Raw genomic sequence first — 237,645 nt, 5'->3', positions numbered from 1 at the left:
TAGGCCTATGTCGACGGAGCGGAAAGGTTAAATGAAACGGCAATCTCATCTCACCTCACCGTGAGCAGCATGTGCATGCAACAACATGTGGATCTCCCAACATGTGTGTGTCTATCAGCTGTGTGTGTCGGTGACAGTGTCAGTGAAGTTCCCGCCATACCAGTGAAGTCTCAGTCTCAATGAATGGTGCTTACCTTTAGAGAGAGGACAGTGAGTTAACTCGTAAGGGTTGCCTCTTCTCTTTAGTCTTAACTTAGTGTATTCGTTTGTTAAAATGTGTCTGTCAAACAAAGTTGTTTTTGAATGAATTGTGTTTTAAAACTGATGTGCTATAACTTAATAACACTAACAGCACACCGTATGTATTTATTTAAATAACACAACCTTCTTGTTGTGGACGGGGCTGGGTACGGTCAGGGTTTATTGTTCAGGGAGGCTTATTGTTCAAGAGGCTTTTATTTAAATAGGGGGAGTTTAATGGAGGCAGTAATTTAATATTTATTCGGGGGCCAGGGGAGGTGTTTATTTTTGTATACTGGCTGCATCTACGTCTAGTCGTATAGAATCTCCAGACTATATCTACGCCTATATTTAATACGCCTTTTTCACGAAGCAGAAGACATCTTCGATAGATTACAAACAATGCCGTCCAATGAATCATAACCAACAGAAATAACATAGCGTTTTCAGGGGATTTCAGGACACCATGTTAATTAAAAATTCGTAACTCTTGAACGGAGGATTGTATGAGAAAAAGAAATGTTCTTTAATCTTAAAAAATAAAAGATTCGCCTACATCACTGTGTGATTAAAAAAAATTAGAAACGAGTAACTTGTCCTCCGAAAATAGGCTGAAAACGCTATTTTATTTCTGTTGGTTACGCTTTGTTGCACAGCATTGTTTGTCATCGTTCAAAGTTGTCTTCCATTTCGTGAAAAAGGCGTATATAGGCCTAGTGCCCCTATGGATTTTGATGTATTCAAAGCGTGGTGTTTATTCGCATAAATTAGGTAGAGAGTTCCATAAATTCACAATTCGCGAGTCAAAGAAAGAAGAACGGAATGTTGTATTTTACTTCTTCTTGACAGGATTATGGATGACTTCTAGTGTTAACAGAATGAATTTCAGACATCATAGTAATGTAGACTACTGAGGCCAAGTCTGTGGAGTCTTGATTCTGCTGGAAGATCTCCGAAACAAGTTTAGTAGCTCGATTTTTTTACTTTTCTAAAGTATTAATGTCTATTCTAAAATGACGAGACTATACTGTACCCGGACAGCTTACTCCATCAGGTGGCGCGAAAATACAGTAGCGCTCTGTCTGGGTGAAAAGGATGTACACATTTCTGGTAAGCTGGCTAGCACATTTTTTTTTTAGTCAATTTAATCAATTCAGTTCAATTTTGTTTAATAAAATTTAAATTAGCCAAATGAATTTTAACCAAAATTAAAATTGATGAAAATTAAATGATAAAACATTTTAGGCAATTAAATCTAATTTATGTCAAAACTCAATTTATTATACCTTGTATAAGGTATTTAGAGATGGCCTTTTGATCACTTAAAATCCATCGAAAAAACTATATTTAGTTAGACACATGCAATCATTCCTTGAGGGTGCTATATGCAAGGCGTTATTTTGTATTGTAATCTGGTGACCGTGTGGGTGACAGTTGTCCTACTTAACATTTAATGGCACTTGTTATGTGTCCTCCGATCCTCCTTTCCTGCTGCTGATGATGATGTTCTAAATGACCTGTAACTTGACCCTCCACCGATCCTCTGTTGTAGGTTGCTGTTACAATAGCTAATAATGGAGTTTCAGTTACGACAGTTTTAAGCCTGGATATTTTTTGTTTAAATGAAACATACTGACGTACTGTATTAATTTACTTGTAATTTTAGGCCTACTAATACTATTACTAATAATGGAAGGTAGTCATTAACGGTCCGTCATCAATGAATGTTGTACACTACTGGTCGGCGATGGTGAATGTACAGTCAGCAGTAGGCCTAGTTAATAAGACTTTTCGCATCTAGCCTATGCTTTGAGCAGTTTTTAATTGCTATTTTCTTTAGAAAAATTTGAATTTCAAGTATGTTTAATGATGATATTATTGTATTGGCGAAACAATCGTATCATTTCTATTTATTCGAACTTTTCGTAGCCTGCTTAGCCATCGACGATGTACGTGTACACAGTTGAGTTTGGGGAATTCCCACACACAGTTGATCACAACATAGGCTACGAATGCTACGCGTAGGCTACAAATGCTGCGCGTAGCATACGCACTACGAATGCTACGCCACGCAACCGCCACGCAACCGCCACGCATAGACTACGTTACCTACGCGTGGCAAAAGTTGCAGTAGTTTTTATCTGTACTGTACACTTGGTTATGTTAATGACTGACTATTAATCGGGTTAAATCACCTTTTGCAGGGATGATTACTGGATGTTTAATTTCTTCCGGTAGATTAGTTTTCTATAAACGACCCACTACATGCAGCAATCCATCGTTGTCTACGACTGGGTCTAACTTCACCAGCATATTCAAATCATTCCATTCACTGTATATTGTACAGCTTTAATTATCAATATCAATTATCCCATACATTTTTTTTTACAAGTCTGCTACCTTTTTAAAACCATAGTTGGCACAGCCAGGAGACGTTGCCACTCTGAAAACGTGAACTAGCATTCGGTAATGATTGGGCTCATCATTGAAATTACCGTGTTGCCACCATAAGAACCTCAACAAATTTTGATGTTCCTGTGCCACTAAAACCTGATGCAACATTACTTCAATATCGCCAACGACTGTTATGCGATCTTGTCTGAACTACAGCATCACACCCATCAGATTGTCGGAAATAATTCAATAGACGCCAGCGTTTTGGACGCTACCGTCCATTTGGGCCTGTATTTTTTTCTCGGCCCAAATCCCGAGCAACCCAAGTACCTCCTCGTATGTCCAATTGGAACCACGATTTTCAGACATCTTATAAAAATTGGTACAAATAAATTTAACTATATAAATGATGAAGAAAACAAATTGTCGCGCGAAAAGGAGGAAGGTATGTACCGAGAATGTCGGATCGTCATAACAACAACCTCATAAAAAGGTCAAACGTTGTTCACGGTTCACTGCGTAAGCCGGCCCAAAACGTAAAAGCCGCTCCTGAACCTACCTGGAGAGGTGGCCAGATCTGCATCCGGCCCAGGGCCGGCCTAACTTTTTAGAGTATTTACACTTATCAATTGCCGACCCAGGGCCGGCCTAAATTGTAAGTGTAAATGGGGTCTAAAATGTTAGATAAAGCTAAGATGTCTTTTGTTCCAGTTCTATTTTATAGGCTTTCAAAATTGCACATCAAACTAATTCTATTTAAAAAAAACTCTCAAAGCAGTCAATATGGCATCTTCTTCTTATTTTGATATACTGTAATTCCTACTTGTTTAACATGTTTAATCAGTTTACAAACTAATTCTATGTAAAAAAACTCTCAAAGCAGTCAATATGGCATCTTCTTCTTATTTTGATATACTGTAATTCCTACTTGTTTAACATGTTTAATCAGTTATATTTTACACAAATGTGTTTGATATAATAGATAATAGATATAATTCCTGTTGAAAGCAGACAATATGGCATCAATCTTCTTCTTGTTTTGATCCTACTTGATAATGATATTAGTGATGGGGCGTCAATAAGACATAGGACACTTGATTCTTCAATCCAACACTTTATCTGGCCAATAGACCTGCTGTAGACCAGGAGGATGCATAAATGATATTAAGTAGTCACCAAATTTAGCTGATATTTCATCCACCATCTCAATCCACCACACACCATAATACAAACATGCCACAAAATGATTCTGAGAAATTTCATATTGTGGAACTTTTGGTGCAATTGTTCTAGATGTTGATGGGCAGCTTGTTACGTTTAGTTTCCTTGGTTCGTTTTTTTGTGCACTTGTTTTATACCAGAAGAGAACCATCTTCTTGTGGTACAAATCTGTGCAGTTGAAGGGTGTCTTTGATGGTTTTGGCTTTAAAAAATCGAGATTTCAGTCGAGCCACAGATTCTTTGATTTCCTCATATGTGACATGAAAAAAAATGATACCAGGAATGTTTTCAACACAGAAATTAAAAATATGTCTATTGATTTTAGTAGTTGATTCATAAATGACCCCTGGGCTTATCCTGTTATTCTGTTGTCTTTACAAACATCGCATGGATACCTGTATCGCCTCCCATTTCAATGGGCATACTGTAAGTATGCCTCCGCCAAGATATACCTAAAATAAAGAAACAATTATATTAATGATTTATTAGTACCTGTCATCTGTCCACTAAACAATGCACTCATGAGGGCCCCAAATGAAACATGAAAATAACACAAAACTATATAGACATAATGCTGAACTTACATTTCCATCTTGATATGTCACGACTGCCATTTAAGGCTGTGTCATACAGTAACTGCTTGTTCAGGTTGCTCATGATTAAGATCTCTGACTGAACACTAATGTCGATGTTGAACTTGGAACGAAAAATACAAAATCAGTCAGATAGTTAAATGTATAGAATGCCATGCAATTTTTAGCATACTGAAATGATGCACATGTTTAAATGAGGTCAATTATCAATTTTAATCTCACCTAAAGTAATGTCAAAAGTAAAACTACATTACGTACTGTACCAGAACTGAACATACATAGTAAATAAAACTAATAACCAGGTAAAAAAATATTATTTTATTTATCCTGTAAACAAACAGTATTACTTTGGTTCTGTGTAATTTATAAACATTTTTATAAAGTAGGTTGTTTAAACCCTCTTAGTGCCGAATTCCAGATAATGACTTCCTGTGTCAACCAGATTCTTTTTGGGAACAACATTTTTTCAATGTTTTTAAAGGTGGTCTCGTTTTTTCAAGTTTTGAGAAACTTCTAGTCATTTTAGAGGAAAACATTTCTAAAAACAAATGTTCCTTATAAAATTTCCTATCTTTTGGTAAATATTTCATATACTTTTGGCTGGACCTAATTTATGATTTATGAATTTAAAAATTATGAAAAATATGAAACATTTTGTTGTGTGTTGGAAGACACAAATTGTATAACTTTTTTCAAAATAATAATTATATTATTGTTATAAAATACATTATTGATCATATACAATAATAAGCAATAATTATTGAAAAATATGAAATTTCATATTTTTAATTTTTTTTTTTAATTTTTTGCAAATAACACTTTTTTTTTGTGTGTTTGTATATATTTTATTTTTTATTGATCATCATTGGTCTGGCTACCATTACATTGGAAGCACGTTTGTATGTGCCCCTTCAACGAAAGAAAACATATTACAGAAAACATTTCCAAAATACTATGAAACAATACGAGTTGTAAAAAAAATGAGTTGTCAAAATAAAGGAGTTGTACAACAAATGAAGAAAACATGTTACAGAAAACATTTGCAAAATATTATGAAACAATACGAGTTGTGAACATAATCAAACAATATAAATCAACACTATTTACAATCTAATCCACTTACCATCATCTCACTAACCTTTATTCTCCTGGTACTCCTTTGTACAATCTGCTTTGTAATCCTGAAGGCTGTGGTAACGGCCAAAGCATGGCACAGTACACATAGGCTTTTCACACACAGATGTGTTTGGTTTGGTGTCTTTTGCAACCAGGCCCTCGCTTTGAGCACACGACACAGTCAGGCTCAGACCTCCTGCCTGCCGGCGTCTTATTCGGGTTCACTGCAGGGTGGTGGCGTTCAGTTAGCCGCTGTGGTCGATCTGTTGACCTTCTTCCTGGTCTCGACGTTGATAGTTCGCTAGATCCAGACGAAGCTTGTCAGACCTGACAATCGCATCTGGACGGAAACTCCAAAAGATAAAAAAATACCTTCTTCCACCATTTGAGACTTCTGTGGATGTTGAGGTATGTCCATAGCAGCCGGTCAGCACGGTCCACTCCACCCATATACTGTGTATACAACTCGATGGCTTGATGATCTGTCAAAATTCTGCTCCATGTTTCTGCTTTACCTGTTTCTCAAAAGTCATAGAATTATGAACAGTAGAAATTATAGTTACCTTTCTCTTGTCCTTCCAAGTAGCAAACAACTTGTTTCCATCTCTTTTAAATACTGTATCTCCAACAGCCATATCTTTTACTTTTACCCTGATTGACTGTGGAATCCCAATTCTGTCGCACCGCATTGTTCCGCATGCGCCCGTAATAAGACTGGACATAAAAAATGAAACTTTGAATCCTCGATCATAGGTTGGGTCATCTCGAGGAGGAGCAGCATCATCATCAGCCAGATGGAGACACCTGAGGAGCAGCATGAAACGGTTTCTGGACATAATACTCCGGAGTCCAGGCTGGTCCAGAAACCAATTCGTAGACCAGTGACTCTCGTAGCTTCCTCGTCTGTCAAAACCAAGACCTAAAATAAGAGCAATGAACGCACGTACCTCATTTATGTCCGTCTCTCTCCAATTTTTCAAAGTTGAACTATCTAACCTACCTTTATCCGTCACTACATGATGCAGCAGCCCATTATCTAAGAAATGCAGGAAAATCTCTGTGATTGACGATTCTGCATCATGAACCTTCGGCCCCGATTGTTCAGTAGATTCTCCTAAAAAATACACAATAAATAAATATAAAAAAACAATCACTAATGTAATGTTTGAAATGCAAAACATTTTTATTCCTACTCATACATAATATAGATAACATAATACAAAAATAAAAATAGGAATACAGATAGAAAATATACAAAAATAATGAATAATCTAAATAATTGTTAGGCCTACATCTATTTTGTTTTTATAAAGCCAACCAAAAAATAAAACTTTTGAAACATAATGAAAATTACCAAGTTGAGATAAAAACACAAAATAGTCAACGTAATAAGTAAATATAATAATATAGAATACATATTTACCTAACTAGGCATAATTATAAGCGCGATCTTTCCATTCTAAATCCTCGAATCTTCTTCTGTACCTAGGCCCTTGTGCACCGTCGTCTTCGGGTTCATCGTCGCCGCTAATATCGTCTCTATCAGGCGCGTCAGAATCTGATTCTTGCTCTTCGAGATCGCGATAAAATAACTCCTCATCATAACTGTCTTCAAGCAAAAGAAGACCAAGGGTCTCCTCGGCATTATAGGCCATTGTGTAGCAGTAATTGAAAACAAAAATTATTGATTTTCAATATAAATTTACGGAAAATAACTGATAAAAAAATATATCGTGGTTGCAAATTTCTGAATCGAAATTTAATGAGCTTTTCAAAAAAAGCTATCCCAGAATCCTCAGACAAGCAGAAGTTAGTGATTGTCACCCTCAAACACAGAAGGTACGTTTGGTGTGTATCGCCGACTATGGGTTTTCAACGCATATCGCATATGGTTTCTAATGCCGCCCACGGCACTAAGAGGGTTTTAAAGCAGTACATAAAATTGTATTAACAAGTACCTGTATTTACTTGACGGCAATATGTTTTTTAACAACAGAGCCTTTTGCAGATTGACGTTTAATTCTTTGTAGGTGATAGTTCCTTCCTCGGTGCATCTCTTTGCTCTGTTAAGAGAGGCAACCTCCAAGTCAGAGCACTTCTTTTCTGCAGTTTGTGCTAACTTCAAATACTTTCTTCTCACACTGACCATGTCAGTGGTGATACAGCCTTGGGGCAGAGAAGACTTTGACGTATTTGCTTTAGTTTCATCCAAAACTGTTTTCAGGGCAGTTGCCTCAACAGACGCAATTTTGGCCTTTTTCTGATTCTATAAACGTAATTAAAATAAATTGTTTTTAACTAGTACAGTATTACATTGTATTCTATGGAAACAACAGCAAGACAATTAGAAAAAAATATCTGTATTGGAACAGTCAAAGTTTGATTAAATTAATTTAAACACTATTTTTTGTTATAATAAATAAAAAATATTAAATATAACACTATCAGTCTTTTTTTGTCAATTATAAAAAAAAGATTGACATTTCCGAACCATCATAAAAAAAAAAACACCATTTGCTTGATCAAGTAATCAAAAATAACAATATTGTTTGTTGGTTACAAGAAGTGTACCTAATGACGGCTAAATAACTAATTAGCTCCTTCTGCTAAAGTATTCTTTGATAAGAATAATTAGTGATAACTCTAAATACTAGATCTTAACTAATGTAGAAATAAATTTGATTGACTAATTAAGGGAAATGGTATGGATCAAAGAGTTGAAACCTACAATCAATAAACAATTCTATGATTTCAAGCAAAATTGTTTATATTAATTTAGTAGAAGGAGCTATTTATTCACTCATCTACATTTCCTGTCATCAACTTGAATGCTTAGTGTATGTAATGTTGTTATTTTTTATTTACTTGATATTGAAAATGGTTCCATGTTGATGTAGAAAAGTCGATCTCTCTTTTGTCTTTATTTTTTTAAAGGAACCCCGATCTTGTTGCAAAGAAATAAAAAATCAGACAGTGCGTTATGGCAATCCTTAGAGTCTTTACGGCTGATAAAGAAAAAATCATCTAGAATATGGGATACGTCCCTTCAATAAATTGTGTACACATTATTCATACCAAAAGCTGTACTAAAAATATTGCATGAGCGGCTGGCGCCAATGGTCAGACACCGAAAATAAACAAATCTGCCCTCCCAAGAAGAATCAAGCAGATGGTAATCATCCAGGTGAATAGGGATAATCCTGAAGGCGTCTTCTATTATCGGTCTTGTATTAGTGACCCAAGTCAATTTTCTAATCCTATAGTTTAACTACATTGTTGAATGTGTCGTAGGAGACATGTGAAGCATCATATGAATCCCTGAGTTAAGCGAAGCCCCACAGGGGTACGATAGGCCCTGATTTATGCTGTATTTGCCTAATTCAGCTTTAAGAACACCCAACGGAGAGGAAATAAAATTATCCAACGGTGGGGACTCAAAAGGGCCAGCCAATCTATTGAGTTGTAAACCATTAGAAATATTTTTTTTTATCTGGAAAGGGTGCTCGAGGGCACTTGAATGGTTGCGGGTGATGCCCGGTACCAGGGGCTTTAAACAGAGGAGACCGAAGGCAAAAGGGAAACATTAGGCCCTAATGCACATCTAAGGCCCGAGGCCGAACATTTTGCCCAAATGCAAATACATAGACCGCCCACACCAACATTTGTACGTAAATTGAAATTAAAAGTACTGGCCTTATAATTTTCTCTGCGTGTAGAATAGCCTGTCGGACGCTATGTGCATACCAATACATTCCTGACGATCGGCCATTTGAAGAATACTGTTAAGGTGTATGCCATCAGAGTGAATATGTTACCAGTCATTCCACAGACCTCTGTGACGCCAATATGTTACGCATGTATCATCGGCATATTTCACCTGAAATTGACGATTAATGTCCACAACAGTCTTTAGAATTATGGCTTACCCAGCTAGGGTCCCGCTTTAACAGCTGGCTACCAAAATGTGTTTACATTCCAGCCCACACCTTCTGCTGATCACCAAAATTGTTTGAAATTGCCTTTTGTCATTGTTTCAGCTCCTGGCGTTTCTTGCAAATCTTTGTTAATGTTTTGCCTGAACTTTTGGCTATATGCCAGATGTCAAATTCATGGCGTATATTTGGGTGTTCTTGCATCGTTTTTGCAATCGTTGCATGCTGGTTAGTCACAAGCGTATGGATTTTTTGATCATGAAAAGGCATTGAAAGATCAACTATTTAACAACTGTACATTTCATTTACATAGTAATTTGCAAACCAATTAATCAATTTATCCAACCATTTTTACAGACACAACAAAACAAACCTTTAACTCGTCAATGCATCTAATTAGCCCTTCATTTTGAAGACAATAGGAGTTCTTGACATTCTGTTCTCTCACAGCAACTGTTCTGAACACACGTTTGTAGTATCCATTAATGAATATAGGCCAAACTCTGCATTGTGGCCAGATGAGTCATGCCTGCCATCCCCTACTCTCACTATACATTTTCTATAACCTTTGGAAAAAAACCAAATATTTTATTCTTTAATAACATTAATAAAGTACATACACATCCTCCATCATATCTAAATGTAATATGGTATAGTACACGATTATACGTGCTTCAGTTGTGCCGCGGGCACGCATTTAATACGATGGATTTGGGCCCTTCTCATAATCATATTGAAAGAAAATATTGGTTTATTAAGTTTCTATCGTATTTTCTTAGTTTTAAGTTAAAATAAACAGTATGCATACTATTTATTAATGAAAATACACACACAACATATTGGTACTTCAATCTGAGTAACTGTATTTATTTAAATTCACTGTTTATTTACACATAGTTTACATTAGCCGAGAGCAGGTTTTGTATTAAGCGTTATTTTAATTCTCATAATCGGAGTTGTCCTCATCACCTTTTCCATCCTCTGTTGTTACTAGTCCATCTATGAAATGCTGGGTTGCTTCGCTCAAATATTTCTTAAGTTTCACAACATCGTTCTTCTTCGCTGGCTTAACAGGGAGTGGTAACACTGCCCAGTTGGCAGGGTAGGCGTGGCATTAGGCTTCAGTAACGCGAATCGGAGACGATTCAATCACATCATTGCTCTAGTAACCTCAAATTCATTTGGATGGGCCTTGTTGAAGCAAGCTCATTCATTTCTTATAATACAGTATTTACATTAACATTACATCCCCTTCTTATCTTAACATTCCTTTCAATGTGTAACCTCAGCAAGCTTAGCTCAATCATATTAATCATCTACAACATCACTGCTATCATCTGAAGATAGGTTCAGAGTTTGGATTGCTTTCTCTAGTTGTTTCGGTTCATCACCAACAAGATCATGGACAGTTGTCCTTTTAGGTACTTTTCTGCGTTGCTTGACTTGTAACCAGGTCTTTACAGAATCAGCAATGACATTATCACAGTCTGGTGTATAGAGAGCATATAAGTTTGATTTCCAATGCATCATATTAACTACAGTATGTGTATAATACAGTTAACGACACGTACCACACAAGTCTGTACGACAATTTTCAACGCAAAACGGCTATGCGGTCCAGGTGGGGACTTCCCACCTTCAGCGTGGTTGAGCCTCTCACAAATTAAAATTTGTTTTCCTACGCCAAGATATAGTTCTACATGTTTGTCACCATGAAAATCACGATAGAAACAATTTGGACCGAAGGTCTAGCTTCTGTCTTAGGTATGCAACAAAAGGGAGTCTCATACAACATGTACCGAATGCAAAATCAAGTTTATTCTTCTCTGATCAATTTCTTATAAAACACGAACAAACACAAAACAATACAAACACAAAAACCGATATGCAAATTTTGGCGCCGCAACAATACCTTGAAATATTCTACGGTCCTATACCTACCACTCTAGAGAGGGTGCTATAATAGACTATAGTTTTCAAATGTGACAATGTTATGTTTTATTTAAATCTATAAAAACAAATTCTAAGTGCTAAAAATGTTGTTTTTTCTCAAAATATTAGGTAGTTTATAATTCGAGTTGTTTATAGAAAAATATCTAATTTTTACATGTTTAAAAGAATTCTGAGAGGCTCAACCACAGAAATATCAGTACATCATATGATGTCATTTTAAGCGAATCGAGTTGGTGTATTCGCCGTTGACGGGTAGGTCATGTCACGGTTGAAGGATTTCTAACAATGCCTCTGATTGGTCAAGCGGAAACGCATGCTACACACAGTGCGAAAAGTTTCAAAGGAAGATTCCACAGGTCCCTTTCGTGTACAGATTACTATTACATGGTAAAATAATTGATTAAATATTTAATTTGAATCCTATTTTAATCTATCATCATCGTGTCGTCGCGAGAACATAATAAATACAACAAACACGTACGTATTGTTCTTGATTAATAAAAGTACTAGCCGGGAGCTAGCCTAGGCTAGGCTAGACCTACTAGCTAGGCCGTGTAGGCCTGGGTAGACAGAAAGTAGCCGGCGAAAATCGAATGCGCCGGTTGCCGGCTACTAACGAAACCCCTGTTGGCTATATGTGGGTTGGTTACTTTGTGCGTATGTGGCTGGATTACTTGCCAGTGACCTTTCCATGAAAAGGCCTCTGGTATCTTCACTGGCATCCACCCGTCTTTGTTCTATTCCTCTTTCGAGCACGGCCGTTAAGGCCTTCATTGCCTGCTGCTCCTCAGCTCGATCTTGCCGGTCTTCTTGTCGTGACCTCGCAAAAAGGGACAACATCCGCTTCCAGTTGGCGTCGGAGGTCTCCTTCATCTTCTTACTGAGAGCGTCTAAGGTTCTGTCCCTTTTTTAATTTCCCGACAATCGCCTTTTTTTGCCTAAGATAAAAAATGTTTAAATTATGCAAAATATATGCAAAACAATCTTTTTTTAACCTGGCATTACTTACCATAAATCATTCCACGTGAAGTTCCTGATGTGCTTTCATCATCTTTAGCCTCTGATTCTATGATTAACAATAAGTAAATATTAAGATTGTTCTGTTCAAACTAATGAGCAAACTATTCTATAAAATTATTGTAAATGAAACATTTATCACTGGAAAACCTACCATCAAGTATAGAAGGTGTTGTAGGTCGCTGTGGAATTCTTCTTCGTGGAGGAAGAAGTACATGACCATTTTTATCTGTAAGATATACAAAATACTGTACTGTAAATTGTTGTATTATCGGTTATGAAGGTTTTCATTGACAGAATAGAAAGCAGTTTAACAACAGGTATTAATTGAAGCACGAGATGTACTTGACGTCTTTTCATCTACATATGAACATGAAACAATGCTATGATTAATTATGGTAAATTAATAACAAATCATACAGTAAAATTCAGGAAGACTAGGAGGGTAGCCTAGTGCTTAGTGTCTAGAGTAGTAAAAAGTTATTATTAGTTGTAATAATATAGTGTTTATTATTAATAGTAGGACTAGTAGTAGCGTATGAGAAATATATACCCCGAAAAATTTATAAATAAAACATAGACCTACCTTCGTTGTTATTAACAGTAGTAGTGGTTGGTTTAGGAGTTACAGGGCTATAAACCGAACACTTGGGCTCGGCATTACCGATTAGTTGCCAGGCATGGGTTTATATTGGTCTATCATTGATGGCAGAAAAATTCCGAATCCCGTACAGATTTATTTACTCTGTCTTTCGCCGCTTTATACGACGACCGCAATCCCTTCAATTTCGTTTGGATATGAAATCCTTTACGAGAATGGCCCATCTCTCTTAATATCGCTGATGGGTATTTCCTCTGTCCAACGTGTGAATTTGTCAATACACGTTAACAAATAAGTATCCATTGGAGTGTGGTAATGGTCCTACTAAGTCAATATGAACATGCTGGAATCTTTCAGGTGTCTGCTCAAATGCAGATAATGGTGCAATTGTGTGTCGATGGAACTCGGGAAGCATTCTCTGTACATTGGCATAGAGGTCCTTATTGTCTTGAGCCTTTTCACTCTCCGTCCTGTTTTCAGTGACCTTAGAAAGAACAACTATGGTAGTATGGCTTCCACCAGTTGAATACCTTAAGACATAGATAAGACATAGATTTATAAGACAATTAAAGTATGTAAAAATTACTCATCAACATCCATCTTTTACTTGAGTTGATCGACTTGAAATTATAAAATTTATTCTCAAGTCTTGTATTAACTGATTCTTACAACATAGTTATGGAGCTATTTTTTTTAAATTTGGAAGCAAGATCATAATGCGATCATTGTCTGTTGTAGATAATTTGTACTGCCGTCCTCCATGCCCTTGCAAAACTGGAGTGCTAACTACAGTATACAGATGATATCCCGAATTTGGACGTAACACTCATTTGCTCATTGATTAGATGGCCAAGAAAGACTTCCTTTTGATCTGCTCATGAACTTAACATGAACATCATTGTTCTCCTCAGATCGTTCATCAATTGTTCGATATACCACTCTGCATCATATATACATGCTATGTATTTGCCTGGTTGGTACTCTTTTGATAAAGGTACCTGGTTATCAGTGTCTATAGCTAATAGAATATTTGAATACGAAATATTGTTATTACCTGTATTAAGAGTGGAAGTTATAAATGTTTCATTCCTCCCTAGGCACTTGGGGCAATGAACCATCAGTTATATCTTTGATGGTATCTATGTTGGCTTTCTTCTTCATAATCATATCGCAAAACTGTTTTAACTATAATAAAATTATATAATACTGTGTGTGCTTGGTGTGCTTCAGTAAAATATATATCGTTATGGTTAAATGATAGAAATAGACCTATTTCCAAATATAAATATATTCTAAGATAACAAACATACGTCGAGACTGTATTTGCTGACCTTATTTTTAAACGATTGTAATTAGAATGATATATCGAAAAACCAAAGACACGAACCTCCACATGGACAGACGCTAAGTTTATTTTCCAACTCCTTATAACATCTCTCGCAATAAAAATGATGTGTTGGTTCTTTAAAATTAGTGTTTTTTTAATAATTTGTTTGATAGATGTCTCTATGTTACAGGTTGAAGGGAGAATAGAAGAAATCAGCAAAAGTAAATCAGAATATGCAGCTTGTGTGAGAGAGTGCTTAATTACAAATAATAAAATCAACATTTGAATGATCAGATCCTTGAAATAATTTCGTAAAAAAGGGGGTGTTGTTTGAACTACTAGAAGTTGGTTTTGTCCAGAAGTCACTGCCCATATCATCAGATGTGCTACTATGACTTGAGTGTTCGGAGTGAAACTTTTTAATTTTAGACTTTGTTGGCGAATCAAAGTCATTGCTACTGGAAATACTTTCTGTATTTGACATGGCTAAAACAAAAAATGAGTTTTTATCAACATTTTGTAAAACATGCTTTATGTATGCCACCGTCTAATCTATGTTAATTTCATAAAGAAGGCATCTGGGAACACATTGTTTTATAGCCATCTGTGAAGTCATTGTATTTATATGTTGTATTCCTCCATGTTTGTATTGTAGTTCAAGATGGATGTCATCTTCACACAGTTCACATTCATTTGCATATTTGTTTCTTTAAACAACAACTACAACTAATAAGTGTTGATAATTGTTTATCTCTCTTTGTCTACACTTCCTATAACTTTGATTGGTCTATGTACAGAAAATTCTTGCATATAAATGAATGATGCTTTGTGCTAATTGGTTGCTGATAAAACAGGATGATTTGATTGGTTGTATTGACCTGAACATGTATTTGATATAGGAGGGATATTTAAGATGTAGTTTGGTTGGTGATTTTATGAGAGACTTACACTTCTGGTTAAGGTGTCGAGATACCTGAAGATTGAATAAAAGTTATACATTTGTTTGATATAAATTGGTGGCAGCGGTTAAAAATTAATGAAATTTTCATTGGAAGTCATTGGATGCCAAAGTAATTTCATAGACGTTGGTTATTTTTGGAGTGTAATTGCAAGATTTTGAAAGGGGTGAATGCAGATTTGGTAGTATTTGCTGTGTGTGACTTGCAACTTGGAAACGGTAAAACATCAAACTGATTGTGTTTGCGGAATGTGTATTGTGTCTTGGAAGGAAGCAATGAGAAGCATTGAATTTTTTGGAACGTGTATTGGGAGCTAACATCACAACACCATCGCATTTGTAAGCTAGTATATATAGGGACGTTACAAAAATTTGAAATTTGCATTGAAACCTATACCATCAGATAGAGGATAACAATACCTTTAATTTGATACCTTATTCACTCCATATCTTTAATTTTAAGGAAGTTATGATTTTTTTAATAAGCAAAAATTTGCATAATTGGTTCCCTATTGTTTTGTACTATCTTTAAAGCAGAATCTGTGATCAAGATGAGCAAATTAAAGAACAAAAACGCATACATTTTTTTTAGGATAACATAACTTTATCAAATTTTTACCAACACTAGATATAAGTATTTTAGATGAAATACTTGATTTGTTTAAATTAGCCATGATCATAATTAATTATGTGCATATATAATTAATCACGAATTAATAGACGCTTACTAACTTTACAATAACACTCAATGACGAAAAACATAGGGGATCAATGGTTCGGAACCATCATGGAATCATTTTCAAGATAAATAATTCCTCTATGATTGTACAATGGGTGACAGGAAATACTAATTAATTAGCATCAAAGTTGGTCTATTTTAGAGCCTATGTAATTAAGCTCCTCCGTAATTAATAAACAATTAGCTATTGTTGAATCCGTTTATTTATTAAGTAAAGGCTTCAGTTCTTTGATCCAAAGCATTTACTTAGATCAATAATCAAATTTGGATTTGCATATAAAATAATATCCTGAAATTATTAATTAAAAAAGTAATGAAATTCACTGACCAGTTTGGTTACGGTGTATTATAATACAATATATTTTTTTTAGCAAATTTCTAAATCTCCATACAGGCAATCCTCTGCAAGTTGAAACTTGGTTACGTTGTAGTCTGTAGCGTCATCATATTCTTCGGTTGATGACCAATATGCCAATCTATACATATTGTTTTTTAGTTTTTCAAGCTTGGCATTACTGTATATACAAAAAGTTGCTGGTCTTCATACCACACATGACAGGCTTTCCTGACAACTACCTTGCCATTCAAAATGTCTTGCACATTTCCACACTTTTCTTCCATGTAATCCAAATCTGGAAATTGCGTACATTGTCCAAGTCCACCTCAACTTCTTCTCCAATTTCTTCTGTTCTTTCTCTTTCTGTCTTCTGATGATTTCCTTTCTCAGTTCTTTCTGTTTCCTTTTCTGCCTATTTCTTTGCATACGGCCCCACTTCACTGCCTTGTGTATCACCTCCTCCTTTCTGGTCTCCTCAAGCTGATCAAGATAGTCTACCGTTTTATTCTTCTTTGCTCGCATCCTGCAAGACATGTAGCACAATGATGCATTCAGCGATTTTTGTTTCAATGAACTAAACATGCCCATAATCTCCTCTGCATCAATGTTGTGAGATCTTGCAGATGCTACCTCTTCCCTCAACTTTCACGTCCATCTCGTGCAATTAACTCAACTGTGCTTCTTTGTGGAACTTGATCAACATTGCTTAAACATCTCTTATACATTTGACTGATATGTACAGGTATACTCGCAGTTGGAGTGTTACTTACAATACCATAAAATACAAGTATTCTGGTTGTATTTGAGTAAGCCTTTACAGTAGGTCTACTTTTGTCTTAATCAATTTAGCAGCAGCCTCTAGATTTTCCACAGACTCTTGTGAGAGGAGTTTATCAAATTCAAGTTGTCTTGCATCCTCTTCTCTGTCTCTCAGTTTGCGTTGTACTTTCCTGTACTTGAAAAGTGATACAGATTTCGTTCTCTTCTTACGACCCATTTTTAGCAGTCTTTTATGTGTATTCTTTAACTAACGTGTCGGCAAGCTCTTGCTGTGCCTAAAAATAGCAAACAGGTCAAGTTGGAAGAAACGCGATCCCAGAAGTACGGTGAGTTTAACGTACCTAGTATATAAATATATATTGTTAATGCTGAATATTATGCCTGCCCTTATTTTACTAGTGAGCAGGGATTGGTGTGGAGGGAATAAATAGGAAAAATCTGAGAGCGCTGAGGTGCGGATGGATACTACAGTATTGTCAAGTGTTACGTCATGATCGCAACGCGCGTCATATAAGCGCGTATTCGACTGGGCCGCCAGCCTTCCTTGCTTATACTACACACATACACACCTACAATTTGTAGACGTCAGAATGAAAATAAAACTTACTCTAGTCTGTCGATCTTTCATGCTTAAGATATACTTCGATCCCTTAGTTGAATAAAACATACGACACAATTTTACGCGATCTACTTGCCGAACACACACGTACGCCCAATGAAAGTGTCATAAATCGCATTACAAAAATAATGCAAAATTACTCAAATTATGTGAATTCCGACGACCATAGAACCCGGTATTCAATAGGCCACATTTTCCAAACGACTTGGAGTTAAGCGATACAACTTTGCATGTGTTCATTATATAATAGAGGTACCTTAAAAAAAATGTTAGACAAATCCGTGACGTGACACATACCACCATTGGTTGATTTGTTAGGAATGGATCTAAAATATTGTCCACCAGTTTCATTTTTATTTTATCATTTTTTTTTAGATTATATACTTGTTTTTTATTTCTTAGTTTGTCTTGATTGTCCCTGTATGCTTGGGCTAGTGGCTTAAAGGGACATTGTGTCCTAATAGTATTTAATACCTATGGATCAGTTCTTATATGAGCTACAGTATTTGTTAATATGCCTTTATATTTGATAATAGCAACATCTCTACCATTTATCTTCTTTCAGTCTTTCTTCTTAGCATAATAGCGATGGATAGTAATGACTTTTGACTTATCTAAATGAAAATCTCTATAGCTATGAATTTTACCATTCTTTTTAACTTTTTTTATAATATTTACCATCATATTCCTTGTCTATTAACATTAAATTACCAGAATTATAAAAAAAATGTCCTTAAAGCCTGTTTTCCTGTCGACATTCTTCGACGCTATCATCATTGATCGTTAACAGCTCAACGACGATCGTTTTGTATACACAAACAAACAACACAAATAACGTCGACAGGAAAACAGGCTTAACAACGTTAATAACATGTAAACTTTAATGCAAGGCACCACAATCATTAATGAATACATTACTTCCATACTTTGTACAATTCTTTTTACAACACAATACACATTATCCTTTATGACTTTAGGTACACTATCTAATGGTGTATTAGCAAAATTTAATTTTTGTACAGATAATAAAACACCATTTACCAATTTATTTAAACCAATATTAACTAATGAAACATATTCAATGGGGTTTGCAGGGTTTAGCAATACCCTCCAACATTTGCTATTCTTGAGACTCTATCACATCCTGTAAAGGCATGCAAAAAGGGCAATGCTTGGAAAATTTGATTACCAACTGCTTTTCTCAGTGTTTTAGCACATAGTGCTTTTTTTAGTCCCTTTCTCTCGTTCTTGAGACTTGTAATAATCTTCAAGATGAAATAGTAGGAGCACAAGAAGGTCTGTATCTTCACCTAATTTAAAGCAACATGTGACAATTTAGCAATTGGTGGTGTAAACATTATCTATATAATAGTTTAATAGTTTGTCTAACGTTACAATTCTGCTTTGTTAATTCAGCTGACAAAAATTAAATAAGTAGTCATTTTTTATTATCCTCAGCTGAGAACTTCTTGTACTCGGTGACCTTAAGGGGCCGTCCAAAAACTAATTTTCCGCGAGTTCCGCGATTATATACCCTATTGCTTACTCAACCATGAAAGTGAACGTCTCTTGCGGTAATGAGGCAAAATCATTCAAGCTTGATTTTCTCGCGGAACTCATGAATATTAATTAATATCGCGAGACTCGCGGAAGCCTTGCAATATCGCGGAACTCGCGGAAGTATTGCCGATACTGGAGAATATAGTGTTAACTCGTTTGTAACGCTTTGCCGGCCAGGTATTACGGTAATTGATTTTTACGGAAGAACAAATTATATTTCAATATTGTTTACAATTAGGCCAAATAAAAAAACATACTTGTTAAGCGTCACCGCCCGCTCCTGATTATCCAGCCGCCTCTCTTTTTATTTTAATTTTTTTTACCCCATATACGTACAACGGAAAGTTCAGCGGCCCGGCCCAGCTCCAGAGCAGGGCTCGAAATTCACGCTAGCAAACTAGCATTTTGCTAGTAGATTCTTCATAATTGCTAGTTGAAAATTTCAAAACTAGCAAATATGTTTGCTAGGCTAGTGTAATTTTTGAAAAATACGTACTTTTTAGCTTAGCCACGCTAGCCGCCGATCGCTCTATGTCGACAACGGCAATTTGGTGAAAACAATTGTTTCATTTACACGCCGCCGATTTACGTCAAGAAAACGCGAATAGCACCGTGAATCATGTAATGTGGTAAACAGCAAGCTTTTTCCCCCAACACATTAAATCACGTGCATTTAGTACGTCGCTGAGATTACATCATCAGTCACGTGATTACAGAATACGCGATTATCAATTTAGGGATTTAACGAAATAAATATTTTGCCTACACAGTGGTCGAAGCGCGTTTTTTATAGGTTCGTAAATAGGAAACACCCCATACATAATGGACTCTACCAATTTTGTTTACGATGATCTCTAGATCGGCACACCACGAGGTCCTGTTGGGCGATGGGTTTTCTTATGCCTGGTTTACCTGTGGAATAATTACACACACTTTTCGCATCACAACTTTAAATACTGATTTACACAGCAATTGGCAAAGGATTCATCAAAGAAGAATGAATACGTTGAATAAAAATTCACTTAAGAAATGCCGTAAGCTGTTTTCAAACTATAAATCAGCCCACTATTTAGTATTATTGAGACCAACATCATGGTTCTCGCGATAGAATAGGGAATTTCCTGGATAGATGAGTCGAGCGAGAGACGGCGGACCATGGCCGATGAGTGAGGCGGGGGTAGCAGCTTGGACGGATTAGTTAGCCTAGGGCCTACAATTTCGCTCGGTGGCAATTACATTTAATGTTTTAATTACGTCTGGATATAAACAATACAAAACTCAATTTTGTCATCGGCAATAATATTTCATACATAGTCAATTTTGTTCTGTTTCGCATTTTAAAAGTTTGACGTTTCGTCCTAAAAAAACGTGGGCCAAAACGTCCATCGCGCAAAAAATATACCTCCATAAAAAGTAAAAAAACCGCTCGTAAGATCGTAAACAATTCATTCTAAATATAGTATCAGAACGTTCAGTCGGTCGCTCAAAGGACTGCCGACAGAAGACCGTAATTATACAGACCTAGTTTTTTTTGGTCACATGGCATGAAACACGATACTCGCTGTGTAATTACCGCAACCTCTCGCATGTTTTTTTTTTTTCAACTCGGTACGCGTACGAGGGGTGGCTAATTAAGATCGTGTACCTGGATTTTGTGTCACATGACATGAAACGTAATATAATACTCTTTTTAAGCTGCTCTAAATTTTCTTTACACATGTATTTAATAATTATTAAAAGGCCTATCTTAAATCTTAACATGGGATATATATTTATTTTGCATATTTTATTGTTGGTGTCCTAGCCTAGGTGTCGTTGTTTTTTATAATTCGCTAACAAAAAGGTAGGATTAAATCATTTATAGTGTAGGCCGCCAAAACAATAATAATTATTATTATGCTACTGTATGACGTGGGTACTACTAACTAGACTGGGCTAGCTGACATATCGGGTAGCTGGGCCTAGGAGGGATACTACTGTATACGAGATTATCGTCGTAAAAGGACCTAGTTGATTCATTAGTTCTGAATGTAATGTTTTTCCGTTTAGCCTAGTCGTAGTTCCTGGTACATTGTAAACATTTAATTAGGCTACCCGCGGAACTCGCGATATGTGGGCGGCAACATTTTGATTGTTTATATGAATATTCATCAATTGCGTTCCGCGAGCATTCCGAATGAATATTTTTGTATCGCACGTTCCGCGGAAATGAGGTTCAATGAACTATGAAGGTAAAATCGCGGAACTCGCGGAAAATTAGTTTTTGGACGGCCCCTAAATCGTTCCCCATTTTGCGTTACTGACCCTTTGAACATTGGAGTAAAATGATTTGTGTAGTCTCGGATCATGTTTCCTTCTACAGCCACAACATCAAACCGACTTCTAATCATCGCTTTCCATTCTATGTACATCTGTACTGTGTCTTTCTTACGCTTCATTTTTTCAATGACACCAAACTCGCGATCACATGGGAGAAATGAATGTCCACGTATCGGAAAGTTGATGGTGATGGTGTCAAACCTCTTGGTATATGCCAATGTGAAAAGGAACCTGACCATTGTATAATTGTGGTTTTGGCCCCTACACCCATCACAGAATAGAGTTAAGTGTTTAACAGGTCTGGGAAGAGTGTTCTCCATATAATGCTGTAGGCAGGATATCACCTCGTTGCTTCCTCTTCTGGTAGTGCATTCAGGCCAAGTGTACATTTACTCTCATTTTGTGGTGCATATCTCATACCGTAACACAGAGATGAGCAATCCCACGCCCGAAGTACATTTTTCGAAGTTTCTTGTCCCTCAAGCCTAAAAATGTATTTATTATTTACCTCAGTTGGTTGAGACCATTCAGCAAATCACTGAACAAAATCCTTTCATAGACACCTTACACTCAATGAGTAGAAATTCCATCCACTCTAACAATTCTTGGAATACTGTATGCCACTTTAACATCATTTGGTGTTGCAGTGTAGTAGTAATCTCTTCTTCACAAGAGCACATCTGAATCCATAGACATTGGTATCTTCCTAAAAAGGTAGAATATTTATATAATATTGAATTCCTTTGTGGGAGGTATAAGTGAAAATATTTGGTGAAATTAACAGTTTATGTAACAGACAACTTGACCTACCCAAATTTTGAAAAAATCTTGTGCTCGGGCAACATAATTTTTATGCCTTATAAAGATTTCACGCTAAAATCATGCAATAAACGCTATATAAAATGTTAAGGTAGCCTACAAATTTACATACCAAATCATAATAGACTTTTTGGTCTTTTATAGACAAATAATACAATGCAATGAATTATGATAAGTAAACAAGAGCAAACTTACAATTACAATCCAAAAATAGAAATTTCATTGTGGAGGCCACACATACTGCAAGTGTTTGTTGCCGCTTTATTTTCGATTAGACCAGACTTCAGTGATGCGAGCAATAGGTCATCCACTGATTTACTTCTTTCTCCTTTCTTCCATAATATTGACTTTTGTCTGTGGCGATATCAGACGGAATGGTCTCCTCCACTTCATTAACTGGTTTGTCGTCTATTGTATTCATTCGGACCCCACCAAAAAAATCGTCGGGATCCCGTCGGGATTATTGTTATAATATATATATATATCGAAATCCCGATTACGATCGGGATTATTGGGAAAATTCCCGATGGGATCCCGGCCGAAATCCCGTTCCTGATCGGGATTATTGGAAGGAAATCCCAATCAAAATTTTGATCGGGATCGGGATTATTGGTCGGGATTCCCGGTGGGATCCCGGTCGAAATCCCGTTAGGGATTATTGGGAAAATACCCGACGGGATCCCGGCCGAAATCCCGTTCCCGATCGGGATTGTTGGAATGAAATCCCAATCGAAATTTTGATAGGGAACTCGATCGGGATCGGGATTATTGGTCGGGATTCCCGGTGGTAAGCTTTCCCGGCGGGATCCCGGCATCCCAATCGAAATCTTGAGCAGGATCCCGATCGGGATCTGGATTATTTGTCGTGATTCCCGGTGGGATCCCGGCCGAAATCCCGATCGGGATTAGTAGGAGGCTTTCCCGTTGGGATTCCAACAGAAATCCCGAGAGGAATTCCTGGCGGGATCCGGTTATTCCCGATCGAAATCTCGATCGGGATCGACGGGATCCGGTCAAAATCCCGAAATTTTAAAAATAACTTGATATCACAATATAATTAATAATATTGTGATTCTCGGCTGAAATCGGGGTTATTAGTCGCTAAAATTCCGGCTGCCCGATCGAAATGGTGGTGGTGGATGGTGGGATTTCGATGGTTTCTGTCGGACGAATGTGTTTGTGTGTCCAACTGTAACCCGATTGATCCTGGTCGATTAACAGATCACTTGTTTAAAATTCTATCGGGTTGTCAGCGGCAGGATAACAGATTTTCTCTCGTACGGAAACGGTACAGCATAGAGGTAACAGAAACCTGACTTAAGAAAAAAAAACAAGTAAGTCAAATCAATTTAACTTCAACGATTTAATTATTAATTCATTTCATTGTTTTGCATGTTTCATTGTTTTATTAATTTCATTTAATTGATTTTGTATTTGTTGTTTCTTATTGCTCGGATCTTATCATTCAGTTTCTTAACAATTTCCTCCCATACATTTTGTTTTTTTGATTCCTCGATGTTAAAACAAGCGAAGATATGACCTGAAAATTAAAATAAAAATTGATTTAAAACAATGTTTTTAATTAGATACCATAAATTGTCGGAAAAATCCTACAAAAATCAGTTAATAATTGGTCAGCATACTCCAGGTCTGCTCGACTAATTTCTTCTTTTGCAAGGAGACTAATTGCTGAAACTAATAGGCAGTAGTGTACGTATGCTTCTTGGTTTAAAATACCACTCAGGACAGGCACCGAAAAATGAATGAGCCATTCACGGCATTCCGAAGCTTTAATTAACAAGGACTGTACTGAAAAACAAACAAATTAAAGTCTGGGTAAACCCAGGACAGGCAATGCATCGATATATTATTTTAATATTATATTTGTATGCATATTTGTTGACTATTACCATGCATTATCATGTAATTATTAAATTTTATGTAGAGCCTATAGGATGCATTGACTGTTTCGATCCTTATGTTATGTGTTAGGAGGTAACTGTTGGTTCGGATCTCCTGTATAATATTATGAAAGAACATGCAAATATATACAGGAATGCTTACGTTGCATTCTTCAGCTGGGTAACCAATAGCCTAATACCTCAACAAATAATTTTCGAAATAACAATTAATTCATCATTCAAACAATTAAAACACGTTAGTGTAAAAGGTCTGTTAATTATAAAATAAGTGTCTATCGTTTAAAATAAAACATACTTATCTGTACTAGGATTTAAAAGGTATAATAATTTTTAATTTAAAAACATATTTTGTCTGTAAACAGGTTAATAAACGTTTTACTAAAAATATCAGTTAATGGTGATCAGTGGGAGGGTTATGTTGTAGGCATGAATTTTAATGTTTGCCTTGGTTTTTATATATAATTGTATAGTATTTCCTTGTTGATTTGAGAAGTGTCAACTTGATCGCTGTTCACATGCGTAGAACATATAATATAGGTAAGGAATAGCGGTGTTCACGGTACCGTGCAAGAATGAAAATAATTGTTGTCAACTCTAACATGGATAAAGCCACTTTGGTGCTTTCTCTCTAATGTATGTATAAACAAGTATAAAAAGTATGTAAATTATTCACAACATTGAAGTTAAATATTAAACAAAACCTAAAAAGAAAACTAAATGCACATGCATTTATTTATCGGCTGAGAAACAGCAACATGATTTGTTAGTATAGTTACAGATAATACATGCATGAACTTTAACGATAAAATTAAAAAGGTAAATAAAGTGTAAAGCGTTTAACACAACTCTAAAAATAGTAGTCAAAATGACAACACACGAATAAATACTTTACCTTCAACTTGACTGTTTATTATTTATTATAAAAGGTCCTCTCCATAAAATAAATAACACACTGACTTACGCTACCAAATCGTCAATGATATGGACACTGATACTGACGAATCGATCGACAAAATTGTGTTATTAACAGGGAATTAAATCCCGCTTTTTCCGATACAAATCCCGGTTAATCACGAACGTATCCCGGTTAAAAAAAAGAAATTTGATACAATCGCAAAAAAATCCCGGTTAATCCCGAACGTATCCCGTTTTTAAGAAAAAAATACCAAACAACCCGATATATTCGCAAAAAATCCCGGTTAATCCTGAACGTATCCCGGTTTAAAAAAAATTCAGATGCATTCGCAAAAAAATCCCGGTTAATCCCGAACGTATCCCGTTTTTAAGAAGAAAATCCCACTCATCTCGATACATTTGTAAAAAAATCTCGGTTAATCCCGAACGTATCCCGTTTTTAAGAAAAAAATCCCAAACATCCCGATATATTCGCAAAAAATCCAGGTTAATCCCAGCGTATCCCGTTTTTCAGAAGAAAATCCCAATCATTCCGATACATTCGAAACAAATCCCGGTTGATCACGAACGTATCCCGATACATTCGCAAAAAATCCCGGTTAATCCCGAACGTATCCTGATTTCGGAAGAAAATCCCAATCATTCCGATACATTCGAAACAAATCCCGGTTAATCCTGAACAATCGGGAAAATATCCCGACGTATCCCGTTTTTAAGAAGAAAATCCCATTCATCCCGATACATTCGCAAAAAATCCCGGTTAATCCCGAACAATCGAGAAAAAAATCCCACCAGGATTGTGATTTCCCGCTGGGATTATACGATCCCATCGGGATCCCGGATTTATTTTTTGTGGGGGAACATTTGCCCTTCCCATTGTCTGATTTCTTTTGCGTTTGGAAGGAGTACAAAAAATATGATAATTATTAATTAATAGTATAATGTTATTTAAAATAATTAAGTCGAAAAGTTGGTAAACGATAACTGCCAGTGACTTCTACAGCATTCCAATGTGGTTGAAATGCGGACATCTTGGGCTGTAAAACTATCGGCGATATTCCAGTGGTTGTGTGTGGCGTCGCTCTATTAGTCTAGGATATTTTGGAAGGTTGCATTTTTTTTGCTATATTTGATAAAATTTGGATATGTTGTAGAATAGACACCACTGAATCCAAAAAGTATTTGCTCCTTTTTTTTGTTCATATGCAAGGGGGGTTGGCAGCCATTGCAAAATGGCCGCCATTTTGGACAAAATTTTTTAAAATATTGTAAGTTTATGGCATTAAAAGATGTTATGGAGATAGAAATTCAATTATAAGTATCAATAAATGTTCAAATAATATTTCACATCATTTGTGTAACAGAACAAGCCAAAAAGGCTGACATTTCAACCAAAATGGCCACCATTTTATCCAACATGGCCGTCTTTTTAAAATCTCAAATGGCCACATAATCAAATTGCTTTTTCTTCTTGATTAAATACATATAACAGTACCAACATAACATAATAATAATTGTGTTTAATTACTTTACTTATTCGTCGTCACTTTCGTCATCACTATGACTGATGTAGACAACAATGGTCATATGTTGTTGCAGTTTTTCTCGTCTGCTTCGCAGTTACACATCTCGGTACATTGTAGATTGTTTTTCTTGCACATGCATGTATCATGGGAACATGTACTTATTAAACATGAACACCGTATTAGCTCCACAACTGCTTCTGGAGCAGCCCGGTTGAAATGTCAGCCATTTTGGGTTGTTCTGTTACACAAATGATGTGAAATATTATTTGAACATTTATTGTTACTTATATGATTGAATTTCTATCTCGATAACATCTTTTAATGCCATGAACTTACAGTACTTTAAAACAAAATTGTCAAAAATGGTGACCATTTTGAAAGTGCTGCCAACCCCCCTTGCCTATGAAAAAAAATGGAGCAAATACTTTTTGGACAACATATCCAATTTTTACCAAATGTAATATTGTTTTTGATTTATTCTATTATCTGATTAAAAAAGACATATAGTATTGCAATTAGCTTAAGACGTAATAGGAACTTTATTAGAGAGCTTTCGCTATTTTGATCAGGAACGAGAACCAGCAGTAATTACCCGTTCTCGATAATACAGAGATCGATCATACGAGAATGAGCAAGTTTTCCTATACGTCGTCCTCATCTCTGCTGTCTGGCACATCCCGTTCCTGAAAAGAGAAAGAATGTAAAACTAGGTAAATAAAATTATTCCTTAATAACAGAAAAGAGAAAGAATGTAAAACTAGGTAAATAAAATTATTCCTTAATAGCAGTAAATCACTACATGTACACTCCATCTAAACGCTTTCACCCTTTTCACAATCTCCTGTCAGTGTAAGATTTATTGAACATAATATTCAAAACAAATACAAAATTACAAATTTAATCTACAAACTTTTTAGTATTGTCTTTTGACTACTACAGTAATAGAAAGTAGTAATTGCTTCATAATTACAGTACAGTATTATAAATGGGACATTACTTTTTGAAACACTGTACTATGTAAAACACAATGTAGTTAACCGTTTATATGTGCATTACATTTCCACTAAAAATTAATTCTTAGTAAGTAATTTTGTTTATTTATACAATACACAATATGAGTAAGCAGTCATATTTACTGAACATATTAAAAACAAATACAAAAATACAATTACAAATTACAAACTTGTTAACATTGTCTTTCGACTACTTAATAGAACGTAGTATTGCTTCATTATTTTTTTTATACACTGTACTATGTAAAACACAATGTAGTTAAAACAGTTATGTGCAATACATTTCCACTAAAAATTAATCCTTAGTAATAATAGTAAATCATTTTGTTTTACAGTAATAGTCTTTTACTTAACACAATGCAGTTAATTCTTTATAATTTAATATAAATTTACTACGATACTCTAGACAGTGCATGCCCCAACATGTACAAAAATGTGTATTATGTGAATGTGAATAATTTTTAGAGTTAGAGATTATTATTTTGAGTCAGCATAGTGGAAAACAAATTTTTATGGACATTTGTTTGTGATTTCAGTCAAGGTTCTATATATTAAAGGAGGTCTTGTTGAGTTATAATTTAAACGATCTTTTTCTTTTTTTTTTGCAGCTGAGACGTTTTTATTTTTATCGATCCACATGTTTATGTACATTTTGGAGTAATCAAAACTCTTTACAATGGGACCCATATGTCTTTGATTGTTCGGAAAATGTACATTTATTTTCTTTTAGTTGATTTCCTTTTAGATTTGCATAAAGCAAAGCTGCATTGCCCTCAACTTTTGTATTAGGTGTTTTTGGCTTTGGTTGGTTTGTTTTTGCCTTGATGAGACTTGTCATACGCTTGTGGCTAAAATGTTGCTTCTCAAGTGTTTGTTGCATGTTCACATTTACTAGCACATCTCTAAGTGAGAGAGTGTGCAAATTAGCATCTACACGTTCTTTTTTACTAATGCATTAAAAAATATAAGCATAGCTTAGAATGTTGTACCTTCCTTGATACGCTTCCCTTATTGTAGCGGGTAACCTTTTCCCTTTTTTAAGTAGCTGCTCAGACACTAGAACATTATACACCTTAGTTGATCGCCCTTTTGTCTGACCCGGTAAGTTTTTGCTCACTTTTCCACCAAGTCCTAAAATTTGCTTGGTAAGAGTTTCTTGTGTCCATCGTTTACTGCACTTAGTGGAAGGTATCGCTCTATAAATTTGATCATATATGGCGTCAAACATTTCCATGTATACCTGCTACAGAATACGTGGTAAAAGCACTCGGCATGTACATTGTAATTAGCTTTCGCCTCAACTGTACACCCAAACACATAGTCTTCTGGATGTAAAGATCCTTGGGGTTTTCCTGGAGGCAATTCCGGAGGAGGCTCATTCTTTAAGATTGTGTACATGTTATACAGACTTTCCCAAATCAAAGAAACAACTTTAGGAACTTGTCGGTGGTAGAAATTCCAACCATTTTCACTTGTAGGGTGTAATTGTTTAGACCCATCCAATACCTTTATCAACAAAATTTCATCACCAGAAAGAAAAAATGTACTAAATTTGCCGAAGTTACCATACTCTCGATATAATTATGATCAGTGCCTAAATTTGTCTCTAAATTATCTCTGGAATTGCTCTCGTAAAACAGACTAAATGCGTATATGTGATTATTATTTTTTTATCAATCTAAATATTTTTTAATATAAATATTACAGTTTATAAGCAGTATAGAGAACACAAGCATTCAAGATAAAAACACTGTTATATCTCATTCACCAAAGTGCATTTTTTCTAAAACTTTTTTCCATTTACAGTAATTGAATAATGTTTGATACCAAATGAAAGGTCTTGAAATGTGCTTACCAAATACATTATTTCTTTCTTGAACTAAATAAATGAAAATTATACAAATTGACAGTAAAACAAATGATTGCCTATCTTTTCTTTGTGTCTGTGTAAGTCTAAATCTATCGAAGTATTCCACTAAAAAAAATACCACTAGTACCATGAAGTCCTCTTCATATTTGACCAAGGAGATTGGAAGTTATGCATATTTACACAATATCTTCTTTGTATTTGAATAGTTCTTATTATTTTATAAAACTTGTGTGAAAAACTATATGACGTTGAATTAGTTAGCCACATATGCAATATGTGACGTCAACAGGGCCGCCACGTGAAGGCTTCAACATGGCCCCGGGACCCGGGGAGGGACAAAGGCATTCGACGATGCAACGAGAGAAAAAGACGATTTTTTATGTTCTGTCTGGTTGTTTTATTAGTACCTGACAATAGGGAAAAATGGTGAACTATAAATGCCTGAGCAGGACGAAGCCAGAGGATGCCACATGATTCAGAATAGTCGGCTATGTTTTTGCTATGCTCAAAAGGAAATTTGTGTTTATGCTATGCTTGAAGGGAAAATTTATGCTTACTATTGAATATAGTCCACCGATATGCAGTTAAACTGAGTTTTGGGACATCAACAATGAAAACCCAAAAGGGCTATCTAGTTACTATGCCCAAGGGGAAATTTATGTTTATGCTATTGAATTTTAATTTGTCCGCCGTTATGCAGTAAATGAAACTGAATTTGGGGACATCATCAAAACCCAAAAGGGCTAGCTATGTAGTTTACTACACCAGAAGGAAAATGATGTTGAATTAGTCATCGCCACAGTTCATGCAGAAATGAATCTGAGTTATGGTGGCTTCATCGGGGCCGCCACGGGAAGGCTTCAACCGGGCCCCGTAGGTAGCATTTTTGAATGATGCTCCTCTCAAATAAAAATTAAATATACATAATCCCACTTACTTGAAGTGTACTTACAGTTTAGCTGTGATATTCCTTTGTGCAATCTGCTTTGTAGTGAAGAAGGGTGTTGTAGCTCTTGAAGCAGGGAACATTACACATTGGTAATTCGCATTGCTCACACACGAATTTGGTTTGGTGACGCTTTACTCCTCTCTTTGAACAAACAACGAAGTCTGGTTCTGCTGTTTTTCCAGATGGCGTCTTGTTTTGATTGATCCCTGGAAAATGCTGTTCGGTCAGCCGCTGGGGTCGATCTGTTGGACGCCTTCCTGGCCTGGTAGGACGTCGAACGTAGCCTTCAAGCAAACCATCAATAAGGTCGAGTCGCAGCTTGTCGGACCTAATACGCTCATTAGGTCTAAACCATCTGTAAATGATAAGAGCGTTAGTGAAACTTACCTCCAACAAGTACATGAAGACTTTCTTCCACCACTTCACGCTTTTGTGTTTGTGCAGGTAGGTCCATCATTACAAATGTGGAGACATCGTAGCATCAGCATGAACCGGTTCCTCGACATAATCTTCCTAAAAACTCTCTGATCTAAAAACCAATGATGAGACCAATGCATATCATAGCTACTCACCTAAAAGAAAGAAAGAATTACAATAAATAGCAATAAAAGATTGAATAATAAAAGCCTCAAAATAAAGATATGTAAGTGCTTGGACGACCACCAAGCTCTCTGCCATACAAGCGCCAATGTATATCTGAAAGAACCCAATAATGGAGGAACGAAAGTAATTCGATTAATCGCTGTGGATTAACTTTCCACCCAGAAAAAGTTCTGCAAGGCAACAAAATAGATTTAAATTCAAGGTCATATTGAAGTTTCTCTCTCTTCTTTGACTTGGCATTTGTTGTGGAATTTTTTATCGAAGTGCTTCCATTAGCCGCGTACCAGAAAAATTTTTTTCTAAGTGAATTAGGTCATCTACTGAAAGAGAAGGCCCTTTGATTTCTTCCAGAAAATTTTTGCTACACTTAATATAGTTGGAAGGCTTTACATTACTTAGGATTTTGATAACATCATTTTTGTTAAATGAACCTTTTCTCTTAGAATTTGGCTTGATTAATTATTCAAAAGCCTCAGTTTTTTTTCTTCGCATGACTCATTAAAAAGGTCCTGTAATCGTTTCTTAAAACAGTCTTTTTCCTTTTTGAAATGATAAATCAAATTAAATTTATTCTTAACTTGTGTCTTGAGCTACCTGGACTGTTGGGAGCGTGCTTTAGTGTTTCGCCAATCTCTGCACATTGCTTCGTTTGTGGGTGAGCTCGCATACACGATTCTAAAGATAAACAATTTGAATGGGAGTTATTAGCCACGATGTACACATTTAAAAATTTAAAATCCTATATTGGCAGTAAACATTAATGCCATTATGACAAATTGTTTTTAGTAAATAAAATTAGGTCCTTGTAACTATAAAGTGACAGCACATTGTTGGTGGCCACCTTTCTCATAATGCGACGAACAGTATCACCTGCATGTGTCCCGTCAAGGTGCTTAAATAGTTTACTTTTCTTTATGGAGTATAAACAATAAATAATGATTATTAATAATGTTTCCTCGAATAAATACGGTTGATAATAGTGGAATTAAATAATTACCATGCCTCGCCGGAAAGACTGATCTGTCAGTTTGATGTCCATTTCATCTTTGGATTTTAATGGACTTTCAATCACGTCATCATCGGTTGTATTTTTTTATGCCACCAGTGATCTTAAAAGCGACAGGCTTTCCTTTTGTAAGTCGATCACGGTGTCCAATTTCACAGTCATTAAGAGATTTCTTCCTATAAATAATGAAAACAAACGTTTAATATTTGTTTTTTATTGTGTGTGTTTACCTACCATGACTTTCCGAGGACACAAACCTCGAAGGCACCTTTTTTTTCTTTCCGCAATGTCACCACTGGCGTCGTCCATGTTCGACGAGTACTCAGCGCGTTTGGCTGCAGTACGCGCCTTCTCAATTGAGTCTAAAAAAGCAATGTTAAACCTGTCTTTAACTTGAATTCTTTAACTTTCTATACTTCTAATGTTATTAAATATTAACAATGTTATTGTCTCCATTAATAACATGTTTGTGTAATCAAAATGTAGCCAATGACTAAGCCTATTAGGCTAATACTAAACTTACTTATTTTTGCACTGCACAACTACGTCTTGCAAAATTCGGTCCTTGTAACTATAAAGTGACAGCACATTGTTGGTGGCCACCTTTCTCATAATGCGACGAATAGTATCACCTGCATGTGTCCCGTCAAGGCGCTTAAATAGTTTACTTTTCTTTTTGGAGTATAAATAATAAATAATGATTATTAATAATGTTTCCTCGAATAAATACGGTTAATAATAGTGGAATTAAATAATTACCATGCCTCGCCGGAAAGACTGATCTGTCAGTTTGATGTCCATTTCATCTTTGGATTTTAATGGACTTTCAATCACGTCATCATTGGTTGTATTTTTTTATGCCACCAGTGATCTTAGAAGCGACAGGCTTTCCTTTTGTAAGTCGATCACGGTGTCCAATTTCACAGTCATTAAGAGATTTCTTCCTATAAATAATGAAAACAAACATTTAGTGTGTGTTTACCTACCATCACTTTCCGAGAACATAAACCTCGAAGGCACCTTTTTTTTTCTTTCCGCAATGTCACCACTGGCGTCGTCCATGTTCGACGAGTCCTCAGCGCGTTTGGCTGCAGTACGCGCCTTCTCAATTGAGTCTAAAAAAGCAATGTTAAACCTGTCTTTAACTTGAATTCTTTAACTTTCTATACTTCTAATGTTATTAAATATTAACAATGTTATTGTCTCCATTAATAACATGTTTGTGTTATCACTCAGTGGTTTCAGGACGCATAATTTAAACGAATGGCGCTTTCGTTCTTCTATTCTATTGCATATGGTACGCATTTGTCGCTGGTGGGAAATCATCTCCTCCTCTTCATCCACATGGATCACGTCAATGCACGAAAACGCCTTTTACCGCAGAATCTGAAGACGTGCAGCGTAACTGAGCAGCAGCAATCTGTTAGCTGTCTGTGAATTTGCTAAAGGGTGAAGTGCCTTTCACTTATCTCACGCCGTTTCTACTACTTTCAATTGGCCCAGTGACGTCGACTATCACGACGGAGTGTTCTTATCGTTTAAAAACAAAAAACTAAACAGAGACGCTGATGGACAGATTCTGTACAGTAGTGGCAACAAGGATTTTATGTTTTTTGGGTATCATCGACGGTCGATTGAACACTACATTTAACATGGGTTCTGGATCACTGACTACTACTACAGCTGCAACGAATACTTCTATACACTCGTCTGACCAACTACGTGCTGCGTCATCCACTTCCTCCTCCTCCTCCATTTATAACATTTCATCCAAAATCTTATGTCTATCTATGTTGTTTTTCATATTTCAATAATAAATAAAAATTATGTATAATATATCTGTCGTCATCATTTCTTGCAATTATAACATAGAAACACCAATATTTAAACTTTTCTTTTTTTTATTACTATACTACCAACATCGTGATCTGCCATAGGCAATAATGGCAACAGTTAAATATACATATCATTCAACAAATCTCTGATTGAGCCAGTCAAGTTTACATTATTTTCTGATATAAAATCTAGATGTTCCAATTCGATAATCGAGCTCAAACAAATTGTTTATCCGTTTTATGTGTTTCCTTGGCATGTAGCTTTTCAGCAGATCCTTCAATTCATACACTTGGTCTTCGTCAATATTTGAAGAATACCAACAAGCATACGTCTAGAAGAAAATAGATAAGATAATAATAAGATTCTGCTGACCATAAAAAAAAGAAAAAAGAGAGATTAAACTTACCTATACCGTGAGATGATAGGCATCGCTTCTTTCTGCAAATACTGTTCTACTGTAGACGCCATTTCAGTCTCGCCTATCTCACTCAATAGTTCTTCGAGTAAGTTTAAGTTCATTTTTGATACTTTCTTCATGCTTTCAAGACGAGAAACTAATTATGTTATGATAGGGGTTGTTTATTTAAAAGAGGGTGGTGTTTCTTCGAATAAATACGGTTAATAATAGTGGAATTAAATAATTACCATGCGTCGCCGGAAAGACTGATCTGTCAATTTGATGTCCATTTCATCTTTGGATTTTAATGGACTTTCAATCACGTCATCATCGGTTGTATTTTTTTATGCCACCAGTGATCTTAGAAGCGACAGGCTTTCCTTTTGTAAGTCGATCACGGTGTCCAATTTCACCGTCATTAAGAGATTTCTTCCTATAAATAATGAAAACAAACATTTAGTGTGTGTTTACCTACCATCACTTTCCGAGAACACAAACCTCGAAGGCACCTTTTTTTTTCTTTCCGCAATGTCACCACTGGCGTCGTCCATGTTCGACGAGTCCTCAGCGTGTTTGGCTGCAGTACGCGCCTTCTCAATTGAGTCTAAAAAAGCAATGTTAAACCTGTCTTTAACTTGAATTCTTTAACTTTCTATACTTCTAATGTTATTAAATATTTTAATGGACTTTCAATCACGTCATCATCGGCTGTATTTTTTATGCCACCAGCGATCTTAGAAGCGTCAGGCTTTCCTTTTGTAAGTCGATCACGGTGTCCAATTTCACCGTCATTAAGAGATTTCTTCCTAAAATATGAAAAAAAACATTTATTCATTTTCTATTGTGTGAAAAATATTTGCAATTCAGTTTATTTCGTGTCGGGTGATGATTCAGCTATCAAATATAATAAACGATATCATTTTTTAATTTAATTTATTAATTAAAAGTGCCAGTTCTAAATGTTTGGAGCTAAAATTATGTTTTTACATGTTAATTTCTCCATCAACGGATGGACGAGGGATCTTTGAATCTCCGCACTAATTGCAACGACGTCCCAGCCGTCGTTGACAAAATTGAGCCACAGAATATGATTTTACGCGACATAGACTCCAGGATAGACTACAATAACAGCCTACTGTACTTTACCAACAACAAAACAAAATAAATAACAAAAAGTTGTGATATTGAAATCAAAATTAAAACAATTATTATATTATATAATAGCTAAAAAAAGCTATAATTGTAATACGATGGCCCTTTTGCATTGTTCTTCTGTCCAACTTCTTTCTTATGTTGCATCTCCTTTTTCCATTCACTTATAAGGTTTTCTTTCGCATTCATCCATCTGCTTATACTGCTCAAAATATCCTTTGATGTACTTTGCTTGTTTTTCTTTATTTTGTTTAAAACATAATGCATTCCTCGATTCTTTATTACTCTTTTTTATTAATTTTTTTCTTGGATTGCTTCTTTTTCAGCTTTAGAAAAGTTGACATCTGTTTTTGACGTAGTTAATCCTATATTTTTGGCTGAAAATGCATCTGTCGAAGAAAACGGCAGAGCTCTTACAGTACTTCCATTTTAAACCTTGTGATGCGTTAGTTTTCGCCATCTTGGTTCCGTATGCATGAACCGCTTCACATCTCCATTAGCGCGTGGCCGAGGAGTGATTTGGTAATGTATGAAACCCATGTATTGTGCAAACTTTGCAAATTCACCGTTTGATTCTTCGTAGTTATGGTGGTCCATTATCGCTTTTCACTACTCGAGGAATGCCTTATTTGTCTTGAAAATATTGTATCCAGTTTAGGGATTACTGCTTTAGCAGAGGTAGAGTGTCAACTTCAACTTCAGGGAAACGCCTGTAGTCATCTATAACAACGAGGAGGTACTCTCCTGTTGGAAATGGTCCCTTGAAGTCGACTGACATGCAATTCCATAGACTTTCAAGTAGATTAGTCAGTTTCAATGGTTCGATTGGCAGTGTCAGTCTTTAATTTTGTATTCAACTGTCAATCCCTGGAAACCAGACCTTTTCTCTAAGTAGCTGCTTAGTTTTCACTATCCCCTGATGGGATACATGAGCTAGTTCGATAGCTTTGGTTCATAGTGATTTGGGTAGCACAATTCTTGTATCTTGTGAGGATGATATTATCCATGACGGTGAGTTTATTCTTAATAAAGCTTAAAGTCCTTTATTTCTGGGTCATCCCATTCTCCTGATGATATAGCGTGCTTCAGTTTTTAAATTTCGTTATCCGTCTTTGATTCATCTACAACATGTTGAAGTTCTTGGTACGGCATTACTACACACATAGTTTATGTACTGATCTGTCTCTAGTTCATGGATAAGTAAGTAAGAATTGTATTGGATCATTATACGAGAGAGTTTCCTTCCATGGTTATACCAATTAATACTAAATGTGTTTAGAACAAATTTGTACCGGGCTCTACAGTTCTACTTCCCAGTCATACAATGATCATAGGCCTATTTTACATACGGTACTGTAAAAATATGGAAGTTTAGAAAATGTTTTTTTATCATAAAAAGAGAGATAAAGAGATTTTATTATTTATTTTGTCAATGATTATGCGAAAGATATGATAAAATAAGAAATATTTTTAGTATGGTGTAAAAGAGAAGAAAATTGTATTTACAAAAAGGTATAAATGATGGAAAAATTAATTACACTAATATTTTGTCAATGATTATGCGAAAGTTATTCTTAAAACAAGACATTTTTTTAAAGTGAAACATAGTGCAAAACAAGTGTTTTACCAACTGGGTGTTGTTTGGCATGTTGTCAATTAATATTCAATAAAAAAATAATCAATTCGGCCTCAGTTACATTGCATTGAACCTTAAATCCAAGTAACATCGTAACGCTCTCCAGGATTGAAATTTGCGAACCTGGATATAGTTCGCAGTACAACTATAGTAATTATACAATATCCAACATTAAAAAAAGATGATGTCATAGCTATATCAATGCTCGGGTAAACGACGGGAGTAAATATGACTCGCCTAATGCATTCTGGAATCAGCTGGCCAGATGCAAACAAGAAAAAGGCGGAGTGAATATTTCTCCCTTTGAGTTCTGTCGAGTGTGGTACCAAGCATGATGGTTCTATCTCTTTGCTGAAAGAAAGTTAACTTACTTGATTCTTTTCAAAGTTTCCTCAATAACTGCTTCAGCCAACATACTTTTTAATGAAGTTTCCCTACAAGCTTGATAAGCACTGTCAAGAGAAATGATCTTGTCATAGAGACTTACCAATTCCAAAGAGCAGCTAAGAAGATCTTGCTGCGTGGCTTGCTTATACGCAAAGAATCTTTGCTACAGCTAGGGTAGGGTGTTGCCATCACCAAATACTCTTACTTAGCAAAACTGATAGTATTTTCTCAGCATCATCAGCGATCTCCTTACCTCTACCATTTATGTCTTTACGAGCGTATCCAGCCAAGTCTTCTTTAACATATGCTGCTGCCATTTTAGAGTTTGGAGTTCAAGTTGTGCACATACATTATGTATAACATTTTATTCTTTTTTTTTAAGTTTAAATATTTAACATTTATTGGAATGCATAAAAAAGTTTAGCCTATATCGAAGTTTGGTTTCAAATACTAAAAAATACTAAAGTTTTGATTCAAATTGCTCACAGAAATCCTAGCGCTATTTCAAATTAAATTGGGACACTTATATAGTGACTAATAATTAATTTAATTATATAATTGTTAGTGTTCGCTGTATTTAAAGAAAATAAACGATGTTAACCGATATTACAACCATTACATATTATGGAAATCGTATTGTTTAAATTTAAAAGATAGACTACTCATTTCTTTAACATACTCACCCTGTGTATTTCTTCCAATTGGCTGGCAACGTCTAACTGCAACAAGTAAGACTAATTTTGTTTTTGCCTTTTTTATTGCACACCGGGCAAATTAAAGTTTCCAAAACACAAAGGCAGTCAACATTTGGCAACTTGACTTTATTTTTCAACATCGAACAATTTTTTTAACAAGTTTGTGTTTTACTATTACTGCATGTTGTTTGGCATGTTATCAAATAATATTCAATAAAAAAAATCATGGCAGCGTCGGTTGCATTGCATTGAATCCTAAATCCAAGTAACGTTCTTCAGGATTGAAACTTGCGAACTATAATTCTCAGTACCCATTGAGTTCAATTCAATTATTTCCACAATCATCCATATTGGATAATTCCATTTTAAAAATTATACCCCATGCAAAGGCAAAAGAGAAAGTGTTTGGTATTTGAATTTCGCATGTTTGACCACTGGTATTTACCACTGGTTAGATAAGAAACTGGGATATTTTTTTTAGGACATCCAGTGAGTGTGGATACTGTTACTTTGAGAAATATATCTGGTAATTATGTCTTCCAATATGTTCATAAGTTGAAAATGAGTAATCCTTCACACACAAATATAATGGCAATTTTGCACCTTCTTACTCACAATTAATTATAAATAAGAGCGGAAAAAGCCAAAAGCGAAAACTTGTGAAGGGCTGCCTAAAATAAAAAAAAATTAAACCGATTGAAAATATTAATAGAAGGATTTAGTGGTGGTTATTGCCATCTTGCCTAGTGGAACTGGAAATGAGGTTCTGTTCCTTACAGTCTCTTTCCCGGCAGTGCTTTCTGGCAGGACGTATACGAATGATGGAGCGGTCTTCTTGATCATCTGTGCGAGCAAGGCTCTAGAGGTGACAAGTTTGGGTTTTGTTGCTGATATGCCAGATTCCAAGATTGCCGCTCTTGCTTCTTTAATGTTCTGTTGTGCCTGTTGAAAATAAGCAAAATATTTGAAAATGAGATTGTATTTATAGCAAAACAGCACCATCACAGAAACAGAAAGAAAGAAACTTACCACTGTATCAGTGTGGTACGGTTTATTTAACTGAAGCGGAGCAAACGATGAAAGGTGTTTTGTTATAGTTTTGTTATAAGGCACTCCATGTACCGATTACTGGCCATTGGGCCGGTCCGGTGTTTTGACCCAAGAAGCATCTGTAATATTTAAAAAGAATATTTTATTAACATTTGATTCAATTAACATCAACTCGCATCCACCGCATCAACCAACCAAGTGAACCAAAGTAGGAAACTGCCTTACCTTCTAGCAACACCTGGGATTCCAGTCGTTTTGCTCCTTTTGAACCTGCCCTTGGACAGGTAATCTTGATGTCGTGATTGGCGTTTGATGACTTTGTCATAAGGGTCGAGGTTGTTCCATAGCTTTGTGATCTGCTCGGCTTGAGTTTTACTTATGACACCACTGATGTCTTTGAACTGGAATAGACGGTCGGCCAGGGCTTAGAATCCTCAAGCTCCTGAAATTGTTTTGAATGTGCATTTAATTTTTTTTAATGTTTTCTGTACATTTACGACAGTCAAAGGGAAGAGGGAAAAAATAGAAATCCTCATAAGCTACGAGAATTCTATTTATAGTTTATAAACATCAACCAATATAACATAAGCTAAAAGGAACTATGTTAATAAATACCTGGGTAAAAAATCCCTACTGGGATCCTACTTGAATTAAAAAAAAACTATCAGGATTTCCGTCGGGATCCCGATGGGATTTGCGTAAAATCCGACCGGGATCAGGCGGGATCCCGGCAGGAATCCCTATCGGTTTCTTTCGGCATTCTCGCTGTGATAAAAAATCAGAAGTTGACATATTGCATTTTAAATGAATTATTTTTTTAATCATAATACGTCGCATATCTCGTCATCACTACTTGAGTGTATATTTTTAATTTTTTATTGGTCTTATTTTATCATTTAGTTTTTTGACAATTTTGGTCCACACTTGCTCTCTTTGTTCTAGTTGTACATCCTATCCTGGTAGCGTTTGATGTGAGCTGAAATAAAAATAATACGGCGATTAAATCCCAGAATGTTGTGTTGTGTTTTTATTTACAGTGTTTATTATTGGCCATGCATAAGACGCATTACAATGATACAGTAGCGCAAAGGGTACAGCTCAATCTTCACATTCGGAAAGGTAAAGAACTCAAAAAGAAATGGACAAGAAATGGACAGAGCCATGTGGGTCATTAGATAATGAGGAAACGGGACAATTGGCCAATGGGGCCCAATAATCTAGGAGGTTGTTCTGAATACTGGCATACTAAAAACTGTCAATTTTAGGGGTTTATCACATGATCGATGTATTAAATGAATAAAAATATTAAATAATAGAATTTACTAAGACTTTAATTTTTTGTTAAAAGTTGAGAAAGTCGACATTTTTTTATCCAATTTTCGAAATATCCTTGTACTATAGTACATGAATTTTGTTTTTTTTTAAACGGTATATTCGACAAAATGTATGTTGTATTAATTGTTAGTTTTTTTAATATGACGAGACGTTTTTTTGTTGTGTTTTTAGGGTGTGAACAATTGTCAATCACATTAATGATGTGACTCGCATGAGTCCGAGCGGTTTACTTATGTAGTCAGATAGGAGAAACGTCCGAGCGGTTTAATATATAAAGTTATCAGACAACTGGATAGCTGAATATGTTTCCTTAACTAGAGCTATTCCAAATAAAAAGAGTGGTTAAATATAATTAAACATAATATGCCAAATATGAACCAATATATGAATGTGAATCTGGAATACAATATAAACAATATAATTAAGATGACAACAAAAGATGTATATTCTAACTTTGTAAATAATGTTTTTATTCCCCCGAAAAGCATACTTAAATGGAACAACATATTTAATGAAGATATCAATTAAGTGGTGTGATGTCTGGAAAAGAAAAGTGAAAAACGAAAAAATTAAGAAATTTGCCCAATTGAATTACAAATTACTAAATAGAATTGTACCTACAAATCTAAAACTGTATAACTGGAAACTGAAAAACAATAACATATGTAACAATTGTGGAGTCATTGAAGATGAAAAACATATGTTTTATTATTGTAGACGTAATTAAATAATGTGGAAAAAAATTGACAACATATTTAAAAAACTAGATAACAGCAGTAGCTGGTTCAAAGAACTCCTGTTAGGAAGTAAATGTCAAGTAAAAAATCAATTGTATTCAATAGCTGTGTACGTCATATACATAATTAAAATTAAAACTGAACTTAAAAAACCTGTATGCCAGAATCCTTGAATTCAATTTAAATATATTTTAAAAGAAATGAATACACTAGGCATGTTATAACTTATAAGTGGCATCCATATTTGTATTTTAAAATGTACAGTATTATATCATGTACAAAATGAAGTGTAGATTTTTATGGTTTTTGTATGCATATAATCAAAACACTATATGTATAAAGGTTAAAAGATAAAAATCAGAAAATAATGAAAAAAGTAGAAATCGGAAATTTAATGTATGAAAATGAAATGTGAACGAAATATGTATGAAATATTGAATGAATAAAGGTGGTGGTTAACCACAAAAGAGAAAAAAAAAAAAAGTTATCAGACAAAGATGAACATACAAAAATGCAGTAAAGTTAAAGTAAAACTTAAAACATATCATCTTAACTATTTAAAAAACCCACCCTGACTTCTGATTGGCCAACAATATTCCAAGTAGTTTGATAAGTTAGCCTTTTTCAAAAATTGAGACAAAATTACCATTAACTTTGTCTGGGGCTTTTTTTCTAGGCCACATGGTATCATAGGATATGTGTAACTGTAAGAGGAGTAACTAAAGGTTACTGGATAATAACCTCTATGGTATGAGTTATTATCACAATATATTATTAGAATTGGTGGAAGGAATGATTTGATTGGTAGGACAAATGTGAAAGATGGAGCGCTTGTATGAACGTTTAGCACCGCTGGCTTGGTTGAAAGTTCAGAGACAAGTTTGGGTATTGTTGTTGAGATGCCAGATTCCAACACTTGCCACTCTTGCTTCTTTGATGTTCTGTTGTACCTGTTGGAAATAAATCAAACACAGTATTTAAAAACTTGAATGTATTTACTGTAGTGTAAAATAACATCAATAACAAGTTAAAACTCACCACTGGATGAGTGTCGTACGATTTATCTCCATCAACTGAAGCTTAGCAAACAACATCAGGTGTCCATTCGATAGCACTTTCCGACGAATGGATACGCTTCGCATAGTTTTGTATGCACTCCATATATCGATTGCAGTCCGGCCACTGAGCTTGCCCGGTGTTCTGACCTAAGAAGCATCTTTTAAGACACATCATGCAACAAAGTAAAAAACGCTGGAAACTGCCTTACCGTCGAGTGCTTTCAACACCAGGTATTACGGAAGTAGTTTTACTTTTCTTGAACCTGCCTTTCGTCAGGTAATCTTGATGCCGTGCTTTGCACCTAATGGTTTTGTCATAAGCATCCAGGTTGTTCCACAACTTTGCGACATGTTCAGCATGACTTTGACTTATCACTCCACTGTCTTCCTTAAACTGCATAAGGTAGTCTGCCAGGGCTTCAACTTTGGCGTGGGCCTGGAATGTTGTCCGGTCCAGTGGCATCCTCAAGTTTCTAATTGTGAAATATGAAAACAAAATATATAATTAGACTCGTGCATTGTATTTCAAAACAGAAACAAAATTTGTGAGGTAGAATCTAATACTACAAATTTAACTCACTGTGTCAAAAAGGGCTGCTGCTTTTCCTTCACCATCATCATCATTACCGTCACATGAAGGCAAGGGCTCCAGCTGGGGTGGTGAGGGTTCTTTAGCATTTCGAGGTTTAAAACAACGCTTAGTTGGTTTGTAGTCTGGTTGAGTCTTGTCATCATACCTTTCATCAACATCAAAAGTGTAAATTTCTTCATCAAAGTCTTCATCATAAATGGTATCTGTTTTGACCGGAAATTGAGTTTCGAGCACTTTGTTCGACTGGTTGTACAGGTACTCCACTCCGATGAGTTCTCCAGTGTACTTGTTTGGAATGATAAAACTTTTGTACACTTTTTTGCCAATCACTTGCTCTGCCAGTATGTTGAGAGCATGCTGATGCAGTCCACTATATGTACTGGAAATGGGTCCTCCAGACTGGGTACCAGCTAGTGCACGGTTTGCATTCCATCGAACAAGTCCATTTCATCAGGTAAGCTTGGAAATGTAAGTCGCACGCTCACCTGAGAAAAAAATAAAACAGCCATAAATAATGAAATGATACAAAAATCTGTAGATAGGTTTGAAGATTTGGTAGATACCAAATAAAAAGTAATACTCTACCTGGAATAAACCTGTTAAGGTGAAAGTGAAACTATTCCAAAGAAGTGGAGCTTCTTGCGCAACGATATACTGGCAAGGTAACTCCACCCTTAAGCATCTCGCTAGTTTTTGTGTAGAGCGGGGGATGCCTTCTGGATCCTGGATGCAGGCGATGTGTCGCTCTCCAGATATCCCAGGTCTGTTCAGAGTCTAAGAGTGGGAAGCTGAAAAAAGTTGTTATTCTATGTTGGTTTGTTGGTATATTTAATCGGATCTACGGCACGTGGTTAAAGCTGAGTTATAATGATGTTATTAAAAAAAAAATAGTAGTTCTACCTGTGTCTTGGAGTTGGTGGGGCTGCTTTTCTTTTAATTCTGCTTGCAGCATTTGAAAGAAAAACCTCCATCTGTTTTCCGGCTTCCATTTTTACTGTTGTATTGATGTACTCTTTTCCCCTCTTCACTTTTATGTTGTCATCCTTGTGGAAGTGTTTCACTGTAGCTGCAACAGCAAAATAAATAATATATTATATTTCATTTTATTAAAAAATCAATGTTATTGCACTACCCAATTTGAGAAATATGTGCCACCCCCCTTTCAAAAGCAAATCTAATTCGCCGAGATCTGGGCCACTCGCAGGACTAAGCATTTCTAGCTTTAATAGTGTACAGTACTGTACAAATCTTGAGTGAGATCTGGGTGCAGCACAGCATCTGCATTATATGTAATCTAACAATGTTCTGGTATTAGACCGGCAGCCCAGAGACATTTGGTTAAATGAACTAGGTACCAATATCTGACTATTTAAGTGTGTTGGGGGTCACCTGAAGTCAATAAAAATTGGAGTTTGCCATGTAGCCCCCTGCTGCGTATAGACCTGGGGGACCCCGAAAGGTGCTAAAAAATCAGTAACAATTAGATGAGAGAGATATTACCTAATTTCACCACCATGGGATGCCCATTGGCATCCTCATACCAATATCACAAACGACAGACATTTTGTCCGCTGCAATAGGCCCGCCAGACCCTAAGGGAGGGCCTAAAATAATGGGAAATGAACAAGTTGAGTTCATACAATACTAAATGGGTAACGACAGACTAATTGTCCGCTGCACCGCAAGTGCCAGACACCCTAAAGTTTGACTAGAGGACCCCCCCCCCCTTCTCCCCAACTAGTCTAGCTTAGATTTTGTAGCAGCAACCAATGTTATATGATTTAGCACATTGTAAGAAATACCAAATGACCTATTACAGACTCTCTGTACACTGCCTTGGCCCTGGCAGACCCCTCTAAAGTTGGACTAGAGACTCCCCTTACCCCAAGTATAGCCTGCCTTAGATAGATTATAAATTCCCTTTATTTACTACTTGGCCCATAGAGGTATTGTTCATATTTATCCGATTATACCATTTTTATGCTTTTTATTTAATTAAATATTTACTGTACATGTCAATGACTACAATTATCCAATACTCTCACTAATACAGCAAGGGCTACAATATAATATTTACTTTAACATGTACGTATAAATAGTAATATCCATTATTTCGAAGAAAAAAAACACTATTGTTATTTAAATGCTTTTAATATCTTTAACCGAGTTTGGTCAGTAATATGTTTAAAATTTAAACATTTAATGTTAATAGTAGATACCAATCACATTATAAAAAAATAATGAATATACTATTTTAAAAAGCATTGGGCTCATTACATTTATTGTTAAGGTTATTTATTTAATACTACCGGGTATATAATCTTCTAATAAGAATTGGGCTACAGATTTTACTAAACATCTACATCTACTTAAATTCTTTCAGCCTCCTTCACTATTCGTTTGATGATGTAAACAGATTATTTTTGTTTGGTGTTATCTGTCCATAATGCTTCTCAAATTAGTTTTAAACAGTTCCACATAAAGCTTCGCTTATTTGCTAGTGATAAAAAAGATCAGATTTGATCCCATCTTAGCTAGGTATTTCCAATGTTTTATTTACAATCTTCTTTCCTAGCTCCTTTCAACATATTTCAGAAATCCACAAAGCTTTGAGGCATTTACCAGTATTTTCAGCTGTTTTAATAGTAGCTTGCTACATTCTTTTCTTTCTTTGTCAACGTTCAATTTGTCCGAACTTGGAGGTTCAGTTTATCATTAAATGAATGGAGAGAATGGCAGGTTGATGGATGATATAAAGGTCTTGAATGAAGGGGCAGAGTTGTTGAAACACTTGAAAGTAATAATTACATTTTTTAAAATTTGAGATAATAGTAATTGGAGGCCAGTGAAGTTGTTGGAAAAGGTTTCAAACATCTAAGCTAAGAATATTATTGCTGAATGTCTGAACCATTTGTAGGCGTTGAATGTCAAGCCGATAGGATGGAATTAGCATAATCCAATAATCATAACCTCTTTCTTTGTGCAACAACACTGTTGTACTTTAATACAGTTACATGTGGTATATGATTTCTGCATAAATGAGCATTTACATTTTTCAGTCAGTGGTAACATGGCCCACCTCAAAGCATGTGTTTACTACATATTGCGTGTCTTCAATTAGATTCCCGTCTCCCCTTAATTTTATCCACTAATTATTCTCCTTTCACATGCAAACTATGCATGAATGTAAACAAAAAAAAGAATATTTGTTATGTACTGTATTGGATGAATATTATCATCCATCCAGATCACATAAATCTGATCAACTTAATATACTTGTGTATTGACACAGCAATGTTTCGTGACCTATACAGGTCATGTCATCCGGACAAATTATGTTGTTGCTGCGATTGGTCTAAGTATGACATGTAGATCCCTAGACATGTTTATTAATACTGTAGCTCTTCGATCTCGTCACAATGATGTATCAGGACTGTGTACCATTTCAACAAGCAGTCATTAATGTTGTAAAATATCTTCTGGTAATAAGGATCTCACACAAAAAAATATTACCAAATTACAGTAACTCGATCCAGATGCTGGATTTCTTAAAACACTATGTTTACAATGGAAGGTTTTGAAGATGCTATAAAATGGCCAACTTTCCCCATTATGATGAAACTGTTATGAACACTTTGAAAGAACTGCAACATACATTTGTGTACCGCCTACTCATTGGTTTTGTTTTGTAGGTCTAAGTGTGACCAGACCAGTTAGATCCTTTTTCAACCACATTAACAACATAAAGGACTGGACTGTTTAGTAACAACAACATACCATGGAACATTGCAAACACCACATAATTGATTATTTGACTTCATCACCCCTGTTCCACAAATTGGTATAATAATAATAAATCAGAAAAAAACGACAATGAGCATAACAACTTGGAACATGTGAATGTCAGTTGCACCTTTGCAAAAGCATTTTATAAATCCTCTGAAGCACCTCAGACACTGTTGATTTTGTCACTGACACTTCTGGAGACAGTGCCCACAATGCATAATAAACTTTCTGAAGAAACAAGGCAAAAGTTCACCCAAGGGACAAACAAAACAACACGACATTGTTTATACCATGCAATGCAGATATGGGTTGTGACTATTTTAGCTAAATGCAAGTACCAACATAGGCAAGTACATCTGGTTGAACTCTGCGTTACTGTATATTGACACATATTGACACAATATCAACCAGTCTAACAACAAGGATGTGGTCATCTTAGAAAGAGAATTAAGATATTTTCCGAGAGGTGTGAAATAGGCAGTTTACAGCAAATGCAAAGATCTCTTCTGAACAGAGGAGTAGGCCCACATCACAACGTATCTGGAACTTTAAACTCATCATTGTTCAGACCAATTGCTGCAACAACATCATTCGGCCTAATAATATAACCTGAATAGATTGTTAAATCTTGCTGTTTCAATGCACTTGTCCGGATGATAAGATTTATCATATACACTACATACTATGTGGAGAATTTCACATATCGGAAATTCCATTTTAACGGACGTGACATTTTTACACTTTCAAAGCAAATATATAAAATAATAAAAGACTTTTACAACAACTTGTAACAAAATAAGTCTTATGACCAGTAAAACTCTCTTTTACCAAAAATTTATTTTAAAATATTGCGTCGTTATGAAAATATGCTGTTTTACTGTGTCACGTACCTGTACGTGACAGTGTCTTTTTTTAGAATAACTGAAAATGTGACTTCATATGTATATTTAAGCTCAAGATGAACATTTAGTGTATCTACATGAAAACAAGTCTATTCTACACTAAATGGATGAAAAAAAGTTTTAAATTATTTTACCAATTTTAATTAATAGCTACTTAAATAATTGTAATTGATGTGACAGAGACACTTAATTAATACTGTTACAAGTGCTTACTAGTGTTATTTATTATGGATACCAATGCTTCAAGATGGTTCAAAAAAGACAATTGAGCATTACTATACTAGTTACTACTTTTAAGACTTTTTAGTGGGCTTGTCTAGATTATTAAAAGGTTCTTACAGGTTCAACACCGAAATTGGAAATTATAATCAAAACTCAAATGTTGGAGATTGTCCCATGTAGGCATTGGAAGTTTAGCCATTATCTGAGATTTTTTTTAAAGAAGTTTACAGTCAGTGGATTTTCGCCAATGACGTGGCCTACAAAATGGCGAGTACTTTTGGTAGATTTCAAGTACTCTACCACCACCCAATCATTAAATTTAGTTGGTGATGTAGGTTGTGATTGTAGAAAATTGTAGTATTACAGCACTGGGTGTACTTTTAGAAGTTAAAGCAGTTGTTTGACTGTGACTAGGTCATTTGACCAGTTAGCACTTAAATGTGCAATTGTCTAAAGTCTACTTTGCCGTTCTTTATTTGCCTCTCTTTTCCTGATTAGTTCTGCCTCTTTTAGAACAACTTCTAGTTGATGTTTTCTTTTGTCTTGCTTTTGAATCCACAAGCCTTGTTAACACTTGGCATCTCCCAAAATACCGAAAAGTGAGACGACACCACACATTTTAGATCATCTGCATACTGAATGAACTTGCATTCTTTTCCTGATTTCCAGGTTAACATTACATCCTGAATCAAACTGAAGAAATAAGAAAAAGGTTTTGATGATGAGAGGAAGATGCAGAGGTGAACTGAATGATGACTATCACTTTCAATTACTAACCTCCTTGCTGGATGGTAAAACATCTGGCTCGTATCGTGTAAGGGAATTGGAGACCCCACCACATATTATCTAGCTATGACACAAAAAATTGAAACTCCATATAATAAATTAATTTTTATGTCAAAAAATCCAGCAAAAATATCATTTTCACAATTCTTTATTTTATTAAAATTGACCATACTTGATTTGTTATGAATTATTTAATATATTATTAGTAGATTTTGGTATAGGAGTTGTGACCTTTTTCAGCAATTTTAAAGTTTCCTTAATATAAAAAATTGTGATTTGTTTTTCTCTCTATAGATTTCTGTGAATTTTACAGAGATTGTCATCATGAACATGAGTGATAATGTATCAAAAATTTGATGCCTTTAGACTGTTTAATTCCCGTCTGCCAAGAATATACTCTAACCTCTAATAATATCTAGTAATAATGTAGGCACCAAATGCTTTGCCCTTCCCAGATTGATTAATTGATCCAGCTTCTTCAATTGCCACCCATCTAGCCATACACCTGCATCAGCCTCTCTCTAGTCCTGTATAGATAGTCTGTGTGAAAACTTTCTACCATGTCAAACCATATATGACTTATTTTACTGTCCACCAATTCCCCAGCAAAATTACGCTCTAAATCTTTCTTCTTTCTATTTGATTGCGGCTTTGTTTTTTTGGAGAAATTCTCTTGAGAATCTCATTCTGGCCTTTTTAACTCTGGATATGCTGGTGTTATAGTCTTTTTTTTTAAAACTGGTTTCTAGTTTTCTTCTTTCTATTTGATTGCGGCATTGTTTTTTTAGAGAAATTCTCTTGAGAATCTCACTCTGGACTTTCTTGATGTCTTTTTCTTGGTGTTTCTTTGCTTCCTGGCAATGTTGATGGCGGTGTTTATTATTCCTTCCCAGTGATCATCATTCATTTGCTCCAGCACTTTGTTCTTCCTCGCTCTTATACTGCATGAAAGGTAGTCAATTGTGGCATTTGTTTTGGCAGTCTGTCGAGCAGAAAACATGCCAACAATCTGCTCAGCATCGATGTTGTGATTTCATGCTGATGGAGCTCTTCTGATAAGTCCAACTCGAAGTACATGTTGTACTGACGCACAAGTACCTCATGTGCACCTTTCAGGCATGTTGACATCATATTGCCAAACTTTTTTGTATCGCCTGGTTGTTGTCTCAAAGCAGAAATGAGTGGGTCGTCACATGACAGCTTACCACCAAAGAAGTCTGTAGTTGTTGTTAAAGTAGTTTTGGGGACATCAATGAAATTTTGTAGTTGCTCCATTACTCCAAATGCTTCGATGTGATGCAGTTCATTACCGCTAGGGACATAAAACAGCGACATCCAAGGGCCGGTCAATAACTTCCCTAAAATCCCCAACACCTGGATTTCAAATTTCGCAATTGGATTAGCGAGCCGTAAAAAAATAATCTTTATATGTAATCTTCTCACAGATGTAGAACAACACATGCAACCGGTTTCCGCGATATCGTGGCCATTAATTGCACAAACAATCCCGCATGTACTTATCCTTTTCATCAGGAAACTACTAATCTCTAACCAAAACTCTACAAGCCAATTGCCATATTTATCATTGTCGTATATCCGCAGCCATGGCATCGGCTTTTTTATTGATACTTTGAAAGAATCTCAATCCTGCCTTCTTAAAGCATACCTGTTCATGATTAAAATATCAACCATTTAAATAAATTAGTTTGCCATAGGACTGTTTGATTCGTGATTTTACTTAATTATGTAAGTAATTTCATACACAGTAAAAGTAGCTAACAAATTGCTTCAAAAAAATTCGTTAAAAAAAACCAACAAACAAATTGTCAAATTTCATCTCAGCATTGTTCTTTATTTTTTCTTTTGACTTTGACTACTTTCATAGTATTTTGTAGTTTTTCAACTACCTCTTTTCTGGAAGCCCCAGACACTGTCCGTATAATATCAAAAAATATTCGGAGTCTGTCTTGATCGAGTGGAGGGCGAGGCATGTCTCCACTCTTTACTGATTTCTTTCCAGTTATTGATTTTTGTTTTAATTCCTCAACTGTAAATAATTTTTTGGCCAGTATCCCTACACTCGTAAACAATGGGTCTACTGGCCGTACGCATGATTTAAGCTCATTTATTGAATAGCCATCATCATCCGCCTTTTCTAGTTTCTTTACCCTCTTCCAACTTGTACATCTCCTCTTCAAGGTTCTTTATTCTTCTATTACTGCTCATTCTGGAAAAGTAAAACCCAAACAAATGTGTTTGATTAATATTGTTTTTTTACCAAATCAATGATATGGGACAAAACAGTACATGCAGGTACTGTACATAGAAATGCATTAGAGACAAATGTGTTTTCCAGTAGATTTTTAGATGCAACTCTATAGAGTGCAGCCCAATAGAAAAAACGAGCGGGATCCCGCTGGGAATCCCGGTGGGATCCCACTGGGATTGTAGCGGGATCCCGTCCCGTTCGACCGGGATTTTTAGTCGGGATTCCCGGTCAAGCGGGACGGGATCCCGTTTTGATATCCCGATTTGACATCCCGATTATTCGGGATTCCCGATCGGGATCGGGATTTATAGTCGGGATTCCCGTTATTTCGGGAATCCCGAGAACGATATCCCGATAAAAATCCCGATTACCAGATCAAAAATCCCAAACGGGATCGTTTTCGGGATTCCCGAAATAACAGGAATCCTGCCTATAAATACCGATCCCGATCGGGATCCCGGACGGGATCGGGATTTATAGGCGGGATTCCCGTTATTTCGGGAATCCCGAAAACGATCCCGCTCGGAAATTGATTGATCTCTGGAAATGGATTTTTGATCTGGAAATCGGGATTTTTAATCGGGATATCGCTTTCGGGATTCCCGAAATAACGGTCAAATCCCGATCGGGATTTATTGATCTCTGGAAATGGATTTTTGATCTGGAAATCGGGATTTTTTATCGAGATATCGCTTTCGGGATTCCCGAAATAACGGTCAAATCCCGATCGGGATTTATAGTCGAGATTTCCAGAAATCCCAATTACGATCCCGCTTGGGATTATTGGACGGGATTTTATGTTTTTCTCTGAATGAAAATACGGTCGGGTACGATAACCCACTCATTTTAGCCGGATTTTTGATCGGTATAAAGACATCCACTATTGTTTTTATCGTAGATAAAATCCTGATCTTAAATCTCGTTCGATCAGTGTGTCCCGTAGGATGGTTTTATTGATGACCTTGAAATCGATACATTATCCGAAAATCTAAGAACTCTGAAAATTTATCGCGAAAAATGCTGGTTACATTTAATCAATCCTTCGGTACAAATCAAAAACGCAACTGTAAAAAAATAAGATAAGAAAGCGAAATTAAATCAACTTCATTTTTATTTTCAGTATTGTATTTTTTATATTCTTCATAAATGTAGAAGAGTGGATACGTCCACGATAGTAAATATGTTTGGTAAAGATAAACCATCCAATGATATTGTAATTTATAATTTTATATTATACTTATTATTGCGAATGGCCCTGATTTTATCGTTCATCCTTTTCACAACTGTGTCCCAAACCGTTGATCTCTGTTCCTCGTCCTTTTGAGGGTAGATACTAAAGATGTGACCTGGAAAAAAGTTAATAAATAAACCTGGTATTATTGTTATATTTATTGTTATTTCTTTATGCATGGTATTGTTTTGAACTTAACTTTTCTCTCTCTTTTTTTTTTTTTTTTTTTTCTACGCCTTTTAATAATAATATTTATGTTAATTACTATAATTATTGATCGATGATGATGATGATCAAAGTTATTACGTTAAATGATGTACTTTTTCATTTCAGCAGCATATGGGCAGAATATGCCTATAATAAAGAATAAAAAAAGAAATGGTTACAACAATAGTGTACTATAATAATGTTTAAGAAGTACTGTATATGGAAAAACAATGAGGAATTTAATTTACAGTCATCAAGTTTCTGCAATCCTCGTCCCATAACCATAATTTCCATTACAGCAAGTACATCTTCGGTTTTAGTGAAGTGTTAGTGAATTGCAGCCAACATTCATGACTTGCCTCCGCATCATCCACCGCCTTTTCCACTCAACTTTTTACCCTTTGCCACATTGCATGTCCCATTTTAATTAGAAGCTTGTCATTTAGACAGTATCTCGTATTGAACCACATCTGAAAAAATAAAATTTCACATAATAATAAACACAGCAGTGATGGTGAGTTCGTAAGTTTTATCGGATTCGTCTACCTGTGTGAAGAAAATGAAAAAGAGAAACGTTTTCTTTTGTCATCTTGTAGGTATATTAATTGTGCAAGAAGAAGGCGAGAGAAGCTGTAGTCATTTGCTCATATAGGTGGATAAAGATAGAACTTATCTTGCAACTTTCAATTGGCTACGGGGAACCAAAATTATCATGTTGATTTTGAATACATTATTTGATAATTAAGTTTTTACGTTTACAATTGTTAAATCTAAAGACTTCACTTGTTGTACGTCATTGTAGATCTCGACTTCGACGTTGCTGAATGTCACGGTATTGCCAATGTTTGCATCGGTTATCATTTCGCTGTGGCAGCCCCCACAGCTTACATTTTATTTGTTTGGACTGTCTGTCGTCGCCGTCTGCGAGAAAGATATCCCGCCTTTTCCAGCCACTTCTCTCTCTGATTGGAAAAACCTGTAAGAATGTGATGTGTAATACTTTCATTTTCTTATGCTCAATATATTTTATGCATATGACCTTATTAGTTTAAAAAAAGTTAATGGGAATCTATATAACTACAATTAATACTGCACCTCAGCTATTGTGGCCTTTAAGCTAATTCTCCTTTTCGCTGGCAAAACTAAAGTCTCTGACATGGTATGTTCTGGAGGGTGGTAAAATTCCGTCAGTTTGGACTGGGGTATGTCAAAGCAGACGTTTGAAAAATCTAGAAAAAAAGTGGTATAATGGTACATAGGGTCATACTGTGTTTTAAAGTTAAGTATATACGAATTATCACTTAAATGGATATAGCATGTTTGTTGATGTATGTTTGATCATTCTTATGCATTTTCCTTTACACATTTTTTGTTGTAGATTTTTTGGAACGGTGGTTTCATACACCTCAAAGTTTTTGTCCATAGTGAAACAAAAGAAATGGTCACTATGTAGCGTTGGTGTTGTAAGAATATTAACTGCTACGGAAGACATCTGTTGAAATAAAGAAGCGACTAATTAAATAACACTATTATTGTTGTCGTACACAAGATTTCTACATAACGTTAACCGGCTAGAATCTGTAGCCAACAGATATGTTTTATACGTAGGAATAATCCGTGTTAATGTAGACTTAGCAGTCCCAGCATTCGTCTCATAGAAGCAAATCCCTTGCATTCCGTCATTAAAATTGCGGTGACAGTAAGACATAATAAGCATCATACATACTAACTTGTGAGATTGTTCGAGTTTACCCTTGAAATTGTTGTATATAATTTCTTCATATTCCTGGTAATTCCTATATATAATTCGTTTAGGCAACTTCGTAGCTGGTTTTGTAACAATTGATGATTCTATAAATACTTTTATCGCTGGCTTTAGGGTGGCAAGATCCTTCATACTAACACTGAATTTCTTATTTCGTATTAAGACGATGAATGATTTCTCAGTAATTGGCATGTTAGTCTCTCTCATTTCATTTTGCAAATCACATAAAGTATCGTCGGCAGAAATTAGTTGCAGTGCTTTAATATGCTTTACCGATGTGCTTCCTGTGCCAAGAGAATATGTATAATCGTTGTTAGATTGATCTCCCCCACCCCAATAGCATTTCCATCCGGAATGTGTGGGTTAAAGGGTTGCGCCGCATTTGGTGGTATATCGGATTGAGGGGGATCTTCAATCGGACGGGCTTCATTATTCCAATTTTTGTGTATGTAGATACGGTATGCTTCTAAATCTTTGACAGGTTCAAGATAAGGTATTGAGCAATCAATACATTCATAACCCAATATAGCAAGTTTGCTTGCTGACGTTTGGAAGATCGTAGGTATCCGTGTATATGTTCAAATTCAGGTATGGGCTATGGATAATGCGGCCCCTCAACGTGTCCGAACGTAGCAATAATTCTCGTCGCTTGAGGATCATTTCCGGCTGCTCTAAACGATATTTGTTCAGTATTACCGCTGAGCCTAGCTATGTCATATCCCTCGATTGTACAAGACGTAAGCGAGAACGCCAAAGTAACAGCCATTTGTTGACGGCCAATCCCAGGTATAATTTACCTTTTATAATTACCATTTGAATTTGTACTGTCATAACAATATACTACAACATTGGTGGTGCCAGCAGAGGGCTATAGGAATAGGAGATCATATGGGATGGGTGAGGGGTCTGTCTGTCCCCACTCCACCTCCTCTTCCCAACAAACGAGAGGATTGGCCATGTTGTGGAGAACAATATGATATTTCCTAATAAATATAAAACAGTACCCTACTGAGTGCTGTTTCAAAGATTTTCATTTTTAAAAGTGACTATTCTACCCCTTACTGGTATAATATTGTCGGAACCTCCGGGTGCTCTCCCATTGATGGCCCAGAAAGTGGATGCTAGGCGCATGACCCCCCTCATTAGGAAAAATCCTTGCGCCATCAACTGGACACGCTTGAATAAAAGCCTCTACAAATAAACATTTTGATTAATCCCAATAATATAATAAACAATAAAAGTGACATTAATAGGAAAATGCTGCATAACAAAGTCATGTTTTTACATAATTTTATAATCAACAATACCACTTTTATCCAGTGCTTAATCTTACATTTATATAGGCACTATCAGAATAATTTATATAGAGGGCAAGAAATCATTTGACAACTTAATGACGTATAATGTTTGGTATCAATATTGTTCTTCACTCCATATCAGTCTTTTTTTTTCAAATGATGAAGAAACTTTAAAATAGTACAATAGTTTGTATACCTTTATACACTGCTTTTATCCATCCAATTGGTCCTGTATTGCTGTTTGGCCTGCTTGTAAGGTTGTGTTTACGAACTTTTAAAGTATCCGAATAACCGCTGCTGACAGCTAGCTCAAGGTCAATCCAAAATATTGTAACGGTTTACGAACCACACTGTAGCCGGATAATAGATAATAATAATTCCTTCACCTTCATAACAACAAACATAACACTTTACTTACAATAAATGGAATTTCAATATTAGGGAAGTTACAGCCAATTAACCTTCGAAATTTTGGAATGTCTTTTATTATTGTAATTGCATTGACTTTGTACAGAAACTGTGACCTGCGCATGTTAAAAAACTGATAAGGCTAGTATGTTTGTTGTCATATAGTATTAAACTTTATGTAAATTGTTTATATTTTAGCAGTTAAAAGTTACGTTATATCATATTTAGGGCCTGCTCAACCACATTACCCCCTCACCATTTCCCCTCCCCCTAACCGCGCTTCCCCCTCATCCCTCACCGCGCTTCCTCCTCATCCCTCTTCCCCGTGATCAGAACAAAACATAAGCTGAATACAAAAAAAAAACCCCCAAGCTCATTTAAAATTGTCAATAATAAGTATGTATTTACAATATGATACAGTATTTACATTTGTTGTAAACATTTTTCTCCATAATACTATCCATCCCCTTTTCCTTCTTCATTTCCAATAAGATTAGTGAGTAGTATATTTACATTATGATACAGATTAACATTGTTATCTAAAACCCCAACCCACCCCACAATACAACCTAAATACATGATTGACTTGGAGACCCACTTGATAGTTTGATTTAGTTCGCTTTTGGGAATCCTGTCTCTCTCTTTTGTTTGTTATTTTTTTGTTATAAGTATATGAGACGAAATAAATGAAATGAAATGAAATTTATTTGACATCTGTGAATAAAATAACAGTATATTGACCTAAATACTGTATCTTAATTTTTATATACAATTTACATCATGCTCTTTTTGGAGATTCTCTTTAATTACAGGTCTTTACGCAGAGCCTTTGCTGATTTTCCTGAAATCTTCTTTCCCTCAGCCCTTTTAAGATCTAAATACACCTTCAAAAAACAATTGGTCCTAATTTTAATCCAAAGCTTTAAGGTTACGTCTAGAAGATGTTTAGAGACATCACCAACCAACTTGTTGTCCGTTTTATGGAACACCAATATGTGTGTATTAAGGAATTGTTGGAAATGCTATTCGTAATGCAGTTGTCTAGGTCTTTGTTTTGCATTGCGTTCAGTCCATTCAAAGACAATTCCACAGAACGAAAAAAAGGGTAAACTTTGTCATTTATTTCAAATAACCCTCCTCGGCTTTGTTTTTTCAACCATCCGTTGGTATACTCAAGAAAAGTTTGTCCGCTTCCTATCATTTTCCAATTCTAAAGAATGGCACAATACAACCTCGCTGTTTCCCCTTTCACTTTACTATAACTATAATAGTATTGAAAAAAGGGGGAAAGGCCCCATCAAATACCATTTTTTCCTGTTGTTGTAATTTCCACTTTCTTTTTTTTTGTATTAGGTACCTGTCCTTCCCTTGATGACAGTGATATTCTTTTCTTCCAAGATATACAGAAGCTACATTTCCAGTTTCCACACCTTTTACTGTCCAAGTCAAATATTTCTTTGACTGCCAATCTATTAAAAAATAAAAACATATAATTCATAATAAAAAATCAATAGGATTAGTAGGGAATATATAGACCCAACAGGGACCCACAGTATTATAAAAAATGTGTGCATTTTTAAAAACATATTGAGGCCCTATATGATTCATTGAAAAAGCAGGGAAAAAAACATATACACTGCACATGCACGCCTTTTGCCTAAACACAGCTTGACATAAAAAGGCCTATTCTATATTAGGCATAGGCCTAGTACTATTTTATACATAATTAAATAGGCCAGCCTAGGCTAGACAGTATATTATTATTACTTAGGCCTACCTAGTCCATCGCTACTATAAAAGTTAATAATTTTTCTACCAACCTTCTTTGGCATAATTTTTATACTGGTGTAGTCTCTTTATCATAGGCTGATATGGCATGAGCTACCTCTAACTCGGATTTAACAGCAATTACATCGTGATATGGATGAAATTTACTGAGTTTTTGTGTCTGCCGAGCTAACAGACGATAGTATTGAATGTCAGAGTAGGCCTATGTAGTATCATTCCACAATTTACTGAGTTTTTGTGTCCGTTAAACGCCGAGCTAACGGACGATAGTATTGAATGACAGTATATAGAGTAGGCCTATGTAGTATCATTCCACAATTTACTGAGTTTGTGTGTCCGTTAAACTCCGAGCTAACAGACGATAGTATTGAATGACAGTATATAGAGTAGGCCTATGTAGTATCATTCCACAATTTACTGAGTTTTTGTGTCCGTTAAACGCCGAGCTAACAGACACTAGTATTGAATGACAGTATATAGAGTAGGCCTATGTAGTATCATTCCACAATTTACTGAGTTTTTGTGTCCGTTAAACGACGAGCTAACAGACAATAGTATTGAATGACAGTATATAGAGTAGGCCTATGTAGTATCATTCCACAATTTACTGAGTTTTTGTGTCCGTTAAACGCCGAGCTAACGAACGATAGTATTGAATGACAGTATATAGATTAGGCCTATGTATTATTAAACGCCGAGCTCTATAGTTCACTCTGTCGGTCTGTCTGTCGGTTCGGGCACGCGACTTATGGCTGTTGGCCTTGTTAAGAATACAAACAATTTATTTATTCTGTATTCAAAGAGATCAATCGAGCAAAGTCAAGTCGGTTTAAATAATCTAAGAGAAGACCAAAGTGGTATATTATAAACTATGTATTTTATGTTATGTTTACCATGGCGCTTTGAAAAATTGAATGCAGGGCGACACTGATGTGTTATTAAAATGTGCACTGAAAGATGCTAGAAGGAGTGGCTGATCATTCACAGTAAAACAAACAAAGCATGTAAAATGTGTGCATTTTATTTCAATTTTTTTTTTATTTCAGTTCCTCATCATCTTTTTTTAATTTAAATGTGTAATATCTACACTTGCTGTTTATTGTCTCGGTCAGTTCTTGTTAATTTAATTGAAAGCCAGCAGCTCCAAACTTCTTTACCTGCAGGATTATTGCTGATACTTTATCCGGACACAACTGCTTTTTGTTTTGAAAGCCACCGAGATTGCAGTTAGCCATTTCGTTGGTCATTAAACCTGAATAAATGCATTTTGTAGGATTGTAGATAATAAATAAATCATTTTGTTTTAAAAATCCAAAAGAAATTACTCACATTCACAGATTTCCAGGAAGTAGCAGTGGACCGGATCACTTGTGATCAAGCCATCAGCCAAGATGGCGAAAGCTAAAGAGTGTGAGTAATTTCTTTTGGATTTGTCAAACAAAATGATTTTTTTTTTTTTTTTTTTGATGGTCATTAAAGCTTTGAGGCGTGTTTTTCTTGTGTAGCAGGTTCTTGTAAGTGTTGATATCCATGGTGTATGATTTCCCATTAATTTCCTCCCCAATGACCAATTTCCCATCCACTTCCCCTACAAATTGAGTCTCTTTTTGCAGGAGTTTGGGTGCCTCCTGCTTGTTAATGAAAGATCTTGTCCAACACTTGGAGAAGTTCCTCCCTCGTGCCTCTTCCGGTTTTCGATATGTTCGGCATTGAACTCTTCCGTGAGTCTCCTGAATTTTTCCGCAAAATCGTGGCCACATGGATTTGGCCGTTTTTTCCCAGTACCTGTATGAAAAAAAAATAATAGTAACTAGATTTAATTGTTGTATAATTGTAATACAGTAACACGTTGTTTTCTCCTTCAATGATACATGCCACCGTACCACCGTACGTGAATGTCGTATCATAAAAAATTAATATCCACGACCGCCGTGTTAACAAAATAAACTAATGCCATGTTGTCATCGTCATCATTGAATGTACACTCGGCGGCGACACTCATGTGTTTGAGCATAGTGACTATGGTTTGAGGGAGTTGAGTTAAGTGCAACCAGCCAGTGGTAATGAACTGCATGGGCCGATGAAAGAAACAGCATGGTATGTATTTTTGTGGATTTTTACTTTTATGTTGAACCAAAGAAACGATAAGGAATATATTACCTTCGTGACGTTTCGCCGACAATCTGTCAGCTGCTTCAGACTAAAGCCTGGGTTGGAATGGTCTGGTTTTTTGTAAGTGACGCTGAACAGCGCCACCAGCCGTCTGGTTGGTATTGACGGTAGAGCGTCTCCGCTGGCCCCCTCCTGCTTCAACTTTTTCCAGCAAACTATCATATGTATGTGGGAGGTCATACCCACCAATGTCTCTGTTGATATTATGTGGTCTTTTTCTTATGCAGATAGATTCTTTTATCTTTCTTTTGTCTGTCTGTGCTTCTTTTTCAATAACTCTCGCATTCCAATTTGGAATATGGTCATTCCCTATAGCGTGGTCAGTTATGGCTGACTTATGTAAAACCTGGGACGAAGAATTTCTATTTGCACGTGTTCTAACTACTTGGTTGTGTGTTGATACGTCTTTTTTATGTTCCCCAATTCTTGTATTCAGTGCCCTTCCGGTCTCTCCTATATATACTTTCTCACAGTTTAGACAGTTCACTTCGTATATAACTCCGCACATGTCTTCCGTTTTTATTCTATCTTTTGGGTGGACCAGTCCATTCTTTAATTTATTACTTGGAATGAAGAAAGTGTTCACTTTGTGCTTAGAAAAAGTGCGTCGAATCTTTTCAGAAATTCCGTGTATGTATGGGATACCTATGTGAGCTTTCATCTTCTCCATTTCCTTTCTTTGGCGTTCTTCTGGTTTGTTTTTTGACTTTTGTTCTTTTCTCTTGTTTACGACTCTGTCTACTGACCATTTTGGATAGTTACAAATTTTCAATGCTTTTCTAATGTGTTCCAACTCATGTTTTTTATCTTTCTCTTCACTAACAATTGTGTCTGCTCTATTCACTAACGTGTTAACCACGCTAACACGTTAGTGAATAGAGCAGACACAATTGTTAGTGAAGAGAAAGATAAAAAACATGAGTTGGAACACATTAGAAAAGCATTGAAAATTTGTAACTATCCAAAATGGTCAATAGACAGAGTCGTAAACAAGAGAAAAGAACAAAAGTCAAAAAACAAACCAGAAGAACGCCAAAGAAAGGAAATGGAGAAGATGAAAGCTCACATAGGTATCCCATACATACACGGAATTTCTGAAAAGATTCGACGCACTTTTTCTAAGCACAAAGTGAACACTTTCTTCATTCCAAGTAATAAATTAAAGAATGGACTGGTCCACCCAAAAGATAGAATAAAAACGGAAGACATGTGCGGAGTTATATACGAAGTGAACTGTCTAAACTGTGAGAAAGTATATATAGGAGAGACCGGAAGGGCACTGAATACAAGAATTGGGGAACATAAAAAAGACGTATCAACACACAACCAAGTAGTTAGAACACGTGCAAATAGAAATTCTTCGTCCCAGGTTTTACATAAGTCAGCCATAACTGACCACGCTATAGGGAATGACCATATTCCAAATTGGAATGCGAGAGTTATTGAAAAAGAAGCACAGACAGACAAAAGAAAGATAAAAGAATCTATCTGCATAAGAAAAAGACCACATAATATCAACAGAGACATTGGTGGGTATGACCTCCCACATACATATGATAGTTTGCTGGAAAAAGTTGAAGCAGGAGGGGGCCAGCGGAGACGCTCTACCGTCAATACCAACCAGACGGCTGGTGGCGCTGTTCAGCGTCACTTACAAAAAACCAGACCATTCCAACCCAGGCTTTAGTCTGAAGCAGCTGACAGATTGTCGGCGAAACGTCACGAAGGTAATATATTCCTTATCGTTTCTTTGGTTCAACATAAAAGTAAAAATCCACAAAAATATTATTTGGAACCAGATGAATTTATTTAATGTAAGCATGGTATGTAATTTCTTATTGAAACGTCTAAATATTGCTTCAGATTATGAGTAGTAGACTGTAGGCCTGGATAGATAACCATATGCTTTATAATACTCTCTGAAGTATATAACTATACTGTACAGTATGAGTATACAACTAGGCCTAGCTAGAGCTAGAGGCCCTCAGGCTAGCGATATTTTTGTTACATGGAAACCAAGTCTATCTTGGAGACAGATGACCAACGTGGCGACCAGTCAAGCGTAAACAATCTTAAACAAATTTAAAAAACGTAAAATGTTTTAACTGTAAATTACTGCGGCTAGTTCCCTTTCGCACCTGCTACTTTTTAATTTTATGTGATTCTTCTTCATAAAAGTACTAATTCTTAGTTATAAAAAAAAAAAAAATAAATGAGTACATGCATACCTCTCTCAAATACTGAATCGTCTTAATCTGCATTTTCATTTTCTTCATTGCATGTTGAAAAATTCATGTTGTTCCAATTTAATACAGGTCTCTCCTCAACATTAGAATCTAATATAATGAAAATAATGATAATTTATTTTTGTTTGCACTTATAAAGCACTTTTGTTCATATATGGTATATAAATCATGAATAATACGGGTGGCGATATTTTTTCACGCTCAACGAAACTGCCAGCTAGCCAGAATACCGGTACAGTGACGCTTCAAAGGCCTGGGGAGAACACTGCCGAATATATTGTCGAATACATTTGATGCAATCTTATCCGTCGGAACGTCACTGTCAGCACTTTTTACACCATCGATATTCGAAACATATGATGCATTTGGTAGGCACTGTAAATAAAAATAATAAGAATGGTCATAATTGTGTTTGTCTTTCGTAGGGGGCAACCTTATTTTCTTCTCATCACCATTGTATAAAAGACAGGTACGACAACACATGTCCGTGTGACATAGAACACCAAGGTTTTTAGATACACCCTCTACTGTACACTAATGTTGGCAAGTTGAATGTCCGAAGAGAAACAATATACAATTTATAGGCAAGGGTAATCCCGGAAACAATAAGCCGAATAATGTAAATAAATCGTAATGCATTTTGTAATTTTTTTAAAATTCAGTCTTAAGAGTTAAGAAGTTATCTTTAGTTTTATATACTAGATGGTTCTCGAATACACATTAATTTCAGCGTGAAAAAACTGGAGATTTCAAATGTACGTACCGCAGGACTATAAATACATTGTCATTTTCAGAAACAAATAAATAGACACGATGATTAATGTAGTCAACTAAAATTAGCACACTGGGAATTAGGCCTACTTCCGATGGAGAAACTTGTCTTAAAATGAGTCCAAAAAACTAAAACTGTCCCTGTTATAGTTGATTGAAATAGTTTTAAGTTTTTTCAATTCAATTCAATTCAACGTAAACATTTATTTTCTTTCTTTCAATCAATAATAAAACAAATGAATAAGGTATTAAAAAAGTAAGTACGAGTTTCAAATAATACATTTCATGAATATAATTGACAGGGCCAAGAACATTAGTTCTAAACCGCATACCTGTATATTCCTTTGGCGCATTCCGTTATTGATCATTTACACAGTGTAAAAAATACGGTGGCTGATTTCCGCCAAAGAAAACAATTATTTTATAATAATACGGCGTTATAACGCCCTAATACAGCGTTACGGTGGCTGATTTCCGCCAAAGAAAACAATTATTGTATAATAATACGGCATTGTACCGTAATTAGGGCGTTATAACGCCATATTAGGGCGTTACAACACCCTAACAACGCTGTATTATTATACAATAATTGTGGTTTTTTTTGGCGGAAATCAGCCACCGTAAAAAAACGTTAAAAAATTAATTCAAAACATTTATAACTAGGATTTTATCCTAGGACAGCCAAAATCATCAATCATCATTATTATATTTTTTTTGTAATACCCTATATAATTATCTTATTATACCGTACGTAAACTTCAAAAATCATTTGGCTTGATGTTTTTACACAGCCTTTGGAAATTGAAAAGAAAAATATTGAAAAAAAAATTTAACCAATTTATATTATCTAAATTCGAGACTAACTATTATTTTATTATTGATGATATATTGGCTGTTTCGATCCTAAGAGTTAGGGAGGTGGCTATTGATCGGATCTCCTGCATAAAACGAAACATGCATTATCTATGCAGGAGTGCATATTTGCACTCTTCAGCTAGGAAACCAATAGCGTAATACCCTCAACATATTAAATAAACTCAACTTGGTTATCTCATTAAAACAACAATTGAACTTGGTCGTAAACATATCGTATATTGAACAAAAACAACTCAACATTTTTAATCAATAGTATTGGGGTAAAAAGTAAACCAATACCAACATGTGAAAATGTTATATTATAGTAGTAGTGATGTAACAAAACTCAACAATGAAATGAATAAATATGACTAACAAATCCGTTTTCGAAAGATTGTTATTTCTAAAATATTTATTAGAAAGTTATTCATTTTGAAAACTAGTAAATCTTAAAACTAAAAAAAAACGACGATCGGGATGAATCAACGGGATCCCGATCAATCGTCCGTCCCGATAAAATCCCACTGGGATTTTATTATCCCGAAGTTGTAATACAAATCCCGGTAATGGAACGGGATTTTAGCGGGATGATATTTCATCCTGATCGTCCCGATACGATCCCGTTATTTCGGGAAAAAAATCCTGTCCATCCCGATATTGTGTAAAAAATCCCGATTTCATCCCATCGGGATAAGCTAATCCCGGTGGGATGAGCCTATCCCATCGGGATTCCACCGCATCCCGATCGGGATCCCGATGTCATTTTCTAATGGGTAGAAATGAGGAAAGATTTGAATGTTTTATTAAGTAAAAATTTAGTAGCCGAATGTTTAATTTGAAAAGGAATTTTATTCCAATTCATGGGACCAGTATATCTGATTGAATGTTTAAAGGCAGTGAGTCTTGGTTTGGGTAAATGTAGGTCTTGGGCAATACGAGTATTATAATTATGAACTTCGTGATTAAATTTGAAAAGGTGAGATGAAGGAGAATCAGCTGTCAAAGAGTCATAAATAAATGACATTTGTTGAAAAAGATTGATATCAGCTAATTTAAAAAAAGTATGAACGGAAAATATAGGGGAAGTATGAGAAAGACGATTCGAATGGGTAACAAGCCTAATGGCCTTTTTTTGTAAAATAATAAGTCTATCTATAGATGTCTTGTAATTATTAGCCCAAACAATATTGCAATAATTTAAGTAGGGCAAAATAAGAGAGCAATATAATAAACGCAAAATTGTTAAAGGGATATAGTGAGAAAGCCTATAGATAATTCCTATATTTTTTGAAACCTTCGAAGCAACCGAATCAATATGACATTTCCATGTTAATTTAGAATCAAGAAAAACTCCAAGAAAATGGACGGTATCAGTGAGAGGAATATTAATATTATTTAACAAAATTAAGTTATTTCCAAGAATGAAGGATTTGTTAGGACTGTGAAAAATAATAGCACTGCATTTTTTAAAGTTTACTGAAAGTTTATTAGCTGAAAAATATTTTAAAACAGACTTAAGTTCGTTGTTAACAACATCAAATAGTGTATTAATGTCACTATGCGAATATAAAATAGTGGTGTCATCAGCATATAAGAAAGACGAGAGAATGGAAGAATTATAAAAATCATTAATATAAATTATGAATAATAGAGGGCCAAGCAATGACCCTTGTGGAACGCCACACGAGATGGATCGGAAATCCGATGTGTTATTATTGAATTTTGTGCATTGAGTGCGGTCAAGAAGATAGCTCTTGAATAAATCAAGTGCAATCCCTCTAACGCCATAGTGAGAAAGCTTAGATAACAAGATGTTGTGGTCAATGGTGTCAAAAGCTTTCGATAAGTCAATCAAAATTCCCATGGATAATTTATTTTCTTCAAAAGCATCTAAAATATAGTTAGTCAGCTCAATAAGTGCCATTGAGGTGGAGTAGCCTTTTCTAAATCCAAACTGATGCTGAAAAGGACATTATTCTTTTGAAGAAAGGAATAAGTTTGATCATATATAATGCGTTCAAATAATTTTGAAAAAATAGAGAGAATGGAAATTGGGCGGTAGTTGCTGATTTCAGAGGTGTTACCGGATTTAAAGACGGGAGTTACAATAGCGCGCTTTAATTTGTCTGGAAAAATACCGCGTGAAATCGAAGAATTAAAGATATGACAAAGGGGTTTGGAAATAAAATATGCAGATTGTTTAATAACAAAAGTATTGAATCCATCTAAGGCCCTGTTCAGACCCATGGCGTTAGACCGTTTTAGCGTACGACGCTAAAAGAATGTGTGTCTGAACAGTTGGGGATTAGCGTACAACGCGTTGTACAACGGTTGTAGCGTTGTAGTGGAAAACGGTTGATAGTACCGTTTTAGCGTACGACGCTACTGTAAGTCAACGTTGTATCCAATCAGAACGTTTCCTGTTATGACGCGAAACAAGGTTTGACCTAGGCTGACATCTTGTATCGTCAATGTGTGAGAGATGGATTTCAACAACAAAAAGGCCAGAATAATTTAAGGCCTAACTAGGCTACAAATACAACTGTTTAAAAAAAATAGGCTACAAACTACATGTATCAATTGATTACCATTATATTTTCTAACAAATGAAATAAATAAATGCACCTTGTATTTAAACATAGTGACTACGATCCCGTCCCCTTTTAGGCCTAGCTAAGAGCCATTCACGCATTACAATCAAGCTAAAAACTAGCGTGGTGGGACATCAAGTCACTCATTCATATATACAAGGCAGACTAGACTGGACAAGTTTAATGCTGAAAACCCCCTAACTCCTAAAAAATTCAGTAAACAAACAAGGGGAGCTGTGTCATTTTTATTAGCAAGTTAAGGGTTTTTTAACTGACTGGTTAACACAATCTCCATCTTCATCATTAGGAGGCCTGCTTTATTTTCGTAACACAAGAGCCTGGGGAAAATGTTTTTTTTACTACAAAATAAAACAATAGAAACAGAAATTTGGCTTTACTATATTTTTCTTAAATAAATGCTGAGGTATGTTTTATTTACGGCAAATTTTGTCATAATTGTAGGGCTGAGATCTAGGCCTATATACAGTGGAAATAATGATGAAAACACGTGGGTAAGAGCACATGAATATGCAACTAGAAACAACCTGAGTGACGCACTTCCGTTGTAACGATAATCGTACGCTATGGGTCTGAACACCTCATTTTTTTCTCTGCGGTTTGTAATGTGACCTTGCTAGTAACGTTGTACGCTAAAACGGTCTAACGCCATGGGTCTGAACATAGCCTAAACTGCTTGACTACTGTTTATTCTCAAAGGGCCCATAAATTTACCTACTTGTGTTAAACCATGGAGGGCTCATAAATTTACCTACAAACTGGGAGTCTGAGAGATTGGAATGTTCCATTCATCCCAAATCAATACATTTGTATAAACCTATATTAAATCTATCAAAATAGTATTTTTTTAAGAAAATCGGAAGTCTTCAACATTATGATACTGTACTCGAGCTGTTCAACCGGTTTTCAGCTATTAAAAACAAGCATCTTCGTATTATTGTGTGCAGGTATTTTTTAAGAGGACATCCATTAGACAGTGTATACAGTACTACGGTCGGTACAAATCTAAATTCGTTTTAATTGTCAATAACTAATTATCTAACTCAATTTAATTAGTAAACAGGGTTACATCTGGTGGTTTATATCAGTACCGAGATTCTAACCAACTTTATATACCATTGAGTAAACATTCCAGAAATAACTCGCGATTTACCGAATTTTGCCCTTACATAAGTCGTACGTCTATAAGGTCTCCTAGGATAAGGGACCAGATATATTACAGGATGGAGCTCCATGATTATACAGTAACTGTCTTGGGGGATTTCATTGTATTCACACACTCCCATAGTAACTTTTATAATTAACTATCTTTTCACTTTTCACCTCAAATTCATTGTCCGACAATACAATTATTGGTTGTGTATCATGTGTTGTTTCATCACTGGATGAATCACTAATATAGATATGAGAACAACTTGGCATCTATAGAAGTAAATAAAATCAATCAATTAAAACTTCTATTTAAGAAAATCAACTATAAAACGAATGAAATGAATTATTATTATCCCCACGTTACCTGAAAATGAGTATACATCCCTGTTTTGGAATTTCTTGTGAGTAAATCTTTTTTTAAATAGCCGATTATTAGGCCTACAGTGTGGGAATAGCTCAAATTACAGGTTTAAATCCCTATTATTTTATAATATACAAAACTAAAACTGGCAATAGTGGGGGAAATTTAAATTTAAAAAATGAACGGTCATGCAAAAAAAAATGCTATTCTAGGGTGTTTTAACCATATTTGTTCATTTCTGATGTTGTTATTTGAATGATGAAAAATAAAACATTTTTGGGTGGACCTCCCCTTTAAAACAGCAAAGATGTTCTGGGCCGTATGGCCTTCTCCTTCAGTAGCTTGGTGGTCCGAATATCAATGACGGAAAGGAGGATTGCTGTATGATAATAATGATAATAATAATAATGATAATGACAGACGGAGGTAACACAACAGTCAAAGAGGTCAGAATTTCAACTAAATTAAATAATAGGCCATTTTAATTTGGTCAGTACTGAATTTGGTTCTGTCTGTCTGTCTAACAGATCTGCATGTGGCGCTTATTGGAGAGCGGCGCTCACCGAAAAAAATAACGTTTGGTAATAGTCCTACTAGTTGAAACCAGGTTGTTGCAAGGTGAACTTATTCTAAACCCGGAAATTACTTTGACCGCGAAGAATTGAAATTGAGTTGAAAATCTACTGTTCATAAATTTTGTTAAAAAACTCTTTATAATATCTTCTTAAGATACAAATATGGAACAATAGCATCGAACTGAACACTAATGTTATCAAATCTACGTTTCGCGGTACATCTGAGATAGATAAGGTAGGTATACAAGGCGGAGATTTGTACCAAAGTTTTTGCATTGTGCTCGCCTATGTCAGAATTAACCATAATTTATATATAGATGACTTTTGTGGATAGCATAGAGTTACCACCAACCACTGGTCGTAGAGAGTTTTAATTTGTATAGAAATTATATATGTATATTTATATTTATGGAATGAAGGTTCGCGTCATAAAATCGACCGAAAGTGCCTGTTTTGACCTTTATAGTGATTTCGTGTCAAAGATCAAAAGTAACACTTCCTCATATTTTCGATTACAGTAAATATAATGCACATGCTGAACAATTCTATTCAAATTACAATTCTCTATGACGAATAGTTGCATAGATAGGAGAACCCTATCTTAAAACCTAATTTGTATTTTTGGGGGTATGCCGCAGCCCCTCATTTTTATCTTCTGTAAATTGGTCCACTCACCAAGTGCGAACATTTAAAAAGAACAAACGATCGTTTCAGGTTAATTTAAATTATGGTAATTATATTATAATCAGGTCAAAGATCAAAAGTGATACTTCCGGTCATTTTTCGAGAAAAATCCATTAGAGTAAATGATGTATTCTGAACAAATCCTCTCTATCTATAGTTACATAGATCTGGCAACATAAAATGTAGTCATGTTGTTGGCCGCCATCTTGGGGCAAACATACAGATAGCCTTGATTTGATTTGATTTGATTTGATTTTATTATTTGGGTTAACGATGACCAATCCACTGAGCAAACCTTACCCGCCGTTGAAAAAGGGGCCGTTTTGACCTGGTTTGCCATGTTTATGATATTTCGTGTGCTAATCGAGTCAAATGCAGTTTTAATGATGCACTCTTGGCGTTCCATATCTGTTCGTTTGTTCGTGTCGACACATTCAGTATCAAATGGCGATATTTCTGTATTTTTTCAATCAATTGCTTGGAAGTATTATAAGGTATGGTTTAAAGATCTTTGGCTATGTTCGGCTTCGAGATGTTATACCATACTTAGGCCTAGGCTAGGCTATAGGGGTCGTCGGTTTCGTGTTATGGGTTGTCCAATTCTAGGTCGTCCAATTCGAGGTCGCCCGGGTCGTTGAGTTTGTCTAATTCGAGGTCATCGCTTTCTACACACCCTGAATAATACGACCAAACTTACGAGTTAAGATGACTATAGCGAGGCCTAAACAACGCCTAGAGTGCTTATATACCAATAGTACATGTTGTATGGAAATAAGTAAGTAATTAGCATAATAAAACAACAAGGAATGTAGGCAATAAACAATCATATGGCAAGTGTGATGCCTAAGTTATAGATTTGTTTGTTCAAGGAAGGTTTACTCCACGAGATGTGGAGGGCTTCCTTGACCTTAAGTTTGAAAGCGGAATCTGCAGAATCCGAAACGGTGAAGCATTCCGCCTTAACGAGGACCTTACACCGTTCTGAATCCTGCAGATGTTGAAAAATGTGAGAATACTTCAAGCAGTGAAGAGTTTGGTTGCATTTCAGTGTTTTGTTGGATAGCAATCTCTACAACTTTTCCACTGGATTCCTCTTCTGTCTTTAAATAGTATAATTGCATTGACGTTAAAAAACTGATAAGGCTAGTATGTTTGTTATGTTTGTTTGTTTATGTAAATTGTTTATTTAGGGCCTGCTCAACCATGCTCCACCATATCTTTTTTCTGCTCCTTTCCTTTCTGTCGTTTGATTAACTCCATTCTAATATCTTTCTGTTTCTTTCGCTTTTTTCCTCTTTGCATTCTTCCATACTTATTCCTTACTCATCGCGTCTTTCAACATCTCTTCAATTTTCTCTTCTTTCATATTATCTAGTTAATCTACCGTGTTATTTTTTGAAGCACGCATCTTACAGCTTAAATAACATAAAGTCGCATTTGGGGACCTTTTTTGGGCAACACTAAACATACCCATGATTTCCTCAGAATCAATATTGTGTGAGTGTGACGAAGCAGTTTCTTCTTTCAAGGTTTCTGTAATCTTTAAGTTGAAATACTTTTCATACTGCCTCTCTAAAACAAGCACGACACTCTCTATGCAGCCTTTCATTAGGGAACTAAATTGTTCGTCAGAGTTTACTGCTCTAAGCTTCGTTAATACATTGTCAATGACTATCTCCTCGCAAAAAAAATCATTTTTAACTCCGCCTTTGCCATGTTGCTATCAAAATCTTTCATCAATGATGCACACAATCCACCAAAAGAAGTACCTGATCTTTATATTTTGTTTCACAATGTAGGAGCAGCATCATGACCTTTTTATGAACTATTGGTACCTTGGCAGAATATTTCGTGAAATGTTGTTCCTGTCTAGAAATGTTGTAAATCCTCTAGGATCACCTTTTCCATCTTTCTATCGCAGTTTTAATACTCATTTGAAGTATGATATTAGCCGTTGACGCTATTGTGTCTAAATGGTGTAGGTGGCAGTTCAGTTCATTTAGCGTTTTGCCCCATACGCTGTTGACAAGTCGAATAGCAGAATGGTTTGCAGCACATCTGTCGCTCATCAAATTTGTTATGTTTTTAATAGTATTTGTTCATATTAATGTTAACAATTTTCAAAATAACTGTTTTCCGCTTTTAATAGCTTAGCTTCATCTATTTTTGGTTGTAAATATTTTCTGATCTTACGAACTCTTGCTGTGTAATCTTCACTGATGGTAATTTGTTTCTTTCTTTCACTCCGGTCTTCATTTTTGTTCATGTTTCGACATTGTGTTCTACTTTCTTTTAAAACATTTTCTTTAGTTTTGTAATCTTTATATTTCACAATGATCGGTCTCGGTTTAAATCTTGCGTTGAGCCTATGTGCCCTCTCAATCTCAATATTCTCCCCACCAATACCGAGATCATTTGTAAAGTGTTCTTTTACTTTCTTCTCACGCTGATCCCAATTCTCATATTTGCTATCTTCCACTCCGTACACTATTAAGTTGTTACGTCTGCTTAGGCCTAGTATATGGATACTAGTGTACAGCAGAAAACATCGGGTGTTGTGTTGAGATAGTATGAATAGACCGGGCTAGGGAGCACCGAACACACACGTCTTCACTCGACCGTACTCAGTTCGATAATAACTGGTGAGTTAATGTGTTAATATACCTGCGAGATAAGGCATCAGCAACGACATTCTCCTTCCCCTTAATATGACGAATGTCTGTGGTGAATTGGAAAATAAAGTCCAAATGTCAAATTTCCCTTGATGAGTATCTACCTGGACCAGCCTGGAAGGCATTGACGAGTGGCTTGTGATCTGTAAATATCCGGAAACATCGACCTTCCAGGGCATACCGTAAGTGCTTGACAGACAAGTATATAGCTAATAGTTCTTTCCAAAATGTACTATAACTAGTCTCTGCTGGACGTAGTGAGCGGGTGAAGAAAGCCATAGGTTGCCATTGCTCATCAGTTTTGATTCGTTGCTGTAGAACGCCACCAACACCAATATCAGATGCATCAACTGCAAGCCTGAGCTGAGCATTTGGAATTGGATGAGTTAGTAGAGTAGTTTCCGCTAGGGCATCTTTTATAGCTGTAAAGGCATTCTTGGCAGAATCATCAAGGTCAAAGCTGCGAATTTTGTTTTGTTTTGTAGGGAGTAAAAAAACCAACTAACAATACTGAGATGCTCCGAAATCAGTGAACTGAGGCTTGACGATGACACGCTTAAATTTGGACTACCTCCGGTAGGTCTAGTTTTGGGCCTCATCCGCCAAAAAGCATACCTTGCTCTTCTGGGATTAAACCCGAAGTGCTAGAGGTGCGTTTCCTTTTCTTTGGAGTGAAGTCTTGAGGATTGTCATCAGATATCGAACTTATGTCCGACATTTCTTGTCTATATAGAAAAAAGGTGTAGTGACCTAAACTATGTTCTGTTAAAGAAGTGAAGCCTTATATTAATTTTTATGCACAATATTTATTTTATGAATAATTAATTAGTTCCTTTTTGACATTTGTTTGCTGCGCAAGACATTTTGTATATAATGGGTTTAGAAATAAAGCTCTCTCTCTGTCTCACCATACATTGGTCTTTATTTCTTCATTCCGGTGTTTTTCATTTAGAGCACTGTTGTTTTTTTTTACTTTGACTGATGGCGACACCAAAGAAGCTTGTAGCCCGTTTGGAGCCTGAAGAAATATATGGAGATGGACAAGTGGAACAAGTAGCAGCAGTCAGTAAGCTTCCTCCATTTTGTCATGGCGACCCTACCATTTGGTTTGCTCAGGTTGAGGCACAGTTCCTTACTGAGCCTACAATGTTTACCTATGTTGTGGCTTCATTACAGCCTCAGATAGCTCAAGAAATTCGTGATTTGCTACTTCTAGGCTTCTGGGTTATCTCCTATAGAAAAGCACAATAAAATTTGTAATGGTTTTTAAATTTCACTTTCTTAATCTTTCTGTTAATTTGGTTTTTTTTAATTGTCATCAAGTTTCTGCAATCCTCGTTCCACAACCGTAATTTCCCTTAAAGCAAGATGGTCTTGATATATTATGTTAACGTTTGTGATTAAATTCGTGATTTGCTGTTATTACCACCAGCAAGAAGGCCGTACACAATTCTCAAAGAGCAGTTGGTGAAACGGACATCCGTGTCTGAACAAAAACGGTTACAGCAGCTCCTGCTGGTGGAAGAACTGGGTGACCGCAAACCAAGTCAACTGTTGCGACGCATGTACCAAATTCTAGGCCAACGAGAATTGGAAGAGTCAATCTTGAAACAACTCTTTGTCCAACGGCTACCTACTAATGTGCATCTACCAGTACAGATATTAACTTGACCCAGTTGGCAGAGTTTGTATACTAGAGGTTTCACCAACACACCCAACCGTAGCTCATGGTGTTTAGAAAGTTGTTCCATCCGATATCCAGATGCGAATCGATATCAACAGGTTATCCTCGATGGTATCAGATTTATGTAAGATACATGACCAAAGGCCGTATAGAACCCACAACCGTTCTTGTAGCCGGCAACGAACATCGTCAGCGGATGGCTACCATCGTAGATTTGGTGAAGCAGCAACTAAATGTACACGTCCTTGCAACTACAAACCCAAAAATACCAAGCAGCGAAACGAATCAGCCATGGACTAGAGACGACGTATTCTTCTGGTAGGCATTTAAGTCTGTTTTTTGTTACTGACCGAACATCAGGTATTCGATTCTTGATAGATACTGGCGCTGAAGTAAGTGTTCTATCTGTTTCGTTTCGTCATGGTTGCAGTAAGACCTATTACTGTTCACAATTGCAGGCGATTAACAAGTCTCCTATAAGGACTTTTGGTGAACGTTTAATGACTTTGAACCTGAATTTAAGGAGAATTGTTCGATGGGTATTTGTGGTTGCAGATATACCAATGCCAATCATCGGAGCAGATTTCTTGCGATGGTTTGGATTGTTAGTGGACGTTAAAAATCACAAACTGCGCATGTGAAAAGTTGAAGTGCTGGTGATTCTAGATATCAGCTGCCTACTCATACTCATTGATGAGTCAAGAAAAATACCCAGGTTCTTTGCATTGGGTACTTGATGAATGTGACATTCTCCGATGTTGAGTTGGAGGTCCTCACATTTCTTCATTTGTTGGGGTGAATCAAACACAATGAATTCAGTCTATATATATTTGTTTTAAATATTTCCAATAAACTAAACCTATATTTTTGATTAGGATTTTAAAAACATATATGCCTATATTTCATATATATTTAAAAAAATACTTTGACCTTAATTATCAGGGAATGATCAAAATTTACATTATGGGGCCATAAAACACTCATATTAAAATTTTATTCTTTTTTTCTAAAATTTACAAAACCTTTGAAGCTTCAAGGCCTACAGTGTACTGCAATTTTATTAATTTTGAAAATATTATCTTTATATATTTTGTGGAATTACTAATAGGAAACAATTGCTCCAGATGAATTTGAAACAGAAACACTATCAATTTGACTTGATCCTAACAAGTATATACCTTTCGCTTGATTAACAAAAATATATAACATCTGATAATTATACCTTTTAACATGTCTTCGAGTTGTTTATCGAGGCTTAATGAATAGTACAAAACAGATTTTCCTCCACAAATATACCCAGTTGCCTCATCCAGGTCTCTTAGGCAGAAGTCCACAGTAATAGTTTTTCGCTGGATATTTGTATCCAATTTCGTGCTTCTGCAGTATATTGTTTATTTTTTACACCAAATTAACAACCTTACATTGGTTTAGCAGAATAGATGATAGCAATTGCATTAAATCAGAAAAAGCATTCTGTGTCAAATTATGTTTAATGACAAATAAAAGCACGCTAGTGTAATAGCTAAGGTAAGTGTGGCACGAACCAGGAAATAAATTTTCATTGATGTTGGTAGAGGAAACCGTCGTATTGCATCAACTTTATCAGCATGTGGTTGAATACCGTTGCAGTCCATTTACTATTGTAGCATATCAGTAGTAGATCCAGAAATTTGGAATTGGAGGTCATTTTGTGTTCATTCCATTTGAAATAAGTGAAACAGAAAAGTGTATAAAGCGCCCCCAATACATGCAGTTTTTTGTATTTTAGATTATACTTACCTTACATCTTCAGAAGATGACAGTTTTGAATCCAGATATTGATGAAATTATAGAGAACAATTTATGATCAATGACAATTTCTATATTTTAAGTATTAATATTATTAGTAATATATTTCATTAAAAAAAGTTATTATATCTGAATTTTCATACCTTGTATCTGAACCACCAGATAGTGTAGGTCTTAAATGAGCACCTTCTATAAGCGTCGATGCTACAGAAAGGCGAGTAGAAATTATGTCATGGCCGGTCTAGAGGCTGGGCTATGTTTTTCAGCATGACTAAACGTACAAACAATAAAGCACAATGTGAAGTAAAGAGGTATAAAATAAGGGAAAATTATATATGTGAAGGTTTTTTGGACATTTTACAATTTAAGTTTTACAGAAATTAATGTACCAAATCATCAAATAGAGCCGATGTAGTGGACACTAAATTATGGCCTAGAGAAGTTAGGCAGGGAGGGGTACTTAGTTTAATACCTGTCAAGCAAAAAATTTGCACTGCCAGAATTATTTGCCTAATTTTTTTATTCTTTTACTACCGACCATCTCTGAAATGTATCGAAATCAAGCAAAATTCTGCGAGTATTTGACGTTACGTGTAAGTTTGCGTATTTTCTTTTCCGATGATTTCAATGCAGAATGGCCTCGTTTACCCATCCTTTATCACAGGTTCGTCTCTGAGGGGCTCTCGCGATGAACAATCGACCGCAGATGATAATCAACTCATTTGGAAAGAAATATACAAGGCAAAAAGGTGTTGATGCATAATTCATTAGCAAGCACGTTACCTGTGACGTCATTGTTTTCTTCTGCTTCAAAAGTTTCATCTGCTGATCAATAATAAATGAAAAGTTAGGAAAGTTATCTATCTGTACTGATTGCATTGAAGAACTTAAGATCTACCATAACATTTGTTTCCATGTTTAGAACCAATAAATATATAGTCTTGATTTTATGGAACTCTGGAATTGTCTATTCTATTAGCAAAAGAAGTATTCTCTTTACATACTTTGTTTATAAACTATATTAAAGCTTACCTGTAAAATTATTCATTTCTACTTCTAGGCTTCTGGGTTATCTCCTATAGAAAAACACAATAAAATAATTATTCTTCTTACCTTACCTTATTTTGACAAAATTTGCTGATTTTTCAATTACCTACTGGCAGAACAGGTAAGTAAAAGTTTCTGCAATCCTCGTTCCACAACCGTAATTTCTCTTAAAGCAAGAGGGTCTTGATATATTATGTTAACATTTGTGTCTTAGCTGTGTCCCAAGTGTTTAAAGATGAATTCCCTTTGTGTTGCAGGAATGTCCATCAGTGTAAACTCGGTTGATACCCTGTGGCGGGTTTTCGTTTCTGTTATCAGGTGTCTTTTTTCTAGCTGCACTTTTTCAAATACTGTATGTACAGCATGCCAACCAGAAACATGCTCTTCTGAACTTTTTTAAAGATAATTTTCAAAAGTGGCTTACATTTAGAGGTAGTGCTTGCATAATATTTCCTGTTGATCAGTTCATTCTTTGATAATATCCAACAGCATTTGGAACTTCTTGCAAGGTAATAGGGCACCAGTTTTCTGGGTCTTGACCATTACCTTCCTTAGTCCACAAAGAAAACCTCATTTGGTTGGAAAAGACGATGATTTGCTTTAAAATAACTCATTGTCCACCTTTCAGCACACAAAGTTGGCTCATACAATTTTTGCGCATGACAGCCTCTTGCAGCAAAGATATGTCTACACATGTCTAAGCATCATTGACACCGCAAAACTACACGAACACATCTAATATTTTCATTTTGATGATGAACTTCCACTGCATCTCTACCTCTATGCTTTTAAATTCAGTTGTCTAACTATCTGATTGAATGCATCTGATAATTATGCCTTTGAACATGTCTTCGAGTTAATCGAGGCTTAATGAATAGTACAAAACAGATTTTCCTCCACAAATACACCCAGTTGCCTTATCCAGGTCTCTTAGTCAAAAGTCACAGTAATAGTTTTTCGCTGGATCTTTGTAGCCAGTTTCGTGCTTCAGGATATTGTTTATTTTATACACCGAATTAACAACCTTACATTGGTTTGGCAGAATAGACGATAGCAATTGCATTAAAAGTACTGGTAGTAGAGGACTTCAAATCATCTTCATTATTAATATCTTCACTAAGAATTTCCCGAAGCTTTTTCATTGATGTTGGTAGAGGAAACCGTCGTACTGCATCAACTTTATCAGCATGTGGTTGAATACCGTTACAGTCCATTTACTATTGTAGCATATACTGCATCAGTAGTAGATCCAGAAATTTGGAATTGGAGGTCATTTTGTGTTCATTCCATTTGAAATAAGTGAAACAGAAAAGTTTAAAGCGCCCCAATACATGCAGTTTTTGTATTTTAGTTTATACTTACCTTCCATCTTCAGAAGATGACAGTTTTGATGAACTGGAAGCACTTGGGAAAGCGGTTATGCAAACCTCCCGTGTGATCTAATTTTAAGTATTAATATTATTAGTAATATATTTCATTAAAAAAATGTATTATATCTGAATTTTCATACCTTGTATCTGAACCACCAGATAGTGTAGGTCTTAAATGAGCACCTTCTATAGGCGTCGATGTTACAGGAAGGCGAGTAGAAATTTTGTCATGGCCGGTCCAGAGGCTAGGCTATGTTAGAGAAGTTAGGCAGACGGCAGAATTATTTGCCTAATTTTTTTTATTCTTTTACTACCGACCATCTCTCTTTTCTTTTCTGATGATTTCAATGCAGAATGGCCTCGTTTACCCATCCTTTACCACAGGTTCGTCTGTGAGGGGCTCTCGCGATGAACAATCGACCACAGATGATTCTGTGGTAGGAGACTGCATACAAATGAAATCAGACGAGTTCTTTGCTTCATTTGATACATATAATTTATTATCTGTCACATTCATATATACGAGTGTTCAATATAAGTTCAACCGTATCTGGTTGAACAAAAAAACGTCTGTATTTCAGTTAAATGATTTTTTTTTGACTAATTTTTGGTGAAAGTTATATTATTATTATGATACTTCAAAATGACGCACTTTTTTTCTAAATCTATTTTTTTTTTTCATTTTTTTGGAATTAGTCAAAGGGACAATAAAATCTCAAGACTATAAGCTATCGTAGCAGATGGTCAATCTCCCATGTTTACTACCGTCATGCAGAATTTCTTGGATTCCTGATTGATATCAATATTTCGCCACAGGAATCGATGACAGCGTTAGTTAGTGGTACAGTACTATACAGTGATACATTTTGTGAATATCTGCCACAAAAGCTACTGCATTCTCCCGGAATTGAAACAATTAAATACTGCAATTCTACAGTCAATTACTGTACAAATACATTGACCAAAAACGCATCGGCTTGTTAAATTACTGTACAAAGCTGTTAAAATATGGTTTATAAAAAACAGGTTTAATCAAAAAAATCCTGTTTTTGTACTGAGATGCCAGTAAAAATATAGGATTTAAATGTGTAAAGCAGTTTGTACAAACTGTATTTTAACAGTATTATACTTTAGTAATACTGGGACAGCAGTAAAATACCATAAAAAAGGCCTGTTAAAGTAAAGTAGTGTTGAGTCACATGAAGAATTTTCTCAAAACTTTAATCAGCTTATGAACAAAAAGTTTTCAATGTTACCGTTAATAAATGAACATACTAAAACCAACAATCATCATTATCTAAAATGTAATACGGTACATTAATACCTGTACAGTATAACTTGTACATAATCATTAAAATCTAAAACCAACAATCATCATTATCTAAATGCAATTCACTGACTGTATGTAAATGTACAGTATAATTTTGTACATAATCATTAACATACTAAAACCAACCGTTTTCATCTAAAATGCAATTCACTGACTGTATGTGTACAGTATAATTTCGTACATAATCATTAACATACTAAAACCAACAATCATCATTATCTAAAATGTAATACGGTACATTAATACTGTCACGGACTAATAAATAAACATTTATCACACCGATCAGTATAACCAAGTCTTTATTCGTTTGAGTGTGTTTGTGTGGTAAAAAAGGGTGTGAATCGACACCTCTTTCAATATCTTGCATAAAACATCCTAATAAATATAAGCAATGTCTAGTTAGTTATGATCACCCATGTACATCAAGATAAAATGCAATGACATCAAATAATAGTGTAAGCACAAAGGGATCACCCAAAATAAAACCCTGTTAACGTAACCCTGAGATCGAATTTACAAGACCATCCCTGTTGTCATAGAAACAATAGAAACCTACATGGGTAGGCCTAGGCAACGTTATACAATTTAAAAATGCCTGATAACTGTAAACATTACAAATACTGTACCTGTACAGTATAACTTGTACACAATCATTTAAATCTAAAACCAACAATCATTATCATCTAAAATGCAATTCACTGACTGTCTGTACCTGTACAGTATAATAACCTTGTACATAATCATTAACATACTAAAACCAACAATCATCATTATCTAAAATGTAATACGGTACATTAATACCTGTACAGTATAACTTGTACATAATCATTTAAATCTAAAACCAACAATTATCATCATATAAAATTTTACCGATCATAATAAATATAATCCTTGTTTCTTAATAATTGTACAGTACTGTACTTAATTACCAAACAGATTAATATTAATATTGCTAAATAAATAATCTAAATAAGGACTAAGTTTTGCTTACGTCAAACGAAGCATTGAAATGGCTTATGTCTGTTAATGCAGTTCTTTTCCATTTCAGTTCACATAGTCTTTTAATATTATCAACCTTGCATACCAGTTGAGTTAGGAGACTTTCGTGTCCAGAACCAACCACAGTTCCATTTATTCTGTCGATAAAGGAATCTGGGTATTTGGCAACTATCTTTTCTGCAATAAAACTCAAAGTTACAACAAGTGTATGCAAATTAATATATTATTATAAAAGCTTTGTCGGTCAGTTCCCCATTACATTATAATTCTGCTTGTCAAACATCATATTGGTGCACATTAAAACAAAATTATGGTAGAAGTAAGTTTTACTTGCTCATTTACCTGTGCTATCACCCTTCTTCCATGATGTAGTGAGCTTTCGGATTTCAATTGGTGAGCATGTCCCCAATAAGTCATCATCTTGTACAATGTGTAAGTCATCAGGGGTTTCGGCACCAAGCTCCTTTAATCTTTTTAAAATTTAATGCAGTTTCCTCTCTTTTATATTAGGTAGAACCTTCTTCACGGTCGTCTCCAAATTTCCCAAAATCACAGTATAATCATCAGAATCATCACTTTCCATCATGTCAATCTATTTTGCAGAATAAAATACAATAGACATGCCTAATCTGTGGCACAGTTTGTTTATTTTGTGGGGATAGTAGTATAGGTAGCCGAATTTTACAAATCAATTAAGTAACTTGAAATTTCATAAACACCATATTCAGGCAGTATAGTTGATTTGCATAGTCTAACAACAAAATGTACAGACTTTTTGTTAGACAGATTCACCATCATTTAAAAACTGACTTCCAGTGACATCTGTAGACAAGTCAAACAAGAAATCAGTAGCAGATCCTTTACTGTTTTTTCCATTTGGGAAGAACAATGGCACAATTTTTTCAATGAGCTTGTTTTTACATAGCCTTTTTGGGACTCTAAGCTGCCGTATCCCACCACCTGAAGGAGCACGAACCTGCTTCAAAGAATCACCATTACAATGCAGAAGCCAACAGTTAAAGCACAGTCCTCTTTGGAAGCTACCAGTGACCGTTTCGTTGACCTGTGATGGCCTGTGTCTTTCTAACGTACTTTGGGCTGAAGGGCTTTTAGTAATTCTAGTTTTCTATGTTGTACTAAAGTTTCTCCAACCAGCTTGCGAGCAAACACCTTCAGAGATACCCTGTCCCCTTTTACAGATACATAGTCTTTCAGTTCTTCATCTGTGAGCTCTAAAATCACCTTTTCATCAATCAGCAGAATTATAATATAAAACAAAATAACACAATTTGATAGGAGATTAAGGTTTTGCAATAATGAATAGATCTAACTAGAAGAATATTGCAGTACAAAATAATTATGTAAAAACTTTATTTTAATTACACATTTTTGTAAAACATCTTACAAAATGAATTTGAGAATTTATGACAAGACTTGCAACAATAATTAAACAAGCGATTATCCCAAAAACTGGGAATTTTGTGATGATTCAGTTAATTTCTGTTTAGCTACGATGATTATGTTACACGGGTTGAAGATGAACGATTTTGGGGTGCAACATTAACAATTGAGACTTTTAAATGCTTTAAAACAAAATGGACTCAATTTACTTTATCTTCCTGAAATCGTATCAACACGTCAGTCAGCCCTCGATTTTGAAGGAATTCTTCAAGTTTCTCCATTTGCTGTTAATTTCGATCAAAATGAAAATATGAATGAATGTTTTTTTACAGAAAAACATGTTGACAATAATAACTTTGTTTTCCATTGTTGACATTAAAAAAGCGATCTTTTTTTTAAATTTATTAATGTATCAAAGGTTAGGCCTATATAACATAATTTTTGTTTTTCATTAAACTAAATGGAAATCAATAGGAAAATTGACATTTTCAAAAATCAGTTATTGAAAAAAATGATTGATTAAAATCATAAAAATCATATTAATATTGTATTATGGAATGTAAACGTCATTTGGGACCTTTTATATCAGACATGCTCTAGATCATATCAAACAAATTCAATCCTCTTTGACTCAGCCCCAAGTCAACACGACCCCTAAGTAAACATAGTCAAAATAGTCACAAGTCAACTCAGCCACTATAATCAGTCAACCTCGCACCTAATAAAATATGAATGCAAAAAGTTCAAATTTTTCAGAATCCTAGTCATCAGTAAACTAAACCAACCAAAATATCGTTTATAGGCCAATGTTTGAATGCATCAATAGTAGGGAAAAATCTGTGACTGTGAATGTCATTTGGTTGGACTTTTTGCATCCCATTGGGGCAGAGTTGACGGATTAGTTAGTCTTTTAACAGACAATTTAGTTGATTGCAAAATAGGGGTTTTACAGGGATGCATTTATAATATATGTTATGCGCAATTTGACTCTCAGGCTGTCCAGAGAGAGTATTGATTTAACGCCGTGTACAATAAATATAGTTTCCGCCGTCAGAATGAATGCAATTGATTTAAAAATGGGCAAGCTAGGGCCGGGTGTGTAGAAAGCGACGACCTCGAATTGGACGATCCCAACGACCCGGGCGACCTCGAATTGGACGACCTAGAATTGGACGACCCATAACACGAAACCGACGACCCCTATAGCCTAGCCTAGCCTAGGCGTTAGGCCTAAGTGTGGTATAACATCCCGAAGCCGAACATAGCCAAAGATCTTTAAACCATACCTTATATAATACTCGCAAGCAAGCAATTGATTGAAAAAATACAGAAATATCGCCATTTGATACTGAATGTGTCGAAACGAACAAACGAACAGATATGGAACGCCAAGAGTGCATCATTAAAACTGCATTCGACTCGATTAGCACACGAAATATCATAAACATGGCAAACCAGGTCAAAACGGCCCCTTTTTCATCGGCGGGTAAGGTTTGCTCAGTGGATTGGTCATTGGTATTTCGACAAACATATTAAAAAGAAATTCAAAAGAAATAAATATTATACATTACATGGTTAAACCATGGACGTATAATTACATCTCGTCTTCATATAACGAACACTATAGGCCTACCAAGCAGCGTGTTGCGAACATGTGCATGGGGAGGGCCATAAGAAAGCTTTACATTTCACATATGCATTGTATACGGTCAAACCTTACCCGCCGCTGAAAAGGGGGCCGTTTTGACCTGGGTTGCCATGTTTATGATATTTCGTGTGCTAATCGAGTCGAATGCAGTTTTAATGATGCACTCTTGGCGTTCCATATCTGTTCGTTTGTTCGTGTCGACACATTCAGTATCAAATGGCGATATTTCTGTATTTTTTCAATCAATTGCTTGCTTGCGAGTATTAAATAAGGTATGGTTTAAAGATCTTTGGCTATGTTCGGCTTCGGGATGTTATACCACGCTTAGGCCTAGGCTAGGCTATAGGGGTCGTCGGTTTCGTGTTATGGGTCGTCCAATTCTAGGTCGTTCAATTCGAGGTCGCCCGGGTCGTTGGGGTCGTCCAATTCGAGGTCGTCGCTTTCTACACACCCAGCTAGGGCCTAAAGTTGTATGCTACTACTAGGTCTAGGCTGTAGAGGTGTAGGCCTGGGCTAGCCTAATCTAGTAGTACTCTCTAGGCCTAGTAGAGGCCTACATACAATACATCCCGTTCAGTGTCACTGTCAATACATCATAATAATTCTCGTGTAGGAATTGGGAGAATTGCAAAATACCCCGAAACGAATATTAAATGAAGTATGGGGCTTTATAAAATGTATTTAACTTACCTTTTCCAATGTTTAGGCAACCTGCCGTCGTAGCATGTGCATAATCATGATTGCATTGCCTGACTTTTATTGCATGCAACATCGCCTCTGATCCAATGCACGTACATGTCACGTGACCCGTGACGGGACATGTACTAATTATTAAGTGGCGGCCGCCAGATAATTAAGTGGTATTTGTTGTTGATCGTACAATCATGTTGCGCACTCTATCATCATTGCTAACAACTGCTTCTTCAACTACTGTATTCCTGTCTTCCATTTACCTCGCTTAATTCCTTCTTCTTGTATTAATACTACGTCACCAACTTTCAAGTTCCTACATTCCGTTCTCCATTTCTTTTTCACAATCAATGACGTAAAATAACATTTGGTCCATTTCTCCTCTATCAGACACTGCATGTATCTCATCCTTCTCGCATGACCTCCCCTGTCATTCCATGGTCCCATAGGTGCCGCTTTATCAGATCTACCCAGCAACAAGTCGTTCGGACAAAGATACGTGCCATCTTCCGGACTAGTAGGATGTTGACCTATTGGTCTACTATTTAGCAGATCCGATATTTCAAATAACACGGTCTGTAGCTCCTCAAATGACAACACTTGTTAACCTACTGTATGAAATAGAGCTTTCTTTATGCCTTTAATTAGTAACCCCATTTTGCCAAGGAGCATCCGGCGTACTATATGTCCACTTAACATTATACTCCAGCGATGATATATAACTTAGAAAACGTATGGTCTATTGGAAGTAGAGGTACTAGTTTGTTATTGTAACTGAAACGGACATGGTTCTTGATTCTCTCTCCCACTACCACGATTCCATCTTCGTCTATCATCGGTCCTAAGCTACCATATTTGTTTGTAAATGCTACTGGCGTTTTAATCTTTAAGTTTCTTATACGGTCCTGATCCAATACCGTTCGGCCTAATATATGTCGTTCTCGTTCATATCTATTCAAGCGGACTTAAAGCTTTTTTGCTTTGCTATAAGCTTAACCATGGCGGTTGTTTTTAACAATTTGTCGAAGCTTCCAAATCTTTTAATGTTAATAGGGCTTTCTATCACTTCCTCTACACCCGATTCTGCTACTGTCCCTAGGTGGTATCTGTAAAACTATAGCAAGTCATACACGTTGCTGTCTGCATAAAATGCTGTACTTTTAACACACGGTACACTGTCTGTAGCACAGTGTCTGTTGACAATTTACAATGATGTACAACCATAGGCAGGTTTTCGTACTGCCATGCAAGAATGGATAGGTGTTTTCCGCCGCTTTTAGGCCTTCTAGTAAATTATTGTTATTGATTATACGAATTACGTAATTAGTTTAGTAGCTCATCTACCTTTTTAGCAGGGCATAATGAATATTGTCGCTAGGCTAGACCTACTAGTCTAGCGAGAAATCAACCAATTATTTGGTTGGTACGAGTTTAGGGTAGGAAGTTAAGTACGAGTTGACATGGGTACGAGTCAACCAGGGGTGAATCGACCAGGGTACACCCTCCTAGAGCATAGGAGGCCTGCAGGAATGGGAAATCTGGCCTAGCTATAGGCCTACATTGGGACACCCAAAAAAAGCCATCCTTATGAGCATAAAAAGGCCTCGTAGAGCCAGACGTGATAGCCTATACTACACAGTACTACCATTATAGTTCCATGATAGCTTACTACGGATCACTACTATCTAGCCTAGGCCTAGTAGGCTAGGGTAGGGTTCCAGTAATTTCGGTCGCGTTTTCAGCCTACTTATCAGGAGGGCATGTGAGAGGTGAGGTAGGTTAGGCCAGCTAGTCTAAACTAACCTGTAAGTAGTATTCTAGCATGGGACTGAGTTGGCATGGGGGTACGGACCCTTATCCGTATTCTAGGGTGCTGGTCAACCCGTACCCATGCCAACTCGTACCCAACTTGGCTAACTCGTACCCAAATAATTGGTCAACTCGTACCCACTTTGGCTAACCTGTACCCAAACCAACCCGTATGTAATATAAATATACTTTTAATAGCATTAAACATGGGTACGGGTCAGCCCATGAAGAGTACGAGCCAGCCCTTGATGGGTGCGAGTGAGCCAAAATTTTGGGTACGAGTAAACCAAAATTTGGGTACGAGTTGGCATAGGTACGGGTTGACCTGTATCCTTCTAGGCCTCGAGTAGGTCTACGCTAAAGCCTGGCTACAATAATTGTCTATTCTGTTTATAGCTTTATTGATAGCTGGGTTCAAATCCGGGTTGGGACGGCTTTTTCTCCTTCTAAAACAGATTTCCTTATAATAATAAAATAATATAGGCCTGTGAATTTAACTGTAATATTGTATTGTATACATAATATTAGTAATTCCCATTGCATTTATTATTATTATATATTTTACGGTTACCCCTTAATTATACTATAGTATAACTTCCTTCCATAATTCAACAATTTTTTTTTTCACAGCACAAATTATCATACTGAATCATCACACACCAAGTCTCATGAAATCTCTACTGTATTTCTCCAAGCTAATCCAGCTACATGGTATTGCCTTGAGGCTAAACTACACTGTATACTGGCACTACCTAGTACCATCATTTCTGGCCCGTCAACCTGGACCACATTATTACACAAGTACAGTCGTGTACTACTAATTCCAAATAGTGAATTACATCCTGTGGTTATTTGCTCTTATGCTTATTTCCTCCAACATACAGACTACGTAGGACTTCCAATTTGCTTTTATACCTGTTAATTTTAAAAAAAATTGTATTCATAACTGTTGAATTGCATCCCAATACATGGTACCTATTGGTATTATATCTATAAATATAAAGTACTCTCTTATAAATAGATGTATTTCTCCAAACTACTCCAACTACCTAATCTAATAAAGTACAATTAGCATACTACTGTACACTTTGTAGACAAGAAATAAGTTGTATCCACCTAGAAGACTTATGGTAGTACTGTACAGTCGATCATCCTCTCACTGGCTTGGTCAACATAATCTACGCCTTGATAATTACAGTAATTAAAGTACATTATTACAGAGATTTTTTTTTTTTTTTTGCAGAAATCAAAGTTATGTGTATAGAAAGCAGTACTCGTATTAAAAACTAAGCAGGTTGAACTCTTGAACGCAAACTGGCAGGATATTTTGAATATTTTTTGTTGTTGAAATGATGGAATTCTAACTTCATTTTCCACGAACTGGAGACGAAGACATATTACGACCCTTTTATTTAAATTTAAATTTATTTGGATAGACCTCCATGTAAATTCATTAAAGGCTATATGATTGTTTTATATTTTAATATGTGATAGTAGAAACTCATTGTGCATAATGAAGAATTTTCAACCTGGTAATTGAATAAATTTCATCGTGGTAAAATTTAAACTAATTATCACCTTTAACATAAAGTATCCTCCTGAAACATGTATTTGTACTGTACTAATATCCATTACTTAAAGATGTATTGTCCCTTGAAACACAAAAAAATGAAGGTCAAAATATTCTAAATTTAAATTGGCCATATCAGAGTAATATTAAAGTTATTCACTTTAAGTTGAAAATTCGAGCCAAAAGCAACAAGATTATGTAATTAACAGGTAAATTAGTTTGATTACATTTCGTCTGGAAAATCGTCACGAGATTTCAAACCATGAGTACGCATTATGCATATGCTAATTATGATTGTTTACAACTCGTCACAGTTGAGAAGGTGTTTTCACATAGTAGATGAGCGGAAATAGATGAAAAATAGGCGTTGAGTCAAACAAATTGCAACAGTTTGTTTTTTTGCTGAAACATGCTCAACTATATGTAGATATTATCATATCCAAAATCTACCCTGATCCGCCCATTATAAATTACCTAATTTGCATAAAATCAAAATGGCTGCCATTTTACAACTTTGATCCCAATTATCTCTTAAACCATAAAGAATTTGGTATAAGAATGTATTGAACACAAATATAAACATGACCCCAAAGATTCAGAATAATATATTTGATTTGTCTTTGGGGTCAAGGTCAAAGGTCATTCCAGTTTGACATCTAAATTATGCTAATTATCTCTTAATCCATTATGTATTTTGAATAAGAATGTATAAGTACAAATATAAACATGACCCTTAAGATTCAGAATAGCACATTTGATATTTCATCTTACCATGGGGTCACTGGGTCAAAGGTCACAATATAAAAAAATTCAAATTATCCTTTAAATCAATTTGCATAGTAGTCTTACTACTACTAAAAACATAGCATATACAGTACATACATTGCAGCAGATTGATGTCTGCACACTGCGCCCAAACATTTTGAACAAATTGTTTATTTATAAATATTATAACTACTAAATTTACATAGGATCAGTAGGTCATTTACTTTATACCATATAGTATAGCTTATTTTGACATTTAATTTTACATTTAGGCATACCTACTTTAGTAGGCCTACGAAGCTTATAACCTTACATTTCTGAAAACATTGGTCACAAAAATGTCTAAATAATTCTTGGGTCAGACTCGATCGTCAATAGAGTTACTTTTTAAGATGTTTTTGCCATACTCTGGACAATTCTCGCTGCACTGAGAATTCAGTAAAATTACATCAGAGTAGACCAATAAACTGAGCTTTCTGATAATTAGTAATTTATAAATTATCATCTATAATTTTTTGTTAAATCAAATTATCTACAGTTAAACTAAGCAACAACAGTTGCAAAGAACTAGTTTTGTTAAAGTATACTTTAGTAAGTATCACAATGACTTACTGTCTTACTGTATTCATTACATTCTCGATTGAAGCATCATTTTGCTAATAAAAGTATTAATAAATACTGTTACTTATTCCTAATATATACTGATACTTTAAAATTTTTGTGTTTAGATAAATTTTAACATACACTAATAAGGGTATTTAAATATGAATACAAACTACACTTGTTTTTAATGGCTGGATTTTTTTAAATTTTCATCCATCTCAAACTTAAAAATTTAGGGTGTTACGAAAGATTCTATTTTTTTTTTAACGTATCTATATTTTCTGTATTTGTGTCATTTGAGAGCAGAGGACTTATACTAAAGTAAACTATAGACACTTGTTTTAAGATCTTTAGTTCACATAGTCTCTGTATTCTTAATGCACAGAATATGTCATCTTTCACTACTGCACCCACTTTGGTTAGTACAACTTAACTTTTCCCAATGTTAGGGTCAGGTTTTACTGTTTAAAAAGTGGTTGGTTACTGTTTGAACCACATGACCTCAATTTTCACAGCTACAAATTTTGTAAGGGTAAAGGTGTTTCCACACTTTCCCATACTTTCAGTTTAAACACTTCACACAACCAGCCAGGATTGACAGTTTTTGTGTGACATATTTTAGCATAGTGTACTATAATCTAAAAAAAAAAACCAAATATAATAAATGTAATTCCCTACAATTAAAACACCTTTACTAATAGTCTGATCCCTGAAGTTAACTCAAATGAGCTTTTCAAAATAGATATGATTTGTTCATAGGTACATCATCCAAATTGAATTGAATTCACTTCATAATTAGAGTATTTTATATTGTAAGATAATGACATTTTATCTTGACCCAATACAAATCAAATGCAAATCATAAGAACATATTACTGTATATTTCTATTAATACATTCTTGTTCAAAGTGTGCATGATGTTTGAGAGATAATTAGCATATTTTATATGGCATAATTAGATGACATTTGACTTTAACCCCATACAACTCAATTGCATCTTTCTGAATATTTAGGGTCATATTTATATTAAATATATTCTTGTTAAAAATACCTGATGTTTTGAGAGATAATTAGCATATTCTATATGGCATAATTAGATGACATTTGACTTTGACCCCATATACAACTCAATTTCATCATTCTGAATATTTAGGGTCATATTTATATTAAATACATTCTTGTTAAAAATACCTGATGTTTTGAGAGTTATTTTAAAATTTTATATAGTGTAATTAGATGACCTTTTGAACCTTGAACCCTAATACAACTTAATTACTGTACATTATTCTAAACTGTTAGCGTCATGTTTAGGCCTATATTTGTACTTATAGTTATACATTCTTATTCAAAATACCTAATGGATTAAGAGATAATTAGCATATTTTAGAGGCCATACTGGAATGACCTTTGACCTTGACCCCAAAGACAAATCAAATACAATATTTTAAATCTTTAGGGTCACATTTATATTTGTACTTATACATTCTTATTCAAAATAACTAATGGATTAAGAGATAATTAGCATATTTTAGATGTCAAACTGGAATGACCTTTGACCTTGACCCCAAAGACAAATCAAATATATTATTCTGAATCTTTGGGGTCATGTTTATATTTGTGTTCAATACATTCTTACACCAAATTCTTTATGGTTTAAGAGATAATTGGGATCAAAGTTGTAAAATGGCAGCCATTTTGATTTTATGCAAATTAGGTAATTTATAATGGGCAGATCAGGGTAGATTTTGGATATGATAATATCTACATATAGTTGAGCATGTTTCAGCAAAAAAACAAACTGTTGCAATTTGTTTGACTCAACGCCTATTTTTCATCTATTTCCGCTCATCTACTATGTGAAAAGTCTATTTCCACCCATCTATAGATCGTGAGGAAGTTTTATGATTATGCATACAGACTAGCCGAACAAGCGCGTTTCATTATGGGATATGTTTTGATCGAAAACTTTGACTAGAAGTCAAAGTTATTTTTTTAACAAAAAAACGTCTGTATTTCAGTTAAATGATTTTTTTTTCGACAAATTTTTGGTGAAAGTTAATAACTATGATGATACTTCAAAATGACCCACCTTTTTTCGAAATCTGTTATTTTTTATTTTTTTGGAATTAGTCAAAGGGGTCAATACATCTTTAATACTAATTTGGGTGATTTAACAGCTTTTAAAATATAGTTAACTTGTGGCCCGAACGGGCTTCCGTACTTAAACAACGGTGTTAATTTACTCTTAATATGTTCACGTTATCTCAGAAAGGTATGCAGTCCTCTCATGTGTATTACTCCAAAACCACAACTTTGTAGAGGGCGCTAGTTCCTTTCTCTTACGAACCATTAATATATTTCATTAAAAAATGTTATTATATCTAAATTTTCATACCTTGTATCTGAACCACCAGATAGTGTAGGTCTTAAATGAGCACCTTCTATAGGCATTAATTAGCCCAGTAATTATTCAGAACGTGACCTTGGTATGTAGCACTATAGTCCAGTCAATCTAGCAAATATAAGGGGGTAACCCACCACTAATTGCAAAAGAATTTATTTCACTGCAGTGCATTTCAGCATGGCTCCCTAATCAACATACTAAAAGTCCCCAAAAATCCAAGTATGGGAAATTGGCTAATTTGCATAATATGCAAATTAGCTTTCGCCATTAGATAAAAATCAAAATATTGCCATAACTTTAGATTGGACTGTCCGATTGAAACAAATTAAGTGTTCAAAGGTATGTTGTCATGGTCAGTGAACAAGATAAACATACTTTTAAATTAATTATTTGATTTTAATTTGCATAATATGCAAATTAGTTATCGAAATTGGGTAAAACAGATCAGAATTATGCTAAAACTTTAGTTTGGATGGTCTGATTTAAACAATTAAATGTTCAGAAGTATTAATGACCGATTAACATGATAGCCATACTTTTATTTCAATTCAGTATAATGCTTATAATTTACATAATATGCAAATTAGCTCATAAATAGAAGTACCTTTATTCTGGGTATAAACATTAGACTGGAAACACCTAACAATAAGCGAGTAAGGTTTTGGCAGAAAATATAAATGAACTAGAAGTCATATATCAAAAAGTCAGCAAAAGTATTCATAATATATAAACAAGATAGTCATACCCTTTATTGTTAATTTGCATATTTTGTAAATTATATTCATAAACTGGATACACAAATACACAACAAACAAGTGGGGTTTTCGCTGAATAAATGAACCATATAAAAAAGTCATCACATCTATGTGTGAATATTGTACATCATGAATTTCAGGCTTTACCATCCAGATTGTTAATAGGAATCAGTTATATAGATCTTAACGTAAACAAAAAAAGAAGCTTAAAATAAACTCCCAAGAGAGCAACAGAGAATTTGCTGGTAAGTGAAAAAACCCTGGTCTGGCAGCTGTCTATAGCGGTTTAAGGCTAACTTGTAGTAGGAATTTACCATCAGAGCTGTAATGTAAATTTCAGAACAGGTAAACAGGTTCCACAGCAACACTCCTCTGGACTAGGCAGTATTGCAAAGCAACCAACGCTTGGAAGACCGAAAGAAGCAGAAAGGTATGAAGCATTTCTGTTGGTGGCAAAATACCTTGAGGAAAATGATGATGAACAAATTACAATAACAGACCTGATTTAAAAAATGAAAAGTCTTTTTTATTTCAGCCTATAGCTTTACACACAGTTGAATCAGTGAATGATGTATATCCAACCAGAGAACAGATGTCATCAACAGCGACAGCATTAGAGTTCATCCCAAAGTCCCTAATTACATTGTTACAAGAATTGTTTGTTGGAAAAAACACTGATTTTAAGGAAGCATCGATTGGACAAGCTATTATGCAAGCTACAAGGCCAAGAGTTCTTCTAGCCCCACTGCAATTTGGAAAAGTGCTACTCTAATACATGGAACTGAGATCCCTGAACCGGACTCAGAAAGATGCATTCAATTTGTTGCTGATAATGTATTGTAGATCACAATATACGAACTTTTGATGGCTTTGGAACATTTCATGGAATGGGAATCATTGCCACTTTACACCAGAAAAATTTCTACATAAACCTGTAACATCAAAACTTTCAAATCCCAGCACACATGACGCAGTCCATTAACATACTAAGAACTTCAATCAATGGAAGTGTATGATTCAACGTATCATGTTGATCTTCTGTGGGACGTGGTATTTGCTCTTCGCCCCAAAAGGCCTGGGTGGAAAATCATCGGTGCAATTCCCACTATTAAAACAAAAATACGACATTTACAATGTTAATTTTGCATAATATGCAAATTTTATTCAAATTTATTCCTAACGCGTGTTTACTCTTTCTATTGACCATGAAAATGTAATATATAATAATGCTTAGTTTGATTGAATTACAGCATTTTAAGCACATTTATAAAAGAAAATAGATTAATTCATCATGAAAAAAGGCTAATTTGCATAATATGTAAATTAGACGAATTTCCCATGTTGGGATTTTGGGGGATTTTTAGTATAGTGTTTAAGGGACCATACAAAAAAAAAATGCATTGTTGTAAAAAAAAATCTTTTGCAATTAGTGGTGGGTGAAGGTACTATTTTGACTGGACTACTACTGTTGAAAACGGTTCGCATGGGTGACTACTGCTGTCTGGTTTCATTTACCGCATGGTGCGAAAAATAGTGCACCGGCCCCGGTATCTAGTTCAACAGTCTCAATCTTTCTCGCGACCTTTCTTTCTAACATATCTTTAATTTGCGTATTGTATGCAGCAGCCTTCTCTGGAACGGGATCCTTTTTTAACCTATTCTCAAGAGATTTTAGAAAGTGCGGCGTTTCGATTATTTGGCAATTCAGCTGGGTCTTTAATCCAGGGATATTTTGCGATCCAATGAGAACCACAGAATTTAAGATTTTTCTCGATCAACGACAATTCCCTTTCTTCCTTCAGTGTGTATTCCTTTGCGCCAACTGAACATCTCCCACAACGACAGCTACCACATTGAGGGTTGCACTGAACACCCATTCCTTCCATTTTAAATCCAAGCTGCAAGTTGTAACGTGAGGTATTAATGCTGCAGTCTTTACAAGCTTTGTTCTCACTCCTTTTAGGGTTGGTTGTGGACCGCCCAATCATTTTTCAATTTTCAAAAGCAAGTAGGTGTTCCGCAGCTTCCATTCTTATTAGGTGATAACCTGCGTACTCGTATCCTATAAGCAATTCAACTTGGCCAATTGGTCGCTTGATCCCTTCAAATTGGACTGAATGTTAATCACAGATTCTTGTTTGTCGGCTAGAGGTACGATATATTGGAAACTGTCTATTTCCTCTGTTAGTCCTCCAACCTACGTAATGGAAATTTTCACAGGATGACCCTTAAGCTTGGCTGCCCTTGCCGATTTGTTTGTTACGAGAGATGCCGAGGAGTAGTCGAATCAATATATATTTACAATCGATATGAACATTTATTTGGGACTCTTGAACCGTTATTTTTGGGGTATTTATTCTTAATAGATTACCGTAAAATGGGGTAACTTTGGCAGGTTTTTACATTATAATGGCAATGTCTCCACCAAAACAACTGCATTTTTTTTCCTTCCTACCATATTATATACACGCGAGGGTTACTGTTGCCACTGATGTCGGAGAAAATTAAAAATCTACATACAATTCTTCCCTGGGGGGCCATACAGGTGCTGCCAAAGTTACCCGATGTTTGGGGCAACATTGGCACTCGAGATATTTTCAATGAAATTATATAAATGTTGAGAATAAAATAGACAAACATACGCTGAATTGTATTGGCAAGCAAATATCAACTTTAATAGCACCTACAGAAGTTAAAAGCAGTCTGAAATCATACAAAAAAATCATATTTATACAGTATTACAGGTATTGTATAGTAATACACAATCATATTCGCTACAATCCCATTAGTCACATTCATCGCAACTAAATTCAGGCTTATATTCACCACCATTGCATTGTCCACAAACCCACTTTAAACAATAGACACATTGTAACCATTCTGTTCCACTATATGTGTCATAGTCTATGTGACAGGTAGCACATTTATTTTCGTCATAAACTTCTGTAATGGTCTGTTCAGTACCGGGCTCATTACCAACACGGCTCGTTGATGGGCAGTCTTCTATTTGTATCTGGACACCTGGCCTGATTTTTTTTACCACGTTTTCGTTTTGGAGCCTTGTCCTGCCCACGGTTCTCCATCAGAAGCTCAATAAGGGATGCATCCAAATCTCGACCAATTTCGTCATGGTCCCGTTCTTCCGCACCAGGTAGGTTCTTTAAAACTTCCTGGGGATTGAAAGGGTACAGTCCTGCTTCACGAAATCCACCCTTCAGGTTTGAGGCCACATTTTCCTTTACTTTATTCCAAAGTCTATTCAGAAGGGTGGGAAATACTTCCTTTGGAATAGTACCCTGGCGACGAGAAGTCTTCCTCCAGTTGTCCAGGATATTCCTCCAAACCACTTTCATTGGTCGGAATACCGCAACATCAAGTGGTTGTGTCAGGTGAGTGGAATTAGGCGGCAAAGCAGTGAAATAAACATTATTCTCCTTGGCAGCAGTGACCACTTCCGGTGAGAAGTGCGATGCCAAATTGTCGCCAATTAATAGCTTTGGCCCTTCCATATCTGCTATATGGACGATGAAGACCTCAAAAAACCACCGATGAAAGGTGGCCATATCGAACCATCCACTTTTGGTGGCATCATACTTGGTACCGTCAGGACCATCCTTAGTCCAATTTTCATAATAGTTCAAAGCTTTATATACCACAAATGGGGGCAACAATTCCCCAGAAGCGCTCCCACACACCATGATTGAGGTTGCCACTTTCGAGTGCTCCTGAACTCTTTCAACTCTTCTCGTTCCACGTGGTACAATCACCTTCTTGGATCCGGGGTCATCTGTCACATTGGTTTCATCATAGTTGAATATGTGTGCTGGGTCAACTGTACTTAAAATGTCACTAAGGTTGTCAAAATACTCTTGCACATCAGTTCTACTAACTCTTGCACGGGCTCGCTTTATATTACCGGCAGCCCTTAAACTCATTTTGTTTCTTGTAGCAAAGGAACGAATAAATTCGTCTCCGGCAATATTGTTCTTGAATACCTTGACCTCTCTCCCTTGGTTGTTCAAATATGTCTGAATAATAATTTTCATATCGTGAGGGGTTAATGGGTATCCCCATTTTGCCACCTCTGAGAGCGTTTGCACAAGAATCTTCTCCTCTGCTTCACTCAGAACTGTAGGTCGTCCTACATCTTTCTTATGCTTGTGGTCCACCTTGTTCTGTAGAGTGGACCTAGTAATGCCGAAAGTTCGGCTGGCTGCAGCTTGGGACATTCCATTTTGGACTGCATCTACTGCTTGTTTTAAATCATCATCACTGAACGATTTATACTTCCTCTTTCCATTTCCTCTCTTGTAATTACGAACCATGGTGGAACTGCAATATAAATTGAAACCGTTTATTATCAAACACTTTTAAATTGTTGGTGGGGGGATACAGTAATTACATGAAAGCTAACTTGATAATTATCTGTATGCCTTCATATATGTACTGTGAGGTGATGGATGATGAAGTACATTTGAAAAAAAACCAAAACCATGTCTACTATTTAAATTTACATTGATATTACCTACCCCAACAAAACTTTTTTCATTTTACTTCCGGGTTTTAGGCCTTTAAATTAATGGTGGCTTACCGTATCTTTTTATTATTTTTATTTTTTTAGGCTTATTAATTTTGTAAATTATTTGTATACACTTTGGTGGGTATTCAGAACCATAAATTAGGCTAAATATTCTCTCCTATCTGGTCTAGCCTAGGCTAGCGAGAGTTGACTAGGCCTAGGAGTGTAAGGTCAGGCACAGAGAGGCCAGGTAGGCCTAGGCCTAGTTGGGAAATTCAGGTAGTTGATGCCTGAAACGCTGCTCATCGAGTAGCTTCTATATTAAACTGATTTTTGAATTCAGGCCATGGAATAGGAGCTTGCTCCATCCTGGCCACGGGTTGACCTGGTATTGCAGTACATCCAGGATTGGCCCAACCTATCATAATAATTATTGTTTTTAAAAAATAGAATCTGTCACAGTGTAACACTGTTATTGTCTGTATTTACGTAACAGGTTACGTGTTGTTACGTTATATTTTTTCATTAGAGAAATATTATTATTTGTCTGAATAAAGCGTTACTGTACTTTCAGTTGATCGTTTAATTGTTAAAATGCACAGAGAAACGAATTGGCTTAATTTCAAATTTATTTTATTGACGTAATTTATAGGCATGAGACGTACATTTTACTGTATCGTCTTTGTTTTATGATCTGGGTCGACAAACCTTACGCTACTTACTTTATTGTATGTATTCTCTGTATTGTTATGCAAATTGACAACGTAATGTGTTCTATAACGTTAACGGTGTGTTACGACCATCGAACGTAAGACGTCATCAGTTTTGTTTAAAAAAAACATGTTGGCAGTTATTACAAATTAATTATATTATTCTATAATCTCTGTAAAAAGTTTTACATTTTCAACGGTATGGCTTAACACATCGGTTGAATGTATACATTAGCTACATTGTATGTATCACACTGATTCGACAACAAGTCGTCGTTTGTTGGTACTAGTTGAGATTCGTTTAATTGTTATCGCTTCTCGGCCTTTTGGCTAAGATCATGTGTAGTATCTGTTCTTTTCAGCTTAATATCTGAAACGCTGCTCATCGAGTAGCTTCTATATTAAACTGATTTTTGAATTCAGGCCATGGAATAGGAGCTTGCTCCATCCTGGCCACGGGTTGACCTGGTATTGCAGTACATCCAGGATTGGCCCAACCTATCAAGATATTTAGTGTTTTTAAAAAATAGAATCTGTCACAGTGTAACACTGTTATTGTCTGTATTTACGTAACAGGTTACGTGTTGTTACGTTATATTTTTTCATTAGAGAAATATTATTATTTGTCTGAATAAAGCGTTACTGTACTTTCAGTTGATCGTTTAATTGTTAAAATGCACAGAGAAACGAAAGGGCTTAATTTCAAGTTTATTTTATTGACGTAATTTATAGGCATGAGACGTACATTTTACTGTATCGTCTTTGTTTTACGGTCCGGCTCGACAAACCTTACGCTACTTAATTTATTGTGTGTATTCTCTGTATTGTTATGTAAATTGACAACGTAACGTAATGTGTTCTATAACGTTAACGGTGTGTTACGACCATCGAACGTAAGACGTCATCAGTTTTGTTTAAAAAAAACATGTTGGCAGTTATTAAAAATTACTTATATTATTCTATAATCTCTGTAAAACTTTTACATTTTCAACGGTATGGCTTAACACATCGGTTGAATGTATACATTAGCTACATTGTATGTGTCACACTGATTCGACAACAAGTCGTCATTTGTTGGTACTAGTTGAGATTCGTTTAATTGTTATCGCTTCTCGGCCTTTTGGCTAAGATCATGTGTAGTATCTGTTCTTTTCAGCTTAATATCTGAAACGCTGCTCATCGAGTAGCTTCTATATTAAACTGATTTTTGAATTCAGGCCATGGAATAGGAGCTTGCTCCATCCTAGCCACGGGTTGACCTGGTATTGCAGTACATCCAGGATTGGCCCAACCTATCAAGATAATTATTATTTTAAAAAAATAGAATCTGTCACAGTGTAACACCGTTATTGTCTGTATTTACGTAACAGGTTACGTGTTGTTACGTTATATTTTTTCATTAGAGAAATATTTTTATTTGTCTGAATAAAGCGTTACTGTACTTTCAGTTGATCGTTTAATTATTAAAATGCACAGAGAAACGAATGGGCTTAATTTCAAGTTTATTTTATTGACGTAATTTATAGGCATGAGACGTACATTTCACTGTATCGTCTTTGTTTTACGATCTGGGTCGACAAACCTTACGCTACTTACTTTATTGTATGTATTCTCTGTATTGTTATGCAAATTGACAACGTAATGTGTTCTATAACGTTAACGGTGTGTTACGACCATCGAACGTAAGACGTCATCAGTTTTGTTTAAAAAAAACATGTTGGCAGTTATTACAAATTAATTATATTATTCTATAATCACTGTAAAAAGTTTTACATTTTCAACGGTATGGCTTAACACATCGGTCGAATGTATACATTAGCTACATTGTATGTATCACACTGATTCGACAACAAGTCGTCATTTGTTGGTACTAGTTGAGATTCGTTTAATTGTTATCGCTTCTCGGCCTTTTGGCTAAGATCATGTGTAGTATCTGTTCTTTTCAGCTTAATATCTGAAACGCTGCTCATCGAGTAGCTTCTATATTAAACTGATTTTTGAATTCAGGCCATGGAATAGGAGCTTGCTCCATCCTGGCCACGGGTTGACCTGGTATTGCAGTACATCCAGGATTGGCCCAACCTATCAAGATATTTAGTGTTTTTAAAAAATAGAATCTGTCACAGTGTAACACTGTTATTGTCTGTATTTACGTAACAGGTTACGTGTTGTTACGTTATATTTTTTCATTAGAGAAATATTATTATTTGTCTGAATAAAGCGTTACTGTACTTTCAGTTGATCGTTTAATTGTTAAAATGCACAGAGAAACGAAAGGGCTTAATTTCAAGTTTATTTTATTGACGTAATTTATAGGCATGAGACGTACATTTTACTGTATCGTCTTTGTTTTACGGTCCGGCTCGACAAACCTTACGCTACTTAATTTATTGTGTGTATTCTCTGTATTGTTATGTAAATTGACAACGTAACGTAATGTGTTCTATAACGTTAACGGTGTGTTCCGACCATCGAACGTAAGACGTCATCAGTTTTGTTTAAAAAAAACATGTTGGCAGTTATTAAAAATTACTTATATTATTCTATAATCTCTGTAAAACTTTTACATTTTCAACGGTATGGCTTAACACATCGGTTGAATGTATACATTAGCTACATTGTATGTGTCACACTGATTCGACAACAAGTCGTCATTTGTTGGTACTAGTTGAGATTCGTTTAATTGTTATCGCTTCTCGGCCTTTTGGCTAAGATCATGTGTAGTATCTGTTCTTTTCAGCTTAATATCTGAAACGCTGCTCATCGAGTAGCTTCTATATTAAACTGATTTTTGAATTCAGGCCATGGAATAGGAGCTTGCTCCATCCTAGCCACGGGTTGACCTGGTATTGCAGTACATCCAGGATTGGCCCAACCTATCAAGATAATTATTATTTAAAAAAAATAGAATCTGTCACAGTGTAACACCGTTATTGTCTGTATTTACGTAACAGGTTACGTGTTGTTACGTTATATTTTTTCATTAGAGAAATATTTTTATTTGTCTGAATAAAGCGTTACTGTACTTTCAGTTGATCGTTTAATTATTAAAATGCACAGAGAAACGAATGGGCTTAATTTCAAGTTTATTTTATTGACGTAATTTATAGGCATGAGACGTACATTTCACTGTATCGTCTTTGTTTTACGATCTGGGTCGACAAACCTTACGCTACTTACTTTATTGTATGTATTCTCTGTATTGTTATGCAAATTGACAACGTAATGTGTTCTATAACGTTAACGGTGTGTTACGACCATCGAACGTAAGACGTCATCAGTTTTGTTTAAAAAAAACATGTTGGCAGTTATTACAAATTAATTATATTATTCTATAATCACTGTAAAAAGTTTTACATTTTCAACGGTATGGCTTAACACATCGGTCGAATGTATACATTAGCTACATTGTATGTATCACACTGATTCGACAACAAGTCGTCATTTGTTGGTACTAGTTGAGATTCGTTTAATTGTTATCGCTTCTCGGCCTTTTGGCTAAGATCATGTGTAGTATCTGTTCTTTTCAGCTTAATATCTGAAACGCTGCTCATCGAGTAGCTTCTATATTAAACTGATTTTTGAATTCAGGCCATGGAATAGGAGCTTGCTCCATCCTGGCCACGGGTTGACCTGGTATTGCAGTACATCCAGGATTGGCCCAACCTATCAAGATAATTATTATTTAAAAATATTTAATCTGTCACACTGTAACACTGTTATTGTCTGTATTTACGTAACAGGTTACGTGTTGTTACGTATATTTTTTCATTAGAGAAATATTATTATTTGTCTAAATAAAGCGTTACTGTACTTTCAGTTGATCGTTTAATTATTAAAATGCACAGAGAAACGAATGGGCTTAATTTCAAGTTTATTTTATTGACGTAATTTATAGGCATGAGACGTACATTTTACTATTTCGTCTTTGTTTGACGGTCCGGCTCGACAAACCTTAGGCTACTTACTTTATTGTATGTATTCTCTGTATTGTTATGTAAATTGACAAGGTAATGTGTTCTATAACGTTAACGGTGTGTTACGACCATCGAACGTAAAACGTCATCAGTTTTGTTTAAAAAAAACATGTTGGCAGTTATTAAAAATTAATTATATTATTCTATAATCTCTGTAAAACTTTTACATTTTCAACGGTATGGCTTAACACATCGGTTGAATGTATACATTAGCTACATTGTATGTATCACACTGATTCGACAACAAGTCGTCATTTGTTGGTACTAGTTGAGATTCGTTTAATTGTTATCGCTTCTCGGCCTTTTGGCTAAGATCATGTGTAGTATCTGTTCTTTTCAGCTTAATATCTGAAACGCTGCTCATCGAGTAGCTTCTATATTAAACTGATTTTTGAATTCAGGCCATGGAATAGGAGCTTGCTCCATCCTGGCCACGGGTTGACCTGGTATTGCAGTACATCCAGGATTGGCCCAACCTATCAAGATAATTATTGTTTTTAAAAAATAGAATCTGTCACAGTGTAACACTGTTATTGTCTGTATTTACGTAACAGGTTACGTGTTGTTACGTTATATTTTTTCATTAGAGAAATATTATTATTTGTCTGAATAAAGCGTTACTGTACTTTCAGTTGATCGTTTAATTGTTAAAATGCACAGAGAAACGAATGGGCTTAATTTCAAGTTTATTTTATTGACGTAATTTATAGGCATGAGACGTACATTTTACTGTATCGTCTTTGTTTTACGGTCCGGCTCGACAAACCTTACGCTACTTACTTTATTGTGTGTATTCTCTGTATTGTTATGTAAATTGACAACGTAACGTAATGTGTTCTATAACGTTAACGGTGTGTTACGACCATCGAACGTAAGACGTCATCAGTTTTGTTTAAAAAAAACATGTTGGCAGTTATTAAAAATTAGTTATATTATTCTATAATCTCTGTAAAACTTTTACATTTTCAACGGTATGGCTTAACACATCGGTTGAATGTATACATTAGCTACATTGTATGTATCACACTGATTCGACAACAAGTCGTCATTTGTTGGTACTAGTTGAGATTCGTTTAATTGTTATCGCTTCTCGGCCTTTTGGCTAAGATCATGTGTAGTATCTGTTCTTTTCAGCTTAATATCTGAAACGCTGCTCATCGAGTGGCTTCTATATTAAACTGATTTTTGAATTCAGGCCATGGAATAGGAGCTTGCTCCATCCTGGCCACGGGTTGAACTGGTATTGCAGTACATCCAGGATTGGTCCAACCTATCAAGATAATTATTATTTTAAAAAAATAGAATCTGTCACACTGTAACACTGTTATTGTCTGTATTTACGTAACAGGTTACGTGTTGTTACGTATATTTTTTCATTAGAGAAATATTATTATTTGTCTAAATAAAGCGTTACTGTACTTTCAGTTGATCGTTTAATTATTAAAATGCACAGAGAAACGAATGGGCTTAATTTCAAGTTTATTTTATTGACGTAATTTATAGGCATGAGACGTACATTTTACTATTTCGTCTTTGTTTGACGGTCCGGCTCGACAAACCTTAGGCTACTTACTTTATTGTATGTATTCTCTGTATTGTTATGTAAATTGACAACGTAATGTGTTCTATAACGTTAACGGTGTGTTACGACCATCGAACGTAAAACGTCATCAGTTTTGTTTAAAAAAAACATGTTGGCAGTTATTAAAAATTAATTATATTATTCTATAATCTCTGTAAAACTTATACATTTTCAACGGTATGGCTTAACACATCGGTTGAATGTATACATTAGCTACATTGTATGTATCACACTGATTCGACAACAAGTCGTCATTTGTTGGTACTAGTTGAGATTCGTTTAATTGTTATCGCTTCTCGGCCTTTTGGCTAAGATCATGTGTAGTATCTGTTCTTTTCAGCTTAATATCTGAAACGCTGCTCATCGAGTAGCTTCTATATTAAACTGATTTTTGAATTCAGGCCATGGAATAGGAGCTTGCTCCATCCTGGCCACGGGTTGACCTGGTATTGCAGTACATCCAGGATTGGCCCAACCTATCAAGATAATTATTGTTTTTAAAAAATAGAATCTGTCACAGTGTAACACTGTTATTGTCTGTATTTACGTAACAGGTTACGTGTTGTTACGTTATATTTTTTCATTAGAGAAATATTATTATTTGTCTGAATAAAGCGTTACTGTACTTTCAGTTGATCGTTTAATTATTAAAATGCACAGAGAAACGAATGGGCTTAATTTCAAGTTTATTTTATTGACGTAATTTATAGGCATGAGACGTACATTTTACTGTATCGTCTTTGTTTTACGGTCCGGCTCGACAAACCTTACGCTACTTACTTTATTGTGTGTATTCTCTGTATTGTTATGTAAATTGACAACGTAACGTAATGTGTTCTATAACGTTAACGGTGTGTTACGACCATCGAACGTAAGACGTCATCAGTTTTGTTTAAAAAAAACATGTTGGCAGTTATTAAAAATTAGTTATATTATTCTATAATCTCTGTAAAACTTTTACATTTTCAACGGTATGGCTTAACACATCTGTTGAATGTATACATTAGCTACATTGTATGTATCACACTGATTCGACAAGTCGTCATTTGTTGGTACTAGTTGAGATTCGTTTAATTGTTATCGCTTCTCGGCCTTTTGGCTAAGATCATGTGTAGTATCTGTTCTTTTCAGCTTAATATCTGAAACGCTGCTCATCGAGTGGCTTCTATATTAAACTGATTTTTGAATTCAGGCCATGGAATAGGAGCTTGCTCCATCCTGGCCACGGGTTGACCTGGTATTGCAGTACATCCAGGATTGGTCCAACCTATCAAGATAATTATTATTTTAAAAAAATAGAATCTGTCACACTGTAACACTGTTATTGTCTGTATTTACGTAACAGGTTACGTGTTTTTACGTATATTTTTTCATTAGAGAAATATTATTATTTGTCTAAATAAAGCGTTACTGTACTTTCAGTTGATCGTTTAATTATTAAAATGCACAGAGAAACGAATGGGCTTAATTTCAAGTTTATTTTATTGACGTAATTTATAGGCATGAGACGTACATTTTACTATTTCGTCTTTGTTTGACGGTCCGGCTCGACAAACCTTAGGCTACTTACTTTATTGTATGTATTCTCTGTATTGTTATGTAAATTGACAACGTAATGTGTTCTATAACGTTAACGGTGTGTTACGACCATCGAACGTAAAACGTCATCAGTTTTGTTTAAAAAAAAACATGTTGGCAGTTATTAAAAATTAATTATATTATTCTATAATCTCTGTAAAACTTTTACATTTTCAACGGTATGGCTTAACACATCGGTTGAATGTATACATTAGCTACATTGTATGTATCACACTGATTCGACAACAAGTCGTCATTTGTTGGTACTAGTTGAGATTCGTTTAATTGTTATCGCTTCTCGGCCTTTTGGCTAAGATCATGTGTAGTATCTGTTCTTTTCAGCTTAATATCTGAAACGCTGCTCATCGAGTAGCTTCTATATTAAACTGATTTTTGAATTCAGGCCATGGAATAGGAGCTTGCTCCATCCTGGCCACGGGTTGACCTGGTATTGCAGTACATCCAGGATTGGCCCAACCTATCAAGATAATTATTGTTTTTAAAAAATAGAATCTGTCACAGTGTAACACTGTTATTGTCTGTATTTACGTAACAGGTTACGTGTTGTTACGTTATATTTTTTCATTAGAGAAATATTATTATTTGTCTGAATAAAGCGTTACTGTACTTTCAGTTGATCGTTTAATTATTAAAATGCACAGAGAAACGAATGGGCTTAATTTCAAGTTTATTTTATTGACGTAATTTATAGCCATGAGACGTACATTTTACTGTTTCGTCTTTGTTTGACGGTCCGGTTCGACAAACCTTACGCTACTTACTTCATTGTATGTATACTCTGTATTGTTATGTAAATTGACAACGTAACGTAATGTGTTCTGTAACGTTAACGGTGTGTTACGACCATTGAACGTTAGACGTCATCAGTTTTGTTTAAGAAAAACATGTTGGTAGTTATTACAAATTAATTATATTATTCTATAATCTCTGTAAAAACTTTTACATTTTCAACGGTATGGCTTAACACATCGGTCGAATGTATACATTAGCTACATTGTATGTATCACACTGATTCGACAACAAGTCGTCATTTGTTGGTACTAGTTGAGATTCGTTTAATTGTTATCGCTTCTCGGCCTTTTGGCTAAGATCATGTGTAGTATCTGTTCTTTTCAGCTTAATATCTGAAACGCTACTCATCGAGTACCTTCTATATTAAACTGATTTTTGAATTCAGGCCATGGAATAGGAGCTTGCTCCATCCTGGCCACGGGTTGACCTGGTATTGCAGTACATCCAGGATTGGCCCAACCTATCAAGATAATTATTGTTTTTAAAAAATAGAATCTGTCACAGTGTAACACTGTTATTGTCTGTATTTACGTAACAGGTTACGTGTTGTTACGTTATATTTTTTCATTAGAGAAATATTTTTATTTGTCTGAATAAAGCGTTACTGTACTTTCAGTTGATCGTTTAATTATTAAAATGCACAGAGAAACGAATGGGCTTAATTTCAAGTTTATTTTATTGACGTAATTTATAGGCATGAGACGTACATTTTACTATTTCGTCTTTGTTTGACGGTCCGGCTCGACAAACCTTACGCTACTTACTTTATTGTATGTATTCTCTGTATTGTTATGTAAATTGACAACGTAATGTGTTCTATAACGTTAACGGTGTGTTACGACCATCGAACGTAAGACGTCATCAGTTTTGTTTAAAAAAAACATGTTGGCAGTTATTACAAATTAATTATATTATTCTATAATCTCTGTAAAAAGTTTTACATTTTCAACGGTATGGCTTAACACATCGGTCGAATGTATACATTAGCTACATTGTATGTATCACACTGATTCGACAACAAGTCGTCATTTGTTGGTACTAGTTGAGATTCGTTTAATTGTTATCGCTTCTCGGCCTTTTGGCTAAGATCATGTGTAGTATCTGTTCTTTTCAGCTTAATATCTGAAACGCTGCTCATCGAGTGGCTTCTATATTAAACTGATTTTTGAATTCAGGCCATGGAATAGGAGCTTGCTCCATCCTGGCCACGGGTTGACCTGGTTTTGCAGTACATCCAGGATTGGCCCAACCTATCAAGATAATTATTATTTAAAAATATAGAATCTGTCACACTGTAACACTGTTATTGTCTGTATTTACGTAACAGGTTACGTGTTGTTACGTATATTTTTTCATTAGAGAAATATTATTATTTGTCTAAATAAAGCGTTACTGTACTTTCAGTTGATCGTTTAATTATTAAAATGCACAGAGAAACGAATGGGCTTAATTTCAAGTTTATTTTATTGACGTAATTTATAGGCATGAGACGTACATTTTACTATTTCGTCTTTGTTTGACGGTCCGGCTCGACAAACCTTACGCTACTTACTTTATTGTATGTATTCTCTGTATTGTTATGTAAATTGACAACGTAATGTGTTCTATAACGTTAACGGTGTGTTACGACCATCGAACGTAAGACGTCATCAGTTTTGTTTAAAAAAAACATGTTGGCAGTTATTACAAATTAATTATATTATTCTATAATCTCTGTAAAAAGTTTTACATTTTCAACGGTATGGCTTAACACATCGGTCGAATGTATACATTAGCTACATTGTATGTATCACACTGATTCGACAACAAGTCGTCATTTGTTGGTACTAGTTGAGATTCGTTTAATTGTTATCGCTTCTCGGCCTTTTGGCTAAGATCATGTGTAGTATCTGTTCGGAGAAAAGTTGGTGCAGCTCTGTTGTGTGTATGCTCCAAATGACCCGGCAATTAGAAAGGCGTACTTCGCTGCACTGCCGGAGTGGCTTTCCCCAGCCGTGCCTTGTGTTCTAGGTGGGGACTTTAATTGCATCATGGATGGAGGTACAGACAAAGTGGGGGGAAACCCGGGGCTCGGAATGTCCGGCTCTGTCGAATTACGAGATTTTTGTCAGGATTATGGCCTGGTCGACCAGTTCCGCGTGTTACATCCTAATACCGTTAGCACATCCTGGAGCTCAAGCGCAAAGGGGGTTGCCTGTAGACTTGATAGGTTTTATGCATCCCCTTCAATCTGTGTTAAGCGTTTTGAGTACTCTGTATGTGCGTGCTCTGATCATGAATGGACAGTAATGGAAGCGGAGGTGTCATCCTGCATAAGAAAAGGTAAAGGCGTATGGAAATGCAACATTTCTGTTCTGAATGATCCTGTGTTTACTGAAGACTTCTCTCATAGATATAAGTTGTGGCAGTCGTTAAAGCATGGGTTTCCGTCAATGCTTGAATGGTGGGACGATGTAAAGAGGAGGTCTAAAGAGGTTATTATCTCCCACTCGGTGAGGATCAGTACTTCAAAGAAGAATGAAAGGAGAAGATTAGAGAAAGAGTATGAGCATCTAAAATGCCAGCTCAACCGGTCTAAAGAGGCAGCAGTTTTGGATTCAATGGCAGCAATAAAGGTTAAGTTAAACAAGCTCGTCCAGGTAGAAAGAGAAGGGGCCCGAATTAGGGCAAGAGTCCGGTTTTTAGAGGAAGGGGAAAAGAGCTCCAAGTTCTTTTTTGGCCAAGAAAAACAGAGAGGACAGAAGAAACTGATCAGGTCAGTGCGTAACAGTAAAGGCGAGGTCGTCACTGATAGCGAGGAAATCGCTGAGGTTTTTGCTGACTATTATCAGGACCTTTTTGACGGAAGCAACAGCAAGTTAGACATACCCGGACAAGAAAGCTTCTTGAATGGTGTAAAAAGGCAAGTTCCAAGAACAAAGGTAAACGATTTGGAAGGAACTGTGGATGCGGCCGAGGTACTGAAAGCTATTTCTTCCATGGCCAAAGACAAATCACCTGGGTCAGATGGCCTGCCAGTGGAATTTTATTTGGAATTTTGGTCGCTTATTGGCGCCGACTTAATTGAGGTTTATACTTCAGTATTTCAGTCCGGTAGCTTGTCGAAATCGCAACGGGTTGGTCTTATAACCCTGTTACAGAAGCCTGGGGACAGCCAAGACCCAAAGAACCGGCGTCCTATCACCCTGCTAAATGTTGATTATAAAATTTTGGCAAAAGTGCTTTGTCTTCGTTTGGGTAGCGTGATGGGTGATTTGGTAGGCCCCTTCCAAACATGTAGCGTTCCCGGCAGACGACTTCAGTCTAATTTAGTTCTTCTAAGGGATATTGTGGAATTTTCATCAAGACGCAAGTTTCCCTTAGCAATCATATCTTTTGATCAAGAAAAAGCTTTTGACAGAGTTAACGTTGATTTTTTATTTCAAGTGTTGAGAAGGATGGGGTTTGGCATGAAGTTTCTTCAATGGCTGCGCGTTTTGTATTGCAACCTATTTAGTGGTGTGATGGTTAATGGTTTTGTCTCTCGTTCATTTCCGTTAACTCGGGGGGTGAGGCAAGGTTGCCCGCTGTCTCCTTTGTTGTATGTTTTATACATGGAAGCATTGGCGTGCAGGATTCAAAGTTCCGATTGCATTCAAGGAATAACGCTCCCCGGAAGCGGTGGGAAAGAATGCAAGTTCATCCAATACGCAGATGACCTCACATGTATTAATTCGTCTCGTTCCTCTGTTATCTCTTTACTAAAATTATTAAAGGCGTTTGAGGGGGTCTCTGGTTCCCGATTTAATCTTTCGAAAACATGTGGTCTGTTATGGGGTGTGTGGCGCGGGTTATCTCGACTTCCTGGGGTGGAGTCAGTCCCGTGGTCTGTGAATTCTTTAAAAGTTTGCGGGGTAGAGTTTGGGGCTCAAGATCCCGGTCTGGCTACGTGGGAGAAAGTTGTAGGGCGGTTTGAAACAACAGTTGAAAAATGGAAAAATAGGAAAATGTCTGTAATGGGTAGAATCCTGATTTTGAATTCTTTAGCGTTACCTATTGTGTTGTTTGTAGCTCCTGTTTACGTTGCTCCTATGGCTTTGGTCAAGCGTATATATAAGTGCATGTTCTCTTTCGTGTGGAAGGGTGGTAGAGAAATGGTTTCGCGGAAGACCTTATTTTTGCCGAAAAGTAAAGGTGGCTTGGGTCTGTTAGATCCGGTGGCGAAATGTGAAAGTATTCTAATTTCTTCCATGTCACAGGTGTGCAAAGGGGTTGAATGGACTTTCTTTGGTGCCTTATGGTTAGGTCGGGTTCTTCATCGACTTGGGATTTTGGAGTGGGATAACAACCGTCCCCATGATATGGAACCTCCGATGGTATATGTCCATCTGGGGAAATTGTGTCACGATTATTGGCTCCTGTGCAAGAAACAAGTTGCTTGGCATCAGGTTTCGAGTAAAGATGTTTTTAATGCTAGATTAGAGGGGATCAGTCATGTGGCTTCTTGTGTGCGTTCACGTCCGGCCCAGGATTGGGATTTGGCTTTTAAGGCTCTATGGGGTGGTAGAATCCTTAACTGTAGTAGAGAAGTAGGATGGAAAGCGGTACATAATTGTCTACCGGTTGGAGAAGTTTTGAAACTTCGCAGAATGTCGGTCAAGCGTTTTGACTGTCCTTGGTGTGGTGTTACGGAATCAATCCGCCACTGTCTGATGGACTGCTCGCATCTCGCTTTAGTTTGGCAGTGGGGGATGGAAGTGCTTAGTCGCTTCCATGGGTTGGATGTCTCAGTGTCTGAGAACCACTTGATATTTTTTTCATTTAATGCGTCCGAGCAGCTTCTTTATGAATTGGCTGTGTTTTTTATTTCGGAGATTAAGTTTGTTATTTGGAAGGCTAGATGTCAGGCCTTGTTCCACAATGAATTTGTTTCGGAAGAAGGTCTTATTCTCTTAGTCAAGAAAGCTCTAAAAAATCGTATTAATCTCGAGTTTACACGTCTCAAGTGTCAGTTACCAATTTTTCAAAATTTTTGGTGCACTCAAGGTGTTCTCGCATGCGTGGTGGGCGAAAATTTGGTTTTTAAGTTGTAAATTAATTCGATTTACTGCGGTGTCTGTTTTCTCGCATCTTGTTTTTGTTCAGTGTTTAGTTTTTAGAGGCAGGGAGGATCGTACCCTCACGTATTCCGGTCTGCCGTGGGCAGCCTGCCTGGGGTTGAACGCTTAGTGGTTATGTTCTGAGTTAGTTTATCCTTGTTTGTGTTCGCTCTAAATCAAAAAGGAGTATCTGTTCTTTTCAGCTTAATATCTGAAACGCTGCTCATCGAGTAGCTTCTATATTAAACTGATTTTTGAATTCAGGCCATGGAATAGGAGCTTGCTCCATCCTGGCCACGGGTTGACCTGATATTGCAGTACATCCAGGATTGGCCCAACCTATCAAGATAATTATTATTTTAAAAAAATAGAATCTGTCACACTGTAACACTGTTATTGTCTGTATTTACGTAACAGGTTACGTGTTGTTACGTATATTTTTTCATTAGAGAAATATTATTATTTGTCTAAATAAAGCGTTACTGTACTTTCAGTTGATCGTTTAATTATTAAAATGCACAGAGAAACGAATGGGCTTAATTTCAAGTTTATTTTATTGACGTAATTTATAGGCATGAGACGTACATTTTACTATTTCGTCTTTGTTTGACGGTCCGGCTCGACAAACCTTACGCTACTTACTTTATTGTATGTATTCTCTGTATTGTTATGTAAATTGACAACGTAATGTGTTCTATAACGTTAACGGTGTGTTACGACCATCGAACGTAAAACGTCATCAGTTTTGTTTAAAAAAAACATGTTGGCAGTTATTAAAAATTAATTATATTATTCTATAATCTCTGTAAAACTTTTACATTTTCAACGGTATGGCTTAACACATCGATTGAATGTATACATTAGCTACATTGTATGTATCACACTGATTCGACAACAAGTCGTCATTTGTTGGTACTAGTTGAGATTCGTTTAATTGTTATCGCTTCTCGGCCTTTTGGCTAAGATCATGTGTAGTATCTGTTCTTTTCAGCTTAATATCTGAAACGCTGCTCATCGAGTAGCTTCTATATTAAACTGATTTTTGAATTCAGGCCATGGAATAGGAGCTTGCTCCATCCTGGCCACGGGTTGACCTGGTATTGCAGTACATCCAGGATTGGCCCAACCTATCAAGATAATTATTGTTTTTAAAAAATAGAATCTGTCACAGTGTAACACTGTTATTGTCTGTGTTTACGTAACAGGTTACGTGTTGTTACGTTATATTTTTTCATTAGAGAAATATTATTATTTGTCTGAATAAAGCGTTACTGTACTTTCAGTTGATCGTTTAATTGTTAAAATGCACAGAGAAACGAATGGGCTTAATTTCAAGTTTATTTTATTGACGTAATTTATAGGCATGAGACGTACATTTTACTGTATCGTCTTTGTTTTACGGTCCGGCTCGACAAACCTTACGCTACTTACTTTATTGTGTGTATTCTCTGTATTGTTATGTAAATTGACAACGTAACGTAATGTGTTCTATAACGTTAACGGTGTGTTACGACCATCGAACGTAAGACGTCATCAGTTTTGTTTAAAAAAAACATGTTGGCAGTTATTAAAATTTAGTTATATTATTCTATAATCTCTGTAAAACTTTTACATTTTCAACGGTATGGCTTAACACATCGGTTGAATGTATACATTAGCTACATTGTATGTATCACACTGATTCGACAACAAGTCGTCATTTGTTGGTACTAGTTGAGATTCGTTTAATTGTTATCGCTTCTCGGCCTTTTGGCTAAGATCATGTGTAGTATCTGTTCTTTTCAGCTTAATATCTGAAACGCTACTCATCGAGTAGCTTCTATATTAAACTGATTTTTGAATTCAGGCCATGGAATAGGAGCTTGCTCCATCCTGGCCACGGGTTGACCTGGTATTGCAGTACATCCAGGATTGGCCCAACCTATCAAGATAATTATTGTTTTTAAAAAATAGAATCTGTCACAGTGTAACACTGTTATTGTCTGTATTTACGTAACAGGTTACGTGTTGTTACGTTATATTTTTTCATTAGAGAAATATTATTATTTGTCTGAATAAAGCGTTACTGTACTTTCAGTTGATCGTTTAATTGTTAAAAAGCACCGAGAAACGAATTGGCTTAATTTCAAGTTTATTTTATTGACGTAATTTATAGGCATGAGACGTAAATTTTACTGTATCGTCTTTGTTTTACGATCTGGGTCGACAAACCTTACGCTACTTATTTTATTGTATGTATTATCTGTATTGTTATGCAAATTAACAACGTAATGTGTTCTATAACGTTAACGGTGTGTTACGACCATCGAACGTAAGACGTCATCAGTTTTGTTTAAAAAAAACATGTTGGTAGTTATTACAAATTAATTATATTATTCTATAATCACTGTAAAATGTTTTACATTTTCAACGGTATGGCTTAACACATCGGTCGAATGTATACATTAGCTACATTGTATGTATCACACTGATTCGACAACAAGTCGTCATTTGTTGGTACTAGTTGAGATTCGTTTAATTGTTATCGCTTCTCGGCCTTTTGGCTAAGATCATGTGTAGTATCTGTTCTTGTGTGGTGGTAAGATAGAAGATTATACCTGTATCTTTTTGAAGTACTTGGCGCCTCAAAATGCGGAGATTTTCGTCTCTCAACCTGAGATACGAAGAGGATGTGGATGTGAAGTCTGTGTTTGCGGACATCAAGAAATCTGGTGTTCGGGTAGAAGAAGTGGAAGCTGTTCAGCGGTTAAGCAGTCGATCGTACGACGTGTCTTTCAAGACCCCTGCAATATGCCGTCGTGCGGCCGGTGAGTTGAGCAGTGTTAGTACGAACATGGTCGTCAATATTTACGACAACAGAGTGACTGTTACGGTGCTGTACGTCGAGCATGAGGTCCAGGATGAGGTTGTGAAATGTGTGCTTTCCCGATATGGTGAAGTGTTGGCTTCCCGTAGATTGACGTATCGTGAATTTCCTACCATTTATAATGGTAACAGGCAGTTTATGATGGCTCTTAAAACGAACATACCGTCGCAAATCAGAGTGGGTTCTAGAAACTGTTGGGTTTCTTATTGGGGACAGCCTAAAACGTGCCTCCGATGCGGCGTAGAAGGTCACTTTGTCCGGGACTGCTCGCAAAAGAAGTGTAATAAATGTCTGGAATTAGGGCATGTGGCACTGGACTGTCAGAATGAGATTAAATGTTCGATCTGTGGTGTGTCTGGTCATGTTTACAGGAACTGCCCCGTGTCGTTTAGTTCAAAGGCCAAAGGGGAAAATAGAGTAGAGGATGGAAGTGAGAATGAGAATACGGAAATAGGTGAGCAGGAATCTCAGATAGAAGGTTTGGAAGTGGATGCGGTTGAAGAGGAAGACAGCAACATTAGTGTGGACGTTTCTGGTGAGTTAGACGACAGTTACCTGTCTACACAAGATGACAGGGGCACACTGACTAGCTCTGTGTCAACTGTTGATGAAGGGGTATCACAAACTAGTAATGTGTCTACTATCGGAGATTTGGTGACACCAACATGTTCTGGCAGCTGGGCTGATTGCGATATGGGAGACCTTCCAGAAGATCAAAGGCTGGTAATTCAGGAAGAAGCTAGTTCTGAGGAAGAGGTGCCAATGGCATCCGCGGATAAAGAAACGATCAGACGAGAAAGGGCCCAAGTTAAACTTGACAGTTCAAAATTTGCCAAGGAAAGAGGGTTTATATTAAGCTGCCCCAAGGGTTGCACCAAGGGGTCCTTTACGGCTTGGGCGACATATGTAGACCACATGGCGAAAAAGCATGGCAAAAGTAACGTAATGGTTGACTGCCCGGTTAGAGCGTGTAGAAGGCGGATGTCGAGGCCTTCTGAGGTAATCCCGCACCTGGTCGAAATGCATACTGGGTATGTATTGAGGACGTCAGTGAACGACATGGTTCGTCTATCGTTGCCATAGTAATGAGTGTTTTTAGCTTAATTTTATTTTTAGCAATGATCTTATTCTGTTCTTTAAATGTAAATGGGTTAAGAGATCCTGCAAAGAGGACTTTTATTTTTAATTCGTGTAGGCAAAAGAAATATGATGTGATTTTTTTACAGGAAGTTCATTGTGGTATGGATAGCGACCAGTGGTCTCTTGAATGGGGTGCATGCGCCTTTTGGGGTGGAAGCTCCAATCGAAGTGGAGGAGTCGGGATATTACTTCGTTCAGGGCTATCCCTTTCGAAAGTTCGCAGGGATGTGGATGGTACTGTGATCTCAGGATTGGTAAAGTTCGGAGAAAAGTTGGTGCAGCTCTGTTGTGTGTATGCTCCAAATGACCCGGCAATTAGAAAGGCGTACTTCGCTGCACTGCCGGAGTGGCTTTCCCCAGCCGTGCCTTGTGTTCTAGGTGGGGACTTTAATTGCATCATGGATGGAGGTACAGACAAAGTGGGGGGAAACCCGGGGCTCGGAATGTCCGGCTCTGTCGAATTACGAGATTTTTGTCAGGATTATGGCCTGGTCGACCAGTTCCGCGTGTTACATCCTAATACCGTTAGCACATCCTGGAGCTCAAGCGCAAAGGGGGTTGCCTGTAGACTTGATAGGTTTTATGCATCCCCTTCAATCTGTGTTAAGCGTTTTGAGTACTCTGTATGTGCGTGCTCTGATCATGAATGGACAGTAATGGAAGCGGAGGTGTCATCCTGCATAAGAAAAGGTAAAGGCGTATGGAAATGCAACATTTCTGTTCTGAATGATCCTGTGTTTACTGAAGACTTCTCTCATAGATATAAGTTGTGGCAGTCGTTAAAGCATGGGTTTCCGTCAATGCTTGAATGGTGGGACGATGTAAAGAGGAGGTCTAAAGAGGTTATTATCTCCCACTCGGTGAGGATCAGTACTTCAAAGAAGAATGAAAGGAGAAGATTAGAGAAAGAGTATGAGCATCTAAAATGCCAGCTCAACCGGTCTAAAGAGGCAGCAGTTTTGGATTCAATGGCAGCAATAAAGGTTAAGTTAAACAAGCTCGTCCAGGTAGAAAGAGAAGGGGCCCGAATTAGGGCAAGAGTCCGGTTTTTAGAGGAAGGGGAAAAGAGCTCCAAGTTCTTTTTTGGCCAAGAAAAACAGAGAGGACAGAAGAAACTGATCAGGTCAGTGCGTAACAGTAAAGGCGAGGTCGTCACTGATAGCGAGGAAATCGCTGAGGTTTTTGCTGACTATTATCAGGACCTTTTTGACGGAAGCAACAGCAAGTTAGACATACCCGGACAAGAAAGCTTCTTGAATGGTGTAAAAAGGCAAGTTCCAAGAACAAAGGTAAACGATTTGGAAGGAACTGTGGATGCGGCCGAGGTACTGAAAGCTATTTCTTCCATGGCCAAAGACAAATCACCTGGGTCAGATGGCCTGCCAGTGGAATTTTATTTGGAATTTTGGTCGCTTATTGGCGCCGACTTAATTGAGGTTTATACTTCAGTATTTCAGTCCGGTAGCTTGTCGAAATCGCAACGGGTTGGTCTTATAACCCTGTTACAGAAGCCTGGGGACAGCCAAGACCCAAAGAACCGGCGTCCTATCACCCTGCTAAATGTTGATTATAAAATTTTGGCAAAAGTGCTTTGTCTTCGTTTGGGTAGCGTGATGGGTGATTTGGTAGGCCCCTTCCAAACATGTAGCGTTCCCGGCAGACGACTTCAGTCTAATTTAGTTCTTCTAAGGGATATTGTGGAATTTTCATCAAGACGCAAGTTTCCCTTAGCAATCATATCTTTTGATCAAGAAAAAGCTTTTGACAGAGTTAACGTTGATTTTTTATTTCAAGTGTTGAGAAGGATGGGGTTTGGCATGAAGTTTCTTCAATGGCTGCGCGTTTTGTATTGCAACCTATTTAGTGGTGTGATGGTTAATGGTTTTGTCTCTCGTTCATTTCCGTTAACTCGGGGGGTGAGGCAAGGTTGCCCGCTGTCTCCTTTGTTGTATGTTTTATACATGGAAGCATTGGCGTGCAGGATTCAAAGTTCCGATTGCATTCAAGGAATAACGCTCCCCGGAAGCGGTGGGAAAGAATGCAAGTTCATCCAATACGCAGATGACCTCACATGTATTAATTCGTCTCGTTCCTCTGTTATCTCTTTACTAAAATTATTAAAGGCGTTTGAGGGGGTCTCTGGTTCCCGATTTAATCTTTCGAAAACATGTGGTCTGTTATGGGGTGTGTGGCGCGGGTTATCTCGACTTCCTGGGGTGGAGTCAGTCCCGTGGTCTGTGAATTCTTTAAAAGTTTGCGGGGTAGAGTTTGGGGCTCAAGATCCCGGTCTGGCTACGTGGGAGAAAGTTGTAGGGCGGTTTGAAACAACAGTTGAAAAATGGAAAAATAGGAAAATGTCTGTAATGGGTAGAATCCTGATTTTGAATTCTTTAGCGTTACCTATTGTGTTGTTTGTAGCTCCTGTTTACGTTGCTCCTATGGCTTTGGTCAAGCGTATATATAAGTGCATGTTCTCTTTCGTGTGGAAGGGTGGTAGAGAAATGGTTTCGCGGAAGACCTTATTTTTGCCGAAAAGTAAAGGTGGCTTGGGTCTGTTAGATCCGGTGGCGAAATGTGAAAGTATTCTAATTTCTTCCATGTCACAGGTGTGCAAAGGGGTTGAATGGACTTTCTTTGGTGCCTTATGGTTAGGTCGGGTTCTTCATCGACTTGGGATTTTGGAGTGGGATAACAACCGTCCCCATGATATGGAACCTCCGATGGTATATGTCCATCTGGGGAAATTGTGTCACGATTATTGGCTCCTGTGCAAGAAACAAGTTGCTTGGCATCAGGTTTCGAGTAAAGATGTTTTTAATGCTAGATTAGAGGGGATCAGTCATGTGGCTTCTTGTGTGCGTTCACGTCCGGCCCAGGATTGGGATTTGGCTTTTAAGGCTCTATGGGGTGGTAGAATCCTTAACTGTAGTAGAGAAGTAGGATGGAAAGCGGTACATAATTGTCTACCGGTTGGAGAAGTTTTGAAACTTCGCAGAATGTCGGTCAAGCGTTTTGACTGTCCTTGGTGTGGTGTTACGGAATCAATCCGCCACTGTCTGATGGACTGCTCGCATCTCGCTTTAGTTTGGCAGTGGGGGATGGAAGTGCTTAGTCGCTTCCATGGGTTGGATGTCTCAGTGTCTGAGAACCACTTGATATTTTTTTCATTTAATGCGTCCGAGCAGCTTCTTTATGAATTGGCTGTGTTTTTTATTTCGGAGATTAAGTTTGTTATTTGGAAGGCTAGATGTCAGGCCTTGTTCCACAATGAATTTGTTTCGGAAGAAGGTCTTATTCTCTTAGTCAAGAAAGCTCTAAAAAATCGTATTAATCTCGAGTTTACACGTCTCAAGTGTCAGTTACCAATTTTTCAAAATTTTTGGTGCACTCAAGGTGTTCTCGCATGCGTGGTGGGCGAAAATTTGGTTTTTAAGTTGTAAATTAATTCGATTTACTGCGGTGTCTGTTTTCTCGCATCTTGTTTTTGTTCAGTGTTTAGTTTTTAGAGGCAGGGAGGATCGTACCCTCACGTATTCCGGTCTGCCGTGGGCAGCCTGCCTGGGGTTGAACGCTTAGTGGTTATGTTCTGAGTTAGTTTATCCTTGTTTGTGTTCGCTCTAAATCAAAAAGGAGTATCTGTTCTTTTCAGCTTAATATCTGAAACGCTGCTCATCGAGTGGCTTCTATATTAAACTGATTTTTGAATTCAGGCCATGGAATAGGAGCTTGCTCCATCCTGGCCACGGGTTGACCTGGTATTGCAGTACATCCAGGATTGGCCCAACCTATCAAGATAATTATTATTTAAAAATATAGAATCTGTCACACTGTAACACTGTTATTGTCTGTATTTACGTAACAGGTTACGTGTTGTTACGTATATTTTTTCATTAGAGAAATATTATTATTTGTCTAAATAAAGCGTTACTGTACTTTCAGTTGATCGTTTAATTATTAAAATGCACAGAGAAACGAATGGGCTTAATTTCAAGTTTATTTTATTGACGTAATTTATAGGCATGAGACGTACATTTTACTGTATCGTCTTTGTTTTACGATCTGGGTCGACAAACCTTACGCTACTTACTTTATTGTATGTATTCTCTGTATTGTTATGCAAATTAACAACGTAATGTGTTCTATAACGTTAACGGTGTGTTACGACCATCGAACGTAAGACGTCATCAGTTTTGTTTAAAAAAAACATGTTGGTAGTTATTACAAATTAATTATATTATTCTATAATCACTGTAAAATGTTTTACATTTTCAACGGTATGGCTTAACACATCGGTCGAATGTATACATTAGCTACATTGTATGTATCACACTGATTCGACAACAAGTCGTCATTTGTTGGTACTAGTTGAGATTCGTTTAATTGTTATCGCTTCTCGGCCTTTTGGCTAAGATCATGTGTAGTATCTGTTCTTTTCAGCTTAATATCTGAAACGCTGCTCATCGAGTGGCTTCTATATTAAACTGATTTTTGAATTCAGGCCATGGAATAGGAGCTTGCTCCATCCTGGCCACGGGTTGACCTGGTATTGCAGTACATCCAGGATTGGCCCAACCTATCAAGATAATTATTATTTTTAAAAAATAGAATCTGTCACACTGTAACACTGTTATTGTCTGTATTTACGTAACAGGTTACGTGTTGTTACGTATATTTTTTCATTAGAGAAATATTATTATTTGTCTAAATAAAGCGTTACTGTACTTTCAGTTGATCGTTTAATTATTAAAATGCACAGAGAAACGAATGGGCTTAATTTCAAGTTTATTTTATTGACGTAATTTATAGGCATGAGACGTACATTTTACTATTTCGTCTTTGTTTGACGGTCCGGCTCGACAAACCTTACGCTACTTACTTTATTGTATGTATTCTCTGTATTGTTATGTAAATTGACAACGTAATGTGTTCTATAACGTTAACGGTGTGTTACGACCATCGAACGTAAGACGTCATCAATTTTGTTTAAGAAAAACATGTTGGTAGTTATTACAAATTAATTATATTATTCTATAATCTCTGTAAAAACTTTTACATTTTCAACGGTATGGCTTAACACATCGGTCGAATGTATACATTAGCTACATTGTATGTATCACACTGATTCGACAACAAGTCGTCATTTGTTGGTACTAGTTGAGATTCGTTTAATTGTTATCGCTTCTCGGCCTTTTGGCTAAGATCATGTGTAGTATCTGTTCTTTTCAGCTTAATATCTGAAACGCTGCTCATCGAGTAGCTTCTATATGAAACTGATTTTTGAATTCAGGCCATGGAATAGGAGCTTGCTCCATCCTGGCCACGGGTTGACCTGGTATTGCAGTACATCCAGGATTGGCCCAACCTATCAAGATAATTATTATTTTAAAAAAATAGAATCTGTCACACTGTAACACTGTTATTGTCTGTATTTGCGTAACAGGTTACGTGTTGTTACGTATATTTTTTCATTAGAGAAATATTATTATTTGTCTAAATAAAGCGTTACTGTACTTTCAGTTGATCGTTTAATTATTAAAATGCACAGAGAAACGAATGGGCTTAATTTCAAGTTTATTTTATTGACGTAATTTATAGGCATGAGACGTACATTTTACTATTTCGTCTTTGTTTGACGGTCCGGCTCGACAAACCTTACGCTACTTACTTTATTGTATGTATTCTCTGTATTGTTATGTAAATTGACAACGTAATGTGTTCTATAACGTTAACGGTGTGTTACGACCATCGAACGTAAGACGTCATCAATTTTGTTTAAAAAAAAACATGTTGGCAGTTATTACAAATTAATTATATTATTCTATAATCTCTGTAAAAAGTTTTACATTTTCAACGGTATGGCTTAACACATCGATTGAATGTATACATTAGCTACATTGTATGTATCACACTGATTCGACAACAAGTCGTCATTTGTTGGTACTAGTTGAGATTCGTTTAATTGTTATCGCTTCTCGGCCTTTTGGCTAAGATCATGTGTAGTATCTGTTCTTTTCAGCTTAATATCTGAAACGCTTCTCATCGAGTAGCTTCTATATTAAACTGATTTTTGAATTCAGGCCATGGAATAGGAGCTTGCTCCATCCTGGCCACGGGTTGACCTGGTATTGCAGTACATCCAGGATTGGCCCAACCTATCAAGATAATTATTGTTTTTAAAAAATAGAATCTGTCACAGTGTAACACTGTTATTGTCTGTGTTTACGTAACAGGTTACGTGTTGTTACGTTATATTTTTTCATTAGAGAAATATTATTATTTGTCTGAATAAAGCGTTACTGTACTTTCAGTTGATCGTTTAATTGTTAAAATGCACAGAGAAACGAATGGGCTTAATTTCAAGTTTATTTTATTGACGTAATTTATAGGCATGAGACGTACATTTTACTGTATCGTCTTTGTTTTACGGTCCGGCTCGACAAACCTTACGCTACTTACTTTATTGTGTGTATTCTCTGTATTGTTATGTAAATTGACAACGTAACGTAATGTGTTCTATAACGTTAACGGTGTGTTACGACCATCGAACGTAAGACGTCATCAGTTTTGTTTAAAAAAAACATGTTGGCAGTTATTAAAATTTAGTTATATTATTCTATAATCTCTGTAAAACTTTTACATTTTCAACGGTATGGCTTAACACATCGGTTGAATGTATACATTAGCTACATTGTATGTATCACACTGATTCGACAACAAGTCGTCATTTGTTGGTACTAGTTGAGATTCGTTTAATTGTTATCGCTTCTCGGCCTTTTGGCTAAGATCATGTGTAGTATCTGTTCTTTTCAGCTTAATATCTGAAACGCTACTCATCGAGTAGCTTCTATATTAAACTGATTTTTGAATTCAGGCCATGGAATAGGAGCTTGCTCCATCCTGGCCACGGGTTGACCTGGTATTGCAGTACATCCAGGATTGGCCCAACCTATCAAGATAATTATTGTTTTTAAAAAATAGAATCTGTCACAGTGTAACACTGTTATTGTCTGTATTTACGTAACAGGTTACGTGTTGTTACGTTATATTTTTTCATTAGAGAAATATTATTATTTGTCTGAATAAAGCGTTACTGTACTTTCAGTTGATCGTTTAATTGTTAAAAAGCACCGAGAAACGAATTGGCTTAATTTCAAGTTTATTTTATTGACGTAATTTATAGGCATGAGACGTAAATTTTACTGTATCGTCTTTGTTTTACGATCTGGGTCGACAAACCTTACGCTACTTATTTTATTGTATGTATTATCTGTATTGTTATGCAAATTAACAACGTAATGTGTTCTATAACGTTAACGGTGTGTTACGACCATCGAACGTAAGACGTCATCAGTTTTGTTTAAAAAAAACATGTTGGTAGTTATTACAAATTAATTATATTATTCTATAATCACTGTAAAATGTTTTACATTTTCAACGGTATGGCTTAACACATCGGTCGAATGTATACATTAGCTACATTGTATGTATCACACTGATTCGACAACAAGTCGTCATTTGTTGGTACTAGTTGAGATTCGTTTAATTGTTATCGCTTCTCGGCCTTTTGGCTAAGATCATGTGTAGTATCTGTTCTTTTCAGCTTAATATCTGAAACGCTGCTCATCGAGTGGCTTCTATATTAAACTGATTTTTGAATTCAGGCCATGGAATAGGAGCTTGCTCCATCCTGGCCACGGGTTGACCTGGTATTGCAGTACATCCAGGATTGGCCCAACCTATCAAGATAATTATTATTTAAAAATATAGAATCTGTCACACTGTAACACTGTTATTGTCTGTATTTACGTAACAGGTTACGTGTTGTTACGTATATTTTTTCATTAGAGAAATATTATTATTTGTCTAAATAAAGCGTTACTGTACTTTCAGTTGATCGTTTAATTATTAAAATGCACAGAGAAACGAATGGGCTTAATTTCAAGTTTATTTTATTGACGTAATTTATAGGCATGAGACGTACATTTTACTGTATCGTCTTTGTTTTACGATCTGGGTCGACAAACCTTACGCTACTTACTTTATTGTATGTATTCTCTGTATTGTTATGCAAATTAACAACGTAATGTGTTCTATAACGTTAACGGTGTGTTACGACCATCGAACGTAAGACGTCATCAGTTTTGTTTAAAAAAAACATGTTGGTAGTTATTACAAATTAATTATATTATTCTATAATCACTGTAAAATGTTTTACATTTTCAACGGTATGGCTTAACACATCGGTCGAATGTATACATTAGCTACATTGTATGTATCACACTGATTCGACAACAAGTCGTCATTTGTTGGTACTAGTTGAGATTCGTTTAATTGTTATCGCTTCTCGGCCTTTTGGCTAAGATCATGTGTAGTATCTGTTCTTTTCAGCTTAATATCTGAAACGCTGCTCATCGAGTGGCTTCTATATTAAACTGATTTTTGAATTCAGGCCATGGAATAGGAGCTTGCTCCATCCTGGCCACGGGTTGACCTGGTATTGCAGTACATCCAGGATTGGCCCAACCTATCAAGATAATTATTATTTTTAAAAAATAGAATCTGTCACACTGTAACACTGTTATTGTCTGTATTTACGTAACAGGTTACGTGTTGTTACGTATATTTTTTCATTAGAGAAATATTATTATTTGTCTAAATAAAGCGTTACTGTACTTTCAGTTGATCGTTTAATTATTAAAATGCACAGAGAAACGAATGGGCTTAATTTCAAGTTTATTTTATTGACGTAATTTATAGGCATGAGACGTACATTTTACTATTTCGTCTTTGTTTGACGGTCCGGCTCGACAAACCTTACGCTACTTACTTTATTGTATGTATTCTCTGTATTGTTATGTAAATTGACAACGTAATGTGTTCTATAACGTTAACGGTGTGTTACGACCATCGAACGTAAGACGTCATCAATTTTGTTTAAGAAAAACATGTTGGTAGTTATTACAAATTAATTATATTATTCTATAATCTCTGTAAAAACTTTTACATTTTCAACGGTATGGCTTAACACATCGGTCGAATGTATACATTAGCTACATTGTATGTATCACACTGATTCGACAACAAGTCGTCATTTGTTGGTACTAGTTGAGATTCGTTTAATTGTTATCGCTTCTCGGCCTTTTGGCTAAGATCATGTGTAGTATCTGTTCTTTTCAGCTTAATATCTGAAACGCTGCTCATCGAGTAGCTTCTATATGAAACTGATTTTTGAATTCAGGCCATGGAATAGGAGCTTGCTCCATCCTGGCCACGGGTTGACCTGGTATTGCAGTACATCCAGGATTGGCCCAACCTATCAAGATAATTATTATTTTAAAAAAATAGAATCTGTCACACTGTAACACTGTTATTGTCTGTATTTGCGTAACAGGTTACGTGTTGTTACGTATATTTTTTCATTAGAGAAATATTATTATTTGTCTAAATAAAGCGTTACTGTACTTTCAGTTGATCGTTTAATTATTAAAATGCACAGAGAAACGAATGGGCTTAATTTCAAGTTTATTTTATTGACGTAATTTATAGGCATGAGACGTACATTTTACTATTTCGTCTTTGTTTGACGGTCCGGCTCGACAAACCTTACGCTACTTACTTTATTGTATGTATTCTCTGTATTGTTATGTAAATTGACAACGTAATGTGTTCTATAACGTTAACGGTGTGTTACGACCATCGAACGTAAGACGTCATCAATTTTGTTTAAAAAAAAACATGTTGGCAGTTATTACAAATTAATTATATTATTCTATAATCTCTGTAAAAAGTTTTACATTTTCAACGGTATGGCTTAACACATCGGTCGAATGTATACATTAGCTACATTGTATGTATCACACTGATTCGACAACAAGTCGTCATTTGTTGGTACTAGTTGAGATTCGTTTAATTGTTATCGCTTCTCGGCCTTTTGGCTAAGATCATGTGTAGTATCTGTTCTTTTCAGCTTAATATCTGAAACGCTTCTCATCGAGTAGCTTCTATATTAAACTGATTTTTGAATTCAGGCCATGGAATAGGAGCTTGCTCCATCCTGGCCACGGGTTGACCTGGTATTGCAGTACATCCAGGATTGGCCCAACCTATCAAGATAATTGTTATTTTAAAAAATAGAATCTGTAACACTGTTATTGTCTGTATTTACGTAATAGGTTACGTGTTGTTACGTTATATTTTTTTATTAGAGAAATATTATTATTTGTCTAAATAAAGCGTTACTGTACTTTCAGTTGATCGTTTAATTATTAAAATGCACAGAGAAACGAATGGGCTTAATTTCAAGTTTATTTTATTGACGTAATTTATAGCCATGAGACGTACATTTTACTGTTTCGTCTTTGTTTGACGGTCCGGTTCGACAAACCTTACGCTACTTACTTTATTGTATGTATTCTCTGTATTGTTATGTAAATTGACAACGTAATGTGTTCTATAACGTTAACGGTGTGTTACGACCATCGAACGTAAGACGTCATCAATTTTGTTTAAAAAAAAACATGTTGGCAGTTATTACAAATTAATTATATTATTCTATAATCTCTGTAAAAAGTTTTACATTTTCAACGGTATGGCTTAACACATCGGTCGAATGTATACATTAGCTATATTGTATGTATCACACTGATTCGACAACAAGTCGTCATTTGTTGGTACTAGTTGAGATTCGTTTAATTGTTATCGCTTCTCGGCCTTTTGGCTAAGATCATGTGTAGTATCTGTTCTTTTCAGCTTAATATCTGAAACGCTGCTCATCGAGTAGCTTCTATATTAAACTGATTTTTGAATTCAGGCCATGGAATAGGAGCTTGCTCCATCCTGGCCACGGGTTGACCTGGTATTGCAGTACATCCAGGATTGGCCCAACCTATCAAGATAATTGTTATTTTAAAAAATAGAATCTGTAACACTGTTATTGTCTGTATTTACGTAATAGGTTACGTGTTGTTACGTTATATTTTTTTATTAGAGAAATATTATTATTTGTCTAAATAAAGCGTTACTGTACTTTCAGTTGATCGTTTAATTATTAAAATGCACAGAGAAACGAATGGGCTTAATTTCAAGTTTATTTTATTGACGTAATTTATAGGCATGAGACGTACATTTTACTATTTCGTCTTTGTTTGACGGTCCGGCTCGACAAACCTTACGCTACTTACTTTATTGTATGTATTCTCTGTATTGTTATGTAAATTGACAACGTAATGTGTTCTATAACGTTAACGGTGTGTTACGACCATCGAACGTAAGACGTCATCAGTTTTGTTTAAAAAAAACATGTTGGCAGTTATTACAAATTAATTATATTATTCTATAATCTCTGTAAAAACTTTTACATTTTCAACGGTATGGCTTAACACATCGGTCGAATGTATACATTAGCTACATTGTATGTATCACACTGATTCGACAACAAGTCGTCATTTGTTGGTACTAGTTGAGATTCGTTTAATTGTTATCGCTTCTCGGCCTTTTGGCTAAGATCATGTGTAGTATCTGTTCTTTTCAGCTTAATATCTGAAACGCTGCTCATCGAGTAGCTTCTATATTAAACTGATTTTTGAATTCAGGCCATGGAATAGGAACTTGCTCCATCCTGGCCACGGGTTGACCTGGTATTGCAGTACATCCAGAGGATTGGCCCAACCTATCAAGATAATTATTATTTTAAAAAAATAGAATCTGTCACACTGTAACACTGTTATTGTCTGTATTTACGTAACAGGTTACGTGTTGTTACGTATATTTTTTCATTAGAGAAATATTATTATTTGTCTAAATAAAGCGTTACTGTACTTTCAGTTGATCGTTTAATTATTAAAATGCACAGAGAAACGAATGGGCTTAATTTCAAGTTTATTTTATTGACGTAATTTATAGGCATGAGACGTACATTTTACTATTTCGTCTTTGTTTGACGGTCCGGCTCGACAAACCTTACGCTACTTACTTTATTGTATGTATTCTCTGTATTGTTATGTAAATTGACAACGTAATGTGTTCTATAACGTTAACGGTGTGTTACGACCATCGAACGTAAGACGTCATCAATTTTGTTAAAGAAAAACATGTTGGTAGTTATTACAAATTAATTATATTATTCTATAATCTCTGTAAAAACTTTTACATTTTCAACGGTATGGCTTAACACATCGGTCGAATGTATACATTAGCTACATTGTATGTATCACACTGATTCGACAACAAGTCGTCATTTGTTGGTACTAGTTGAGATTCGTTTAATTGTTATCGCTTCTCGGCCTTTTGGCTAAGATCATGTGTAGTATCTGTTCTTTTCAGCTTAATATCTGAAACGAGGAGCAAAATCATTTATTTTCTGTTTCTCGAGACCCAAAGCATTTGGAAGTTATGGCAAGGATCAAAGTTGAGCTAGAGGGCCTGGATCAAAGTCAATTGGAGGGAGCTCGTGTCAGGGCGAGGGTGCGATTTCTTGAGGAGGGAGAGAAAAGTGCTCAGTTTTTTATAAAGATGGAGAAACGGAGAGGCACTGAAAAGATCATCGACTCCATTAGATCTCCAACTGGAGAGATTGTCAGGGACAGTCAGAAAATTGTCAGGGTTTTTGAGGACTTTTATAGGCAACTGTTTGAAACGGGTGAAGGGCCTTTGTCAGCGAATCAGGAGGTTTTTCTTGATTCAGTGGACAGGCGTGTTCCTGGCGACAAGTTGGCAGATTTGGAGAGAGATATTTCGTTGGAAGAGTTACGGAATGCCCTTGCTGGGATGGCGAAGGATAAGTCCCCCGGTTTGGATGGTCTGCCTGTAGAGTTTTATTTGTGCTTGTGGGATGTTCTCGCTCCGGATTTAGTTTGTGTGTACAAGTCGGCGTTTGAGAAGGGGCATTTGTCGTCATCTCAAAAAGGTGGTCTCATCAAGTTGTTGCCGAAAGGGGGGGATTGTCTGGATCCCAAGAATCGCAGGCCAATAACTCTGCTTAACGTGGATTACAAATTGTTAGCCAAAGTTTTGTGTCTAAGGACCTCGAAGGTCATGGATTGTTTGGTTGGTCCATATCAAACATGTGCCGTTCCTGGTAGAAAGGTGCAGTCAAACTTGATCTTGGTTAGAGATATTGTCGAGTACGCGTCTCGTTGTAATTTTCCGTTGGCGGTCATTTCTTTTGATCAAGAGAAGGCGTTTGATAAGGTTAATTTGAAGTTTTTGTTTAAAATATTACAAAGGTTTGGTTTCAAAGAAAACGTGATACGGTGGTTTCGTTGTTTGTACGCTGAATCTTTTAGTCACGTCATGGTTAATGGGTATATTTCTAACCCTTTTCCGTTGTCGCGGGGCGTGAGGCAAGGGTGCCCTCTTTCTCCCTTGCTTTATGTTTTGTACATGGAAGCCTTGAGTTCCCACATTCAGAAGTCCACTTTGATTCAGGGTGTTAAGTTACCGGGTAGCCGGGGGAAAGAATGCAAATTCATTCAATACGCTGATGATTTGACATGTGTGGTGACGTCTAATTTTTCAGTGTTTTCTTTGCTTCGCGTGTTAAAGGCGTTTGAAGTTGCGTCTGATTCGTGTTTTAATTTAAAAAAGACTCAAGGAATCTTGTGTGGGAGATGGCAAGGGTTAACGAGCCTTCGTGGCGTGGAGTCAATCCCGTGGTCTGAGGAATCGCTAAGAGTTTGTGGAGTCGAGATTGGGGGAAGCGATCCTGATCGGCGGTCATGGGAAAAGGTGTATAAGCGATTTGAGGCAGTGATCGATGTTTGGAGAGAGAGAAAATTGTCCCTGCTTGGGAGGATTACAATCTTAAATACATTTGCGTTGCCCGTTCTCTTTTATGTTGCGCCAGTCTATACTTTACCGGATGCTTTTGTGAAGCGTATTTATAGGAGTATGTTTTCTTTCATTTGGCAAGGAAGAGAGATGGTTTCTCGGAAGACTCTGTTCCTTCCCCGGAGCGACGGTGGTCTAGGCTTAGTTGACCCTGTCGGTAAGTGTAAAAGCATTTTTGTTTCTTTTATTAGTTTGGTGCAGGCAGAAGTCGGTTGGACTTTCTTCTGTGTTTATTGGCTGGGTCCTGTGCTCCATAGGATTGGGTTAGTTCCTTGGTTGAATAATCGACCCCACGATTTTGATCCCCCTCCGGTTTATGAGCGCCTTGGAAGTTTGTGTTCGGATATTTGGCATCTTACCGATCATAAAGTGGTATGGCAAGCCCTGACATGTGCGAGCGTCTACAAGGTATTTTTGAGAAGCTTGGCGCATATCCCTTCAGTGGTGGTAGCTAAAAGTCATCGAAACTGGTCAGCTTCATTCGGTGCTTTGGTCGGAAGCATCCTGCTCAGTGAGAGTAGTGTGGTTGGATGGAAGGTGGTGCATGGTTGTCTTCCAGTGGGTGAGGTTCTTCGAAACCGTAGAATGGTTGTGCGTTCGTTTAGTTGTCCGGAGTGCCACTGTTCGGAATCAATTGCGCATTGCTTGTTGGAATGTAGTCGTGTTTGGCTGGTTTGGCAATGGGCGCTTGATTATCTAAGCAAGTTTTCAGGTGTGGACATATCCTTTAATGCGGATAGCCTGTTGTATTTCTGGTTTGATGCTCCGGATAGCAGAGTGTACTGGCTTGCGGTTTACATTATTTCCGAAGTCAAGTTACAGATCTGGAAGACTAGATGCAGAGCACTATTCCATAACGAGATCTGCTCTGGGGAAGGTTTGGTAGTAAGAGTTAGAGATTCTATAAGAAGTCGTGTCAAACTTGAATTTAGGCGCTTTCAGTCAAATTTAGTGGCCTTTCGAAAAGTTTGGTGTGCACAGGGAGTGGTTGCTGTCGTTTCGGGCAATTCGCTAGTTTTAAAAGTGTAAGTTATGTCAGTTCAGTTGTCTAATATGTTTCTCGGTTTTGTTTTGTTAGGTTCTATAGGCAGGGAGGATCGTACCCTCACGTATTCCGGTCTGCCGTGGGCAGCCTGCCTAGGGTTGATCGCGTAGTGGTTATGTTCTGAATTAGTTTATCCTTGTTTGCGTTCGCTCTAAATCAAAAAGGAGTATCTGTTCTTTTCAGCTTAATATCTGAAACGCTGCTCATCGAGTAGCTTCTATATTAAACTGATTTTTGAATTCAGGCCATGGAATAGGAGCTTGCTCCATCCTGGCCACGGGTTGACCTGGTATTGCAGTACATCCAGGATTGGCCCAACCTATCAAGATAATTATTATTTTAAAAAAATAGAATCTGTCACACTGTAACACTGTTATTGTCTGTATTTGCGTAACAGTTTACGTGTTGTTACGTATATTTTTTCATTAGAGAAATATTATTATTTGTCTAAATAAAGCGTTACTGTACTTTCAGCTGATCGTTTAATTATTAAAATGCACAGAGAAACGAATGGGCTTAATTTCAAGTTTATTTTATTGACGTAATTTATAGGCATGAGACGTACATTTTACTATTTCGTCTTTGTTTGACGGTCCGGCTCGACAAACCTTACGCTACTTACTTTATTGTATGTATTCTCTGTATTGTTATGTAAATTGACAACGTAATGTGTTCTATAACGTTAACGGTGTGTTACGACCATCGAACGTAAGACGTCATCAATTTTGTTTAAAAAAAAACATGTTGGCAGTTATTACAAATTAATTATATTATTCTATAATCTCTTTAAAAAGTTTTACATTTTCAACGGTATGGCTTAACACATCGGTCGAATGTATACATTAGCTACATTGTATGTATCACACTGATTCGACAACAAGTCGTCATTTGTTGGTACTAGTTGAGATTCGTTTAATTGTTATCGCTTCTCGGCCTTTTGGCTAAGATCATGTGTAGTATCTGTTCTTTTCAGCTTAATATCTGAAACGCTTCTCATCGAGTAGCTTCTATATTAAACTGATTTTTGAATTCAGGCCATGGAATAGGAGCTTGCTCCATCCTGGCCACGGGTTGACCTGGTATTGCAGTACATCCAGGATTGGCCCAACCTATCAAGATAATTGTTATTTTAAAAAATAGAATCTGTAACACTGTTATTGTCTGTATTTACGTAATAGGTTACGTGTTGTTACGTTATATTTTTTTATTAGAGAAATATTATTATTTGTCTAAATAAAGCGTTACTGTACTTTCAGTTGATCGTTTAATTATTAAAATGCACAGAGAAACGAATGGGCTTAATTTCAAGTTTATTTTATTGACGTAATTTATAGCCATGAGACGTACATTTTACTGTTTCGTCTTTGTTTGACGGTCCGGTTCGACAAACCTTACGCTACTTACTTCATTGTATGTATACTCTGTATTGTTATGTAAATTGACAACGTAACGTAATGTGTTCTGTAACGTTAACGGTGTGTTACGACCATTGAACGTTAGACGTCATCAGTTTTGTTTAAGAAAAACATGTTGGAAGTTATTACAAATTAATTATATTATTCTATAATCTCTGTAAAAACTTTTACATTTTCAACGGTATGGCTTAACACATCGGTCGAATGTATACATTAGCTACATTGTATGTATCACACTGATTCGACAACAAGTCGTCATTTGTTGGTACTAGTTGAGATTCGTTTAATTGTTATCGCTTCTCGGCCTTTTGGCTAAGATCATGTGTAGTATCTGTTCTTTTCAGCTTAATATCTGAAACGCTGCTCATCGAGTAGCTTCTATATTAAACTGATTTTTGAATTCAGGCCATGGAATAGGAGCTTGCTCCATCCTGGCCACGGGTTGACCTGGTATTGCAGTACATCCAGAGGATTGGCCCAACCTATCAAGATAATTATTATTTTAAAAAAATAGAATCTGTCACACTGTAACACTGTTATTGTCTGTATTTACGTAACAGGTTACGTGTTGTTACGTATATTTTTTCATTAGAGAAATATTATTATTTGTCTAAATAAAGCGTTACTGTACTTTCAGTTGATCGTTTAATTATTAAAATGCACAGAGAAACGAATGGGCTTAATTTCAAGTTTATTTTATTGACGTAATTTATAGGCATGAGACGTACATTTTACTATTTCGTCTTTGTTTGACGGTCCGGCTCGACAAACCTTACGCTACTTACTTTATTGTATGTATTCTCTGTATTGTTATGTAAATTGACAACGTAATGTGTTCTATAACGTTAACGGTGTGTTACGACCATCGAACGTAAGACGTCATCAATTTTGTTAAAGAAAAACATGTTGGTAGTTATTACAAATTAATTATATTATTCTATAATCTCTGTAAAAACTTTTACATTTTCAACGGTATGGCTTAACACATCGGTCGAATGTATACATTAGCTACATTGTATGTATCACACTGATTCGACAACAAGTCGTCATTTGTTGGTACTAGTTGAGATTCGTTTAATTGTTATCGCTTCTCGGCCTTTTGGCTAAGATCATGTGTAGTATCTGTTCTTTTCAGCTTAATATCTGAAACGCTGCTCATCGAGTAGCTTCTATATTAAACTGATTTTTGAATTCAGGCCATGGAATAGGAGCTTGCTCCATCCTGGCCACGGGTTGACCTGGTATTGCAGTACATCCAGGATTGGCCCAACCTATCAAGATAATTATTGTTTTTAAAAAATAGAATCTGTCACAGTGTAACACTGTTATTGTCTGTATTTACGTAACAGGTTACGTGTTGTTTCGTTATATTTTTTCATTAGAGAAATATTATTATTTGTCTGAATAAAGCGTTACTGTACTTTCAGTTGATCGTTTAATTGTTAAAATGCACAGAGAAACGAATGGGCTTAATTTCAAGTTTATTTTATTGATGTAATTTATAGGCATGAGACGTACATTTTACTGTATCGTCTTTGTTTTACGGTCCGGCTCGACAAACCTTACGCTACTTACTTTATTGTGTGTATTCTCTGTATTGTTATGTAAATTGACAACGTAACGTAATGTGTTCTATAACGTTAACGGTGTGTTACGACCATTGAACGTTAGACGTCATCAATTTTGTTTAAGAAAAACATGTTGGTAGTTATTACAAATTAATTATATTATTCTATAATCTCTGTAAAAACTTTTACATTTTCAACGGTATGGCTTAACACATCGGTTGAATGTATACATTAGCTACATTGTATGTATCACACTGATTCGACAACAAGTCGTCATTTGTTGGTACTAGTTGAGATGCGTTTAATTGTTATCGCTTCTCGGCCTTTTGGCTAAGATCATGTGTAGTATCTGTTCTTTTCAGCTTAATATCTGAAACGCTACTCATCGAGTACCTTCTATATTAAACTGATTTTTTAATTCAGGCCATGGAATAGGAGCTTGCTCCATCCTGGCCACGGGTTGACCTGGTATTGCAGTACATCCAGGATTGGCCCAACCTATCAAGATAATTATTGTTTTTAAAAAATAGAATCTGTCACAGTGTATATTTTTATTTGTCTGAATAAAGCGTTACTGTACTTTCAGTTGATCGTTTAATTATTAAAATGCACAGAGAAACGAATGGGCTTAATTTCAAGTTTATTTTATTGACGTAATTTATAGGCATGAGACGTACATTTTACAATTTCGTCTTTGTTTGACGGTCCGGCTCGACAAACCTTACGCTACTTACTTTATTGTATGTATTCTCTGTATTGTTATGTAAATTGACAACGTAATGTGTTCTATAACGTTAACGGTGTGTTACGACCATCGAACGTAAGACGTCATCAGTTTTGTTTAAAAAGAACATGTTGGCAGTTATTACAAATTAATTATATTATTCTATAATCTCTGTAAAAAGTTTTACATTTTCAACGGTATGGCTTAACACATCGGTCGAATGTATACATTAGCTACATTGTATGTATCACACTGATTCGACAACAAGTCGTCATTTGTTGGTACTAGTTGAGATTCGTTTAATTGTTATCGCTTCTCGGCCTTTTGGCTAAGATCATGTGTAGTATCTGTTCTTTTCAGCTTAATATCTGAAACGCTGCTCATCGAGTAGCTTCTATATTAAACTGATTTTTGAATTCAGGCCATGGAATAGGAGCTTGCTCCATCCTGGCCACGGGTTGACCTGGTTTTGCAGTACATCCAGGATTGGCCCAACCTATCAAGATAATTATTGCTTTTTAAAAATGGGATCTATCACAGTGTAACACTGTTATTGTCTGTATTTACGTAACAGGTTACGTGTTGTTACGTTATATTTTTTCATTAGAGAAATATTATTATTTGTCTGAATAAAGCGTTACTGTACTTTCAGTTGATCGCTTAGTTGTTAAAATGCACAGAGAAACGAATGGGCTTAATTTCAAGTTTATTTTATTGACGTAATTTATAGCCATGAGACGTACATTTTACTGTATCGTCTTTGTTTTACGGTCCGGCTCGACAAACCTTACGCTACTTACTTTATTGTGTGTATTCTCTGTATTGTTATGTAAATTGACAACGTAACGTAATGTGTTCTATAACGTTAACGGCGTGTTACGACCATCGAACGTAAGACGTCATCAGTTTTGTTTAAAAAAACATGTTGGCAGTTATTACAAATTAATTATATTATTCTATAATCTCTGTAAAACTTTTACATTTTCAACGGTATGGCTTAACACATCGGTTGAATGTATACATTAGCTACATTGTATGTATCACACTGATTCGACAACAAGTCGTCATTTGTTGGTACTAGTTGAGATTCGTTTAATTGTTATCGCTTCTCGGCCTTTTGGCTAAGATCATGTGTAGTATCTGTTCTTTTCAGCTTAATATCTGAAACGCTGCTCATCGAGTAGCTTCTATATTAAACTGATTTTTGAATTCAGGCCATGGAATAGGAGCTTGCTCCATCCTAGCCACGGGTTGACCTGGTATTGCAGTACATCCAGGATTGGCCCAACCTATCATAATAATTATTGTTTTTAAAAAATAGAATCTGTCACAGTGTAACACTGTTATTGTCTGTATTTACGTAACAGGTTACGTGTTGTTACGTTATATTTTTTCATTAGAGAAATATTATTATTTGTCTGAATAAAGCGTTACTGTACTTTCAGTTGATCGTTTAATTGTTAAAATGCACAGAGAAACGAATTGGCTTAATTTCAAGTTTATTTTATTGACGTAATTTATAGGCATGAGACGTACATTTTACTGTATCGTCTTTGTTTTATGATCTGGGTCGACAAACCTTACGCTACTTACTTTATTGTATGTATTCTCTGTATTGTTATGCAAATTGACAACGTAATGTGTTCTATAACGTTAACGGTGTGTTACGACCATGGAACGTAAGATGTCATCAGTTTTGTTTAAAAAAAACATGTTGGCAGTTATTACAAATTAATTATATTATTCTATAATCTCTGTAAAAAGTTTTACATTTTCAACGGTATGGCTTAACACATCGGTTGAATGTATACATTAGCTACATTGTATGTATCACACTGATTCGACAACAAGCCGTCATTTGTTGGTACTAGTTGAGATTCGTTTAATTGTTATCGCTTCTCGGCCTTTTGGCTAAGATCATGTGTAGTATCTTTAAGCGGTTTTGCTGAGTTAAAGTGGACATTGTGTCTCCTGTTTCCGGCATTTTTTGACGTCAGCGTGGACAAACATTTCATATATTACGAAGTAAGAGTTTCTCGTTTTATTTCTGACTGAGAGTTCCTCCTTAAAATGCGGAGGCCCTCGTCGGTCAATCTCGACTACGGAGATAAGGCTGTTGTTGTGAAAAGAGTTTTCGATGATCTGAAGTTGGCTAAACTCAACTTGGAAGAGGTGGCTGCTGTGCAAAGATTGTCGAATGGTTCATTTGATGTGACATGGAAGACCGCTTCTACAGCTAGACGGGCGGCTGCCGCCCTAGCCGACTTACCAAACAGGCCAGTGTTAAAGTTTTACGACAATCGGGTCGTTGTGACAATCTTGTTTGTCGAATGTGAGGTGGATGATGGTGTGGTTAAACACATGTTATCCCGATATGGCGAAGTCACGGAATCGAGACGGCTGTTTTATAGTGATCAGCCTACGATTTTAAATGGAAATCGCCAGTATAGGATGGAGTTGACTCGTGACATCCCGTCACAGATTCGCATCGGATCAAGGTACTGTTGGGTGCGTTATTATGGACAGCCTAAAACGTGCCTGAGGTGTGGGATCGTTGGTCATCTGGTCCGAGACTGCTCGGAAAAGAAGTGTTCTAATTGTTTTCTTCTTGGTCATCTGTCCTTCGAATGCAAGAACAAGGTAGTCTGTTCGATTTGCACTGAAGCGGGTCATGTGGCTAGGAGGTGTCCTGTTTCTTTTAGCGCTAAAGCTCGTGGTGGCAGTCAGCCGATTATTGAAGAGGACGGACTAACTTCAAGTGGAGAAGAGGAGCTTGTTGTGGTGGACGAGGCAGGTAATGTGACGGATGTTGAGGAGGAGTTGGAGGTAGAGAGTAGGGAAGTGGTTGCATCAGGCTCGATACTAGTGAGTACGTCGGAGAAGGATTTAGGCCCCCTCCAAAGCTCTATTAGTGTTGGAGGTAGTGATGTGGAGACAAATGAAGAAGACACGTTGGGGGGAGAGCAGGAGGAGTTCTCCAGCTGGGGCGATAGTGTTCCCTTACTGCCTAAGGTTGGGAGTATTTTCGATACTGACAGTGAGGACAGTTTGGACAGTGATGATAGTGATTCCTCAGATGTTGTAAGTGCCAAAGACTCTTCGAATTTGGGAGTGGCAAAAGATGCATCTGTTGTGAACGCCAAGGCTCTGAAAAAGCTGAAAGAAGCCGGTTTTGGGAAGGAGATAGGAATGTCGTTATCCTGCGTGAAAGGTTGTTCGTTACCGGCTTTCTCCTCATGGCGTTCTTTTGCAGATCATATGGCAAAGAAGCATGGGAAAAGCGCAGTGGTGAACTGTCCGGTTAAATCTTGCAGAAAGTCGGCGACCAGGCCAGCGGATTTAGTCGGCCATTTGGCTTCGTTCCACGCGTCCTATGTTGCTCGCACGTCAGTGCGAGAGTTGTTGAGGCAAACCTTTTCGAAATGAGTTATAGGGGACCACTGGTGTACTTTTTGTTGTTTTTAATGGTTTTGTTTGCTTCATTGAATGTGAATGGCTTTCGAGATTCGTCTAGGAGAGCACAGGTTTTCAGCGCCTGCCGACAGGGAAAGTTTGATGTTGTTTTCCTTCAGGAAGTGCATTGTGCTTCTGATTCTGAAGGTGATTCATGGGCGAAAGATTGGGCTGGTGGGGCATACTGGTGCGGGAGCTCTAGAAGAAGTGGGGGTGTTGCGATCCTTCTTCGTTTGGGGTTATCCCTATCAAACATCAGGCGAGAGCCTACTGGTTCGGTAATATCTGGCGTGGTTCATGTGGATGGGGTAGATATTCAACTTTGTTGTATTTATGCTCCTAATGATCCCGCTCGTCGAAAGATTTTCTTTAAAGACCTGCCTAAGTTTGTTTCGCCTGCTGTGCCTTGTTTGCTCGGCGGCGATTTTAATTGTGTCCCAGACGTTGACTTGGATAAAGTTGGTGGTAATCAGGGGTTAGGAAGTGCAGGGGCTGTCGAGTTAATGGAGTTTTGCTCGGCGCTCGGTCTTGTGGATCAGTTTCGGAAGCTGTATCCTGGTGTTGTGGCAACGTCGTGGTCATCCGTGGCCAAGGGTATCGCTTGTAGGTTGGACCGGTTTTATGCTCCTGATTCGTTTTTGCTGAAGTCCATTTCCCATTCCGTTTGTGGTTTTTCGGACCATGATTGGGTGGTACTGGATGCGAACGTGTCTGAGGAAACCCGCCGTGGTAGTGGTGCTTGGAAGTGCAATGTGTCTGTGCTGTCCGATCCTTGTTTTGTGGAGGATTTCACTACGAAGTTCAGAGGGTGGCAGTCCCTCAAACCGGGCTACGATTCAATGCTGGACTGGTGGGATAGTGTTAAGACTCGGTCTAAGTCCTTAATTATTGAACATTCGTCGAGAATTAGCAGAGAGAGAAATCAAGAAAGACAGCGGTTGGGGACTGAGTATGAGGAGCAAAATCATTTATTTTCTGTTTCTCGAGACCCAAAGCATTTGGAAGTTATGGCAAGGATCAAAGTTGAGCTAGAGGGCCTGGATCAAAGTCAATTGGAGGGAGCTCGTGTCAGGGCGAGGGTGCGATTTCTTGAGGAGGGAGAGAAAAGTGCTCAGTTTTTTATAAAGATGGAGAAACGGAGAGGCACTGAAAAGATCATCGACTCCATTAGATCTCCAACTGGAGAGATTGTCAGGGACAGTCAGAAAATTGTCAGGGTTTTTGAGGACTTTTATAGGCAACTGTTTGAAACGGGTGAAGGGCCTTTGTCAGCGAATCAGGAGGTTTTTCTTGATTCAGTGGACAGGCGTGTTCCTGGCGACAAGTTGGCAGATTTGGAGAGAGATATTTCGTTGGAAGAGTTACGGAATGCCCTTGCTGGGATGGCGAAGGATAAGTCCCCCGGTTTGGATGGTCTGCCTGTAGAGTTTTATTTGTGCTTGTGGGATGTTCTCGCTCCGGATTTAGTTTGTGTGTACAAGTCGGCGTTTGAGAAGGGGCATTTGTCGTCATCTCAAAAAGGTGGTCTCATCAAGTTGTTGCCGAAAGGGGGGGATTGTCTGGATCCCAAGAATCGCAGGCCAATAACTCTGCTTAACGTGGATTACAAATTGTTAGCCAAAGTTTTGTGTCTAAGGACCTCGAAGGTCATGGATTGTTTGGTTGGTCCATATCAAACATGTGCCGTTCCTGGTAGAAAGGTGCAGTCAAACTTGATCTTGGTTAGAGATATTGTCGAGTACGCGTCTCGTTGTAATTTTCCGTTGGCGGTCATTTCTTTTGATCAAGAGAAGGCGTTTGATAAGGTTAATTTGAAGTTTTTGTTTAAAATATTACAAAGGTTTGGTTTCAAAGAAAACGTGATACGGTGGTTTCGTTGTTTGTACGCTGAATCTTTTAGTCACGTCATGGTTAATGGGTATATTTCTAACCCTTTTCCGTTGTCGCGGGGCGTGAGGCAAGGGTGCCCTCTTTCTCCCTTGCTTTATGTTTTGTACATGGAAGCCTTGAGTTCCCACATTCAGAAGTCCACTTTGATTCAGGGTGTTAAGTTACCGGGTAGCCGGGGGGAAGAATGCAAATTCATTCAATACGCTGATGATTTGACATGTGTGGTGACGTCTAATTTTTCAGTGTTTTCTTTGCTTCGCGTGTTAAAGGCGTTTGAAGTTGCGTCTGATTCGTGTTTTAATTTAAAAAAGACTCAAGGAATCTTGTGTGGGAGATGGCAAGGGTTAACGAGCCTTCGTGGCGTGGAGTCAATCCCGTGGTCTGAGGAATCGCTAAGAGTTTGTGGAGTCGAGATTGGGGGAAGCGATCCTGATCGGCGGTCATGGGAAAAGGTGTATAAGCGATTTGAGGCAGTGATCGATGTTTGGAGAGAGAGAAAATTGTCCCTGCTTGGGAGGATTACAATCTTAAATACATTTGCGTTGCCCGTTCTCTTTTATGTTGCGCCAGTCTATACTTTACCGGATGCTTTTGTGAAGCGTATTTATAGGAGTATGTTTTCTTTCATTTGGCAAGGAAGAGAGATGGTTTCTCGGAAGACTCTGTTCCTTCCCCGGAGCGACGGTGGTCTAGGCTTAGTTGACCCTGTCGGTAAGTGTAAAAGCATTTTTGTTTCTTTTATTAGTTTGGTGCAGGCAGAAGTCGGTTGGACTTTCTTCTGTGTTTATTGGCTGGGTCCTGTGCTCCATAGGATTGGGTTAGTTCCTTGGTTGAATAATCGACCCCACGATTTTGATCCCCCTCCGGTTTATGAGCGCCTTGGAAGTTTGTGTTCGGATATTTGGCATCTTACCGATCATAAAGTGGTATGGCAAGCCCTGACATGTGCGAGCGTCTACAAGGTATTTTTGAGAAGCTTGGCGCATATCCCTTCAGTGGTGGTAGCTAAAAGTCATCGAAACTGGTCAGCTTCATTCGGTGCTTTGGTCGGAAGCATCCTGCTCAGTGAGAGTAGTGTGGTTGGATGGAAGGTGGTGCATGGTTGTCTTCCAGTGGGTGAGGTTCTTCGAAACCGTAGAATGGTTGTGCGTTCGTTTAGTTGTCCGGAGTGCCACTGTTCGGAATCAATTGCGCATTGCTTGTTGGAATGTAGTCGTGTTTGGCTGGTTTGGCAATGGGCGCTTGATTATCTAAGCAAGTTTTCAGGTGTGGACATATCCTTTAATGCGGATAGCCTGTTGTATTTCTGGTTTGATGCTCCGGATAGCAGAGTGTACTGGCTTGCGGTTTACATTATTTCCGAAGTCAAGTTACAGATCTGGAAGACTAGATGCAGAGCACTATTCCATAACGAGATCTGCTCTGGGGAAGGTTTGGTAGTAAGAGTTAGAGATTCTATAAGAAGTCGTGTCAAACTTGAATTTAGGCGCTTTCAGTCAAATTTAGTGGCCTTTCGAAAAGTTTGGTGTGCACAGGGAGTGGTTGCTGTCGTTTCGGGCAATTCGCTAGTTTTAAAAGTGTAAGTTATGTCAGTTCAGTTGTCTAATATGTTTCTCGGTTTTGTTTTGTTAGGTTCTATAGGCAGGGAGGATCGTACCCTCACGTATTCCGGTCTGCCGTGGGCAGCCTGCCTAGGGTTGATCGCGTAGTGGTTATGTTCTGAATTAGTTTATCCTTGTTTGCGTTCGCTCTAAATCAAAAAGGAGTATCTGTTCTTTTCAGCTTAATATCTGAAACGCTGCTCATCGAGTAGCTTCTATATTAAACTGATTTTTGAATTCAGGCCATGGAATAGGAGCTTGCTCCATCCTGGCCACGGGTTGACCTGGTATTACAGTACATCCAGGATTGGCCCAACCTATCAAGATAATTATTGTTTTTAAAAAATAGAATCTGTCACAGTGTAACACTGTTATTGTCTGTATTTACGTAACAGGTTACGTGTTGTTACGTTATATTTTTTCTTTCGAGAAATATTATTATTTGTCTGAATAAAGCGTTACTGTACTTTCAGTTGATCGTTTAATTGTTAAAATGCACAGAGAAACGAATGGGCTTAATTTCAAGTTTATTTTATTGACGTAATTTATAGGCATGAGACGTACTGTACTGTATCGTCTTTGTTTTACGGTCCGGCTCGACAAACCTTACGCTACTTAATTTATTGTGTGTATTCTCTGTATTGTTATGTAAATTGACAACGTAACGTAATGTGTTCTATAACGTTAACGGTGTGTTACGACCATCGAACGTAAGACGTCATCAGTTTTGTTTAAAAAAAACATGTTGGCAGTTATTAAAAATTACTTATATTATTCTATAATCTCTGTAAAACTTTTACATTTTCAACGGTATGGCTTAACACATCGGTTGAATGTATACATTAGCTACATTGTATGTGTCACACTGATTCGACAACAAGTCGTCATTTGTTGGTACTAGTTGAGATTCGTTTAATTGTTATCGCTTCTCGGCCTTTTGGCTAAGATCATGTGTAGTATCTGTTCTTTTCAGCTTAATATCTGAAACGCTACTCATCGAGTAGCTTCTATATTAAACTGATTTTTGAATTCAGGCCATGGAATAGGAGCTTGCTCCATCCTGGCCACGGGTTGACCTGGTATTGCAGTACATCCAGGATTGGCCCAACCTATCAAGATAATTGTTATTTTAAAAAATAGAATCTGTAACACTGTTATTGTCTGTATTTACGTAATAGGTTACGTGTTGTTACGTTATATTTTTTTATTAGAGAAATATTATTATTATTTGTCTAAATAAAGCGTTACTGTACTTTCAGTTGATCGTTTAATTATTAAAATGCACAGAGAAACGAATGGGCTTAATTTCAAGTTTATTTTATTGACGTAATTTATAGCCATGAGACGTACATTTTACTGTTTCGTCTTTGTTTGACGGTCCGGTTCGACAAACCTTACGCTACTTACTTTATTGTATGTATTCTCTGTATTGTTATGTAAATTGACAACGTAATGTGTTCTATAACGTTAACGGTGTGTTACGACCATCGAACGTAAGACGTCATCAATTTTGTTTTAAAAAAAACATGTTGGCAGTTATTACAAATTAATTATATTATTCTATAATCTCTGTAAAAAGTTTTACATTTTCAACGGTATGGCTTAACACATCGGTCGAATGTATACATTAGCTATATTGTATGTATCACACTGATTCGACAACAAGTCGTCATTTGTTGGTACTAGTTGAGATTCGTTTAATTGTTATCGCTTCTCGGCCTTTTGGCTAAGATCATGTGTAGTATCTGTTCTTTTCAGCTTAATATCTGAAACGCTGCTCATCGAGTAGCTTCTATATTAAACTGATTTTTTAATTCAGGCCATGGAATAGGAGCTTGCTCCATCCTGACCACGGGTTGACCTGGTATTGCAGTACATCCAGGATTGGCCCAACCTATCAAGATAATTGTTATTTTAAAAAATAGAATCTGTAACACTGTTATTGTCTGTATTTACGTAATAGGTTACGTGTTGTTACGTTATATTTTTTTATTAGAGAAATATTATTATTTGTCTAAATAAAGCGTTACTGTACTTTCAGTTGATCGTTTAATTATTAAAATGCACAGAGAAACGAATGGGCTTAATTTCAAGTTTATTTTATTGACGTAATTTATAGCCATGAGACGTACATTTTACTATTTCGTCTTTGTTTGACGGTCCGGTTCGACAAACCTTACGCTACTTACTTCATTGTATGTATACTCTGTATTGTTATGTAAATTGACAACGTAACGTAATGTGTTCTGTAACGTTAACGGTGTGTTACGACCATTGAACGTTAGACGTCATCAGTTTTGTTTAAGAAAAACATGTTGGTAGTTATTACAAATTAATTATATTATTCTATAATCTCTGTAAAAACTTTTACATTTTCAACGGTATGGCTTAACACATCGGTCGAATGTATACATTAGCTACATTGTATGTATCACACTGATTCGACAACAAGTCGTCATTTGTTGGTACTAGTTGAGATTCGTTTAATTGTTATCGCTTCTCGGCCTTTTGGCTAAGATCATGTGTAGTATCTGTTCTTTTCAGCTTAATATCTGAAACGCTGCTCATCGAGTAGCTTCTATATTAAACTGATTTTTGAATTCAGGCCATGGAATAGGAGCTTGCTCCATCCTGGCCACGGGTTGACCTGGTATTGCAGTACATCCAGGATTGGCCCAACCTATCAAGATAATTATTATTTTTAAAAAATAGAATCTGTCACACTGTAACACTGTTATTGTCTGTATTACGTAACAGGTTACGTGTTGTTACGTATATTTTTTTATTAGAGAAATATTATTATTTGTCTAAATAAAGCGTTACTGTACTTTCAGTTGATCGTTTAATTATTAAAATGCACAGAGAAACGAATGGGCTTAATTTCAAGTTTATTTTATTGACGTAATTTATAGGCATGAGACGTACATTTTACTATTTCGTCTTTGTTTGACGGTCCGGCTCGACAAACCTTACGCTACTTACTTTGTTGTATGTATTCTCTGTATTGTTATGTAAATTGACAACGTAATGTGTTCTATAACGTTAACGGTGTGTTACGACCATCGAACGTAAGACGTCATCAATTTTGTTTTAAAAAAAACATGTTGGCAGTTATTACAAATTAATTATATTATTCTATAATCTCTGTAAAAAGTTTTACATTTTCAACGGTATGGCTTAACACATCGGTCGAATGTATACATTAGCTACATTGTATGTATCACACTGATTCGACAACAAGTCGTCATTTGTTGGTACTAGTTGAGATTCGTTTAATTGTTATCGCTTCTCGGCCTTTTGGCTAAGATCATGTGTAGTATCTTTAAGCGGTTTTGCTGAGTTAAAGTGGACATTGTGTCTCCTGTTTCCGGCATTTTTTGACGTCAGCGTGGACAAACATTTCATATATTACGAAGTAAGAGTTTCTCGTTTTATTTCTGACTGAGAGTTCCTCCTTAAAATGCGGAGGCCCTCGTCGGTCAATCTCGACTACGGAGATAAGGCTGTTGTTGTGAAAAGAGTTTTCGATGATCTGAAGTTGGCTAAACTCAACTTGGAAGAGGTGGCTGCTGTGCAAAGATTGTCGAATGGTTCATTTGATGTGACATGGAAGACCGCTTCTACAGCTAGACGGGCGGCTGCCGCCCTAGCCGACTTACCAAACAGGCCAGTGTTAAAGTTTTACGACAATCGGGTCGTTGTGACAATCTTGTTTGTCGAATGTGAGGTGGATGATGGTGTGGTTAAACACATGTTATCCCGATATGGCGAAGTCACGGAATCGAGACGGCTGTTTTATAGTGATCAGCCTACGATTTTAAATGGAAATCGCCAGTATAGGATGGAGTTGACTCGTGACATCCCGTCACAGATTCGCATCGGATCAAGGTACTGTTGGGTGCGTTATTATGGACAGCCTAAAACGTGCCTGAGGTGTGGGATCGTTGGTCATCTGGTCCGAGACTGCTCGGAAAAGAAGTGTTCTAATTGTTTTCTTCTTGGTCATCTGTCCTTCGAATGCAAGAACAAGGTAGTCTGTTCGATTTGCACTGAAGCGGGTCATGTGGCTAGGAGGTGTCCTGTTTCTTTTAGCGCTAAAGCTCGTGGTGGCAGTCAGCCGATTATTGAAGAGGACGGACTAACTTCAAGTGGAGAAGAGGAGCTTGTTGTGGTGGACGAGGCAGGTAATGTGACGGATGTTGAGGAGGAGTTGGAGGTAGAGAGTAGGGAAGTGGTTGCATCAGGCTCGATACTAGTGAGTACGTCGGAGAAGGATTTAGGCCCCCTCCAAAGCTCTATTAGTGTTGGAGGTAGTGATGTGGAGACAAATGAAGAAGACACGTTGGGGGGAGAGCAGGAGGAGTTCTCCAGCTGGGGCGATAGTGTTCCCTTACTGCCTAAGGTTGGGAGTATTTTCGATACTGACAGTGAGGACAGTTTGGACAGTGATGATAGTGATTCCTCAGATGTTGTAAGTGCCAAAGACTCTTCGAATTTGGGAGTGGCAAAAGATGCATCTGTTGTGAACGCCAAGGCTCTGAAAAAGCTGAAAGAAGCCGGTTTTGGGAAGGAGATAGGAATGTCGTTATCCTGCGTGAAAGGTTGTTCGTTACCGGCTTTCTCCTCATGGCGTTCTTTTGCAGATCATATGGCAAAGAAGCATGGGAAAAGCGCAGTGGTGAACTGTCCGGTTAAATCTTGCAGAAAGTCGGCGACCAGGCCAGCGGATTTAGTCGGCCATTTGGCTTCGTTCCACGCGTCCTATGTTGCTCGCACGTCAGTGCGAGAGTTGTTGAGGCAAACCTTTTCGAAATGAGTTATAGGGGACCACTGGTGTACTTTTTGTTGTTTTTAATGGTTTTGTTTGCTTCATTGAATGTGAATGGCTTTCGAGATTCGTCTAGGAGAGCACAGGTTTTCAGCGCCTGCCGACAGGGAAAGTTTGATGTTGTTTTCCTTCAGGAAGTGCATTGTGCTTCTGATTCTGAAGGTGATTCATGGGCGAAAGATTGGGCTGGTGGGGCATACTGGTGCGGGAGCTCTAGAAGAAGTGGGGGTGTTGCGATCCTTCTTCGTTTGGGGTTATCCCTATCAAACATCAGGCGAGAGCCTACTGGTTCGGTAATATCTGGCGTGGTTCATGTGGATGGGGTAGATATTCAACTTTGTTGTATTTATGCTCCTAATGATCCCGCTCGTCGAAAGATTTTCTTTAAAGACCTGCCTAAGTTTGTTTCGCCTGCTGTGCCTTGTTTGCTCGGCGGCGATTTTAATTGTGTCCCAGACGTTGACTTGGATAAAGTTGGTGGTAATCAGGGGTTAGGAAGTGCAGGGGCTGTCGAGTTAATGGAGTTTTGCTCGGCGCTCGGTCTTGTGGATCAGTTTCGGAAGCTGTATCCTGGTGTTGTGGCAACGTCGTGGTCATCCGTGGCCAAGGGTATCGCTTGTAGGTTGGACCGGTTTTATGCTCCTGATTCGTTTTTGCTGAAGTCCATTTCCCATTCCGTTTGTGGTTTTTCGGACCATGATTGGGTGGTACTGGATGCGAACGTGTCTGAGGAAACCCGCCGTGGTAGTGGTGCTTGGAAGTGCAATGTGTCTGTGCTGTCCGATCCTTGTTTTGTGGAGGATTTCACTACGAAGTTCAGAGGGTGGCAGTCCCTCAAACCGGGCTACGATTCAATGCTGGACTGGTGGGATAGTGTTAAGACTCGGTCTAAGTCCTTAATTATTGAACATTCGTCGAGAATTAGCAGAGAGAGAAATCAAGAAAGACAGCGGTTGGGGACTGAGTATGAGGAGCAAAATCATTTATTTTCTGTTTCTCGAGACCCAAAGCATTTGGAAGTTATGGCAAGGATCAAAGTTGAGCTAGAGGGCCTGGATCAAAGTCAATTGGAGGGAGCTCGTGTCAGGGCGAGGGTGCGATTTCTTGAGGAGGGAGAGAAAAGTGCTCAGTTTTTTATAAAGATGGAGAAACGGAGAGGCACTGAAAAGATCATCGACTCCATTAGATCTCCAACTGGAGAGATTGTCAGGGACAGTCAGAAAATTGTCAGGGTTTTTGAGGACTTTTATAGGCAACTGTTTGAAACGGGTGAAGGGCCTTTGTCAGCGAATCAGGAGGTTTTTCTTGATTCAGTGGACAGGCGTGTTCCTGGCGACAAGTTGGCAGATTTGGAGAGAGATATTTCGTTGGAAGAGTTACGGAATGCCCTTGCTGGGATGGCGAAGGATAAGTCCCCCGGTTTGGATGGTCTGCCTGTAGAGTTTTATTTGTGCTTGTGGGATGTTCTCGCTCCGGATTTAGTTTGTGTGTACAAGTCGGCGTTTGAGAAGGGGCATTTGTCGTCATCTCAAAAAGGTGGTCTCATCAAGTTGTTGCCGAAAGGGGGGGATTGTCTGGATCCCAAGAATCGCAGGCCAATAACTCTGCTTAACGTGGATTACAAATTGTTAGCCAAAGTTTTGTGTCTAAGGACCTCGAAGGTCATGGATTGTTTGGTTGGTCCATATCAAACATGTGCCGTTCCTGGTAGAAAGGTGCAGTCAAACTTGATCTTGGTTAGAGATATTGTCGAGTACGCGTCTCGTTGTAATTTTCCGTTGGCGGTCATTTCTTTTGATCAAGAGAAGGCGTTTGATAAGGTTAATTTGAAGTTTTTGTTTAAAATATTACAAAGGTTTGGTTTCAAAGAAAACGTGATACGGTGGTTTCGTTGTTTGTACGCTGAATCTTTTAGTCACGTCATGGTTAATGGGTATATTTCTAACCCTTTTCCGTTGTCGCGGGGCGTGAGGCAAGGGTGCCCTCTTTCTCCCTTGCTTTATGTTTTGTACATGGAAGCCTTGAGTTCCCACATTCAGAAGTCCACTTTGATTCAGGGTGTTAAGTTACCGGGTAGCCGGGGGGAAGAATGCAAATTCATTCAATACGCTGATGATTTGACATGTGTGGTGACGTCTAATTTTTCAGTGTTTTCTTTGCTTCGCGTGTTAAAGGCGTTTGAAGTTGCGTCTGATTCGTGTTTTAATTTAAAAAAGACTCAAGGAATCTTGTGTGGGAGATGGCAAGGGTTAACGAGCCTTCGTGGCGTGGAGTCAATCCCGTGGTCTGAGGAATCGCTAAGAGTTTGTGGAGTCGAGATTGGGGGAAGCGATCCTGATCGGCGGTCATGGGAAAAGGTGTATAAGCGATTTGAGGCAGTGATCGATGTTTGGAGAGAGAGAAAATTGTCCCTGCTTGGGAGGATTACAATCTTAAATACATTTGCGTTGCCCGTTCTCTTTTATGTTGCGCCAGTCTATACTTTACCGGATGCTTTTGTGAAGCGTATTTATAGGAGTATGTTTTCTTTCATTTGGCAAGGAAGAGAGATGGTTTCTCGGAAGACTCTGTTCCTTCCCCGGAGCGACGGTGGTCTAGGCTTAGTTGACCCTGTCGGTAAGTGTAAAAGCATTTTTGTTTCTTTTATTAGTTTGGTGCAGGCAGAAGTCGGTTGGACTTTCTTCTGTGTTTATTGGCTGGGTCCTGTGCTCCATAGGATTGGGTTAGTTCCTTGGTTGAATAATCGACCCCACGATTTTGATCCCCCTCCGGTTTATGAGCGCCTTGGAAGTTTGTGTTCGGATATTTGGCATCTTACCGATCATAAAGTGGTATGGCAAGCCCTGACATGTGCGAGCGTCTACAAGGTATTTTTGAGAAGCTTGGCGCATATCCCTTCAGTGGTGGTAGCTAAAAGTCATCGAAACTGGTCAGCTTCATTCGGTGCTTTGGTCGGAAGCATCCTGCTCAGTGAGAGTAGTGTGGTTGGATGGAAGGTGGTGCATGGTTGTCTTCCAGTGGGTGAGGTTCTTCGAAACCGTAGAATGGTTGTGCGTTCGTTTAGTTGTCCGGAGTGCCACTGTTCGGAATCAATTGCGCATTGCTTGTTGGAATGTAGTCGTGTTTGGCTGGTTTGGCAATGGGCGCTTGATTATCTAAGCAAGTTTTCAGGTGTGGACATATCCTTTAATGCGGATAGCCTGTTGTATTTCTGGTTTGATGCTCCGGATAGCAGAGTGTACTGGCTTGCGGTTTACATTATTTCCGAAGTCAAGTTACAGATCTGGAAGACTAGATGCAGAGCACTATTCCATAACGAGATCTGCTCTGGGGAAGGTTTGGTAGTAAGAGTTAGAGATTCTATAAGAAGTCGTGTCAAACTTGAATTTAGGCGCTTTCAGTCAAATTTAGTGGCCTTTCGAAAAGTTTGGTGTGCACAGGGAGTGGTTGCTGTCGTTTCGGGCAATTCGCTAGTTTTAAAAGTGTAAGTTATGTCAGTTCAGTTGTCTAATATGTTTCTCGGTTTTGTTTTGTTAGGTTCTATAGGCAGGGAGGATCGTACCCTCACGTATTCCGGTCTGCCGTGGGCAGCCTGCCTAGGGTTGATCGCGTAGTGGTTATGTTCTGAATTAGTTTATCCTTGTTTGCGTTCGCTCTAAATCAAAAAGGAGTATCTGTTCTTTTCAGCTTAATATCTGAAACGCTGCTCATCGAGTAGCTTCTATATTAAACTGATTTTTGAATTCAGGCCATGGAATAGGAGCTTGCTCCATCCTGGCCACGGGTTGACCTGGTATTGCAGTACATCCAGGATTGGCCCAACCTATCAAGATAATTGTTATTTTAAAAAATAGAATCTGTAACACTGTTATTGTCTGTATTTACGTAATAGGTTACGTGTTGTTACGTTATATTTTTTTATTAGAGAAATATTATTATTTGTCTAAATAAAGCGTTACTGTACTTTCAGTTGATCGTTTAATTATTAAAATGCACAGAGAAACGAATGGGCTTAATTTCAAGTTTATTTTATTGACGTAATTTATAGGCATGAGACGTACATTTTACTGTATCGTCTTTGTTTTACGGTCCGGCTCGACAAACCTTACGCTACTTACTTTATTGTGTGTATTCTCTGTATTGTTATGTAAATTGACAACGTAACGTAATGTGTTCTATAACGTTAACGGTGTGTTACGACCATCGAACGTAAGACGTCATCAGTTTTGTTTAAAAAAAACATGTTGGCAGTTATTACAAATTAATTATATTATTCTATAATCTCTGTAAAAACTTTTACATTTTCAACGGTATGGCTTAACACATCGGTCGAATGTATACATTAGCTACATTGTATGTATCACACTGATTCGACAACAAGTCGTCATTTGTTGGTACTAGTTGAGATTCGTTTAATTGTTATCGCTTCTCGGCCTTTTGGCTAAGAGAGACGTACATTTTACTATTTCGTCTTTGTTTGACGGTCCGGTTCGACAAACCTTACGCTACTTACTTCATTGTATGTATACTCTGTATTGTTATGTAAATTGACAACGTAACGTAATGTGTTCTGTAACGTTAACGGTGTGTTACGACCATTGAACGTTAGACGTCATCAGTTTTGTTTAAGAAAAACATGTTGGTAGTTATTACAAATTAATTATATTATTCTATAATCTCTGTAAAAACTTTTACATTTTCAACGGTATGGCTTAACACATCGGTCGAATGTATACATTAGCTACATTGTATGTATCACACTGATTCGACAACAAGTCGTCATTTGTTGGTACTAGTTGAGATTCGTTTAATTGTTATCGCTTCTCGGCCTTTTGGCTAAGATCATGTGTAGTATCTGTTCTTTTCAGCTTAATATCTGAAACGCTGCTCATCGAGTAGCTTCTATATTAAACTGATTTTTGAATTCAGGCCATGGAATAGGAGCTTGCTCCATCCTGGCCACGGGTTGACCTGGTATTGCAGTACATCCAGAGGATTGGCCCAACCTATCAAGATAATTATTATTTTAAAAAAATAGAATCTGTCACACTGTAACACTGTTATTGTCTGTATTTACGTAACAGGTTACGTGTTGTTACGTATATTTTTTCATTAGAGAAATATTATTATTTGTCTAAATAAAGCGTTACTGTACTTTCAGTTGATCGTTTAATTATTAAAATGCACAGAGAAACGAATGGGCTTAATTTCAAGTTTATTTTATTGACGTAATTTATAGGCATGAGACGTACATTTTACTATTTCGTCTTTGTTTGACGGTCCGGCTTGACAAACCTTACGCTACTTACTTTATTGTATGTATTCTCTGTATTGTTATGTAAATTGACAACGTAATGTGTTCTATAACGTTAACGGTGTGTTACGACCATCGAACGTAAGACGTCATCAATTTTGTTAAAGAAAAACATGTTGGTAGTTATTACAAATTAATTATATTATTCTATAATCTCTGTAAAAACTTTTACATTTTCAACGGTATGGCTTAACACATCGGTCGAATGTATACATTAGCTACATTGTATGTATCACACTGATTCGACAACAAGTCGTCATTTGTTGGTACTAGTTGAGATTCGTTTAATTGTTATCGCTTCTCGGCCTTTTGGCTAAGATCATGTGTAGTATCTGTTCTTTTCAGCTTAATATCTGAAACGCTGCTCATCGAGTAGCTTCTATATTAAACTGATTTTTGAATTCAGGCCATGGAATAGGAGCTTGCTCCATCCTGGCCACGGGTTGACCTGGTATTGCAGTACATCCAGGATTGGCCCAACCTATCAAGATAATTATTGTTTTTAAAAAATAGAATCTGTCACAGTGTAACACTGTTATTGTCTGTATTTACGTAACAGGTTACGTGTTGTTTCGTTATATTTTTTCATTAGAGAAATATTATTATTTGTCTGAATAAAGCGTTACTGTACTTTCAGTTGATCGTTTAATTGTTAAAATGCACAGAGAAACGAATGGGCTTAATTTCAAGTTTATTTTATTGACGTAATTTATAGGCATGAGACGTACATTTTACTGTATCGTCTTTGTTTTACGGTCCGGCTCGACAAACCTTACGCTACTTACTTTATTGTGTGTATTCTCTGTATTGTTATGTAAATTGACAACGTAACGTAATGTGTTCTATAACGTTAACGGTGTGTTACGACCATTGAACGTTAGACGTCATCAATTTTGTTTAAGAAAAACATGTTGGTAGTTATTACAAATTAATTATATTATTCTATAATCTCTGTAAAAACTTTTACATTTTCAACGGTATGGCTTAACACATCGGTTGAATGTATACATTAGCTACATTGTATGTATCACACTGATTCGACAACAAGTCGTCATTTGTTGGTACTAGTTGAGATGCGTTTAATTGTTATCGCTTCTCGGCCTTTTGGCTAAGATCATGTGTAGTATCTGTTCTTTTCAGCTTAATATCTGAAACGCTGCTCATCGAGTAGCTTCTATATTAAACTGATTTTTGAATTCAGGCCATGGAATAGGAGCTTGCTCCATCCTGGCCACGGGTTGACCTGGTATTGCAGTACATCCAGGATTGGCCCAACCTATCAAGATAATTATTGTTTTTAAAAAATAGAATCTGTCACAGTGTAACACTGTTATTGTCTGTATTTACGTAACAGGTTACGTGTTGTTACGTTATATTTTTTCATTAGAGAAATATTATTATTTGTCTGAATAAAGCGTTACTGTACTTTCAGTTGATCGTTTAATTGTTAAAATGCACAGAGAAACGAATGGGCTTAATTTCAAGTTTATTTTATTGACGTAATTTATAGGCATGAGACGTACATTTTACTGTATCGTCTTTGTTTTACGGTCCGGCTCGACAAACCTTACGCTACTTACTTTATTGTGTGTATTCTCTGTATTGTTATGTAAATTGACAACGTAACGTAATGTGTTCTATAACGTTAACGGTGTGTTACGACCATCGAACGTAAGACGTCATCAGTTTTGTTTAAAAAAAACATGTTGGCAGTTATTAAAAATTAGTTATATTATTCTATAATCTCTGTAAAACTTTTACATTTTCAACGGTATGGCTTAACACATCGGTTGAATGTATACATTAGCTACATTGTATGTATCACACTGATTCGACAACAAGTCGTCATTTGTTGGTACTAGTTGAGATGCGTTTAATTGTTATCGCTTCTCGGCCTTTTGGCTAAGATCATGTGTAGTATCTGTTCTTTTCAGCTTAATATCTGAAACGCTACTCATCGAGTACCTTCTATATTAAACTGATTTTTTAATTCAGGCCATGGAATAGGAGCTTGCTCCATCCTGGCCACGGGTTGACCTGGTATTGCAGTACATCCAGGATTGGCCCAACCTATCAAGATAATTATTGTTTTTAAAAAATAGAATCTGTCACAGTGTATATTTTTATTTGTCTGAATAAAGCGTTACTGTACTTTCAGTTGATCGTTTAATTATTAAAATGCACAGAGAAACGAATGGGCTTAATTTCAAGTTTATTTTATTGACGTAATTTATAGGCATGAGACGTACATTTTACAATTTCGTCTTTGTTTGACGGTCCGGCTCGACAAACCTTACGCTACTTACTTTATTGTATGTATTCTCTGTATTGTTATGTAAATTGACAACGTAATGTGTTCTATAACGTTAACGGTGTGTTACGACCATCGAACGTAAGACGTCATCAGTTTTGTTTAAAAAAAACATGTTGGCAGTTATTACAAATTAATTATATTATTCTATAATCTCTGTAAAAAGTTTTACATTTTCAACGGTATGGCTTAACACATCGGTCGAATGTATACATTAGCTACATTGTATGTATCACACTGATTCGACAACAAGTCGTCATTTGTTGGTACTAGTTGAGATTCGTTTAATTGTTATCGCTTCTCGGCCTTTTGGCTAAGATCATGTGTAGTATCTGTTCTTTTCAGCTTAATATCTGAAACGCTGCTCATCGAGTAGCTTCTATATTAAACTGATTTTTGAATTCAGGCCATGGAATAGGAGCTTGCTCCATCCTGGCCACGGGTTGACCTGGTTTTGCAGTACATCCAGGATTGGCCCAACCTATCAAGATAATTATTGCTTTTTAAAAATGGGATCTATCACAGTGTAACACTGTTATTGTCTGTATTTACGTAACAGGTTACGTGTTGTTACGTTATATTTTTTCATTAGAGAAATATTATTATTTGTCTGAATAAAGCGTTACTGTACTTTCAGTTGATCGCTTAGTTGTTAAAATGCACAGAGAAACGAATGGGCTTAATTTCAAGTTTATTTTATTGACGTAATTTATAGCCATGAGACGTACATTTTACTGTATCGTCTTTGTTTTACGGTCCGGCTCGACAAACCTTACGCTACTTACTTTATTGTGTGTATTCTCTGTATTGTTATGTAAATTGACAACGTAACGTAATGTGTTCTATAACGTTAACGGCGTGTTACGACCATCGAACGTAAGACGTCATCAGTTTTGTTTAAAAAAACATGTTGGCAGTTATTACAAATTAATTATATTATTCTATAATCTCTGTAAAACTTTTACATTTTCAACGGTATGGCTTAACACATCGGTTGAATGTATACATTAGCTACATTGTATGTATCACACTGATTCGACAACAAGTCGTCATTTGTTGGTACTAGTTGAGATTCGTTTAATTGTTATCGCTTCTCGGCCTTTTGGCTAAGATCATGTGTAGTATCTGTTCTTTTCAGCTTAATATCTGAAACGCTGCTCATCGAGTAGCTTCTATATTAAACTGATTTTTGAATTCAGGCCATGGAATAGGAGCTTGCTCCATCCTAGCCACGGGTTGACCTGGTATTGCAGTACATCCAGGATTGGCCCAACCTATCATAATAATTATTGTTTTTAAAAAATAGAATCTGTCACAGTGTAACACTGTTATTGTCTGTATTTACGTAACAGGTTACGTGTTGTTACGTTATATTTTTTCATTAGAGAAATATTATTATTTGTCTGAATAAAGCGTTACTGTACTTTCAGTTGATCGTTTAATTGTTAAAATGCACAGAGAAACGAATTGGCTTAATTTCAAGTTTATTTTATTGACGTAATTTATAGGCATGAGACGTACATTTTACTGTATCGTCTTTGTTTTATGATCTGGGTCGACAAACCTTACGCTACTTACTTTATTGTATGTATTCTCTGTATTGTTATGCAAATTGACAACGTAATGTGTTCTATAACGTTAACGGTGTGTTACGACCATGGAACGTAAGATGTCATCAGTTTTGTTTAAAAAAAACATGTTGGCAGTTATTACAAATTAATTATATTATTCTATAATCTCTGTAAAAAGTTTTACATTTTCAACGGTATGGCTTAACACATCGGTTGAATGTATACATTAGCTACATTGTATGTATCACACTGATTCGACAACAAGCCGTCATTTGTTGGTACTAGTTGAGATTCGTTTAATTGTTATCGCTTCTCGGCCTTTTGGCTAAGATCATGTGTAGTATCTGTTCTTTTCAGCTTAATATCTGAAACGCTGCTCATCGAGTAGCTTCTATATTAAACTGATTTTTGAATTCAGGCCATGGAATAGGAGCTTGCTCCATCCTGGCCACGGGTTGACCTGGTATTACAGTACATCCAGGATTGGCCCAACCTATCAAGATAATTATTGTTTTTAAAAAATAGAATCTGTCACAGTGTAACACTGTTATTGTCTGTATTTACGTAACAGGTTACGTGTTGTTACGTTATATTTTTTCTTTCGAGAAATATTATTATTTGTCTGAATAAAGCGTTACTGTACTTTCAGTTGATCGTTTAATTGTTAAAATGCACAGAGAAACGAATGGGCTTAATTTCAAGTTTATTTTATTGACGTAATTTATAGGCATGAGACGTACTGTACTGTATCGTCTTTGTTTTACGGTCCGGCTCGACAAACCTTACGCTACTTAATTTATTGTGTGTATTCTCTGTATTGTTATGTAAATTGACAACGTAACGTAATGTGTTCTATAACGTTAACGGTGTGTTACGACCATCGAACGTAAGACGTCATCAGTTTTGTTTAAAAAAAACATGTTGGCAGTTATTAAAAATTACTTATATTATTCTATAATCTCTGTAAAACTTTTACATTTTCAACGGTATGGCTTAACACATCGGTTGAATGTATACATTAGCTACATTGTATGTGTCACACTGATTCGACAACAAGTCGTCATTTGTTGGTACTAGTTGAGATTCGTTTAATTGTTATCGCTTCTCGGCCTTTTGGCTAAGATCATGTGTAGTATCTGTTCTTTTCAGCTTAATATCTGAAACGCTACTCATCGAGTAGCTTCTATATTAAACTGATTTTTGAATTCAGGCCATGGAATAGGAGCTTGCTCCATCCTGGCCACGGGTTGACCTGGTATTGCAGTACATCCAGGATTGGCCCAACCTATCAAGATAATTGTTATTTTAAAAAATAGAATCTGTAACACTGTTATTGTCTGTATTTACGTAATAGGTTACGTGTTGTTACGTTATATTTTTTTATTAGAGAAATATTATTATTTGTCTAAATAAAGCGTTACTGTACTTTCAGTTGATCGTTTAATTATTAAAATGCACAGAGAAACGAATGGGCTTAATTTCAAGTTTATTTTATTGACGTAATTTATAGCCATGAGACGTACATTTTACTGTTTCGTCTTTGTTTGACGGTCCGGTTCGACAAACCTTACGCTACTTACTTTATTGTATGTATTCTCTGTATTGTTATGTAAATTGACAACGTAATGTGTTCTATAACGTTAACGGTGTGTTACGACCATCGAACGTAAGACGTCATCAATTTTGTTTTAAAAAAAACATGTTGGCAGTTATTACAAATTAATTATATTATTCTATAATCTCTGTAAAAAGTTTTACATTTTCAACGGTATGGCTTAACACATCGGTCGAATGTATACATTAGCTATATTGTATGTATCACACTGATTCGACAACAAGTCGTCATTTGTTGGTACTAGTTGAGATTCGTTTAATTGTTATCGCTTCTCGGCCTTTTGGCTAAGATCATGTGTAGTATCTGTTCTTTTCAGCTTAATATCTGAAACGCTGCTCATCGAGTAGCTTCTATATTAAACTGATTTTTTAATTCAGGCCATGGAATAGGAGCTTGCTCCATCCTGACCACGGGTTGACCTGGTATTGCAGTACATCCAGGATTGGCCCAACCTATCAAGATAATTGTTATTTTAAAAAATAGAATCTGTAACACTGTTATTGTCTGTATTTACGTAATAGGTTACGTGTTGTTACGTTATATTTTTTTATTAGAGAAATATTATTATTTGTCTAAATAAAGCGTTACTGTACTTTCAGTTGATCGTTTAATTATTAAAATGCACAGAGAAACGAATGGGCTTAATTTCAAGTTTATTTTATTGACGTAATTTATAGCCATGAGACGTACATTTTACTATTTCGTCTTTGTTTGACGGTCCGGTTCGACAAACCTTACGCTACTTACTTCATTGTATGTATACTCTGTATTGTTATGTAAATTGACAACGTAACGTAATGTGTTCTGTAACGTTAACGGTGTGTTACGACCATTGAACGTTAGACGTCATCAGTTTTGTTTAAGAAAAACATGTTGGTAGTTATTACAAATTAATTATATTATTCTATAATCTCTGTAAAAACTTTTACATTTTCAACGGTATGGCTTAACACATCGGTCGAATGTATACATTAGCTACATTGTATGTATCACACTGATTCGACAACAAGTCGTCATTTGTTGGTACTAGTTGAGATTCGTTTAATTGTTATCGCTTCTCGGCCTTTTGGCTAAGATCATGTGTAGTATCTGTTCTTTTCAGCTTAATATCTGAAACGCTGCTCATCGAGTAGCTTCTATATTAAACTGATTTTTGAATTCAGGCCATGGAATAGGAGCTTGCTCCATCCTGGCCACGGGTTGACCTGGTATTGCAGTACATCCAGGATTGGCCCAACCTATCAAGATAATTATTATTTTTAAAAAATAGAATCTGTCACACTGTAACACTGTTATTGTCTGTATTACGTAACAGGTTACGTGTTGTTACGTATATTTTTTTATTAGAGAAATATTATTATTTGTCTAAATAAAGCGTTACTGTACTTTCAGTTGATCGTTTAATTATTAAAATGCACAGAGAAACGAATGGGCTTAATTTCAAGTTTATTTTATTGACGTAATTTATAGGCATGAGACGTACATTTTACTATTTCGTCTTTGTTTGACGGTCCGGCTCGACAAACCTTACGCTACTTACTTTGTTGTATGTATTCTCTGTATTGTTATGTAAATTGACAACGTAATGTGTTCTATAACGTTAACGGTGTGTTACGACCATCGAACGTAAGACGTCATCAATTTTGTTTTAAAAAAAACATGTTGGCAGTTATTACAAATTAATTATATTATTCTATAATCTCTGTAAAAAGTTTTACATTTTCAACGGTATGGCTTAACACATCGGTCGAATGTATACATTAGCTACATTGTATGTATCACACTGATTCGACAACAAGTCGTCATTTGTTGGTACTAGTTGAGATTCGTTTAATTGTTATCGCTTCTCGGCCTTTTGGCTAAGATCATGTGTAGTATCTGTTCTTTTCAGCTTAATATCTGAAACGCTGCTCATCGAGTAGCTTCTATATTAAACTGATTTTTGAATTCAGGCCATGGAATAGGAGCTTGCTCCATCCTGGCCACGGGTTGACCTGGTATTGCAGTACATCCAGGATTGGCCCAACCTATCAAGATAATTGTTATTTTAAAAAATAGAATCTGTAACACTGTTATTGTCTGTATTTACGTAATAGGTTACGTGTTGTTACGTTATATTTTTTTATTAGAGAAATATTATTATTTGTCTAAATAAAGCGTTACTGTACTTTCAGTTGATCGTTTAATTATTAAAATGCACAGAGAAACGAATGGGCTTAATTTCAAGTTTATTTTATTGACGTAATTTATAGGCATGAGACGTACATTTTACTGTATCGTCTTTGTTTTACGGTCCGGCTCGACAAACCTTACGCTACTTACTTTATTGTGTGTATTCTCTGTATTGTTATGTAAATTGACAACGTAACGTAATGTGTTCTATAACGTTAACGGTGTGTTACGACCATCGAACGTAAGACGTCATCAGTTTTGTTTAAAAAAAACATGTTGGCAGTTATTACAAATTAATTATATTATTCTATAATCTCTGTAAAAACTTTTACATTTTCAACGGTATGGCTTAACACATCGGTCGAATGTATACATTAGCTACATTGTATGTATCACACTGATTCGACAACAAGTCGTCATTTGTTGGTACTAGTTGAGATTCGTTTAATTGTTATCGCTTCTCGGCCTTTTGGCTAAGAGAGACGTACATTTTACTATTTCGTCTTTGTTTGACGGTCCGGTTCGACAAACCTTACGCTACTTACTTCATTGTATGTATACTCTGTATTGTTATGTAAATTGACAACGTAACGTAATGTGTTCTGTAACGTTAACGGTGTGTTACGACCATTGAACGTTAGACGTCATCAGTTTTGTTTAAGAAAAACATGTTGGTAGTTATTACAAATTAATTATATTATTCTATAATCTCTGTAAAAACTTTTACATTTTCAACGGTATGGCTTAACACATCGGTCGAATGTATACATTAGCTACATTGTATGTATCACACTGATTCGACAACAAGTCGTCATTTGTTGGTACTAGTTGAGATTCGTTTAATTGTTATCGCTTCTCGGCCTTTTGGCTAAGATCATGTGTAGTATCTGTTCTTTTCAGCTTAATATCTGAAACGCTGCTCATCGAGTAGCTTCTATATTAAACTGATTTTTGAATTCAGGCCATGGAATAGGAGCTTGCTCCATCCTGGCCACGGGTTGACCTGGTATTGCAGTACATCCAGAGGATTGGCCCAACCTATCAAGATAATTATTATTTTAAAAAAATAGAATCTGTCACACTGTAACACTGTTATTGTCTGTATTTACGTAACAGGTTACGTGTTGTTACGTATATTTTTTCATTAGAGAAATATTATTATTTGTCTAAATAAAGCGTTACTGTACTTTCAGTTGATCGTTTAATTATTAAAATGCACAGAGAAACGAATGGGCTTAATTTCAAGTTTATTTTATTGACGTAATTTATAGGCATGAGACGTACATTTTACTATTTCGTCTTTGTTTGACGGTCCGGCTCGACAAACCTTACACACTTAAAACTAAAGGTGCAATAAAGGGTGCAAACCTATAAAAGGGTGCTAATTTGCGCCTTTTTATCATAAAATGGTGCAGAGTTCATAAAAGGTTTATTTTTGCACCTTTTATATCGAAAAATGCAGACAATTAAAAAAAGGTGCAGAACTGCACCGCAAAGGCCCAAGTAGTAGGCCATGGTGACTGTGACAAAATAAGAACTATTAGATTAATGAACGCTTCTTGATATATTTAACTTAGGGCTTCTAAAAGCTTAAAAGGTGATGATAAGGACAATTTTTTTAGAATGACATTATTGTGGTAAGTTAAAACAAAAATAAGAAAGATTAATAATAATATAGGTTTGTGGGGACAGCTATCGGAATTCGAACAAATCTTTTTCTTACTGAACATTAGAAAGTCGTTCGCTTGTAACTGAAAATTAAAGTTTTATACCTTTAACATGATAAATTCAAAGGTTCAACTGGGCACCCTATAAGGTTTAACATCAGTTAAAAGGTGCATAATAGCACCTTTTTGTACAATTTTCGTGCCGTCCGTATGCGCACGCAAGATGTCTGTAAACAATTTTTAAAATATTGAATTTCAGAGGTTATTTACTCTGGTTTGCTTAAGTCTAGAATAAGTAAACTTTTCTTTCATATTTGACAATATTATTAGAATATTTAATATCATAATGTAGGCATCTGTTGTAAATTTATTTGAAACAGGAATTGAACAATAATGTTAAGCGCGTGCGGTTGTTAAACATGCAGTTTGAATTGAGAGAGAGGAGTTTGCGCCCAAAAAATCAGGCTATAAAACTAGGCCTAGCTCCCACACCTCTCCAGTGTAGGATACGATAGCTGTTAAAAGTAAGTAACGAAGCTTTATTATAGGCATGTGGTTTGGTGGTTTTTATTAGATTAATTATTATATAGGCCTATAAACCTCAGGGCCGTAGCCAGGATCTGTCAAGGGGGGGTTCGGACAATAAGTATTTGGGTCACTGCGCCGCGGGTGGGGTCTGAGGCGAATTTAGTGACACCCCTTGATGGCCGGAAATGGTACTCTCGTACATAACATTCATGATAAATGGCACCTCTAATTGGCCGGAAAAACACTCTCATGCAGCATGCTACGATTGAACAAAACGATCGTACTTTTTTCCTCCTCCTCACGATAACATTTGTTGCCGCCGTATGTTAGATGCGCGTGCTCTGTGTGCGGAACCACCACCGATTGTTTGATCATTCACTCGGTATTTTGTTTTGCGTTCAAGTTACAAGCCCCCCAAAAAAAGCACAATTTGGGTGAGAAGGCAAATTCAATGCTTATTATAGCCAGGGGCGGACCCAGTGGTGTTTCCCTTGTGGCCCGGGCAACAGCCTTAATTTCATACTAAATGTTGTTTCTGCCACTAAATTAAAATTGAGTTCCATTTCATCGTATACAATATCCATCCGGACCCGGAACTTGATAGGCTTAGTCATAAAGTAGTTACAGAGTTGCAGGGCATTTTATTATTGTTGAATGTTTTGATATTTTTATTGTTAAAACGACCTTCACAACCAAAATATTTCTTTTCATTTTAAATGGAACGCTACAAAAATAATCCTCTGCTTATCGGAGCATGAATACCTAATAACCAGACAAGAACGTATCTTTGTTACGTTTTACTATCAATCCATTTTCATGTCACGCAATCCATTTTTCAACAATATAGTAGTATAACAATAACATTTTGATTGAATAGTGAGGGATTAGTTACAGTTTGACTTTGAATAAACCATTGGCAATTTACTGAAAATCCAAAATTATTCAATTAAAGAAACGCTCAACACATGAGAAATAGATGTCGGTCGATAAACTTCTGACGACGACTAAAACAACGACAATCAGCTAAATGTTAGTGATTTTATTTCATCTCTGGCTTGTTACATTTTTCATGACACATTACCGGACTTCCCCCTCCTCTCGCAATGAACGACAGTACAGATCTTCCCTATCTAGGCTCGTGTATGTAGCATACTACGTTATTCACAAATTACCCACGCATAGCAGTGTTACTAGAGCCATCACAGATTACCTCTAATGGATCAATCATTCATACATGAATTCAAAAATTCATCGACAAACGAAATATAGCCTATATTCATTCCTTTTAAATATTAGGCATATTGCCAAGGCTAATAATCGATTTGTCCATAATTATTGCGTTTTGCCGGGGGTTTTCCATAATCTAAGGCCAATTTTTAGGCCAAATCATAATTGTGCGTATTCTGTATTTCCGATGCGTGTAGTACCATATTTATCTTCATTTCCGTACGTTCGTAAATATTAGGCCGAATTTCCGTAGTAATTTATAGACGTTCCGAAATTTGAACCGTGTTATACCGGTAGCAGAGCAAAGTTTGCTTCTTTCTGCAAATGTCCTATCATTCTTTTCTATGTTTTATTTGGAGTGTGGTTTAAAACAACACTTTTGTAAAGTTTATAGTGGATAAATAAAAATGAATTTTTGGAAATGGTGGTTTTAACATCTGACTTTATTTAGCATTTTTAAATGAATTAAAATTCCAAATTATACAATTTAACCTTTTGCTCAATATATTTATAGCAACAGCTTCATATTTTTTGTATAACTTTTTAAAATTATTAATTGATAATTAATTTACATTAATTGAGTACAGTTATTAGAATGTATTACCGTACCAAAAGTACCTTCATCGGAGAACTCCCGTGACGTTCGCATTGAACGAAAAAAAAATTATCATGAATTTTACGTGCGAGAGTACCATTTGCGGCCATCTAGGGGTGTCATTTAACAATTTTCTTGCTCAAATACTCAGTGTCTACAGCCCTGGAGTCTTTGGGCAACCCTCTTAAAATAGTCCTGCGACCGCCCCTGATAGCTCTATCTATATTTATTTACAGCAATTTGTTGAGGAAACTAAATATATCAATGTAAATAGGTGGTATTGATACAGTTGAGTAGGCCTACGTAATCGGCTGGTGGTCTAGAAAAAAATAATCGAATGCTATAGGTGTAAACTACAGTACATGATACCATAGATATTATAGTGTAATATATTAAATTTACTATAATCCACTATACTTCATAGCCACACATACATATTGTAGGTAACCGCAGCGTTCCATTTTTTGATGTACGTCGGAAGGCTATATAATGCATGCTGACTGCCAGTGATCGAAACAATAGGTACGCGGTTGTCTAGCGGTGTCCTTTGTACGATTCGTTCGTGCCCAAGCTCACGTCAATATCATGTTACATCCTGGGACCAAAAATTCGTATTATTTTTCGGCAACCAATTCATTTGTTTAACAATAAGGTATGAGTTATTCACGAACGAGTTAACGAATTTTTCAATTTACAAATAACCTTTTGTATTGTGGGGCACGTATTTGGAGGATTTTCAGAGATGAGGGTGGTGAGGTATTGGGGATGTCGGGGATGGGGGTTCGCAGTCGGTTAAGGGGGGGTTCGCTGTAAAGGGGGGGTTCGCCCGAACCATAAAAACCCCCCCTGACTACGGGCCTGAACCTAGATCTAGGCCTAAAACTTAAAAATGATAGCTAAATAAATAAGGCTAGCTAGGCCTAGAGGGTAGGCCAGGCCGGCTAGGCGCGGCCTCCTACCTAGCCTATCTAGGCGGCCTCTACTAGGCCTAGGTTAGGCCTAAAGTAGGCAGCCTAGAGGCCTACTTAGCCTACAGTAGCCTCTCGGGCGGGGGCTAGTCCTAGACCAGGCCTAGCCTACTTACCTGGGTCTAGCTAGTACAGTAGGTTAGGCATAGGCTAGCTAGGCCTAGCCGTAGGCTAGGTAGACCTTAAACTTAATTAAAAGCAGACCTAGGCCTAGCCGGCTAGGCCTATAATTAATAATAGGCCTAGGCTAGCTAGGCAGGCTAGGGGCCTAGTTATTAATATTAGTTATTACAGTAGCTGGGTATTAGTAGGCCAAGGCCTATATTAAATTCTTATTATAAACATTATTTTTAATTATAGTTACAGCCTACATGATGTCATGGAGGGATAAAATAAGTTTAAACATGAAAGAGCACCTCTGCTCTGATCAGCAGCAATGATGATGTTCAGAAAAGGAGAAAGAAATGTGACCACATGTACCGTAATACTCTAGTATATAGGGCCTACTATACTACGAGCTGAGGAAAGGGAGAGGAACATACTTTAAAGTATGTGAAGCATGTGGACAAGGTAATTTGACTTTAAAAATCAGAACAATGTCAATAATGTATTGTAATTTGTATGATGTTGTCATATTAATGATAATATTAATATAATTAATAGTTTCCGTTCCTATTTCATGCTTTTTAGGAAAGTACATAATCAGGTGAAAATGTTCGGAAAAGGTGAACCAGACATCAAGAAAACTGTTTCAGATATATGGGGATAAGAAGAGAATACTGCCAAAGATGTCATCATTAGATACTTTTAGCAATAGGCCTATAGTTGGTTTGAGAAGAGATGGCCACACTCTATTTAAGCAGAGACTGGTAATTGCCATCCATTAATTCAGCAGTTGAATTGAATAATGTAATGTTTTAAAGTTGAATAAAATTGTACCAAGCTTAATCAATATTTTTTTGTATTTTAGTGATTTTTATTTGTGCACCTTTTTAACAGAAATTTGAATCTTAGAAGAGCATTATTGAACCTTTTATTAGGGTGTAAAGTTGCACCTTTATTTAGAGGTTGAATTTTGCTCCTTTGGGGAGCTGCTATTGTTGCATTTCGTTTGCACCTTTTAGGGTAGAAAATTACACCTTATATGGTGCAAATGTGAACTCCAAAGGAGCATTATAGCACCCTTTATCAGGGTTCAAAATTGCACCTTCCGTCAAAGGTGCAGTTGTGCACCTTAAAGGGAGCTGCTATTGTTGCATCGGTTTGCACCTTTTTAGGTAGAGATTTGCACCTTTTTTTTTTAGTGTGTACGCTACTTACTTTATTGTATGTTTTCTCTGTATTGTTATGTAAATTGACAACGTAATGTGTTCTATAACGTTAACGGTGTGTTACGACCATCGAACGTAAGACGTCATCAATTTTGTTTAAGAAAAACATGTTGGTAGTTATTACAAATTAATTTTATTATTCTATAATCTCTGTAAAAACTTTTACATTTTCAACGGTATGGCTTAACACATCGGTCGAATGTATACATTAGCTACATTGTATGTATCACACTGATTCGACAACAAGTCGTCATTTGTTGGTACTAGTTGAGATTCGTTTAATTGTTATCGCTTCTCGGCCTTTTGGCTAAGATCATGTGTAGTATCTGTTCTTTTCAGCTTAATATCTGAAACGCTGCTCATCGAGTAGCTTCTATATTAAACTGATTTTTGAATTCAGGCCATGGAATAGGAGCTTGCTCCATCCTGGCCACGGGTTGACCTGGTATTGCAGTACATCCAGGATTGGCCCAACCTATCAAGATAATTGTTATTTTAAAAAATAGAATCTGTAACACTGTTATTGTCTGTATTTACGTAATAGGTTACGTGTTGTTACGTTATATTTTTTTATTAGAGAAATATTATTATTTGTCTAAATAAAGCGTTACTGTACTTTCAGTTGATCGTTTAATTATTAAAATGCACAGAGAAACGAATGGGCTTAATTTCAAGTTTATTTTATTGACGTAATTTATAGCCATGAGACGTACATTTTACTGTTTCGTCTTTGTTTGACGGTCCGGTTCGACAAACCTTACGCTACTTACTTCATTGTATGTATACTCTGTATTGTTATGTAAATTGACAACGTAACGTAATGTGTTCTGTAACGTTAACGGTGTGTTACGACCATTGAACGTTAGACGTCATCAGTTTTGTTTAAGAAAAACATGTTGGTAGTTATTACAAATTAATTATATTATTCTATAATCTCTGTAAAAACTTTTACATTTTCAACGGTATGGCTTAACACATCGGTCGAATGTATACATTAGCTACATTGTATGTATCACACTGATTCGACAACAAGTCGTCATTTGTTGGTACTAGTTGAGATTCGTTTAATTGTTATCGCTTCTCGGCCTTTTGGCTAAGATCATGTGTAGTATCTGTTCTTTTCAGCTTAATATCTGAAACGCTGCTCATCGAGTAGCTTCTATATTAAACTGATTTTTGAATTCAGGCCATGGAATAGGAGCTTGCTCCATCCTGGCCACGGGTTGACCTGGTATTGCAGTACATCCAGGATTGGCCCAACCTATCAAGATAATTATTGTTTTTAAAAAATAGAATCTGTCACAGTGTAACACTGTTATTGTCTGTATTTACGTAACAGGTTACGTGTTGTTTCGTTATATTTTTTCATTAGAGAAATATTATTATTTGTCTGAATAAAGCGTTACTGTACTTTCAGTTGATCGTTTAATTGTTAAAATGCACAGAGAAACGAATGGGCTTAATTTCAAGTTTATTTTATTGACGTAATTTATAGGCATGAGACGTACATTTTACTGTATCGTCTTTGTTTTACGGTCCGGCTCGACAAACCTTACGCTACTTACTTTATTGTGTGTATTCTCTGTATTGTTATGTAAATTGACAACGTAACGTAATGTGTTCTATAACGTTAACGGTGTGTTACGACCATCGAACGTAAGACGTCATCAGTTTTGTTTTAAAAAAACATGTTGGCAGTTATTACAAATTAATTATATTATTTCTATAATCTCTGTAAAAACTTTTACATTTTCAACGGTATGGCTTAACACATCGGTCGAATGTATACATTAGCTACATTGTATGTATCACACTGATTCGACAACAAGTCGTCATTTGTTGGTACTAGTTGAGATTCGTTTAATTGTTATCGCTTCTCGGCCTTTTGGCTAAGATCATGTGTAGTATCTGTTCTTTTCAGCTTAATATCTGAAACGCTGCTCATCGAGTAGCTTCTATATTAAACTGATTTTTTAATTCAGGCCATGGAATAGGAGCTTGCTCCATCCTGGCCACGGGTTGACCTGGTATTGCAGTACATCCAGGATTGGCCCAACCTATCAAGATAATTATTATTTTAAAAAAATAGAATCTGTCACACTGTAACACTGTTATTGTCTGTATTTACGTAACAGGTTACGTGTTGTTACGTATATTTTTTCATTAGAGAAATATTATTATTTGTCTAAATAAAGCGTTACTGTACTTTCAGTTGATCGTTTAATTATTAAAATGCACAGAGAAACGAATGGGCTTAATTTCAAGTTTATTTTATTGACGTAATTTATAGGCATGAGACGTACATTTTACTATTTCGTCTTTGTTTGACGGTCCGGCTTGACAAACCTTACGCTACTTACTTTATTGTATGTATTCTCTGTATTGTTATGTAAATTGACAACGTAATGTGTTCTATAACGTTAACGGTGTGTTACGACCATCGAACGTAAGACGTCATCAATTTTGTTAAAGAAAAACATGTTGGTAGTTATTACAAATTAATTATATTATTCTATAATCTCTGTAAAAACTTTTACATTTTCAACGGTATGGCTTAACACATCGGTCGAATGTATACATTAGCTACATTGTATGTATCACACAGATTCGACAACAAGTCGTCATTTGTTGGTACTAGTTGAGATTCGTTTAATTGTTATCGCTTCTCGGCCTTTTGGCTAAGATCATGTGTAGTATCTGTTCTTTTCAGCTTAATATCTGAAACGCTGCTCATCGAGTAGCTTCTATATTAAACTGATTTTTTAATTCAGGCCATGGAATAGGAGCTTGCTCCATCCTGGCCACGGGTTGACCTGGTATTGCAGTACATCCAGGATTGGCCCAACCTATCAAGATAATTGTTATTTTAAAAAATAGAATCTGTAACACTGTTATTGTCTGTATTTACGTAATAGGTTACGTGTTGTTACGTTATATTTTTTTATTAGAGAAATATTATTATTTGTCTAAATAAAGCGTTACTGTACTTTCAGTTGATCGTTTAATTATTAAAATGCACAGAGAAACGAATGGGCTTAATTTCAAGTTTATTTTATTGACGTAATTTATAGCCATGAGACGTACATTTTACTATTTCGTCTTTGTTTGACGGTCCGGTTCGACAAACCTTACGCTACTTACTTCATTGTATGTATACTCTGTATTGTTATGTAAATTGACAACGTAACGTAATGTGTTCTGTAACGTTAACGGTGTGTTACGACCATTGAACGTTAGACGTCATCAGTTTTGTTTAAGAAAAACATGTTGGTAGTTATTACAAATTAATTATATTATTCTATAATCTCTGTAAAAACTTTTACATTTTCAACGGTATGGCTTAACACATCGGTCGAATGTATACATTAGCTACATTGTATGTATCACACTGATTCGACAACAAGTCGTCATTTGTTGGTACTAGTTGAGATTCGTTTAATTGTTATCGCTTCTCGGCCTTTTGGCTAAGATCATGTGTAGTATCTGTTCTTTTCAGCTTAATATCTGAAACGCTGCTCATCGAGTAGCTTCTATATTAAACTGATTTTTTAATTCAGGCCATGGAATAGGAGCTTGCTCCATCCTGGCCACGGGTTGACCTGGTATTGCAGTACATCCAGGATTGGCCCAACCTATCAAGATAATTATTATTTTAAAAAAATAGAATCTGTCACACTGTAAAACTGTTATTGTCTGTATTACGTAACAGGTTACGTGTTGTTACGTATATTTTTTTATTAGAGAAATATTATTATTTGTCTAAATAAAGCGTTACTGTACTTTCAGTTGATCGTTTAATTATTAAAATGCACAGAGAAACGAATGGGCTTAATTTCAAGTTTATTTTATTGACGTAATTTATAGGCATGAGACGTACATTTTACTATTTCGTCTTTGTTTGACGGTCCGGCTCGACAAACCTTACGCTACTTACTTTGTTGTATGTATTCTCTGTATTGTTATGTAAATTGACAACGTAATGTGTTCTATAACGTTAACGGTGTGTTACGACCATCGAACGTAAGACGTCATCAATTTTGTTTAAAAAAAAACATGTTGGCAGTTATTACAAATTAATTATATTATTCTATAATCTCTGTAAAAAGTTTTACATTTTCAACGGTATGGCTTAACACATCGGTCGAATGTATACATTAGCTACATTGTATGTATCACACTGATTCGACAACAAGTCGTCATTTGTTGGTAGTAGTTGAGATTCGTTTAATTGTTATCGCTTCTCGGCCTTTTGGCTAAGATCATGTGTAGTATCTGTTCTTTTCAGCTTAATATCTGAAACGCTGCTCATCGAGTAGCTTCTATATTAAACTGATTTTTGAATTCAGGCCATGGAATAGGAGCTTGCTCCATCCTGGCCACGGGTTGACCTGGTATTGCAGTACATCCAGGATTGGCCCAACCTATCAAGATAATTGTTATTTTAAAAAATAGAATCTGTAACACTGTTATTGTCTGTATTTACGTAATAGGTTACGTGTTGTTACGTTATATTTTTTTATTAGAGAAATATTATTATTTGTCTAAATAAAGCGTTACTGTACTTTCAGTTGATCGTTTAATTATTAAAATGCACAGAGAAACGAATGGGCTTAATTTCAAGTTTATTTTATTGACGTAATTTATAGCCATGAGACGTACATTTTACTGTTTCGTCTTTGTTTGACGGTCCGGTTTGACAAACCTTACGCTACTTACTTCATTGTATGTATACTCTGTATTGTTATGTAAATTGACAACGTAACGTAATGTGTTCTGTAACGTTAACGGTGTGTTACGACCATTGAACGTTAGACGTCATCAGTTTTGTTTAAGAAAAACATGTTGGTAGTTATTACAAATTAATTATATTATTCTATAATCTCTGTAAAAACTTTTACATTTTCAACGGTATGGCTTAACACATCGGTCGAATGTATACATTAGCTACATTGTATGTATCACACTGATTCGACAACAAGTCGTCATTTGTTGGTACTAGTTGAGATTCGTTTAATTGTTATCGCTTCTCGGCCTTTTGGCTAAGATCATGTGTAGTATCTGTTCTTTTCAGCTTAATATCTGAAACGCTGCTCATCGAGTACAGGGGTGAGGGAATATCAATTTCTTTCACTTGTCCCAGGACAAGTACCTGCACGGAATTCACTTGTCCGAGAAAAAAATTTACTTGTCCCTCTTTATTGCGCAATAGGCATAAAATTGCGCAATAGGCGTAAAATTACACAAGTGTCAACAAATGTCACGCAAGTGTTTATTGTCTATTTAAAATTCAGCAGTTTATAGGCCTAGCCTAGACTTTTTTAGCCCGCTCAATATTTTGATAAAAATAACGGTCATTTTTAGGTTTTATTTTATTAACAAAACAGTGCGAGTACTGTAGGCCTAATTAATAAATAGTAGTTAAATAAAAAATAAAAGAATTGAATTACCAAAAAAACTGTGGTGTCTATTTAGTATAATAAATACAAACGTATCATAGCCTAGTCATACATGTGAACTGATCTTTAGTACTGCAGCTATGCCGGCTAGCTAGGTATTTTTTTTTTTTTAATAATTTCTATTTTGTCCAGGCATAATTAATTAACAAAATAATACCTAATTAATGTAGGGCTGGCTAGGCCCAATACTAATTAAAGCTTAGGCCTAGACCGTCACCATGGAGAGAGAGAAAAATACCTCCTCTTCAGGCCCCAGGAGGCCATCCATACTCTAGAAGTTAGGCCTCCTACTCTACAACTTCTGTACGGAGAGAGGATGTTTTTGTTATTATCCAATTCACTAAATAAAATAGCTTGTTGCATTTCACAGGTAAATTTATAAAAAACACTCTTTTCCCTATGAAACCACTTTATCAATTGTCCGTTCCATGCACGATGTACAGAGAAAAATGAAAATACTGGGCCTACCACCTCCTCGCGTGTGTACAGCCTCCATGTTGATGCATGGTATTTTTCATCAACAATACCTGGTAGAGTCCATTAATTACGGGGGTTCTTTTTAACTGGGCATTTTTTAATTACCCAGTTAACCTATTTCTCAACCACTGCATGGTCCAAAAATGTTTTAATTACCTCCCCAAATAGAAAATCGTGTAATCTATAATGATGTGACTCAGGTCATTGACCAATCAGTGATGTATTAAATGCACTGGGTTTAATGTGCTTTGAAGAAGCTTGCTATTTTTGTTAATGCACATGGCTAAGTGTTGGCACATGGTTTTCTGTGCTCTTAGTTTTAATTTCCTGAATTTCAAAAGTGCTTGTCCTGGGACAAGAGGATACGTCAAATGTGGTTGTCCGACCGTAAAAAACACTTGTCCCGGGCGTCGGGCAAGTGGGTTCGCTCAGCCCTGGAGTAGCTTCTATATTAAACTGATTTTTGAATTCAGGCCATGGAATAGGAGCTTGCTCCATCCTGGCCACGGGTTGACCTGGTATTGCAGTACATCCAGAGGATTGGCCCAACCTATCAAGATAATTATTATTTTAAAAAAATAGAATCTGTCACACTGTAACACTGTTATTGTCTGTATTTACGTAACAGGTTACGTGTTGTTACGTATATTTTTTCATTAGAGAAATATTATTATTTGTCTAAATAAAGCGTTACTGTACTTTCAGTTGATCGTTTAATTATTAAAATGCACAGAGAAACGAATGGGCTTAATTTCAAGTTTATTTTATTGACGTAATTTATAGGCATGAGACGTACATTTTACTATTTCGTCTTTGTTTGACGGTCCGGCTTGACAAACCTTACGCTACTTACTTTATTGTATGTATTCTCTGTATTGTTATGTAAATTGACAACGTAATGTGTTCTATAACGTTAACGGTGTGTTACGACCATCGAACGTAAGACGTCATCAATTTTGTTAAAGAAAAACATGTTGGTAGTTATTACAAATTAATTATATTATTCTATAATCTCTGTAAAAACTTTTACATTTTCAACGGTATGGCTTAACACATCGGTCGAATGTATACATTAGCTACATTGTATGTATCACACTGATTCGACAACAAGTCGTCATTTGTTGGTACTAGTTGAGATTCGTTTAATTGTTATCGCTTCTCGGCCTTTTGGCTAAGATCATGTGTAGTATCTGTTCTTTTCAGCTTAATATCTGAAACGCTGCTCATCGAGTAGCTTCTATATTAAACTGATTTTTGAATTCAGGCCATGGAATAGGAGCTTGCTCCATCCTGGCCACGGGTTGACCTGGTATTGCAGTACATCCAGGATTGGCCCAACCTATCAAGATAATTATTGTTTTTAAAAAATAGAATCTGTCACAGTGTAACACTGTTATTGTCTGTATTTACGTAACAGGTTACGTGTTGTTTCGTTATATTTTTTCATTAGAGAAATATTATTATTTGTCTGAATAAAGCGTTACTGTACTTTCAGTTGATCGTTTAATTGTTAAAATGCACAGAGAAACGAATGGGCTTAATTTCAAGTTTATTTTATTGACGTAATTTATAGGCATGAGACGTACATTTTACTGTATCGTCTTTGTTTTACGGTCCGGCTCGACAAACCTTACGCTACTTACTTTATTGTGTGTATTCTCTGTATTGTTATGTAAATTGACAACGTAACGTAATGTGTTCTATAACGTTAACGGTGTGTTACGACCATCGAACGTAAGACGTCATCAGTTTTGTTTAAAAAAAACATGTTGGCAGTTATTACAAATTAATTATATTATTCTATAATCTCTGTAAAAACTTTTACATTTTCAACGGTATGGCTTAACACATCGGTCGAATGTATACATTAGCTACATTGTATGTATCACACTGATTCGACAACAAGTCGTCATTTGTTGGTACTAGTTGAGATTCGTTTAATTGTTATCGCTTCTCGGCCTTTTGGCTAAGATCATGTGTAGTATCTGTTCTTTTCAGCTTAATATCTGAAACGCTGCTCATCGAGTAGCTTCTATATTAAACTGATTTTTGAATTCAGGCCATGGAATAGGAGCTTGCTCCATCCTGGCCACGGGTTGACCTGGTATTGCAGTACATCCAGGATTGGCCCAACCTATCAAGATAATTATTATTTAAAAAAAATAGAATCTGTCACACTGTAACACTGTTATTGTCTGTATTTACGTAACAGGTTACGTGTTGTTACGTATATTTTTTCATTAGAGAAATATTATTAATTGTCTAAATAAAGCGTTACTGTACTTTCAGTTGATCGTTTAATTATTAAAATGCACAGAGAAACGAATGGGCTTAATTTCAAGTTTATTTTATTGACGTAATTTATAGGCATGAGACGTACATTTTACTATTTCGTCTTTGTTTGACGGTCCGGCTCGACAAACCTTACGCTACTTACTTTATTGTATGTATTCTCTGTATTGTTATGTAAATTGACAACGTAATGTGTTCTATAACGTTAACGGTGTGTTACGACCATCGAACGTAAGACGTCATCAATTTTGTTTAAGAAAAACATGTTGGTAGTTATTACAAATTAATTATATTATTCTATAATCTCTGTAAAAACTTTTACATTTTCAACGGTATGGCTTAACACATCGGTCGAATGTATACATTAGCTACATTGTATGTATCACACTGATTCGACAACAAGTCGTCATTTGTTGGTACTAGTTGAGATTCGTTTAATTGTTATCGCTTCTCGGCCTTTTGGCTAAGATCATGTGTAGTATCTGTTCTTTTCAGCTTAATATCTGAAACTCTGCTCATCGAGTAGCTTCTATATTAAACTGATTTTTTAATTCAGGCCATGGAATAGGAGCTTGCTCCATCCTGGCCACGGGTTGACCTGGTATTGCAGTACATCCAGGATTGGCCCAACCTATCAAGATAATTGTTATTTTAAAAAATAGAATCTGTAACACTGTTATTGTCTGTATTTACGTAATAGGTTACGTGTTGTTACGTTATATTTTTTTATTAGAGAAATATTATTATTTGTCTAAATAAAGCGTTACTGTACTTTCAGTTGATCGTTTAATTATTAAAATGCACAGAGAAACGAATGGGCTTAATTTCAAGTTTATTTTATTGACGTAATTTATAGCCATGAGACGTACATTTTACTATTTCGTCTTTGTTTGACGGTCCGGTTCGACAAACCTTACGCTACTTACTTCATTGTATGTATACTCTGTATTGTTATGTAAATTGACAACGTAACGTAATGTGTTCTGTAACGTTAACGGTGTGTTACGACCATTGAACGTTAGACGTCATCAGTTTTGTTTAAGAAAAACATGTTGGTAGTTATTACAAATTAATTATATTATTCTATAATCTCTGTAAAAACTTTTACATTTTCAACGGTATGGCTTAACACATCGGTCGAATGTATACATTAGCTACATTGTATGTATCACACTGATTCGACAACAAGTCGTCATTTGTTGGTACTAGTTGAGATTCGTTTAATTGTTATCGCTTCTCGGCCTTTTGGCTAAGATCATGTGTAGTATCTGTTCTTTTCAGCTTAATATCTGAAACGCTGCTCATCGAGTAGCTTCTATATTAAACTGATTTTTTAATTCAGGCCATGGAATAGGAGCTTGCTCCATCCTGGCCACGGGTTGACCTGGTATTGCAGTACATCCAGGATTGGCCCAACCTATCAAGATAATTATTATTTTAAAAAAATAGAATCTGTCACACTGTAAAACTGTTATTGTCTGTATTACGTAACAGGTTACGTGTTGTTACGTATATTTTTTTATTAGAGAAATATTATTATTTGTCTAAATAAAGCGTTACTGTACTTTCAGTTGATCGTTTAATTATTAAAATGCACAGAGAAACGAATGGGCTTAATTTCAAGTTTATTTTATTGACGTAATTTATAGGCATGAGACGTACATTTTACTATTTCGTCTTTGTTTGACGGTCCGGCTCGACAAACCTTACGCTACTTACTTTGTTGTATGTATTCTCTGTATTGTTATGTAAATTGACAACGTAATGTGTTCTATAACGTTAACGGTGTGTTACGACCATCGAACGTAAGACGTCATCAATTTTGTTTAAAAAAAAACATGTTGGCAGTTATTACAAATTAATTATATTATTCTATAATCTCTGTAAAAAGTTTTACATTTTCAACGGTATGGCTTAACACATCGGTCGAATGTATACATTAGCTACATTGTATGTATCACACTGATTCGACAACAAGTCGTCATTTGTTGGTAGTAGTTGAGATTCGTTTAATTGTTATCGCTTCTCGGCCTTTTGGCTAAGATCATGTGTAGTATCTGTTCTTTTCAGCTTAATATCTGAAACGCTGCTCATCGAGTAGCTTCTATATTAAACTGATTTTTGAATTCAGGCCATGGAATAGGAGCTTGCTCCATCCTGGCCACGGGTTGACCTGGTATTGCAGTACATCCAGGATTGGCCCAACCTATCAAGATAATTGTTATTTTAAAAAATAGAATCTGTAACACTGTTATTGTCTGTATTTACGTAATAGGTTACGTGTTGTTACGTTATATTTTTTTATTAGAGAAATATTATTATTTGTCTAAATAAAGCGTTACTGTACTTTCAGTTGATCGTTTAATTATTAAAATGCACAGAGAAACGAATGGGCTTAATTTCAAGTTTATTTTATTGACGTAATTTATAGCCATGAGACGTACATTTTACTGTTTCGTCTTTGTTTGACGGTCCGGTTTGACAAACCTTACGCTACTTACTTCATTGTATGTATACTCTGTATTGTTATGTAAATTGACAACGTAACGTAATGTGTTCTGTAACGTTAACGGTGTGTTACGACCATTGAACGTTAGACGTCATCAGTTTTGTTTAAGAAAAACATGTTGGTAGTTATTACAAATTAATTATATTATTCTATAATCTCTGTAAAAACTTTTACATTTTCAACGGTATGGCTTAACACATCGGTCGAATGTATACATTAGCTACATTGTATGTATCACACTGATTCGACAACAAGTCGTCATTTGTTGGTACTAGTTGAGATTCGTTTAATTGTTATCGCTTCTCGGCCTTTTGGCTAAGATCATGTGTAGTATCTGTTCTTTTCAGCTTAATATCTGAAACGCTGCTCATCGAGTACAGGGTGAGGGAATATCAATTTCTTTCACTTGTCCCAGGACAAGTACCTGCACGGAATTCACTTGTCCGAGAAAAAAATTTACTTGTCCCTCTTTATTGCGCAATAGGCATAAAATTGCGCAATAGGCGTAAAATTACACAAGTGTCAACAAATGTCACGCAAGTGTTTATTGTCTATTTAAAATTCAGCAGTTTATAGGCCTAGCCTAGACTTTTTTAGCCCGCTCAATATTTTGATAAAAATAACGGTCATTTTTAGGTTTTATTTTATTAACAAAACAGTGCGAGTACTGTAGGCCTAATTAATAAATAGTAGTTAAATAAAAAATAAAAGAATTGAATTACCAAAAAAACTGTGGTGTCTATTTAGTATAATAAATACAAACGTATCATAGCCTAGTCATACATGTGAACTGATCTTTAGTACTGCAGCTATGCCGGCTAGCTAGGTATTTTTTTTTTTTTAATAATTTCTATTTTGTCCAGGCATAATTAATTAACAAAATAATACCTAATTAATGTAGGGCTGGCTAGGCCCAATACTAATTAAAGCTTAGGCCTAGACCGTCACCATGGAGAGAGAGAAAAATACCTCCTCTTCAGGCCCCAGGAGGCCATCCATACTCTAGAAGTTAGGCCTCCTACTCTACAACTTCTGTACGGAGAGAGGATGTTTTTGTTATTATCCAATTCACTAAATAAAATAGCTTGTTGCATTTCACAGGTAAATTTATAAAAAACACTCTTTTCCCTATGAAACCACTTTATCAATTGTCCGTTCCATGCACGATGTACAGAGAAAAATGAAAATACTGGGCCTACCACCTCCTCGCGTGTGTACAGCCTCCATGTTGATGCATGGTATTTTTCATCAACAATACCTGGTAGAGTCCATTAATTACGGGGGTTCTTTTTAACTGGGCATTTTTTAATTACCCAGTTAACCTATTTCTCAACCACTGCATGGTCCAAAAATGTTTTAATTACCTCCCCAAATAGAAAATCGTGTAATCTATAATGATGTGACTCAGGTCATTGACCAATCAGTGATGTATTAAATGCACTGGGTTTAATGTGCTTTGAAGAAGCTTGCTATTTTTGTTAATGCACATGGCTAAGTGTTGGCACATGGTTTTCTGTGCTCTTAGTTTTAATTTCCTGAATTTCAAAAGTGCTTGTCCTGGGACAAGAGGATACGTCAAATGTGGTTGTCCGACCGTAAAAAACACTTGTCCCGGGCGTCGGGCAAGTGGGTTCGCTCAGCCCTGGAGTAGCTTCTATATTAAACTGATTTTTGAATTCAGGCCATGGAATAGGAGCTTGCTCCATCCTGGCCACGGGTTGACCTGGTATTGCAGTACATCCAGAGGATTGGCCCAACCTATCAAGATAATTATTATTTTAAAAAAATAGAATCTGTCACACTGTAACACTGTTATTGTCTGTATTTACGTAACAGGTTACGTGTTGTTACGTATATTTTTTCATTAGAGAAATATTATTATTTGTCTAAATAAAGCGTTACTGTACTTTCAGTTGATCGTTTAATTATTAAAATGCACAGAGAAACGAATGGGCTTAATTTCAAGTTTATTTTATTGACGTAATTTATAGGCATGAGACGTACATTTTACTATTTCGTCTTTGTTTGACGGTCCGGCTTGACAAACCTTACGCTACTTACTTTATTGTATGTATTCTCTGTATTGTTATGTAAATTGACAACGTAATGTGTTCTATAACGTTAACGGTGTGTTACGACCATCGAACGTAAGACGTCATCAATTTTGTTAAAGAAAAACATGTTGGTAGTTATTACAAATTAATTATATTATTCTATAATCTCTGTAAAAACTTTTACATTTTCAACGGTATGGCTTAACACATCGGTCGAATGTATACATTAGCTACATTGTATGTATCACACTGATTCGACAACAAGTCGTCATTTGTTGGTACTAGTTGAGATTCGTTTAATTGTTATCGCTTCTCGGCCTTTTGGCTAAGATCATGTGTAGTATCTGTTCTTTTCAGCTTAATATCTGAAACGCTGCTCATCGAGTAGCTTCTATATTAAACTGATTTTTGAATTCAGGCCATGGAATAGGAGCTTGCTCCATCCTGGCCACGGGTTGACCTGGTATTGCAGTACATCCAGGATTGGCCCAACCTATCAAGATAATTATTGTTTTTAAAAAATAGAATCTGTCACAGTGTAACACTGTTATTGTCTGTATTTACGTAACAGGTTACGTGTTGTTTCGTTATATTTTTTCATTAGAGAAATATTATTATTTGTCTGAATAAAGCGTTACTGTACTTTCAGTTGATCGTTTAATTGTTAAAATGCACAGAGAAACGAATGGGCTTAATTTCAAGTTTATTTTATTGACGTAATTTATAGGCATGAGACGTACATTTTACTGTATCGTCTTTGTTTTACGGTCCGGCTCGACAAACCTTACGCTACTTACTTTATTGTGTGTATTCTCTGTATTGTTATGTAAATTGACAACGTAACGTAATGTGTTCTATAACGTTAACGGTGTGTTACGACCATCGAACGTAAGACGTCATCAGTTTTGTTTAAAAAAAACATGTTGGCAGTTATTACAAATTAATTATATTATTCTATAATCTCTGTAAAAACTTTTACATTTTCAACGGTATGGCTTAACACATCGGTCGAATGTATACATTAGCTACATTGTATGTATCACACTGATTCGACAACAAGTCGTCATTTGTTGGTACTAGTTGAGATTCGTTTAATTGTTATCGCTTCTCGGCCTTTTGGCTAAGATCATGTGTAGTATCTGTTCTTTTCAGCTTAATATCTGAAACGCTGCTCATCGAGTAGCTTCTATATTAAACTGATTTTTGAATTCAGGCCATGGAATAGGAGCTTGCTCCATCCTGGCCACGGGTTGACCTGGTATTGCAGTACATCCAGGATTGGCCCAACCTATCAAGATAATTATTATTTAAAAAAAATAGAATCTGTCACACTGTAACACTGTTATTGTCTGTATTTACGTAACAGGTTACGTGTTGTTACGTATATTTTTTCATTAGAGAAATATTATTAATTGTCTAAATAAAGCGTTACTGTACTTTCAGTTGATCGTTTAATTATTAAAATGCACAGAGAAACGAATGGGCTTAATTTCAAGTTTATTTTATTGACGTAATTTATAGGCATGAGACGTACATTTTACTATTTCGTCTTTGTTTGACGGTCCGGCTCGACAAACCTTACGCTACTTACTTTATTGTATGTATTCTCTGTATTGTTATGTAAATTGACAACGTAATGTGTTCTATAACGTTAACGGTGTGTTACGACCATCGAACGTAAGACGTCATCAATTTTGTTTAAGAAAAACATGTTGGTAGTTATTACAAATTAATTATATTATTCTATAATCTCTGTAAAAACTTTTACATTTTCAACGGTATGGCTTAACACATCGGTCGAATGTATACATTAGCTACATTGTATGTATCACACTGATTCGACAACAAGTCGTCATTTGTTGGTACTAGTTGAGATTCGTTTAATTGTTATCGCTTCTCGGCCTTTTGGCTAAGATCATGTGTAGTATCTGTTCTTTTCAGCTTAATATCTGAAACTCTGCTCATCGAGTAGCTTCTATATTAAACTGATTTTTTAATTCAGGCCATGGAATAGGAGCTTGCTCCATCCTGGCCACGGGTTGACCTGGTATTGCAGTACATCCAGAGGATTGGCCCAACCTATCAAGATAATTATTATTTTAAAAAAATAGAATCTGTCACACTGTAACACTGTTATTGTCTGTATTTACGTAACAGGTTACGTGTTGTTACGTATATTTTTTCATTAGAGAAATATTATTATTTGTCTAAATAAAGCGTTACTGTACTTTCAGTTGATCGTTTAATTATTAAAATGCAGAGAAACGAATGGGCTTAATTTCAAGTTTATTTTATTGACGTAATTTATAGGCATGAGACGTACATTTTACTATTTCGTCTTTGTTTGACGGTCCGGCTCGACAAACCTTACGCTACTTACTTTATTGTATGTATTCTCTGTATTGTTATGTAAATTGACAACGTAATGTGTTCTATAACGTTAACGGTGTGTTACGACCATCGAACGTAAGACGTCATCAGTTTTGTTTAAAAAAAACATGTTGGCAGTTATTACAAATTAATTATATTATTCTATAATCTCTGTAAAAACTTTTACATTTTCAACGGTATGGCTTAACACATCGGTTGAATGTATACATTAGCTACATTGTATGTATCACACTGATTCGACAACAAGTCGTCATTTGTTGGTACTAGTTGAGATTCGTTTAATTGTTATCGCTTCTCGGCCTTTTGGCTAAGATCATGTGTAGTATCTGTTCTTTTCAGCTTAATATCTGAAACGCTGCTCATCGAGTAGCTTCTATATTAAACTGATTTTTGAATTCAGGCCATGGAATAGGAGCTTGCTCCATCCTGGCCACGGGTTGACCTGGTATTGCAGTACATCCAGGATTGGCCCAACCTATCAAGATAATTGTTATTTTAAAAAATAGAATCTGTAACACTGTTATTGTCTGTATTTACGTAATAGGTTACGTGTTGTTACGTTATATTTTTTTATTAGAGAAATATTATTATTTGTCTAAATAAAGCGTTACTGTACTTTCAGTTGATCGTTTAATTATTAAAATGCACAGAGAAACGAATGGGCTTAATTTCAAGTTTATTTTATTGACGTAATTTATAGCCATGAGACGTACATTTTACTGTTTCGTCTTTGTTTGACGGTCCGGTTCGACAAACCTTACGCTACTTACTTCATTGTATGTATACTCTGTATTGTTATGTAAATTGACAACGTAACGTAATGTGTTCTGTAACGTTAACGGTGTGTTACGACCATTGAACGTTAGACGTCATCAGTTTTGTTTAAGAAAAACATGTTGGTAGTTATTACAAATTAATTATATTATTCTATAATCTCTGTAAAAACTTTTACATTTTCAACGGTATGGCTTAACACATCGGTTGAATGTATACATTAGCTACATTGTATGTATCACACTGATTCGACAACAAGTCGTCATTTGTTGGTACTAGTTGAGATTCGTTTAATTGTTATCGCTTCTCGGCCTTTTGGCTAAGATCATGTGTAGTATCTGTTCTTTTCAGCTTAATATCTGAAACGCTGCTCATCGAGTAGCTTCTATATTAAACTGATTTTTTAATTCAGGCCATGGAATAGGAGCTTGCTCCATCCTGGCCACGGGTTGACCTGGTATTGCAGTACATCCAGGATTGGCCCAACCTATCAAGATAATTATTATTTTAAAAAAATAGAATCTGTAACACTGTTATTGTCTGTATTTACGTAATAGGTTACGTGTTGTTACGTTATATTTTTTTATTAGAGAAATATTATTATTTGTCTAAATAAAGCGTTACTGTACTTTCAGTTGATCGTTTAATTATTAAAATGCACAGAGAAACGAATGGGCTTAATTTCAAGTTTATTTTATTGACGTAATTTATAGGCATGAGACGTACATTTTACTATTTCGTCTTTGTTTGACGGTCCGGCTCGACAAACCTTACGCTACTTACTTTATTGTATGTATTCTCTGTATTGTTATGTAAATTGACAACGTAATGTGTTCTATAACGTTAACGGTGTGTTACGACCATCGAACGTAAGACGTCATCAATTTTGTTTAAGAAAAACATGTTGGTAGTTATTACAAATTAATTATATTATTCTATAATCTCTGTAAAAACTTTTACATTTTCAACGGTATGGCTTAACACATCGGTCGAATGTATACATTAGCTACATTGTATGTATCACACTGATTCGACAACAAGTCGTCATTTGTTGGTACTAGTTGAGATTCGTTTAATTGTTATCGCTTCTCGGCCTTTTGGCTAAGATCATGTGTAGTATCTGTTCTTTTCAGCTTAATATCTGAAACGCTGCTCATCGAGTAGCTTCTATATTAAACTGATTTTTGAATTCAGGCCATGGAATAGGAGCTTGCTCCATCCTGGCCACGGGTTGACCTGGTATTGCAGTACATCCAGGATTGGCCCAACCTATCAAGATAATTATTGTTTTTAAAAAATAGAATCTGTCACAGTGTAACACTGTTATTGTCTGTATTTACGTAACAGGTTACGTGTTGTTTCGTTATATTTTTTCATTAGAGAAATATTATTATTTGTCTGAATAAAGCGTTACTGTACTTTCAGTTGATCGTTTAATTGTTAAAATGCACAGAGAAACGAATGGGCTTAATTTCAAGTATATTTTATTGACGTAATTTATAGGCATGAGACGTACATTTTACTGTATCGTCTTTGTTTTACGGTCCGGCTCGACAAACCTTACGCTACTTACTTTATTGTGTGTATTCTCTGTATTGTTATGTAAATTGACAACGTAACGTAATGTGTTCTATAACGTTAACGGTGTGTTACGACCATCGAACGTAAGACGTCATCAGTTTTGTTTAAAAAAAACATGTTGGCAGTTATTACAAATTAATTATATTATTCTATAATCTCTGTAAAAACTTTTACATTTTCAACGGTATGGCTTAACACATCGGTCGAATGTATACATTAGCTACATTGTATGTATCACACTGATTCGACAACAAGTCGTCATTTGTTGGTACTAGTTGAGATTCGTTTAATTGTTATCGCTTCTCGGCCTTTTGGCTAAGATCATGTGTAGTATCTGTTCTTTTCAGCTTAATATCTGAAACGCTGCTCATCGAGTAGCTTCTATATTAAACTGATTTTTGAATTCAGGCCATGGAATAGGAGCTTGCTCCATCCTGGCCACGGGTTGACCTGGTATTGCAGTACATCCAGGATTGGCCCAACCTATCAAGATAATTATTATTTAAAAAAAATAGAATCTGTCACACTGTAACACTGTTATTGTCTGTATTTACGTAACAGGTTACGTGTTGTTACGTATATTTTTTCATTAGAGAAATATTATTATTTGTCTAAATAAAGCGTTACTGTACTTTCAGTTGATCGTTTAATTATTAAAATGCACAGAGAAACGAATGGGCTTAATTTCAAGTTTATTTTATTGACGTAATTTATAGGCATGAGACGTAACATCGAGACGCTTAAATCTGTTACATCTAGCAACACGTAATGAATCGGTTGAAGCTGCATGGTCCACAGATGGAAGAGTACACTGTCTGCTAAAGAACAAGAAAAAGATCGTCATCAGATCAGATTCTGACCTCAACCATCTTTGAGTCTCCGCCCAAATCAGGAATGATCAACAAACAGCTAAGTACTCCTTACTTAACACAAACTCATAACTGAAAACAACATTCATAAAAGACGCTCTTCTTTTTCCGTCATATTATTCATCATTTTAATTTCATTTATCAATCATTATTTTGATTATCATAATTATTACTTCTATTTTCATCATTAACTTTTGTTTGACAATGTTTTTATTATTAAACTGGTGAGAGTGGCTGGATCACGAATGAGAGGCATGAAGAAGATGAAGCGGACAGAAGAGAAGAGGAAGTGGTCAGCCAGGGAAACAATGCCAAGCATCAAGATAGCTTATATACTTTTTGAATGGAAAATAATAACAATTTAACACTTTAAACATAAATACACATCTCCAACATTTTCAATTTTAATTATTTTTAATTTTTTGTTGTTGTTTTCATTCATCATATCATATTTTTTATCAATATCAGTTAACTTAATTTTAACCAAATGTTAAATTGCAATTTTGATTCTTTTTTTTTTTTTTCTCTTTTTTAAGTACGTTAAGTCGTAGTTTTTTGTTTTTGTAACACATATATTTTTTTTTTTTTTTGGTATGTACTATGCAGATGATATAGACTCTAGCACCTCGGAACATGACCGACTAACCAACCTAATTTTTTCACCCTTTTTAAATGATTCTGACAATTTTACTACTAATATTGATCCTGATACACATTTTTTCTCTAACGACCAAAACTTATCTCAATACTACTACCCCAACTCATTCCCGAATACTAAATCTGACTGCTTTTCTACAATTCATTTTAACTCTAGAAGTATCCTTAAAAACATTGATCAAATTAAACAACTCTTAGAATCAACAAAGCATCAATTTGATGTCATTGGTGTAAGTGAAACCTGGCTTAAATATGATAACCCTCTTGTACAGCTCCCTAATTACCATTTTACTGCAAATCACAGAGACCATAAAGTCGGTGGTGGCGTTGCCATGTATATTCGTGATAGCCTTCAGTATTCCACAAGAAATGACTTGACTCTACACCCCTCTACATGCGAATCAATTTTTATCGAAATTACCAGACCAAATTTTAAAAACATCGTTATTGGAACAGTTTATAGGCCCCCCTCTTTTGACCCAAACACATTTTCAGATGAATTAGATTCTGTTCTTTCCACATTATCCAAAGAAAACAAGATTGTGTATATCCTTGGCGATTTCAATATTGACATTCTCAAATATGAATTTGATAATGAAGCCCGCCATTTTATAAATTCACTGTTTAGTAACCATTACCTTCCATGTATTCACAAACCATCCCGTATATCTAAAACCACTGCTACTCTGCTTGACAACATTTTTACAAATCAGTTCGATCATCACAACAAACATCTTCCTGTTTTCAATATTTCTTTTATTAATAATATTCCAACTGGCTCAGATGGGGAAGAAATTCATGAGTTTAGAAAAATAAACTATACATCCCTGGAAAACTTTCGCATTGATGTGGCTTCACAACAATGGCTTGAAGTTATAAATACTGACGATCCCAACACTGCATATAACAATTTTGACAATAAATTAAAATCACTTTATAATAAACACTTTCCCCTCCAAAAATCAAAAAAAAAAATAAATAAAATAAAATCCTGGATGACTAATGGATTGCTAAATTCAGTTAAATATAAACAGAAACTTTATTCTAAATTCCTCCACTGTCCTTCTGTCGCCAATGAAAAAACATACAAAAAATTTCGCAATAAACTAAATACTTTGGTCAAACTGGCTAAAAAATTACATTACAAGGACACTTTCATTAAACATAAAAATAATATCAAGGCAACCTGGAAAACCATCAATTCACTACTCAAAAACCCCAATAATCGAAACTCTGATATCTCTATCAACTGTAACGGTGAACTGACTAAAGATCCCAATACAATATGTAATGCTTTTAACAAATACTTTGTAGAAATCGGTCCCTCCCTTGCTAACAAAATTCCCAATGTCAACAACTCATTTAAAGACTTTCTGCCAAATCCAACTCATAATTCTTTATTTCTTAATCCAGTTGATGAGACGGAAGTTATAAAAATTATCACATCCTTTGAAACAAACAAATCCCCTGGCATTGACGATTTTAAAACTAAACCCATTAAATATGTCGCCAATTTGATCTCCTTCCCTTTATCCCATATTTTTAATCTTGTTTTAACTAATGGTGTGTTCCCAGACAGGATGAAGATAGCGCGCGTTACTCCTATTTATAAGTCCGGAAACAAATCTGATCTCTCCAACTATCGTCCTATCTCAATTCTTTCAATTTTCTCGAAAGCCTTGGAGAGAGTGATTTATGAACGTACGTCCTCATTCATAAATAAATACAACATTCTCTACAAAAAACAATTTGGATTTAGAAAAAGCCACAATACTGCATCCGCTCTAATCGACCTAACTAATAAAATTGTTGATGGTTTCGAAGACCGTCACCTCACATTAGGAATTTTTATAGACCTCTCCAAGGCTTTCGATACAATTGATCACAATATACTCTTATTCAAATTATCTCACTATGGAATCCGTGGCCCTGCTTTAAATCTCTTCAAAAGTTACCTCTCTAATCGTGTCCAATGCACAAAATTCTCCAATTCAATCTCTAATTTCAATCATGTAACTTGTGGTGTTCCCCAAGGCTCCTTACTCGGTCCCCTTTTATTTATTCTGTACATTAACGATATCTATCTTTCTTCCCCATTACTTGATTTTTACCTATACGCTGACGACACAACTGTCACTTATTCTCACCCTGAAATCCAAACTCTGTTTAATACTACCAACTCCCACCTAGAGATGTTGTCCCAATACTTTGCTGCTAATAAACTTTCTATAAACCATAAAAAATGTAACTTCATCCTGTTTGGGACTCCCCAGAAGTTAAAAAATGTTGACCCATCACTATACAATATTACCATTGAAAATATAAACATCCCCTCTGTTCAATCAGCAAAATTCTTAGGTGTCCATCTTGACTCTGGCCTGACGTGGAAAACACACATTAGTGTAACTGAAAACAAAATTTCCAAAAGCCTTGGTATTATTTTTCGTTTGTCTTCATATTTACCCCCTAATATCCTACGCATCCTGTATTGCTCTATGATTCTTCCCTATTTGAGTTATTGTAATATTGTTTGGTGCAACACATACCCCACAAACCTTAATAAATTGCATACCCTCCAAAAGAAGGCTATCAGAATTATATCTGGCGCGCCTCCGCTTTCCCATTCCTCTCATTTATTTTCAAATCTTAATCTCATCAAACTTAATGATATCAACTTAATTCAACAAACCATTTTTGTCTACTCTGCCTTAAACAACATCCTTCCTAACCATCTTTGTTATATATTTACTTCCAATTCCTTCTATCATTCCCATCACACACGTACTAAAAATAAATTATCTATACCCTCCCATAGAACAAATTTTTTCCAACATAACATTCGATACTCTGGACCCACCCTATGGAACAACCTACCACCCTCCATTTTAAAATCTGCTTCCCCTAAGATACTTCTCTCAAAATTAAAAAAATACACCTTTTCTACTTATTAAATATTTATTAATCGGTCATGTCTCGATCTGCAGTACCAACAGATTTTTTTTTTTTTTCTGTTATTCATATTTTAGATTATGAAATTTATTATGATTTTCTTCAATGCATTTCTTTTCTTTTTTATTTGTGTTAAGGCTCGCCCAACACAAGATGTTACAAACATCTTTCTGGGCTTTTGCCTTCATTTTCTGATATACTTTTATAATTCTGTACAATCCTGTTTCTTGTTTTCCTACTGTATGTATTCAGATTTTGTAAATAAATGTCTATTGAATTGAATTGATGAATTACATTTTACTATTTCGTCTTTGTTTGACGGTCCGGCTCGACAAACCTTACGCTACTTACTTTATTGTATGTATTCTCTGTATTGTTATGTAAATTGACAACGTAATGTGTTCTATAACGTTAACGGTGTGTTACGACCATCGAACGTAAGACGTCATCAATTTTGTTTAAGAAAAACATGTTGGTAGTTATTACAAATTAATTATATTATTCTATAATCTCTGTAAAAACTTTTACATTTTCAACGGTATGGCTTAACACATCGGTCGAATGTATACATTAGCTACATTGTATGTATCACACTGATTCGACAACAAGTCGTCATTTGTTGGTACTAGTTGAGATTCGTTTAATTGTTATCGCTTCTCGGCCTTTTGGCTAAGATCATGTGTAGTATCTGTTCTTTTCAGCTTAATATCTGAAACGCTGCTCATCGAGTAGCTTCTATATTAAACTGATTTTTGAATTCAGGCCATGGAATAGGAGCTTGCTCCATCCTGGCCACGGGTTGACCTGGTATTGCAGTACATCCAGAGGATTGGCCCAACCTATCAAGATAATTATTATTAAAAAAAAATAGAATCTGTCACACTGTAACACTGTTATTGTCTGTATTTACGTAACAGGTTACGTGTTGTTACGTATATTTTTTCATTAGAGAAATATTATTATTTGTCTAAATAAAGCGTTACTGTACTTTCAGTTGATCGTTTAATTATTAAAATGCAGAGAAACGAATGGGCTTAATTTCAAGTTTATTTTATTGACGTAATTTATAGGCATGAGACGTACATTTTACTATTTCGTCTTTGTTTGACGGTCCGGCTCGACAAACCTTACGCTACTTACTTTATTGTATGTATTCTCTGTATTGTTATGTAAATTGACAACGTAATGTGTTCTATAACGTTAACGGTGTGTTACGACCATCGAACGTAAGACGTCATCAATTTTGTTTAAGAAAAACATGTTGGTAGTTATTACAAATTAATTTTATTATTCTATAATCTCTGTAAAAACTTTTACATTTTCAACGGTATGGCTTAACACATCGGTCGAATGTATACATTAGCTACATTGTATGTATCACACTGATTCGACAACAAGTCGTCATTTGTTGGTACTAGTTGAGATTCGTTTAATTGTTATCGCTTCTCGGCCTTTTGGCTAAGATCATGTGTAGTATCTGTTCTTTTCAGCTTAATATCTGAAACGCTGCTCATCGAGTAGCTTCTATATTAAACTGATTTTTGAATTCAGGCCATGGAATAGGAGCTTGCTCCATCCTGGCCACGGGTTGACCTGGTATTGCAGTACATCCAGGATTGGCCCAACCTATCAAGATAATTGTTATTTTAAAAAATAGAATCTGTAACACTGTTATTGTCTGTATTTACGTAATAGGTTACGTGTTGTTACGTTATATTTTTTTATTAGAGAAATATTATTATTTGTCTAAATAAAGCGTTACTGTACTTTCAGTTGATCGTTTAATTATTAAAATGCACAGAGAAACGAATGGGCTTAATTTCAAGTTTATTTTATTGACGTAATTTATAGCCATGAGACGTACATTTTACTGTTTCGTCTTTGTTTGACGGTCCGGTTCGACAAACCTTACGCTACTTACTTCATTGTATGTATACTCTGTATTGTTATGTAAATTGACAACGTAACGTAATGTGTTCTGTAACGTTAACGGTGTGTTACGACCATTGAACGTTAGACGTCATCAGTTTTGTTTAAGAAAAACATGTTGGTAGTTATTACAAATTAATTATATTATTCTATAATCTCTGTAAAAACTTTTACATTTTCAACGGTATGGCTTAACACATCGGTCGAATGTATACATTAGCTACATTGTATGTATCACACTGATTCGACAACAAGTCGTCATTTGTTGGTACTAGTTGAGATTCGTTTAATTGTTATCGCTTCTCGGCCTTTTGGCTAAGATCATGTGTAGTATCTGTTCTTTTCAGCTTAATATCTGAAACGCTGCTCATCGAGTAGCTTCTATATTAAACTGATTTTTGAATTCAGGCCATGGAATAGGAGCTTGCTCCATCCTGGCCACGGGTTGACCTGGTATTGCAGTACATCCAGGATTGGCCCAACCTATCAAGATAATTATTGTTTTTAAAAAATAGAATCTGTCACAGTGTAACACTGTTATTGTCTGTATTTACGTAACAGGTTACGTGTTGTTTCGTTATATTTTTTCATTAGAGAAATATTATTATTTGTCTGAATAAAGCGTTACTGTACTTTCAGTTGATCGTTTAATTGTTAAAATGCACAGAGAAACGAATGGGCTTAATTTCAAGTTTATTTTATTGACGTAATTTATAGGCATGAGACGTACATTTTACTGTATCGTCTTTGTTTTACGGTCCGGCTCGACAAACCTTACGCTACTTACTTTATTGTGTGTATTCTCTGTATTGTTATGTAAATTGACAACGTAACGTAATGTGTTCTATAACGTTAACGGTGTGTTACGACCATCGAACGTAAGACGTCATCAGTTTTGTTTTAAAAAAACATGTTGGCAGTTATTACAAATTAATTATATTATTCTATAATCTCTGTAAAAACTTTTACATTTTCAACGGTATGGCTTAACACATCGGTCGAATGTATACATTAGCTACATTGTATGTATCACACTGATTCGACAACAAGTCGTCATTTGTTGGTACTAGTTGAGATTCGTTTAATTGTTATCGCTTCTCGGCCTTTTGGCTAAGATCATGTGTAGTATCTGTTCTTTTCAGCTTAATATCTGAAACGCTGCTCATCGAGTAGCTTCTATATTAAACTGATTTTTTAATTCAGGCCATGGAATAGGAGCTTGCTCCATCCTGGCCACGGGTTGACCTGGTATTGCAGTACATCCAGGATTGGCCCAACCTATCAAGGTAATTATTATTTTTAAAAAATAGAATCTGTCACACTGTAACACTGTTATTGTCTGTATTTACGTAACAGGTTACGTGTTGTTACGTATATTTTTTCATTAGAGAAATATTATTATTTGTCTAAATAAAGCGTTACTGTACTTTCAGTTGATCGTTTAATTATTAAAATGCACAGAGAAACGAATGGGCTTAATTTCAAGTTTATTTTATTGACGTAATTTATAGGCATGAGACGTACATTTTACTATTTCGTCTTTGTTTGACGGTCCGGCTCGACAAACCTTACGCTACTTACTTTATTGTATGTATTCTCTGTATTGTTATGTAAATTGACAACGTAATGTGTTCTATAACGTTAACGGTGTGTTACGACCATCGAACGTAAGACGTCATCAATTTTGTTTAAGAAAAACATGTTGGTAGTTATTACAAATTAATTATATTATTCTATAATCTCTGTAAAAACTTTTACATTTTCAACGGTATGGCTTAACACATCGGTCGAATGTATACATTAGCTACATTGTATGTATCACACTGATTCGACAACAAGTCGTCATTTGTTGGTACTAGTTGAGATTCGTTTAATTGTTATCGCTTCTCGGCCTTTTGGCTAAGATCATGTGTAGTATCTGTTCTTTTCAGCTTAATATCTGAAACGCTGCTCATCGAGTAGCTTCTATATTAAACTGATTTTTGAATTCAGGCCATGGAATAGGAGCTTGCTCCATCCTGGCCACGGGTTGACCTGGTATTGCAGTACATCCAGGATTGGCCCAACCTATCAAGATAATTATTGTTTTTAAAAAATAGAATCTGTCACAGTGTAACACTGTTATTGTCTGTATTTACGTAACAGGTTACGTGTTGTTTCGTTATATTTTTTCATTAGAGAAATATTATTATTTGTCTGAATAAAGCGTTACTGTACTTTCAGTTGATCGTTTAATTGTTAAAATGCACAGAGAAACGAATGGGCTTAATTTCAAGTTTATTTTATTGACGTAATTTATAGGCATGAGACGTACATTTTACTGTATCGTCTTTGTTTTACGGTCCGGCTCGACAAACCTTACGCTACTTACTTTATTGTGTGTATTCTCTGTATTGTTATGTAAATTGACAACGTAACGTAATGTGTTCTATAACGTTAACGGTGTGTTACGACCATCGAACGTAAGACGTCATCAGTTTTGTTTAAAAAAAACATGTTGGCAGTTATTACAAATTAATTATATTATTCTATAATCTCTGTAAAAACTTTTACATTTTCAACGGTATGGCTTAACACATCGGTCGAATGTATACATTAGCTACATTGTATGTATCACACTGATTCGACAACAAGTCGTCATTTGTTGGTACTAGTTGAGATTCGTTTAATTGTTATCGCTTCTCGGCCTTTTGGCTAAGATCATGTGTAGTATCTGTTCTTTTCAGCTTAATATCTGAAACGCTGCTCATCGAGTAGCTTCTATATTAAACTGATTTTTGAATTCAGGCCATGGAATAGGAGCTTGCTCCATCCTGGCCACGGGTTGACCTGGTATTGCAGTACATCCAGGATTGGCCCAACCTATCAAGATAATTATTATTTAAAAAAAATAGAATCTGTCACACTGTAACACTGTTATTGTCTGTATTTACGTAACAGGTTACGTGTTGTTACGTATATTTTTTCATTAGAGAAATATTATTATTTGTCTAAATAAAGCGTTACTGTACTTTCAGTTGATCGTTTAATTATTAAAATGCACAGAGAAACGAATGGGCTTAATTTCAAGTTTATTTTATTGACGTAATTTATAGGCATGAGACGTACATTTTACTATTTCGTCTTTGTTTGACGGTCCGGCTCGACAAACCTTACGCTACTTACTTTATTGTATGTATTCTCTGTATTGTTATGTAAATTGACAACGTAATGTGTTCTATAACGTTAACGGTGTGTTACGACCATCGAACGTAAGACGTCATCAATTTTGTTTAAGAAAAACATGTTGGTAGTTATTACAAATTAATTATATTATTCTATAATCTCTGTAAAAACTTTTACATTTTCAACGGTATGGCTTAACACATCGGTCGAATGTATACATTAGCTACATTGTATGTATCACACTGATTCGACAACAAGTCGTCATTTGTTGGTACTAGTTGAGATTCGTTTAATTGTTATCGCTTCTCGGCCTTTTGGCTAAGATCATGTGTAGTATCTGTTCTTGTGTGGTGGTAAGATAGAAGATTATACCTGTATCTTTTTGAAGTACTTGGCGCCTCAAAATGCGGAGATTTTCGTCTCTCAACCTGAGATACGAAGAGGATGTGGATGTGAAGTCTGTGTTTGCGGACATCAAGAAATCTGGTGTTCGGGTAGAAGAAGTGGAAGCTGTTCAGCGGTTAAGCAGTCGATCGTACGACGTGTCTTTCAAGACCCCTGCAATATGCCGTCGTGCGGCCGGTGAGTTGAGCAGTGTTAGTACGAACATGGTCGTCAATATTTACGACAACAGAGTGACTGTTACGGTGCTGTACGTCGAGCATGAGGTCCAGGATGAGGTTGTGAAATGTGTGCTTTCCCGATATGGTGAAGTGTTGGCTTCCCGTAGATTGACGTATCGTGAATTTCCTACCATTTATAATGGTAACAGGCAGTTTATGATGGCTCTTAAAACGAACATACCGTCGCAAATCAGAGTGGGTTCTAGAAACTGTTGGGTTTCTTATTGGGGACAGCCTAAAACGTGCCTCCGATGCGGCGTAGAAGGTCACTTTGTCCGGGACTGCTCGCAAAAGAAGTGTAATAAATGTCTGGAATTAGGGCATGTGGCACTGGACTGTCAGAATGAGATTAAATGTTCGATCTGTGGTGTGTCTGGTCATGTTTACAGGAACTGCCCCGTGTCGTTTAGTTCAAAGGCCAAAGGGGAAAATAGAGTAGAGGATGGAAGTGAGAATGAGAATACGGAAATAGGTGAGCAGGAATCTCAGATAGAAGGTTTGGAAGTGGATGCGGTTGAAGAGGAAGACAGCAACATTAGTGTGGACGTTTCTGGTGAGTTAGACGACAGTTACCTGTCTACACAAGATGACAGGGGCACACTGACTAGCTCTGTGTCAACTGTTGATGAAGGGGTATCACAAACTAGTAATGTGTCTACTATCGGAGATTTGGTGACACCAACATGTTCTGGCAGCTGGGCTGATTGCGATATGGGAGACCTTCCAGAAGATCAAAGGCTGGTAATTCAGGAAGAAGCTAGTTCTGAGGAAGAGGTGCCAATGGCATCCGCGGATAAAGAAACGATCAGACGAGAAAGGGCCCAAGTTAAACTTGACAGTTCAAAATTTGCCAAGGAAAGAGGGTTTATATTAAGCTGCCCCAAGGGTTGCACCAAGGGGTCCTTTACGGCTTGGGCGACATATGTAGACCACATGGCGAAAAAGCATGGCAAAAGTAACGTAATGGTTGACTGCCCGGTTAGAGCGTGTAGAAGGCGGATGTCGAGGCCTTCTGAGGTAATCCCGCACCTGGTCGAAATGCATACTGGGTATGTATTGAGGACGTCAGTGAACGACATGGTTCGTCTATCGTTGCCATAGTAATGAGTGTTTTTAGCTTAATTTTATTTTTAGCAATGATCTTATTCTGTTCTTTAAATGTAAATGGGTTAAGAGATCCTGCAAAGAGGACTTTTATTTTTAATTCGTGTAGGCAAAAGAAATATGATGTGATTTTTTTACAGGAAGTTCATTGTGGTATGGATAGCGACCAGTGGTCTCTTGAATGGGGTGCATGCGCCTTTTGGGGTGGAAGCTCCAATCGAAGTGGAGGAGTCGGGATATTACTTCGTTCAGGGCTATCCCTTTCGAAAGTTCGCAGGGATGTGGATGGTACTGTGATCTCAGGATTGGTAAAGTTCGGAGAAAAGTTGGTGCAGCTCTGTTGTGTGTATGCTCCAAATGACCCGGCAATTAGAAAGGCGTACTTCGCTGCACTGCCGGAGTGGCTTTCCCCAGCCGTGCCTTGTGTTCTAGGTGGGGACTTTAATTGCATCATGGATGGAGGTACAGACAAAGTGGGGGGAAACCCGGGGCTCGGAATGTCCGGCTCTGTCGAATTACGAGATTTTTGTCAGGATTATGGCCTGGTCGACCAGTTCCGCGTGTTACATCCTAATACCGTTAGCACATCCTGGAGCTCAAGCGCAAAGGGGGTTGCCTGTAGACTTGATAGGTTTTATGCATCCCCTTCAATCTGTGTTAAGCGTTTTGAGTACTCTGTATGTGCGTGCTCTGATCATGAATGGACAGTAATGGAAGCGGAGGTGTCATCCTGCATAAGAAAAGGTAAAGGCGTATGGAAATGCAACATTTCTGTTCTGAATGATCCTGTGTTTACTGAAGACTTCTCTCATAGATATAAGTTGTGGCAGTCGTTAAAGCATGGGTTTCCGTCAATGCTTGAATGGTGGGACGATGTAAAGAGGAGGTCTAAAGAGGTTATTATCTCCCACTCGGTGAGGATCAGTACTTCAAAGAAGAATGAAAGGAGAAGATTAGAGAAAGAGTATGAGCATCTAAAATGCCAGCTCAACCGGTCTAAAGAGGCAGCAGTTTTGGATTCAATGGCAGCAATAAAGGTTAAGTTAAACAAGCTCGTCCAGGTAGAAAGAGAAGGGGCCCGAATTAGGGCAAGAGTCCGGTTTTTAGAGGAAGGGGAAAAGAGCTCCAAGTTCTTTTTTGGCCAAGAAAAACAGAGAGGACAGAAGAAACTGATCAGGTCAGTGCGTAACAGTAAAGGCGAGGTCGTCACTGATAGCGAGGAAATCGCTGAGGTTTTTGCTGACTATTATCAGGACCTTTTTGACGGAAGCAACAGCAAGTTAGACATACCCGGACAAGAAAGCTTCTTGAATGGTGTAAAAAGGCAAGTTCCAAGAACAAAGGTAAACGATTTGGAAGGAACTGTGGATGCGGCCGAGGTACTGAAAGCTATTTCTTCCATGGCCAAAGACAAATCACCTGGGTCAGATGGCCTGCCAGTGGAATTTTATTTGGAATTTTGGTCGCTTATTGGCGCCGACTTAATTGAGGTTTATACTTCAGTATTTCAGTCCGGTAGCTTGTCGAAATCGCAACGGGTTGGTCTTATAACCCTGTTACAGAAGCCTGGGGACAGCCAAGACCCAAAGAACCGGCGTCCTATCACCCTGCTAAATGTTGATTATAAAATTTTGGCAAAAGTGCTTTGTCTTCGTTTGGGTAGCGTGATGGGTGATTTGGTAGGCCCCTTCCAAACATGTAGCGTTCCCGGCAGACGACTTCAGTCTAATTTAGTTCTTCTAAGGGATATTGTGGAATTTTCATCAAGACGCAAGTTTCCCTTAGCAATCATATCTTTTGATCAAGAAAAAGCTTTTGACAGAGTTAACGTTGATTTTTTATTTCAAGTGTTGAGAAGGATGGGGTTTGGCATGAAGTTTCTTCAATGGCTGCGCGTTTTGTATTGCAACCTATTTAGTGGTGTGATGGTTAATGGTTTTGTCTCTCGTTCATTTCCGTTAACTCGGGGGGTGAGGCAAGGTTGCCCGCTGTCTCCTTTGTTGTATGTTTTATACATGGAAGCATTGGCGTGCAGGATTCAAAGTTCCGATTGCATTCAAGGAATAACGCTCCCCGGAAGCGGTGGGAAAGAATGCAAGTTCATCCAATACGCAGATGACCTCACATGTATTAATTCGTCTCGTTCCTCTGTTATCTCTTTACTAAAATTATTAAAGGCGTTTGAGGGGGTCTCTGGTTCCCGATTTAATCTTTCGAAAACATGTGGTCTGTTATGGGGTGTGTGGCGCGGGTTATCTCGACTTCCTGGGGTGGAGTCAGTCCCGTGGTCTGTGAATTCTTTAAAAGTTTGCGGGGTAGAGTTTGGGGCTCAAGATCCCGGTCTGGCTACGTGGGAGAAAGTTGTAGGGCGGTTTGAAACAACAGTTGAAAAATGGAAAAATAGGAAAATGTCTGTAATGGGTAGAATCCTGATTTTGAATTCTTTAGCGTTACCTATTGTGTTGTTTGTAGCTCCTGTTTACGTTGCTCCTATGGCTTTGGTCAAGCGTATATATAAGTGCATGTTCTCTTTCGTGTGGAAGGGTGGTAGAGAAATGGTTTCGCGGAAGACCTTATTTTTGCCGAAAAGTAAAGGTGGCTTGGGTCTGTTAGATCCGGTGGCGAAATGTGAAAGTATTCTAATTTCTTCCATGTCACAGGTGTGCAAAGGGGTTGAATGGACTTTCTTTGGTGCCTTATGGTTAGGTCGGGTTCTTCATCGACTTGGGATTTTGGAGTGGGATAACAACCGTCCCCATGATATGGAACCTCCGATGGTATATGTCCATCTGGGGAAATTGTGTCACGATTATTGGCTCCTGTGCAAGAAACAAGTTGCTTGGCATCAGGTTTCGAGTAAAGATGTTTTTAATGCTAGATTAGAGGGGATCAGTCATGTGGCTTCTTGTGTGCGTTCACGTCCGGCCCAGGATTGGGATTTGGCTTTTAAGGCTCTATGGGGTGGTAGAATCCTTAACTGTAGTAGAGAAGTAGGATGGAAAGCGGTACATAATTGTCTACCGGTTGGAGAAGTTTTGAAACTTCGCAGAATGTCGGTCAAGCGTTTTGACTGTCCTTGGTGTGGTGTTACGGAATCAATCCGCCACTGTCTGATGGACTGCTCGCATCTCGCTTTAGTTTGGCAGTGGGGGATGGAAGTGCTTAGTCGCTTCCATGGGTTGGATGTCTCAGTGTCTGAGAACCACTTGATATTTTTTTCATTTAATGCGTCCGAGCAGCTTCTTTATGAATTGGCTGTGTTTTTTATTTCGGAGATTAAGTTTGTTATTTGGAAGGCTAGATGTCAGGCCTTGTTCCACAATGAATTTGTTTCGGAAGAAGGTCTTATTCTCTTAGTCAAGAAAGCTCTAAAAAATCGTATTAATCTCGAGTTTACACGTCTCAAGTGTCAGTTACCAATTTTTCAAAATTTTTGGTGCACTCAAGGTGTTCTCGCATGCGTGGTGGGCGAAAATTTGGTTTTTAAGTTGTAAATTAATTCGATTTACTGCGGTGTCTGTTTTCTCGCATCTTGTTTTTGTTCAGTGTTTAGTTTTTAGAGGCAGGGAGGATCGTACCCTCACGTATTCCGGTCTGCCGTGGGCAGCCTGCCTGGGGTTGAACGCTTAGTGGTTATGTTCTGAGTTAGTTTATCCTTGTTTGTGTTCGCTCTAAATCAAAAAGGAGTATCTGTTCTTTTCAGCTTAATATCTGAAACGCTGCTCATCGAGTAGCTTCTATATTAAACTGATTTTTGAATTCAGGCCATGGAATAGGAGCTTGCTCCATCCTGGCCACGGGTTGACCTGGTATTGCAGTACATCCAGAGGATTGGCCCAACCTATCAAGATAATTATTATTTAAAAAAAATAGAATCTGTCACACTGTAACACTGTTATTGTCTGTATTTACGTAACAGGTTACGTGTTGTTACGTATATTTTTTCATTAGAGAAATATTATTATTTGTCTAAATAAAGCGTTACTGTACTTTCAGTTGATCGTTTAATTATTAAAATGCAGAGAAACGAATGGGCTTAATTTCAAGTTTATTTTATTGACGTAATTTATAGGCATGAGACGTACATTTTACTATTTCGTCTTTGTTTGACGGTCCGGCTCGACAAACCTTACGCTACTTACTTTATTGTATGTATTCTCTGTATTGTTATGTAAATTGACAACGTAATGTGTTCTATAACGTTAACGGTGTGTTACGACCATCGAACGTAAGACGTCATCAATTTTGTTTAAGAAAAACATGTTGGTAGTTATTACAAATTAATTTTATTATTCTATAATCTCTGTAAAAACTTTTACATTTTCAACGGTATGGCTTAACACATCGGTCGAATGTATACATTAGCTACATTGTATGTATCACACTGATTCGACAACAAGTCGTCATTTGTTGGTACTAGTTGAGATTCGTTTAATTGTTATCGCTTCTCGGCCTTTTGGCTAAGATCATGTGTAGTATCTGTTCTTTTCAGCTTAATATCTGAAACGCTGCTCATCGAGTAGCTTCTATATTAAACTGATTTTTGAATTCAGGCCATGGAATAGGAGCTTGCTCCATCCTGGCCACGGGTTGACCTGGTATTGCAGTACATCCAGGATTGGCCCAACCTATCAAGATAATTGTTATTTTAAAAAATAGAATCTGTAACACTGTTATTGTCTGTATTTACGTAATAGGTTACGTGTTGTTACGTTATATTTTTTTATTAGAGAAATATTATTATTTGTCTAAATAAAGCGTTACTGTACTTTCAGTTGATCGTTTAATTATTAAAATGCACAGAGAAACGAATGGGCTTAATTTCAAGTTTATTTTATTGACGTAATTTATAGCCATGAGACGTACATTTTACTGTTTCGTCTTTGTTTGACGGTCCGGTTCGACAAACCTTACGCTACTTACTTCATTGTATGTATACTCTGTATTGTTATGTAAATTGACAACGTAACGTAATGTGTTCTGTAACGTTAACGGTGTGTTACGACCATTGAACGTTAGACGTCATCAGTTTTGTTTAAGAAAAACATGTTGGTAGTTATTACAAATTAATTATATTATTCTATAATCTCTGTAAAAACTTTTACATTTTCAACGGTATGGCTTAACACATCGGTCGAATGTATACATTAGCTACATTGTATGTATCACACTGATTCGACAACAAGTCGTCATTTGTTGGTACTAGTTGAGATTCGTTTAATTGTTATCGCTTCTCGGCCTTTTGGCTAAGATCATGTGTAGTATCTGTTCTTTTCAGCTTAATATCTGAAACGCTGCTCATCGAGTAGCTTCTATATTAAACTGATTTTTGAATTCAGGCCATGGAATAGGAGCTTGCTCCATCCTGGCCACGGGTTGACCTGGTATTGCAGTACATCCAGGATTGGCCCAACCTATCAAGATAATTATTGTTTTTAAAAAATAGAATCTGTCACAGTGTAACACTGTTATTGTCTGTATTTACGTAACAGGTTACGTGTTGTTTCGTTATATTTTTTCATTAGAGAAATATTATTATTTGTCTGAATAAAGCGTTACTGTACTTTCAGTTGATCGTTTAATTGTTAAAATGCACAGAGAAACGAATGGGCTTAATTTCAAGTTTATTTTATTGACGTAATTTATAGGCATGAGACGTACATTTTACTGTATCGTCTTTGTTTTACGGTCCGGCTCGACAAACCTTACGCTACTTACTTTATTGTGTGTATTCTCTGTATTGTTATGTAAATTGACAACGTAACGTAATGTGTTCTATAACGTTAACGGTGTGTTACGACCATCGAACGTAAGACGTCATCAGTTTTGTTTTAAAAAAACATGTTGGCAGTTATTACAAATTAATTATATTATTCTATAATCTCTGTAAAAACTTTTACATTTTCAACGGTATGGCTTAACACATGTATTATGTTAATTTGGATGCACCACTTCTGTGTGTGCCACCGATGCAAAGGTGTCATTTCCTAATAAATTATTATTATTATTACATCGGTCGAATGTATACATTAGCTACATTGTATGTATCACACTGATTCGACAACAAGTCGTCATTTGTTGGTACTAGTTGAGATTCGTTTAATTGTTATCGCTTCTCGGCCTTTTGGCTAAGATCATGTGTAGTATCTGTTCTTTTCAGCTTAATATCTGAAACGCTGCTCATCGAGTAGCTTCTATATTAAACTGATTTTTGAATTCAGGCCATGGAATAGGAGCTTGCTCCATCCTGGCCACGGGTTGACCTGGTATTGCAGTACATCCAGGATTGGCCCAACCTATCAAGGTAATTATTATTTTAAAAAAATAGAATCTGTCACACTGTAACACTGTTATTGTCTGTATTTACGTAACAGGTTACGTGTTGTTACGTATATTTTTTCATTAGAGAAATATTATTATTTGTCTAAATAAAGCGTTACTGTACTTTCAGTTGATCGTTTAATTATTAAAATGCACAGAGTGTCACACAGCCGCAATTACGGCTCTTTCGGACATGTAATTGCTGGTAACCAACGATGAACAACGGTAAATAGCCACAACTGTACACATATAAATGTAAAAAGTAAAATTTAATAATAATCTTTGACAACCAATTCTTTCTTTTATAATTCAAACCCCCAAAAAAAACCCACAAAAAAAACCCAACCAATTCTCAAACAATGATACCGTATACCTATTCCCCACAAACTTTATGCAATTCCCCAAATTTCCCAATCCTTCCAAACAAAATATCAACAATCTTCTTATTTTTAAATAAATCCCCGAAACCCCCCTTTCAAATACAATAATATCACAAGATGAATAATTAGACAATAATAAATGTCCACAATATCGTTCCTTCTTGCCTTCTCTCCTACGCTGACACAAAAACAAATTAGAAAGATAAAAGTTACAACGATTCTGCAAATAAACAACTCCCACGCCTCTGCTCCCGTTCTGCTTGTCTTATCAATTATAATTCTTCCTATTTTCTGACATATAAATAAATCAAATATAAAGTTAAAATGTTTCTTGATGTCGTTCTGCACTGCAATCCGCTCCCCGACCAATTATTTCTTTCTCCTTTTCCACGTAAAATAATATCAGTATCAATCCAGTTACTCTTCAATATTTCCAAACAATTCTTTACATGCAACAACTTCTGCTGTTTCCAACAGTTATTTCTTCCGTCAATTTACATTCACAATTTCAATTAATCCTCAGTAATCTCAACAATTAACAGTTCTACATTTAAGTACAGCCTTATAGTATTACTTCCAACTCACAATTTATTAACTTCATGTATATCACTTTATTTCCTTTCTGCTTCAGCTCTATATCACCATAATTATCTCCAACTCACAATTTATTAACTTCATGTATATCTCATTATTTCCTTTCTGCTTCAGCTCTATATCACCATAATTCAATTACTTCTTCTCCTGCACGTCTTAGTTTCTCATATCAATATTCACCTATCCCTTTCTGGCTTAACATAACATAGCCCTCCTTCTCTGTCTCCTCTCAATTTCCATTCACCTCAAAATTCCCTCAATTATCCACATATCACCACCTTATCCTTCTCCACCAATCAGCAACTCACACACTAACTTAACCCTTATACCTCTCCTCCAATCAGCAAACACCACACAATCCTTCTCTGCAACACAAAAACTCTGCTCCACTGGCTTCACACAATAGCTTCCTAAAACAAAAGAAAGGTTCAAATAGTGAAAACAAAAGGAAAAGTAAGAATGACTTGCAAAATATATACACAACTTTATGTCACTTGTGACATTTACTCCCCTCTAAAAGAATAATGTATCAACATTTTCTCCATACCGTGACGGGTCCTATTTACACTCGACTTAAATAATCAGCTCCTACATTTTCACTGCCTTTAATCGCCTCTATTCGGAACTTGTACGGTTGTAGAGCCAGGGCCCATCTCATAATTCGCCCATTGGACAATTTCGCTCTGTGCATAAACACAAGCGGCTGGTGATCAGTTTCCAACGTGAAGTTTCGTCCATATAAATAAGACTCAAATTTTCGTACACTCCATACAATGGCTAAGCATTCTTTTTCCATCACTGAATATGCTTTTTCTCGAGGAAGCAGTTTCTTGCTAGCGTACGCCACGGGAAACTTCACGTCACCATACTGCTGCATTAGAACCGCTCCCACTCCATATTCGGACGCATCTGTTCTCAAAATAAAATCTTTGTTTAAATTAGGAAGGCATAAAATTGGAGTACTGTTTAATTTTTCCTTAAGTTTAACAAACGCACTTTCCTGGGCCTTCTCCCAACATATTCGGTTAGGTTCCCGATTCTTCGTTTTGTCGGTTAATGGACAAGCAATCACAGAGTAATTAGGAATGAACTTTCTATAGTAGTTGGTCATCCCAAGGAATGACCGGAGTTGTTTCTTTGTTTCTGGTTGTTTGGCTGACAAGATGCTTTGTATCTTCTCCACTCGAGGTTGAACATTTCCTTTCCCTACCACATGGCCAAGAAACTCGACTTGTTTGTTACTCACAGTTGTAGTTTGTTTCTCTGCAAGATCCTTGAATTTTGCAAGGCTGATATCTTGTTGCTGGGCGGTTTTCATAATTCCCGCTGTGATGATTTGCTTGTGTATTTCTGTAGTTTTAAGTGTTCTGAATGGTTTATCCATAGTGTTAGCTTGAGACCGGGTAACAACAGAACATCCTTGAAGATTTCGCTCTGTCCATGTGGGATCTGGATTTCCTGGTGCTCGTACTCCTGCAATATTACCTAATATCAAGTCATAAATAGGGTTATTCATACATAGTGCATACGTCTTTCCTGAAAAAAAATGGAGTATTAACATGTATTAATGCAACCGGTAAGTTGCGGACCGTGCCATCAATCAGCACACAGGTTTTCTCCTTACCAGTAAGTTGTTCGGCTGATACAAGATCTTTCTTCACAACCACCCCACTACAGCCACTGTCACGAAGAACAGAGACGCAGCGTGACCCAACACAACCTGTATAAACGGGCATTTTACTAATTGAATTATTTAGAGCCGCTGTCATAATTGGAAGACAGTGCCCACATTGAAGAGTGACCTTATCACCATCATTATTGATACAACATTGATTTAAAGACTCTGACATTTTCGTAACCATACTGGCACCCACATCGGGAATTTCTTCTTTGGCTTTACATTCGTGTTGTTTTGTACATTTCTGGCAATCAGACTCTGTTTGTGGTGAAGTAGACAACCCAGCGCAACTGTTGGCGTCCTGTCTACAATTTCTGGCAATATGTCCTGTTTTTAAGCATCGGTAACATTTTGGAGGAGAGTTTGGCTTATGCATAGTTGAGGCTCTGCAATTTCTAGCTAGGTGACCTACACGATGACATATAAAACAAGTTGGACTACGGAAACTAGAAGGGCTTTGTGATGAGGATGTACTGGGAACATTATTAGAGGAGAGTTGAGGAGAATTTGGCTCTTTTTGTTTAAACTCTATTGGTTTACCAAATAATCCCCCACGAGCTTCCAAATATTGCTCCGCAATTTCAGCCATCGCTTGTATCGTTTTCGGTTGACGTTCCCTTAGGAACAGAGCTAGGTCCTTCCCACACCCATCGGTAAACTGCTCTCGCAGCAATAAATCTTTTAACCCCTGAAAGGTTTTTTCCCCCTCTGCTAGGTCAATCCACCTATCAAGATAATTGCTTATCCTCGCAGCAAATTGCGGGCCGCTTTCTCCGTATTCGGGCTTAGCTGTTCGTAACTTATGTCGAAATCCATCGGCGGTTAACTGAAACCGTTTTAGAAGAGCCAACTTCAACAGTTTGTAATCGTTAGCTTCAGCTGACGACAACCTGGAATAAACCTCGAGAGCCTTCCCAGTTAGTAGGGCACTTAAGTTAACCGGCCACTCAATTTCTTTCCACTCCTGACTAGTCGCATACCGTTCAAACCTTTTCAGATAGGCATCTAGGTCATCTGTTCGATCATGGAAAGGGGGTAATTTAGGTTTACTGGCCTTAACCCGTGACTCAGGATTGGGTAATACTCTACCACCCGGCCGTGCCCGATTCTTTTCTTGTTCTAATTGGATTTCTAACCTTCGCATTTCTATAAGATAGGCCTGTTCGTTTTCTCTCTCTCTTTCTTCACTCGCTCTTTTTCTCTCTGCTTCGTCCCTCTCTAGTACCTCTCTTCTCTCTCTCTCTTCCTTCTCTAGTGCCTCTCTTCTCTCTCTCTCTTCCTTCTCTAGTGCTCTCTCTTCCCTGTCTCTGTTTCGCTCCATTTCTTCTCTCTCCCTGTTTCTCTCTTCTCTCTCTAGTGCTCTCTCTTCTCTCTCTCTGGCAGCTTCCTCTCTCTTTTCCACAAACTCTCTTAATTCCACTCCATCTAACCCCAACGCTTTTCCTGCGTCAACAATTTTAGTGAGATCCATTTCTTAAGAAAAAAAAAAAAAAATATATATATATATAAGTATCCAATATAAGTATACAGTATGCCAATAATATGGCAAATAGACAATCCAAGAATCACGTACAATTGTTTCATCTACCAATGTTCACGCTAGGTTACAAAGTTTCCCGGACGAGCCCCCATAAATGTCACACAGCCGCAATTACGGCTCTTTCGGACATGTAATTGCTGGTAACCAACGATGAACAACGGTAAATAGCCACAACTGTACACATATAAATGTAAAAAGTAAAATTTAATAATAATCTTTGACAACCAATTCTTTCTTTTATAATTCAAACCCCCAAAAAAAACCCACAAAAAAAACCCAACCAATTCTCAAACAATGATACCGTATACCTATTCCCCACAAACTTTATGCAATTCCCCAAATTTCCCAATCCTTCCAAACAAAATATCAACAATCTTCTTATTTTTAAATAAATCCCCGAAACCCCCCTTTCAAATACAATAATATCACAAGATGAATAATTAGACAATAATAAATGTCCACAATATCGTTCCTTCTTGCCTTCTCTCCTACGCTGACACAAAAACAAATTAGAAAGATAAAAGTTACAACGATTCTGCAAATAAACAACTCCCACGCCTCTGCTCCCGTTCTGCTTGTCTTATCAATTATAATTCTTCCTATTTTCTGACATATAAATAAATCAAATATAAAGTTAAAATGTTTCTTGATGTCGTTCTGCACTGCAATCCGCTCCCCGACCAATTATTTCTTTCTCCTTTTCCACGTAAAATAATATCAGTATCAATCCAGTTACTCTTCAATATTTCCAAACAATTCTTTACATGCAACAACTTCTGCTGTTTCCAACAGTTATTTCTTCCGTCAATTTACATTCACAATTTCAATTAATCCTCAGTAATCTCAACAATTAACAGTTCTACATTTAAGTACAGCCTTATAGTATTACTTCCAACTCACAATTTGTTAACTTCATGTATATCACTTTATTTCCTTTCTGCTTCAGCTCTATATCACCATAATTATCTCCAACTCACAATTTATTAACTTCATGTATATCTCATTATTTCCTTTCTGCTTCAGCTCTATATCACCATAATTCAATTACTTCTTCTCCTGCACGTCTTAGTTTCTCATATCAATATTCACCTATCCCTTTCTGGCTTAACATAACATAGCCCTCCTTCTCTGTCTCCTCTCAATTTCCATTCACCTCAAAATTCCCTCAATTATCCACATATCACCACCTTATCCTTCTCCACCAATCAGCAACTCACACACTAACTTAACCCTTATACCTCTCCTCCAATCAGCAAACACCACACAATCCTTCTCTGCAACACAAAAACTCTGCTCCACTGGCTTCACACAATAGCTTCCTAAAACAAAAGAAAGGTTCAAATAGTGAAAACAAAAGGAAAAGTAAGAATGACTTGCAAAATATATACACAACTTTATGTCACTTGTGACACAGAGAAACGAATGGGCTTAATTTCAAGTTTATTTTATTGACGTAATTTATAGGCATGAGACGTACATTTTACTATTTCGTCTTTGTTTGACGGTCCGGCTCGACAAACCTTACGCTACTTACTTTATTGTATGTATTCTCTGTATTGTTATGTAAATTGACAACGTAATGTGTTCTATAACGTTAACGGTGTGTTACGACCATCGAACGTAAGACGTCATCAATTTTGTTTAAGAAAAACATGTTGGTAGTTATTACAAATTAATTATATTATTCTATAATCTCTGTAAAAACTTTTACATTTTCAACGGTATGGCTTAACACATCGGTCGAATGTATACATTAGCTACATTGTATGTATCACACTGATTCGACAACAAGTCGTCATTTGTTGGTACTAGTTGAGATTCGTTTAATTGTTATCGCTTCTCGGCCTTTTGGCTAAGATCATGTGTAGTATCTGTTCTTTTCAGCTTAATATCTGAAACGCTGCTCATCGAGTAGCTTCTATATTAAACTGATTTTTGAATTCAGGCCATGGAATAGGAGCTTGCTCCATCCTGGCCACGGGTTGACCTGGTATTGCAGTACATCCAGGATTGGCCCAACCTATCAAGATAATTGTTATTTTAAAAAATAGAATCTGTAACACTGTTATTGTCTGTATTTACGTAATAGGTTACGTGTTGTTACGTTATATTTTTTTATTAGAGAAATATTATTATTTGTCTAATTAAAGCGTTACTGTACTTTCAGTTGATCGTTTAATTATTAAAATGCACAGAGAAACGAATGGGCTTAATTTCAAGTTTATTTTATTGACGTAATTTATAGCCATGAGACGTACATTTTACTGTTTCGTCTTTGTTTGACGGTCCGGTTCGACAAACCTTACGCTACTTACTTCATTGTATGTATACTCTGTATTGTTATGTAAATTGACAACGTAACGTAATGTGTTCTGTAACGTTAACGGTGTGTTACGACCATTGAACGTTAGACGTCATCAGTTTTGTTTAAGAAAAACATGTTGGTAGTTATTACAAATTAATTATATTATTCTATAATCTCTGTAAAAACTTTTACATTTTCAACGGTATGGCTTAACACATCGGTCGAATGTATACATTAGCTACATTGTATGTATCACACTGATTCGACAACAAGTCGTCATTTGTTGGTACTAGTTGAGATTCGTTTAATTGTTATCGCTTCTCGGCCTTTTGGCTAAGATCATGTGTAGTATCTGTTCTTTTCAGCTTAATATCTGAAACGCTGCTCATCGAGTAGCTTCTATATTAAACTGATTTTTGAATTCAGGCCATGGAATAGGAGCTTGCTCCATCCTGGCCACGGGTTGACCTGGTATTGCAGTACACCCAGGATTGGCCCAACCTATCAAGATAATTATTGTTTAAAAAAAATAGAATCTGTCACAGTGTAACACTGTTATTGTCTGTATTTACGTAACAGGTTACGTGTTGTTACGTTATATTTTTCCATTAGAGAAATATTATTATTTGTCTGAATAAAGCGTTACTGTACTTTCAGTTGATCGTTTCATTGTTAAAATGCACAGAGAAACGAATGGGCTTAATTTCAAGTTTATTTTATTGACGTAATTTATAGGCATGAGACGTACATTTTACTGTATCGTCTTTGTTTGACGGTCCGGCTCGACAAACCTTACGCTACTTACTTTATTGTATGTATTCTCTGTATTGTTATGTAAATTGACAACGTAATGTGTTCTATAACGTTAACGGTGTGTTACGACCATCGAACGTAAGACGTCATCAATTTTGTTTAAGAAAAACATGTTGGTAGTTATTACAAATTAATTATATTATTCTATAATCTCTGTAAAAACTTTTACATTTTCAACGGTATGGCTTAACACATCGGTCGAATGTATACATTAGCTACATTGTATGTATCACACTGATTCGACAACAAGTCGTCATTTGTTGGTACTAGTTGAGATTCGTTTAATTGTTATCGCTTCTCGGCCTTTTGGCTAAGATCATGTGTAGTATCTGTGTTCGGATATTTGGCATCTTACCGATCATAAAGTGGTATGGCAAGCCCTGACATGTGCGAGCGTCTACAAGGTATTTTTGAGAAGCTTGGCGCATATCCCTTCAGTGGTGGTAGCTAAAAGTCATCGAAACTGGTCAGCTTCATTCGGTGCTTTGGTCGGAAGCATCCTGCTCAGTGAGAGTAGTGTGGTTGGATGGAAGGTGGTGCATGGTTGTCTTCCAGTGGGTGAGGTTCTTCGAAACCGTAGAATGGTTGTGCGTTCGTTTAGTTGTCCGGAGTGCCACTGTTCGGAATCAATTGCGCATTGCTTGTTGGAATGTAGTCGTGTTTGGCTGGTTTGGCAATGGGCGCTTGATTATCTAAGCAAGTTTTCAGGTGTGGACATATCCTTTAATGCGGATAGCCTGTTGTATTTCTGGTTTGATGCTCCGGATAGCAGAGTGTACTGGCTTGCGGTTTACATTATTTCCGAAGTCAAGTTACAGATCTGGAAGACTAGATGCAGAGCACTATTCCATAACGAGATCTGCTCTGGGGAAGGTTTGGTAGTAAGAGTTAGAGATTCTATAAGAAGTCGTGTCAAACTTGAATTTAGGCGCTTTCAGTCAAATTTAGTGGCCTTTCGAAAAGTTTGGTGTGCACAGGGAGTGGTTGCTGTCGTTTCGGGCAATTCGCTAGTTTTAAAAGTGTAAGTTATGTCAGTTCAGTTGTCTAATATGTTTCTCGGTTTTGTTTTGTTAGGTTCTATAGGCAGGGAGGATCGTACCCTCACGTATTCCGGTCTGCCGTGGGCAGCCTGCCTAGGGTTGATCGCGTAGTGGTTATGTTCTGAATTAGTTTATCCTTGTTTGCGTTCGCTCTAAATCAAAAAGGAGTATCTGTTCTTTTCAGCTTAATATCTGAAACGCTGCTCATCGAGTAGCTTCTATATTAAACTGATTTTTGAATTCAGGCCATGGAATAGGAGCTTGCTCCATCCTGGCCACGGGTTGACCTGGTATTGCAGTACATCCAGGATTGGCCCAACCTATCAAGATAATTATTGTTTTAAAAAAATAGAATCTGTCACACTGTAACACTGTTATTGTCTGTATTTACGTAACAGGTTACGTGTTGTTTCGTTATATTTTTTCATTAGAGAAATATTATTATTTGTCTGAATAAAGCGTTACTGTACTTTCAGTTGATCGTTTAATTGTTAAAATGCACAGAGAAACGAATGGGCTTAATTTCAAGTTTATTTTATTGACGTAATTTATAGGCATGAGACGTACATTTTACTGTATCGTCTTTGTTTTACGGTCCGGCTCGACAAACCTTACGCTACTTACTTTATTGTGTGTATTCTCTGTATTGTTATGTAAATTGACAACGTAACGTAATGTGTTCTATAACGTTAACGGTGTGTTACGACCATCGAACGTAAGACGTCATCGGTTTTGTTTTAAAAAAACATGTTGGCAGTTATTACAAATTAATTATATTATTCTATAATCTCTGTAAAAACTTTTACATTTTCAACGGTATGGCTTAACACATCGGTCGAATGTATACATTAGCTACATTGTATGTATCACACTGATTCGACAACAAGTCGTCATTTGTTGGTACTAGTTGAGATTCGTTTAATTGTTATCGCTTCTCGGCCTTTTGGCTAAGATCATGTGTAGTATCTGTTCTTTTCAGCTTAATATCTGAAACGCTGCTCATCGAGTAGCTTCTATATTAAACTGATTTTTGAATTCAGGCCATGGAATAGGAGCTTGCTCCATCCTGGCCACGGGTTGACCTGGTATTGCAGTACATCCAGGATTGGCCCAACCTATCAAGGTAATTATTATTTTAAAAAAATAGAATCTGTCACACTGTAACACTGTTATTGTCTGTATTTACGTAACAGGTTACGTGTTGTTACGTATATTTTTTCATTAGAGAAATATTATTATTTGTCTAAATAAAGCGTTACTGTACTTTCAGTTGATCGTTTAATTATTAAAATGCACAGAGAAACGAATGGGCTTAATTTCAAGTTTATTTTATTGACGTAATTTATAGGCATGAGACGTACATTTTACTATTTCGTCTTTGTTTGACGGTCCGGCTCGACAAACCTTACGCTACTTACTTTATTGTATGTATTCTCTGTATTGTTATGTAAATTGACAACGTAATGTGTTCTATAACGTTAACGGTGTGTTACGACCATCGAACGTAAGACGTCATCAATTTTGTTTAAGAAAAACATGTTGGTAGTTATTACAAATTAATTATATTATTCTATAATCTCTGTAAAAACTTTTACATTTTCAACGGTATGGCTTAACACATCGGTCGAATGTATACATTAGCTACATTGTATGTATCACACTGATTCGACAACAAGTCGTCATTTGTTGGTACTAGTTGAGATTCGTTTAATTGTTATCGCTTCTCGGCCTTTTGGCTAAGATCATGTGTAGTATCTGTTCTTTTCAGCTTAATATCTGAAACGCTGCTCATCGAGTAGCTTCTATATTAAACTGATTTTTGAATTCAGGCCATGGAATAGGAGCTTGCTCCATCCTGGCCACGGGTTGACCTGGTATTGCAGTACATCCAGGATTGGCCCAACCTATCAAGATAATTGTTATTTTAAAAAATAGAATCTGTAACACTGTTATTGTCTGTATTTACGTAATAGGTTACGTGTTGTTACGTTATATTTTTTTATTAGAGAAATATTATTATTTGTCTAATTAAAGCGTTACTGTACTTTCAGTTGATCGTTTAATTATTAAAATGCACAGAGAAACGAATGGGCTTAATTTCAAGTTTATTTTATTGACGTAATTTATAGCCATGAGACGTACATTTTACTGTTTCGTCTTTGTTTGACGGTCCGGTTCGACAAACCTTACGCTACTTACTTCATTGTATGTATACTCTGTATTGTTATGTAAATTGACAACGTAACGTAATGTGTTCTGTAACGTTAACGGTGTGTTACGACCATTGAACGTTAGACGTCATCAGTTTTGTTTAAGAAAAACATGTTGGTAGTTATTACAAATTAATTATATTATTCTATAATCTCTGTAAAAACTTTTACATTTTCAACGGTATGGCTTAACACATCGGTCGAATGTATACATTAGCTACATTGTATGTATCACACTGATTCGACAACAAGTCGTCATTTGTTGGTACTAGTTGAGATTCGTTTAATTGTTATCGCTTCTCGGCCTTTTGGCTAAGATCATGTGTAGTATCTGTTCTTTTCAGCTTAATATCTGAAACGCTGCTCATCGAGTAGCTTCTATATTAAACTGATTTTTGAATTCAGGCCATGGAATAGGAGCTTGCTCCATCCTGGCCACGGGTTGACCTGGTATTGCAGTACACCCAGGATTGGCCCAACCTATCAAGATAATTATTGTTTAAAAAAAATAGAATCTGTCACAGTGTAACACTGTTATTGTCTGTATTTACGTAACAGGTTACGTGTTGTTACGTTATATTTTTCCATTAGAGAAATATTATTATTTGTCTGAATAAAGCGTTACTGTACTTTCAGTTGATCGTTTCATTGTTAAAATGCACAGAGAAACGAATGGGCTTAATTTCAAGTTTATTTTATTGACGTAATTTATAGGCATGAGACGTACATTTTACTGTATCGTCTTTGTTTTACGGTCCGGCTCGACAAACCTTACGCTACTTACTTTATTGTGTGTATTCTCTGTATTGTTATGTAAATTGACAACGTAACGTAATGTGTTCTATAACGTTAACGGTGTGTTACGACCATCGAACGTAAGACGTCATCAGTTTTGTTTAAAAAAAACATGTTGGCAGTTATTACAAATTAATTATATTATTCTATAATCTCTGTAAAAACTTTTACATTTTCAACGGTATGGCTTAACACATCGGTCGAATGTATACATTAGCTACATTGTATGTATCACACTGATTCGACAACAAGTCGTCATTTGTTGGTACTAGTTGAGATTCGTTTAATTGTTATCGCTTCTCGGCCTTTTGGCTAAGATCATGTGTAGTATCTGTTCTTTTCAGCTTAATATCTGAAACGCTGCTCATCGAGTAGCTTCTATATTAAACTGATTTTTGAATTCAGGCCATGGAATAGGAGCTTGCTCCATCCTGGCCACGGGTTGACCTGGTATTGCAGTACATCCAGGATTGGCCCAACCTATCAAGGTAATTATTATTTTAAAAAAATAGAATCTGTCACACTGTAACACTGTTATTGTCTGTATTTACGTAACAGGTTACGTGTTGTTACGTATATTTTTTCATTAGAGAAATATTATTATTTGTCTAAATAAAGCGTTACTGTACTTTCAGTTGATCGTTTAATTATTAAAATGCACAGAGAAACGAATGGGCTTAATTTCAAGTTTATTTTATTGACGTAATTTATAGGCATGAGACGTACATTTTACTATTTCGTCTTTGTTTGACGGTCCGGCTCGACAAACCTTACGCTACTTACTTTATTGTATGTATTCTCTGTATTGTTATGTAAATTGACAACGTAATGTGTTCTATAACGTTAACGGTGTGTTACGACCATCGAACGTAAGACGTCATCAATTTTGTTTAAGAAAAACATGTTGGTAGTTATTACAAATTAATTATATTATTCTATAATCTCTGTAAAAACTTTTACATTTTCAACGGTATGGCTTAACACATCGGTCGAATGTATACATTAGCTACATTGTATGTATCACACTGATTCGACAACAAGTCGTCATTTGTTGGTACTAGTTGAGATTCGTTTAATTGTTATCGCTTCTCGGCCTTTTGGCTAAGATCATGTGTAGTATCTGTTCTTTTCAGCTTAATATCTGAAACGCTGCTCACCGAGTAGCTTCTATATTAAACTGATTGTTGAATTCAGGCCATGGAATAGGAGCTTGCTCGATCCTGACCACGGGTTGACCTGGTATTGCAGTACATCCAGGATTGGCCCAACCTATCAAGATAATTATTGTTTTTAAAAAATGGAATCTGTCACACTGTAACACTGTTATTATCTGTATTTACGTAACAGGGTACGTGTTGTTACGTTATATTTTTTCAATAGATAAATATTATTATTTGTCTGAATAAAGCGTTCCTGTACTTCAGTTGATCGGTTAATTATTAAAATGCACAGAGAAACGAATGGGCTTAATTTCAAGTTTATTTTATTGACGTAATTTATAGCCATGAGACGTACATTTTACTGTATCGTCTTTCTTTTACGGTCCGGCTCGACAAACCTTGCGCTACTTACTTTATTGTATGTATTCTCTGTATTGTTATGTAAATTGTATTGTATGTATCACACTGATTCGACAACAAGTCGTCATTTGTTGGTACTAGTTGAGATTCGTTTAATTGTTATCGCTTCTCGGCCTTTTGGCTAAGATCATGTGTAGTATCTGTTCTTTTCAGCTTAATATCTGAAACGCTGCTCATCGAGTAGCTTCTATATTAAACTGATTTTTTAATTCAGGCCATGGAATAGGAGCTTGTTCCATCCTGGCCACGGGTTGACCTGGTATTGCAGTACATCCAGGATTGGCCCAACCTATCAAGATAATTATTATTTTAAAAAAATAGAATCTGTCACAGTGTAACACTGTTATTGTCTGTATTTACGTAACAGGTTACGTGTTGGTACGTTTTATTTTTTCATTAGAGAAATATTATTTGTCTGAATAAAGCGTTCCTGTGCTTTCAGTTGATCGGTTAATTATTAAAATGCACAGAGAAACGAATGGGCTTAATTTCAAGTTTTTTTTATTGATGTAATTTATAGCCATTAGACGTACATTTTACTGTATCGTCTTTGTTTTACGGTCCGGCTCGACAAACCTTACGCTACTTACTTTATTGTATGTATTCTCTGTATTGTTATGTAAATTGCAACGTAACGTAATGTGTTCTATAACGTTAACTGTCAGTTAAGACCATCGAACGTAAGACGTCATCAGTTTTGTTTAAAAAACATGTTGGCAGTTATTACAAATTAATTATTATTATTCTATAATCTCTGTAAAAACTTTTACATTTTCTACGGTATGGCTTAACACATCGGTCGAATGTATACATTAGCTACATTGTATGTATCACACTGATTCGACAACAAGTCGTCATTTGTTGGTACTAGTTGAGATTCGTTTAATTGTTATCGCTTCTCGGCCTTTTGGCTAAGATCATGTGTAGTATCTGTTCTTTTCAGCTTAATATCTGAAACGCTGCTCATCGAGTAGCTTCTATATTAAACTGATTTTTGAATTCAGGCCATGGAATAGGAGCTTGCTCCATCCTGGCCACGGGTTGACCTGGTATTGCAGTACATCCAGGATTGGCCCAACCTATCAAGATAATTATTGTTTTTAAAAAATAGAATCTGTCACAGTGTAACACTGTTATTGTCTGTATTTACGTAACAGTTTACGTGTTGTTACGTTATATTTTTTCATTAGAGAAATATTATTATTTGTCTGAATAAAGCGTTACTGTACTTTCAGTTGATCGTTTAATTATTAAAATGCACAGAGAAACGAATGGGCTTAATTTCAAGTTTATTTTATTGACGTAATTTATAGGCATGAGACGTACATTTTACTGTATCGTCTTTGTTTTACGATCTGGGTCGACAAACCTTACGCTACTTACTTTATTGTATGTATTCTCTGTATTGTTATGCAAATTGACAACGTAATGTGTTCTATAACGTTAACGGTGTGTTACGACCATCGAACGTAAGACGTCATCAGTTTTGTTTAAAAAAAACATGTTGGCAGTTATTACAAATTAATTATATTATTCTATAATCTCTGTAAAAAGTTTTACATTTTCAACGGTATGGCTTAACACATCGGTCGAATGTATACATTAGCTACATTGTATGTATCACACTGATTCGACAACAAGTCGTCATTTGTTGGTACTAGTTGAGATTCGTTTAATTGTTATCGCTTCTCGGCCTTTTGGCTAAGATCATGTGTAGTATCTGTTCTTTTCAGCTTAATATCTGAAACGCTGCTCATCGAGTAGCTTCTATATTAAACTGATTTTTGAATTCAGGCCATGGAATAGGAGCTTGCTCCATCCTGGCCACGGGTTGACCTGGTATTGCAGTACATCCAGGATTGGCCCAACCTATCAAGATAATTATTGTTTTTAAAAAATAGAATCTGTCACAGTGTAACACTGTTATTGTCTGTATTTACGTAACAGGTTACGTGTTGTTTCGTTATATTTTTTCATTAGAGAAATATTATTATTTGTCTGAAAAAAGCGTTACTGTACTTTCAGTTGATCGTTTAATTGTTAAAATGCACAGAGAAACGAATGGGCTTAATTTCAAGTTTATTTTATTGACGTAATTTATAGGCATGAGACGTACATTTTACTGTATCGTCTTTGTTTTACGGTCCGGCTCGACAAACCTTACGCTACTTACTTTATTGTGTGTATTCTCTGTATTGTTATGTAAATTGACAACGTAACGTAATGTGTTCTATAACGTTAACGGTGTGTTACTACCATCGAACGTAAGACGTCATCAGTTTGTTTAAAAAAAACATGTTGGCAGTTATTACAAATTAATTATATTATTCTATAATCTCTGTAAAAACTTTTACATTTTCAACGGTATGGCTTAACACATCGGTCGAATGTATACATTAGCTACATTGTATGTATCACACTGATTCGACAACAAGTCGTCATTTGTTGGTACTAGTTGAGATTCGTTTAATTGTTATCGCTTCTCGGCCTTTTGGCTAAGATCATGTGTAGTATCTGTTCTTTTCAGCTTAATATCTGAAACGCTGCTCATCGAGTAGCTTCTATATTAAACTGATTTTTGAATTCAGGCCATGGAATAGGAGCTTGCTCCATCCTGGCCACGGGTTGACCTGGTATTGCAGTACATCCAGGATTGGCCCAACCTATCAAGATAATTATTATTTAAAGAAAATAGAATGTCACACTGTAACACTGTTATTGTCTGTATTTACGTAACAGGTTACGTGTTGTTACGTATATTTTTTCATTAGAGAAATATTATTATTTGTCTAAATAAAGCGTTACTGTACTTTCAGTTGATCGTTTAATTATTAAAATGCACAGAGAAACGAATGGGCTTAATTTCAAGTTTATTTTATTGACGTAATTTATAGGCATGAGACGTACATTTTACTATTTCGTCTTTGTTTGACGGTCCGGCTCGACAAACCTTACGCTACTTACTTTATTGTATGTATTCTCTGTATTGTTATGTAAATTGACAACGTAATGTGTTCTATAACGTTAACGGTGTGTTACGACCATCGAACGTAAGACGTCATCAATTTTGTTTAAGAAAAACATATTGGTAGTTATTACAAATTAATTATATTATTCTATAATCTCTGTAAAAACTTTTACATTTTCAACGGTATGGCTTAACACATCGGTCGAATGTATACATTAGCTACATTGTATGTATCACACTGATTCGACAACAAGTCGTCATTTGTTGGTACTAGTTGAGATTCGTTTAATTGTTATCGCTTCTCGGCCTTTTGGCTAAGATCATGTGTAGTATCTGTTCTTTTCAGCTTAATATCTGAAACGCTGCTCATCGAGTAGCTTCTATATTAAACTGATTTTTGAATTCAGGCCATGGAATAGGAGCTTGCTCCATCCTGGCCACGGGTTGACCTGGTATTGCAGTACATCCAGGATTGGCCCAACCTATCAAGATAATTGTTATTTTAAAAAATAGAATCTGTAACACTGTTATTGTCTGTATTTACGTAATAGGTTACGTGTTGTTACGTTATATTTTTTTATTAGAGAAATATTATTATTTGTCTAATTAAAGCGTTACTGTACTTTCAGTTGATCGTTTAATTATTAAAATGCACAGAGAAACGAATTGGCTTAATTTCAAGTTTATTTTATTGACGTAATTTATAGGCATGAGACGTACATTTTACTGTATCGTCTTTGTTTTACGATCTGGGTCGACAAACCTTACGCTACTTACTTTATTGTATGTATTCTCTGTATTGTTATGCAAATTGACAACGTAATGTGTTCTATAACGTTAACGGTGTGTTACGACCATCGAACGTAAGACGTCATCAGTTTTGTTTAAAAAAACATGTTAGCTACATTGTATGTATCACACTGATTCGACAACAAGTCGTCATTTGTTGGTACTAGTTGAGATTCGTTTAATTGTTATCGCTTCTCGGCCTTTTGGCTAAGATCATGTGTAGTATCTGTTCTTTTCAGCTTAATATATGAAACGCTGCTCATCGAGTAGCTTCTATATTAAACTGATTTTTGAATTCAGGCCATGGAATAGGAGCTTGCTCCATCCTGGCCACGGGTTGACCTGGTATTGCAGTACATCCAGGATTGGCCCAACCTATCAAGATAATTATTGTTTTAATAAAATAGAATCTGTCACAGTGTAACACTGTTATTGTCTGTATTTACGTAACAGGTTACGTGTTGTTACGTTATATTTTTTCATTAGAGAAATATTATTATTTGTCTGAATAAAGCGTTACTGTACTTTCAGTTGATCGTTTAATTGTTAAAATGCACAGAGAAACGAATGGGCTTAATTTCAAGTTTATTTTATTGACGTAATTTATAGGCATGAGACGTACATTTTACTGTATCGTCTTTGTTTTACGGTCCGGCTCGACAAACCTTACGCTACTTACTTTATTGTGTGTATTCTCTGTATTGTTATGTAAATTGACAACGTAACGTAATGTGTTCTATAACGTTAACGGTGTGTTACGACCATCGAACGTAAGACGTCATCAGTTTTGTTTAAAAAAAACATGTTGGCAGTTATTACAAATTAATTATATTATTCTATAATCTCTGTAAAAACTTTTACATTTTCAACGGTATGGCTTAACACATCGGTCGAATGTATACATTAGCTACATTGTATGTATCACACTGATTCGACAACAAGTCGTCATTTGTTGGTACTAGTTGAGATTCGTTTAATTGTTATCGCCTTTTGGCTAAGATCATGTGTAGTATCTTGAATTGGTTTTGCTGAGTTAAAGTGGACATTGTATCTCCTGTTTCAGGCATTTTTGGACGTCAGCGTGGACATCCATTTCTTATATTATGAAGTAAGAGTTTTCGTTTTATTTCTAACTGAGAGTTCCTCCTTAAAATGCGGAGGCCCTCGTCGGTCAATCTCGACTACGGAGATAAGGCTGTTGTTGTGAAAAGAGTTTTCGATGATCTGAAGTTGGCTAAACTCAACTTGGAAGAGGTGGCCGCTGTGCAAAGATTGTCGAATTGTTCATTTGATGTGACATGGAAGACCGCTTCTACAGCTAGACGGGCTGCTGCCGCCTAGCCGACTTACCAAACAGGCCAGTGTTAAAGTTTTACGACAATCGGGTCGTTGTGACAATCTTGTTTGTCGAATGTGAGGTGGATGATGGTGTGGTGGTCAAACACATGTTATCCCGATATGGCGAAGTCACTGAATCGAGACGGCTTTTTTATAGTGATCAGCCTACGATTTTAAATGGAAATCGCCAGTATAAGATGGAATTGACTCGTGACATCCCGTCATAGATTCGCATCGGATCAAGGTACTGTTGGGTGCGATATTATGGACAGCCTAAAACGTGCCTGAGGTGTGGGATCGTTGGTCATCAAGCGGGTTATGTGGCTAGGAGGTGTCCTGTTTCTTTCAGCGCTAAAGCTCGTGGTGGCAGTCAGCCTATTATTGAAGAGGACGGACTAACTTCAAGTGGAGAAGAGGAGCTTGTTGTGGTGGAAGATGCAGGTAATGTGACGGATGTTGAGGAGGAGTTGGAGGTAGAGAGTAGGGGAGTGGTTGCATCAGGCTCGATACTAATGAGTACGTCAGAGAAGGATTTAGGCTCTATTAGTGTTGGAGGTAGTGATGTGGAGAAAAATGAAGAACACATGTTGGGGGGAGAGCAGGAGGAGTTCTCCAGCTGGGGCGATAGTTTTCCTTTACTGCCTAAGTTTGGGAGTATTTTCGATACTGACAGTGAGGACAGTTTGGACAGTGATGATAGTGATTCCTCAGATGTTGTAAGTGCCAAAGACTCTTCGAATTTGGTAGTGGCAAAAGATGCATCTGTTGTGAACGCCAAGGCTCTGAAAAAGCTGAAAGAAGCCGGTTTTGGGAAGGAGATAGGAATGTCGTTATCCTGCGTGAAAGGTTGTTCGTTACCGGCTTTCTCCTCATGGCGTTCTGTTGCAGATCATATGGCAAAGAAGCATGGGAAGAGCGCAGTGGTGAACTGTCCGGTTAAATCTTGCAGAAAGTCAGCGACCAGGCCAGCGGATTTAGTCTGCCATTTGGCTTCGTTCCACGCGTCCTTTGTTGAGGCAAATCTTTTCGAAATGAGTTATAGGGGACCACTGGTGTACTTTTTGTTGTTTTTAATGGTTTTGTTTGCTTCATTGAATGTGAATGGCTTTCGAGATTCGTCTAGGAGAGCACAGGTTTTCAGCGCCTGCCGACAGGGAAAGTTTTATGTTCTTTTCCTTCAGGAAGTGCATTGTGCTTCTGACTCTGAAGGTGATTCATGGGCGAAAGATTGGGCTGGTGGGGCATACTGGTGCGGGAGCTCTAGAAGAAGTGGTGGTGTTGCGATTCTTCTTCGTTTGGGGTTATCCCTATCAAACATCAGGCGAGAGCCTACTGGCTCGGTAATATCTGGCGTGGTTCATGTGGATGGGGTAGATATTCAACTTTGTTGTATTTATGCTCCTAATGATCCCGCTCGTCGAAAGATTTTCTTTAAAGACCTGCCTAAGTTTGTTTCGCCTGCTGTACCTTGTTTGCTCGGCGGCGATTTTAATTGTGTCCCAGATGTTGACTTGGATAAAGTTGGTGGTAATCAGGCGTTAGGAAGTGCAGGGGCTGTGATCGAGTTAATGGAGTTTTGCTCGGCGCTCGGTCTCGATCAGTTTCGGAAGCTGTATCCTGATGTTGTGGCAACGTCGTGGTCATCCGTGGCCAAGGGTATCGCTTGTAGGTTGGACTGGTTTATGCTCCTGATGCTCCATTTCCCATTCCGTTTGTGTTTTTTCTGACCATGACTGGGTGGTACTGGATGCGATCGTGTCTGAGGAAACCCGCCGTGGTAGTGGTGCTTGGAAGTGCAATGTGTCTGTGCTGTCCGATCCTTGTTTTGTGGAGGATTTCACTACGAAGTTCAGAGGGTGGCAGTCGCTCAAACCGGGCTACGGGACTGGTGGGATAGTGTTAAGACTCGGTCTAAGTCGTTAATTATTGAACATTCGTCGAGAATTAGCAGAGAGAGAAATCAAGAAAGACAGCGATTAGGGACTGATTATGAGGAGCAAAATAATGTATTTTCTGTTTCTCGAGACCCAAAGCATTTGGATGTTATGGCAAAGATCAAAGCTGAGCTAGAGGGCCTGGATCAAAGTCAATTGGAGGGAGCTCGTGTCAGGGCGAGGGTGCGATTTCTTGAGGAAGGAGAGAAAAGTTCTCAGTTTTTTATAAAGATGGAGAAACGGAGAGGCACTGAAAAGATCATCGACTCTATTAGATCTCCAACTGGAGAGATTGCCAGGGACAGTCAGAAAATTGTCAGGGTTTTTGAGGACTTTTATAAGCAACTGTTTGAAACGGGTGAAGGGCCTTTGTCAGAGAATCAGGAGGTTTTTCTTGATTCAGTGGACAGGCGTGTTCCTGGCGACAAATTGGCAGATTTGGAGAGAGATATTTCGTTGGAAGAGTTACGGAATGCCCTTGCTGGGATGGCGAAGGATAAGTCTCCCGGTTTGGATGGTCTGCCTGTAGAGTTTTATTTGTGCTTGTGGGATGTTCTCGCTCCGGCTTTAGTTTGTGTGTACAAGTCGGCGTTTGAGAAGGGGCATTTGTCGTCATCTCAAAAAGGTGGTCTCATCAAGTTGTTGCCGAAAGGGGGGATTGTCTGGATCCCAAGAATCGCAGACCAATAACTCTGCTTAACGTGGAAATTGTTAGCCAAAGTTTTGTGTCTAAGGACCTCGAAGGTCATGGATTGTTTGGTTGGTCCATATCAAACATGTGCCGTTCCTGGTAGAAAGGTGCAGTCAAACTTGATCTTGGTTAGAGATATTGTCGAGTACGCGTCTCGTTTTAATTTTCCGTTGGCGGTTATTTCTTTTGATCAAGAGAAGGCGTTTGATAAGGTTAATTTGAAGTTTTTGTTTAAAATATTACAAAGGTTTGGTTTCAAAGAAAACGTGATGCGGTGGTGGTTTCGTTGTTTGTACGCTGAATCTTTTAGTCACGTCATGGTTAATGGGTATATTTCTAACCCTTTCCGTTGTCGCGGGGCGTGAGGCAAGGGTGCCCTCTTTCTCCCTTGCTTTATGTTTTGTACATGGAAGCCTTGAGCTCCCACATTCAGAAGTCCACTTTGATTCAGGGTGTTAAGTTCAATACGCTGATGATCTGACATGCGTGGTGTCGTCTAATTTTTCAGTATTTTCTTTGCTTCGCGTGTTAAAGGCGTTTGAAGTTGCGTCTGATTTGTGTTTTAATTTAAAAAAGACTCAAGGAATCTTGTGTGGGAGATGGCAAGGGTTAACGAGCCTTCGTGGCGTGGAGTCAATCCCGTGGTCAGAGGAATCGCTAAGAGTTTGTGGAGTCGAGATAGGGGGAAGCGATCCTGATCGGCGTTCATGGGAGAAGGTGTATAAGCGATTTGAAGCAGTGATCGAAGTTTGGAGAGAGAGAAAATTGTCCCTGCTTGGGAGGATTACAATCCTGAATACATTTGCATTGCCCGTTCTCTTTTATGTCGCGCCAGTTTATACTTTACCGGATGCTTTTGTTAAGCGTATCTATAGGAGTATGTTTTCATTCATTTGGCAAGGAAGAGAGATGGTTTCTCGGAAGACTCTGTTCCTTCCCCGGAGCGACGGTGGTCTAGGCTTAGTTGACCCTGTCTGTAAGTGTAAAAGCATTTTTGTTTCTTTTATTAGTTTGGTGTTGGCAGAAGTCGGTTGGACTTTCTTTTGTGTTTATTGGCTGGGTCCTGTGCTCCATAGGATTGGGTTAGTTCCTTGGTTGAATAATCGACCCCACGATTTTGACCCCCCCCCCTCCGGTTTATGAGCGCCTTGGAAGTTTGTGTTCGGATATTTGGCATCTTACCGATCATAAAGTGGTATGGCAAGCCCTGACATGTGCGAGCGTCTACAAGGTATTTTGGAGAAGTTTGGCGCATATCCCTTCAGTGGTGGTGGCTAAAAGTCATCGAAACTGGTCAGCTTCATTCGGTGCTTTGGTTGGAAGCATCCTGCTAAGTGAGAGTAGTGTGGTTGGATGGAAGGTGGTGCATGGTTGTCTTCCAGTGGGTGAGGTTCTTCGAAACCGTAGAATGGTTGTGCGTTCGTTTAGTTGTCACTGTTCGGAATCAATTGCGCATTGCTTGTTAGAATGTAGTCGTGTTTGGCTGGTTTGGCAATGGGCGCTTGATTATCTAAGCAAGTTTTCAGGTGTTGACATATCCTTTAATGCGGATAGCCTGTTGTATTTCGCCAAATTTAATAGTATGGTTGATAAAACTGATAAACATAAACATTTGATTGATTCTTTAAATTTGAAGTTCTCTGTGGTTGGTCTTTCTGAGACATAACTGAACGATTCGAAAGCAATTCCATTTCTTAATGGTTACAATTTTTTTTCGAGCCATAGAACTAATGCTATTGGTGTTGGGTTTTTTATTAGAGATGAACTAGAAACTAAGATTCGTTATGATTTATCTCTCCCAAATGATTTATGTGATTCACTCTTTATTGAAATCAAATTAAAACAAAACAATAAAAAAAATAAAATAATAGGTATTATTTACAAGCCACCAAATTCAAATGTTGACATTTTTTCACAAGAAATAGATAAACTACTTCATAAATTAAACAATTTAAATATGGATTGCAACCTCATGGGAGACTTTAACATTGATCTCTTAAAATCACAACATCATAACCTTATTAATAAATATTTTTCTACAATTTTATCAAACTCTTTTTTTTCAACTATATCCAAACCTACACGAATAACCAATCATAGTTCAACATTGTTAGATCACTTTTATACAAATCAAATTAACTCAAAAATAGACTCTGGAGTGTTAATTACTGATATATCTGACCACCTTCCTATTTATCATATTATCCATAACGATTTACATTCTTATCAAAAAACCATTCAATATTCTTAATTTATAAATGACATAGATTTTCTATGTAATGATTTACAAAATGAAGATTGGTCAAGTATCTATAATTGTGATCCTAAACTATCATTTAATCTGTTCATTGACAAATTTATCTTAATCCATAACAAACATCTTTCTATCAAAAAATCCTCAAAAAGTAAATCCTTTAAACAGCCATGGATTAAAAAAAATGATCCATTAGTCCTACAAACAGAAGATAAACGTATAGATAATATAAATGATATTTGTGAACAATTCAATTCATACTTTTCCAATATTGGTTCTACCGTTGCAACCTCTCTAAGTAAATGTAATGTTCACCCTCATACATATTTAACCTCACCAACACCAAACTCACTCTTTTTAACACCTGCTACTGAACTTGAAGTGTCTGATATAATAAAAGGACTTGACTCTAAAAAAGGATCTGGTTATGATAATCTAACTAACTCTGTTCTTAAACAAGTATATCCTTTTATTTTAAGTCATTTAACATATGCTATAAATACTTCATTCTCTACAGGTATTGTACCTACACAATTAAAAATCGCAAAAGTTATCCCAGTCTTTAAAAAGGGAAACCCTGAATCTATCACTAATTATAGACCTATTTCCATTCTTCCTGTAATTTAAAAAATTATTGAAAAAATGATGCATTCTAGACTGTATAATTACCTTAATAAATATAATCTGTTAACTCATAGCCAATATGGATTTAGGTCAAATTATTCAACTTGTCATGCTATTCTAGAATTAGTAAGTTCTATAAATGAAGCATTCGAAAACAATAAACCTTTGTTAAGTACATTTCTCTACCTATCTAAAGCGTTTGATGTAGTAAACCATTCAATATTACTAGATAAGCTTTCATATTATGGTATTAGAGGTATTGCACTTGAATGGTTCAAGAATTATCTTAATGACCGCAAACAATTTGTACAAATCAATAATTGTAAGTCATCTGCAAGTCAGGTTACATGTGGAGTGCCACAGGGTTCTGTTTTGGGCCCCTTGTTATTTTTAATTTATGTAAATGACTTATCTCAAGTAACTGACAATTTACGTGTGATCTCATTTGCAGATGACACAACAGTTTTTTTTCAACATGATAATATAGATACCTTATTTAATGTATTTAATAATGAATTACAAAAAATTAGCACCTGGTTTATTGCAAACAAATTGCTGATTAACTTAACAAAAACAAATTGTATTGTCTTTCATTCTCATAAAAAAAGAATAAAATTCAATAACAATCATAATATTTTACTAAATGGTGTTAAAATCACTCGAAAAAGTGAAGTATTATTCCTGGGTGTTTTGATAAATGAACATATAAACTGGACAGGTCATCAAGATTATATAGCAAATAAGATTTCCAAAAGTATTGGTGTAATAAATAAGCTTAAACATTTTTTTTCTTATAATATTTTAATACAACTTTATAACACACTTGTACTCCCCCATTTACAATACTGTAACCTTATTTGGGCAGCTGATTACCCATCTCATCTTGATAAACTATTAAAGTTGCAAAAACGTGTAATTAGAATTATGCATTCAGCTCCATTTGATTCTCATTCTGAACCATTGTTTAAGAAATCAAATATTCTAAAAATTACTGATATCTATAACATTCAAATCTCTATTTTTATGTTTAAATTTATAAAGGGCTCACTACCTAGACCTATTCTTGAATTGTTTTCTAAATCTACTGTTATAGACAAATATAATTTTAGAAATCCACGTAAGATACTTGTACCACTTGTTAGATTAACCAAATCTAAATATTGTATAACCTTCTCAGGACCAACTCTGTGGAATGATTTAGATGATAAATTTACTGACTGTAAAACTTTAATAATTTTTAAGAAATGTATAAAGTATTTTTATTTGTCTAATTACCATGAGTAAAAATATAAATGTCATTTACATATATTTATTTTCATAATTACTTATATAATTTGAAGTTTAAATAAGGCGTACACCTTTTTCCTTATTAAACTATTTCTAATATTTGTTTTGTTAGGGGTCTGATTGAGACAAGTTTAAAAAATACTTCTAAACCAGATCCCAGCCAAAAAATAAGTAGAAATATTATGTTAAAATGTTTAATATTTATGTTAAATAATATGTTTTTTGGTTGAATAAATATTACGAAACAAATTGTTTGATGCTCCGGATAGCACAGTGTACTGGCTTGCGGTTTACATTATTTCCGAAGTAAAGTTACAGATCTGGAAGACTAGATGCAGAGCACTATTCCATAACGAGATCTGCTCTGGGGAAGGCTTGGTAGTAAGAGTTAGAGATTCTATAAGAAGTCGTGTCAAACTTGAATTTAGGCGCTTTCAGTCAATTTAGTGGCTTTTCGAAAAGTTTGGTGTGCGCAGGGAGTTGTTGCTGTCGTTTCGGGCAATTCGCTAGTTTTAAGTTTTGTTGTGTTAGGTTCTAGTGGCAGGGGAGTTCGTATCTCTACGTATTCCGGTCTGCCGTGGGCAGCCTGCCTGGGGTTGAACGCTTACTGGTTTTGTTCTGAATTAGTGTATCCTTGTTTGCGTTCGCTCTTAATCAAAAAGGAGTATCTGTTCTTTTCAGCTTAATATCTGAAACGCTGCTCATCGAGTAGCTTCTATATTAAACTGATTTTTGAATTCAGGCCATGGAATAGGAGTCGTCATTTGTTAGTTGAGATTCGATTAATTGTTATCGCTTCTCGGCTTTTTGGCTAAGATCATCTGTAGTATCTGTTCTTTTGTTGTGGTAAGATAGAAGATTATACCTGTAGCTATTTGAAGTACTGGGCGTCTCAAAATGCGAAAATTTTCGTCTCTCAACCTGAGATACGAAGAGGATGTGGATGTGAAAAAATATGGTGTTCGGGTAGAGGAAGTGGATGTTGTTCAGCGGGTAAGCAGTCGATCGTTGAGTTGTGTTAGTACGAAAATGGTGGTCAATATTTACGACAACAGAGTGTTACTGTGCTGTACGTCGAACATGAGGTCCAGGATGAGGTTGTGAAATGTGTGTTTTCCCGATATGGCGAAGTTTTGGTTTCTCCGTAGATTGACGTATCGTGAATTTTCTACCATTTGCAATGGTAACAGGCAGTTTATGTTGGGTGTCTTATTGGGGGCAGCTGAAAACGTGCCTCCAATGCGTCAGAACGAGATTAAATGTTCGATCTGTGGTGTGTCTGGTCATGTTTACAGGAACTGCCCTGTGTCGTTTAGTTTAAAGGGGAAAATAGAGTAGAAGATGGAAGTGAGAATGGGAATACGGAAATAGGTGAGCAGGAATCTCAGATAGAAGGTTTTGAGGTGGATGCAGTTGAAGAGGAAAAAAGCAACATATGTGTAGATGTTTCTGGTGAGTTAGACGACAGTTACCTGTCTACACAAGATGACAGGGAATACTGACTAGCACTGGGTCAAATATTGATGAAGGGGTATCAGAAGCTAGTAATGTGTCTACTATTGGAAATGTTCTGGCTGCTGGGCAGATTGCGATATGGGGGACCTTCATGAAGATCAAACGCTGGTAATTCAGGAAGAAGCTAGTTCTGAGGAAGCGGTGCCAATGGCATCCGCTGATAAGGAGACGGTCAGACGAGAAAGAGCCCAAGTTGACAGTTCAAAATTTGCCAAGGAAAGACTGCCCGGTTAGAGCGTGTAGAAGGCGGATGTCGAGGCCTTCCGAAGTAATCCCGCACCTCGTCGAAGTGCATACTGGGTATGTATTGAGAACGTCAGTGAACGACATGGTTCGCCTATCGTTGCCATCGAAATGAGAGTTTTTAGCTCAATTTTCTTTTTAGCAATGGTCTTATTCTGTTCTTTAAATGTAAATGGGTTAAGAGATCCTGCAAAGAGGACTTTTATATTTAATTCGTGTAGGCAAAGGAAATATGATGTTATTTTTTTACAAGAAGTTCATTGTGGTATGGATAGCGACCAGTGGTCTCTTGAGTGGGGTGCAAGCGCCTTTTGGGGTGGAAACTCCAATAGAAGTGGGGGCGTCGAGATATTACATCGTTCAGGGCTATCCCTTTCGAAAGTTCGCAGGGCCAGGGATGTGGATGGTACTGTGATCTCAGGATTGGTGAAGTTCGGAGAGAAGTTGGTGTAGCTGTGTTGTGTGTATGCTCCAAATAACCCGGCAATTAGAAAGACGTACTTCGCCGCGCTGACGGAGTGGATTTCCCCAGCTGTGCCTTGTGTTCTAGGTTGGGACTTTAATTGCATTATGGATGGAGATACAGACAAAGTGGGGGGAAAACCGGGGCTCGGAATGTTCGGCTCTGTCGAATTCCGTGATTTTTGTATGATTATTGCATGGCCGACCAGTTCCGCTTGTTACATCCTAATACCGTTAGCACATCCTGATGCTCAAGCGCAAAGGATGTTGCCTGTAGACTTGATAGGTTTTAAGCATCCCCTTCAATCTATGTTAAGCGTTTTGAGTATGTATGTGCGTGCTCTGATCATGAATGGACAGTAATGGAAGCAGAGGTATCATAAGAAAAGGCGTATGGAAATGCAACATTTCTGTTCTGAATGAACCCGTTTTTACTGAAGACTTCACTCATAGATATAAATTGTGGCAGACTTTAAAGCATGGGTCTCAAGTCAGTGCGTAACAGCAAAAGCGAGATCGTCACTGATAGTGAGGAAATCGCTTAGGTTTTTGCTGGCTATCATTGTAACAGCCTCTACTGTTGGGCGTAGGTTTTCACTTGAACGATCAAATAAACAATCTTTAGACAACTTGTAACGCATCAAACACAAACAAAAGATAATAACATGTTTGTTATTACAACAAGCATTTACGTTTAAATAACTCTTACGGAGCTCCAAACTACATAGCAATAACAAACACTTCCGTGTAAATAGCTCTTGAATAGAGCCGTGCTCAATCAAGCGGAACGAGCACTGTCCGCATCCTTCATCCCATGACAACCGCGGGAGAATGATTACGAACGTTACAACATTATACAACGAGCATGAACATGCTTTCAATCTTGGCCATAGATAGGCCTACACTCCACACACCATTTAGACGGCGTTCGGAGTAAAAATTAACTATAATATAACTTCAATCAACTACTGCATTAATCATAATTTCTTATTATTATCACAATATTATTCATTAGATGATTAAAACTTACGTTTGTGTCTCTTTTAGATAGACCTACGCATAGAACACATTATCTTTGTAAGCGGACATATTAGACAACTTTCAATTATAGAGGGCGCTAAACTAACAGATGAGCCCTAACAATCATCAGGATCTTTTTGACGGAAGCGACAGAAAGTTAGACATACCCGGACAAGAAAGCTTCTTCTTGAATGGTGTAAAAAGGCAAGTTCCAAAAACAAGGGTGAACGATTTGGAAGGAACTGTAGATGTGGCCGAGGTACAGAAAGGCATTTGTCCAAAGACAAGTCACCTGGGTCAGGAATTTTGGAATTTTGGTCGCTTATCGGCGCCGACTTAATTAAGGTTTATACTTCAGCATTTCAGTCCTGTAGTTTGTCGAAATCGCAAGGGGGTGGTCTTATAACCGACGTCCTATCATCCTGCTAAATGTTGACTATAAGATTCTGGCAAAAGTGCTTTGTCTTCGTTTGGTTAGAGTGATGGGTGATTTGGTAGGCCCCTTCCAAACATGTAGCGTGCCCGGCAGAAGACTTCAGTCTACTTAGGGATATTGTGGAATTCTCATCAAGACGCAAGTTTCCCTTAGCAATCAATCTTTTGATCAAGAAAAAGCTTTTGACAGCGTTAACGTTGATTTATTATTTAGAGTGTTGAGAAGGATGGGGTTTGGTAAGAAGTTTCTTCAATGGCTGCGCGCTTTGTATTCCAACCTATTTAGCGGTGTGATAGTTAATGGTTTCGTTTCTGGTTCCTTTCCGTTACCTCTTGGGGTGAGGCAAGGTTTCCCGCTTTCTCCTTTGTTGGCGTGCAGGATTCAAAGTTCAGATAGCATTAAAGAAGTTTCATATTATTAACTTTTGGCTAAGATCATGTGTAGTATCAGTTAGGCAGGTTTTGCTGCTGTATTCTGATTTATGTTTCTTGTGAACTTGAAAGTATTCTCTGGTACACGCTTTGATCAATATGAGGAGAACTACTACCTTAAAAGTGCAGTATGGTGAGCGTACCGAACCTAAGAAGGTCTTTGATGATCTGAAGGCATCTGAAGGCATTGGGCTTCTCTCTGTGCACGAGCTGGTGGCGCTGCAGCAACTTGGCGGAGGTAAGTATGATGTTACCTTTAAGTCTCCTGCCAATTGTCGAGGAGCAGCAAATGCTTGGGAGGATGTGTACTCAGGTCCTGAAGTTACGTTGTATGACAACAGGACCACGGTTACCCTGATTAATGTGGAGGTTCCTGGCAGAGTGGTAGCTGCCGTGCTCAGCAGATATGGTGAGATCGTCGGATCATACAGGTTATCAAATAGGGAGTACCTATCTATATTGAATGGAAATCGACAACTGACGATGGAACTAAAAGGAGACATTCCGTCACAAGTAAGGATTGGATCCAGGAACTCCTGGGTATCGTATTGGGGTCAACCACAAACGTGTCTGAGGTGTGGAGAAGAAGGGCACCTGGTGAGAGATTGTGCACAGGTTAAGTGCAATAAGTGCTTTCAGATTGGACATGTGGCTGTTGACTTTAAAAATGAAATAGTGTGTTCAATCTGTGGCGTTGCCGGTCATGTGTTTCGAAATTGCCCGAGATCTTTTAGCGCTAAGTCTAAGGCAGGGATCAAATTGAGGACGATGTTTCAGAGGAACTGACTCCGCCGGGTATTGAAGATAGTGAGACGTCATAGGACGAGGTTACTGGAGAGGAGGTAGAGGGTTCAGAAATGGTAGCAGAAGAGGTCTTTGATTTGGTGAAGATCGAGGTGGCTGTGGAAGACCAAATAGACAGTGATGATTACGCCCTGCATATTGTGGAAGACGTTCCTACTACTAAGTGCCCAAGCATCTAATGGTCTTACATGGACTGACTCTGTAATGGGTGACCTTTCAGAAACTGAGAGTTGGGCCAAGGAATCGAACGCTGGTAGTAAGAGGCAAGCAAACCAAGCGTACAAGAGCAACACAGAAATTACAGGCTTCGAAATTAAACCGGAATACTCCAAGTGTAAGGATGGTCCCCTCGACACATGGCGGTCTTTGCATCATTAGGAAAATGGATCACCCCAGCGGTAACAGGTGTAATCGGCGGAGATTTCAACTGTATTGACAACCCCCTGATAGACAAGGTTGGTGGAAACTCGGCCAGTGGTACTTCTTCTATGGCAAAAGGGGTCGCATGCCGACTGGACAGGTTCTATGTTCCGGAGGTATGTGCTGTTACAGGATTTCACGTACCAAGTTTGTCACTGCTCAGATCACGAGTGGGCTATTATGAAAATAACCATCAATGGAATGTCTCAACGTGGCCAGTGAGTCTGGAAGTGCAACACCTCCGTATTAGAGCTGTTTGTGGATGACTTCACAATACAATATAATATGTGGCGAACCTTGATCCCTGGATATGAGTCCATACTTCATTGGTGGTATGACATAAAGGTCCGAATAAAGGTTTGGTAATCCGGCACTCCGTTAGAATTGCCAAAACTGAAAGAGGAGAACGTGAGCGATTGGAGGCCGCCTACAAGAGATTCACGTGTAAGGACTTACCACAGGGCAATCATGTGAAGATGGATTCTATAAAAGAACAACTGGAGAAATTGGAACGAAAAAGGATGGAAGGAGCTCGCATTGGAGCAAGGGTGCGTTTTCTGGAAGAAGGTGAGAAGAGCACAACATTTTTCTTTGGCAGAGAAAGACAACGGGGTGTTCGAAAGACGATCAAGTCGATCCATTCTTCACGCGGTGATATACTGACTGAGGGCCACCGGATCCTGGGAGTTTATGAGGACTTCTACCGGGAATTGTTGACTTGGAGCAACAGGAAGTATTTCTCGGGGCGATCCCTGATCAGTGCCAATTAGACATGGAGAAAGATATAGAAGTTGAGGAGGTCAAAGAAGCACTGGGAAAGATGCCCAGAGACAAGGCACCGTGGTTAGATGGTCTCCCCGTCGAATTCTATACAGCTTTCTGGGAAGTTATAGCGATGGAGTTGGTCCCGGTCTACAGGCAAGTGTTCATTTCAGGGAGCTTGTCCTTTTCTCAGATAAGTGGACTGATAAAGTTGCTGCCGAAAAGCGGTGATAGTCGGGAGCCGAAGAACTGGCGGCCCATTACGTTGCTCAACGTGGACTATAAGATTCTCACCAAAGTATTTTCATCAAGGATCGGAAAGGTTATGGACCACATTGTTGACCCGCATCAGACCTGCAGTGTACCAGGGATAAAAGCTCATTCGAACATTATGTTATTAAGAGATTTCATTGAGTATGCAAACCGTTCAAATTTTCCGTTAGCAGTAATTGCGTTTGATCAGAAAAAAGCATTCGATGAAGTAAACATTAAGTTTCTGTTTCGCATTTTAGAAAGGTTTGGTTTCGGAAAGAACATTCTACGTTGGCTAAGTTCATTTTATACAGAAACGGTTAGTTACGTTATGGTGAACGGTTTTCTATCGAATATCTTCCCTTTGACGCGCGGCGTGAGGCAAGGTTGCACACTCTTACCTTTGTTGTACGTGCTGTATAGGGAAGCAATAACCTCGCGAATTCGGGCAGATGAGTCTATTCGTGGTGTTATCCTCCCAGGAAGTAAAGGAAAAATGTGTAAATTTGTACAATATGCAGATGATTTAACGTGCATGTATTCTAGCCGAGTTTCAATTGTTTCCTTGTTGGAAGTGTTAAAGTCGTCTGAACTGGCTTCAAAATCTCGCATCAATCTGCAGAAGACCCAAGGTTTGCTGTGCGGGAACTGGCAGAGTATGGATAGTCTGCCCGGGGTCAGCTCAATTCCATGGTCAGCAGACTCCATAAAGGTGTGTGGCGTAGAGGTTGGAGGAGAGAATCCTGTTATTCAGGCATGGAGTAGTGTTATCGCAAAGTTTAGGAGAGGAGGTTGACGTTACTTGGGAAAGTACTAGTTATTAACTCATTGGCATTACCCGTTATTTTGTATTAGCGCCGGTTTATGAATTGCCACTACAATATAGCAAAAGACTCTATAAAGCAAAGTTTGCGTTCCTGTGGGGAGCAAAAAGAGAAATGGTTTTTCGCAAAAACAGTGTTCCTTCCTCAGTGTCATGGTGGCCTGGGCCTGATAGTTGTACGTGCTGTATATGGAAGTATTTGAGTCTCCGCAGTTTATTAGTCTCGGCAGTACAACACTTGCCAAAGGAACCCGAAGATCATGTGTAGTATCTGTTCTTTTGGACGTCAGCGTTGACATCTATTTTATCTATTACGAAGTAAGAGTTTTATTTTTGACTGAGAGTTCCTCCTTAAAATGTGGATGCCCTCGTCGGTCAATCTCGACTACGGAGATAAGGCTGGTGTGGGTGAAGAGTTTTCGAAGATCTGAAATTTGCTAAACTCAACTTGGAAGAGGTGGCTGCTGTACAATGATTGTAGAATGGTTCATTTGATGTGACATGCATGGAAGAACGCTTCTACAGCTAGACGGGCTGCTGCCGCCCTTGTCAACTTACCAAACAGGCCAGTGTTGATGTTTTATGACAATCGGGTCGTTGTGACAATCTTGTCGACAAATGACAAATTGTCGAATGTGAGGTGGATGATGATGTGGTCAAGCACATGTTATCCCGATATGGCGAAGTCACTGAATCGAGACGGCTTTTTTATAGCGATCAGCCTACGATTTTAAATGGAAATCGCCAGTACAAGATGGAATTGACTCGTGACATCCCATCACAGATTCGCATCGGGTCAAGGTACTGTTGGGTGCGGTAATATGGACAGCCTAAAACGTGCCTGAGGTGTGGGGTCGTTGGTCATCTTGTCCGAGACTGCTCAGAAAAGAAGTGTTCGAAATGTTTTTTTCTGGGTCATTTGTCCTTCGAATGCAAGAACAAAGTATTCTGTTTCTTTCAGCGCTAAAGCTCGTGGTGGCAGTCAGCCTATTATTGAAGAGGACGGACTAACTTCAAGTGGAAAGGATGGGCTTGTGGTGGTGGAAGATGAAGATATTGTGACGGATGCAGAGGAAGAGTTGGAGGTAGAGAGTAGGAAAGTGGTTGCATCATGCTCGATGTTAGCGAGTACGTCAGAGAAGGATTTAGGCCCCCTCTAAATATCTAATAATGTTGGAGGTAGTATGTGGAGAAAAATGAATAAGACATGTTGGAGGGAGAGCAGGAGGAGTTCTCCAGCTGGGGCCCTGCCGACAGGGAAAGTTTGATGTTGTATTCCTTCAGGAAGTTCATTGTGCTTGCGATTCAGAAGGTGGTGGTTTTTTTATTTATGCTCCCAATGATTCCGCTCGTCGAAAGATTTTCTTTAAGGATCTGCCTAAGTTTGTTTCGCCTGCTCTGCCTTGTTTGCTCGGCGGCGATTTTAATTTTGTCCAGATGTTAACTTGGATAAAGTTGGTGGTAATCAGGGGTTAGGAAGTACAGGGGCTGTCGAGTTAATGGAGTTTTGCTCGGCGCTCGGTCTTGTGGATCAGTTTCAGAAGCTGTATCTTGATGTTGTGGCAACGTCGTGGTCATCCGTGGCCAAGGGTATCGCTTGTAGGTTGGACTGGTTTATGCTCCTGATGCTCCATTTCCCATTCCGTTTGTGTTTTTTCTGACCATGACTGGGTGGTACTGGATGCGATCGTGTCTGAGGAAACCCGCCGTGGTAGTGGTGCTTGGAAGTGCAATGTGTCTGTGCTGTCCGATCCTTGTTTTGTGGAGGATTTCACTACGAAGTTCAGAGGGTGGCAGTCGCTCAAACCGGGCTACGATTCAATACTGGACAGGGATAGAAATCAAGAAAGACAGCGGTTAGGGACTGAGTATGGGGAGCAGAATCATTTATTCTCTGTTTCTCGAGACCCAAAGCATTTGGATTTAATGGCAAAGTATATGTGCGGTTCAGAATTTTACGTACCAAGTTTGCCACTGGTGAGATCATGAGTGGGCTATTATATGAAGATAACCACCAAGGGAATTTCTCAACGTGGCCAGGTAGTCTGGAAGTGCAACACCTCCGTATTAGAAGACTGTTTGTGGAGGACTTCATAATACAATATAACATGTGGCGAATCTTAATCCCTGGATACGAGTCCATTCTTCAATGGTTGAATGATATTAAGGTCCGAATAAAAGGTTTGATAATCTGTCACTCGGCGAGAAATGTTGAAACTGAAAGACGAGAGAACGGGAGCGGCTGGAGGCCGACTACAATAGACTTAAGTGTAAGGTATGGTGAAGTTTTGGCTCCCGTAGATTTAACTATCGTGAATTTCCTACCATTTATAATGGTAAAAGGCAGTTTATGATGGCACTTAAAACAAATATACCAACGCAAATCAGATTTAATTCCAGAAACTGTTGGTGTCTTATTGGGGGCAGCCGAAAACATGTATTCGATGCGGCGTAGAAGGTCACTTTGTCCGAGACTGTACACAAAAGAAATGTAACAAATGTCTTGAATTAGGGCATGTGGCGCGGGACTGTCAGGAGGACGAGATTAAATGTTCGATCTGTGGTCATGTTTACAGGAACTGCCCCGTGTCGTTTAGTTCAAAGGCCAAAGGGGAAAATAGAGCATTTAGGAGCAGGAATCTCAGATAGGAGGTTTGGATGTGGACGCTGTTGAGGAAGAAAGAAATGTTCACGTGGATGGTTCTGGTGAGTTAGAGGACGGTTATGTGTCTACGCAAGATGACGAGGTAACACAAGCTAGTACTCGGTCAAATCGAGATGAAGGGGTATCACAAAGTACTGTGTCCACTCATGGAGATGGGGTGACCCAAACTAGTACTGGCAGTTGGGCAGATTATGCGATGGGAGACCTTCCTGAGGAACAAAAGCTGGTAATTCAAGAAGATGCTGAGGAAGAGGTGTCAATGTCCTCCTCTGATAAGGGCCCAACTTAAGCCTGACGGTTCAAAATTCGTCAAAGAGAGAAGCTTTATATTAAGCTGCTCCCAAAGGTTGCACTAAGGGGTCCTTTACGGCTTGGGCTACATGTGGACCATATAGCGAAGAAGCATGGCAAGAGCAACGTAATGGTTGAATTCCCGGTTAGAGCGTGTATGTCGAGGCCTTCCGAAGTAATCCCGCACTTGCCGGGTATGTATTGAGAACGTCAAGGAATGACATGGTTCGCCTATCGTTGCCATATAAATTAGAGTTGTTTTTAGCTTAATTCTATTTTTAGCAATGGTCTTATTCTGTTCTTTAAATGTAAATGGTTTAAGAGATCCTACAAGCTTAGGAAACTCTTTGATGTTATTGTTTTACAAGAAGTTCATTGTGGTATGGATAGCGACCAGTGGTCACGTGAGTGGGGTGCAAGCGCCTTTTGGGGTGTAAGCTCGGGATATTACTTAGTTTAGGTGTATCCCTTTCGAAAGGGGGACATGGATGGCACTGCAACCTCAAGATTGGTGAAGTTTGGAGAGAGAAGTTGGTGCAGCTCTGTTGTGTGTATGCTCCTAATGCACTGGCGGAGTAGATTTCCCCAGCCGTGCCTTGTGTTCCGCAAGTTCTATCCAAATACGGTTAGTACATCCTGGAGATCGAGTGCAAAGGGTGTTTCCTGTAGACTTGACAGGTTTTATACATCTCCTTCGACCTATGTTATGCTTTTTGAGTATTCTATATTTGGGTGCTCTTATCATGATTGGACAGTAATGGAAGCAGATGTATCAACCTGTATTACGAAGGGAATGGCGTATGGAAATGCAACATTTCTGTTCTGAATGATTCAATTTTTATCGAAGACTTCACTCATAAATATAAGTTGTGGCAGACTTTAAAGCATGTGTTTCTGTCAATTCTTGGATGTTGGGACGATGTAAAGAGGAGGGCTAAAGAAGTTATTATCTCCCACTCGGTGAGGATCAGTAAGTCAAAGAAGAAAGAAAGGAGTACATTGGAGAAGTAGTATGAGCAACTCAAATTCCAGTACAATCAGTCTAAAAATGCAGCATTAATTGATTCAATGGCAGCAACAAAGGTTAGGTTTATAGAGGAAGGGGAAAGAGCTCCAAGTTCGTTTTTGGCTCTGAATAACGGAGAGGACAGAAGAAACTGATCGAGTCGGTGCAAGCAAGCAACAGCTAGGGCGAGATTGTTACTGATAGCGAGAAAATCGTTGGGGTGTTTGCGGACTATTATCAGCATCTTTTTAACGGAAGCGATAGAAACATAGACATACCGGGACAGGACAGTTTCATAAATGGTGTAAAAAGACGGGTCTCGAGAGCGAAGGTGAACGATTTTTAATGAACCGTAGATGTGGACGGGGTACAGAAAGCACTTTCTTCCATGTCCAAAGACAATTCACCGGGGTCGGATGGCCTACCAGTGGAATATTATTTGGAATTATGATTTATTTTAGGTTTATACTTCAGTTTTCAGTCTGGTAGTTTGTCGAAGTCGCAACAAAGTGGTCTTATAACACTATTACAGAAGCCTGCTAAATGTCGACTATAAGATTCTGGTAAAAGTGTTTTGTCTTCGTTTGAGTAGAGTGATGAATGATTTGGTAGGCCCCTTCCAAACATGTAGCGTGCCCGGCAAAAGACTACAGTCCAAATTTAGTTCTACTATGGGATATTGTAGAATACTCATAGAGGCGCAAGTTTCCCTTGGCGATCATATCTTTTGACCAAGAAAAGCCTTTGTCAGTGTTAACTTAGATTTATTATTTCGAGTGTTGAGAAAGATGGTGTTTGGCGAGAAAAGTTTCAATTCCAACTTATTTAGCTGTGTGATGGTTAACGGTTTTGTGTCTCGTTCCTTTCCTTTAACTCGTAGGGTGAGGCAAGGTTGCCCGCTTTCTCCTTTCTTGTATGTTTTACACATGGAGGCATTGGTGTGCAGGATTCAAGGTTCAGATAGCATTAGAGGGGTGATGCTCCCCAAAACCAGCGGGAATGTTTATCCAATATGCCGATGACTTCAAATGTATTAATTCATCTCGGTCCTCTGTTATTTCTTTGCTAAAATTATTAAAGTCGTTTGAGGTTTCCGGTTCCCGATTTTTAAATCTTTCAAAAAACCGTGGTCTGTTATGGGGTGTGTGGCGCGGGTTATCTCGACTTCCTAGCGTGGAGTCAGTCCCATGGTCTGAGAATTCGAGGTGGAGTTTGGGCATTCAAATAGAGAGCCGATTTGAGTCAACAGTGGAAAATGGAAAACAGGAAAATTTCTTTAATGGGTAGAGTCCTGATTTTGAATTCTTTAGCTGTACCTATCTTGTTGTATGTAGCTCCTGTTTACGTAGATCCGGTAGAGAATTGGTTTCACGGAAGACCCTATATTTGCCGATTGGATCCAGTGGCTAAAGGTGAAAGTATTTTCATTTCCTCCATGTCACAGGTTTCTTTGGTGCCTTGTGGTTAGGTCGGGTTCTACATGGACTTGGTGTTTTGGTGTGGGATAATAACAGTCTCCATGACATGGAACCTCCGAAAGTATAAGACCATCAAAATTATTGGCTTCTTCGCAAGAAACAAGTTGCTTACATAAGCAAGGTCAAGCGTATACATAAGTGCATGTTCTCCTTCTTGTGGAAAGGTGGTAGTGAAATGTTTTCACGGTATGTCGAAAAATAAAGGGGGCTTGGGTCTGTTGGATCCAATGGAGAGGTATAATGGAAAGCGTTGCATGCATATCTTTATTTTGTTGTTTGGAGAAGTTTTGAAACTTCGCAATTTGACCGTCCGCAAATGTCTTATGAATTGCTCGCGTCTTGCTTTAGTTTGCCAGTGGGTGTGGAAGTTCTTAGCCGCTTTCAAGGTTTGGATGTTTCTCTGTCTGAGGACCACATGATATTTTTTAGTCGGTCGGTAAACACTAACTTAACATGTATTGTTTCTTTCAGGGCGTCTTTTCGAATTGGCAGTGTTTTTCATTTCAGAGATTAAGTTTGTTATTTGGAAGGCTAGGAAAATTACGGTAATTAAAACACTAGCGTTATCAAAACTTATTTATAATGCAAGTGTTACAGACTTGCCAAAATCTATTATTCCTGAAATAAACAAGATTTTATACAACTTTTTATGGAGTGGTAATACAGAAAAAATTAAAAGAAATACTCTGATACAAAACATTGAAAATGGTGGGGTTAAAATGATTGACCTTAACTCTATGATTGAATCTTTAAAGTTAGGCTGGGTAAAACGTTTACTAAGCCCAGACCCAGGAAAGTGGAAATGTATTCCATTTTACAATTTATATCCAATTGATTATACATTAAGTATGACAGAAGCAAACTTTGAGAAGCATAATACACTCAAATATATAAATACATTCTATATAAATATGCTTAAAGCCTGCATACGGTTTAATAACATTTATGCAAAAAAACCTCAATGTATATGTGAAATAAAAACTCAGAGGCTATAGGAGAATATATATGTCATGCATAACAAAAAATCAATATTCTGTAAATCTTGGGTGAATTCAGGTATAAAAACAGTAGGAGATATTATGGTTAAGTCTAGATTTAAGCATATTAATGAAATAACTCCACTGTTGAAACGAAGGGAAAATGCATTTCTAATATATATATGGCACCAATTGACGCTATTCCGAGAAGCTGGAAAGTTATAGTGTTGAAAAACCCTATTGTTTTATACACAAATAGGCTGATACAATAGAGAACAATGTTAATGTTACTTCAAATTATACAATGTCAAACAATTCTATTCCACCTTTACTGATGAAGCATATAAAGC

General features: G+C 36.7%; 3 protein-coding genes, 2 long non-coding RNA genes, 92 other non-coding genes and 15 pseudogenes across 97 annotated transcripts; 110 read left to right on the top strand and 2 right to left on the bottom strand.

Moving 5' to 3' along the window:
- Positions 1-4,215: 4,215 nt before the first annotated feature.
- On the bottom strand, positions 4,216-7,219 carry LOC144835518 (uncharacterized; annotated as a pseudogene).
- Positions 7,220-61,083: 53,864 nt separating this feature from the next.
- On the top strand, positions 61,084-61,725 carry LOC144835517 (uncharacterized). The gene has a single exon (XM_078690599.1). The coding sequence runs from the start codon at positions 61,084-61,086 to the stop codon at positions 61,723-61,725; it is 642 nt and encodes a 213-aa protein (XP_078546725.1).
- A 22,914-nt stretch (positions 61,726-84,639) lies between these two features.
- Positions 84,640-87,221, top strand: LOC144858802 (uncharacterized). The gene is made up of 3 exons (XR_013616665.1): positions 84,640-85,180; positions 86,360-86,466; positions 86,973-87,221. It is a non-coding gene; the product is annotated as an uncharacterized LOC144858802 (long non-coding RNA).
- Positions 87,222-96,639: 9,418 nt separating this feature from the next.
- On the top strand, positions 96,640-96,767 carry LOC144836415 (U2 spliceosomal RNA; annotated as a pseudogene).
- A 598-nt stretch (positions 96,768-97,365) lies between these two features.
- On the top strand, positions 97,366-97,557 carry LOC144836357 (U2 spliceosomal RNA). The gene has a single exon (XR_013611208.1). It is a non-coding gene; the product is annotated as a U2 spliceosomal RNA (small nuclear RNA).
- A 602-nt stretch (positions 97,558-98,159) lies between these two features.
- On the top strand, positions 98,160-98,351 carry LOC144836384 (U2 spliceosomal RNA). Its single transcript, XR_013611232.1, has one exon. It is a non-coding gene; the product is annotated as a U2 spliceosomal RNA (small nuclear RNA).
- A 598-nt stretch (positions 98,352-98,949) lies between these two features.
- On the top strand, positions 98,950-99,141 carry LOC144836355 (U2 spliceosomal RNA). Its single transcript, XR_013611207.1, has one exon. It is a non-coding gene; the product is annotated as a U2 spliceosomal RNA (small nuclear RNA).
- Positions 99,142-99,743: 602 nt separating this feature from the next.
- On the top strand, positions 99,744-99,935 carry LOC144836383 (U2 spliceosomal RNA). Its single transcript, XR_013611231.1, has one exon. It is a non-coding gene; the product is annotated as a U2 spliceosomal RNA (small nuclear RNA).
- A 598-nt stretch (positions 99,936-100,533) lies between these two features.
- Positions 100,534-100,725, top strand: LOC144836353 (U2 spliceosomal RNA). The gene has a single exon (XR_013611206.1). It is a non-coding gene; the product is annotated as a U2 spliceosomal RNA (small nuclear RNA).
- A 595-nt stretch (positions 100,726-101,320) lies between these two features.
- On the top strand, positions 101,321-101,512 carry LOC144836352 (U2 spliceosomal RNA). Its single transcript, XR_013611205.1, has one exon. It is a non-coding gene; the product is annotated as a U2 spliceosomal RNA (small nuclear RNA).
- A 602-nt stretch (positions 101,513-102,114) lies between these two features.
- Positions 102,115-102,306, top strand: LOC144836396 (U2 spliceosomal RNA). Its single transcript, XR_013611242.1, has one exon. It is a non-coding gene; the product is annotated as a U2 spliceosomal RNA (small nuclear RNA).
- Positions 102,307-102,902: 596 nt separating this feature from the next.
- On the top strand, positions 102,903-103,094 carry LOC144836351 (U2 spliceosomal RNA). The gene has a single exon (XR_013611204.1). It is a non-coding gene; the product is annotated as a U2 spliceosomal RNA (small nuclear RNA).
- A 599-nt stretch (positions 103,095-103,693) lies between these two features.
- On the top strand, positions 103,694-103,885 carry LOC144836387 (U2 spliceosomal RNA). Its single transcript, XR_013611234.1, has one exon. It is a non-coding gene; the product is annotated as a U2 spliceosomal RNA (small nuclear RNA).
- A 597-nt stretch (positions 103,886-104,482) lies between these two features.
- On the top strand, positions 104,483-104,674 carry LOC144836350 (U2 spliceosomal RNA). Its single transcript, XR_013611203.1, has one exon. It is a non-coding gene; the product is annotated as a U2 spliceosomal RNA (small nuclear RNA).
- Positions 104,675-105,277: 603 nt separating this feature from the next.
- LOC144836385 (U2 spliceosomal RNA) lies at positions 105,278-105,469 on the top strand. Its single transcript, XR_013611233.1, has one exon. It is a non-coding gene; the product is annotated as a U2 spliceosomal RNA (small nuclear RNA).
- Positions 105,470-106,067: 598 nt separating this feature from the next.
- LOC144836380 (U2 spliceosomal RNA) lies at positions 106,068-106,259 on the top strand. The gene has a single exon (XR_013611228.1). It is a non-coding gene; the product is annotated as a U2 spliceosomal RNA (small nuclear RNA).
- A 596-nt stretch (positions 106,260-106,855) lies between these two features.
- On the top strand, positions 106,856-106,999 carry LOC144836421 (U2 spliceosomal RNA; annotated as a pseudogene).
- A 3,236-nt stretch (positions 107,000-110,235) lies between these two features.
- Positions 110,236-110,426, top strand: LOC144836409 (U2 spliceosomal RNA). The gene has a single exon (XR_013611255.1). It is a non-coding gene; the product is annotated as a U2 spliceosomal RNA (small nuclear RNA).
- Positions 110,427-111,022: 596 nt separating this feature from the next.
- On the top strand, positions 111,023-111,214 carry LOC144836349 (U2 spliceosomal RNA). Its single transcript, XR_013611202.1, has one exon. It is a non-coding gene; the product is annotated as a U2 spliceosomal RNA (small nuclear RNA).
- Positions 111,215-111,816: 602 nt separating this feature from the next.
- Positions 111,817-112,008, top strand: LOC144836542 (U2 spliceosomal RNA). The gene has a single exon (XR_013611365.1). It is a non-coding gene; the product is annotated as a U2 spliceosomal RNA (small nuclear RNA).
- Positions 112,009-112,606: 598 nt separating this feature from the next.
- LOC144836420 (U2 spliceosomal RNA) lies at positions 112,607-112,776 on the top strand (annotated as a pseudogene).
- Positions 112,713-114,137, top strand: LOC144835515 (uncharacterized). The gene has a single exon (XM_078690598.1). It carries the CDS (start codon positions 112,713-112,715, stop codon positions 114,030-114,032), a length of 1,320 nt encoding a protein of 439 aa, XP_078546724.1. The 3' UTR covers positions 114,033-114,137.
- A 3,550-nt stretch (positions 114,138-117,687) lies between these two features.
- On the top strand, positions 117,688-117,878 carry LOC144836408 (U2 spliceosomal RNA). Its single transcript, XR_013611254.1, has one exon. It is a non-coding gene; the product is annotated as a U2 spliceosomal RNA (small nuclear RNA).
- A 596-nt stretch (positions 117,879-118,474) lies between these two features.
- LOC144836374 (U2 spliceosomal RNA) lies at positions 118,475-118,666 on the top strand. Its single transcript, XR_013611223.1, has one exon. It is a non-coding gene; the product is annotated as a U2 spliceosomal RNA (small nuclear RNA).
- Positions 118,667-119,263: 597 nt separating this feature from the next.
- On the top strand, positions 119,264-119,455 carry LOC144836378 (U2 spliceosomal RNA). The gene has a single exon (XR_013611227.1). It is a non-coding gene; the product is annotated as a U2 spliceosomal RNA (small nuclear RNA).
- A 598-nt stretch (positions 119,456-120,053) lies between these two features.
- On the top strand, positions 120,054-120,245 carry LOC144836371 (U2 spliceosomal RNA). The gene has a single exon (XR_013611220.1). It is a non-coding gene; the product is annotated as a U2 spliceosomal RNA (small nuclear RNA).
- A 602-nt stretch (positions 120,246-120,847) lies between these two features.
- LOC144836540 (U2 spliceosomal RNA) lies at positions 120,848-121,039 on the top strand. The gene has a single exon (XR_013611364.1). It is a non-coding gene; the product is annotated as a U2 spliceosomal RNA (small nuclear RNA).
- Positions 121,040-121,637: 598 nt separating this feature from the next.
- Positions 121,638-121,829, top strand: LOC144836373 (U2 spliceosomal RNA). The gene has a single exon (XR_013611222.1). It is a non-coding gene; the product is annotated as a U2 spliceosomal RNA (small nuclear RNA).
- A 596-nt stretch (positions 121,830-122,425) lies between these two features.
- On the top strand, positions 122,426-122,617 carry LOC144836372 (U2 spliceosomal RNA). Its single transcript, XR_013611221.1, has one exon. It is a non-coding gene; the product is annotated as a U2 spliceosomal RNA (small nuclear RNA).
- Positions 122,618-123,214: 597 nt separating this feature from the next.
- LOC144836377 (U2 spliceosomal RNA) lies at positions 123,215-123,406 on the top strand. Its single transcript, XR_013611226.1, has one exon. It is a non-coding gene; the product is annotated as a U2 spliceosomal RNA (small nuclear RNA).
- A 598-nt stretch (positions 123,407-124,004) lies between these two features.
- LOC144836369 (U2 spliceosomal RNA) lies at positions 124,005-124,196 on the top strand. The gene has a single exon (XR_013611219.1). It is a non-coding gene; the product is annotated as a U2 spliceosomal RNA (small nuclear RNA).
- A 590-nt stretch (positions 124,197-124,786) lies between these two features.
- On the top strand, positions 124,787-124,978 carry LOC144836348 (U2 spliceosomal RNA). The gene has a single exon (XR_013611201.1). It is a non-coding gene; the product is annotated as a U2 spliceosomal RNA (small nuclear RNA).
- A 589-nt stretch (positions 124,979-125,567) lies between these two features.
- LOC144836403 (U2 spliceosomal RNA) lies at positions 125,568-125,761 on the top strand. The gene has a single exon (XR_013611249.1). It is a non-coding gene; the product is annotated as a U2 spliceosomal RNA (small nuclear RNA).
- A 597-nt stretch (positions 125,762-126,358) lies between these two features.
- On the top strand, positions 126,359-126,466 carry LOC144836414 (U2 spliceosomal RNA; annotated as a pseudogene).
- A 2,627-nt stretch (positions 126,467-129,093) lies between these two features.
- On the top strand, positions 129,094-129,284 carry LOC144836406 (U2 spliceosomal RNA). The gene has a single exon (XR_013611252.1). It is a non-coding gene; the product is annotated as a U2 spliceosomal RNA (small nuclear RNA).
- Positions 129,285-129,882: 598 nt separating this feature from the next.
- Positions 129,883-130,074, top strand: LOC144836368 (U2 spliceosomal RNA). The gene has a single exon (XR_013611218.1). It is a non-coding gene; the product is annotated as a U2 spliceosomal RNA (small nuclear RNA).
- A 594-nt stretch (positions 130,075-130,668) lies between these two features.
- LOC144836400 (U2 spliceosomal RNA) lies at positions 130,669-130,862 on the top strand. Its single transcript, XR_013611246.1, has one exon. It is a non-coding gene; the product is annotated as a U2 spliceosomal RNA (small nuclear RNA).
- Positions 130,863-131,459: 597 nt separating this feature from the next.
- LOC144836347 (U2 spliceosomal RNA) lies at positions 131,460-131,651 on the top strand. Its single transcript, XR_013611200.1, has one exon. It is a non-coding gene; the product is annotated as a U2 spliceosomal RNA (small nuclear RNA).
- A 603-nt stretch (positions 131,652-132,254) lies between these two features.
- On the top strand, positions 132,255-132,446 carry LOC144836394 (U2 spliceosomal RNA). Its single transcript, XR_013611240.1, has one exon. It is a non-coding gene; the product is annotated as a U2 spliceosomal RNA (small nuclear RNA).
- A 530-nt stretch (positions 132,447-132,976) lies between these two features.
- Positions 132,977-133,168, top strand: LOC144836359 (U2 spliceosomal RNA). The gene has a single exon (XR_013611210.1). It is a non-coding gene; the product is annotated as a U2 spliceosomal RNA (small nuclear RNA).
- Positions 133,169-133,769: 601 nt separating this feature from the next.
- Positions 133,770-133,961, top strand: LOC144836382 (U2 spliceosomal RNA). The gene has a single exon (XR_013611230.1). It is a non-coding gene; the product is annotated as a U2 spliceosomal RNA (small nuclear RNA).
- A 598-nt stretch (positions 133,962-134,559) lies between these two features.
- On the top strand, positions 134,560-134,680 carry LOC144836425 (U2 spliceosomal RNA; annotated as a pseudogene).
- A 5,062-nt stretch (positions 134,681-139,742) lies between these two features.
- LOC144836407 (U2 spliceosomal RNA) lies at positions 139,743-139,933 on the top strand. The gene has a single exon (XR_013611253.1). It is a non-coding gene; the product is annotated as a U2 spliceosomal RNA (small nuclear RNA).
- Positions 139,934-140,533: 600 nt separating this feature from the next.
- Positions 140,534-140,725, top strand: LOC144836539 (U2 spliceosomal RNA). Its single transcript, XR_013611363.1, has one exon. It is a non-coding gene; the product is annotated as a U2 spliceosomal RNA (small nuclear RNA).
- Positions 140,726-141,318: 593 nt separating this feature from the next.
- LOC144836390 (U2 spliceosomal RNA) lies at positions 141,319-141,510 on the top strand. The gene has a single exon (XR_013611237.1). It is a non-coding gene; the product is annotated as a U2 spliceosomal RNA (small nuclear RNA).
- Positions 141,511-142,104: 594 nt separating this feature from the next.
- Positions 142,105-142,296, top strand: LOC144836346 (U2 spliceosomal RNA). The gene has a single exon (XR_013611199.1). It is a non-coding gene; the product is annotated as a U2 spliceosomal RNA (small nuclear RNA).
- Positions 142,297-142,893: 597 nt separating this feature from the next.
- LOC144836424 (U2 spliceosomal RNA) lies at positions 142,894-143,014 on the top strand (annotated as a pseudogene).
- A 5,062-nt stretch (positions 143,015-148,076) lies between these two features.
- LOC144836405 (U2 spliceosomal RNA) lies at positions 148,077-148,267 on the top strand. The gene has a single exon (XR_013611251.1). It is a non-coding gene; the product is annotated as a U2 spliceosomal RNA (small nuclear RNA).
- A 989-nt stretch (positions 148,268-149,256) lies between these two features.
- LOC144836399 (U2 spliceosomal RNA) lies at positions 149,257-149,450 on the top strand. The gene has a single exon (XR_013611245.1). It is a non-coding gene; the product is annotated as a U2 spliceosomal RNA (small nuclear RNA).
- A 597-nt stretch (positions 149,451-150,047) lies between these two features.
- LOC144836345 (U2 spliceosomal RNA) lies at positions 150,048-150,239 on the top strand. The gene has a single exon (XR_013611198.1). It is a non-coding gene; the product is annotated as a U2 spliceosomal RNA (small nuclear RNA).
- A 603-nt stretch (positions 150,240-150,842) lies between these two features.
- Positions 150,843-151,034, top strand: LOC144836343 (U2 spliceosomal RNA). Its single transcript, XR_013611197.1, has one exon. It is a non-coding gene; the product is annotated as a U2 spliceosomal RNA (small nuclear RNA).
- Positions 151,035-151,636: 602 nt separating this feature from the next.
- Positions 151,637-151,828, top strand: LOC144836393 (U2 spliceosomal RNA). Its single transcript, XR_013611239.1, has one exon. It is a non-coding gene; the product is annotated as a U2 spliceosomal RNA (small nuclear RNA).
- A 530-nt stretch (positions 151,829-152,358) lies between these two features.
- Positions 152,359-152,550, top strand: LOC144836358 (U2 spliceosomal RNA). Its single transcript, XR_013611209.1, has one exon. It is a non-coding gene; the product is annotated as a U2 spliceosomal RNA (small nuclear RNA).
- Positions 152,551-153,151: 601 nt separating this feature from the next.
- On the top strand, positions 153,152-153,343 carry LOC144836381 (U2 spliceosomal RNA). The gene has a single exon (XR_013611229.1). It is a non-coding gene; the product is annotated as a U2 spliceosomal RNA (small nuclear RNA).
- A 598-nt stretch (positions 153,344-153,941) lies between these two features.
- On the top strand, positions 153,942-154,133 carry LOC144836366 (U2 spliceosomal RNA). The gene has a single exon (XR_013611217.1). It is a non-coding gene; the product is annotated as a U2 spliceosomal RNA (small nuclear RNA).
- A 600-nt stretch (positions 154,134-154,733) lies between these two features.
- Positions 154,734-154,925, top strand: LOC144836538 (U2 spliceosomal RNA). Its single transcript, XR_013611362.1, has one exon. It is a non-coding gene; the product is annotated as a U2 spliceosomal RNA (small nuclear RNA).
- A 590-nt stretch (positions 154,926-155,515) lies between these two features.
- Positions 155,516-155,707, top strand: LOC144836389 (U2 spliceosomal RNA). Its single transcript, XR_013611236.1, has one exon. It is a non-coding gene; the product is annotated as a U2 spliceosomal RNA (small nuclear RNA).
- A 594-nt stretch (positions 155,708-156,301) lies between these two features.
- Positions 156,302-156,493, top strand: LOC144836342 (U2 spliceosomal RNA). Its single transcript, XR_013611196.1, has one exon. It is a non-coding gene; the product is annotated as a U2 spliceosomal RNA (small nuclear RNA).
- A 597-nt stretch (positions 156,494-157,090) lies between these two features.
- Positions 157,091-157,282, top strand: LOC144836341 (U2 spliceosomal RNA). Its single transcript, XR_013611195.1, has one exon. It is a non-coding gene; the product is annotated as a U2 spliceosomal RNA (small nuclear RNA).
- Positions 157,283-158,271: 989 nt separating this feature from the next.
- Positions 158,272-158,465, top strand: LOC144836398 (U2 spliceosomal RNA). The gene has a single exon (XR_013611244.1). It is a non-coding gene; the product is annotated as a U2 spliceosomal RNA (small nuclear RNA).
- A 1,134-nt stretch (positions 158,466-159,599) lies between these two features.
- Positions 159,600-163,283, top strand: LOC144858797 (uncharacterized). The gene is made up of 3 exons (XR_013616661.1): positions 159,600-159,614; positions 162,769-162,978; positions 163,099-163,283. It is a non-coding gene; the product is annotated as an uncharacterized LOC144858797 (long non-coding RNA).
- Positions 163,284-164,026: 743 nt separating this feature from the next.
- On the top strand, positions 164,027-164,218 carry LOC144836340 (U2 spliceosomal RNA). The gene has a single exon (XR_013611194.1). It is a non-coding gene; the product is annotated as a U2 spliceosomal RNA (small nuclear RNA).
- A 594-nt stretch (positions 164,219-164,812) lies between these two features.
- On the top strand, positions 164,813-165,004 carry LOC144836339 (U2 spliceosomal RNA). The gene has a single exon (XR_013611193.1). It is a non-coding gene; the product is annotated as a U2 spliceosomal RNA (small nuclear RNA).
- Positions 165,005-165,608: 604 nt separating this feature from the next.
- Positions 165,609-165,800, top strand: LOC144836365 (U2 spliceosomal RNA). The gene has a single exon (XR_013611216.1). It is a non-coding gene; the product is annotated as a U2 spliceosomal RNA (small nuclear RNA).
- Positions 165,801-166,397: 597 nt separating this feature from the next.
- LOC144836364 (U2 spliceosomal RNA) lies at positions 166,398-166,589 on the top strand. The gene has a single exon (XR_013611215.1). It is a non-coding gene; the product is annotated as a U2 spliceosomal RNA (small nuclear RNA).
- Positions 166,590-167,183: 594 nt separating this feature from the next.
- On the top strand, positions 167,184-167,375 carry LOC144836363 (U2 spliceosomal RNA). Its single transcript, XR_013611214.1, has one exon. It is a non-coding gene; the product is annotated as a U2 spliceosomal RNA (small nuclear RNA).
- Positions 167,376-167,972: 597 nt separating this feature from the next.
- On the top strand, positions 167,973-168,164 carry LOC144836337 (U2 spliceosomal RNA). Its single transcript, XR_013611192.1, has one exon. It is a non-coding gene; the product is annotated as a U2 spliceosomal RNA (small nuclear RNA).
- Positions 168,165-168,758: 594 nt separating this feature from the next.
- On the top strand, positions 168,759-168,977 carry LOC144836413 (U2 spliceosomal RNA; annotated as a pseudogene).
- Positions 168,978-170,066: 1,089 nt separating this feature from the next.
- Positions 170,067-170,226, top strand: LOC144836418 (U2 spliceosomal RNA; annotated as a pseudogene).
- Positions 170,227-170,823: 597 nt separating this feature from the next.
- On the top strand, positions 170,824-171,015 carry LOC144836336 (U2 spliceosomal RNA). The gene has a single exon (XR_013611191.1). It is a non-coding gene; the product is annotated as a U2 spliceosomal RNA (small nuclear RNA).
- Positions 171,016-171,618: 603 nt separating this feature from the next.
- Positions 171,619-171,810, top strand: LOC144836335 (U2 spliceosomal RNA). Its single transcript, XR_013611190.1, has one exon. It is a non-coding gene; the product is annotated as a U2 spliceosomal RNA (small nuclear RNA).
- Positions 171,811-172,407: 597 nt separating this feature from the next.
- LOC144836388 (U2 spliceosomal RNA) lies at positions 172,408-172,599 on the top strand. The gene has a single exon (XR_013611235.1). It is a non-coding gene; the product is annotated as a U2 spliceosomal RNA (small nuclear RNA).
- Positions 172,600-173,193: 594 nt separating this feature from the next.
- On the top strand, positions 173,194-173,385 carry LOC144836362 (U2 spliceosomal RNA). Its single transcript, XR_013611213.1, has one exon. It is a non-coding gene; the product is annotated as a U2 spliceosomal RNA (small nuclear RNA).
- A 597-nt stretch (positions 173,386-173,982) lies between these two features.
- On the top strand, positions 173,983-174,174 carry LOC144836334 (U2 spliceosomal RNA). Its single transcript, XR_013611189.1, has one exon. It is a non-coding gene; the product is annotated as a U2 spliceosomal RNA (small nuclear RNA).
- A 594-nt stretch (positions 174,175-174,768) lies between these two features.
- On the top strand, positions 174,769-174,986 carry LOC144836411 (U2 spliceosomal RNA; annotated as a pseudogene).
- A 1,089-nt stretch (positions 174,987-176,075) lies between these two features.
- On the top strand, positions 176,076-176,235 carry LOC144836417 (U2 spliceosomal RNA; annotated as a pseudogene).
- A 597-nt stretch (positions 176,236-176,832) lies between these two features.
- Positions 176,833-177,024, top strand: LOC144836333 (U2 spliceosomal RNA). Its single transcript, XR_013611188.1, has one exon. It is a non-coding gene; the product is annotated as a U2 spliceosomal RNA (small nuclear RNA).
- A 603-nt stretch (positions 177,025-177,627) lies between these two features.
- On the top strand, positions 177,628-177,819 carry LOC144836331 (U2 spliceosomal RNA). The gene has a single exon (XR_013611187.1). It is a non-coding gene; the product is annotated as a U2 spliceosomal RNA (small nuclear RNA).
- Positions 177,820-178,416: 597 nt separating this feature from the next.
- LOC144836402 (U2 spliceosomal RNA) lies at positions 178,417-178,610 on the top strand. The gene has a single exon (XR_013611248.1). It is a non-coding gene; the product is annotated as a U2 spliceosomal RNA (small nuclear RNA).
- A 595-nt stretch (positions 178,611-179,205) lies between these two features.
- LOC144836330 (U2 spliceosomal RNA) lies at positions 179,206-179,397 on the top strand. Its single transcript, XR_013611186.1, has one exon. It is a non-coding gene; the product is annotated as a U2 spliceosomal RNA (small nuclear RNA).
- A 594-nt stretch (positions 179,398-179,991) lies between these two features.
- On the top strand, positions 179,992-180,183 carry LOC144836361 (U2 spliceosomal RNA). Its single transcript, XR_013611212.1, has one exon. It is a non-coding gene; the product is annotated as a U2 spliceosomal RNA (small nuclear RNA).
- Positions 180,184-180,773: 590 nt separating this feature from the next.
- Positions 180,774-180,965, top strand: LOC144836329 (U2 spliceosomal RNA). Its single transcript, XR_013611185.1, has one exon. It is a non-coding gene; the product is annotated as a U2 spliceosomal RNA (small nuclear RNA).
- A 603-nt stretch (positions 180,966-181,568) lies between these two features.
- On the top strand, positions 181,569-181,760 carry LOC144836328 (U2 spliceosomal RNA). The gene has a single exon (XR_013611184.1). It is a non-coding gene; the product is annotated as a U2 spliceosomal RNA (small nuclear RNA).
- A 4,637-nt stretch (positions 181,761-186,397) lies between these two features.
- LOC144836397 (U2 spliceosomal RNA) lies at positions 186,398-186,591 on the top strand. The gene has a single exon (XR_013611243.1). It is a non-coding gene; the product is annotated as a U2 spliceosomal RNA (small nuclear RNA).
- A 595-nt stretch (positions 186,592-187,186) lies between these two features.
- On the top strand, positions 187,187-187,378 carry LOC144836326 (U2 spliceosomal RNA). The gene has a single exon (XR_013611183.1). It is a non-coding gene; the product is annotated as a U2 spliceosomal RNA (small nuclear RNA).
- A 594-nt stretch (positions 187,379-187,972) lies between these two features.
- Positions 187,973-188,164, top strand: LOC144836325 (U2 spliceosomal RNA). Its single transcript, XR_013611182.1, has one exon. It is a non-coding gene; the product is annotated as a U2 spliceosomal RNA (small nuclear RNA).
- Positions 188,165-188,767: 603 nt separating this feature from the next.
- LOC144836360 (U2 spliceosomal RNA) lies at positions 188,768-188,959 on the top strand. The gene has a single exon (XR_013611211.1). It is a non-coding gene; the product is annotated as a U2 spliceosomal RNA (small nuclear RNA).
- Positions 188,960-189,556: 597 nt separating this feature from the next.
- Positions 189,557-189,748, top strand: LOC144836324 (U2 spliceosomal RNA). The gene has a single exon (XR_013611181.1). It is a non-coding gene; the product is annotated as a U2 spliceosomal RNA (small nuclear RNA).
- Positions 189,749-190,351: 603 nt separating this feature from the next.
- Positions 190,352-190,543, top strand: LOC144836323 (U2 spliceosomal RNA). Its single transcript, XR_013611180.1, has one exon. It is a non-coding gene; the product is annotated as a U2 spliceosomal RNA (small nuclear RNA).
- Positions 190,544-191,140: 597 nt separating this feature from the next.
- LOC144836419 (U2 spliceosomal RNA) lies at positions 191,141-191,310 on the top strand (annotated as a pseudogene).
- Positions 191,311-196,221: 4,911 nt separating this feature from the next.
- LOC144836410 (U2 spliceosomal RNA) lies at positions 196,222-196,414 on the top strand. Its single transcript, XR_013611256.1, has one exon. It is a non-coding gene; the product is annotated as a U2 spliceosomal RNA (small nuclear RNA).
- A 595-nt stretch (positions 196,415-197,009) lies between these two features.
- Positions 197,010-197,201, top strand: LOC144836322 (U2 spliceosomal RNA). The gene has a single exon (XR_013611179.1). It is a non-coding gene; the product is annotated as a U2 spliceosomal RNA (small nuclear RNA).
- Positions 197,202-197,795: 594 nt separating this feature from the next.
- On the top strand, positions 197,796-197,987 carry LOC144836320 (U2 spliceosomal RNA). Its single transcript, XR_013611178.1, has one exon. It is a non-coding gene; the product is annotated as a U2 spliceosomal RNA (small nuclear RNA).
- A 690-nt stretch (positions 197,988-198,677) lies between these two features.
- On the top strand, positions 198,678-198,869 carry LOC144836318 (U2 spliceosomal RNA). Its single transcript, XR_013611177.1, has one exon. It is a non-coding gene; the product is annotated as a U2 spliceosomal RNA (small nuclear RNA).
- Positions 198,870-200,426: 1,557 nt separating this feature from the next.
- On the bottom strand, positions 200,427-203,245 carry LOC144835513 (uncharacterized). The gene is made up of 2 exons (XM_078690596.1): positions 201,489-203,245; positions 200,427-201,400 (listed from the first exon to the last, which is right to left on the bottom strand). Exons 1-2 carry the CDS (start codon positions 203,011-203,013, stop codon positions 200,427-200,429), a joined length of 2,499 nt encoding a protein of 832 aa, XP_078546722.1. The 5' UTR covers positions 203,014-203,245.
- A 1,669-nt stretch (positions 203,246-204,914) lies between these two features.
- Positions 204,915-205,106, top strand: LOC144836317 (U2 spliceosomal RNA). The gene has a single exon (XR_013611176.1). It is a non-coding gene; the product is annotated as a U2 spliceosomal RNA (small nuclear RNA).
- Positions 205,107-205,700: 594 nt separating this feature from the next.
- Positions 205,701-205,892, top strand: LOC144836376 (U2 spliceosomal RNA). Its single transcript, XR_013611225.1, has one exon. It is a non-coding gene; the product is annotated as a U2 spliceosomal RNA (small nuclear RNA).
- A 598-nt stretch (positions 205,893-206,490) lies between these two features.
- Positions 206,491-206,635, top strand: LOC144836422 (U2 spliceosomal RNA; annotated as a pseudogene).
- A 738-nt stretch (positions 206,636-207,373) lies between these two features.
- On the top strand, positions 207,374-207,564 carry LOC144836404 (U2 spliceosomal RNA). The gene has a single exon (XR_013611250.1). It is a non-coding gene; the product is annotated as a U2 spliceosomal RNA (small nuclear RNA).
- Positions 207,565-208,167: 603 nt separating this feature from the next.
- On the top strand, positions 208,168-208,359 carry LOC144836316 (U2 spliceosomal RNA). Its single transcript, XR_013611175.1, has one exon. It is a non-coding gene; the product is annotated as a U2 spliceosomal RNA (small nuclear RNA).
- A 597-nt stretch (positions 208,360-208,956) lies between these two features.
- LOC144836315 (U2 spliceosomal RNA) lies at positions 208,957-209,148 on the top strand. Its single transcript, XR_013611174.1, has one exon. It is a non-coding gene; the product is annotated as a U2 spliceosomal RNA (small nuclear RNA).
- Positions 209,149-209,742: 594 nt separating this feature from the next.
- Positions 209,743-209,934, top strand: LOC144836375 (U2 spliceosomal RNA). Its single transcript, XR_013611224.1, has one exon. It is a non-coding gene; the product is annotated as a U2 spliceosomal RNA (small nuclear RNA).
- A 603-nt stretch (positions 209,935-210,537) lies between these two features.
- Positions 210,538-210,729, top strand: LOC144836314 (U2 spliceosomal RNA). Its single transcript, XR_013611173.1, has one exon. It is a non-coding gene; the product is annotated as a U2 spliceosomal RNA (small nuclear RNA).
- Positions 210,730-211,326: 597 nt separating this feature from the next.
- Positions 211,327-211,518, top strand: LOC144836401 (U2 spliceosomal RNA). Its single transcript, XR_013611247.1, has one exon. It is a non-coding gene; the product is annotated as a U2 spliceosomal RNA (small nuclear RNA).
- A 408-nt stretch (positions 211,519-211,926) lies between these two features.
- On the top strand, positions 211,927-212,118 carry LOC144836392 (U2 spliceosomal RNA). The gene has a single exon (XR_013611238.1). It is a non-coding gene; the product is annotated as a U2 spliceosomal RNA (small nuclear RNA).
- Positions 212,119-212,716: 598 nt separating this feature from the next.
- On the top strand, positions 212,717-212,908 carry LOC144836546 (U2 spliceosomal RNA). The gene has a single exon (XR_013611369.1). It is a non-coding gene; the product is annotated as a U2 spliceosomal RNA (small nuclear RNA).
- Positions 212,909-213,506: 598 nt separating this feature from the next.
- LOC144836545 (U2 spliceosomal RNA) lies at positions 213,507-213,698 on the top strand. Its single transcript, XR_013611368.1, has one exon. It is a non-coding gene; the product is annotated as a U2 spliceosomal RNA (small nuclear RNA).
- Positions 213,699-214,300: 602 nt separating this feature from the next.
- LOC144836544 (U2 spliceosomal RNA) lies at positions 214,301-214,492 on the top strand. Its single transcript, XR_013611367.1, has one exon. It is a non-coding gene; the product is annotated as a U2 spliceosomal RNA (small nuclear RNA).
- Positions 214,493-215,087: 595 nt separating this feature from the next.
- LOC144836543 (U2 spliceosomal RNA) lies at positions 215,088-215,279 on the top strand. Its single transcript, XR_013611366.1, has one exon. It is a non-coding gene; the product is annotated as a U2 spliceosomal RNA (small nuclear RNA).
- Positions 215,280-215,769: 490 nt separating this feature from the next.
- On the top strand, positions 215,770-215,961 carry LOC144836395 (U2 spliceosomal RNA). The gene has a single exon (XR_013611241.1). It is a non-coding gene; the product is annotated as a U2 spliceosomal RNA (small nuclear RNA).
- An 8,377-nt stretch (positions 215,962-224,338) lies between these two features.
- Positions 224,339-224,457, top strand: LOC144836416 (U2 spliceosomal RNA; annotated as a pseudogene).
- Positions 224,458-224,501: 44 nt separating this feature from the next.
- On the top strand, positions 224,502-224,620 carry LOC144836423 (U2 spliceosomal RNA; annotated as a pseudogene).
- Positions 224,621-237,645: the final 13,025 nt, after the last annotated feature.

The sequence above is a fragment of the Antedon bifida genome, chromosome 2 (assembly GCF_963402885.1).
Source record: "Antedon bifida chromosome 2, ecAntBifi1.1, whole genome shotgun sequence".
Lineage (NCBI taxonomy): Eukaryota > Metazoa > Echinodermata > Crinoidea > Comatulida > Antedonidae > Antedon > Antedon bifida.
This window is presented reverse-complemented; position numbering and strand designations above follow the sequence as displayed.

Coding starts and splice junctions, on each gene's coding strand:
- LOC144835517 (XM_078690599.1), top strand. CDS start 61,084: ATGGAGAAGATGAAAGCTCACATAGGTATCCCATACATACACGGAATT.
- LOC144835515 (XM_078690598.1), top strand. CDS start 112,713: ATGCGGAGATTTTCGTCTCTCAACCTGAGATACGAAGAGGATGTGGAT.
- LOC144835513 (XM_078690596.1), bottom strand. CDS start 203,013: ATGGATCTCACTAAAATTGTTGACGCAGGAAAAGCGTTGGGGTTAGAT. Junction 201,401..201,488: donor ATCAGCCGAACAACTTACTG/GTAAGGAGAAAA, acceptor ATTTTTTTTCAG/GAAAGACGTATGCACTATGT.